This window comes from Equus quagga, chromosome 8, assembly GCF_021613505.1.
Source record: "Equus quagga isolate Etosha38 chromosome 8, UCLA_HA_Equagga_1.0, whole genome shotgun sequence".
Lineage (NCBI taxonomy): Eukaryota > Metazoa > Chordata > Mammalia > Perissodactyla > Equidae > Equus > Equus quagga.
Window position 1 is genome coordinate 90,738,616 of NC_060274.1, and position 288,358 is coordinate 91,026,973.

At 41.5% G+C, this 288,358-nt stretch overlaps 1 protein-coding gene across 1 annotated transcript; it reads right to left on the reverse strand.

Moving 5' to 3' along the window:
• Window positions 1-36,960: 36,960 nt before the first annotated feature.
• AOAH (acyloxyacyl hydrolase) lies at window positions 36,961-216,810 on the reverse strand. The gene is made up of 21 exons (XM_046669040.1): window positions 216,270-216,810; window positions 189,646-189,741; window positions 179,833-179,899; window positions 172,352-172,451; window positions 150,491-150,550; window positions 144,771-144,841; window positions 137,849-137,909; window positions 136,677-136,747; window positions 135,745-135,793; window positions 133,266-133,314; window positions 131,344-131,438; window positions 109,792-109,883; window positions 91,474-91,556; window positions 71,910-71,946; window positions 71,070-71,144; window positions 62,720-62,892; window positions 56,164-56,222; window positions 55,996-56,055; window positions 54,616-54,712; window positions 47,464-47,540; window positions 36,961-37,252 (listed from the first exon to the last, which is right to left on the reverse strand). Exons 1-21 carry the CDS (start codon window positions 216,391-216,393, stop codon window positions 37,124-37,126), a joined length of 1,725 nt encoding a protein of 574 aa, XP_046524996.1. The 5' UTR covers window positions 216,394-216,810; the 3' UTR covers window positions 36,961-37,123.
• Between the last annotated feature and the right edge of the window lie 71,548 nt (window positions 216,811-288,358).

A 288,358-nucleotide genomic window follows, 5' to 3' on the forward strand; every position in this document is an offset into this window, starting at 1 on the left:
CCCACCTCAAATTTCTCTTACTCAATGTTTTGCATTCCTCTTCTGTAATTAAGGGCTCATGTAATTGCATTGGGTCCCACTTGATAATCTAGGGTCATCTCCTTCTTTTAAGATCTGTTGATTAGTAACCTTAATTCCATTTGTAAAGTCCCTTCAGAGTAGTACCTGGATTAGTGTTTGCATAACTAGAGGGTTGGGATCTTGTGGGGACATTTTTAGAAGTCTGTTTACCACCCTCCTCAACTGTATATTGCAACTCTCCTGTTTTCTGAATATTCCTTTTTCACAGCATTCTATTCTTGGGACCTGTGGACAATGTCTTCTCTTCCTTTGAGGATCTTAGTGAGATTTTTTTGATATGTTTTCTTCTCCCAGATTTTCCTGTTTCCTCTAAGTTTCTTTCTTCTGTTTGTTAGTTTGGGGCTCTCTTTTTTCATGTTAGAGGCCTTCCCCAAGTGTTCAATATCACACTGTGGCTCTCTGTCTGTGTTTATGAATGAGGGACTAAAGCTCAACGCAAACTCTGCGAGTGACAGCCTCCACCAAGGCATCCATCGGGTGGGACATTTCACTGGGGGACCTACAATGTTAGCATACATGGGATTTTTTTCTAGGACTAGTTAGAATCCCCAAGGAAGAACATCCCAGTCTCTTGGTGGAGGGCCTGGCTGCCAGTGGGAGAGTGGCTATGGGGGCATCTCTGGGTTCAGTGGCCTTCCCGAATCCTCTTTTTTCCGCAGTGGTACCTCAAACCTGCTCCAGTTCCGCCTGGTGTTCTGGGGCAGAGTCCTTCCAGCTTGCCAGTTTTTGAAAATAAACCTACACCATTTTGCTGAGGTTGAGAAGGGGATTGACTGCTGCTTTGTAGATTTTCAAGCCATCCTCCTGTTTTCAACTCTGATTTTACTCTCAATTTCAGAGGTACCTGGTGCTGCTTGTTTCTGAGATTTTGTGAAGTTTGCTGGTCTGACTCTTGGCTGTCTTGGGTTGTCCACATCAGCTGTTGTTTCCCACTTTCCACACGCTGTTGCTGCTGTTTCTTCTCCCATTCGCTTTGACCATTAACTGTGTGTCTCTAACACAACTCCATTGCTGTCTTTTTTGTGGGCCTCCAGGAAAGAGCCAAGGGAAACAAGTGTCCGATACACCAGCATTAATCTGAAACACCACACATTACATGTAGGGTTCTATTTTTAAATGAAAAGCCTTAAAACCTTTTCGGAATGTGGTGAGGGAGAAAAAATCAATTCATTGAATTGACTAATATTGTGTTTGGGAGTCTGGGGAGTTACTTAGCTTCAGAAATGAACTTCATTTCTCATTTGTAAACATCCTGATAGGTTTGCTGCAAAGATACAATGTGACAATATCTGAGCATACCTAGGACAGTACCTAACATGTAGTTGGCATTTGATATGTGCTTGTTGAATGAAGACATAAAACGCACTCACTCGAAACTAAAAGAAAAAAAATACTGAGAAGTAGATATCCACAAGTCAGGGCTAGACGTAGATGTGTGCTGGCCACGGCAGGCTAGGAACACAGCACCCCTCCAAACCACTGGACTTTGCATGTTGGCTCAACATTTATTTTATTTTATGTTTTTGGAGGAAGATTAGCCCTGAGCTAACATGTGCCACCAACCCTCCTCTTTTTGCTGAGGAAGACTGGCCCTAGAGCTAACATCCATGCCCATCTTCCTCTATTTTACATGTGGGACACCTGCCACAGCATGGCTTGATGAGCAGTGCTAGGTCTGCATCTGGGAGCTTGAACTGGCAAACCCCGGGCCGTAAAAGTGGAGCGCACGAACTTAACCACTACACCACCAGGCCAGCCCCTCAACATTTATTTTGTTGGTGATTGAAGGGAAGGAACAAATTTTGTCTTTAAAAAATTGTATATTGCTTTCTTTCAAATTAAGGACTGATTATTTAGTCTAAATGTAACATAATATTTTAACTTTCTTAGAAATGTCTATTTCACAATTTTTCCACGACTCGTAACTCTATAGCATTATTCATGTTCACTAATGATGAAAGATAACAAATAAATATAGCTGTAAAGTTTTATTAGAATATGTTAAACACCTTTTTCTGACTTTCACAATGGCAAATATTTTTCATTTTTTTGTAAATCTTGCTTTCCTTCAGTTTTATTTTTCTCCGAATGGAACAACGTTTTGGGAGGCATGTCAGAAGGTTACGATATATACAGTAAGGCAGGACCCTCACTCCCTGTCGACAGCACCACGTCAAAAATTACCAGGTGCCAGAGCTTCAGTTGACTTCGTCCTCATCGTGGGGCTGTCAGCTTATCCACCACATTCCATCACTAATGGAGAGGCTCAAAGCGACACTTCAATTGGCCTATAGGAGGCTGGCTTTTCAAATGTCTACTTCTACTTGGGGGAATTGGTGAGAGCAGGACCCTTCCTGATAAAGCGAGGAACTACATGTGGAAGTCTGAGCGACTTGGCACAATGTTTCCTCCTATTCCAGTGATATCTTGGTGCCCATATGGATTGGCACCCTGGGCAGCTGCTGGACTGGCTTGCCCCTTAATCTGGTTCTGCCCTCAGCTTCTGCATTTGTTACCTCTCCTCCCTGGTGCCCAGTGTCCTAATCATCTCTCTCCTGCACTCCATAAAATAGCTCTCAGTGACTTCATTCACCCTCAGGTATAAGTGTTTGATAACAACATGAAGACTCATATTTCTCAGGGAGTTTTGAACTTTCGTAAAGATCCATACTTGCACTACACAGATGGCATTTATAGGATGGATTTTTAGTTATCAGCTCAAAGAAGGCCATCTGGCACCGGTAACTATTTCCCATTGTCTTTGAAATGCACACTGTCGATCCCCTATCCCAAATTTCTGGCCCTGCACCACTCCCTTAAGTGGCATATTTGCTCAGGAAACACCTTAAAGCACGTGAAGGTAAGCTCTGGGGTGCATTTGCCATTTAACACTATGAATCACATTTGACCATTTTCTAACTCCTTATTCTGCCCTACAGCCAACCTTCCACAATACTGTTTGGGCTGCCTTTTCTTCCATTTTCATCTTGGCCCCTCTATGGGTTTAATACTTGTCTCTCTTTGGCTTCTGTGGGCAGGAACTCTGACTCTCCACTCTGGCTAAGTTGCCTCAGGTGAGCATCCTTCCTGGTTTCACTTGGCCTCCTACCTCGACTTCCCCAGGCTTTGTGAGTGGGGCCTGGTCAGCATGTGAGGCTGAGCCAGGATAGGCGCCAGAGCCCTGGCCATGTAGAAGACAGTACATGCCAGGGTAATGCTTAGAGAATTGGTCTGAGGGACTGTGGACCTATCTCCTGGGCAGCTAAACCATGGTGGTATATATTGCTAGATGCCTACCAACACTCATTCTCCCTTTTTAACAACAGAATCACTACGTAGATGCGCAGGGGGGGTGGGGGTCGGAAGGGTGTGCAATGTGCTCAGCTCCATTGAAGACTATCTTTCCTAACCTCTCTTGTATCTAGATATGGCCATATGACTTAGTTCTGGTTGATGACATGCAAGACTCATTAAAAGGGACAGACAACTGGGGAAATGTTTTTTCTCCTGCCAGCTCCTCAAAGTAAAGGCATGATGACTGGAGCTGTAGCAGCCATGTTGGATCAAGAGAATAGAGGCCATGTCCTCAGCATAGTAAAGCATAAAGATAAAATAACCATCAGTCCCTGATAGCTTAATGATGCCAGCACACTTTAGAATGACTATCTCTGCGCTTCTTTTATGTACGATAATAAACCTTTGTGGATTTAAGCCATTGTTACCTCGGATTTTCTGTTATATGTTGCCAACCTAAACCAAATATATATATCAACATCTTCCCTTTCCCTCCTTTCGTCTTGTTATTGCCCCCTCTGGAAGGAGGAGGGATACTGTACTGATGATGACAACCCAAGGTGTTGGATTGCTCTTCTAGGTTGTTGCTGCCACCACTGCTATTGAAGCAAAAGTGAAGCACACTGTTTTGTTAAAAGTTGTGATACTACCCATGGCCATAGATGCCAAATCCCCGGTACTCGACACATTGGCATCTACTTAAAATATCTAAATACTACTCCTTGCCTCCACCCTTTACCTGCGGACGTGTCTCCTGCTTGGAAAATGTACACACAATCTTTGCATATAAACAAAGATTTGAAATTGCTTTATCAAAGTCGATTTAGGAAAATAAATCATTCTTTCTCCAGCTTCCAACTTTTTTTTTTTTATTAAGGTTATGAAAGTTAACATCCTTGTGAAATTACAGTTGTACATCATTATTAGTCATGTTGTAGGTACACCACTTCACCCCTAGTGCCCTCCCCCCACCCCTCTTTCCCCAGGCAACCACCGATCAGTTCTCTTTGTCCGTATGTTAACTACCACTTATGAGTGGAGTCATACAGAGTTCGTCTTTCTCTGTCTGGCTTATTTCACTCAGCATAATACCCTCAAGTTCTATCCATGTTGTTGTGAATGGGACGACTTTGTCCTTTTTTATGGCTGAGTAGTATTTCATTGTATATATACCACATCTTCTTTATCCAATCATCAGTTGCTGGGCACTTAGGTTGGTTCCATGACTTGGCTATTGTGAATAATGCTGCGATGAACATAGCGGTGCATGGAACTTTTGGAATTGCTGATTTCAGGTTCTTAGGATAGATACCCAGTAGTGGGATGGCTGGGTCATAAGGTATTTCTATTCTTAACTTTTTGAGGAATCTCCATACTGTTTTCCATAGTGGCTGCAAGAATTTGCATTCCCACCAACAGTGTATGAGGGTTCCCTTTTCTCCACAACCTCTCCAACATTTGTCACTCTTGGTTTTGGATATTTTTGCCATTCTAACAGGTGTAAGGTGATATCTTAGTGTAGTTTTGATTTGCATTTCCCTGATGAATAGTGATGTTGAACATCTTTTCATGTGTCTATTGGCCATCCATGTATCTTCTTTGGAGAAATGTCTGTTCATGTCCCCTGCCCATTTTGTAATTGGGTTGTTTGATTTTTTTTATTGTTGAGTTGTGTGAGTTCTTTGTATATTATGGAGATTAACCCTTTGTCGGATAAATAACTTGTGAATATTTTTTCCCAGTTAGTGGGCTGTTTTTTTGTTTCAATCCTGTTTTCCCTTGCCTTGAAGAAACTCTTTAGTCTTATGAAGTCCCATTTGTTTATTCTTTCTATTGTTTCCCTCATGTGAGGGGTTATGGTGTCCGAAAAGATTCTTTTGAAGCTGATGTCAAAGAGTGTACTGCCGATATTCTCTTCTAGAAGACTTATTGTTTCAGGCCTAATCTTTAGGTCTTTGATCCATTTTGAGTTTATTTTAGTAAATGGTGAAAAAGAATGGTTGATTTTCATTCTTTTACATGTGGCTGTCCAGTTTTCCTGGCACCATTTGTTGAAGAGACTTTCTTTCCTCCATTGTAGGCCCTCAGCTCCTTTGTCAAAGATTAGCTGTCCATAGATGTGTGGTTTTATTTCTGGGCTTTCAATTCTGTTTCATTGATCTGTGCATCTGTTTTTGTACCAGTACCATGCTGTTTTGATTACTGTAGCTTTGTAGTATGTTTTGAAGTCAGGCATTGTGATGCCTCCAGCTTTGTTCTTCTTTCTCAGGATTGCTTTAGCAATTCGGGATCTTTTGTTGCCCCATATGAATTTTAGGATTCTTTGTTCAATTTCTGTAAAGAATGACATTGGAATTCTGATTGGGATAGCGTTGAATCTGTAGATTGCTTTAGGTAGTATGGACATTTTAACTATGTTTATTCTTCCAATCCATGTGCATGGAATGTCTTTCCATCTCTTTACGTCGTCGTCGATTTCTTTCAAGAAGGTCTTGTAGTTTTTGTTGTATAGGTCTTTCACTTCCTTGGTTAAATTTATCCCAAGGTATTTTATTCTTTTTGTTGCGATCGTGAATGGAATTGAGTTCTTGAGATGTTTTTCTGTTAGTTCACTGTTAGCATGTAGAAGTGCTACTGATTTATGTATGTTGATTTTATACCCTGCAACTTTGCTGTAGTTGTTGATTGTTTCTAATAGTTTTCCTATGGATTCTTTGGGGTTTTCTATATATAAGATCATGTCGTCTGCAAACAGCGAGAGTTTTACTTCTTCGTTGCCTATTTGGATTCCTTTTATTTCTTTTTCCTGCCGAATAGCTCTGGCCAACACCTCCAGTACTATGTTGAATAAGAGTGGTGAAAGTGGGCACCCTTGTCTTGTTCCTGTTCTGAGAGGGATGGGTTTCAGTTTTTGTCCGTTGAGTATGATGTTGGCTGTGGGTTTGTCATATATGGCCTTTATTATGTTGAGGTACTTTCCTTCTATACCTATTTTATTGAGGGTTTTTATCATAAATGGATGTTGGATCTTGTCAGTTGCTTTCTCTGCATCTATTGAGATGATCATGTGGTTTTTGTTTCTCATTTTGTTAATGTAGTAAATCACGACCAGCTTCCAACTTTTTAATTAAAAATTTTTTTCAAAACTATAGAAAAGTTGAAAGAATGTTACAATGAATTTTACTCATATCCCTACCACTGAGATTCAATAGTTAACATTTTCTTGTATTTGCTTTATCCAAATATCTATATATATTTAAAGCTAAATCTATATCTAGAGCAGCAGTTTTTTTCTTTTTTTGGCTGACCATTTTAAAGTGAGTTGCAGACAATCATTTTTTCATTCTTAACACATTCTGAATTTCCAAATTGTGTTTTACACGGTCAGGAGAGCACCAAAGGCAGATTTCCTATGTGTTTTCAGCCCAAGAGTGTGTGTGGCTTAGAAGGAGCCCTTTAGCATCCGTCCAGGTCAGGTAAGGAAGGAAGACTTCTAAGGAGCAGTGTCACCAAGTAAACAGCAAGGATGCCTGTACTTTGTTGACTTAATGTAGGGAAATATTTGCTTTGTTCTTAAAATACTGTGATTTGACTAAATTTCACCAAATCAATTCAAAAACATCTATAATGTCGACTCCTGGATAGTTCTGGAAAGCCTCTGGTGACCAACTAGTCTTGGTAGGCCCAGGACTTTCCTGGTTTTACCTTGAAAAGTCCTAGGATAGCCCTCTGTCCTGGGCAAAACTGGGTGGTTGGTAACCCTACTTAAAATAATTCTCTGACTTAACCTTGCTACTGAACACAGTTGGCAATTTTTTCTTCATTTATGTAACAAACTCTTACTGAACAGCTGTCAGGTGTGAGCCCCGGGCTGGGGCTGGTGGTGTCCTGTTGACCATGACATGGTCTGTGATCTGCAAGGACTTCACACAATCCTCTGTATTTGCCATGGGTTGTTAAAGACAAATGTCTGTGCTTTAGAACTGAAATTTCTTTTCTCTTCAGAGTTGCAGGTAGAAGAAGAAATGAGAAAGGCTTTATAGGGAGAATAATCTGGATACCTAAACGGACTTTGTTCAGTTGTGGGGGAACTTAGGTTTTTTTTACATTTCCAACCATGGTTCCTTAACACAAAAAATTTACTGTGGAAGATAAACGGTGGCCACGATCTGTTGCTGTGTCCTGAGAGGCCTCAAGCTATTACATTGCTCAGCGCCTTTTGAAGTAAAAGCTGAAAGGCTTTTCACCACCTCACAGTCCATTTGTGAAAGAAAGCTGATGACAGATTCCTGTCAGATTGTGCTTACATCTTAGAATCAGTATCTCTGGGCTTGAAGAAGGTGACATTGTCCCAGATGCCACATTCTGGGTTTTATGGCCTGGTAGCTTTGAGCCTCTTTATGAAAAAGCTAGTTCTGATGTAGAAATGTGTTTGCAGACACCATGTCTCTGTGTTCTAAAATGCTGAGCAGTGTCTGACCACCAGCTGACATTGCTTTCAGGCCCAGGGCCACGCTTCTTCATGCCTGTTTCCAGCTCCAGCCCAGCATCTGGCCAGAGGGGAGTCTTATTGTACTTGTTGTGTCAAATAGATTTGGATGAAAAACAGAAAGAAAGAATTCAGTTCATTTTGCTAAGTGTAAAGTATAATTTAAAAAATACAGTACACAGACATTTTAGTTACAGTAATGAATGGTTGCAGGCTGGAGAGATGGCAGGGAGTAGATGGTGATTCCTATTGAATTTATCTTCTGCTCTGATTTGATTAAGTTGCTGTTGAAGTTACTCAAGTAAAGATGCAAAGATTACTGTTCTCTTGCCTAACTGAAAAACAAACGAAAAAAAATCCCCAGGCAGAAATTTGAAGAGTCTACAGCTGCACATTTTTACCTCTCCACAGCTGCTGTGCATCCTTCTTCTTTTGAACGAGACTTACTTCTGAGGGTGAAAGGGCCTGTTCTAAGCTTTGGTTCTCAAATTCAAAACCTGGGAGGAATCCTATTACAGGCTCGCCTTCACTGAAACCAGCAGCATTTATTACAAAAGCTTAAGACTCTCAGTAAACTCTCCCTCAGGGACAAGGAAATTCACTCCCTGAGCCAGCTCCGTGCCCTCATTCGATCCTCTCAGAAACTCCGCGAAGAAGGCACTGCTGTTATTCCCACAGAGCGGATGAGGGATCTGAGTCTCAGGGAGCTTACGTGATTTGCTGAAGATCATGTGGCTAGTAAGTGACAGAATTTAGGTGTTTTCTTTCCCGAATCGGTGGTCATTCTGTCAAGTTTCTCCTACTTTCCATTGGAGGCATGGTGGCTGATAAAGTATAATCTTCAAAAAGGAAAAATCATGACTCTCACATAAATACACAATGAACATGTGTCAAGGTTTTCCGTAACTCACTAATTAATGAGGGAACCGGTAAGATGAGAAAATTGGTTTAAAGAGCATTTGAGAAGTAAGGTATTTAGAGGCAGAGTTTGGGTAAGATTGCTGGGTTAGATGCAAAACTGGTTAATGTCCAACAGGGCCATAAACTATAACCTTTGGGGTTATCTGTTCTATTGAACATAAATTATTTACATCTCCATGGGACAAAAACTTACAAATTAACCTCTGGCCCCAAAGATCTGTGAAATAGCCCAGTCAATAGGAAGTCAAGCCCAGCACAGCACTGGACGAGCACCCTATAATCTTTTTTACCTATTTCTAAATCTCAGGTAAGTTCAGATGGTCTTTGAGACATGACTTTTGGTTGAATTTGACAGACATATAAGAAGAGAACTAAAGTTTTCTTCCTTTAAGGAAGAAGGTACAGGTACTGACACCGTTCCCCTTACACGCTATACATTTTTCTTTCTTATGCCAATGCAATACATTACCATTGTTCACACGTAATACACATGCCAGCTCAAAACCTTCAGGAAACCTGTCATCAGGTTTCTGATGTAAAGATAAAGCTGTGAAATCCCTTCTCATTTGGTAAGAAAAATGACTTGAAACACTATGTGATTACTACCCCAAAAGTCTTAAGTTCTTGTAGTAACTCATTAAATTTCCAATTAATTGAAATTCCAAGGACAAAACGTGAACATTTTCCTATGTTAGAGAAATCGTATTTACCTGCATGGTTTTCTCTGCTACAGCGGAAAGACAGACCAGAGTCGGAGTATCTAACAGCTGCCAATACGTTAACTTATTTGAACCTTACTGTTCTTATCTATAATCTGGTAATAATACTAAACTAAACACATTCTTCAGTTTAAAAGCTTTATTAAGTGTCTCCTAATCTCTGTGCCATACGTAGCAAAATATTTAACCAAAATATAACTGGACTGTTTTTACTTTAAAATATCACGCTGTTTTCTGATAAGACTCTTGGGGAATGTAACTTGCTTTGGCCAACTGGCCACAACTGATGAGGGTCCATCCGTTTAACTGCCCCATAAAGTTAGAGGTTATCTTATAGAAAGCTGATATGGGGTGTGTATGTGTATGTTTGACCTAATAGAGGCTAACCCCAAATGTTATGGTGTTACTGCTCCAGAGAAAGTTAATCAGTTCTATATCTAACTTGACAGTCTCGGTTCTGCATTCGTTCCCCACTGACTACTATATTCCCTTTTCTCAAATGTGCTTCTTGCCCCGTCTTCTGTCATTGATTTCCTTGTTAAATAGTTAAGTAAAACTTTGCCTCATGTTTTCTTTTTCTTTTTTTTTTTAAAGATTGGCACCTGAGCTAACATCTATTGCCAATCTTCTTTCTTTTACTTTCTTCTTCTTCTCCCCAACACGCAACCTCCCTCCCCGGCAAGTACTTAGTTATGTATTCTAGCCATAGGTCCTCTGGTTGCGGCATGTGTGACGCTGCCTCAGCATGGCCTGATGAGCAGTGCCATGTTTGTGTCTGGGATCCAAACCAGTGAAACTCTGGGCCATCGAAGTGGAGCTCAAGAACTTAATCACTCGGCCATGGGGCCAGCCCCTGCCTTCTGTTTTCTGTTTGTAAGAGAGGTAGGTTTTTATCAGTTTCAGAATTAGCTTCTGGCAAACTAAACAGAAACAAAGAAAAACAATAACCCAAACCTGATTCCAAAATCTTTGAAGAACAATGTCAATTTTTATTGAGTATTCCCAGGGAGAGTGGAGGGGATTATCATGCCAAATTGCCAAAATGTGCCCTATAAATTTCTCTGACTCCCCACAGTCCCAGACTCTTAGCTAGCAGCCTAAATTCTGTTTGTCTTTCTCCCAACTTACTTTCTCCTAGTCCTCACCATTCTCCAGACTCTGCTCTTCTCACCCATCTCTCCTGCCATGTCAGACACACTCTAAGGTGACCCCCCCAATGAATTACACCCATGTGTAGTCTCCTCACTGGGCGAGTGTGGGAGGAACCTGTGACTTGCTTCTAACCAATAGAACATGGCAAAGGCGATGGGCCATCCCTCCCTTAGTGAGGCTATGTTATATGACAAAGGTGATGGGAGGTCATTCCCGCTACTATGTTTCATTATCTAAGACTCTGTTTTAGCAGATTGGAGAACGAGACTCCTCTACTGGCCTCAAAGAAGCAAGCTGCTGTCAGGTGAACTGTCTGTGGAGAGGGCCACGTGGCAGGAAAATGAGGTGTCCTCTAGTCGCTGAGGGCCCGAATTCTATAATCACAAGGAACTGAATTCTCCCAGTCCCCAAGTGAGCTTGGAAGAGGATCCCAAGTTCCAGGAAAGAATGTAACCTGGCCGGCCCCTTGATGCATCCTCTGTGACCCTAAGCCAGCTAAGACAGCCTGGACTCTTGATCCACCGGAGCAGTGGGATTACAAATGGAGGTGGTTTGAGGCTTGGCCCAGTGGTGCAGCGGTTAAGTTCCTGTCTCTGCTTCGGCGGCCTGGGGTTCACTGGTTCGGATCCTGGGAGCAGACCTATGCAGCGCTTATCAAGCCATGTTGTGGCAGCCGTCCCACATATAAAGTAGAGGAAGATAGGCACGGATGTTAGCTCAGGGCCAATCTTCCTCAGCAAAAAGAGGAGGATTGGCAGCAGATATTAGCTCAGGGCTAACCTTCCTCAAAAAAAAAAAAAAAAGAAAAAAAAGAAATGGATGTGGTTTCAAGCTGCTTAATTTGGGTTAATTTGTTACATGGCAAAACCCTCTAGCCCTCTTCGCTTCTTTCATTTGCATCCCCATAAACCACCTCTTCTCAGCAAAAGTAAATGATCTTACTTAGGACTCACACTTCTGAGAAATCAAGGAGTTTGTATGTGTGTGTGCATGCATCATAAACAGACTATGAGTCTCACTTAGCCATCTCACTATACTAATTCACTTATTTTCTTGGTAAAAATCTATTGACAAATAACCATCCAGATGCCAGTAGGCTGCTCTCCAATTCATGTATGCATTTCTGCTTCTACAAGCAAATGGGAAAGCGATCAATGTTGTTTGTTCCCAAATCTGATCATACCAGTTGTAAATGTTATTGTAAGTGACATAGTTAAATATTACATAAACTGAAAATGTGAAAAAGGAATTTTTTTCTATGAGAACTATGCTGTCACATTAAGCAGAAAAGAGGAAAATAATAGAAATCTAGAAGGACATTGCTCTGAGATTGCTTCACAGGTGTCTTCAAACTTTGGTTTTCTTTAGAGACCTGAACGTTGCACACTGGTTGTTTATGCAGAGAGGAAGGAAGTGTAACTCATTCTGCAGACTTCTGCTCAAAGAAAAGGCCTTGTCCTTATAATACGTTTGATGAATGAAAATGAATATTTGAGATGTGTGTGCAAACTTTTATAATGCTTTCTCACTCTAATTGACTTTTTCAATTAATTATGTTAGATAAAAGGGCTCCTTCTGAATTTTAATTTTACCATTTTTTCCCTCTGTCACAATAAGATTGCATACAAGAAATTCTGTTTTTAAGAAAAAGAATGTATTGAGCTCACTGGCTGGAAGTATTTTAGGAAAAACTCTAAGGCCTTGTCATAAAGTTGACTCTTGAATTCTGATATTTGTCTCAGAACAGCAGCAAGAATAGCTGAAAAGTTAAATGATAGATTTGACAACAAAATAGGGACGTCATCTCCGGGCGGCTCTTGACATGTTTTCAAATGAGTAACATAACAGGGTTGGAAGATACTGTCATTGTTGACCTTGACAAAGAATTACTGGCTAGCGGGAATTAATTTATAAAAGGTAAATAACAAAGGACTACCAGGCAGGGTTTTCTCTCTTCCCTGTCTTCCTTCCTTCTTTCTTTCTTTCCTTCCTTCTTAAACCCATAGGTGTCTTAAAGCATAATGAGATCCCAGACCTATGCCTGATGGCCAATACAAACACATGCAATGATCACATTTATGGAAACAAAAATCCAGATAACTGGTTTAGCAGTGGGGACAGACTATTTGAAATTGGGGCATTAACTTCCCTTTTGCTACAGATTTATATAAAGAAGGTTTGTGACTGTTGGTAAGAGTATTAAGAATCTGAATCTGGACACTGCTGGAAGGGGTGCCTGTAATATTTCTATTCTGTTCCTGGGCAGACCTTTGGAGAAGATGGATACCTCTCTTAGCCAAGGAAGTATTCAAAATCCTGCTCCAGAATCTGCAGATAAGAGGCTGTTAGGAAGTGGGAAAAAAGCATAGTAGGAGATGTGATTTTTTACAAGGACTCAAGAAAGTGGCTTCCCAGACAACAGGGCTCCTTCCTTGGGCTCCAGACTTTAAACTCTGTATCTTCTTGCTCTGGCCCACCTCCAACCATGCGTTCCTCTGTGAGGACAAGGGGGCATGCTCATCCAGAGGCCGCATCTCCCCTTGAGACTGTGCTCCGGCATCCTGGTCCTCAGAATCTCTTGCTTAAATGGCCAGAGTCTGCTTCTGGGGGCTGTTTGGGCCTCTGCCGGAGATCATACTCTCAAAAGTCGATGATACTGTCTGGGCTTCCCTGACCCTCAGGCATGAGTGTTCAGAAGATGGTGTGAAAAGAGCCTGGAGGTGTGGGCTGGTGTGCCTACATGTCTGAGCACAAGGTCCCCCGAGTGAGGCTGAGCCAGGGATGGGGACAGAGGGGGCAGCTCCAGGCTAGAGCCTGCTTGCCCCATTCTGACGCAGAGCTCTGAGGAACCCATGATTTCTAAGTTCAAACCTGGACTCCCAGGTCCTTGTGGAGGTACAGCATTAAAATAGAACATACGTACTTTATTTAGCAGCGTGGTAGCCTAATTTCTAAGTTTTGTATATACTTTTATAGAAATGGTATTTAGGACTTCATTGACTTTGTCCTGGATCCTGCATATGGTTACATTGCTGATGAAAATACAAATTAGTACCACCTCTATGGGGCAAGCTGGCCATATCTGTCAAAATTATAAATGTATATGCTTCAGCTCAGGAATTCCACTTTTAGGAATTTATTCTACAGATGAATTTGTACAATAACAAAATAAAATATGTACAATGCAATTTTGAAGCAACAATAGAAAACAACACAAATCAGTGAGGGGTTAGTAAATCAATGAAGATCCATCCATACAATGGAATATTATGTAGCCGTAAAAGACAAGGCGGCAGGTCTGTGGGAGTTGATGTGGAAGGATCTTACAGCATTCATTGTTAAATGCAAGAACAAGCTACAGAAAAGACAGGGAGAAAATAAGACTATAGATTCACATTCCTTGTAATTGCAAAAAGAAAGATTGGAAAAAATGAGTAGAAATTATTACTTTTGTATATTTGAGGACAGGAGCAAGATTACATGCCTTTTTATGTTATTTTTATTTTTCAGCTCTGTAAATGTATTACCTATTAACAAGGTGTACATTTTTCATTTTTAAAATAAAATATTACTTATTTTTCTAAAAGTTAATTAAGGAATTTTCTATTTTTATTTTTCAAAAGAAAAAAATATACATATAAAGTAAAACTGATTTCCAAAATGTGGTTTGAGCCCTGGAACTCTCTCATTCGGTGAAATGACCGCCTGTGGAAGCCAAGGCTGGTGGCTGTGCCGGTGCTGGGCTGGCGGGGGGAGGAATCTCTGCCCTCACCCGCTCCCAGGGCACAGCGGGGCTCCTGGGCACACCACGACTGCACTGTACCTTGCTCTGCCTCTCCCTCCTCGGGACTTCTTCCCTGGTCTCCTGTCTCCCTTCTTCTCTTCTCAAAGGTCCCCCCACCTTCTCCCCACCCAAGGGCTCAAGCATAGTCTCCTAAGGAGGCCGGAAGAGAGGGTCTCTGGGCAGCTTCTCCTTGAACTCCAAAATGCCTGAGGCAAGGAAATGCCAGAGCCTGGCTATCCTCTCAGAGTGGGGTGGGGTTGGGTGCCAGGAGAAAGCTCTGAGAACACAAACAGTCTCCTTCGTTTTGTTTCTTCTGCAGCAGGAAACACAGAGCATGCCTGAGTATTGGAATAAATTCGTGTACTTCCAAAGGAGAGGAGCTACTCTGGGGGATTCTAAAAGCCTCTTCACAGCCTTTTTGGCTGGGAAACACGGACTTAAAGAACTCCCCTGTTCCCCGGAAAACCATTTTTGGGGGGAGTTGACTACTTCCATTTGGCACCCACGGGCCCAGAAGGGGTCTCTGGGGGGCTGAGGGAAGAGGATAGAGCAAGACTGTGTGGGAGAAGCCTGAGGTCTCTGGCCACTGCCCTGGTGGCAACTCCCAGCCCAGGCCTCTGGGGGGGTCCATGCCCCACTCCCGGGCAGAGGCTGCAGGGAGCAGCCCATAGGGAGCCACTGAGGCTAAGAAACTCAGGAAAATGACCAGGTTCTCCAAGGGATGCCACCCCCTCTTCCGCAGGACTCGAGGCAGCACAGGGCGGGGTCGGTAGGAGCAGGTTTCTGAGTGGGGAAGAGGTCCAAGTCTCCTTGGTTAACTGTCTCAGAGAAGATAGAATCTCAACAGAGATGTGGTGAAGAGGGATGTTATCCTTGCTCTCAGTGAGAGTAAGACTTGGCTGGGGGCTCCTTTTTACACTATTTTGCACATTTAAATATTATATATTTTACTCTACATCCTATTTGCTGTGTTCTCCTTATTTCGCCACATCCTTCTTCACTGTCTCAAAGAAGGATCAAGAGCAGACCTTAAACAAACTCCAGGCTCTTCTCTGCTCACCAGCGGGATATAGACGGGAGTTGACCAAGGAGAGACAGTTGACAGACATTCTGCTTCTCGAGATCTGGCTTTCTGGCTGTTGCCTTTGGTGTGAGAGACTGAATATACAAATGGACCATGACCAGACTATGTATAAAAATAGGACTCTGACCCACAATCTGCAGCGACCAGCCAAGAAACCCCACCCATTATCTACAGTAAGCAGCCTAGGAAGCCAGCTTGCTGTCTATAAATCAGACTTGTAGGAAGTCAGACCACTATCTCTAGTAACTAGTCCAGGAAGCCAAACAATAACTTCTGTAACAATCAGCCCCGAACAACCAGGACTTGATGAATAACTGACACACTCCCTAATTTTTGTCCCCATGCCAATTTAGAGCCAACTTGAGAAAGCTGAATATGCATGCCTAACCAGTTACATAGGGTGCCCCACTTCTGGTCGGCCCCGACGGCTTCCTCATGTCGACAGCCTCCAAGCAGCGAGTCTCCCCTTTTTCTACCATAAAGCTTTCCCGCTCTTCTGCTTGCCTTTGAGTCTCGGCCAACACAAGTGAGATGGTTGCTGACCCCCTTGTTATAGCAATCCCTGAATAAACAGCCTTTGGTCTTTTCATTTGATTGGTCTTTGTTTATTCCCACAATTGCCACAGTTTTTCGGATCTCCCTAATTCTCACATCCAACCGAAAGACAACTTTTCAAGGCTTGGAATAATTATTCAAAATATTTGTGTCTCAAAATTATTGAGGAAATAATTACTCAAAATTATTGACTTAATGCAATTAAATGCTATTTGAAGTTTTCTGAGGCAGAATGGAAGGATTAAAAGGATTGAATGTTGGGAATCTAGGAGTAATATATATGTGTGTGTATTTTAAGTCTTATAAAATAATTCTTTATAAAAACTTTTATTTTATCTTCTCTTTTAACATAAACTTGACGAATATCTCAGTCTACTAGTGTGAATTTTCAGGGTTGATTATAGGAATTCCGAAAGGAGGTCAGCGCTTAAGGAAGTGTCACTGTCTTGTCAATCGATAAGTTTTCAGTTTAAGGACTGAGCTGGTTAACAGCGGAAAGTGGTGAGCGTACAAGTGTAGTTTCCAGTTTTACCACCAGATGGTGCCAATACTTCTCTGCTAGGTTTTGCTAAATTGCTTTGTATCCTCTCAAAGGGCATTTGAGAGACGTTGAAAAGATTGGTTATACTCTTAACTGAATTAAGGTTTTTATTATTAATTCAACTTTATATGTAGTTAAAAATGCGTGTAAGTGTATAACATCCTTCAGAACAATTTATGCCAAAGAATCAAGCAGCCTGAAATGGAGAACTACTTAGTTCCTGTAATCGTACTCACGCTTTCTATTTAATTTATACAACTTTTGAAAACCAGTTTCTACAGGTCAGATCTTTCAAAATTTCCATTTGCTTGCCATCTGCTGCACTGTAGACCAGCCATTTAATACTAAAACTTGCTCAGAAGCCGCACTCTCAAATGCACACACTAGCTCATCAAGACGCTTCCCCTCCCTGGGCTCTTTGCTCCTAAGCCGGGGGGCAAAGTGGAAGCCGCTTGTCTGTCTTCTCTGTTTTCCTGTTGGAATCGAGCGAAGGTTTGGCCATTCCATTGATTTCCCTTCCTCCACTCCTCTCATTTTTCCAGTGGTGTCTTCTGAACAAGAGTGGTCGTCCCTTTTCCTCCTTAAACTCTGGGTCCTGGAGACTCAAGGGATGTCTGGATGGAGCAGAGTGCTCTGCTCAGAAACTGCTTCTCTTTTGGAAGATGACCCCCAACTCACTCATAGCGTCTAATCCACTCAACAGCAACCAGCATCAACTCACATAAACTCCTCCAACGTGAACTGAATCCATATGTGGGAGGTCTCAGTATGCATTGAAGTAGGAATAGGGAATTTAGAAAGCAGTAATAAAATACAGGTTCACAAGCCTTGATCTGAAATTCTTGGGATCAGATGTGCTTTGGAATTCGGAATGTTTTGAATTTACAAAGCTAATACGGTGTACACACCATATGTTATGCAATACGTCAGCAGGGTCTAGGGCAACTCCCAATAATCAAACATTAATATTTCTGCAGAGAAACATGAATGGTCACATTAAGTGGGATAAAGACTAAATGGCCTCATGTCAGAAGTCAGGTCAGGTTTTGCCTCCAAGTAAATTAGGAAACAAAGCTTTGGTTGTAGGAGCTTTTGGGATTTTGGGAATGCGGATAAAGTATTGTGGAGCTGTATTAGGTGTATTTACATGTGTTATATCATTTAATTCCCGCAGACATCCTATGTTAAATATAGGGTTATACGAATATGGGGAACCTGATGGTCAGAGTGGTTAAAAAAATTTCCCAAGGTCACACAGCAGAGGCAACATTCAAACCTTGGCCTGACTCTAGAAGGCAAAATATTACATTGCCTCCCATGTTTACCAAAAATACTAAATATTCTAAAATAATAAAAACACTTTGACTTCCTTGCCAACTTTTGGCGTTTCACCCATATTCTTCACTCTTCTTTATTTTCCTTGGAGTCCATGAGAAAGACTAGGATGACTGAGTGAACTATTCCACCAGGACGGATGAGATAAGCCCTTCCCTGGCACCTCACAGCCCAGCTCGCATGCCTGGGAGGGGAGCAGGGCTGCAGGGCTGAAGAGCCAACCAAACATCAGATTTTCCAGCTGCTAAAGATTCCTGTTGTGCACTTGGTCTGCACAGCTAATCAGCCTTGACATTGTCTGCAATATAATCCAACATCTAATTAATGTCTTTCGCTTCCTTTTGCAAATTTTGCACCAGCCTGGCCTCCCGTAAAGGGATTCTATCTCTTTGAATGGGGACGTCGGAAGTCACTTGGCTTAATAACGTTGTCAGGAGGCTAGGGAGGAACCGTTGGCTTTATTCTGTACATTTTCACAGGATGGGAATGAATTAAAATAATTATATTTTAAAATTATGCTTTCAAGGTAATTCATGAGCCGTGTTCCTTTTTTGCATCCTAATTATCCTTGCTCTCTGCTCCCTTATGTCTTTCCTTCTTCCAACTTATAATCCTACTTATACTCTAAAGTTTAGGAGCTGATAGTCTTTCTTTCCCTTATGTTTCTTTCTTGTCGTGGAACCAATAGCTTAGCAATTGCATGGATACAAAACTCTTTTTATACGCCCATAAAAATATTACAGGTCACAATAAACTGTGTAACATTTTAATGAGTTCTTCCAGTGACCTTTTATAGACTTTCAAGATTTGTTAGAAAAATGATTCTATAGGTGTACGTATATCTACATGTCATGCTTAAGGTACTTAAGAAAATCCCCCTTGAGGGGCTGGCCCTGTGGCCGAGTGGTGAAGTTGGTGCACTCCGCTGCAGGCGGCCCAGTGTTTCGTTGGTTCGAATCCTGGACGAGGACATGGCACTGCTCATCAAACCACGCTGAGGCAGCATCCCACATGCCACAACTAGCAGGACCCACAACGAAGAATATACAACTATGTACCGGGGGGCTTTGGGGAGAAAAAGGAAAAAATTAAAATCTTTAAAAAAAAAATCCCCCTTGACTTATTTTTATATAGATAAATATCGGATACAGGCATTCATGCACTGACACACCTAGCTTCCCATCTGTCCCTGAAATTTACGTACAATGAAGTGCACAAATCCTCTGTGTTCCATTTCGTGAGTTTTGATAAGTGCATGCGTCTGTGTAACAAAAACATTTGTCACGATAAAACCATCACTCCAGAGAGTTCTTTCACGTCCCTCTCCAGTTTCCCCCACTCCAGGCAAACACTTTTCTGAATTTTTTCCCGTGCTTATTGGCTGGTCACATGCTTTCCTTTGTAAAGCATATGTTCGAATCTTTTGCTCAGAAAAATAGGTTGTCTTTTTATTATTGAGTTGTAGGAGTTCTTTAAATATTCCGAAATTGTTTGTCAGATCTACGTTTTGTGAATATTTTCTCCCAGTCCGTGGTGTCTTTGGATGAGCAGAAGTTTTAAGTTTTGCCTAATTTAACAGAATAATGTTAATTCTGTCTAAAGTTTGATCCATCAGTTTTTCTCATTTTTGGTCACTGCTTCTGTGTCTTGTCTAGGAAGCTCTTACGGAGCCCCAAACGGTGAAGATATTTTCTTATATTTTCTTCTAGAAACTTTTTAGTTTTTACATTTAGAAGTAAGATTCATCTTTAATTTTTATATACGGTATGATACAGAGATGGAAGAGCATTAAAAAAAAAATTCAGTAGTCCCAGTATTACTTACTGAGAAGACTTTCCTTTGCCCTTGCATTTCTGTAAAAAAATCAAATGACCATACATATGGGGCTTTGTTTCCAGGGATCATATTCTATTCCATTGAGTTATTTGTCTGTCTTGATGTCGGTATCACATGATCTTGATTATTATAGTTGTACAGTAAGTTTTCAGTCAGGGAGTGAGCACTTCTGTTTCTTTCTTTTTTCTTTCCAAAATTGCTTTGGCTAATCTAGGTTCTTTGTATCTCTCTCTATATTTTAGTCTAGCTTCAGATTTTATTCATTTATTTATTTTTGGTGAGGAAGATTGGCCCTAAGCTAATGTCTGTGCCAGTCTTCCTCTATTTTTTGTATGTGGGATGCTGCCACAGCATGGTTTGACAAGCGATGTGTAGGTCTGCACCAGGGAAGCTGCAAACCTCGGGCCGCCAAGGTGGAGTGCGCAAACTTATCTACTACACCTCTGGGCTGACACTCAGATTCTGTTTAAAAAGTCTCTGGGATTATGTTTAGGATCATGCTGAATCTGTAGATCAATTTTAGTAGAGTTGACAACTTAATAATATTGTTTTCTGTTTATGAATATGATATATATATATCTCCATTAATTTAGGTCTGTTATAGTTTCTTTCAGCAAGGTATTGTTTTGGGGATAGAGATCTTACATGTCTTTTGTTGGTTTTACTCTTAAGTATATTGTGCTTTTTGACATTATTTTAAATGACATTTAAAAAAAATTTCACGTTCCAACTCTCTGCTCCTAGTACATAAAATTACAATAGCAGAACGTAATCTTATTTTTACTAGAAATTTGTTTTTAGAAGTATAGGACTTGCAAAATCTATAGGCAGCCATGTATAAAACTTAGCTCCAAAATAAAGTTCTAGCCTGCAGGTTAACAAGATTTGCAGAGCTGCCACCTGTAGCCTAAATTCACATGAGGCTTTCGCCTCCAGCGCAGCACAGCCTTACAGACCTTTTAGCGAGTTGGTATATGGCTTCAGTTACCAAATCATCTCGAGCAGGTTTAACTGTTTTTTTTTTTTAAATAGACTTTATTTTTGAGAGCAGTTTTAGGTTCATAGCAAAATTAAGGGGAAGACACAGAGATTTCCCACCTCCCCCTACCCCTACAAATGCAGCCTCCCTGCTTATCAACATCCCTGACCAGAGGGCATGAATGGATAAAGAAAATGTGGTATATGTACAATGGAACATTATTCAGCCTTAAAATGGAAGGGTATTCTGCCATTTGTGACAACATAGAAGAACCTGGAGGGTATTATGTTAAGTGAAATAAGCGAGACAGAGAAAGATAAATACTGCATGGTATCACTTACATGTGGAATCTAAAGTAAAAAAGTCAAACTCGTAGAGACAGAGAATAGAATGGTGGGTGTCAGGGGCAGGGGAGGGGAGAATAGGGAGAGGTTTTTAAAAGGGCACCAATTTTCGGTTTTAAGATGAATAAAGTCTGAGGATCCAATGTCTAACATGGCGATTGTAGTTGATAACACTGTATTGTATAATTGAAATTTACTAAGAGAGTAGAATTTAAGTGTTCTTACCAGAAGAAAACCCAAAAGGTAAATATGTGAGGTGATGGATGTATTAACTCAATGGGGGAATCCTTTCACAATGTATACGTGTATCAAACCATCACGTTGTACACTCTAAATATCTTACAATTTTATTTGTCAATTATACCTCAATAAAGCTGAAAAAAACCCACTCACAACGGGATACCACTTTATATCCATTTGGATGGCTATTATTTAAAACAAAAAGTGGAAAACAACAAGTCTTGGTGAGGATGTAGAGGAATTGGAAGCTTTGTACATTGCTGGTGGGAACGTAACATACTGCAGCCACTGTGGAAAACAGTTTGATGGTTACTCAAAAAGTTAAACATAGAATTACAATGTGATCCAGCAATTCTACTCCAAGATATACACTCAAAAGAATTGATAGCAGGGACTCAAACAGATACGTGTATGCCAATGTTCATAGAAGCATTATTCACAGCAACCAAAAGGTAGAAACAACCCAAGTGTCCATCAACAAATGAATGGATTAACAAAATGTGGTGTGTGCATACAATGGAATATTATTCAACCATCAAAATAAATGAAATTCTGATGTATGCTATAACATAGATCAATCTTGAAAACATGATGTTAAGTGAAATAAGCCAGACAAAGAAGGACAAATATTGCATGATTCCACTTATATGAGGTACCTAGAGGATGCAAATTGATAGAGACAGAAAGTAGAATGGAGGTACCAGGGCCTGGGGGAAGGAGGAAATCGGAAGTCATTGTTTAATGAGTGCACAGTTTCTGTTTGGGATGATGAAAAAGTTCTGGAAATGAATAGTGGTGATGGTTGCACAACATCGTGATTGTATTTAATGCCACTGAATTGTACACTTAAAAATTGTTAAAATGGCAGATATTGTGTTGTATATATTTAAACACAATAAAAAATTGAAAAAAGGGCAAAAAAGAAAATAGTTTCCATTTATTTCTAGTTTTCTTTTTTTTATATACTTGGGGCTTTATTATATATATATATATTTATTGAGATATAACTGAGATTTAAAATTATATAAGTTTCAGGTGTATAACATAATGATTTCATATACATATATATTGTGAAATGATCACATAATAAGTTTAGTTACCATCCGTCACTACATATACTTACAATAATTTTCTTGTGATGAGATCTTCTTTTATTTTGTTTTATTTTATTTCTGTTGTACATTATTACTTGTCAGTCACCATATAAATGTGCCCCTTTACCCATTATGTGCACCCCCAACTCCCTTCCCCTCTGGTAACCACTAATCTGTTCTCTTTGTCCATGGTTAGTTTATCTTCCACATATGAGTGAAATCAAGTGGTGTTTGTCTTTATCTGGCTTATTGCACTTAACATAATACCCTCAAGGTCTATCCATGTTGTTTCGAGTGGGACCATTTTTGTCTTTTTTTTGGCTGAGTAATATTCCATTGTATATATGTACCACATCTTCTTTACCAAATCATCAGTCAATGGGCACTTGGGTTGCTTCCACTTCTTGGCTATTGTGAATAATGCTGCGATGAACATAGGGGTGCATAAATTTCTTTGAACTGTTGATTTCATGCTCTTTGGATAAATACCCAGTAGTGTGATACCTGAGTCATATGTTATTTCTATTTTTAATCTTTTGAGAAATCTCCATACTGCTTTCCATAGTGGCTTCATCAGTTTGCATTCCCACTAGCAGTGTATGAGGGTTCCCTTTTCTCCACAACCTCTCCAACATTAGTAATTTTTTGTCTTGGTGATTATAGCCATTTTAACAGGTGAAAGGTGATATCTTAGTGTAGTTTTGATTTGCATCTCCCTGATGATTAGTGATGTTGAACATCTTTTCCTGTGCCTGTTGGCCATCTGTATATCTTTGGAAAAATATCTGTTTATATCCTTTGCCCATGTTTTGATTGGGTTGTTTGTTTTTTTGTTATTGAGTTGTGGGAGTTCTTTATATATTTTGGAGATTAACCCCTTGTCTGATTTATGATTTGCAAATATTTTCTCCCAGTTGGTGGGTTGTCTTTTTGCTTTGTTCCTGGTTTCCTTTGCTTTGCAGAAGCTCTTTAGTCTGATGAAATCCCACTTGTTTATTTTTTCTTTTGCTTCCCTTGTTCTAGTAGACATGGTATTCAAATGATCCTTCTAAGGCTGATGTTGAAGAGCATACTGCCTATATTTTCTCCTAGGAGTTTTATGTTTCATGTCTTACTTTCAAGTTTCTAATCCATTTTGAGTTAATTTTTGTGTAAGGTGAAAGATAACAGTCTAGTTTATTCATTTCCATGTGGCTGTCTAGTTTTCCAAACACCGTTTACTGAAGAGTTTTTCCTTTCTCCATTGTATGTTGTTAGCTCCTTTGTTGAAGATTAGCTGTCTGTAGATATGTAGTTTTATTTCTGGGCTTTCAGTTCTGTTCCATTGATCTGTGCGTCTGTTTTTGTACTAGTACCATGCCGTTTTGATTACTATAGCTTTGTAGTATATTTTGAAGCCAGGAATTGTGATGCCTCAGGCTTTGTTCTTTTTTCTCAGGATTCCTTTAGCTATTCTGGATCTTTTGTTGCCCCATATGCATTTTGGGATTTGTTCTATTTCCATGAAGAATGTCATTGGGTTTCTGATTGGGATTGCATTGAATCTGTAGATTGCTTTAGTAGGTATGGACATTTTAACTATCTTAATTCTTCCAATCCATCAGCATGGAATATCTTTCCATTTCTTTGTGGCTTCAGTTTCTTTCAACAGTGTTTTATAGTTTTCAGTGTACAGGTCTTTCACTTCCTTGGTTAGGTTTATTCCTAGATATTTTATTCTTCCTGTTGTGATTGTAAATGGGACTGTATTCTTGAATCCTCTGTTAGTTCATTATTAGAGTATAGAATGTAACTCATTTTTGTAAGTTGATTTTGTACCCTGCAATTTTGCTGTAGTTGTTGATTATTTCTAATAGTTTTCCAATGGGTACCTTAGGGTTTTCTATATATAAAATCATGTTGTCTGCAAACAGAGAGAGTTTCACTTCTTCATTGCCTATTTGAACTCTTTTTATTTCTTTTTCCTGCCTTAATTGCTCTGGTCAAAACCTCCAGTACTATGTTGAATAAGAGTGGTGAGAGTGGCACCCTTGTCTTCTTCCTGTTCTCAGAGGGGTGGCTGTAAGTTTTTCCCCATTGAGTATGATGTTGGCTGTGGGTTTATTATATATGGCTTTTATTATGTTTAGCTATTTCCCTTCTATACCCACTTTATTGAGAATTTTTATCATAAATCGATGTTGGATCTTGTCAGTTGTTTTCTCTGCATCTATTGAGATGATCATGTGGTTTTTATTCCTCATTTTGTTAATGTGGTGTATCATATTGATTGATTTGCATATGTTGAACCATCCCTGAGTCCTCGTTATAAATCCCATTTGATCACTTTTTAATATATTGCTGTATTTGGTTTGCCAGTATTTTTATTGAGAATTTTTGCATCTATGTTCATCAGTGACATTGGCCTGTAATTTTCCTTCTTTGTGTTGTCCTTGTCTGGCATTGGGAGCAGGGTGATGTTGGCCTCATAAAATGTGTTAGGAAGTATCCCATTTTCTTCAACTTTTTGGAATAGGTTAAGAAGGATAGGTATTAATTTCTCTCTGAAAGTTTGGTAGAATTCTCCAGGGAAGCCATCTGGTCCTGGAATTTTATTTTTTGGGAGGTTTTTGATTACTGTTTCAATCTCTTATGATTATTCTATTCAGATTCTCTGTTTCTTCTTGATTCAGTTTTAGGAGGTTGTATGAGTCTAAGAATGTATGCATTTCTTCTAGATTGTCCAATTTATTGGCACATAGTTCTTCATAGTATTCTCTCATAATCCTTTGTATTTCTGTGGTATCCATTGTAATTTCTCTTCTTTCATTTCTAACTTTATTTATTTGAGCCTTCTCTCTTTTTTTCTTAGTGAGTCTGGCTAATGGTTTGTCAGTTTTGTTTATCTTCCCCAAGAACCATCTCTTTGTTTTATTGATCCTTTTTACTGGTTTTTTTTTTTTTTTGGTTTCAATTTCATTTATTTCTGCTCTAATTTTTATTATTTTCCTCCTTCTGCTGACTTTGGGCTTTGTTCTTCTTTTTCTACTTCTGTTAGGTGTAGTTTAAAATTGCTTATTTGAGATTTTTCTTGTTTGTTAAAGTGGGCCTGCATTGCTATGAATTTCCCTCATAGGACCACTTTTTCTGCATCCCATATGAGTTGGTACGGTGTATTTTCATTTTCATTTGCCTCCAGATATTTTTGGATTTCCCCTTTAATTTCTTCAATGGTCTGTTGGTTTTTCACTAGTATGTTGTTTAGTCTCCACATATGTGTCACTTTCCCAGCTTTTTTCTTGTAGTGAATTTCTAGTTTCATAGCATTATGGTCAGAAAATATGCTTGATATGATTTCAATCTTCTTAAATTTATTGATGGTTGCCTTGTTTCCCAATATGCAGTCTATCCTTGAGAATGTTTGATGTGCGCTTGAGAAGAATGTATATTCTCCTGATTTTGGATGGATTGTTCCATATACATGTATTAAGTCCATCTGGTCTAGTTTTTCATTTAAACTCAATATTTCCTTGTTGACTTTATTTCTGGATGATCTATCCATTGATGTAATTGGGGTGTTAAGGTCCTCTACTGTTATTGTTTTGTTGTCAATATCTCCTTTTAGGTTTATTAATAGTTGCTTTATGTACTTTGGTGCTTCTGTGTTGGGTGCATATATAATTATAAGTGTTATGTCTTCTTGGTGGAATGTCCCTTTTATCATTATATACTGCCCCTCTTTGTCTCTCATTGCCTGTTTTATCTTGAAGGCTGCTTTGTCTGATATGAGTATGGAAATACCTGCTTTCTTTTGTTTGCCATTTAGCTTGGAGTATCATCTTCCATCCCTTCCCTCTGAGCCTGTGTTTGTCTTTAGAGCTGAGATGTGTTTCCTGGAAGCAGCATATTGTTGGGTCTTGTTTTTTAATCTATCTTGCCACTCTGTGTCTTTTGATTGGAGAATTCAATCCATTTACATTTAGGGTGATTATTGATATATGAGGGCTTAATACTGCCATTTTATCACTTGTTTTCCAGTTGTTCTGTATTTCCCTTGTTTCTCATCCTGTGTATTTCAGCTTGCCCATTCAGTTTAGTAGTCCTCTATGACGGTTTCTCATTATTAATCATTTGTGTCTCTGCTCTGATTATTTGTTTAGCGGCTACCATGAGGTCTGTATAAGAAAATCTTATAGATAAGATAGACCATTTTCTGATAACCTCTTATTTCCTTAGTCTAAGCTGATTCCATCTCTCTTCTCTTCCCCTCTAAGTTATTGTTGTCTCAACTTATTCCATCTTTTCTTGTGAGTTTGTGGTTAAAATGATGTAATTATATTTATTTTTGATGGTTTCCTTCCCTTTATCTTTAAAGTTATAATTAAGTGTTTGCTTATCTGTTCTGATAGAAAGCTGTGATTTTCTGCTTTTGTCTGCCTATTTATCTCCTTGCTCAAGGCTTTGTAAACTCTTTCGTTTTTTAGGTATGAAGGCCTTCTTGAGCATTTCTTGTAGGGAGGTCTTGTGGCAATGAATTCCCTTAGCTTTTATTTATCTAGGAAAGTTTTTATTTCTCCATTGTATCTGAAGGATATTTTCACTGGATAGAGTATTCTTGGGTGAAAGTTTTTGTCTTTCAAAAGTTTAAATGTATCATTCCACTCTCTCCTAGCCTGTAAAGTTTCAGCTGAGAAATCCTCTGAAAACCTGATAGAGGTTTCTTTATAAGTTATTTTCTTCTGCCTTGCTGCCCTTAATATTTTTTCTTTGTCATTGACTTTTGCCAGTTTTACTACTGTATATCTTAGAGAAGGTCTTTTTACATTAATAAAATTAGGAATTATATTAGCTTCTTTTACTTGTATTTCCAGCTCCCTCCCCAGGTTTGGGAAGGTCTTAGCTATTCTTTCTTTGAACAAACTTTCCACTCATTCTCCTTCTCTTCTCCCTCTCAAATACCTATAATCCTTATGTTGCATTTTCTAATTGAGTCAGATATTTCTTGGAGAGGTTCTTCATTTCTTTTTAGTCTTAGTTCTCTCTCCTCCTCCATCTGAAGCATTTCTATATTTCTGTCCTGCAGACTGCTAATTCTGTCCTCCATCATATCAGCTCTTTATTTAGGGACTCCAGATTTTTCTTTACCTCATTCATTGTGTTTTTCATCTCCAATATTTCTGATTGGTTTTTCTTTATAGTTTCAATCTCTTTTGTGAAGAATTCCCTCTGTTCATTAATTTTGTTCCTGATTTCATCAAACTATCTTTTTTATGATAGCTATTTTGAATTCTCTCTCATTTAGATTATATATTTCTGTCCCTTCAGGATTGATTTTTGGGTGCTTGTCATTTTCCTTCTGGTCTGGAGTATTAATATACTTCTCCATACTATTTCATGGCGTGGATTTGTGCCTTGGCATAGTGATAGTACATGGTCACAGCTTCCACCTGTCCCCACTGAGGGGCATCAGGAGCTGTGTATTCTGAGCCTGCTGCATCCCCTGGTGTCTGTGCCTGTCATTTAGAATCTATGCTGACAGGACCAGTCTGCCATTGCCAGTTTGCTCACTCTTAGCTGCTGCTTTTGTAATCTACACGTGGATGCTCTGGCTGATCAGTTGAGCTGAAGTGCTGGGCTGGGGGAGGGGTGCTTTGTTTTGCATGCATGATCCCAGGGGCATTCTCACTCTGCCCTTACTATCTGCTTTCCTGGAATACTGCTTGATGAAGACACCCCCACAATAGCTTAGCCACCTCTGTGTGGGGCTTTCCCAGGGGCTGTGAAGGAACTTGGAGAGTGAAGGAGTTCCCACAGAGAGCTGTCCCTCCCAGCTCTTTTCTCAGAGCCGCACATAGTCCCATGTCCTGCGTCACTGCCATTCAGGAGGGAGAGGAGATCCCCTTACCTCCTTCCTCTTCCTTCAGGGGGTCCCCTACCTCCACCTTCAGATGTACGGTGGTGTGAGTCTCTCAGATGTCTTTTGTATTGTGTGAGTGTCCTCTGTTGGTTTATGAATGTCATTTTTGTTGTATCTTAGAGGGGAGAGTCCAAGGGAAGAGCTCACTCTGCCATGATGCTGACGTCACTTCTGATGGTGAGAACTTTTGAGATTTACTCTCTTAGCAACTTTCAAATATGCAATACAGTATTATTAATTATAGTCACAATGCTGTACATTATATCCCCAGGACTTATCTATTTTATTACTAGCAGTTTGTACCTTTTGACCACTTTTATCCATTTTATTCACCTCCTACCCCCTGCCTCTGACAACCACAAATCTGTTCTCTGCATATATGAATTCAGTTTTGTTTTATTTTTTAGATTCCACATATAAGTGAGATCACATGGTATTTGTCTTTCTCTGTCTGACATTCCACTTAGCATGAGGTCCTCAATGTCCATTCATGTTGTCATAAACAGTGGGACTTCATTGTTTTTTTATGGCTGAATAATATTCCATTATATGTATATACCACATTTCTTTATCTATTCATCCTTTGATGGACAGTTAGGTTGTTTCCATATCTTGGACATTGTAAATAATGCTGCAGTGAACATGCTGGTGCAGATATCTTTTCAAATTAGTGTTTGTATTTCCTTCAGATAAATACCCAGAAGTGGAATTGCTCTATCATATGGTAGTCCTATTTTTCATTTTTTGAGGGATTTTCTTGCTGTTTTCTATAGTGGCTGCACCAATTTACATTCCCACCAAGAGTACAGAAGCATTCCATTTTCTCCATATTCTCATCAACACTTCTTATGTCTTATCTTTTTTTCCGAAAAAGACGTACAGATGGTCAACAGCTGCATGAAAAGGTGCTCAACATCACTAATCATCAGGGAAATGCAAATCAAAACCACAATAAGATATCACCTCACACCTATTATAACGTCTGTCTCTCTGTGGAAGGATTGTCATGCACAGGCAAGGAGGCAGCCATCTTTGGAGACTTACCCACTGCCCGTGTGTGTAGGGAGAGGTTTCCTGTGGCTGGGATGTAGGATAAAAGAAGAAATGCACAGGAAAGGAGTGAGCTTGCAGGGGCTGGGCTGTTGGTGAGTTTCAATTTTAATCTGCAAAGTGGACTCCTGCATGAGTGGTGGCCAAACCACACCCTGGTTATAGAGATGATGAGAGCAAGTGTTGATTGATCACTTGCCATGTTATACAAACTTTATCTTACTTAATAAAGGTGGAGTTGCCTAGGATTTAGCAGCACGGAGCCTGGAGCCAGACAGCCTGGCTTCAAATCCTTGATTCATCATTTACTAGCTGTACAATCTTGAGGAAGTTACTTAATTGCTCTCTGCCTCCATCTCCCTGTCTATAAAAGCAGATAGTCATGGCAGACCTGCTTATGTAGTTGTTATAAGGATTGGGACAATAAATGTCACTTAGCCCTTTAGAAGCAACGGCTCTTGTTGTTAATGCTCACAATAGTGCTGAGAAACAGGTATTATTGCTCCCATTTTAAAGAGAAAGTAATTGAGGCACCAGGAGCTTAAACAAAATTCTAACCCAGACGACTGCCTCCAAAGCCTGTTGCTTCATGAAGTTCCCCCTGATGGTGTTTTGATGTGTGCCCCAGCTCCAGGAGGTGGCAGGATTGAATTTTGTTCTTTCTGAAAGATACATGAGCCTGGAATCTCCGCTTATTATCCCTCAAAAGCCCTCTGCTCCCTTAGCAGCCTCACTCCACGTCCAGGCTCTGGCTGGTATTTGCAGAGCTACAATGTGGAGATCACTGCAAAAATATTAACACCTTGGGGCTTTTCTGAGCCGGTGAAAAGTGTGTATTTTGGAGGGCAGAGTTCTCAGGTGAGACTCAAGATCTCTAGGGTCTGAAGCTGCCTTGAGCCCTGGCTGCCCCAGAAGCCCTTGGTTTGCCCTCTGGCCCATCCTTCTGTGCAGTTTATTGACCGAGGCTTTGTGAACCTGTGAGTTACGTTTGCAGTGCTCTGAGGCCGAAAGCGTTCCTGTAAATGCTCCATGTAATTAATTATAAACAAAGCAGCCCACCAGGAGCACAATGCCCAAAGAAATCCTTAGCAAGCCTCGTTGTGTGCTTTTTATTTCTCCTCTGCATTTCCATCCATCCAAGAGCTTCAGAAGTGTAATCCTCCTTAACAACAGATTCATGATGATGAGGCCATTACTTTTTGATACTGCAGTTTTAAGAAGCGACCCAGAAAACAGGCTTTAAAAGCAACCTCTCCCCACCCCCCTTTACCCCAAGCAAAGGACCAGATTAAAAGAGACCTAGCTTGTATGAATATTTATGCTAGAATTCTGCCAGATCAGATTAGAGGAGTTCAACCCCGCCGGGCAAACACAGATTCTGTGTTCTCAGATTTAATGAGAAACTGACATGTTAATAGCATGTTGATGCATCCATTCATCAGGAAATCCATATAGCACAGTGAATGTGCCATGCGTCTCAGGGCCCAGGAGAGGTGCTGCCTTTGTCGTTTTTAGTTCTGGAAAGCTGTTGCTGCAGTGAGAAGGATTCCAAAGACAGCTCGTCTCATGAAAAAGATAGACAGTGAGGATTCTGGTCTTAATATACCTGTGAAATTCCTCTCTTGACACTACCAGTGAGTGCATTACACAGAGGCTAATTCCTCTCAATAGCATCTCCTGAGGTGGTTGCTCAGAGCATGATGCCCCAGGGTGTTAATAGCTATCATGCGAGGAAAAGGCATTGGGTCAAAAATGCTGGCTAAATGAAGAGTTGAGCAGACCTCTTTCCTGCAGAACTTCCACCCTGTGTCTTTTCAGGAAGCAGATAAATTACGCTGTGCTTCAGTCTTTTTAGACTGTGGGGTTCTTCCTTCTCAAAGCACCACACCCCAGAGTGTACTGCCTTTTTGTCATGCACCATCTTGGCAGGCTTGGGAAGCCTGAAGATCCTTTCTTAGAATAACGTTTTTAAATGCAGAAAATATAACATGTAGGATTACCAAGGAAACCAATTGTATTGAAACCAAATATCACACTACTGAAAATATTTTGAAATATTTAAAAATGGGCATACGTTAGTCCACATGCTTCTTTTTTAATGGGTCTAATATCTATGGTTGTTTCAAAGTACTGATGGCCATAATTGGTATTTCAAGATACTGTCGATCCTCATTACTCACAAATTCTGTATTTGTGAATTCACCTACTCGCTAAAATTTATTTGTAACCCCCAATATCTATTCTCATGGGACTTTTGTGGTCATTTGATACAGGACCTGAGCTTGACCGGCACGTTCCCAGCTGAGGTTGAGCAAGGCAATACTCTGCCCTCTTGTTTTGGCTCTCATCTTGTAAATAAGTGTCCTTTCATGGTATATTTACTGCTATATTTTTGGCATTTTAATACTTTTTGTTGGTGATTTCAGTGTTTAGAATGGCCCCTGAGTGTAGTGCTGAAGTGCTGTCTAGTGTTCCTAAGAGCAGGAAGGCTGTTACGTGTCGTATGGAAAAAAATACACGTGTAGATAGCTTCATGCAAATGTGAGTTAGAGTGCTGTTGGCCATGAGTTCCATATTTGTTCATCAACAATAAATTAAATAAGGTGTCTTTAAACAGAAACACACAAAACAAGATTGTGTGTTGATTGGTTGACAATAATGTTGTGACCAGAGGCTGGCAGGAACCTAACCCTGTATTTCCCCTAGGATGATGGTTCGGTATTTCCTAATTCAGTGTTCAAGGTAACATTATAGAACATAACTGCCATGAATAATGAGAATTGACTGTATCTACAGCAAATGTAATGTGATTTGAAAATATTTGTGACAAAGACAGCTAGTAATACAGCTGTATTTTGTTGCCTACATTCATAATAAAAGGAAATGTTAAATTTTACTTAGAGGGTAAAGAAGACAATTTTTTTCCCATATAAGTACATAGGCATTCTTAATTCTGCAGGAGAATAGGTTTCCAAGGACCACAGTTAAGAATTCCTTCTCTAGTGGGATTAACTTGATGAGACGGTGGGGTGGGGGAGCTGGTGCAAATTCCTGGGGGCTCAGGTCTTGCTATGTTGTGTATCAATACAAGTCTCATATAAAGATTTTTAGCTGATCTGCTTTTGCTGGGGGGGCCTGAAATGTTCTTTTTTGTGAGGAAGATTGGCCCTGAGTTAATATTTGCTGCCAATCTTCCTCTTTTTGCTTGAGGAAGATTATCGCTGAGCTAACATCTGTGCCAATTTTCCTCTACTTTATGTGGGATGCCATCACAGTGTGGCTAGACCAGGGGTTCCAGGTCTGTGCCTGGGATCCCAATTTACGAACCCTGGGCCACAGAAGCAGAGCGCGTGAACTTAACCACTACGCCACTGGGCCAGACACTGAAAATTGTTTTGATCAGCGCCTGAACCTAAAGGGCTCTACCCCAAATGAAAAATGCCCAGAGGTGGGGGGAGGGGTGGTGGAAATAGAGGTTCTTCATAATTATTCATGTGGAAAATGAGGAGCCCCATTTCAGGAGTGAAGGGCAGGAAGGTCTTTCATCTGAAAACAGGAGAAACGAATAACAATATAGTGTTGGGGTGTTTAGGTGAAGATCACATAGGAGCCCCAAATCTTCCTACCAAGGGTGCCCAGAGCAGAAGGCATCCTCTCTGTGGATTGCGTTTCTTTCTTACCCTTCTTACCAGGAGTGTGATTCAATAAGGCTAATTAATTAATTAATTAATTAATTTATTCATTGAGGACGATTGCCCTGAGCTAACATCTGTGCCCATCTTCCTCTACTTTATATGTGGGATGCCTGCCACAGCATGGTTTGGTAAGTGGTGCATACGTCTGCACCCAGGATCCGAACCACCGAACCCTGGGCCGCTGAAGCAGAGCACATGAACTTAACTGCTGCACGGCTGGGCTGACCCCAAGGCTAATTTAAATGGATCAAAAAGAGGCTCCTTTTCTGTTTTTAAATAGCAAGAAATAACGAAGTGTGACATGGAGAGCAACCCTAACGACTCATTGGTTCATACATTTGTTCATTCCCTCACACACTCAATGCTCCTTATTGAGCCCCTCTCATGGGCCAGGCACTGTCATTGGGCTGTGGATACAGGAGTGAATGTGACTGGCCGGGTTCCTTTCTCATGGGGCTTCTGTTCAGGTTCTGGTGCTTCTCACCAGAAGTCCACTCCAGGAATGGGGGAAGGGGCTGGAAAGGGACTCGAGCCGCCCCAGGAAAGCCCTTCTGGGGCCTCTCAGAGGACATCACTCACACTACGATGCCGAAAAACTAGAGGCTGAAGACAGTAGCTCAAGGGACAGCAGTGAAGAAACATGGGAGAGAAGCTGTCCCCTGCAGCTATCCTATAAATCCCGGATGCTCAGAATTTACAAGAAGTACACAAAGCACCTTACCAGGACAGGATATCCCCAAGCCAGAGGGAAAGATGTAGTTGAATGTCAAAGAAGGGACACATCTGGATGGGTGGGGAGTATAAAAAATGGAGGCAGAAGAGGATGCGGCTCATCCATGGGCTCCTGAACCAGAAGAGAGGGCCTGACCTTGGACTCCAGTTCTTGCAGAGACAACAGTAGTATTTAGTATTTATTTTGTGCAGTATTTGTGTTTTATAAAAAAAGTGAGATGGGACATCATCCTCTCCCACCCCTCGATTTCTTGGTGCCGTGCCCCAGGGTGAGATCAGGGCTCAGGACCCGTGTACTTCTGTCCTCCCACCTGAGCCTGTTCGGGGGAGCACGGGGAAGATGGAACTGGTTAAATTATTCCCCAAGGTGGGGGGTTCAGTCAGGAAAAGTGACAGAGATGACGTCTAGGGTAGGAGAAAGGAGGTGGTCAGGTTCAGGACAATTCAGCCTGAGCACCCCTCCCTATACCCTCCAAATCTCCTCTGGTTTCCCCCAACTTTTAAAATAACTCTAGTAGCTTCAGGGCCTTCTGGAAAAAGATCAGAGCCTAAAACGAATTCTCCCTTCCCCTAACAATAGTAAACAATACGAGATTATCAGCTTGACTAGTATTCTGGGGAATAGAAATTGGGAGAGCAATAAAGTAACCCGGAAGAGGAGGATTGAATGGAATTCTTTCTAAAGGCATACAGGATTTTAGCGCAGTGTTCTCTGGGTATATCTTGAGACTGAAGGATTAAGATTTCAGATTAAAAAAACAGCACTACAACAAGTATCAGTATTTTGGTGCTTAAAAATAACATGAGACTTTGGAACACCAAAACCTGTAAAGCAATTACCCAGATCCTATAAGTGGACACATCCCGCAGGAGGAGACGGATACGCGGGTTTCCACAGCCCAACACCGCCACACCTCACACTCTCCAATTCATTCTCCTGTTTCTTGCTTGAAACAAGCAGCCTTCTCACGGCCTATCGGTCCTCTGCTGGTCCATCTCCCGGGGACGATGCTCGTCATGCTGAACCAAGGGTTTTGTTTGGTAACAGAAATTAATGGGTTGACAACATTTTAAGTGTTTTGGTCCCCAAAACAGAAGCTCACACACAATCTGGCAAATTAGTCTAGTGAGCAGAGGTGGATTTACCATAAGTTTAATAAAGATCAAGTTTTGGGGTCCCTTCCAAAGTCCTGGGAGAGGCCAGCAATGCATTCACGTGATCATTGCTTTGTAAAATTTGCAAAAGTAAGGTATTTAAACACAATTGCTTCCTCTCTGTTATATTTCTCTTATATCCGGTGGCTCTGGAGTGGCTACGGGAATTTTTGGGAAGTTGAAATGGAGATCTGTTTAGGTTGGGTTTAGGTTGAAATATTTATGTGGTTTGTAGTCATTTCTGTGAACAGTTAGGTTATTGATGGCCAGCCTGGTGTAGGAAGGGCTTCCAGGGACACTCCTGTTGTCCTCCAGCACTGTGACAAAGGGGCAGGGTTAGTGGTCATATCACAGTAGGAAAGTGTCCTGCAGCTCCTGGCAGAGGAAGCGTGTGGGTCATGGAGGAGAAACAAGGCATGAAATGCACAAAGGCAGAGACAGGCTGTGGTCATGTCTTCTGGCCATAGCATGTCCACAGTGAGTGGGAGATTTGGTTTGTGTTGGTGCCCACTCAAAATAGAAGTATCTCAGGGCTGGCCCGGTGGTCTAGGGGTTAAGTTCGTGTGCTCCACTTTGGCAGCCTGGGGTTCGCAGGTTTGGATTCCAGGTGTGGACCTACATACCACTCATTAGTGGCCATGCTGTGGCAGTGTCCCACATACAAAATAGAGGAAGACTGGCACAGATGTTAGCTCAGGGACAATCTTCCTCACCAAAAACGCACAAAGCAAAAAAAGTATCTCCCTATCAGGAATATATTCAATAATAAAACATACAGTTATACACACAGCCCCCCCCATCATTTTAGTTTTGTTTTTATTACAACAAAGATTTGGGTTCAAGTGATTTTTTTGGGAAGCCATGCCAAAAAGCAGGAATGAGGGAACAAGGAGAGTGACACAGGGAAGGAGGAAGAGCCATTTAAGGTGGTGGCGGCTGTGAGCAAAGGGGGCTGATTCTGCCAAGAGCCCCTTAGGAGCACACAGAATGCCTCCCCAAACTGACTGCTAATGGAAGAGGCTGGTGCATCTATTCACCAGCCTCTGGGGCTCCTTGGATGGAACTGCTCCACACTTGTGGGCTGTGTCAAGCAAGCTCCTGAGGGCGGAATGTAGAAAGTTGTGCCTGCTTGAGGTGGGATGCTGGCAGCACAAGGTGGGGCTGGGTGCCCACAGACTGACCCTCAAATCTATGGCTGTAATCAGAGATGGGTGAGGGAGCTGACACCCCAATGAGAAGGGTGTGCAGCAGAATTTATCAGAATTCCTGTGCTATAGGAACACAAAGCTTTAACAGTACTACAAATAGGGAATGAGTCTTTAATAGCTCCCACACAAAAGAAATTTGATAGAGGTCTTCCCAATTTGACAACAATCCTAAAAATTTAAACTATTTCTTACCAATAGTGAGTTGCGTAGCTCAAAGAAACTCTTCTCCACTACCAATAATATGCAACAAATTCTACTTTTCTGTTCTATCTATAGACAACGATATCACAAAATCATTGTTATAGGAAGAAGTAATTAGATTATGCAGCCAAAGAACGTAAGAAAATCTTTTAAAGAAAGAAAAAATGTCATTTTTTTCTGGACATGGTGAGCCTTATGGTATTTGTCAAATTTAAAAAAACTTAATTTGTTGTGATTTCTTTTCTCACTCTAAATAGATCTTTAAGTTTGTGCCTAATTTTGTGTTTATGGTTTTGTGTTCTGGTGTGTGAGACTCGGCAGCCAGCCAGCAGCCTTCTCAGGAGAAGCCTCAGCTTGGCGGCCATCTTAAGGAAGTCAACAACAGGGGTACCAGTCCCCTGGCTCACCAAGACCCTGGGTGAGTTGCCAAACACCCCTGAATTTCTTATTTGTTTTTAGAACAATTAACCATTAAAAGGCACAGATATTCTCTTGCTTGGAATGGCACCCAAAGCACTTTATTAAAGGTTATTTGAGGGACAATTGGGGAGGAACTGACCCCAGGAGCACACAGAATCACACTCAGATACACTCTAGAATGAGAGAAAACCACTTTGCAAAGATGCTGCCGAAGAGGTCCTAAGAGGCTGTGACATGGCAACCTGTAACTATTTGTTGAGTGAGTTTACCCAACTTTCCGCCTCCCTGTGCTTCCAGGAGTGCACGTCCCTGAGGGACTCAGTGCCCGCCTTGTTCTCCAAACACCTTTTCAATCTGAGAGTTGAATGGATTCTCTTTTCCCAGAACCTGGGGCCACTGGAGCTGCACCTTCTTCCAGAAGACATCTGCCAACAGCAGCGAAGCCACCTGCAAGAGAGGACCCAGAGGAGGAGTGAAAGGGAAATTATCACAGAGTAAAGAATCTACCAGCAAGGTTTACTCTATTCTTTGTGTGGTGGACACACTCTAGGATGGGCCCCCATGATTCATACCCTGGTGTCTCTGTATAACTCCCTTCCCTTGACGTGGGAGGGACGTCACTTGAGCGATTATGTAACATTATGTAAGACTCTGCTTTGCTAGTAGTCTCACTCTAGAAACTCTCCTTGTTGGATTGATGAAGTAGGAGGACTTGCTGGAAGCCCACATGGCAAGGGCCTGAGGGTGGCCCCCAGCTGACACCCAGCAAGAAGCTGGGTCCTCAGACCTACAACCACAAGGGAATGAATTCAACAACCCAAGTGAATTAGAAAGCAATTCTTCCCCAGCTGAGTCTCCAGATAAGAACATGGCCCGGATGACACATCTGGATTTCAGCCTTGCGAGACCCTAAGCAGAGGACCCAGTTAAACTGTGCCAGGACTCTTGACCCACAGAAACTGTGAGATAATAAATGTGTATTGTTTTAAGCTGCTACATTTACGGTAATTGTTATTTAGTAATAGATAACAAATACACTTTCTCAGAAAGCCAGTCACTCACTTATCTGTGGACAGCTAACGTTTACTACAGGCCTAAAGTTTTGGTTTTGGAGATGAAGAGGTGAGTAAGGAACCCTCAGTCTAGTCTAGAGAGGGAAGCAGACACCCAAACTGACAACACCAAACCTATAATGAGGGCTGCGAGAGGCTGGAAGGGGAAAGTGAGCCAACTCTGCTGGGTGGGGCGAAGGGACAGGTCCTCTCTGAAGAGGGTGATGGCTGAGCTGGATTTTCAAGGAGGAGTTCACCAGACGGATCAAGTGGGAAACAGTGCACATGGTGGAGGACACAGCATGTGCAAAGGCACAGAGGTGTGGAAGAGAATGGCACCGTGGGGAATGACAGGTGCCTGAGAGAGGAGTCTGGACAGGTCACCTGGTAGAGGTGGGATCCTGAAGGAGGCTGTGAGTGTGGAGAGTGTGGCTGGAATGCCAGGGTGAGTAATCACTGGCTTAGTGCACAACAGACCTGTCTCTGGCTTTCCCAGCCTAAAGCCCATGCTCTGGTTGCATTGTTCTGGGTTCCCTTTACCCACAATGTTAGCAGGATCCATTCTTGGTTGTCCAGTCCTCTGGCTTGTTGTTAATATGCCTTTGATGAGGAGTTTTCCTCTGCAGATAATGCCCTCATTTAGCAAATGGGGCCTGGCCAGGCCTTCAGGCCCCAGATGGCTACATCTCCACAGGGTTTTCTAACGCTGAACAATAAATGTGATTGCTGAAGTCCTCAGAGGGGAACATGCTGTTCAGGGCGGATGCTCAGGATGTCCCCGACTTTACTCAGAGGCACGGGGACGTGGTCACCAAGGGCAGTCCTGCTCACCATTCCAATAGGCAGTGCCACCAGCTCCATGGGTGATGTTGGGCAGCCCTCTTCCGCTGTCTGCAGTTCTCTCATTTGCAAAGTGAGCGGACTAGAGTAAATGATCTAAAGGACCTTCAGGGTCTAAATTGTGTGTGAGATTTTAGCAGTTCTTAAAAGAAACTAAAACTGGTTGAGACACTACATGAAATATTCCCAGCATTTTAATATGTTCCTGAGCCTTCTGAGGTGGACCCACAATTCTACCCATCCAACAATGTAATCTTAATGCTCTCCATGTGATGTCTAACACACACACACCCCACCTGCCCCCACCACACACACTACACACACACAGCACATACATCACACACACACACTCCACACATAGCCCACCTGCCCCGCGACACACACATATACCACATACACACACCTCATGCCCTCATGCCCTGACAACACAGCACTACACATGTATCATATCATACTGCACATACCATATACACTCCCTGCCCCCACATCATAGACACACACACACACACACACGCATATGCATACACCCACACCCACGCACACAGAGGCTGACTGTCAAGCGGCAGGTTTTCGGGACGGATCTGATGATCTCTCACACACTGAGCAATCAGTGTCTTCAAAGACAGGGGGCTGGTCTGGGGGCTGTTTTTCCTGCTATTTCTTAACAAAAGAGGCTGCTGCCAGGTCTGTGGAAAATTACTGATTCTCCTTTTTTGTTTTCTGCCTTTCAACTTGATAACCTAAGCTGTCTTCCTAACAATTATCTGGTACCAAGGCATTTGTGGTCATTTATTTCCCAATCTAAGTTACTAAGGGAGGAGATGGGGTGAGGGTAAGAAGAGGAAAGTTAACATGCAAGAGCTCAGATCTGAGCATGTGGTAGCTGTTTGCTTTGAAAGCAATTAGTTGGCTATCACTCTAATGGAGATTAAAATATTTATGAGTGTGCATTGCTAAGATAGCGGGTCTAAAATGAGAGTGGCATTGTTATTACTAATCTAGAGACTTGTGGTAAAATGACTCACTAGAATCATTCATTCATTTGACGAATGTTTCCTGAGCTCTACGGGGCTTCTCTTATAACCCCCCTCCTCTTGTAACTCCCATGCACACTGTGCAGGGCGACGCACAGCCATCCTTCACCCTCACTACTCCAAGTTAGCTGTTCCTTGAACTGAGTATTCTTTTGTGCTTCCCTATTCATAGTTTAAAATATTAAAGCAATATCTATTCGTTTGAGAAAAATTTAAAAAGACAATTAAAAAGAGAAAAACAGAATAAAAGTCATGTGTAAATATAATAGACAGCTGCTGTTAACATTGGGAGTAGAGCCCTTCTGATGCACATGGACACACACACACACACGAATTGGATCCATCTGTAAATATCATTTTATAACCTGCTCTTTATGAAGTACAATTTACATACAGCAAAATTAACACTTTTTGGTAAACAGTTCCATGAGTCTTGACAAATGCATACAGTTGAGTAATTGCCCCCACAATCTGTAATCTGCTTTTATTTACTTTGCTCTATATTACAAACATATCGCTGTGTCACTAAAGGTTGATCTACATCATTGTTTCTATTCCATGCACGCTATTCCATCAGATGGATGCAAGCTCATTTATTTCACCAATGGAAAATTTTGCCACACAGCTCCCCAGCATTTGTCCTCAGGACGGGGGACCGAGACAGCTTCCTCCTGGCAGTGCACACATCTACAGCACAGGAGGGATTCATAGGCTGCCTCACTCACTAACCCCACTGAACACATACATGGAATGAAATCAGGTGCAGCAGAATGCCAGCAATCGGGGGGTTCTGGTGAAGTGGGATTTTCTGGTTAACAGAGTTAGACCCTTCCGTGTCTCTTCCTGGTAGTTGGCTCAGCTGCCTGATGCTCTTGCAGGGCCCCAGCTGCAAAGAGTCCACATAGCTGCCATGTGGATGGTGCTGCTTTTGTCCAGACACCACTGCCAGTTCTAGTGGGTGTGGCCCTTCCTTCGGGTAAGTCCATGTCTAATGGGCACTGGTGCTTTTCTACAGGCAGCCCTGCAGGCCCAGGGCTTCTGTGGGACCTTGCCACCCACCTGTCTGCCTGCTGCTGCTGCTTGGAAGCCCTCACAGTGCCAAAACCACATGGTGGTCACTGGTCAGCTGTGAAGGCTCCTCTTGCTTCTCTTTCAAATTCTCTTAGAAGGGTGAAAAATCAGGGTAACTTAACACCCATTGTCTTCTACAAGTTTTTGGTGAAAAGCTCTTTCAGTTTGTACTTTCAGCCCCTGATCTCCCCAGGATTCAGGCATGAGTCCACGGAGACCTCGTGGGGTTTCTTGATCGGTGACAGCCACCATATGGCTTTTAAAATTTCTCTCCTTTCTGATAACAATTTTTAAATTGAGCCATATTTCTTTGCTCAATCATATTTGTACTTATGATGAGTTCTCCAGGGGACTCCCTGGTCCTCCAAACAAATACACTCTGTCACGTCCACCCACAAGTTCATGAGACACACCTGGACACAGCAGAAGCTCAGTAGTGGTCACAGCTGGACATAATCTGGGATTCCTCCACAAACCCACTTTGCAAGTTAATTGTATGTATTTTGCTACAAAATAGAACTCTTTAATAAGACAACATAAAATCAAACCTAAATAGTAACTACCTTTTTGTAATATTTTTAAGGAATAAATGCAATTTGGAGCAAGATTATATAGATTTTGCCAAAAGCTTAACCATGGCTTGATACCTTCTCAGTTGAACCCTTGCTAAATTTAACTCTGAGGCTCTATGAGACCAAAGTGAAGAATCCTCTTTAGATTTACGTTCCTGCAGGGAGAGCACTTCCGGGCTCTCTTGGCAAGAGTGTTGTAAACGCTGGCAGGGAAGCCCTTACCACGGGAAGGCTCTGTGGCCTCTGAATCTGCCCAGAAACGCTGTCTATTGGACTTGGTTACTTTGGGTCCCAATTAATTTTAAACATGTAAACCGACAACACGATAACGTTGTAAGATGGATTTAAGCACCCACATTTAAGGAAAAATGTCAATTCCCAGCTCCAGCTCCTCTGTGTTGACTCAGCGTCATCACCAAAACCACTGTTTCTAGTTGGTGTATAAAGCAAACTGAACAGACATGGTCCCTGATGCGCGGGCAGGGCCAGCCTGAAGTGACTGTTGTCTGAGGGCTCCCTGGCCCAGAGGCCCTCCCTCTACACTGTCTCCACTGCCAGAGAGCTCCCTTTTTTGAGGAAGTTCACAAGTGTGCCCAAGACCTTGGGGTCCAAGGAGCTTACATGTTGAGACAAATAAAGAGCTGGAGGCTATTAACTTATTTAAAACCAATCCATTGATTACATCTCTTATGTCTCCCTCCAGCACTGTACAGGGTGCAGGGCTCAAGAGAGGGGATGGGGATTGACATCGTGGAAAACTTACTGCCTGCAGGAAGAGTTTAGGAGGATGGCTTGAATTGTTATGGGCACTAGGAGAGGAGAGGAGGTTGTTTTGCAGAGAGCTTTGTTGGGCAAAGCTGCTAAGACAGGAGGCGTCAGGCATGTTTAGCTCGGTGGTCTTGGAGTAGCCAAGGAAACTGGACTTGCTGTATGCCTGTGGCTCTTTCAACATTTTCTGTTTACTACTGTCCAATTTTTAGGCTCAGAGATCTTTTAAGTGCCTCTTCAGATCCCTAACTTTGCAAAGATTTTTAAAAGTGGGCATTTGAACAGGTAGAATTGCTGCAGCTTCCATAAGCCACAAATCTGGTCTTGGGTCTTTGCAATATCATTTCTTTCTAAGCCAAACTTTCTTTGCATTTTGCCAGCAGTTTGACTGCTATTCCCAACTCTCTGCTACACCTGCTCTCACTAGAGGAATCTAATGATCTCCGAGGTCTTCTTTCCAGAGGACCCTTCTGTGATGGGGAATGGTTCCCACCTTGTGGTAGTCACATCTGTGTAATCCCTCTCCTTTGAGTGTGGTGGGACCTATCACTTGCTTTGAACTTCTAGAATATGGCAAAGGTGGTGGGATGTTACTCTGTGATTAGGTTACATACAGTCGTGACTTCTGTCTTGCTGGCAGACTCTGTTCCCTTTTTGACTTGCACTCATTGATGAAGCAAGCTGCCATATTGGAGGGGTCCACATGGCAAGGAACCAAGGGTAACCCCTTACTAACAACTAGCTAGGAACTGAGACCCTCAGTTCAACAGGCCTCAAGGAACTAAATTCTGTCAACAAAAATGTGAGCATGGAGGCAGATTCTTCCCCAGTCAAGCCTTCAATTAGATCCAGCCCTGGCAGACACATTGATTGCAACTTGGGAGAGACAGCGGAGCAGAAGACCCAGCTAAGCTGTGCCTGGATTCCTGGCCCACAAAAATTGTGAGAGAAGAAATGTGTGTTGTTGTAAGTAATTTGGTATGCAACAATAGATAAAGCACATTTTCAGTCTTAATCCTCTTTGATATTTATTTTCCTTCACAATTTGACTTCTTGGGCCAATCTCATCCCTGCAAATGTCTCCAGCTGTCAACTAGACTTAGTGACTTGGGATATTGGATAGATGATTCCATTGCCCACTGAGTTAAAGAACACAGGGGATGGGGTGAAGTTTGAGGAGGAGCTTGACACAAGTTGGATTTAAGGAGCCTAGAGGATGTCCAAATGGGGATGTCCTTTCGGCAGATAATATACAAGCCTAGAGCTCAAGAAGGGATCTGGGCTGGAGATACATACGTGAGCACCACCAGGATAGAGTTGTGACCTGAAGCCTTTAAGAGGAGGCTCTGGAAGTCCCGGCACACTCCCCTCCAGATGACGTGCCGTACAGCAGAGGCAGAGGTATCACCTCAGTGGTGAGAATCACCTCAGTGGTGATTCCCAAACCTGTGTCTCCAGGCCAGATCCCTCTCCTGAGATCAGAACTAATTAGTTTGATCTAATGGCCATTTGGAGAGTTCCATATGGATATTATGCAGGCACCCCAAATTCAGATTGTTCAAGTCTGCCCCTTTTTCTGAGTTCCCTGACTTGGTATTTTTCACTTCTCTTTATCCAGTTGCCCAACCCTGTGAGTCATCTCCCTCCTACCCACAAATCCAGTCAATCAGCAAGTTAGGCATTACAACCTTCTACTTCCCTTTTTATGTCAAAGAAGATATTTCTTAAATTTTGGTTCTACATTTTGAGAGTGTGATGAAAAGGTAAAGCAGCTGTCATTCTGGGAGTTTTTCTATGCTTGTTTATTTTCCATTAAAATATAACAAAGAGTTGAGATGGTGAATATAATTTGGCTCAAAATTATCATGTATCAATCATAAATTTGAACTGTTCTGCATAATCCATGTTTTTACCTATTAAACTTATCTCCCTAAGAAAATTGGAGCAGTTGAATCAATAGTGGTTAGATACTCCTCCTGCTTCTCTAGAGGGGTTTTAGGAAGAAATAGGTCACTAACATAAAGCCTGCTCCCCCCTTGGTAGTGAGGGGCCAGTGCCAGCTGTTTTTGCTCAGATGTAAGGGGGGCACTCGAGAAAGATCTGAGTCTGCTCCTTTGGTTGGTATTATGTCTGCTCCATAAGGATGGGGTCCTAAGAACCAACTTTGCCCATCTGGCTCTTTCAAGATGGAAAAGATGTGGACTCCCATAGCTATCCCATGGTCTAGAAGGATCCATTAACACTGCCTGTGCTGTAAGGCACATCATCTGGAGGGGAGTGTGCCGGGACTTCCAGAGGCTCCTCTTAAAGGTTTCAAGTCACAACTCTTTCCTAATGGTGCTCACGTCTGTATCTCCAGCCCAGATCCCTTCTTGAGCTCTAAGCTTGTATATTATCTGCCAAAAGGACACCCCCATTTGGACATCTTGTAGGTTCCTTAAATCTAACTTGTGTCAAGCTTCTCTTGAAACTCCACCGGTCCCCTGTGTTCTTTACCTCAGTGGACAATGGAATTATCTATCCAATATCCCAAGTCATAAAAGACGTGTAATGCTTAGCATCTCTTTCTCTTTCACTCTCACATTCAATAAATGACCACGTTCTGGTGATTCAGCTGTTTGAATCTCTCCAAAGCAAACCTTTCTCTTTCTCCTCACTGTTACTACCTTTGTTCAGGCCATTACCCTGTCACACACGGAAGCATCCTCCAAACAGGTCTCCGTCTCTCTGGACTGGCCTCCACCAAACCATTCTCCATGCTGCTACCACAGGGATCTTTTCAGAACACAAGTCTGGATATTTTTCTTTCTTGCTTAAAAACCTTCAATGACTCCTCATTTGCCACAGGAAAAATGTCAAGTTCAAGCCCTGTGCAGACCTCATGGGATCTGGTCCCTGAATACTTCTCTTGATTCCTCTCTCTCAGCTTCTCTCTCATACTCTATGTCCCAGCCATATGGAAGCACTTTTATTTTCTCCCATGTGCCATGCTTCCTTTTCATATTCAGGTCTTTGCTCATGCAGTTTCCTGTGCTCAAAACACTTTCTGCAACCCCTCCTCTCTTCCCTTTGCTTGACTAATTCATGGTCTTAGTTCTGAGTTACATTCTCTGAAAACCTTTTCTAATACCCCTCTCTCCCATCCCATCCCTCATAATGCTCCCATAGCGTCTGTGTTGCACAATTGGAAGCATTTGCCACTTTATATTTAATTATCTGTTTACATGTCATTCTCCCACTCTATACTATAATCTCTTTAAATGGCAGGGGAGGTTTGTTGTTCACTCTTGAATTCTCACTGTGTTTGATACGAGGTAGGCACTCAATAAACATTTTTGGGTGGCAGGTTGCTATCTGGATGTTCGGCTCTATATCCGTGATAAACAGGCTTTAGTCATGGTCACCCACTTTAGGAGTGGATCCACACTGTTGCCCACTCTATCACCCACTACCATCATGTGAACAAATCTCTCAGGAATGACATAAGATTATGGCACATACCGATTTCCATCCAGCTTTTGATTCTGTTCTCAATAATCAGTTTTGGGCAAAGCTGAGTGAAAGATAGAGCCCAGTTTGACAGACCTTGAATCAAAATGTTATTTTAAGAGTCAGGGACAGGATAGTCTTTTGATAGACCAGAGAAATATGTCCTCAGGGATAAAACTTAGCTGTCGTTGAACCTCTTCCTTTTAGTTTGTTTCTAATTACTCCCGGTCTGACAATCTCTTCATATCCCCACTCTCTATAGAACCAGAAGGGTAAAATTCTCTTATGTAAAAAGAATGACAAGAACTACTTACGTAATCATTGCCAGACAGTAGGTCTCCACATTAACTATTCTAAAACCACAGACATCATTTTTGGGGGGCCAGGCTTTAATATTTAACCAGATTCTAAGCAATACTTCTCTTGGATCAACTCATCCAAATGATACACAGGAAAGTGAGATATTCTGAGGTGCATTACTTAGATTTATTTTTTTGGTTATTTACAACAGTGAGATGGGCATTTAATACTCACTTTAAAATTTACCCAGCACTTGTGGGACTCCACTCTTTGCTCATCTGTTGATGGAGTGGTACCCTTTTTTTTTTTACTTTGTTTTTTTTTGCTGAGAAAGATTAGCCCTGAGCTAACATCTGTGTCAACCTTCCTCCACTTTATATGTGGGTCACCACCATAGCATGGCTGAGGAATGGTGTAGGTCTGCACCCAAGATCTGAACCTGCGAACCTGGGTCACTGAAGTGGAGCATGCTGAACTCAACTACTAGGCCATGAGGCCGGCCCCCGTTCTTTTTGTTTTCCTTTCAGACAATTCTTAGCACTGTCCATGGGTACTCACTCATCCTAGAGCTTGAGGGAAAGTGGGCTGCTGTTCCATTCAGGATCCTGAGGGGAATGACCAGCACTCCCTGTGGCCCGGCTGACCACCGAGATCAAGGCCACCAGGAGAGCACACCAGGAGCGCTCCTCAAATTTGGACCCTTGTCACTGCTGCATCAGACTTACCAAAGGCTGGGTCAGAAAGATTACAGCTGTGGAGGATTGCCTAAGGGTAAATGGCCCATCCCTCCTGCAGAGGACCTGCTTTCAAAATTTTAAAAGTTGCAGAATTACTCCCCACTTCTTCTTTTATTTATTTTTTTATAAAGAAATATCATGAGCAAGTCCAGTACGTATAAGAGATAAAAGTGGAGCTTCCCTGGTTGAAGTCAGGATAATGGATAGGAGGGCGGGAGGGGACGGAGTCCACCCTCCAACTCCCTTTGCTTTGTGAAGAGGCCAGAGTAGAGCTGCTTTCCAGAATCGTACCTTGGGATTCCACACAAGAAACAGCTCTTACTGCGGCATATTTCTAAGGACACTGTTCTCCTCTCATATAGCATACTTTCTAGAAAGATCCATAGAAGAAATTTCTCACAGTTCTCACTTCCAGGAATTTTTGTGTTTCTTTTGTTTAAATATTTGATTTATTTTTTATCTTATGGAGGCCACAACTTATGCCCCTCTTGCCTCAGTACCTAGGAAGCACAGAGCTGATTCTGCAGGCTCTCACCAGCAGTTTCTCAGGACCTCGTTGCACACATTTTATGAATTGTAGACATTAGGTCAGGAAGCCAGGTATCATGTCTACCTTATTTTCCTTTTACTCTGATTTGCACTTTATTTTTATTGAATCTCCTCTCTTACACATGTGGGTATGTTACCTCAAATTATTTCTGGAATAAAACAGGATAAAAGTAAGCACATGGATGTATCATTATATTAAAAAAATGACCTAACAGCTTTCAGCAGCCACCGTATGACTGCGCTTACCTCGTTGGGGTGGAATCCATCCACGGGTTCAATGAGCTGCCAGGGCTGCCCGCCTCTCTTCTGCCACTCCTTGATGACTGCAGGGCACACACACAACCACAGGGTTAGAGACATGCTTCCACAAGCACCGTTCACTGTCCAAGAGCAAGGACCGTGTGAAAAATGCTGTCAGGGCTGCCCACTGCCCTCTTGGGCTGACGCTTACCCAGACACCGCTGCCTCTGAGCTGTGACCTCGGGCTTGGGGCTTCATGAGTGGAAGTGATATTCCCGTTGTGCGATTTTTTTTTTTTTCTCACTCAGGACGAAAATATGTGACAGTGTTGGATGAATGTGGTTTGTGTAGCAAAGAGGATGGTAGGAAAGGTGAGCTCTAAAATATTCAACACTGATTTAAGTCCATCTCACTTCTCAGTGGCCAGTAGGACAGTATGGCAGGAGCAGTGGGAAAATTAAACATTTGTTAACATCTCCTTTCATGGGCTGCCATTTCCAGACACTGCCTGCATATGTCAAGCAATTACCATTAAAAATCATACAGTTTGCGAGAAATGTAATTACGTAAAATTATCACAACATCACATTTAGAGTGAGCATGGCTTCAGAGAAAATATTATGAGCCCCAAAGTGAGGAAAAGCAATAAAACCGTCCTTCACCAGGGGGAAGAGACCAAGAATGTCAGTGGCTCCAAGGCAACAGCACAATTTAACTCTACATTGTAATATCATATAGTCAAGAAGAACCCCTCAAGGAAATTTCAGATCCCTAGACAGCCTCCAGAGGGAAAAGTCTGAAACCTGCTGCTCCCAGTGTAGCCCACGCCTTCACTTTTTGGTGTCCAGAGAAGGGTGCAGGCACAGCTAAGATTCTCGCATCTTCACCCCACAAAAAACTCAAGGGGAGGATTCTGTGCCCTCTTTGCCTTCCCCCCTCTCGCCCCAAGGGAAGAAATAGAAATTCTATTGTGGGCTTTGATTGCACAAGAGAAGCTGGTTTTCCCAGAGCTGAATCAATAATATGCTGCTTTTGTAATTAGTTCTAATATCACAGCATGCCATCCCCACTTGCTACCCGATCCCTGTCCCCAGAGGGGCTGCTGCCCTTCTTGGAGCTCAGGAAAAATTTCCCGCGGGTGGTTTGGAGTCCTACACACAGGATCACCAATTCCTGTTGGCTTCTCCCTGGCAGAATGGCCACCATTGAGCCACTCTTTTATATTTTGTGTCTGAGTTTTATTGGAGTATGTTAGAAGAAGTAGCTCCTGGATCGTGGCCTTTGCATTTCTCGTGAAACTCAAACTGAGGACATTGACCACTGTGTCCTCCACACGCAGGCCTAAGGGAGAAATTGCTGCTGGTAAATGATGTGTCCCTCTGAAGGAATGGAGTGTATCTGCTTTTCTGATAGGAAGCTCACAGCTGCAAAGATGCTTAAACCATGCTAACTCTTAAGAAGGCTTATTTGTGCTGCTGAACCAGCCTGCAGACTTCAGCAGTTTCTTTTCTGTCCTTGGCCACAGGTACCCTGTAACAGGCAGAACCTCGGGGAAGCTTGCCTGGCTCATCTTCAGTTTGCCTGGGTGTTGTGACTGTTTTTTCAGGCATGACCTTGGAATCAGATTATCTGCTTCAGGTTCAATTCTGGCTGCTCCGCCTTTCCCTCTGGACCTGACACTTTGAAGCTCCTGTGGGTCCCAGACTGCCCTTCTTGGGTGTGTGATGCTGTTCCAGCCCATCCCTGCTAGTCCTGGGTCAGCTGCTGTGCATTCACCCATGTTTGGTTCAGGCTCCTCATTCTCCTCCTTGCCAGGGAGAGGACGGGCCAGTTCTCCACTCTTTTTTTGGAGGTCCTGCTTTTCTACTTTCTAACCTTATGCTGATTCTCTATCTGAGCCCCCTCCAATCCGAACATCCAAGTTACCGTTAATGGAGCACCAGGCATTTGGAAGGGTTTCTTTAATGCAGAGCCAACGTCACCCCCACTGAGGCCCCTCAATGCTCTGTGTTCTTTTGTAGTGTTTGCCTCATCTCTACCTTGCAGTCCCACAGGCTCTCTGGCACAAAAAACAACCATGATGGGAAGAGGTCCAGCACAGGTAAGACATCAGCCTCCCAGTCCCCTCCGTGACTTCAGAGGCGACATCACTTCCATTCTACTTATGTTCCTTTACTTCACCGAAGTTTTCAATGAACTTTTCGTCCCTTCTCTTGCTTCTCCTTTTATTTTTAGTTTCATTTCACCTTATGCTATACAAATGTTAAAAAGAGAAAAGAAAGAATGAAAGAAAATCTCTATTGGATGTTAAGAAATTCCCAGGCAGTGCTAAAAAGACTTTTGGGAATTGAGCCCAGTCAAGACCTCAGGCAGAGCCTGCTGAAAGTCAGAAAGAGCTGGAAGAATAAGACACAAGGATTGTATTAAAGAGATATGCAGTAAGCCATGGACCTGACGCAGACCACCCACACCCCCTCTGACCCAGCAGGGGTAGGAAGCTCTTACACCTTCACTCTACACTTTGGCAGAGAAGGTTGAGTGACAAACCAAATCTAAACCTGTGTCTTCACTGGCCAAGAGAAAATTCAGGAAAGAATTATAACGACCTAGAGATCTGGAAAATTGACAGTGGAAAGCAAGTTTGAGCCTATTAAGGAAACACAGCTTAAGCCAAGATCGTGTTTCTTGAGAGAAGTGTTTACTAGGAGCCCGATATTGAAAAGGTCAGACTTGCTTATACCTGAGTTTCCTGTATTGTGATTCAATTTTGGCACCTAAGCTTAATGTTAGTCTAGGCTATTTCCATTTTGATTTGAATTTATGTGCATTACTAACTACCAAACTAAAAACTATGGATCTTAGAGAGAGGGAGAGGTGGTGATAGAAATGATACTCCATGGAACAGATGGACATAATTCAGTCATTGGCATGTTTTTCAAAGTGAGAGGGTATGATCACTCTCTTCTGCTCCCCCTGGAGTCTTGACCAATCTCGTCATCTGGGGGTTACGAAAAGAAAACTGAGGAACAAAAGCATAAAGAAAAGAGAAGGGATATTTACTCATCACATTTTGCAAGGGATCAGGGGCATACCCTAGGGTGGGGCAGTGGTTGAGGCCCACGTTTTATTATCACTGGACTCCAACAATTCTAAATGATGGCAGTGATGACGTAGTCCTCCCTGCCAGGAAACAAGTTCCTGCCCCACAACCCCCATCCCTCTCTCAATTGATGGGACACTACAAGGGAGTCCAGGCTTCAGAAGAACTGACTTGTCACACAGAATAATCCCATAGCTATCAAAAGAAATAACCAAGGCTACAATCAATCTATTCACACTGGAAAACAAGATTTTCTCACATGATTGTGTCTGCGAGGGTTCCTAGTCATTGCATATCTGCAGACATCAGTATTATAATACTTAAAGGGAGAGTCAGTAACTCACAGGCAGGAGTTGAAAGTTTTACCAAATTGCGACTAGTGCTAGATGGAGTGACCCTTTTTAGTTTGTTTATGTCAGGGTGAAATTTTGCTTTCTTAGAATAAATGCAATAGCGGACAGTGGTCTCTATTGCTTCCCTGGCTCATTTTAGAGTGGAGCGTTCAAGCAGGGGTAGCATGGTAAGTTGGCCAGTTTCCTTCCTACCTGGGACCATAATTCAAAACAGGAAATGAATTCTTATTTGTTCCTCAGAAGACCTGAATTAAACTTCTTGAATGATCATGAACGATCTCTTGGTGTATACTGTATTTCCTTTATCTGTAAAGTCAAAGAAACTCTGCTGACGACCAGCTTTTCAGAGATGCAATAGAAACCATGGAAGAAGGTTCATAGAACACTTGGTAGCTCCTTGATGAACAGCAACACTAGCAGATATTGAAAAAGCGAAATCTGCATTCTGGCCAGCACCATGAAGTCACTGGTTATTTTTACAAACATGTACATGGCAGGGGAGCTAAGAACCGGGTTTGCTCCGATTGAGTTGTCTTGGAAGTGGAGGGCAGCTGGTGGTGTATTTAAACTATCAGTGTGAAAATGGCCCTGTCAGCCAAGTGGCATTTTCCTTCCTCTGTTTGGGAGATGCGGTACAGATGAAGAAAAAAGACATCACCTGCTTGAGCTGGCATTTTCTGAAGGGAGGAAAAAGTGCTGCTTCTGTCTAGTTCATAACCAGTTGGAGGATGAGTCAGCAAGAGACAAAAAAGAGTCTTTGGAGATGAGCAATCAGCTTTCAGGGCTCGGCTGAGGCTGTCAGACTGGAGAACAGAGAGGTCTCGTGCTTACCCTCAAGGGACAGGGACTCTCAACTGCCATTTGCTCTGTCACAGGGGGTAAAATTGTAAATCTCATATGAAAAATGAAGATATTTGTGAGGCAATAGTCAGCTCCAATATAGCACTGAAATAAAAGGAGAGGTTTTTATGTGACTATTAAGACTGCAGGTGTAATAGTTGACCCATAGGGTTTTTATTTCTGATAGAAGGAAACTGCCCTGATAATGAGATATATTTCCATCAGAGCTTCCTCTAAGGAACTCAAAGTGATGCACAGGCATGATTGGCAATAGGAGGTGGTTTGGACATTGAAAGAGAATAAACATTTATTATCCATTTATCATAAACCCTGGAAGAATGTAGAAGATGTTTTACATACATTGATTTCAGATGGTGGTGGTGGGAAGTTGAGTCCTTACTACATTACAAGCATTGTCTCAATCCTTACATAAACCCTATGGTTTAGTTCTTGCTACATTGCACAAAAGCTGAGTGGTTATTTAATTTACTTGAGGTTACACCACTATTCTGCGTTTGAATTGGGATAGGAACATAGTTCTAAGAGCACATTGCACCTACATGACGTAGATCAGATTTCAGGATGATGAGCTGCCCAGGTGTGGAAGGTTATCCATAGGGATGGAACTGGGAGTGGATGATCCGCCTACTCTGGCAAATCCTAGAATTTCAAGATAGAAATTTCCTTCACGGCTAACTTTGGGCATAAGTTAAGCCATTACCATAGTTCTTGAAAACTAGATAAAAATTCCAGCTCTTTCAGAAGTGTACACAGTGGCACCTAGACGTTAAATGCATGACACTGCATCAGATGTTCATGGAGGCAGATCCCAGGTACCATTTCCTCTGCCTTCACTCTCCCTCCCACTGTGCCCATAAGTCTTCCCTAGTGGGTACCCACTAACTTCATAAGGAGAAGGCGAAGAGGACCCTGTACCAAAACTGGATCTTCACATGCATTTTTAATAAATGTCAAGAAATTACAAAACCTCAGGAAATTCCTCAAACTGTTGATGAGAATTGCCAAGCAAGGAGAAATACTCAGGTGGTTTCTTAGTCAGGTAACTGACTGCCATGTTGATGTAGAAGGTCCAGTTCAGTTTAACCAAACTTTTTTTGCTTTTTACTGCATTTATTCCACGCATGCTTCTCTCTCTATCCTTTATGAAGACAAGGACTGTTCTGTTTTGTTGGCAACTATATTCTCAGGATCCACACAGCACACAGTAGAACCAAGTAAAAATCTGATAACTAAGTTCTTACTCTTGGAAAATTATAGAGCCCCATTTATTAAATTTGAAGGTGCATATGGATCATCTGTGAATTATGTTAGAATGCTGATTCTGATTAGGTAGGTCCTAATTAGGAGTGGGGCCTGGGGTTCTGCATTTATAACTAGCCTCCAGGTGGTGTGGATGCTGTTCATCCTGAACCGTGCATTGAGTAGCAAGGATGCGAGGGAATGGTACTCTTTTCTGGGTACCGGCTATGTACCAGGCAGGGCATTTAGGAGGATTACACATTATTTCATATAATCATCATAAAGATTTGTTATGTAGATATGGTATCCCCATTTCTAGGTCTGGAAAGGAGAGTTTAGACACGTCCAGGGAATTGCCTACAGTCCCAAAGATAATAAATAACAGAGCTAAAGATTACTTTGGAAAATTAAAAAGGTCCCATGTGAATGTTAGACATTATTATATTTTTAATAACTTTATCTACATTCAAGGTTGATCATGATCAAAAATCACTTGGTGGTGCATTTGTTTATACCAGGAATTCATTAATGAATCTTTAACTCTGTATTTTAATGAGAGGTTATTTATCAAAATGTCTCTCCCCACGAGAGAAATATGTGTCACCTAGGCAGGAAATCTAGTTAGGGAGATGAGTCTTGTTGAAAAGATGTTCAGAATTGAAGTACTAGAGTCTGCAATGCAAAACGTGTCAGCTAACGTAATATTTGATAATTCATGACGGCCATCTGCTTCATCCCAGATGCTTGGGCTGGGGGGTGCGGTGTTGGTGGTGGGGAGATAGAGATGATAAACTCTGGGTGAGAAATCTTCCATCCTTTGCATACATTGTGAAGCTTTTCATTAGCATCATCTCAGCTGGCAGTCAATCAACAGGAGGGTTTTCTCTTGTATAACAATTGCTTAGTAATGAAAATGAGACTGGAAAGATTAGAGTTAACAAATAATAATTTTTCAGAGTCAAGATGTAAAGGATAAATCAGTAGTCCAGTAATCATGCTTGTTTTCGTGTTGCCCCTCATCAGTGACCCCACTGTTTGGACAGAATGCGGGAAAAGAAACAGTAATGTTCTTTCCAGAAACCTGGGATATATGTTGTCCACTTTGCCACAGGCAAATCTGAGGTCCCTTAGAAACTCTGATTAGTTTCATCATGTGGGGTCTGGGAATCTGCATTGTTACTGAGTCCCTAGGTAACTCAGTGCCCACTGAAAGGCACTATCTTACCCTGCATTCCTGCCACACTCGTCCTTACCCCATAGGTAAGCGGGGCATTATCAAACTGGCAGGAATAAGTTAGGGATTCCATTGACTTGTTGGCTCCCAGCCCAAAGCTGTTTCCAACTGGTCACTGATCCCATTGCTTCAGGGATTCTAAAATGAGGTTGAAATAAGGAGATGATGCTAAGCTTCCACCTTTCCAGAAAGAGTCTCACATTTTCTTTCGTTTTTTTTTTAACACTCAGCGCTATTAATGTGTCAGAATGAGCAGAAGCAGCCTTTCCCAATCTACTGCCTGCTGACTTATAAATGCCTTGCCCAGGTGGGTTCCAAACTGTAGCTGCTGCTTTCGTCTTGTGTCAACATCTAAACCAAACAAAACTTACTTCCTTGGAAGTCAAAATCCATGTAGAAAAGGTTGAAGTTTGTAAATTTCTTCCTGGTTGCAATTTTTTTCAGTGTATTGGAGAGTTGTTCTGCTCTCTGAATACAAAGGAAGAGGGAGAATTCCATGAAGCCTAGACTTTGACTTTAGTGAGACAATTCAGGCAGAACAAAGACATCAATAGTCTCCACCCCCACTCCGGCCATCAGCAGAGAGCAGCTCTGCACATTAAATTCTACTCATGCACAAATGGCCGACGAACATACAAAACCGTTAAAATTCATTAGGAACCAAATCAGTGCAAATTATCACTTCCCCCTCACGGGATTGGCAAAGAAATGATGAACAATCATGACAATATAGATATTGCCATGGGACAGGTGATTGAGAATGTCAATTTGTTTAACCTTTCTAGAGAGCAGTTTGGCTATGTGGATCAAATTCTTAAACATGGCATACTCTTTGACCCAATCACTTTCCTAGGAATTTGTCTTAAGGAAATAGACATGGTACACAAAGACATACACCTATATATAAAGACACGAAGGTTCATCATAATGTTATTTATCACAGGGAAAAATTGGAAACAACCTATATGTCCAACACCAAGGGAGGAAATAAGTCATGGTACATTCACATGCTCTATACTCTAAATGATTACAAAATTATGATGTGGAGGAATAATTTATGAACACTGGAAGGCATGGAACAATATGTGTATTCGGATACTATGTAGGCAAAAACCTAAAAATATCTGTCTGTGAAAGTAATACTGGAAAGGCATACCTACATATTAACTTTGAGTGGTGGGATTTTGGGTGATTTTTGTTATTGTTCTTTGTGCATTTTTACATTCTCCAAGTTTTTGTTTTTAATTGAAATACATTTGTTTTTTAAAAAAAATTCAATGAATCTTACAAAGAGATTATTCAGCATCTGTGAAAGAGGCCCGTGAATCAGGGGTTCCCTCAGCGAAGAGAGGCAGGCTCCGCAGCACCTGGTCCTCACTTACCTCGGGAGAGCTCCGGTCATACTCAGAGCCTAACCTTGCTCACCTCTCTCTGCCTCTACAAATATGCCCAGGACCAGCTTTAAAAGGGGTGTGTGTGCGTGCATGCGTGTGTGCATACAAGAAAGACAGACATACACACAGACAGTGACTGAGAAACACATGTAGGTGACAGACCCAATGTGAGGAAGAAAGAGACAAACACGGCACCTCATATTCTCTCGGCTCCTCCAGCACCCGGCAGTTTGATGTTTTTATTTGCCAGCTTGGAGGCCCTCACCCTGCCAAAATGCCCTCTCCCATGAAAACACTGCAGCAAACGCAGGGCAAGAACGATCAAAGACGGAATCAAAGGGCCTGAGACAGTCCTACCTGGGAAGTGAGAGTCCGGAGCGTCTCGTTGGAAGACATCCAGCCCTGGCAGGGGCTGACCTGAGAGCAGGAAAATGCCACTTTGATTACAGAGGATCAAGAGGACACAGTTTGATTACAGTGCCCATAATGGGGAGGGCGCCCTAGGAAAAGTCAGTGCGAGCTCACCTGGAGACAGTTCAGGAAGGAGTAGAAGTGCGCATAGGTCACGTCCTTGTTTAGCTGGCCTGGAAAACAGAGAGGTCTTGTTATGTTGCATGCACTTGGATATAGCAGACAACTGGGGACACTTGTGTGTGACCGTGTGCCCCTTGCAAAAGGGTGACACTCTCAGGGACCTGCCATGATTTTTCACTCGGCATTGCTCTTGAAGAATGCCTGTGCTTTCCTTCTGTCTGCCTAGAAATTCAGACCTGGAATTGGGGAGGGCCCCTGAAGAGTTTACTCCCATCTCAAGCTCTTGGCATGGGTGAGGGCAGGGTCTGAGGGGCTTGACCTTATCTGGACCCCAGGTAGAGGGATACAAGGGCACCACATGGACCGGAACACCACTAACAAAGGCCTTGGCAGACCAGTGGCTTTCTGCTGGCAATGGTATGACATGCCAAGTTCCCACGGAGCACAGGGGGCATTCAAAGTGGTAGTTAACCAAATCCTCCTATCCAAGTTTGTGAAATGCTCAGATCTGACCCAATTATCCCCTCCTGAACACCTGGCAGTACATTCTGAGGTCTGAAGGTCCCACCCTGCACTGTCCTGCAGTTTGGTGAATGAAGCCCTCCAAAGTACTTGGGTGGCCACTGGATGGGGGAGGTCAGCACATTTATCCCTCTTGACTCAGAGGGTGTCTTATTTGAGCCCTAATTAGTAGATATGCTCTACACTTATTTTTTGGTGCCAGTTAAAGAGGTCCATAAGAATAAAAGTGGTAAGTGCCATGTGCGAGTTCATCCAGAGCCATTCCAAACATCAGTTGTAGACCCAGAATCCGTGGGGGTTATTTCTTCTCTCTCCTCAAACATCTCCTCTCTCCTCCAGCATATCTACCCCCAGAAGCAATTTGACTTTCATGGTGTGGCTGAGACACAAAATCTAGGCTTTCCCAAATCTCAGAGGTGAAAGACTGATGTCTTATCCATTAACACTTCTCTCATGCTCGAAAAAATAAAGGAAAATAATAGGACCTATCTTGGAGCGAAGAGAAAGATTGAAGGTGATGGAACATAGTCTTATTTTTCACTTACACCTCAAATCAGTTAGACTGAAAGCTAGATTCAATTTTCTTGTCATAGAGGCAAAATATATTATCTCTCTGTGTGGGTGAGTGAATCCCAAGACTGGAAAACCACAGGCTTATTATCGCCATTAAAGTCAAAGTGACACACCAGGCCTTCTCTATTCTCCAAAGGTGTCTGCATCTTCACATTTTAGATGAATCCCAAGCCACTGGCTTCTGTCTTTGTTTTCATTTTATGGGCTCAATGTGGAGCCCTGAGCTCCCATCTTTCTCCAACATCTTCCTTTCTATCACTGATGCTTCTTTCCCTCTATTTTTTTTGGTGTGTTTTTTGTAATGTGCCTCCTTTCTGTATGTGTCCCTGACTGGCTCAGTCAGCCCAGCAGGTGCAGTGACGGACACCTCCAACCTGCACTTCCCACCCTCCATCCTCCATGTGCCCGAATGACTTGGCTCTTGCCCCCTGCTGGGACTGCCCCTGAGCTGCAGCCTTCCCTCTGCCATCTTGTTTCTCTTTGGGACTGGGCCTTGTAATAAACCTTAGGTAGCTTGGTTGGGGCCCTGACACCCTGCTTGGTCCCAGTGAGTCCTCTCTCCCTGAGAGGTGGCCATTGTCTTTTTTCCTTGTCCAGTGGCTGAAGTCTCTTCAACCTGGGGGACGTGGCACCTCATGCCTGACCAAAGGTAACACTTCTCTACCTCTCCCTCCCCACCTGCAAGCCTGGATTGCTCTGATATCTAGAGGGACTGGAGTTTGCCCTGCTTCTGGATATTGGGGACTCATCTGCTGGCCCTCCCTTGGTGGGTTAAGCCCAGCCATGGCCTTGTTCTGTCATGGCTTATTCCCCTCTTCCTGTTGTTCTACTGCCGAGGTCCCAGCACATCTTAGGATGAGAACACAAGGCGTGTGCTCCCTCTGGACCTTCTCCCAATCCCTGCCGCTTTCCCTTCTATCTCCTTGCTATTCTGGCATGGGCTCTAACTGGACCAGGTTGATACAGGGAAAACCCTCAGGTGAGTAGGGAATCTGTTGAACAGGATAAGGGCATGCTAGCCATAGTTAAAAGATAACTGGGAAAGGTGTAATGAATTGCTTTCCCTTTTCTCGGGTATTTCTGCCTATTAGAGGGTAGAGTGACTCCAGGGCTGGTCATGTGGAAGGTTGGTTAGGAGTCCTTGTGATGGGCTTATGGTATAAAGAAGAGGAAGAGAGGAAAGTGTTCTTACATTTTTCTCCACTTATTGGAACTGTCAGTTGGTCATTTGCTCCTTCTCTTACTTTTTATCCCTGTTACTTTAAGGGCATTTTTGTATATTGAGGAGACCTGGGATAAAAACTGATCGCACCTACATGTTATACCTGCAAAGAGGCAGTGTCTGTGACTCCTTAGTTTGAAAGTGAAAGTGGTGAAGAAAGCTGTTCAAGAATGCCCAGGACAGGGGCAGGAGGACTGTCCCACAGTGGCCAGGAATTATCAGGGCAGAGGAACTATCAGCGTGTGTGTGTGTGTAAGGGGTAGAGAACCAGTGGGCCGGCTAGTGGATGCCATATGCTTCCTCTGAAGATTAAAGGCTGTGTTCTACTTCAGCTGGCTAGAGTAGCAGCTTGAGTCTCAGTCATTTGTAAGTTCTTTAGGGCAGAGTCTTTGGCATGTATCTAATGCTGGGACCATAATTGAAATTTTAGGTACCATAAAAGCTTAGTACCAACAAAGATCAGACACACCTCCATGAAATACCATCTGAATGTACTAAACCTTAGTGAAACCACATTAATTCACACAAGGAGGAAGCTAGTAATAAAATATAAAGTATACTATAAGGTATTTTGAAATAGATGAGGTTTCAAATTTAAGAGGAATTGGGGCAAAATTAAATGCTGCTGTTGGTGTTTTGTGGTAGAGGCCCTTCTAGGAAGGCCTACCTGCAGACGTATTTGTAGCCAGCAATCCCGAACTTCTCAACCACAGTCTACCCTTCAGATAGTTCCCAGAATGCCTATGGCTTGTACCAGGGTCGTGGACACTCAGTAATTTCACCGTCAGGACCTATATACTATTCTCCCTGGTGGAGTTGTCTTTTATCTCTCCTTTGAGGTCAAGGACTCCGTCTTAGTACCATCTTTACTCCCAAGGCACATAATAAGTATCTCAGACATATTTATACAAAAATTGCCTTCCTCATAGACGGTGCCTGTGAGGACTCATCCCTGGTCAAGCTTTCTCAAAAGATCAGTGTAAGTAGCATCCTAACATGTGAGACTTACTTTCTGGTAATTCCTCAAAAAGACATTATATTCTTGCCAGGAATTTTGATTGCTGGTAGAGACGGTGGGGCTGGCACAGCCCTTGGCAGCCATGCACTGACTGGTAGTGACTCACAGACATGGCTAAGAGGAGAGATGCCAGGAAGGATTCATTACTTCCTGCTCCCTAGCAGGAGTGAGCTGGGAACTATTCTTGTTCTGGGCCTCCATCACCTACTGATCTGACCTGACGCTGTGGCATTGAGCCTTTTCTTTGCTGAATGGTCAGGCTGAGTTCTTACCTGTCTGTGAGGCAGCAGAGAATGTATCCCAGATCTGGGGCTTCTCCCCTGACCCCTTCTGCTCCCTGATCTCTTTTTTAACCCTTAAGCGGTGGCTAAAGTTAAATCTGAAGATCATCATCATCATGTTTCCAGGCTTGAAAACAGAAATAAATGGAAACTCCCCTTTATTTGCTTATATAACCCTTAGCACAGTGGCCTGGGAATCAGACTTGGGTGTTTGGCTATTGATTAAGATGAGATTCACCCTAACCAAGGTGGAGGAACGAAACCCTGAGGCTGGCCCAGCATTAGCCTTCTTCACTGCTGGTTCATGTTTGGTGGGAAGGAAGATCCAAAGATTGGAATGAGAGTGGGAGCAGAACAGAGACAACGTGAGGGCAGGAGCCCTCTCTTCAAGCCTCTCATCTTAAGTGACTTATGAGACTGACACTGCCAAAGGAGGAACGAGGACGCTGGGCAAATCCCGCCTACTTCCTTAGTCTGTCTAGGAAGGACCCTGGTGCTTTGTTGAGGAATTTATACTTTATTTCCCATGGCAACCAGGCAGCAGGGATAATTTAGGATGTGAATAATAAAAACATTAAACAAATTTTACATGGTTTCAACTTTCTCCCTAATTGGATTTTTTTTTTCAAAGCTAGGGTTGTTTACATAGAACAAGCTTGTCCCCCTTTTCTTTCTACCCCTTTTGTGCCATGAAATGCTAGTGCTTGATTAGTGGCTGCAGAGAGGCCATTTGAGGACAAGGCTAAGCCTAGAGCAGGTTTCTCAACCTTGGCACTATTGACAGTCTTGGTTGTGGGGGTCTGGCCTGTGCACTGTAGGATGTTTAGGAACACCCCTGGATTCTATCCCCTAGATGCTAGTAGCACCCCCCTCCAGTTGTGATAATGGGTGGGGCAGGGGAGGGGGTGGGTGGGTTAACCCTGGATGAGAATCTCTGGCCTAGAGAATCCACAGAAGTGATTGATGAGTCCCCCAATCACCTTTTTCCTTCCCTTGCTCCCTTCCAAATTGCATGGAGTCATTATTACATCCTGGGGCTGAGTCAAGTGAATTGTGTGGAGTATCTGAGAGAATTTGTGGAGGCAGTCTAACTGGAGTTCATAGAAAGAGAGTGGGATTGGAATTCACAAAACCTGAAGTCAAGTCCCTATTAGTATGACAGAATAAATTGGAAGCATATCTCCCCTGCCTCCAACTTGCCTTCCCCAAGCATTTCTTCCCACGGGAGAAATCTGGGAATCTGAAAACATCTGTAGGGGGAACTGAAATTTTCATCCCCGGTGGGATAGGTCAAAGAGACATTCTCAGCCCAAGTGGTTGTCCTTCATGTGTCCAAGGCGGCCCAGAACGGAGTCAAGTTCTCCTCAGCATGATCATGTTATCGTTTCTAAGGGAAACACGTCCAAGCCGTGTGAACAGGAGGAATATACTTTTCCTCGTGCGAGGCTGGACAAGGTTTTGCTTGGAGAAGAATAACGTGTGTGGCACACTTGGCAACTGAAGAGGAAAATGAATTCAGTCTCATTGGTGGGGAGTCTGGAATGTGGATATTTACAATTGTCCCCTCACTGGAGGGAGTAGCGCCCTTTGATAACTGGTTAAAGGGACCCTAATCTGTTCTTGTGTGGGGAGAGGTGGAACTTCCTGAGGGAGGAGTTAGGGAGGTTGGCTGAAACAGGGACTGCCTGGGGAGGACAAGAGAGGATTGGGAAGCTACAGAGAAGTTATCTATGCAGGCGAAAGCTCTCCGCCCTGCCCCCTAAGGAGCGCACTGAGGAGGAAGTTTTGGGTCTTCCCCCTTCGAACTGCTTGGACCTCCAGCACTCTTGACCTTGGGTTGGTCTAAGGAGGTGGCTATGACAATATGGGGGAAGGGGCAGCCCCTTTCCATGAGAGACTGGCACACGTGCTGTCAATGTGGGGCTGAGGGGAGGGCACTCAGGCCTCTCCTTGTAGATGTCTGTGAGGGAGGACTGAGGACAGCACTCCCTACTTCCTTTCCCTGCTTAATTTTCTCTAGTAACACATCATCCTCTGATGTACTTTTGGAGTCTTTCTCCCACTGGAATATGAGCCTACGATGGCAGGAATTTTTGACTGTTGTGTTCATGGATGGTTACCCAGTGCCTAGAACAGTGCCTGGAACATAATAAATATTTTTTGAAAGGACATTCTCCCCTGAAACACAGAAAGAGAGCCTTGCTACACTCAGCTTACATGTACAACAAGCTATGCAACATTTGACAAGCTACCTAACCTCTCCAAGCCTTTGTTTTTTCTTCCATAAAATGGAATTAATGCAAACATCTATCTCAGAGGATTGTTTCTAGGATTAGCATGGTAGCCCTTCCTAATGTGAGTTACTACTACTTTTACAATGTTTGTAAGGCATCTGGAATGCCAGAGATGCTATTAGAAGTTCCGAAGAACTTTAAAGCATTTCAGAGCTGAGCGCTCCAGGAGAATGTAGAAGCAGGGAGCAAGCCCGCCTTAGGACCATGTTCTATAGAATTCTAACCGGCCACCAGGGTCTACAGAATTCATTAGGATTCTGGCCACCAGAGGGCACTCACCACTGAGGGTTGGAGAAATCCTTTGCTTTGACTCAGGGCTTTCTGTCTCTCGTTCGGGCTTCATTGGCTTATTCTAGATTTCACCTTCACTTAAAGGAGTTTCCCGACAAACTCTTACCTTTCAATTTGCCCTAATTCTTCATTAAATACTTCTGCCCTTTCTGACTTTGAATCTGGTTCTGCCCAACTTTGGATGCTGACCTTTAGATCTTGTACTTGGGTGCTCTTCCCTTCATCACTTCTGACCTGCATACTGTGGTGGCATTTTAGGTATATTCCTATACAATTTGATCTACATAAATGTAGACTGTGAATATATTAACATTGTTAAACAGTAAAAGTATCTTCAAACTGATACCGAGAGGATGATATTTGTTGTGCAAATTATCCCAGAGAAAGGTTCCATCTGGTAAGCCGTATAAAATAACATGGCTGCCATTGGGCAGGTGAGAATTTAGATACTTCAGAGTCTGCATGACCTTGGAGTACAATTTCTCGGGAGTGGTCATTTTTGGAACTGAGTCACTTTTCCTGTTGGTAAAAGAAACAGAAAATATATTAGTAGATTATAAGGATAGATGCATGCAAATACAAGATTACCACCCCCCCCCCACACACACACACAATGTAGTGGTTATTGCTGCTATTTGCAAAATACTTCTGGCTTCCTGATTCCCTTGTGGTTGGGTGGGCCATGTGACTGGTCTGGCCTACGAGTTGTAAGCAGAAGTGAGATGTGTCGTGTTTAGTGGTATGAGAGCTTCTACAATACGTTTCTCTTTGCCATGGGTCTGGGTAATGTTCTAGATAGCAGCTGCTTCACCAGTCTGAGTCCTGGAACAGAGCCCCATGGTGATCTCTGATCAACAGTGTAGTGTGAGTAAATGTTTGTTGCTTTATGCTACTAAGATTTTAGGAGATGTTTGTTCCTGCAGCATAACCTCATCTATCCTAACTGATAAACGCAGTTAATGGAATCAAAGAAATCTGGTATTGTTTACTATTTGACATTTTGAGGTCTGCAACTTTCTTTTTAAAACTTTTCGGATATACCACAGTTAGGAAAACAGAATTTCAATGAGAAATGAAGTGACACTATGTATCCACACTACATCCTTCCTTTCTACTCTGAATTTGAACTTTCATGAATTTCTTGATAGCCTGCTATTCCAGGTTAGACCCCTGCAATGATATCTGCCCACAGGCAATTGCAATTTGCATCACTGCCTTTCTCTACAGTAGTGCTTGTGCTCTATAGAGGATATTTGAAATTTTAAATTGTATTTTTCTCTTCTTGTTTCATAAAAATTAGTGAACAGGAAAAGAAAGTGGTGAAAGTAGTTATAAGAGTGTAGGGCTAAAATCAAAGAATTTAAGACAAAGATAGAAATCATAAGTGAACTGAAAGTAGCAAATCTTTAGCTTCAATCAGACATTGATTGCATTTAAGCTGGTTGACTTATTTTCATTTAGTTTGAAAAAGAACAAAAGTGAGAAATGCACAAAATACTAAAAATACATTATTGAAAGTTTCATTTAAATCAATCTTTCTTTTTCTTCCTTCCTTCCTTCCTTTCTTCCACCCTCCCTTCCTCCTTCCCTCCCTTCCTTCTTGTTATGTTTAAAAGTCAAGGTGTAAATGGGGATGCCAGAGTATTTTTTGAATTTAATGTATAAGTCTATTATTGCTCATTTTCTGCACAGTTAACTTTTGTACACATTTTCAGGAACACATCAAGTTTGAATTAATATACTAACTTGCATTAACCTGGGAGTAGAATATAGAATTCTCTAAGATTTTCCTCTACTCTTTAGGCTTTAAACTGCCTGTTGTTAACCTAAGCAGAATAATGCTATAAGTTGTTTTCTATTTTGAGTCCTTAAAACTCCATATTTGCCTAATGATCCTGTAGTGGGTTGAATAGTGTCCTCAGAATGTGACCTTATTTGGAAATAGGGTCTTTGCAGATGTAATCAGCTAAGTTAAGATGAGGTCATATTGGATTAAGGTGGGCCTAAATTTGATAACTCCTGTCATTATAAGAAGAGGAAAGGCACAGACACACTCACAGGGAAGAAGGCCATATGAAGCTGGAAGCAGAGATTGGAGTTATGCAGCTACAAGCCAGGGAATTCTGAGGCTTGCTGGGAGCCATCAGAAGAACGAAAAGACAAGGAAAGATTTTCCCCTAGACCCTTCAGAGGGAGCATGGCCTGCTGAAATCTTGATTTTGGACTTCTAGCCTCCAGAACTGTGAGAGAATAAATTTCTGTAGTTTGAAGTCACCCAGTTTGTGGTACTTCGTTACAGTAGCCCTAGGGAACTTAATACGGATTCCAAAACAGAAAAGTAAGTCCATCGCTCACAGGCCGGGCCCAAGGCATGCGTGACACGGGAAGAGGGGACAGAAGGGAGCCCCCCTGGGGTAGCTGCTATTCTCACTATTAAGAGAGCTCCTAAATGGACATTGGCACTGTCATGTTGGAGAGAATTTTAAAAAATGTATCAAAATTGGAAGTTGGCTTAACTTTTGACCTTGAAATTGCACTTTCAGGAAGTTGTCCTATTGTAACATTTCGACAAATGTGCAAAAATATACATACAAGTATTGCCACATTGCTTGGAATAGTGTAAAATTGGAAAAAGCTAAAAAGGCTGGCTACATAAACTGTAGTCCATCCACATAGTAGAATGCTACACAGCCATCAAAAAGAATGAAGTAACTAGATAGAGGTGATGGTTGCACGGCATTCTGAATGTGCTAAATGCCACTGAACTGTTCACTTTAAAATCGTTAATTTTATGTTATGTGACTTTCACCTCAATAAAATAAAAACAATTAAAAAAGAATGAAATAATCTGTATATATTAGCATGGAAAAGACTGCTAAAAAGTACTGTTGACTGGCAGGAACAAATTGCAGAGCAGTAAGCATAATGGTATTTCATTTTAATGAATATTAATAAGTCTGTAAATTAGAATTTGCATAGAAGAAATCTGGATGCAAATCCATCAAACTGTCTGAACTGGTTAGCTTGAAGCAGGTGGTGGGAGTGGTAGGGAGCGATTATCAGGGGACTTTCACTTCCTAAGCCCTGTATTATTTGAACTCTTCACAACAGATGTTATTTTGTAATCAGAGAAACAATAAAAATAGAATAGATTCTTGTATCACTTTTATTCTTTCTAAAGTGAAGGGGAAAGAAACTGGACTCCATTGAAGTTTTAATGAGACAGGCAGAAAACATTGTAATTTTATGTCATTTCCCCTCCATCTATTTCACTTAGTCAAATAAAATCACTTCCCAAATAGCTGCTACCCAGTAGGTGACAGGGTGGCTAAGGGTGTATGGATCACATGGCCCAAAGTGTGACAAGCAATGTGTACCCACACAGAGGAAACGGTGGGGCAAGTTGGATGGCAGGGCAGCCAGTAGGCTGTTAGTTGTGGTTGGTGTATATGCTTCTACATTGTGTAATGAGTTGCTTGGACATTCCTAAAAAAGAAAAAAGAAAGAAAGAAAAAACAAAGAAAGTAAAAAGATGTCCTATTTTACAAAACCCCAGCACACAGAACAGAATACTAGACTCACGTTTTTTGTGACCTTGGGAAGAAATATACTACTTTTATCATGAATCAAAATCTCCCTAACTTGTATAAAAAGCACTCACAAAGATTTAAGAATACCTTACTTATTAGGGGCAAAAGTCTGGGTAGGGGCTTTGGCTTGACTTGCATATGCACAGAAGCACTAGAAGGATCCTAGATTGTAAAGGCTATTCAGGCTGCCTTATGGGTTTATTCAGATCAGGAGAACCCACCCAGAGTAACCAGGTTTTATATTTACTGTGTGTTTGGAGTACGACAGCAGGGGTGAAGCCAAAGTAGGTTGGGTGTCTATATCCTGTCGTCATCTGTCATGGGTAAAGCTGGCACACACTGCCTGTTAACTTTTGCTTGGCATCTTGTTTTTTTACCTCCTACTGATACATTAGCATTTTGGCACAAAGCAATTACGCTGAGCTAAGGCTCTCCAACCACTTAAAGGCAAGATGAGTTAAGATGGAGCGAAGACTCCCAAACTCCCTATTTAATGATTATTTTTTGGTTAGAGACACCACCCTGAGGATATCAAAGAATTGGAGCTAATTCATACTTATGAAAGTGCACCCTGCAAATTAAGCAAAGCATAAAGAAAATGCCTAACTGCAAAGTGAAATCAAAATGGAAGACTTGATGTGGCTAATGGAATGTTCTCCAGTCAGCTTTGCTCTATTGTGGACAGCGACATAATTTACACATAATTTACACATTGTAGTCAGTTAAATCCTTTAATGTGCATAGTGAAATTAACCAATTCTTAGTTCAGGCAAGGGAAAAAGGCTCTAAGTGACAGGTGGTAGGTCACCCCTTCTGGATGCCGTAGAAGATGTCTTTGGACTCTGACCTTGGAAAATTCTCAAAGCGATTTTGCTCTGTGTATTCTTTCTCTTCTGATGGTTTTTGAGGGGACTCAGTACTAGTATTTTGGAGACCAAAGAGTCCCAGTGGTTTGGGAAACATCTCCTAGGCCTTGCCTTCTCTGATGTTACTCAAAGGCTGAATGGGCTGAGTTGAAAGTGTCTAACCCTTTTCAGTCCAGAGGTCAGGTTGACTTTGCCTTTCATCCCAGGTGTGCCTGCCCACTCTAGTGTCCTACATCCCTTCTCACATATGGAGGAGCTCACGCCCGTCGCTCAGATGGAGAGATGAGGGGCTGGGGATACCAAGCTTACAGAGGACAAATCTGAGAACCAGCCTGGATGACATGATGCTTACTCAAGGGAAAATAATGAGAGAGAATTTGGTGCCCACCGCTGTGCTCTCACACACGTCAGGAACACAGGGCTGAGTCCAGAACAGATGAAGAGCCTCGTCCCTTGGGTGGCTCAAAGCCTGTCCTTGTCCTAATGAATTGTGTCTGATCATGCAAAATAAGCCTCATGACTTGGGTGCAGGGCTGGCCGTGATCATTTTCTTACCGTGGCAGGTATTCCAGCCAGATTTCATCGAGTTGATGCCAGAGAGATGTATGCCCTCTCAAGGAAGAATGTAAACAGCCTCCGTGGGAAATGTTTTCCAGAACCAGAACTAAAGGCTGGGGACTTGTCGTGACTGAGTGCTCAGATCTCCCTCACAGCTGGCATTTGAGTTCTTGGAACATCCAGGCAATAGAGTTAGCCCTTTACTTCAGGCCTCCCACCCAATCCCCTTGAAGAGGCATCTTGACACAGACTGGGAATAGGGTGGGGACTCACTGGGCCCACATTGCCCCATGCATAGACATCCTGGGTCCCCTAAAAGTGGATGTGGCCTGGAACATGCTGGCTGCTTGGGAAACTCCTTATCCTTCACTTGGCCACCCATGCCTCAACTGAGGAGCTGGGAGAGAGAGAATTCCTCTGAGCAGCAGGAGTTCTGTCCATTCCCTTCCCTGCTGGTTTTTCTACTGTTTGATTTTATAGAATGGATTGTTTTCCCTCAGGCCAGGCTCCATGGGACCTGTGACCCGTCAGCAGCTTGGCTGGCTTCCTCTCAATGCAGTAATGATCAGCTGCCTGGGTGACATCCAAAGCACTGGCACTGCAGAAAAAATTCCTTGGGGGCCGGGGACACAGACAACATCCATGGGGTGGTCCTGGCTCTCTCCATTAGGTGAAAAATGCAAAATTTATAATTTCTAGATCCACTATAAAAAAATGGAACCATGGCAATTTATGTGGCTAGTGCTAGATGCTTTTATAATTCTATCACATTTCCAGCAATTACAATGTGCTTTTCAGGGCTGTCATGTTGGGATGTTGGGGAAATATTGTCATTGCCCTTTATGATTTGAGGCTCCTAAGAACACTCCCATTTCCACTCCTGCTACCCAAGTTTCTGCTGTGGTAGCCTGCTCACATTTGCCCTGATTCCAGGAAATTCTCTCCTACTGTATCACTCACATTCCATAGCTTTCGAGGACATGATAGGAAAGGCCCAAGGAAGCAGCGTCGGCTTAGGCCAAATTGAGTCAAGCTACAATAAGAAGGCTAGATTTGTCTATATTACCTTTCTTCTTGAATTCTGGACATTAAAATCTATCTTCCAATCATGACCTTCATATAGTTAGCAAGTATTTATTGAGTAACTGCATGAGTTTAGAGAACAAAAAAAAAAGCACATGGCAGCATTATTTAAGCGGAGCTAGCATCATCGTAAGAAAAGAAAAGAAAAAAGTCAAGCAAATACCCCAAAACTTGTTCCAGGATGGACTTATTATGCAACTCACTGCTGGCTTGAGCTTTTTATGAAATCACTTTGCTCATTTTGGGTTATCTACTCCACCTTGACGTCCTGGCAGATGGGGAGGTAGAATTGCCATCTGTCTTTATTTTTCTAACCTCTCCACAGGACATCGCAGAGAGGGCACTGCAGGGACATCCCACACTGCCAACTCCATTCTTTCACCCAAATGCTTCCTGCTTCTCTGCCCAGATCCCCGGTGCAGGGTGAGGCTGGCACAGGTCTCTGGCTGATGTCTGCCTGCCCTTTGGCTCTTTGGAAAAGGAAAAGCAGGACTGGGCTGCAGGGGCCTCTGGATAATCAGGTTCTTCTGGGAAAGTGCAGTTTCAGGGATTCTGGCTCTTGCAGTCAAAGCCTCTTTCTGCAGGTGTCTTTACTCAGTATAACCAGTTTGCTGTCTGCCTTTCCAGGGGAACATGATCCAGAGGCTGGAAGGGCACTGGCTGATCTGACCATAGGTTTGTTTTGTTTTGTGATAGGGCTGGGGCCCAAAGCTCAATGCTTCTCCTTCTATAAACTCCTTGAGGTCAGGTACTATGGCCTCTTTGTCATTGTATCCCAGAGCCTGGCACAGCATTTAGTACATCACAGGCAGTCAATACATACTTTTCAAAAGTGAATGAGTAAGAGAAAGCAAATAAAAGAAGCATGGACTGTAGAAAGAGCACAGAATTTACTCAGAGAATCCGGCTTGGCTTTCAGCTTTGCTGCTCAATAGCAGTATAAACAAATTCCTTATCCTGGCCAAACCCCAGTCTCCTCACCTGTAAAATGGGGACAATCCTACTTGCCTCTTAGGGCTGCTGTGGGGAGGAGATGATATAGAGAGTGTGTGGCTCTTGGCTCATGGAAAGTTTTGGAGTGTTTGCTACTTACTGGAGAGTTCCAGGGGCTCACCACAGGGGCTGGGACTTGAGCTGCCAGCATGTAGCCCTGACAGACCTGGGGACCTGGGGAGAGCAGTATATCAGCCTAGGGGGTGCTAAGGCAGGGCCTGGGACATCAGCATCTCTGAGTCATGGCGTGGTCCCTTCTGCCCTGAACTCACTTCACTGATTAGGTCTACACCTCCTTCACCATAAGAGTTCTAGGACTCTCACAGGGGTGTCTGTGAGGGAAAAAACACTTTGATAATACTGAACTGTGTTTTTAGTACAGGCTTGGAGGGCTTGGTGAGTGAAATATGGGAAGGCAAAGGGTGGCCAGAGAGCAGGACAGCCTATTTCTAGTACCACTTGGGCTTGGGTTCAACTGTGCCATTAATCAATTAATTGGGCAAGTCATGTGACCTCTCTTGGCTTTACTTTTCTGTTTTCTAGTTGGTGGGTGGATGGCTACTGGGGAGTTGTTCTAGATCCGATCTCACCTTTTTTTTCTTTTTGGCCATGATCACAGGACAGATGGCATTCACATGTGCAGCATATTCTTAGGGGTACACACAGATTTAGAGAAACCTTCCAAAATGTTGTGGCAGAACTAAGGCATTCCACATTTTGAAATCACTACTGATATTAGCAGTTTAGCCAGTCCTGGTGGTCTAGTGGTTAAGATTCAGCGCTGTCACTGCCCTGGTCAGTGAACCACATCACCATCATACTGTGGCAGCTGCATGTTGCTGTGATGCTGAAAGCTATGCCATTGGTATTTCAAATACTAGCAGGGTCACCCGTGGTGGACAGGTTTCAGCAAAGTTTCCAGACTAAGACAGATTAGTCTGGCTACCCACTTCTGAAAAAATTGGCTATGAAAACCCTATGAGAATAGCAGGAGAACATTGTCTGATAGAGCCCCAGAAGGTGAGAGGATGGTCCAAAAAGATCGGACAAGGTTCTGCTCTGCTATAAACAGGATCACGAGGAGTTGAAATCCACTCAACGGCACTAACAACAAATTAGCAGTATAGCAAAACTACTTTCTTACTATGGGCCCTGGGCATAAATAGGATTGGCCATGAATTATGTGTAGGTTCTTTGCAAATGCTCTAAGTCTATGCTCTCTCTACCACATGAGTAAGTCTATCAGAATATGAGTGAGGAAGCCGTTCTTATGGGGTAGCCATGATTCTGCCTTATTGTATTTAAAAAGTCATGATTCTCAATCTTGGGTTCTTGGCTGGTAATAGCATATTTCTTGTGACACAACTCAGAACAGATGATGACACACCAATTTGTTGTGAATCAGAGTAAGAATTCAGGGATTGGATATTTTTAAAAGGGTCTCTCAGCTTCACAGGCTGTTTCTGTGGATTTCACATGTGTCTAGGATTGTGAAGATAGAGAAATTCAACTCAACAGTAGGCTAATAGAATGGAGCGAAGTGGAGTGGACAAGGGGGAAACCTAGAGCCACAGAATTGCCAAAATCTTCTATCTCAATAACTCACCCGTTGCAGACATCATTTCCAATCATGGCATATATGACGATGGCTGGATGGTCCAACAGTTGGTTCCTAGATAAACTGGGAAGCCATAGATGGAATCTCAATGTCAAACACTTGGAAATTCAGAGTTTTAACCAATATCACAGGCTGAGCCTGTGAAAGAATTTTTGTATGACCAATCTCTTGGTTTTGCTGTTTTTCTTTCATTCCAGCATCAGCATTCCCATTTCCCTCTTTCTTCTCTATAATCTTTAACCTAGTTCCCCATTAGGGAAAGACCACATAAATGCATAGAATTGAAGAGCAGATTAAGTCTTCAGTAGGGGGACATGCTACTATCTTCTTAGCATCTTTCATAGCATTGTCATTAATAAACACTGGTGAGTTACCTGGGTTACTTATGTTCAGATTCGTAGGACATCCTGACAACTATGGGCCTGTAGTCAACTTTGAAAAATGAAAGGTTTCTGAAGATTTCCATTCTGGGCATTCAGAGCCTTGCTTCTGAATTTTAAGCCCCAAATGAGCACAAAATTGTTTTCTTGTTCATAAAGCAGGAATATGAAATAATCCTTTTTGTCTTTTTCAGGTATTTTGGCCAGATGTAGGTTTTACCCACTTGGTATGTATTTTTATGATTCTTATTTAAGGACTTATGCAAATTAATCACTTCCTATGCTCACTGGCCCAAGAGACGATAATATCCCAGTGTTTGGAGAGTGACTAACAAGCCATTGATGCCCAGTACAAGTGATTAAGGGGTAACAACAAAGAGTTTGCATAGACTATTCAAAATGAGAAACCCAATTTGAAAACAACTTCTTATATCCTTCCTCCACATACCTTTCTATAAATTTCTCCAGGTTTTGGGAAGATGCACCTGAATAATTAAATTAAGAAAATAATTAAAGTTAGTGAGTTCAATTCAACACTATCAGTATGAGAGTCTGATTGACTGAATCATGAAAGAAGCAGCATTATTGCACAGTCAGAGGCCGTCCACACCAACATGCTGATGGGAGTAACTATCGTGGAACTCTCCTTGATGGGTTTCCTGTTTACTTGGCATTATATTAACATAACCCTAAATTCTTTGGATTCACAGGTCTCAAGGTATTTCCTAAGCACGAATGAGTAAACTTTCTAGTAAATGTGAGAGAAAGGTCTATGTCTATCACCCAAGAGAGAAACTACCCAAAAGATTAAGGAATGAGTTGAGGGATGAGAGGAACAGTAAAGAGGATTCTTTGAGAACTGCACGTCTCCCTAGAGGGCCCATTTAACGGCCTGCTGGTATTGCTGCTCACTCCTAAGGCTCCTCCTGCTGGCTGGCTCGTGCAAGTTTCAGATGGCAGAGCTGGTATATTTCAAGTCTTTTTATGACATGCACAACCATCCTCCCTCACCCCTGTTACCACCTGTAATGTATCTCTTATATGAAAATTGTATTTATTGAATACTCATTTTATTGTAAACACTCTGTTAAGCACTTGTATTACTAGTTCATTTAAGACACAGCACAACTATGTGAGGTAGGTACAGTATTGTTCCCATTTTATAGATGAGGAAACTGAGGCTCACTTAAGTGACTTGATCCAAGCCTCACAACTAATAACTGGGAGAACTGCAATTCAAACCCAGTCCCTTCTGTCTGCAGTGCTGAACTCTGGCTCCGTGTGACATTGCTGGGAGTCTGGAAAGAGTGAACCAAAGAAGGTTGACTGCTTTTTTGTCCCTTGGAGGCTGGTCTGCAGCAATAAGAGAGTGATACAAGTGCTGTGAACTCAAGGGACAAGGAAGATTCTCCTATCACTTCCAGCCTTGGAGCTTGGGGGGGGGCGGATGCATTTTATGATGGAGCCAGTGTCTGTTCTTACAGATCCACATGGGAAAAAGGGCAGTGCACAGCTGTGAAGGGCATGCTGGCCCACGTTCTCTTGAAGACATGTAACCATGCAGTGACTGCCTCTTTGTCACACACAACTAGATGCAAGCTGTATGGGCAGCTTCGCTGATTCAGAAATGTTAGTACGTTAAATGAATATTGCTTTACTTTCTTTTGTTATTATGACAAGATACACAACACATAAACTTTAACATTGTAACCCTTTTTGAGTGTACAATTCAGTGGCATTAAGTCCATTCACATTATTGTGCAATCATCACCACTACCCATCTCCAGAACTTTTCCATCATCCCAAACTGAAGCCCGGTACCCATTAAAGAACAGCTCCCCACTAGCCCCTCCCTCAGCTTCTGATAACACCATTCTACTTTCTGTTTCTATGAATTTAAATATTCTAGGTACCTCTTATAGGTGGAATCATAATATTTGAGTTTTTGTGTCTGGCTTATTTCACTTAGCATAATGTTTTCAAAGTTCATCCATTTGTAGCATGTGTCAGAATTTCCTTCATTTTAAAGGCTGAATAATATTCCATTATACGTATATGCCACATGTTGTTTATCCATTCATCTGTTGATGGGCATTTGGCTTGTTTCCACTTTTCGTCTATTGTGAATAATGCTCCTATGAACCCTGGTGTGCAAGTATCTATTTAGGTTCCACTTTCAATTGTTTTCGGTTTACATACACCTAAATGAAATTACTGATCAAATGATAATACTATGTTTAATTTTTTTGAGGAACTGCCATACTGTCTTTGTTCCCTTTTTGCAGTGAGGCAGGGCATTAATAAATATTCACACACACAAATTAAGTCAGTTCATCTCAGTGTGCATGCATTCATTCACCCTCTCTGTTCATTTGTTGAGCACCTGCCATGTGCCTGACATATTGTAGGGAATTAACAGATGAGTTGGACATGGCCTCTGTACCTGAGGAGTAGTGTCTATGGGGGTAAACACATAACTGAGTACTGGAGAAAGGGTTAATGCAAATCCAATCCCAACACTTGAAAAGAGGAAAACTCAATGTGATTTGAGCCTATTATTTTTGCTCAGAGAAGGTGCCAGAGTTTACAACATTGAGTCCTAAATGTAGAGACTCTAAGTATTTCTGGGTGTTAGATTGCTCCCTATTGTTCTCAAGAGGGAAGAGAAGGAGGGCCACCATTGCATGCTGACGTGGTATCCTCCAGTGGTGGCTCACTCATCTCATGGGCTGGGCCCTTCATTCAGTTCCAGCTCCATGACTCTCAACTTCCCATTTTCAGTAAATAACAAATCAGGAGGTGTTTAATTTTCACTCTTTGATTTTTCTCTTAATGAGAAATGAAAGCTAACGAAAGCTTAAGCCATGAGTGGGGAAAAAAATTACAGGACCATGTCAGTCCAATAATTTTCCTCTTTTTCCAGAGTGGAGCTGGGAATTCGAGGTGCAGGGCACCTACAGAACTTGAGGAAAATGAAAATGAAAACCTGTCATGGCATGTCACATAGGGAGCTCCTCCTCTGTGCTCACACCACCCACATCCCTTTCCTGCTCAGGACAAGGATGGCAGGCCAATGGCAAGCTGCTGTCGTGGATTTAAAACTAGCAGTCACAAATATCCACCCAAGGCGAGAGGAAGTCCCTGCTCTTCTTCACCCAAATGTTAAATTTTTTTCTGGGGATATCTATAATATGAGCACAGAATTTTTTAGTTCCAAAGTTGTTGCACCTTCCAAAAGTTCCATTTCCTTTTGGAAAATCTCAGTTTTATGAGACTATGTAATTAGTTTACATAATCCTCATATCACTTTCTCTTCTTAATTCCCTTTTCCTGTTGTTCTTGCTATTGTTTTGGCAGCCCCATCAACGTTTTCTCTCTGCCTCCCAATCTCTATTGTCTTTCTCCTCCTGTATATAGATTTCTTCTCAGTTGCTCATTTTGCTGCTGCTGCCGCTACCATTACAGAAAATACTTATTGAGGCAGTTGGAACTGGAAGATGTGAGCAGGAAAGAAAGATAGCCCCTCGTCTGTGATATGTGGCAAAACAAGGTGAGCATTTGAAGAACTGGCACTGCCCTTAAGAGGGCCATGCTCTGCTCTCTATAGCATAGTTTAGAGAAATGGAAAGGTTTGACCATGAAATAGAGCATTTTAATTATTTGTCAAGGTGGTCCAATGGAAAAATCTACCTGTTCCCAATTAAGGAAAAAGGAGGGTCCTTAATGGCCATCAAAGCTGAATTCTGGCTCATCTAGCCCCTTTTAAATAACGTAGAGTATATTGCAAGAAGATAAAAAAGAGTCTCATGCAATCTCGGCATTGGTTGTCCTTCCATAAATAAATTTTAGCTTACATTTCCACTGCTGGATCAGTGTTGATCACAGCAGAAACTGCTTTACGTCCTGAGCATTCAAATCAACTGGTAAGACACTTTTAATGGTCTTCTACAAGAGCTTGTAACTTTTCATCCCTGGCCCAGGGTAGGTGCTCAGTCTCAAATTCTTCATGGAAAGAGATGGGGTATATTTAAATCTAATAGGTCTTCATAAATTAATTCATTGATTCAGTAACATTTATCGAGTACTTACTATGTGCCAGGCATTGTAATAGATGCTGGGGACACATCAGTAAATAGAAAAGATATGGTCCCTGTTCTTATGAAGCTTATAGTTATTAAACAAGAAAAGAACATGAAGCGTTAGGGATTCAGAGAAGCCCTGAAGAAGTGGTGTTAAGCTGAGAACAGAAAGAAAAGTAGGTGTTTCCTTTCTTGAAGTCCTAAGATAAGAACTTGTTAATTAATTAATTCCCAATAAAATACCTGACGCTTTTTATAGACTTGGAAACAAGTCCCTACTTTAATGCCATCTTTGCTGTAATATCTCAATAGGACAGGGGCAGATCAGGTTTTGAGTTCTGAAGCTTATATAATTTGGAGGATCCTCTTTAAGGAAAAGAACACAAAACACAACAATAAGACCTGATGTAAAGGGAAGCCAGAGTGGAGAGAGACAAGGGTCTTAATCAATTGTGGTTAGATATCTTAAGTTGGTAAACATTACAAATACATATGGTCACCAGGCAAGTGAGAGGTCCTCAAGCTTCAGCATCACTAGCTTCATAACTCCGCCTCTTGATCTTCCTTATGGGTCATGTGTAAAGTCCTGCAGCATCAGCTCTGGGTGCGACTTTCGAGAGTGTGAGATCAGGTAGCCCACTTTACAGACGAGGCCCAGAGAGGGAAAGAGACTTTTTCAAGGTCTTATAACTAGTAAGCAGCATCTCAGCTGGTAATCTGTCTCAGGTCCCAATTTAATAATAGACATTAGTAATGAGTGAAATAGAAGATTTTACTTCTTATATGAGAATACGTGAATTATATTTAGTTCTTATATAAGAACTTGTGAAAGGAGTATGAGGTGCATTTTAGTTTATAAACCACAAATCCACTCAAGTAAACCATGAAATGGCTTTAAGGAATTATCTGGATCAGGATTCACAAGCTCAGACACCTGCAGGGCCTGGCAGGTGCAGTACATGAGGGAAGCTGGCTGGGCCAATTACGGATCAACTCAATCTAGAAAGAGCAGCCACTACACAGCTCTCATGGATTTGTGCTATTCAGAATGGGGGGCCAGGGTTGTCAGGTCTTCTGATCTCAAAACAGAAGTTGGAAATCTGGAAGTTTATAAAATCTCCAAATTTTTAGATGTTGGCAACTAAATCAAGGATTTTTAAAAATGTTATTTGTGCCAAATACACAAAGCTGTGGGCCATGTTTGCCCTTGACCCTGTATTGAAGCTTATTAATTTCATTGATCTTTTAAAAGATCCAGAGTTTGGTTTCACTGCTTTTCTCTATTGTTTTTCTGTTTTTATTTTATTGATTTCTATTCTTTTTATTATTTCCTTCCTTCTTCTTGCTTGGATTTATTTTGTTCTTTTTCTAGTTTTTTTGAGGTAGGAGCTTAGATTATTGATTTGATAATTTCTTTTTTAATATACGCATTTAATGCTATAAATTTCTCATTGAGCTTTACCCATAGTCCACAAACTTGATATGTTGTATTTTCATTTGCTGAGGAAGATTAACCCTGAGTTCACATCTGTTGCCAATCTTCCTCTTTTTTTTTTCGCTTGGGGAAGATTAGCCCTGAGCTAACATCTGTGCTAATCTTCCTCCACCTTATATGTGGGTTGCAGCCTCAGCATGGCTGACGAATAATATAGGTCTACACCTGGGATCTGAATCCGTGAACCTAGGCCACCAAAGCAGAGTATGCCAAACTTAACCACTATGGCATGGGGCTGGCCCCTAAAAACATTTCTAAATTCCTTTGAGATTTCCTCTTTGACTCAGTTTGATTATTTTGTGTTGGGGTATGGATTTCTTTGGGTTGATCCTGTTTGGGGTTCATTGTTTTCCAAATTTGGGAAGTTTTCAGCCATTATTTCTTAAAATAAATTTTCTGCACTGTCCTCTTTCTCTTTGTCACCTGGGACTTTGATAACACAAATGCTGGACTTTCTGGTACTGTGATGTTTAGTCTTATGTGTCAACTTGGCTGGCTACAGGATGCCCAGATATTTGGTCAAACATTATTCTGGATGATTCTGTGAGGCTGTTTTGGATGAGATTAACATTTAAATGAGTAAATGTGGGTGGGTTTCCTCCAATCAGTTGAAGGCCTGAATAAAACAAAACCAAAAAACCCCCAAAGACTGGCCTCCTCCAAGCAAGTGCGAATTCTCCAGGAGACTCCCTTTGGATTTCATGTGCAATATTGGCTCTTCCTGGTTCTACAGCAGACTGCCTTCAGACTGGAACTGTAGCATTAGCTCTCCTGGGTCTTGAGCCTGCTGGCTCACTCTGCAGATTTTGGACCTGTCAGCCTTCATAATCATGTGAGCCAATTCCTTACAATCTCTCTCCATCAATCGATATCATCATCTCTTTCTCTTTTTATTATATATATTTATATACAAACTTCTATTGTTTATGTTTCTCTAGAGAACCCTAATACAGGCATTATCTCACCTGTTCTGTGGCTCCATTCATTATTTCTTCAGTCTTTTCTTCTCTCTGTTTATATAAGCTCTATTGCTCTGTCTTCAAGTCCACCATACTACTGAGCCCACCCAGTGAGCCTTTTATTTCAGTTATTGTATTTTTCAATTATAAAATTTTCATTTGGTTCCTTTTTATATGTTCTAGTCCTTTGCCAAGAATTTCCATCTTTCCATTCATTTCAAGAGTGTTTGCTTACATTTTGGAGCATTTTATAACCACGGCTTTAAAGTTTTTGTCAGATGGTTCCAACATCTGTATCATTTTGCCATTGACATCTGTTAGTTTCTTTTCTCATGTGAATTGAGATTTTTCTGGTTCCTTGTAGGCTGAGTAATTCTGGATTTTATCCTAGGCCTTTTGGCTATTATAAGACTCCGAGTCTTGTATTTCTGTCTTATAGTAGACAATCAACCTGGTTAGGTTCAGGTGGCAAGTTCTAACCAGCCTTCTTTGAGGTTGTGATTTCATTGTCAGTTTCATTTTTGAAGCCTTTGCAGTGCTGTTTTGATTTGTCTTGTGTCTGTGCCACTGTGTGGCCATTCTGGCACCTGGGCAGTGGTCTACACCTGGGTTCAGTTCTCACAGTCTTTGGTATGCTATTAAGGATCAGGTCCATGCATGTGCAGCTCAGGACTGAGCCCAGCAGTTCAGAGAACTTCATGGGGTTGCTTTTCCAAGCTCCTCCCTCTCCATGATCTCCCTGGTACTTTCTGCTTCCCTGGGCTCCCCTCTTTTGTCCTAAGGCCCCAATTCCCCCCCCCCCTTCCCCTATGTACTTCCCACAAATTCACTCATGGTAGGACCTAACGACAGGAAGACAGAGTGAAAAAATAAGCAATAGGGGGTTTGCCCCACACTCCTGGGACTACGGCTCTTCTAAGTGGACAGGCAGTTCTTCTCCCTCCACCCCTCCCCAGAATTTTAGGCACCTGCAAGTCCCCAGTGCTGCTCTGTCACTGCCAGGGGACCCTTTTCCCATTTAGAGTGAGAACTAGGTTGTTTCTTTGGACCCGTTCTCTCTGTGCCGATGTTCACTTCTGGGCTTTTGGTGACCTTGAGTCCAGATCGGGAGACATCAAAGGACAACAAAATGCTAACCTCACTACTGCTTGGTGGTATGTACTCATAATTCTAGTTTTCTTCTTCAATCAGCCTGCTACTGTTCACTTTCCAGAGTCCTCCAAAGCTGTTCCATTCATTCTGTGCAGGTTTTATAGCTGCATTCAGTGGGACAGACCGAGTGGAGAGTGCTTACTCCATTATACCCAGAACCAGAAACCTGAATGCATTGTAGAGAGTATAAAAAGTTCACAGAAAATATGGTGTCATACATTGACCTGAAATAAATCTAATAATGTTACTTAACTTTAATTATATTTTAAATAATGCAGATTTTGCCTGTATTTTCATAATTTAGGAAGCATTTCTAAAAGCATGATTTGTATTATCCAGTTAAAAAATCCACCATGAGAAATTTAAATTCCTTTTTTCCTCTAAAAATGTTTGCTTGCAATAAGCAGAAACGTTCAGACTAATATAGTGACCTTGAGCTCAAAATAGTAGGCACTTAATAATTGTTTGTTGTGACAGTTTCTGATTGTGTTTCTACTGCTGAAAATGCTTTCAAGTTCACAAGTGTGCTTCTGAATTTCTGTGACAAACTAGATAAATGATTCTCCCAAACATATATTTTTAAGAGAATGTGATAGCCTTCCCAGCATGACTCTAATCCTCCTGGTCTCAAAACTTGACACGGCTTTACAAGTATCCTTCAGCCACGCTGAACCTCCCTCTCTCTCTTCCCCAAAGATACTTCGCCCTTGGAGCCTCTATGCGCTGAGTCACTATCTCCCTACCCTTTCTGGACTCCTGTTCTTTTCTGCAGAGCTCTCTGCTCAAATGTACCTTCTCTCTGGAGTTTCGCCCTCCTTCTCCAGGCAGAGCTAAATGTCTCTCAGCTCCAGAGGCCTCAACCTATCTCTATACTAAGTGTCATTTACAAGAACCATAATTGTTTCCTTATTTGTCTCTTCCACTTAGTTATGATCTTCTTGAAGGCAGGGACTTTGTCTTGTTCATCTTTCTATTTCTAGCACCTATTGCAATATTGGAGAGGAAACAGAGGGAGTGGTGGGGGCAAAATCAAGTGGAAAATGAGAGAAAGGGACATAAAAGAGGAGACCAGGGGTAAAAGGCACAGTCCAGGAGGTTGTGGAGCTGATAGAAACCTGGCAAGTTCATTTGAGCTATCAACAGAAGTAGTAGGGAGCTTTCCCCAGGATCTCCTTTATCTCAAGCCCTAAACCAAAGGGATCCATTGAAAGGAGACCCTCTAGGACTTCAGGAGCCCTTGCCATTGACAATTACAAAAAAGGGTAAGATATTTTCTCTGAATTTGCCCTCTGCAGGTGTGCAGATTCCAGAGGAACGGGATGAAGAGTCGAAAGCACACACTCTTCATGTTAAAATCATTGTAAGGTGCCCTGCTCCTACTTGGATGATTTGCATGGAACAAGGAGAAACCAGGAAAGGTTGCATAGATTAATCCTGAGAAATACTCCCACCTGGATCAGATTGTCTCCATTGTTTAATGATTCTTTGAAATTGAAAGCCTTGAAAGTATTAAAAATGGGAATGATGTCTCCTAACAAGAGGAGGGAAATGTGTCCCTCTATCTGAGATGTGTCAAATTGAAATGTTTCTTTCAAAAGCTTCTGTTGTAATTAAACATTGTATCCTGAAGATACATTTGTTCCTTAAGAAAAATAGCAAGTTTTGAGGCCTGCAGGCATTGAGTGTATCTGTAAGCATTTGCCTTTTAGGTCAAGCATCTCAAAACTTGGCACTAAGATCTATCTTCGTTGCTGTGACCACCCTGGATCACGGCTCTCAAATAGAATTGTCCTGGTTGTTTTGTTATAAATAATTTCTGTCATCTCTTCTCAACATTTTGAGTTGAGACCAAATACTCAACCCAGTAGTCGGTTCGCCACATGCTTGCTGAAGGCCTACTTCTGCTTGGCCAAGGTGACTTTTTTGCTTCTCCCCAATACTTTTTCACTTTAAAGAAATTGCCTTAAAATTTTAATTTTGAGATGATTTCCAAAAAGTTGAAATAATTTATAAAAATTGTGAAAACAGAACAAAGGATTTACACATAGCTTTCACTCAGATTTCCTAAATGTGAACATCTTTCATAATCATAGTACGATGATCAAAATCAGGAAACCAACATTGGTACAATACTATTGTCTCATCTATGGATCTTATTCAAATTTCACTAATTTCCCCACTAATAACCCCTTTCTGGGCCAGGGTCCGATTCTGGATTACATATCATATTCACGTCTCCTTAGTCTCCTTTAATCTGGATGGGTTCCTCAGTCTTTCTATGTCTTTCATGACCTTGACGCTTTTGAAGGGTACTGACCCTATAATTCTATATTATAGAATGCCCTTCGATTCGGGTTTTTCTTATGTTTCTTCATGATTAAATCAGGTTATGCATTTTTGGCAAGAATACAATAGCAGATGCTCAGTTAGCTAGGTGAAGATATAAAACCTATTTTGTTCCAGAATAGGGCTCACGGTGGGAGGGTGGTGGTGATATGAGAATAAGCCCTTGCAACATATAACTGAATTCAGTGAAGCCTGGATTCATACTCATTCATAGTTTGTCTCTTCACCCTGCTTTTACTTTTTTCTTGCCTCTATCCCTTTCCGGGAGGACCACTTTTGATGAAGAGGGCTGGCACAGAGGCTGGGTCAAGGAACCTCCCTCTGACACCCAGCTGCCTCCGGGGCAGGTGCTGGTTGTCTTAGGCAGCAAGATGGTGTCTTTAGAGGCTAGAATCTCAAAGAGGGACAGTATGGCACGGTTGGGAGCTTGGACAGACACGCTCTGGTATGTCTGGTATGAGACAGACATGGGTTTAAGCTCTACCACTGACAAGCTAATGGACCTTGGACAAGTTGCTTAACCTTTCTGAGCCTCAGTTTCCTGATCTGTAAAACAGGGTGGCTTTGTGGATTAAATAAAGATGGAGTATGGAAAGTACTTAGCATAGTGTCTGTCTTAGAGAAGGTCCTTCTTATAGACTGAATGTTTGTGTTCCTCCAAAATTCATATGTTGAAATCTAATCCTCATTGTGAGGGGATTTGGAGGTGGGGCCTTTGAGAGGTACTTAGGTCATGAGGATGGAGTGCCCTTATAAGAGCAGGCCAGAGGTTCCATCTCTTTCCGCCATGCCGTGAGGGGATACAATGAGAAGTCAGCAGTTTGCAGCTGTGAAGAGGGCTCTCACCAGAACCTGCCCACGCTGGACCCTGACCTCAGACTTCCAGCCTCCAGACCTGTGAGAAGTAAATTCCTGTTGTTTATAAGCTACTTGGTTTAAGGTAATTGTTAAAGCAGTACTTGAACTGAACTAAGTAAGCAGTACTTAAAATTAGCTAAAATCTACAGAAGTAATAACAGCGCACCTCAAACAGCTAAGCTCACCCATCCTGCTAATGGACAGCCCTGGAGAGTTGTGCCCTGACCAACGGTGCTCGGCAGTATTCTTGGGGAAAACATATGATTAGCTGCCTGTGGCCTGAAAGGACATCAACCTGTTCTTTCCTACTTGGAGTAAGGCCTGAACAGTGCCGTTTCTGTGCCCAGGGTAAGCTCCTTCGACAGTTCTTTGGCTTGTTGAAGAATCAAAATCCTTTTTGTCAGGTTTAAGTCTAACAGCAGGATGGACTTCTCCCTCATGTCTACTCTCGTTAGAACATCTTCCAGACGCAGCTTCTCACCTTCTGCTGGATGCCCATGGCCTGGTCGGTTCTCAGAGCTGTTCTTCTCTTCCGCACCTTCTGACTTGTGCACCGAAGTCATAGTTATACTTTCACTTGAATAGTTTCTGGCCGCTTAGACTTGGGAGAGGGGTCAAAAACTCAAATGCCCAGAGGGGCCAGGTCGCTAAATCCATGTGTGAAAGGAGCAGAGAGGGAATCATGGCCAAACACATGACACATAATCCACCTGAACAGGTGAAAGGGAGGCCACTACTCAGCTCTAATAAATTGTTGCCAGGCAGGAGTGGGGCTGTGTTGCCAGAACTGATGATTTTCTAAGATAAACAAGAAGTTAGAATTTCATGTAAAATCTCTTGATTTTTATTTTATTTAATTTTTTGTCTTTTTAAATTAATTTTTTCACTTGCTCTCTTTTTCTTTTTTAAAGATTGGCCCTGAGCTAACATCTATGGCCAATCTCGGCAATTGTTTTTTTTTCTTCTTCTTCTCCCCAAAGTCCCCCAGTACATAGTTGTATATTCTAGTTGTGGGTCCTTCTAGTTGTGGCATGTGGGACACCCCTTCAACGTGGCTTGATGAGCGGTGCCATGTCTGCGCTCAGGATCCGAACCGGCGAAACCCCAGGCCACCAAAGCGGAGTGCGTGAACTCAAACACTCAGTCATGGGGCTAGCCCCTCTTGATTTTAAAATACAATCATGCATCACTTAATGATGAGGATACATTCCAAGAAATTCGTCCTTAGGCGATTTTGTCATTGTGTGACAATGACAGAATGATATGACACACCTAGGCTCTGGGGAAATCCTATTGCTCCCCGGCTACAACCCTGGCAGCATGTTACTGTGTTGAATACTGTAGGCAATTGTAACACCATGGTAAGTATTTGTGTATCGAAACAGAAAAGGTACAGTAAAAATATGGTATAAAAAATAAAAAATGGTACATCTGTCTGGGCAGTTGCCATGAATAGAGCTTGGAGGACCGGAAGGTGTGGGTGAGTCAGTGAGTGAGTGGCGAGTGAACATGAAGATGTAGGATGTCACTGTCACTACTGTAGACTCATAAACCCTGTGCACTTAGGTGACACGAAATTTATGAAAAACGTTTTTCCTTCTTCAGTAATAAATTAACCTTAATTTACCGTAACTTTTTTACTTTATAAACATGAACTTTCTTAACTTTTTGACTCATAATAACATTTAGCTTAAAACACAAACACATTGTACAGCTGTACAAAAATATTTTTCTTCTTTATAGCCCTATTCTATAAGCCTTTTTCTATTTTGAAAATTTTAAATTTTTTTTTACTTTTTAAACTTTTTTGTTAAAAACTAAGGCAGAAATACACACATCAGCCCAGGCCTGCACAGGTCAGGATCATCAATATCACTGTCTTCCACCTCCACATCTTATTTCCTTAGTAGGTCTTCAGGAGCCATACCATGCATGGAGCTGTCATCTCCTACGAGAACAATGTCTTCTTCTGCAATACCTCTTGAAGGACCTGCCTGAGGCTCTTCTTGAGAAGGTGTCACTCTTTTCGAGAAATATGGCCATGGTGGTTTGCTTGGTTTGTTTTTTTCATCATAAGTTTGCTTGTAAGCAGATAATTCACCATGAACATTCCTCTCTATTAGTGAAAACTTTTTCAGTGGGGGAGTCCATGTTATGAAACTTTTTTTTTTTTGCTGATGAAGATTCACCTTGTGCTAACATCCATTGCCAATCTTCCTCTGTTTTTCCTTTTTATGTGAGCTGCCATGACAGCATGGCCACTAACAGATGAGTGGTGTAAGTCCACACTGGAGAACTGAACCCTGGCCGCTGAAGTGGAGCATGCTGAACTTAATCAGTAGCTCACCTGGGCTAGTCCTGTTTTCAAACTTTTTAAGAGCTTGTTGAGGTTGCAAAAACTTCTGCTAAATGCTTCACTGAGAATTTCCTTGGGGGTTCTTCTTTTTCTTCTCCTGCAGTTTCCTTTTCTCTTGTTTGTTAACACCAGCATTGACATGAACACATGAGTAATGCCTTGCCCTATGACCTTACAATGGCTATGGTGAAACTGGGCAATACGAATTCTTCAGCTCCATTATAATCTCATGGGATCACTGTCATATATGTGGCCCAGCATTGACTGAAACGTCATTATGTGGTGCGTGACTGTATCAGCAACAAATTAAATTAAAAAACAAAAGACTTAAACATGGTGTGAGTCTGAGGATTGCTAGTCTAACACTCTCTGATTTAGAATTTCAGAATCACAGAGCTTGGATGGAAGTTGAGATTATCTGGTATACTCTTTTTTTTACACATGGGGAAACTGAGGCTCAGAATGGGGAAGGGACTCACTGAGGTTATAGAATCAGCCAGTGAGAGTTCATGACTTGAACACGGTCTAAGCACTCATGACCATTCAGTCTTTTTATCCTTTGTGCCTATCATGGCCACTGGCGCTCAACAGTATCTGCAGAATTAATGAGGGCATGAAGGATCAGTCTCATGAATGGAGGGCTCATGTGTCTCCTGAGTTTTCACTGGAGAGCAACAAGAGTGAGCTGTACTGTATTTTGACATATGAATAAGGTGGTTTTCTTTGCTGGTAATCTCGTGTGGTTCATCTCAGAGGAGTGATGTGTAGAAAAAGATCAACAGTCATCAGGAGGGAGCACTGAGCTTACTCACAGCTCTTATGGATACACAGTCCCCCACATCGTGTAGAAATCCCCTCTCCTTTTCCATCCTCTCCCCTCACTTTGATCCTGCTCCAGGGCCTCCCTCCTCAATCCACCTTAGAAACTTCCTTCAGCCCCTGGCTGCCCGAACTTTCTTTTCTCCTCCCCATCCTCCCTCTTAGCCTTCCCAGCACTCCATCATGCAGACGGTCTGAATATGAATTTCATAGGCTGGTCTGAATTTTGCCCCTGTCAGATTCTCTCCTATTCTCCAGATGGTTTAACCAAAGCCCAGAGAAGGGAACCAGGAAGATGAAGTTTTTGGGGTGTGAGGGATGGAGGGTGAGTGGAGAAGTTCAGACGTTCAAGATTAAAATTGGGCGGCAGCTAGGGGATTGGGGTGAGCTTGAGTGGGTGCGGCTGTAAACGTGTTCAAATCCTCCGTTTTTCATATCTATACACTTCCAGTTCTCCATTCTCCCAGTAAGTCGGGGAGCATATGGGTGCACAGAGAGGGGTGACCTCTCACTGTAAGGATGGAAGACTGGCCCCCCCCCCCCAAAAAAAAACCCATGCCCTGAAGAACTTTCGACTTTCTGAAAACAAAGCAATCCAAAACAGGTGCTCACGCCAAGGTTTTGCTAAACTTGCAAAAACAGAATGAGGAAGGCTGCCAGGGAAAAGGTTATTCTGTTCCAAGCTAGTGAAGTTCTGTTTGGAAACTGTAACGAGGTCCTCCGCGCAGCCCGTGGGCGCGTCAGAGCGCCCTCCTCTGGGGCTGTGCGCTGCGGCCGCCGGGAGTCAGCGGCTGTGACCTGTTTGCTTTTAAAAGCAGATGAATCTTGTTTATTTTGGAAGTAGATGCCTTACGAATTTTTATTTACTTAAAAATACATATTGGATACCACTTTAACATTTTTCTTCTACCCTTTATTTTAAATGAAGCGTCATCTTGCCAGTCTTGGTTTTTGTCCACCACGGAGGGATTAGGTTCGCAAAAGATTACTGTCTGTGCTGTTCCTCTCTTCAGAGTTTAAATGTAGCTCCTGGGAATCATTTAGGTTAAAAAAAAAAAAAGCGTGTCGGGTTGACAAGTCCCCACCATGTGCAGCAGATGCTGCGGTCAGTGCTGGAGCATGGTGAGACTGGGAAGCCAGACTCAAAGCGAATAAATCAGCTACAAGCCGAGGAAAGTGCCCAGCAGAGGCAGGAACAGAGGCTTGTGTAACGGGACAGTGAGGGGCTCTGCTGGGCATGTGAGCGAGGGGAGAACAAGGTCAGGCACGGACAGTGAGGGCTGAATAAAAGCTAATATTCACTGAGTCTGCACTGAGCATGAGGCCCTGAGGCCCAAAGCCGAGGTCCGAGAGAGTGGAACATGCAGCACAGGTATTGGAGGTGGTTTCGGGGTCCATGTTTGCCACGCTGGCGTCCCTAGCTGGATATCGGCTGGCATCCATGCTTAAAGTTCTAGTCTCTGAGGGGTGATCATCTTTGCTAGAGAGGTGAAACCTCTCATCTGCTTCTCCTCCTTCCAGCATGTTCTAGAACTCCCACTCAACCAGCCAGGGCTTGTTCTCCAGTCCCTTCCACCCTATAGCTTCCATCCCTTGCCCCACCCATCCTCAGAGTCCTCATCTCCCCCACCCTCAGCTCTTACTCCCCTCCAACTTAATCCTGCTCTCATCTTACATTTCCTCCAGCCTTGCAAGGGGAGCCCTGAGTCCGCTTCCCAGGCTGCACCCATGTCCCATTCCCCAGGGCTCCCTCTGCAGTGACACTCATTTTTCCTGTATCCCTCACCCAGCTCCCCTCTGTCAATTTCAGACCTGCCAACTACCAGTTTCCATCACTTCCCGCTCCTCCTGCCCAGGTTTTCCCTCCAAGACCTCCCTTCTTTCTGTCCGATTCTCCAGGTTGGGTCCACTGCTCCTCACCCATCCCCATTACCTTCCTGCCTGCTCCTGTCCCTAGGGGCTTGGAGACCCAACCCTAGATGCCCCTCTTTCTGCCCTCAAACTCTTAGAGCCGCAGGCCTTCCCATCATGGGCATGTGTCTTTTAAATTTTTTTTCCAAATCTGCTTATTTCCTTAAAAAAACCATTTCCATTGAAAAAGTGACTGATTTTTTTAAATGCTGAGTAAATAGTAGAACAGTTGGTAGGTGGTGTTAGCAATGATGGTGGACATTTAGGAAGCACTGCATTTTTCCCATTCATCCTTACAGTAGCCCCATGAAGTTCAGGTGTGGACTGGTTATTATCCCTACTGGGCAAAGTGGGCCCCATCCGGCCTTCGTGAGGAATTCCACAATATCATGTGATGTATTTTAAGGAATCGACTTTATGGGAGAAAGGGCAAACTTACATCATCCCACCATCCCACTGAGTCTGGGTGCAGCCTCTCCCCCAGAGGGTGGGGTGAAGATGGCTCCCTGGAGCTGGCTTGTTGTCTTGGCAACCCAGAATGAGGTCCCGGGGTTGCCTTTGGCAATTGTGCTCATTGAACCATGACCCCTATTTTATAGATGCAGAAACAGCCTAGAAAAATTAAATGATTTGTCCAAGTTACACACCAATTCCAGGGCCTGAATTCAAAACCAGCCTGCTATTTTATACTGCGAGGAAAGAAGGATATTTTACAAAGCAACAAGGAAGGGAAGATATCTGCTCTTTGGCCTCACTTCTCATCTCCGGGCAGGAAGGTGATGTTCTGTGAGGAGCACCTGTGAGGTGTGTTCTGTGAGGTGATGTTGAGTTTTGAACCTTCCTCCTTCAGGCACTGGCCCCCCTCACCGGGGCTGATTGGCAGGTTGGAATGTGTAAGAGCCACTGCCAAGCATCTTCTTTGCTAACTGTAAGAAGATTTAGCAGGAGCCTTGCCGTGCCTCACCGTCCATGCCAGAGAATCAGTAAACCAAATTAAAGATGACTTCAATATTTTATAATTTAAAATGCTTTATAATCAGTGGCAATGGTTTATGATAGAGGTATCTACAGAATTTTTGAGATCTTGTACATAAACCTCAAGAGAAAAATAGGAGCTGTTTCTTTAATTCTTACCCTACAATTTTTAAAAAACTCTTTAATATTCCATTCAACTCTTTCTTGCTGGTTCTGAAAAATGTGTAGCCATAAATATGCAGGATGTAGAAAGCTGACTTTTCCTATATCTAATAAAAACCTTGGGGAGTAATTGAAATAACTTGGGGCGTGTGGTCAGGTTACATGCTGCATATTAAAAGAAAATCCAGAGTGAGGAAAAGCAAGAGGAACTAGGAAGAAGGGCCAGAGAATAAAACCAGAACATTGAATTATGAGTAACTATGAGAAACTTAAAAAAAAAAAAAAACCTTTTAGAATTACATCCTTAGAAGAATAAAGATACATCTTCAGAGAAGTTCTATTAGACAAAATATACACTCTATGTATTTCTAAGGGTTGCAAATTTTAAAAACAGGAAAGAAAGAATCCCCCCCACCCCCCGCCCACATCTATTCATTAGACAAAAATCTGACAGAAGCCCAGGTCTCCATCAAATTTGTACGTGCATGTTTGTTCATGATTAGACTCTCCTCCCATCTTCTTTTTCCCTTTTTATCTCCACAAACTGAATTTTAAAGGAATGCTGTCAAGACAGCATACCACAAAAGGAGAAATATCTACTAAAAAGGGTACTGTTTGGAGTATCTTACTTTGGTCTTTTTGATTTTACAAGAGATTGCTGTATACATTGTGGGTAGAAAGTGATGTTGAGTTGACATGTCTGGGTCTTGTGAGAGAGAGAAACACTGTGTTGTAGGCACACAGAGAGAGCAGCTGATGGTCGGCGGTCCTGGCAGAATCCTATTGCTTTTTCCTCACCCTAACCTGGTACCCTCGGCTCTGGGATGTTGGGTAAGACTTTACTGTTCTTAGATTCAGTTTCTTTCTAGAGTTTTTTTTCCTAAGGTTATTTCTATATAAAAGTAAAATCTTTGGGAAACAGAAAAGTAAAAATAAAAGAAAAAAGCAATCATCCATAATCTATCAAACATAATGATTTTGGCATATTTTCTACCAATCTTCTTATGTACAGCTAGTTTTGTCTTTTATTTTATAAAATACAGTAGATTAAACTCTACTATCCAATTTTATATCCTGATTTTTCTTTTGGAAGCGTTTTGTCCTCCTAAATAAAAATATATGGACTTTTCACCATCATTTTCTAGAGCTGCATAATATTCCACACTGGTGTTTTGTTCTTTGTTTTTTACAGTCTACATTGACAGAGAGCTTTTGACAGCATGAGAGCTGTTTGAATATCTCACTGAAGGAAAAGAGAAAGTACAAAAAGGGGCCAATAGCCACTTTGTGTCTACGATGATTCTCCGCCGGGTTTGATGATAATTTTCCAATGATCTGTTGGTTGTGTTCACATGCAGAGAGGTGAGGCCAATCTTTCTCTGTAGATCATCTCTGATCACAGACTAGTGACTGTATTACCTTTGTTGGTGTTTGAGTAGAGTGAGACAAACTGGGTATGAATTCCAGCTCTGCAACTTGCTATTTCTATGATCTGGGACAAGGTTCTTGGTTTCTCTATGCCTCTGTTTTCTCAGCTGTAACAGTGTGGATATCATTATAATTCCTCAATTCTGAGAAATATATTTTAACACATTTGATATTGGGTTGAGTGCTGCAGTCAATGTGTACAGTGTAATTTTTCCTTCCTTTTTTCTCCCTTAACACTCCCCAGAGTTATTACAATCAGTGGTATCTTGGAACTGAAGAAATATAATAATACTTGCCTTACAGTTTGTTGAAAGGATTAGCTGAAATATTATACATAAAGTGTTCTTAGCAGTGGGTAAGAGCTCAATGAATATCAGCTATTATTTTATTAGTAAAGAAATTATATAGTTCTTGGAATAGAATATTTATTCTGTGTAGAATATATAAGAAATACATTATTTGTAGGTCATATATTTAGGTAAAGCTTGTACTGCCTGGAAAATTCCTTAGCAGTCTTGTTAATTAGAGGTGGCACAGGGATGGCAAATAAGTTTAACTTTATGTGCCAAGTCTAATCTGTCGATGATGACTGTCAGGTGTGCTCTGTTAGGAGCATTTCTTAGGTGGAATCTGAGTGTAGCAGACAAGAGTGCCAAGGTTGATCAGTAATATCTTCCCCAGACTTAGAAAGATGGACTGGCAACACACACATAAAGTGTTTGCCATTTCTGCATTCTGGTGTCACAAAACATTACTTGGAAAATCATTAGGCACTAGCCAGGCCATGGTTTATCAATCAGAAGCTTCACTGCAATCTTGTGGCAATGGACTGCATCTGGGTCCCAGGTGGGAGGTGAGAACCATCCAGGTAAGAAGTAAGCCCAGAAGACACAGATGTCTTGGGAAACATGGGAAGCTGATGGCGACCGGAATGACTTCCAATGCAATTGTCAATGCATTATTAAGAGTTGTTGCAAGAAACAGTCCTACAAAATGATAACACTTTGAAAACTTCCCTTTCCTTAATGGCTTTGGGGATTTCACTCACAAACACTTAGCTATTTTTCTTAAAACTCTGACCCCGGTAGAAATGTGGGAAACTGCACTATAGGGGAGAGCAGAGCCTTTGCAATGAATGACTTTGATTTTGCTCAGCACTTGTTCTGCTAATGCTCACTCAGATCTCGCCTCCTGAGCCTTGAGTGCCCTGAACCTTGGCCATTCTAGAACTTTCCTCTTGGATGACTGACCTGCTTCTTGGGTCTATGCCTTGACTGCATCTTGTTCTTGTTCTCTTTTGCTGTGGGTAAGAGGCTCTAAGCCCAGGGCCCCTCTCTCAGAAAGGGCAGTGGTGTTGGAAAGAGAAACAGTCTGTGGTCCTTGTTAGCTAATTCTCAGCTTTTGTGGTACTTATAAAATAAAACCAGTCATTAAAGGCACATTGGTGAAGACTTCGGTGGAAAGCTACATACCATTTTTTGAAATATTCTGGTAGTCCCTGTGATTGCAGCGGTTTCTTTTCCGTAAACGAAGGTAAATAGAGTCTTCTGTAATTCTGAAACAAATATATATGTGTATATTTAATGTCAGGACATTCACATGATGAAGTTGAAAGAATCATGTTTTTATTATGATTTTTAAAAACGTGGTGAAGACAAACTCAGAAAATCAAATATCTGCAGACATGTTTTCTCCAAACTGTCAATGCATTATTAAGAGTTGTTACAAGAAACAGGCCTACAAAATGGGTTGAGTCAAAGTGGTGAGATCAAACTTTTTTTTAATGAAGACCTCTAGAGTCATCCCTTTCTAATCTTTTCACAAAGAGCTGCTGTACGTCTCTTGAGCAATTGGTCCTTTTTATCAGCTCTGTTGTTTTGAACCTGACCATGTTCCCTTTTTTCTTTCCGTTGCTATGAAGCCATGGCAGATGCTCTAGCTGTTCAGATCCATTTATCCCCTTCGTCCATTTTAATAGAAGTTTTAGTAGGACATATGTCTGCCCAGAATGATGACTGCTTTACTCAGCTTCCCTTGCAGCTAAGAGTGGCACTTCACTAAGTTCTGGACAATGAGATGGAAGTGACAATTTCTAGGAATGTTTCTTAGGAAACAATTGGCAGGTGACTCTTGCTCCTTCTTTGTCCCCTGTCTCCATTCTGCTGCCCACAAGAGGAATGCTACCATCTTGGACTATAGGGGTAAGTTCTATGTGGGAACTGGGGTGAGCTGGAAGGACCCTAGATCCCTGAGGACCAGTGGCGTTGAGCTCCCATCTCAGACCTGAACTGCACATCTCTGAACGTTCATGTGTAAGAGAAATAAACTCACGTCTTCTCTTATTTAAACCATCTATATGTTGAGCCTCTCTGCCACTTGTGGCTGAATCTAATACTAATGGACTCAAAGTTTAGAGACAAATTTGTGACCAGTATCCGGCTATAACTGCACATATTTTCAGTCATTTTCTTGGCTCCTCTTTGTCATATCTTTGATTTTCTATCGTCTTTTGCTAAGCTTTAATTTAATTTAAATGTAATTTAATGTTATATTCTCTATACTTTTATAGGCTTCCTAAAATCCTTTTTGAAATAAGACCAGGTATAAAGGAATGAATAATAATTAAACTCAGAAGTATTCACTTACTCCTCAGATGTATCTTCTCTTCATCATAACTTCCTATCTCACAACCTTACGTAAATCACCATTTATTTTTAAGTGTTATGTAACTCTCACTGATTGTATTATCGTACTTGCCAACTGCTTGAGTGCTTCAGAAAGGTAAGTGTGTACCAGGTTTGGGCACTTGGAATGTACTAACAGTAATATTCTTTTTGAAGTCTGAGAAAACTAATGATAGTATTTCTTCATAGAAGACCAAGATGTCTGAGCAATAGTTTAAGTATGGAATTTTTGCTTTGTGGTGGAGTTTTGAGGTGAATGATTTATTTTACTTTTTTTTTTTTAAAGATTTTATTTTTCCTTTTTCTCCCCAAAGCCGGTTGGTACATAGTTGTGTATTTTAGTTGTAGGTGCTTCTAGTTGTGGCATGTGGAATGCCGCCTCAGCATGGCCTGATGAGTGGTGCCATGTTGGCACCCAGGATTCGAACCGGCGAAATCCTGGGCCACCGAAGCAGCGAGCGTCAACTTAACCACTTGGCCATGGGGCTGGACCTATTTTACTTTTTAAAATCAAAGCTACCTATGCACATAGTTTAGAAAATCAAATTCATTTTACTTGAGTGATGTTTATTGAACCTTACTATGTTCCAGGCACTGTTCTAGGCACCTGGGTCATATTGGTAAATGAAAAAGACAAAGACTCCTGCCCCTGTATTGTTGACATTCTAGCAGGAAAAAGCACTACATGTCATGAATAAGCAAATTATAGAGGATGATAGAAGGTGATAAGTGCTATGAAAAAAAGAGAAGCAGAGAAACTTGTATTAGAGTGATCAGAGCAAGCCTCACTGAAAAGGTGAACGACTTAAGGTGGTGAGCCTTCTAGAACCAAACAGTTTAGCTATTTATGTCTATAAGGCTTGTAGTGATAAACAGCAATCCCATACTATCCCCCACCCCTCCCATTTCTCTGTTCCCAGAGGCAAATAATTTCAACCTTAATTGACTGAGTCTTTGGGTATTTTCTTCCTTATCTCTAAACAGTATACTTTCAAGGCCACATCTTGATTTTTAGTCTTTGGCATTATCTACTCACTTCCCACTATCTGGATTTAGCTAGTTACAAATGATCTATGATTTCTTTTTCTTCCCTTCACAACTCTTTTATCTCCCTGGAGTTAGTAGCTGTGTCTGGTTTCTTTGCTTAATTATCTAACTATTTATCGTCAATTCACCCTCAAATCTTTTACAGTTGTTTGATCTCCTTTCAATATGCTCCGATGTACCAGATAGTTTATTAATTTCATCTTTTGGTGGAAGTCTCTCCAGGCACTTCTTGACCTGCTTCCTCTCGACTTGTTGTCCTCACCCTGGTGCACAGCAGATATCCTGGGAGCTCCCTTCTTCATCCTCCTGGGGATTCTCTTTACCTCTTTCAGGCTTGTTAGACCTCCTATATCCTGGAAGACCACATTTTTCTTGTTTTTGATGGGGAATACTTTTAAATAAATTTTGAAGGCTGTGTGGGAAGTCACTTTTTTTTAGCATGTGTATATCTGAAAATCTTTTTATTTTTTGACTTGGTGAGGTGTAATGTGGTGAGGTGTTGCTGGTGAGGTGTAAAATGGGCCCAGAAACACAGTTTGCACTATAATTAGAAACATAAAGAGGGTTAATAGGACTTGTTAAGGAAAAACTTCAACTAGAGAAGTAGCAGTGTTCATTTGGTCTCTTAACTCTCATTATTTCAAAGAGATGTCTTAGAGAGGAAAAAGCTAGACTAGACACATCCAGGACACCCTACATATTTTTAAGGAAAGTGGGTTCTGGTACTTATAAGTCACTGTGTAATAATAATAATAGATTTCTGGTATAAGCAATCATTTTGTTAAACAAGAGGAGTCTCAAACATGAGGAATCAACTTCTTGCTCAGCTACACATAGGAAGGAGGAAATGAGCCTCTAGGATCATCAGACTTTGCCTCTCGTTGACTGATATGGTGGGTTAAAGATGGCCTCATTATCTTTGACACCCCTACCCTTAAATCTTGGCTGTCCTGTGACTTCTTTGACCAATAGGGTATGGTGGAAGTGACCCAATGCTAGTTCTGGCCTTGCTTTTGACATACCTGGCAACTTTGGTCTCTTGGGGCCCTGATCCATCATGAAAGAAGTCTGACTACCTTGCTGGAGACGCTATGTATAAAGGCCCTGCCATAGAAGCACCCAAAATGCCCTTCAATAGGTGAATGGATAAACAAACTGTGGTACATCCATACAATGGGTTGTTATTCAGCAATAAAAGGAAATCAGCTATCAATCTGTGAAAAGACATACAAGAACCTTAAATACATATTCCTAAGTGAAAAAAGCCAATCTGAGAAGGCTACATACTGTGTGATTCTAACTATATGGCATTCTAGAAAAGTCAAAACCATGGAGTCGGTAAAAAGATCAGTGGTTTCTAGGAGTTTGAGGAGGCGGCAGGGGGCATGGTGGGGGGATTAATAAGTGGAGTACAGAAGGCTTTTAGGGCAGTGAAACTAATCTGTATGATACTAAAACGGTAGATACATGTCATTACGCATTTTCAAAACCCATAAAATATACAACACAAAGAGTGAACCCTAATGTATACTATAGACTTTAGTTAAGAATAATGTATCAATATTGGCTTTTCCTTCATAACAAATGCACCACACTCATGCAAGATGTTAATAATAGGGGAAATCTGGGAGGAGATGAGGGGATACATCGGAACTCTGTAATTTCTGCTCAGTTCTTCGGTAAACCTAAAACTGCTCAAAAGTTAAAGGATGTTAAAAAAAAGGGGCCCCACCCAGAAAGGAAGAGGGACCCAGCTAAACCCACCTTCTAGTCACCCCTTCCCAGGCACCAGTTATGGGAGTGAAGCCATTTTGGACCCTGCAGCCCAGCCGCTAGGTGAATACCATCGAATAACCACAGTCAGTGTCACGTGGAGAGGAGGAATTGGCCAGCCAAGCTCTGCCTGAATTCCTGATCCCTCAAATTGTGAGAGAGAATAAAAATCGTTGTTGTTTTAAGCCACTAAATTTTCTAGTACTTTGTGATACAACACTAGATAACCAGAACAGATGGTTATAGAATTCTAGGTTAAAATCATCTTCCCTCAGAAGTTTGAAGGAATTCATCCACTGGCTCTTGCCTCCCAATGTTGTTGTCTGAAGCTGTTCTGTGCCTCGATCCTTTGAAAGCCTATAGTGGCATCTGTTCCAAGTGTTCTGAAATGTCATGATGACAGGCCTGGAGCGGTTCTATTTTCATTCATAGTGTCAGACATTTGTGGACCCTTTCAACCTGGCAATTCATGTCACTCAGTTCTGAGAGATGTTCTCGAGTTATTTCACTGATGATTTCTTCCTTTCTTTTTTTCTTAGAACTTCTTTTCTTAGATCTTAGAACTTTCTTAGAACTTATTTGGATATTGGGTTACCTGGACTGGTCTTCTAAATTTCCTAGTTTTTCTCTCCTATTTTCCATTTCTTTATCTTTTGCTCTATTTTCTGGATGATATCCTCAACATAATCTTTCAACCTTTCCATGAAAATCATCTTATATCACTAGTATAATTTCCAAGTGATCCTTTTTGTTCTCTGAATATTTCTTTAATTTTAGTATGATGTTTTCATTTCATGAATGTAATATCTTTCTTATCTTTTTGAAGATATTAATGTTAGTTATTTTTATAAGTAGGCTGTTAATTAGAGTTAAATACGTTTTTCCCCTTAGAGCATAGTCTCTGCTTTCTTGCAGTTGTATTTCTCTTTGTCTTTGTGTTGTCCTTCACATTCGAGGCTTCTTTCAGATGTCTGGCGATCTTGCATTGTTGGCTTATATTTAAAAGTGTAAACTGGTTGAAAACTCAAAAGCTGATTGGAAAGTCGGCCCCTGGGTGTGGCTTGCTGACTGTGGTCCTCACTGTGGGGTGGGCTCGCTGGGCCTTTCTCAGGGAACTCCTGCTGTTAGTGTCTTTGGGGCTTTCCTCTTGGGCTGTGCAGATTCCCCAGGGAAGGATCCTCTCGTCTCCAGCCAGGCTGCCAGCACTCTGGGGCTGCGAGTGGGTGATCCTCAGCATTCAGCATGTATGTATTTTAGCAAGGTGCTCCTCTCCTCATTAGGTCTGTTGTCTCCCAGTACAGAAGCCCTTGATTTTAGCATCTCCAGAGAACAAACCTCTAGTCTCACACCACAGTAAGGGAGGGGCAGCTGCCCACCTGTGTGGAGTTGGGAAGAGATCTGAAGATCTAACTGCTTCTTCAGCAATCTTTCAACCAATATTTCCGTTTTTAGCCTCATCTCCATTTTTAGAGCTACCATATGTAGCCAATTCTCAAGTCTTTTGGAGGTTCTGCAGTGTAGACTGGGTTGCTTCTTGGCATTTCCTCCTACTAGCTTAGGAGGCAGCTTTCCTGAATAGACTAAGTCAGTTACCACTTATCCTGCTGCTTTCTGGCTTCCAAGATTTTATGGCTGTTGGCTCTTCCTGTTCTCTTTGTGCTTGTGGACAGATTCATTTACTGTCATTTTAGTGTGGTTTCTCAAGGGAGAGAAGTAAATGCTTTGCTCAATCTGCTATCTTACCCAGAAGCCTGAAATGAATACTTTATACACTGCATCATTTACACCCTCTGCCTTGACTACTTTCCTATATCTTGAAAAAGCAGATGGGAAATGGACATTAGATCTGAATTCAATACTCAAATAATTTCACGGTCAATAAAGAGGGGTTGTTTTCCTTTGGGAAAGTAATTTTTACCAATATTTATCCATAAATGTATTTTTGATAATTCTAAAAATGGAGTTTATGTACTGAAATATTGTTTTGCTCATGACCTGCTCATGGAGAACAAATAGTGTGGATATCAATACTATAGATACACTTAGTTGCATCTTTCATTACAAGAATATAGAAATCTTTACCAATAGGCAAATAGTTTCATTAATCTTTCTGACCAGAAATAGTATCTACAATTTTGGGGTAAGGTTTTGTACTAAGCACTGGAAAGTATTTCACATAATCAAAGATACTGTTTTCTTTCATCCCCACCCCAAATACATAATCTGTCTTATAAGTTCTAGGAATTGAATTTCTCATGGAGTGCTCAGGAATCCTGAGAAGACAGAGGAATCAATACAATATTTTCAGAAGCCTGTAATACAATATTTGAGATGCCTACAAATTGAGGAAATTGCTTAATAGAAAGTTATCTATGTACAAGGTCACTTGAACTTGAATTAATAGGATAAACTGAGGATACTATGCATAGTAAGGTGAACTGTGATGACTGTTTTGAATCCTTCTCTTGCCCCCCCCCCCCCCCCCCCCCCCGCCACCTGTCTCTATTTGGGCTCAAGTTTCTCTGTGCCATCGTTGTTTCTCCCTTTTTCCTCTCTGGTGCATCAAAAACCAGTCCAGTGGGCTAGTAGAAGAGGTGATTGCTTCAGTCCTATAATTTGAAGTGTGCAGAGGAGGAGACTTGAAAGTTCTCTTTCCCAGATCTTCCCCAGTGCCTAAGGTATTGGTGTCCTCAACATGGGAAGCCGGCTCGGAAGTATATCATATTAAATTTCGGATTTTATCAGCTCCATCTACTGCAGGGTCCAGAAAGTACAGCCATTTCATGTGAGGACACACAATTTTGATTCTAACACCAAAATTCAAAATAGGCAAATCTCAGACAGAATGCCTCCTAGTTGCTTTTCCCAACGTGGGCTCAGGTAACACCAAAAAACCCACTTTCTCTGAGAGTCTTCTAATGACCCCCCACCCCCAATCCATTTCACTATGACTGAAAAAAAACAAAACAAAGTAAAATCAAGAAAGAGCCTCAAGAATAATGTAGAAAAATTAAAGGGGTTGACTTAAAACTGAAAAAAGTATCACCTCCTATGCTGACTCAAAGCAGAATCTGCTCGGATGGAGGAAACAAAAGTTTCCCAAGGGCTTAGCATGTCAGGTTTTTGGGACCAACCAAGTATGATACCATTCAACCCACAATGACGTATCAGGTCCTGGTGAAGTTTCCAAGGCTATTTTGGATGCTCTCCAAAGGCACCACTAGGGGGCCGGCTGGGTGGCGCAGTGGTTAAGTTTCCACATTCCGCTTCGGCGGCCCTGGGTTCGCCGGTTGGGATCCTGGGTGTGGACATGGCACTACTTGGCAAAAAGCCATGCTGTGGTAGGCGTCCCACGTATAAAGCAGAGGAAGATGGGCATGGATGTTAGCTCAGGGCCAGTCTTTTTCGGCAAAAAGAGGAGGATTGGCAGTAGTTAGCTCAGGGCTAATCTTCCTCAAAAAAAAAAAAAAAATGGCACCATTAATTAGGGTATAAATTCTGAGGCCCTATGAAGTTGAATTTTAGGGAATAAGTCACACAAAAGACTGGGGCTCGGAAGGCTAGCAGCAGGGTCGGTGAAGGATAAATGGTAACATTTGATGTGAAGGGTTGGGCCAGGGGAGAGGATTAGGGTAAACTTGAATAATTTAGAGACTAGATAGCCTTTATCCAGGGACCTTTACTGCTAGGAAGTTTGAATAAAATGGTGGATAGTTTTCTTTCTGATGTAGATGGAAGTCAGGCCAGCTTGGGGCCAGTGAGATGGATTAAAGAAGTTTTAAAATACCTTCTAGTTCTTTGATACTAGCACATCCCAGAGCCCTGTGTAACCCCTAATTCACTGCATCACAGAACAACCAAGATTTCAGCCTGAGAGAGATAAACATGCAGAACATGACTCATTGTGTATTCGGAGAGACTGGCAATGGGCTAATTATGCAGGGGTGTGTGCAGGGGTGAGGATGACTATAGAGGAGGTCCTAGGAGTTCAGACATGAAAAGATTAGCAAGACAGCAGGATAGATTTGGAATTTGGAGCAGCAAAATAGTACAAGGAAATAGACTTCATAGGCATTGTGTTCAATAATTCATGAGCTGCTGTACTCAGGCAAGGCTTCTTGCCTGCTAGGTTAACATCCCACTAAGACTCCTTCCTCCGCCCTTCTCTGAGCTTGGAGCAGTTAAAACTCTCTCCATCCTGGCTTTTCTCAGTCTCAGGTTTGATTCTAGGCTACTGTACCAGGGTAAATATTAAACTGTGACAAAACTGAGAGATTTAAGGCTGTGGATGCTTATAAATCTGAAAAAATCAGTTGTGACATAGAAGATTGTTTTAATAATCTAAACAGCATTTCTCAAAGGATGCTCTCTGAAACACTAGTTTCTTGAGATGTATCTTATAAAGCACACACACAGATTCTACATAGTTCTGTGGTCAAAGAAGTCTAGAAAATGTTTCACATTATGCTTTGGAGATATACAAAGCTTTTTGGCTTATTAAAAGCTCTGATAAGACTTACACTGAATAAACTTATTTCCCTATATTTAAACCATCATTTCCAAAACTTACTTGATGCAGGAATTTTTTAAGAAACGTGTGTAATACCCGTTTAACATCTTCTGGAACTAGTGTTTCCCAGAAAAGTTTTTGAGGAATATTGATGAATTATCTCTGTGATCTGTATTTGAGCACTGAGATGACCTAAAAATCTCAGGTTCAGTTGGCTACAAGAATTCTACTAGAGAAATCTGGAGGTTGTTCACTTACTTTGACCAATCTAGATTGCAAAAAAATATTATTCTGGGCAAAAATTCACATCGAGGCTTGATTTACCTATTATCAACCAAATTCGCTTGTTAGCAGGTCTCTGCTTTGTTTTATTCTTTCTACTTGGCTGCTGAATTGATAATTTTACTTTAAATTTATTTTCTCCACTTTGTTGACTTGCAGTTGTTTTAACATTTTAATGAACTTTGCTAATTTCTTGTAGAACATTTATGATAGGGCACACCTAAAAGTCCGAGAGCTTAAGTTACAGTGGTTTATTTTTATCCACATCACGTCATGCAGCTGGTGATTCAATTTGTGCTGTTTATCCTCCTCCTCCCTTGTCCCTAGCATTTTCCTGGAAATGTTAATTCCTGCAAATCTGATTTGATTTAGGCAATCTGAGAAAATGCAAGGGAAGGAGGTTTGTAGATTATAAAGCACTCTACAAATGTGAAGTGCTCTCATTATGAACTTCTTCAGTAATTCTTCTATTGAGTACTTATTGTGGGGCCACATAATGTGCCAGGGGCTTGGGCTACGGAGCGAAGTCAAGGCTGATTCCTGCCCCCGAGAGGCTTAGAGTCTGGTATGGGGTGGGTAGAGTGGGGAGACAAGGAGTAGACAGTTATGACAAGTGAGGTGACATTGGTATTGAAGGAACAAAATAGGAGCACAGGAGAAATCACCCAATCAAATGGGGGTTACTGTGAAGAGGCTGTCTAAGGAACTGACCTGTGAGTGGTGGGAGGTGAAGCCTGAATGGAGGGTAACTAGATAAGACAAATATGGGGGTAGATGCCTATGAAAAGATGCTCAAACTCACTAGTAATCATGGGGTTACACATCAAAACAACAATATAATATTTGTGTTAGATTGGAAAAAATTAAGAAGACAGAAAATATCCAATATTGGCAAGGGTGTGGGGAAACAAGTATTCTCATACACTATTTGTGGGAATATGAAGTGGTATATCCCTTTTGGAGGGATTATAAAAAATTAAAAATGTATACATTCTGATCCGGCATTTTTTTCTACAGAAATCTTCACACTTATTTTTAATGAGAACTATAGAATTTTCAGTACAGCATTATTGGGAATAATGAGGATTTGGAATGAAGTTGCCTGCCCATCAATAGGAGAATAAAACAACCATACTATGAAATACTACACAGAACTGCACAAGAATGGAAAGTGCTTTAAGGAGTATTGTTAGGGCAAAGCATTAATTTATAGTCTGCTATGCAGAGTATGATGTCATTTATGGGAAAATCCCAACAAAGGGTTTATTTTTTATGTACAAATATACACATGCAATCTCTTATAAAGGGTCTGGACAAAACCATACAAAACTGATAACAAGGCTTTCTTCTGGGAAAGGGAGTGACATCAGGGGAGAGCTTTGACTTCTTACTTTACATATCTCAGTATTTTTTGTAAAATGAAAATACCTTCATGTTTTGAGTAAATAATTAAAAAATGCAAATTTAAAAGTCAGTAGGGTCAAGGGGAAGTCACTGCAGATGGAGAGACTTGTCAGTACATGGCAGGAAGAGTCCTTTGGCTCAGAGCCACAGTATCTACAGATGGTCCTTCCTGCCCAAGGGCACTGCCTCCAAGCACCTGCATTCCACTCCTTCTCGCCGTCTCTAAGATCTTCTTCCTTCATTCATCCACCTTTCTCTCTCTTTGGGATCTTCCTATCACTACAAGCATACTGTAGGATTTCTCATCTAAAACTGTCTCCCTGGGGCGGCCTGCTGGCTCAGCAGTTAAGTGTGCATGTTCCACTTTGGCGGCCCGGGGTTCCCCAGTTTGGATCCCGGGTGCAGACATGGCACCGCTTGGCACACCATGCTGGGGTAGGCATCCCACATATAAGGTAGAGGAAGATAGGCATGGATGTTAGCTCAGGGCCAGTCTTCCTCAGCAAAAAGAGGAGGATTGGCAGCAGATGCTAGCTCAGGGCTAATCTTCCTCAAAAAAAAACCCCAAACAAAACAATGTCTCCCTGATCTTTGTTCCCCACCAGCTATCCACCCCATTTCTCTGCTGCCTTTAATAGTAAAACTTGTTAAAGGAGTTGTTTATGCTCACCTGCATTTACTTCATCACCTCCTGAAACTATGCTCTCCAACCCAGCTTCCATCTCCACCCCACTGAAACGTTTCTGGTCAAAGTGTTCCATGATCACTGCCCTGCACACCAACTGGTCTTTCTCAGCTCTCAACTTCTGTGCCTCTAGCAGCATTTGGCTGCTGGTCACTTCTCCTCTGGAAACACTTTCTTCACTTGGCCTCCAGGATGCTAAATCCTTCCAGTTTTCTCCCTCCTTTGAGGGCTGTTCCTTCTCTGTCTTCTCTTTCCAAACCTCTAAATGTTGGCATCCCCCTGCGTCTGTCCTCAGCCAAATTTCTTTGTCACACTCACTCTCTGGAAGAAAAATTCTCAATTTTTTGCTCTCAGGACTGCTTTACACTCTTAAAATTACTGAGGAACTCAGAGAGCCTGTGTTTATGTGAGTTATAGCTGTCAATATTTATATATTAGAAATTAAAACTTAGAAATTTGAAAGAACATTTAATTATTAATTCAAGATAATAAACTCATTACATGTTAACATAAATAACATTTTTTATGAAAAATATATATTTTTTCCAACACCTCAATTAGTGAGAAAATTGGCATCCTTTTATCATTTTGCAAATCTCTTTAATTTCTGGCTTAATAGAAGACAGCTTGGTTCTCGTCTCTGCTTCTGCATTCAGTGTGTTGTGATATGTTGTTTTGGTGGAAGTATTTGAAGGAAATCTGGTCTTAAACATACGTGTAGTTGGAAAAGGAAGTAGCATTTTAATATCCTTTTTAGATAACTTCAGATAGCCTTCTTAGATTCTATACCAAAACATGACAAGTTGTAGTTTCTTAAAGATTGATTAGCTGCATTGTGGATTCTGAAATTATATCAATGAAATTTTTACACCTCTTACATTAAAATGCATTGGTCTATCTTGTCCTTTGAATGGATCTTTTACCCAGGTATGATTTTATATATCATACACTGGTCACTTAGGAAATATCGGTTCAATGAGTTATGCAGATATTCCACATGTAGATACATTTTATAATTTAACATTAAAAAAACATATTTGTTGCTAGTACCACGTATCTCATTAGAAATGTCTTTGAATATTAGGAAGCTGTCAAATTTATAGTAGAAGATATAAGTTTTCCAAAATTTAAATTTTTCTTTGAAATCTCAAATTTTATGATTACCAAGCAATGCTATTGTTTTCTTTGAAAGAGCAAGCTCCCTTCACTCATTTTAGATAAAATATCTGCTATATATCCAATTCTGAATGACCATAGTTTGTTTCCAGTCTTTTTCAATAAAAATGATGTTCCATGAAAAACTGACTAATTTAGCTCTCAACTCACTCACCCAAGGGCAACCATCATATCTTGTTATGCAGCAAAAGTGCTTTATGCATACTTCCCATTTCATCAGATGAAATTATTTAAAAATCATGTATTTAATTTAATACAATTAATAACTTTTCTGCTTCATAGGCAACATTTTTTTTTTAAAGATCGGCACCTAAGCTAACATCTGTTGCCAAACTTTGTTTTTCCCTTCTTCTCCCCAAAGCCCCCCAGTACATAGTTGTATATTGTAGTTGTGGTTCTCCCGGTTGTGCTTTGTGGGACGCTGCCTCAGCATGGCCTGATGAGCGGTGCCATGTCCACACCTAGGATCTGAACCAGCGAAACCCTGGGCCGCAGAAGCAGAGCGCTCGAACTTAACCACTCAGCCACAGGGCCGGCCCCCGGCAACATTTTAAAGAGAAGATATTTCCCCTTTTTTGAAAGCCAGGAGTGTGTGGAGGTGAAGACCACAGTGACTGCCAATATAGTTTGGCGCCACTCCTTTGATTCATGCTCAAATGGCAGCAGTTTTACCCACCATTGCTTTTGCACAAATTAGTACAAATGGCTACATGGTGCAAAAGCAAGTCCTGTTTTAGCATTGTTGTGAAAATAGTTTTTACCCTGTGGACCCCTGTAAGGCATCTTAGAGACTCTCCACCCCCTCAGGGACCCATGGACCCCCCCTTTGAGAAGTGGCGCTAGGGGCTACATTTCCAGTCAGTCTCATCCAACTTCAAGTGACCAGTTCTCTGGATAATTATTTGCTTTGCAAAGTATAATTATAAGATGGCTAATCATTTGCAATTATATCACATGTAATTTTTGAATAATGGATTTAATAAGGTTATTAAGCCCATTAGTGTTTAGAACTTACATATCTTTTTTTTAAACATGAAATTAGGTTAGCAAATCTTAGCTGCAAAGCCCTTCTCTCTAATTTTCTGTTTTAATGCCCCAGGTGACACAGTTTGGAGTTATACACTGCTTTTCAAAATTGTTCTCTCTTATAATGTCTATTGGGTGGGAGAGGATAGATAACCTTTCAACCTTTGATTCTAGGACACTTCTCACCAAACAAAGACGTGTGTTTAAATGTCCTTGAATAGCATGGCTGTGCCTCTTGTAACAATGGCTTTATCTATTCGTTTCTAAGGGTTTGCTACATCTCTGGCCCAATATAGCAAATTTAAGCCAGAGGCACAGGGAGCAACATTTACTCCAGAAAATTCCATCCAGTTTGTGCCCACTTATGTTGACCTCATCTCACTCTTCTCTCTCCAGCTTGATATGGTAACTTTGATAATTGCTTTTGGGTCTTTTGGCTTTCATTATCTTTTGTGGCTAACTTCAGCTTCTTACTTACTTTTTTTTGTAAAGATTGGCACCTGAGCTAACAACTGTTGCCAATTTTTTTTTTTCCTGCTTTATCGCCCCAAACCCCCCACAACATAGTTGTATATCTTAGGTGAGGGTCGTTCTAGTTGTGGCACGTGGGATGCCGCCTCAATGTGACCTGACGAGCAGTGCCATGTCCGTGCCCAGGATCCAAACCCTGGGCCACCGCAGCGGAGCGTGCGAACTTAACCACTCGGCCACGGGGCTGGCCCCCTTACTTACTTTTTTTTAAAAGCTATAATTGCTGCCCTGTTTTTCCTCCCAGCCCCCGAGCCTTGAAGAAGCTCTCTATTATTTAGCCCCAGCCTGCAGAACTCCATTGACTGGACCGACTCCTGGCTCCCCTTTAAGAAGAAGGGGATGACAACCATAAAGGCTCAGGTAAGATGCGGTTGGGTTCAGGTGGTTATTTTTGTTAAGGATTTGGAGTCACCTGTTTCCCTCTCTGGGGTTTTCTTGGAGGAAGCAGTAACACATAGAGGACAATACCAGAGTACCATTTTAATGGATAGCTTGTCAAGCACCCATATCACACAATGCGGGGCTTACTATGCACGAGCTTGACCTTTATTGCACTGTAACTCTGGCCCTGGTGAACCATGGTTCCTAGAACGTTTCAGGATCTGATCCATAAAATTAGCCATGTCTTATCTCAAGACACAGCTAGTTAAGGGGTGGGGAAAAGCATATTTGGTGGGGAGAAGCAGGGGCATCTCTCCCCAACAGTTTCCTCCTATGCTTCTAAATCAAGTAGCATCATAATGTGGATGTGGACTTAACATCGTGTCTCCCTACAACCACTAAACTTGAACATTGGAGAGAACTTCAGAGATCGCCTGGAGCCACTCAACTCCATCATATAAATGAGGTCCAGGGATGCTAAATGTTCCACTGCGGGTTGCAGAGAACCAGGACGCTTCTACCTGCAAACACAGTCTCCTACTCCACCACACTGACTCATGGGGCGCTCAAATTTTAGATATTGCTTTTAAACAAGAAGTCCTTCCTTCCTGAAGTTTTGGTATTGTTTCCCATTCCTCTACATGTGTTACTGGGCCTTGGCTTTTTAAACTTAAATAGGATTTTCCTGTTCCATTAAATTGTTTTGAAGGTGATCTGAACACGAAGTGCTATTTTTAATCTTTTAAAAATACTTTTTTCTTCCCACGTTCAGGTATAGTTCTCCCTATGGCCAGGCTCCCAGCCCCTAAGCTACCAACCTCACGGAGGTTTTTTTTCTTTTTGCCTTTGACCCACTCAATTGCTGTCTGAGTTTTAAGAGATATTGCCTTTTGAATTTTCTGGAGCCCGAGAGTCAAGAGAACAGATTTTGTTAATGTCAACTCAACTAAAAGACACAAAGATTCTTAAAACTAAGGGGTTATGTTTGTCTTGTAATGCATGCACATAATTTCAGTTAGAATTCCATCCATTTCACAGAGGAGATACTAGATTTTGAGGGAGCGAAGTATATAATGGAAGAAGGAGAGGAAAGCAACCATCTTCTCTCCCAAACTGCATCTTTTTGCTTTCAGAGGTAGATTTTCTGAGGAACACTGTTAATACCCAAAGCTTGAGGCTGGTCACAGATAATAAGAAGCACATTCTAGAGATTCAGTTGAATGGAGAAATTCATAAATTCCAGCCCATCTTGATAAGCATTTGGACTCAAAGTGACATTTGCTCAAAATGCCTGTGGAAGCTGCCCATATCTTGCATAAATGCTCCTTCTAGGTCAATATTCTTTTCTTTTTCCTGACTCAACCAGAAAAGGACCTCCATCATATGCTAATCTCTCTTTAATCATCTTTTACACACTTTATAACTCTCTATGCCTTTAAGGAGGAGATTGGTGTAGCATAGATTATCTGCAGGTATAGTTTACGTGAAAGTATATGAGACAGTTTAACAGGAGCTACTGCTATGAGGAACATACCAAATGGTGACACACAAGGAGTGTCGTGCTGCTACGTTCCTGCTTAATGGGGGGATCCATTGCAACTCAGATTCCAGACAGAGAATTTCTCTTTCTGTCAAAAGGAGTTGAATATTTTCTTCCCATTCCAGCTGAGTGGCAGAGAACACAGGCCCCACGCACAGAAACAGGTGGCAACAAGAGCACTCTGAGAGAGGAAACCAGATGTATAGAGAGAGAAGCCCGTGCAGGGGAGGTGAACGGCCAGCTGCAGTGTGCACCTCCTTAGACGGAAATCATAGATCCTTACGTCAGAATCTCTCTGCATAGCCCTTATAAGAATTATAAACCACTTGTGTCTGAAGACTCCCAACTTTTCCTTTTCCTCTCAGCCCACTGCGTTTCTTCTAAGGCAGATCTGCCTGCCTGCTGGGCTCTCATAGGATGATGGGTGGAAACGTCTATAGGATTGGAGGGCTGGTGAGATTTCACATTGATGAGAGAGTAACCCCCTGATCTGAGGACAGAACAGATGCAGAAAGGAGGAGGGACACTGGCTTGCCCTTAAACCCACCAAAAAAAAACTAAAAACAAGTGAACAGAGTCTGCTTGGGAGCAGGAGCTAAACTTGGGTGGAGTTCTTGGGAGACTCTAGTTTTCGATTTAGGAGATGTGGGACAATTATTGGTGAGTGTCAGCTGTAAGTGGAAAGAGATGAGGAAGCAAGTTTTCACCAGTTTATCTGGGCCTGCTGGATGGATTCCTCTTTCTTTCTTTGTGTGACTCCAGTGAAGATTTAAACTATTTGGCAATTCATTTTAAACATCAGAATGGTCTTTTCTCTAAGGCAACTTAATGTGGCTTTAGGTAGAAAGGTGGCTGAGTTTTATAGGATTCATCTGTAAATTTAAGCTTCCATTAAAACAGTAAACTGTGTCCACTTCGTGTTCATAACTAATTCTTTTTGTTATTGTCATAAAAGCCTGGATTGAGAGAAATTTCCAGGTATTTTTATACTTAGATAGCTGGACCGGGTGGAGGGCACCTAAATATTATTTTCTCAATTCCAATGTTGACAGTGGGGAGATAAACAAGACTTTTCTGGAAAGCTGCTTTAGCCAGGCTATCTCTGGACATGTTCCAGGTGACAAAGGCAATAGCAACTGCAGCTGAGGAAAGAGGGGCTGAGGAGGGGACTCAAAGGGCCCCTGACTGCTGGGAGTTTGGGGACCATAGGAAAGAATACTAGGCACATGATCGACATCTGAAACAATACATGCCACATCTCCACACGGGGAGGGCTTCATTGGTTCTTAGTCATTTCCCCATCGCATAGTTACACTCTCAAACAAAGGGACAATGGCTAAATGGAGCCATGTTCCAGGTAGAGCCAGGTGGAATAAAAACAGCATATACGCATTGGGAGTTGTGGTCTAGGAGGGCCCTTGTTTACCAAATTACTCTCTGGTGCAATATGACACAAGGTTCCATGATGACAGATGCCACCACTTCTTATTAATGTGTGACCTTACTCAAGTTTCTTAACTATCTAATTAACCCTTAGATTCCTCAACCGTGAAATGCAGAAAATAATACCACCTACCTTGCAAGGAGATGAAATGAGAAAATCTGCACGTATAACACTGGGTGCTGTGCTTGGCATATAGAGAATGCCTCTTGAAGGTGACCTGTCACTATCTCTGTTATTGACACTGTTAGTATTGTTTTAATAATGACAGGATGAGCTTAATATTTTTTACATGATTAAACTTGAAAATCTACACCTGAACTTGAAAACGCATCTCCTTATATTCACAAATGATTCCTGCATAAACATGAGTATGATTTCCTGAAGGTTGGTTATCTTCCAAGCTTCTTCTCTACCTCTTTAATCACCCCAATCTCCTAAATCCTTTAGAGTTTGGGCCCCTCGCCTAACACCCCAAAAGGAGGTGGCTATTGACCATCTCCATGAATTCTTCCTCCAATGAACTCTGCAGTTCTGGGTTGAGAGTTGTCTTCTGGCACATCTATCTTATATTATCATTATTTGTACATTTGTCTCATCTGCCTTACTTGATTGTAACTGACTGCAGAGATGGGACAAGCCTTATTTACCTTTAAATCTATAGCATCTATAGCAACTTTACCTGATTAGGTGGTAAGATTCAATAAGTATTTTTTAAATGAACGAGTAAAGAAGATAATCAAATACATTATTCATGGTATGCAATGTCCTTGAATAAATTACAAATATGAGGTGCTAAAACTAGAAATGGCTGTTCCCAAGCCCTGAGCCAACACCCAATCACACACAGCAAATTACGTTTGTATGTCACTCAGATGCGCCACGCATTGTCTCTGCCTTCAAATCCACAGCATTAAAGCCAGAATGATTCCAGGACCTTGAGACTTGGCAATTAATTTTAGCCATTACCTTTGTAAATATTACTTTCTGAGAGTAAACAATTACTAAATTTCTTCGTCCCTTGAATCAGAAAAATTCAGTGATGTGTTTGAGTATTTTCTATCAGAGGTCAACTCTAGGGGCCCTGCAGCAAGAATACTCCCTCCCTGGCAGCACTGATAAAATACAGTTTGCATTATATCCCACTGCATCATGGACTCTGTGTTAGTAGTGAGTTTGCTGTATGTTACTCATGTTCTCTAAGCAATTCCTAACAATTCTCATTTCAATGTCTTTGGAGCAAGCCCCATCTCCTGTTCTTTTCTTACAGAGAAATATTGAAATGTTTGAGGATGTGCAAACATACATACCCACTAGTGGAGTTCAGGAATCCAGTAATGCCAGAGAGTTGGGGCCAGTTGAGCTCATCCGTAATAGCTGTTGGTAAATTAACGAAGGATTTCTAAAGAAAAAATAAAGTGCTATTTATCAAAATTGTCATTTGTTTTCTACATGTAGTAAGATCATCCTTTGCCTAGGTATTGTTCTCTGTCTGTCTCTCTCATTCTCTTTCTTAATCTCTCTCTTAAAACGCCTTTGGCATTTAAAGCATAGCCCTCTTAGCTTTCACCCTTGTCAGAAAATTCACAAAGATCAGCAGCACTCATGAACTGGCTTCCATTCAGCTTCTGTGAAAGACGCAAAAAGCATGACAGCTCATACTCATTCCTCATTTGAAAGGGACGCTTCAGTAGATGGGTAAGCTTTCCAGTCTTTCAAATTCACTGCGATTTTCTCCATATTTTAGTTTAGGTATTCACAAAATCAATTGCTTGAAATGCCTTCCCTAAGTTCAAAGCTGTGCCCTTAGTCAATAACATGGTGCATCCTGACCTCCTTAGCGGTCTCAGGTACCTTTAAAAATCTAATTATATTTTCTTTCCTCACAATAATGCATGTATACTCAAATATGGCCTATGATTTCAAGGGGTTCACAGACCCCCTGAAACTCTTGCACACACTCTGGTTCAAGAACTGCTGACGCGAAGTGTTAACAAAATTAGGATTCATCTGAACTGCATTTCTATGGCTTGTGCCAAATCACAAAAGAAAAATGTTGCGACTTACGTACCCTTATCGCTCCTTTTATAAATGACCTCTGGGATAAACCCTTCCTTTGGTCTAATTTCTAGATAAAGCTTATCTAGACTAATGTGTTTGGAATAAGGTTGCCAGATTTAGCAAATAAAAATAAAGGATGCCTTGATAAATTTGAGTTTCAATAAACAAAATGTGGTATATACATACAATAGAATATTATTCAGCCTTAAAAAGGAAGGAAATCATGATACATGCTACAACATGGATAAAGGACATCATGCTAAGTGAAATAAGCCAGTCACAAAAAAGAAAAATACTGGATGATTTCACTTATATGAGTAGTGTTGACAAACTCATAGAAACAGAAAATAAGAAGGTGGTTGCCAGGGGCTGAGGGGAGGGGAGAACAAGGAATTGCTGTTTAATGGGTGTAGAGTTTCAGTTTTGCAAGATGAAAAACTTCTGGAGATTGGTTGCACAACAATGTGAATATACTTAGTGCTACTGAACTGTACATTTAAAAATGGGTAGGGTGGTAAATTTTATGTTATGTGTATTTTACCACAGTTAAAAAATAAATATGAAAAGAATTGAATTTCAGGTAAACAAGGAATAATTTTTAGTTTAAGTATGTCTCATACAATGTTTGGAACACACTTAACACTAAAAACTATTCATTGTTTATCTGAAATTCATATTTAACTGGCTGTCCTGTATTTTACCTGGGAATCCTCGTTTGGATAAAAACTCTGAAAGCCAATGTTCCCTTTTTGCCTTGGCTGACAGGGAGCCTCAAAGCCTGGCTGCAGGAAGCAGTTTATCTCAGGTGCAGAGTGTGATCTCCTCCATGTGCCCCTGTGTTTCTCAACACTGACAACCCCTGACCCCTTTGGATGAACATGAAAACCTCGAGTCCTCCTTTAATGTTATTTTAAAATAAATAAATTAATTAAAGGTAATGTCTAAAGATAGATCACGTCAAAGCAATTGTCGCATTGAATATGAGTTTTCAAATGGCGTATGGCCTTGTTCCCTGCTCACTTCCTCCCCCGTGATGATCCCCAGCCTGCCTCCTAAAGAGAATCTGAAGCTGGAGCCTGCCAGGGAAGGAAAAGCCACACCTTTCTCTCACTAACCACTTGACAATGTATCTTTATTGTTTCCTCTGACTACAAAGTCGCCCATGTTTGTTATAAAAATTCAAACAGTATAGTGATTTACAGTATAGACATGAAAGTCCTCTATCACCTCCACTCAAGGGAGAATTATTGAGAGATACCCACTGGTAACACTGAGTCATGTACATATAGTGGAATCTGCCAGGATTCTCTAAACTCGGAAAAAGTCAAAACTCAAGTACTTTTCCTACTGTCAGAATGATAGAGAGTGAGGACTCAAAATAAATAAAATAAAATTTACATTTCTCAGTTGTGGACTGTTATTGGTTGAATTGTGTACTCAAAAAGATATGCTGAAGGCCTAACTCTCAGCACCTCAGAACATGCAGATGTAATTAGTTAAGATGATGTCGCACTGGAGTAGAGGGGGTGCCTAAGCCAATATGACTGGGGTCCTTAGAAGAGGAAAGAGAGGCACAGAAACACAGACAGAGGCGGAAGGTCAAGTGATAAAGAAGGTAGAGATTGGAGTGAGGCTTCTACAAGCCAAGGAACACCAAGGATTGCCAGTGGTCACCAGAAGCTGGAAGGCATGGAACAGATTTCCTCTGAGACCCCTCAGGAGGAACCATTCTGCCCACCTCTTGAACTCGAACTTGTAGCTTCCAGAATTGTGAGGCAACAAATTTCTGTTGTTTTAAGCCAAGCAGTTTGTGGTACTTTGTTATGGCAGCCCTAGGAATGTATGATAAGGCCTGAACTGGACAATTACTTGTAGTTCTTATTATTCAGGGAGTCAAGATATGAACCCTTCTACTATGTTGATTTACTCCTCAAAAGAAGTCATATCACAAACAAATATGCTCACACATAGCAGTTATCCCCTGCTGCCTGGTACTATTTTCCACGGCTCGGTGAGTTTCCTCCACTCCCCTTTTCTCAATCACCTCCTTCTTCCACAAGCCAATCCCAAAATCTTCATCCTTATTCTTATCCCAAGTGTGATTTCCAGCACAGTAGGGGCTGGAAGTGGAAGGAGGGTTGTCGGGGAGGATGGCTTCTTGGGATACATCTGTATTAATAATGATTTACAATTAATACAAAGGAGCAGAAACAAACCCATGGAAAGGAGGTTCCCAACAAGTCTCAGAGGACCCTTCAGTTCTAGTGACTGGTACTTCCTCACCGCTTAGCAGGAGGCACCCACTACTTTCTGCTACTGTGACTCAGCTACCCTCTGTTTTGGTTTCTATTTCTCCTGCCATTAAAAATCAAACATCTTCTCTGTTTTTTTTTTTTATCTTATTTTTTTCCCCTAGGTCTTTCTGTTGATAATGAGTGTTTGCTGTAGGATTTGAGAACATTCAATTCTTCTAGAGAAGACAAGAAAGACAAATAGAATGGATGAAACTCATAAGAAGTGCTAAGTCGAGATAGTGAGTAAGCAAGTGGCTTGTGAGATGTAGGCAGAATTTATGAGCTCTGTTAAGTCAGTTAGCAACCTGTAAAACATGTTAAAAGTTAAAAGAATGATACAGTACTCCCCCACACCACTCTCTCACCTTTTTCTCAGTCATCTGCACAATGATAACCCCAGATTTGGGAAAGTGGGTATGGGACTCTGGATGCGCCTGCCTTCCCTTTCACAGGAAGGAGTTAGACAAGAACTCTTCTGGCATAGGAGGTGTGTCTGATACTCGCTGCAGTCTGGAATAATATGGAAGGGATGGTCATTCTGAAGTTGCCAGCAAAGTAGGGAAAAGGTTTTGCTCTAGGAATCAGGAGATCTGACTTTTACCCGTGGCTCTACAAATACAGTACAACTCCATGGTTTGGATATGACACATTAGAGATGGATTCTATACTCCATCCAGCCCCCACTCTCAATCAGGGGTGGGTGATAAAATTCGTATCTCCCGGATGGGGGAAGAGGAGATGTTGAGGGAGAGGTAGGACTGGTGAGGAAATGGCCTGCAACTCTGTCTTAGGAAGTAGGATCTCCATGTCCCAGTGTCCTCCTAGCTCAGTATCTCTGGATCAACCTAAAAAAATGGGTCTCAGCTACCTAGGAGAATTCTGGACTCTCCAAGAAGCCCCAACCAGCCCTGGAATCATCCCCATCAGCTGGAGTGGACAGCGGCTGGTGCTGAATCACAGCTGGGACCAGGGTGGGTCTGTATCCCGCAGCTGGAGGCCTGGAAGGCCCAGGAAGGTCAGCTGCATGGGTTTATCCTGTTTATTTGATTAACCTTGAAACAATGCAAATCTGTGTTTTCCTGGTTAAATGTTTTAGACTTCACTTACGGCGTTACGGTGTGGTTTTACTACTCTTAGCTGTGCAAAATCAGGGAAGATGTAGCTTTACGAGTGTCTCAGTTTGAGTACCTCTGACAGCTGTGGAATATTACCCTATCTACTTCAACAGGACTGTTAGGAAGACCAAAAGACAGTGACAAAAGCAGGTTGACAAGTAGAAGCCCCACACTATGTAAAGCATCATATTTAGGACAGATCACCTAGTGTCCCTTTCTAAGTAGATTGTCCCAGGTTTAAGAGGAGTGAAGTTTATTGCCAGATCAGAGAAAAGATTTGAGCAGACAACTGGAAGCCTTGACATATTTTTTCTTCCTTAGTGAATTTGGTAGATAAAAATGAGAAGTAACAGCCATTAATAGCAAATGTTTTATAGACCCTAGCAAAAAGAGAATGTTTAAGTCACATCACATTAAACACTAAAAGCCTTATTCACACAACATTATACCCAAGATATTTCAGGCATTTAAGGCAGGAAAAATGCAAATTAAGGTCTCCCTCATCAACTCCTGCTTCTTCCTCTTGAGCATTTATATTCTCAGGAAACTCATCTTAAATGTACCTTAAATGTACATATGTGGAAAGACTTAATATTTACCAAGAAAAATTTTCCAAATTTGTAGAGAGCATCAGAAATTCAATGAGTATTAAGTCAAATATTGCATTGCTTCAAATTTTCTCCTGATTTTATCAATACTATAAATGTGTTTTTATGTCATAATTGGCAAATGTATAGTCTCATGTAATATTTTAATTTAACATTGTGTATTGTATATTTCCATGCATTGAGAAAGCCCAGTGGTCCTCATTTTTAATAAGTATTTAGTAATATTAATTTGGAATATTTTAAGCCCTACCTTCAACAAGAAACTTATATTTGAGTTTCTTAAAGCCATCTTAAGTGAGAGAAAGAGAGTAATGGCATCGATGATACATTCTTCTGGTTCTGCCAGACTTCCAATGACAGAGGGAATATTCTTGATGCCTTTATTTCACTGTTTATGTTTGAGCCCTCCCAAACCAGCAATGCTGTGGACAGTTGGCATGGTGTATTCCCTTTTCTAATACTCTTAACTGGGTTAGACCTAAATTGATTATTTTCAAATAGTACTAAGTCACTTGGAGGAATCTGCAGCTAACTGTTGTTGGAAAAAGACATGAAAAATATCATCAACAGTTAAATGTCGTTTTTATTTATTTCCCAAGAAAAACTCTCAAGGCAGATAGGTTTTGTTGTTTTACCCAAAGAAGAAAATAGCTCTTATATTGTTTTTTGTTAATGAAGCAAGAGTCTCAAGGCCTGGAAATCGGAGACAATGACTATCAGTTTAGGCTTGGGACCACGGGTCTCCCAGTCCTGTTGTCCTGCCAGTGCTTCACCTGTTTTGCAGGTGGTTTAGGTGAGGCTTTCCTCTTGCTTTAGGCCTTTCAATCCCACAGTGCCACCAGACTGCCTCCTGCCTTCTCCAGCCACCCTGTGTCTCAACCCCCACCCCTACTACCTGAGCGCTTTTTCTTGTAGGAATACCAAATTATGAAACTTTAAGAGCCCTCCTTGTCCCTTGCACAAACTTTCTTGCTCTGGTCCCATTCCTTTAGGCTTTGATATGTGAATAAATCCTATAAATCACGTATATCCATTCGTGATGCTTGACTGTGGTTGTTCCCAGAAACTTTTGCATTTTAAGGCAGAGGAGGGTGCGAACTAATATTGAGTTCCCTTTATGTGCCAGGCACTGGGACAGAAAACATACACAAATTGTTTAACTTCATTGAACAGCTCTGTGAGGCAAGGATTAGACTCTCTCCCTCTCTTCCTTCCTCACTCCCTTTCACAAACACTTTCTGAGCAACTACCATATATCAGATGTGGATATTACTCTTAAAAAAGAACAAATACCCAGGCCTCAGATGAACAGCAGTACATATATGAGCACGCCTCAACCTAATGATGGATATTGAAAAAGCCCCTTTTATGATGGCACATACTGTCAATGGTTCTGGTCTGGGGAGGTTTATGTATTTTCTCTTGGTGGAAGAACCCCTTGCCTTGGACAGTGTGGGGCCCAGGAAAACCATGGTGAACAGAACTCAGAGGGAGTTTGGACAGCTTGCCAAGGTCACAGAGCTGGTAAACAGTGGCTCTGGGATTTGAACCCAGGGTCTTGTGGAACTAGGAAGGGAGAGGCTTGGAGCAGGCAGAGATTCTCAAGAACCTCAGCTTTTAATAGCCCATTTGTATCTGGTCCTTGCTTTTCCCTGAAGCTTCTAAGTCTCACAAAATTGGCTAAGCTGGGTTTGCCAGTCATTGAAAATGAGGCTTCCTGGTTACCTGCTGAGAAAATGGTCTCTCAGACATAACTTTAGGTAAAAAGTTCAGAAATCCACAGATAACCCAGGAGTTGCCACTATCTTTTTCTCCTCTGTTTCTCTTATATGGAAGCCATGCATAATTTATGAAGAGTGCAAAATGAGTATTTTTGGGATAACTACTGAAACAATCTGTGACCCTACACAGACATCTCTGTCCACACCCCCCTCACATATTCCCAGGGCCTGTTCTGGCAGACATATGCTGGGGAAAGGCAGCCACAGAGAACAACGCACACTGCTGACCTGGAGGTTCATCTTCCAGTAGGGCCTCGCAGATGAAGTTCAGGGAGAATGGGGAGAGAATGTACCATGTAGTTTCTGCCTCTGTAATCTCAGGCTTAACCAAATCAGGCAGTGCTGTTTGCACAAGCTTATGCTTTGATATATACAACTTCAAGAGTGTAATTTAAGTCTGAGTTTCATTAGTGAACTTTAGAGTCCCATGTGCAGTGGGATGAGGCTCCTATTGAAGTCTCTGTGGTCCTATAATTCATTAAACACACACACACACACAGAGACAGAGAAACAGAGAGACAGAGAGACAAGGAGAGACAGAAAGAGAGAAAGAGAAAGAGACAGAGAGAGAAAGAGAGAGAGAAAGAAACACATCAAGTGCCAGCCTGTGCTGGGCACTCTGTTGATCATCGTACTATTGTATAGTGAGTTGCTTCTTTGTGGAAGGACTTTCACAGTCTAGCAGGACACAGAAAACACACGCTTCCCAGCTGGGTGACCTTGAAGACTTTCCTTAACTCTTCTGTGTCTCAGTTTTTTAAATCTATAAAATGGACTCATTACAGCCCCTATCTCATTGGGTGGTTGAGAGGATTAAAAAAGATAATCCACGTCTAAAGTTTAGAGTTGTAAGTGCTCAATGAAAGTTACCTGTTAGTGGTATTGATAGGGAAGTCCAGGGTAAGAGAAAGGACACCTCTCCCACATATGGGGGTTCAGGTAAGGAATTTTGAAAGAAATGTTATCCAATGTGGTCCTGTAAAGTTAGTAAGAGGGAGCCAGGCAAAGAAGGGCAGGGGAAAAAGAGTTTAAGCATTGGCAACGCCATTTTCAAAACCCCAAGGCCAACTTCATCATATTATGTACAAGGAAGACCAACAAACTCCCCCCGAAACAAGACCTCAAACAGCAAGTATGCCAGTTATCTATTGCTATGTAAGAAATTACCCCCAAATTCAGCAGCTTAAAACATACTACGGACAAGCAGCCCAGTAACAATAACTGCTCAGCTCCTTGGCTGACGCCCATTCGATGCACATTTAAACTTAAGCTTGAGCTAAATAAGTAATTTTCAGGGAAAAGGTACAGCATTTCATCTTTGACCCTATGCCATCCAAAAACTTATGGGGTGGTGAAGAAGTAGTCAAATAAAGAATTCTAGCAAAATATGACCACTAAATATAAAGAGAACAGAATAGCAGGCAACAATCTTTCATCATTTGGCCTGAATACAGCTCTTTTTACTTTTATTTTTTTTACCTTGTCAGCTCCTTTTAGTCTCTTCCTTTCCCCTTGTCTATTATTTATTATCTAAGCTCTCACCAAATGATTTATTTATTCAATGAGTGAGTCAAGGGATGCGTTTATCTAACTGCCCCGTACCAAACGAAAACGCCTTGTGCAGTGGGACTTTTCCTACGGAATTCAATTCTCTCTATCATTATTTCCACAGTGATTGGAGAACTGTATCCAAATTCATAAAAGTAAGAAAATAAGCGTTTAAAATGTCTTGGTCTTACACAAAGATAATCACAGGTCAATTCTTTCATGGGGCCAGTGAAACAAATTCTTTCACAAACAGAAAAAATAACTTCTCTAAGGGCCTGAGTCAGGCAACCAGGGGTATATATCATAGATGTCCACTCTTTGGGCACCTTCATTTGATTTTGTGAAAGTTGGGTCATTTCTGAAGCAGCCAGGCTGCCATTTGTCCAGGGTTGGGGTAGTTTTCCTTTTTTGAGGGGTATTATCCAGCGTTAGACTTGAAGAAGCTGAAAGTCCACAGTCAAGCTACAGACGTGAGAACAGGGGCAGCTGTCACAGGGGCACCTAATGACCAGGCCTGAACTGGGCTTTCCCTCCCCATTATCTCGCTCAGGAAAAATAATCTCATTTTCTTCCTCTCCCCTCTTTCATCTTCTACCAAGAAGCTGTCATAAAACCTCACTGCATCAATTCTTGCAACTTGCACAGACGATGGCCTTGGGTGACTGCCGCAGCCTCTGGCCAGGGTCACTGCCTCCTCTCTCTCCCCCTACTATCTTCAGCAATGTGTCCCAGAACCTCATGGGAGCTTCTTTAAAATATGGATCCTGTTTGGGTAGGTTTGTGGTGGGGCCCTAGAGTCCTTATTCTTATAAGTGCCTTAAATGGCTGCAGCGACTGGTCAGGTTTGGGAAAAGCTGCTCTCTAGGCTACTGTAGCTATTCAGTGACATCCTCTACATGGCACCACCCTCTGCCCCAGCCTTTTCTCATAGCCCCACCTCTCCCACCCCACTCAGCCATCTGCAGGCCCCTCACATCTCCAGGCCTTATCACAAGCTCTTCCTCCTACTCCACTGTCCTTACTGATTGCTATTCATTAGTCAAACGTCAGCTCACTCTGACTTCCTTGACTGCCCTGGCCTTCTCCTGTGAGGTGCTCTCCTCCGGCTTTCCACACACCTTGTGCAAGCTTAGCTAATTGCACCTAACATGTCAGCACGAGGGCAGAGCAGGCAAACTTTCTCTGCAAAGGGCCAGACAGTAAATTTGTTGGCTTTGCAGGCCATTTGGTCTCTGTTGTGTCTATGCAGTTCTGCTGTTGTACTGGAGAAGCAGCCATTGACAATGTGTAAATGAGTGGGCATGCTGTGTTCCATTAAAACTTTATTTACAAAAACAGGTGGAGGGCCACATTTGACCCAAGGGCCATAGTTTGCTGACTTTTGCTGTAGGGTCTGACAGACTCAGCTTGTATCTGGGCTCCATGTTTAAATGCATTATCTTGGGTAAGCTAGCTAACCTCTCTAAGTCTGCATTTCTTTCTAAACTACACATAATAATAGGGTCACTTCAGTATTAAATGAGATAATACTGAGTACAATACCTGGAATTTGGTAAACACATGATAATATTTACTTAATGTTATTATTATAATTGTGAGTTTACCTATCTATCTTCCCAACTAAACTTAAAGCTTCTTGAGGTTAGAGACTGCTCTTCACATTTAGAGGTCCAGTTGTCCACTCTTAACTATTTCTCTCTCTTTAATGGGAGAAGTCCCCCGGTGTCAGTTGGGCACATGCTGCCTAGCCAGGGGCTGCACTTCCCAGCCTCTCCTGCAGCCTGGCGTGGCCATGTGAATAGGTTCTGGACGATGGGGTGTGTGAGAGCATGATGTATGCCACTTCTGTGTCAAGTTCCCCTGAGGGATGTGTGTGCCTTCACTTGGCCCTTTTTATTTTATACAGATGGGAGGTGGCAAGAGTGGGAGCAGCCACCTTGGACCTAGAGATTGAAGCTGCTTGTTGAGGATGCTCTAAATGTCCCATCAGTCCTGGCCTACCTCCCTCTGGATTATTATATGAGAGGAAAATACATTTCCATCTTAAGTCACTGAATTTTGAGATTCTTTGTTAGAGCAGCTGAGCTGATACACTGCTTGATTAATCACTAGTCTTTTAAGAAGGGCTGACCCATCCACCCTTCTTGTTGGCTCTCAAATATTCTACCAACATGAGACCATGACCTCTTTGCTCCTTCCTGATCTACTTTCCTTTGTGTTCTTTATCAATTAGGCTTTAAATTCTTGGCTCGGTGATGCTGTCTTCAATTTCTTCCTCTGGAATCTTTGTGTCTCATAATGCTCCCTTTGATTTTCCTCTAGGATTTATTTAGCTCATACCTCTGACCAACGCTCCAGCCACTGCCTTGAGTAGAATCCCCAGGAAATCATACAGAAGCCAGTCTTGACCTCCAGGTGTTTGGCAAGGGCTGGGCTGGGCCACCTCTGTCTTACTCATTCCCCCAAGGAGTGGCATGGAGGGAATTAGTTGAATAAACCAATGAATGAATGGTGTGTAGCAATCAATTCCAACCATCCAAAATTATTTTTAAATGCCAGAAGTTTCCTCTTTCCACATCCCAAGTGATTTGGGCTTCTAAATGTTTCCTCTGTGATGAGTTCATTCCGAGTCCCATTTTATGGCTGAGAAACTTGAGGGAGAGTGAAGCAAAGTGGTAGATATAATTATCCAGAGGACAAGAGATTGTACTCCAGTCTTAGCAGCACACTGGATTGCACAGGTGTTTACTGACTCACGCTGCCTCCCTATGCAGAAATCTCTATCTAATGTGCTGCGAGAGCAGGCATGTGGGCTGAGTAATTATAAATGCCTTTCAGAAGTATGGAGCTTAAAATAATTTCCTCTTGTAGTTTTTCATAACAAAGTGTTTGTCTTTTTAATTCTTGCAGAAGGCAGTGAGGGCAAAGATCACTGATGTTTTCAGAAGAATGAGCTTGCAAGAGCACCCTACTTTGCTGGCAGGTAAGAGACCCAGATGCTCACCTTGAGCAGGAAGAAAAGGGCATTGAATTGATCAGGACTCTGGGCAACAGCCCGTCTGGCTTGTGCTCATGAACAGGGAAAGGGACCAGAAGAACACTCTGTCTCTTGTGGCCTGATTGCCGTTGGAGAAAAAATTCACCATGGTGAACACAACTCTCTTTTTCTGACAGAATAAATGAGAAGGAACCAGGATTGAGGCTTCTCTTTTCACCGGTTAGCATTTTTAATCTACCAGCCTGCAAGATGTTTAAGGAGCAGAAAATGTAATTTTGTCCAGTTTTCCTAAGCAACAGCCTTTCCTCATATTAAAAAATGATAATAAAGTACTCTAACTCTTAACAATTTCTGGAGTTGACATGAAATTAGCTGAGGTAGAATTTCTGTATTTTATATGCTCCATGAAAAGCAGCCTTTATGCTTAATGGAAGCTTTATGCTCACTGATAAATCTGGAGAGTGCAGAGCAGGGCGGGGTAGCGAGAGGCAGAGTGAGAGCTTGGATACTGTCTGTGGGCTAACAGAGAGTAGACAAATCTGATCTACAAAACCACTTCAAAGAGAGGGATGAAGCACATGCAGGTTTGAAAGACTGCAGCCACTCAACTCTCAGGTGAACGTGCATTTTCTGCAGCCAGATTAAGGATTCATTTTGTCCTTGACACAGCATGAAATTCAATCTGCGCCTCCTCACCCTACAGACAACAGCCTGCCATGGGTCGTGCTAAGATTTTATAATAGTACATGCAACAGTCTTCACTAGCAAAATAAACATTTGGGAAATTATATTTCAGAGTTGCTTCTCCCTTTACCCCTCCATCTCCAACCCGTCATGCAATTCTGGTTCAGTGAAATGCAGCATTTAATATTTTGGAAATAATTTCTAAACAGATGGGGGAAGAGGCAGGAGGGCAGCATTTATTGCTGGCCTTGATGATCTCTCTGCCTTCCTTTCTTTCTCAACAAAACAGCTCAAGCAGTGATTGTCTTTCTTTTGAACGAAAAAAAAATCAGACAGCATGAAAGTGTTTTCAGATTTGCTCTTTGTCTTTCTTTGAAATCTTTCTAAGTTGAGGTCTTTCGTGTGACATAGGAAGCTCATTTTGAACCTGACCACCAAGGATGTCCTGGAGAGAAGCGAAGGTTAAGGAGGGAGAGGGCAGAGACATCTTTCTGCCCCAAGGAATGAGGTTCAGAACCCTTTGTTTCTGCGGAACCACGAGGGTGATTCTTCACACTGTCTTTATGGAACTACAAATATCTTTCTAGATGAATACACTCCTAACCTAATTAGCTGTAAACAAGCCTCTCAGGTGCCACACTGCCTTACCACTGCCTTACCAGATGATGGCATGAACAGGAGAGGAAGGGGCAGCTGCAAGAAAGATACCCAAGACTGTGGACTCCTTCAAGATGGGCACAGCTGGGATGGGGTGGTGTACCTGCAGGAGTGTTTTCTGCTTTACAGGGGGACAAAGGCAAAGAAACGTTGAGTGGTCTTGTAAGGGGCAGAATGGCCTACAATAAATACTTGTTTTTCTTACAGTACTTACTGTCAATATGATCTTGGTGCAGCAAAGGAACAGCACCAAACACGCTGGGGGGTCCTGAAGGGTCTTGGTTCATAACACGCATTACCACTGTCACACCCCTAGCGAGGCAGCAGTTGAATGTTCACTCTGGAATAGGTGGTCTCACTATGGTTCCTTTTGTTGGAACATGATTTCGCGGAGGGATACAGGGTAGGGTCAGGCACCAGTGGCCATTGGTTACTCTCTAGTTTCAAAGCCAGTGCCACAGAATCCAAATTCTGAACCTCTGTCTGCTCAACAAGTCAGAGAAAGGTCGCACGCGGTTTCCTTTTTGAAGACGGTTTTCTGGTTCTGCGCCATCTGCTGGTCATTTTGGGAAGGATTCCTTAAGGCAGTTGAGGGAATAACGTGGCATTTGGTGAACCGTAGCCAATAGGCGCCTGCGGGGGTGAGGTAGGTCCCAGGGTAATAAGGACGTAAAGAAATGAGGTTCTAATGGCCAAGGCCATGCTGACGACCAACGAGGCCTCAGATTCCGCGGGGCCTCAAGTCAGAGTAATCAGCGCCGGCCTCTGACAGCTCCCCCAGCTTCCCGCCACTCACCCAGCCTGGAGCCACCGCATGATTTCTGCTGCTCTTCAAGCCCCTCGGACATCCCCGCTTTCTGGTACCCAGTGCTGCCTTGGACTGATTCCAGACTTGGTCTGAAAGGGTTCGAGCGGCTTGTACCTCTGGGCTCCAAGGCCATTCCTCTATTCTCTGCTCAGGGCTGGAGGCTGCGAACTACACTTCCCAGACTCCTCTGCATTTCCCGGCCAAGGGGCGGTGTAGGAGCGCCATGGGGAAACAGCAGGAGGAGAGGAGGAACTATATTCTGGCTTCCAGCTTAGGTCAGCGTCTCGCAGCAGCTTCCGGCCTCCTTTGGTACTACCAGCTCATCTCTGCACCCGTCAGTGGTCCCAGTAGCAGGTGGTCTTGGCAGTCAGAGAACATGCTGTGCTGAGGTCAGAGCACCAGCTGCACCGCGTTCTCTAGCTTCTGCTAATACCTCGTCTTCCTTTTTGTTCTGGAGCCCTGGAGTCAGTAGCTGCTTCTTGTGATGATTAATCTTTGATGATTTCAGCCACCACTTTTTGTTCCAATACCAATGTCATCAGTTCCACGTATTAAATCCAACACGAATGCAACCAATCCCCTATGTTAAATCCCCTCTGTTGGAATGCTTTTATTTTCCTGACTCCTCCCTGCTAAATGTTAACTTTGATACTGACTAGGAACCTAGTTTAAAAGAGTTCCACCTGCTGAATTAGCCAGAAGGTTGGAGGCTCATTTCCTTTTGTGGTGACATCACTAAAAGGATCTCAAATAGTTGAACCTATGGGCAGAGTGAGGACTGAGGACATTCACATCATCAGAGTATTCTCAATGGACTCTCTCTTGGGGAAACTCACATATTCCAGTATACTCTAGAAATATGTGAGTTGAGAGACTAGTCCACACTATGCTGATGGCTTCCCCAATTTTCCCTAAAACGGTCTATCTTAGAGTACATCTTTTCTGGCATTTATAGATTTGAAGAATTTTGAAAACTACACTGCAGTACCCTACAACCACTTCTTTCTTTTGTAAATCCTCAAAGTTTGGACGTCAGAGGCAGTGGGAAAACTCTATGACAGTGATTCTCAAAGTATGGTCTGGGGACCCCTGGAATCTTTGAGATCCTCACAGAGGGCTCATGAGATCACTATTTTCATCATAATACTAAGACTTGATCTACCCTTTTCATTTTAATTCACTCATGAGAGTACAATGGAGTTTTCAAGAGGCCCCATACGTGGATATTGAAACAGATTGAAGGCAGAAGCAGATATGGGGATCCAGCTCTCTTCTAGTCAGACATCAAGGAGAATCACAAAAATGGAAAAAAAGGCCATTCTTCTAACTTAATTTTTTTGTTTTGTAAACTAAAGTTATCATTAAAATGTTATTTATGTCAATGTGCTTCCTATTGTTATTTTCAAGTGAGTTAATAAATAATTCATGATGGAGGCTTCTGATCTCTGGGAGTGGTGAGTGGAGGGAGAAGAGACATAATCAGGTGTGATCTTCTGGCTGGGCAGGTGTCCAAGCCTGGATCTCTCTATATTGGGGGTTTTTGTGGGGCTCTTGAGAGGCCCTGCTGGGAACATTTGACTAACCTCCAATGGCAGAGTTGGTGCATTCTCTTCACGCCCCCTATGGTCATTTAAGTTTCATGCTCCAGCCTCTGGTCATGTGGAGGTTAACTCCCACGTTGAGGTCACCTTCCAGGCAGTCCTCTCCAGGGTTTTCAGTGGTCCAGAATGGCTTTCCCTTTTTGGGATTCATGTCCTTGCCCCAGGACACATACTCTTTCTGTCCTGCTGCCTCACCACTATATATTACTCACAAGAGTGTCACACACCAGCCCTTTTGACCCCAATCTCGGGAGACACCTATCCAGGCGAGCCCCACTGCCATACTGACACCAGACATTCCTGGCCTCAACTCTTTTAGACCTTTGAGGTGGGAGTTCAGCTACAGGTTGCAGAAATGATTTTCACTCCCTTCTTTTGCAGGTCCTGCTTGGTCCTTCTAATATTTGACTGTGGAAGGTGGGAATAGTTGGCCTAAATGTCTTGGAGCCTCAGCTGAAACTTAGGTAGAAATAAATAGTCCAATTTTTAACATCCTGTTATAAAATCATCCCAAATTTCTGATGAGATGGCTATCATTATTTATATTCTACAGATGAGGAAATTACAGCTCAGAGAGGATAAGTAAATGTAAGTGGATCAGTCAGGATTTGAACCCAGGTCTGTCTGATTCAAAGTCCAAGATTTATTTTATATAGAGATGGCTTCAAATTCCTCTCTGGGCAATGCTCTTGACTCACGGTGTCAGTTTCATACATGGCTCTTATGCTATCAGTTGGGTGACTATACATACCAGTTTGTATAGGCCAGTCTAGGTTAACACGTATTGTCCTCACATAATTATCAGTAGTGATCCCTCTTATCTCAAGTTTGGACAATAGGTTGTAAGTTCACTGTAACCATTGGGGGTTGAGGGTATGGTGCAGAGGGATCAGAAGCACCAGAAGTTTATTGGGGGGCAGACTCTTCCAGTCGAGTTTTCAAAGGCTGGCTTAGACCTTGCAGGGAACATCTGCACTGGGGAGATGAAGTCCAGGCTGGCTCCCAGATGCGAGGATGCCTGGGAACAGCCCTAGGTCAACCCCAGCCTGGTGGGACATCCAGCTGAAGAGGGTAGTTTCTTCAGGAACTGGACATAAAGTCCATGTGGGGGGAAGGTTGTGAGAAAAATACATGTCCACTGTTGATTCCAGAAAACTTCGGAGTTTCTCCATTTCATTCTTCCTCACTGTACCCTTCTAGCTTAGAACGCTTTTACTCTAATGATGACAAGCTGATCTTCTTGACTGCTGTTCCTCCATCTAATCCATCCTGCCTATTGAAACCAGAGTGATTTTTCTAAAATCAAAATCTGACTGCTGCTATTTCTCAGTTTAACAGCCTTCAATGGCTTCCTGTTGCCTTCAGATTAAACTCCTAATTCTCGAATGTGGCTTCAAGTTTCCTTGAGATCCGGCTCCTATGCTCATCTCTAGTCCCTTCTCTTACTTCTACACCTGGTGCTCGGTGAACGTTGGTTCAGCCACAGTAAACTTCTTCTCAGAATGCTGAGCCCTCTCACTGTGATCCTTTGCACGTGTTCTTTTTGCGCCTAGGACACCCTTTCCTAGGTCTTCTAGGGCCAGACTGCCTCCAACTCCTTCTTCCCTCCAGTTTGGGAAGCATGTGAGCATCACAACAGCTCTTGCTCTGAAATTGCCTGTTGCCTGTCTGCATTTCCCCACTAGCCCTGAAGCTCTCTGGGGACCTGGCTTCTTTCCATCTTCTTCACCCCTGTATCATTAGCCCCTGTCACAGGGCTTGGCACACTGTAGGTCCCAGGTCAGTATTTGGTGATATTTTGTTTACACTTGCCACAATTACTAAAAGCCAAACAATCAAAACACGAGACATCTGAGCTCAGCGTAGCTCATGGATGTCTGTTAGGCATGGTGCTCATACCTAGGCTGACTCCCTGTGCAAATGAGGAGAGTCTGTAGATAATAAGTTTTAAAAATTGGGTTTCTTTTTAAAAGGAACATGATCCATAATAGCCAAAAAATGAAATCATGAATCAGCTTAATATCCAGTCATGGGTGAATGGTTTAATAGATTATGGCTCATACATTGAAAAAGATACTATGGAACATTGACAAATATAATGAGTTATAAAGACTAAGCAGCAATGTGCAAAAATGATTATGATTAGTACTAATTGAAAAAAAGGAGAATTGCCAATTGCATACTTGCTGTTCTTGTGACTACATAATGTGTGTGTGTGAATGTGCATGGGGGTGTGGAGTGCTAGAAAGAGTGGAAAAATACTGAGAAAATTTAAGATGATGGGGGGATTTTTTTAATCCTCAAAAGCAGTTCTAATATTGAATTTATATCTTCTTTTTCTTCAATACGAATAATATTAAAAGAATACTTCAAAACCAATCTGATACTCCAAAATGTTAAAATGATTCTTTCTGGATGGTAGTAGTAAAGGGAATTTTAACAATTTCCTAAGAATTTCTGTATTTGCTTATTTGTCTCCAGTGCATATTTAACATTTATAATTAATTAAAAGCAATACAGAGAATATTCACTCTCTTCCCTCGCTCAGTTTCCACACGTATACTTCTCCATTGATCTTGGGCACGGCTATTTGACTTGCTTTGGCTGATGGGTTGGATGGTGGACATGATGCAGCAAATGTGTTTGTATTGGGGCCTTGCCGCCTTGCACTTCCCCCATAACCATGAAAAAAACACGCTCTGGATAGATTGTCCAACCAAGAAAAAGGAGACACATGGAGCAGACCTGGACCCAACCTTCAGCTTGGAGCTAAGACCAACAGAGCCCAGCCTAGAACAGCTGACCTCAGACAACCCACAAATGTGTGAGTGAGAAGAAATGATGATTGTTTTAAGTCACTGAGATATGAGGTGGTTTGTACAGCATTATTTTGACAATAACTTGGTGGTAAAGCTTGATTTTCAATGTCAACTTTTGAAGCAAAATCTCTCTTTTTTTATTCTTCTTGTCCCATCTTCCATTCTTATCAAATGGGATCCCACAGAAATGGCCGAGGCTTAGAGTGACTGGGCTAATGTTTATCTTACAGGGGAATGTTAACCTGAAGAGACATTTTAAGAACCCTAGAACATCAAAGGCTTGAAATAGATGATAAAATGACAAAGAAACTGCAGTGTTGCCCCTACCATCAATAGCGTTATTAACGTATTGAGACCCACAAATCCCAATTACCATTATGGCCGAGTTGAGTTCCTCATTGGCCCTACATTATTGCCATTCTCATCATCATTTCTCAAAACTACTTATTTACCACCAAAATGTCACAAGGGTGGGGTGGGAAATAACCCAAACCCAACCAACAAATACTGATCTGCAGTATTTCAATCAGTTCATTGTTGCAAATAGCAGATAAAAATTGTTACAACCCAACTTCCAGTGGTCAGGACTGCAGGCTGGGGCTGACTGCTGGGCTTTCGGGAGTGATTTTTTTAATGGGTCTTCTCTGTGGGTCTTTCTCTTCTGCAGAGACTTAGCACAATGCAGAGTGAGCTGCCGGATCCAGTGAGAGCACGTGAGAGGCTGTCCTCTCAGGGAGAACCTGAAAGTGGGAGGCACCCCTCACCTCAGCCCCCAGAGGCCCTGGAGTGGGATTGGAAGGACAAGCACAAGGACATCGACCAGCCTGGCTAACTGCCACCACTGCCTTCTGTGAGCTGTGTGTCAATCTACTTTTGTCTGGTTTGAATCCAGCATACAGTTCCAAAGCACTTTCACAGCCCTTAGCTCATCGAAGCACATGATCTTGCCTGAGATTTTTCCTATCATCACTTTCCGGGTTTCTGGTTAGGTGGCTTGTTCAAGATGACACTGATAGGAAGTGAGTCTGCCCCCTGTTAGCTGTGTGACCTTAGGCAGTCTACTTAACCTCTCTGAGTACCTTGTCTGTAAACTGAGGCTAGGTTGTAACAATACCTACCTCAGAGGGCTTTTACAAAGATTAAATAAAGCAATGTTTTGGTTTTCTTTGGTTGGTTTCCTTAGCTTTTGCTTAAAACAAAACAAAAAAATTCCCCAAATCTTGTATTATGATATTTGGTAGATAGATAATACAAATTCATTGAAGAAAAATTAGGAAAAATTTACCAGAGTTCTACACCCAAAGATACTAGTATTAACATAACTGATCTACAACTTTCTGATTATTTTCTTTGTTTGCACACACAGAGACACGTTTCACAAAAACTGGTCATACATACTATTTTGCAACTTGTTTTTGCCCCCTAACAAATTTTTATAAACATATTTTCTTGCTAAGAGATGGGTCTACAATATGTGTATTAATGGTTGCATAATATTTCATTTTATGGATGTAATATATTTTTACATATCTAATCTCCCACTTTTTGATTTTTAATTTCTTTTTCTTTTTAATTTTACTTTCCCTTTTTCTCCCCAAAGCCCCCCAGTACATAGCTGTGCATTTTCAGTTGTGGGTCCTTCTAGTTGTGGCATGTGGGATGCCACCTCAGCATGGCTTGATGAGCAGTGCTGTGTCTGCGCCCAGGATTCGAACCAGCGAAACCCTGGGCCGTTGAAGCAGAGCACACAAACTTAACCACTTGGCTACGGGGCCAGCCCCTGATTTTTAATTTCTTTTCTCATTTTTGCTCTTATAAAGAACTCTTTGATGAATACTCATGTACATAGAGTCTTGAGCAAATGACTGATCAGTTTTAAAGGTAAATTTCCAGATGCAAAATTAATGGTTAAAATCACAAACATTTTCATGTCACTTTATACATATTGTCAAATTGCCTTTTGGAGAAATTCTATCAACTTAAATTCTCATCGGTGGTGAATGAACATGTCCATTTCACCATATTCTTGCTAAAATTGGGCCTTTATTACTTTTTAAACTTTGTGTATTTGACAGATGATAAATGATATTGCATTGTTGTTTTAATTTGTGTTTCTTTGATTACTACTGAAGATGAACTGTTTTTATATTTATTTATCTTGTTCTTGATCATTAAAAAATTAAATTGTTTTTTATTGATATACAGGAACTCTGTTATTAGAGAAGTTAAATCTTGCCTTACATATTATAAACACTTTTCAAATTTTTCATTTGTCTTTTAATTTTATGAATTTTTTGACATTGCGTACATTTGAAAATTTTATGTACTTGAATCTAGTAACAATGTTTTTTCGCCTTCCTCTTATCATATCACTCTCAGAGAGACTGGAATACTTCTTAAAATAATTTTTTTTCAGGAAGGCATTTGTATCTGATGTTTTCTGAATCTTTGAATGACTGAGAATAAGTTTCTGTGACCGTCATGTAAGAACACTATCTTGGCAGTTAGAGCGTTTTTGACGCATAATCCTCAAAATGCTGTAGAGGCTGTTCCACTGTTTTCTGAAATTTAGCGTTGAGAGATAAGTCTGATGCCAAAAGGATTTTTCCTCCTAGTATGTATTCTGATTGTTTCTTGGGTAGAAGGATTGCAAGATGTTTCTTTACATTTGGAATAAAAAGAACAGGTGAGACATGATGAGGAGAGAGTCTACCGCCATGCACTGCATAACGACGTTTGGGTCATCGACAGACCGCATATACAACGGTGGTCCCATAAGATTAGTACCACATAGCCTAGATGTGTAGTAGGCTGTACCATCTAGGTTTGTGTAAGTACACTCTATGATGTTTGTACAACAATGAAATCTCCTAACGATGCATTTCTCAGAATGTATCTCCATCGTTAAGCAATGCGTGACTGTATTTTGTACTTTGGCTTGATGCTCATTGGGGGTTTTGGACTGAAGACAAGAATTTCCTCAAGTCAAGAAAATTATCTTTTCCTATTTATTTGGTCATCACTTCCTCTCTGCCTGATGTGTCTTCTGGGTTTCCTATTCAATCTCAAAGCACCTATCCTGCGTGCCTCTCATCTGAGTTCCGGAATTTCCACAGCTGGTTTGCTCATCTTGTTTTTTGCATTGTCCAACCTGCTAGTCAGTATTGCCATTGCATTTTTACATCAGGTAATTATTGTTCTTTCACCTAAAAGTAGTCTTCCCGGATCTCAGATTGTTCCTTTTTCATGGGTGCAATCTCCTCTCAATTATCGTTAATTTTATATTTTACAAAATGTCACTCTCCTACGGCAAGTTTTTGTCAAAAGAGCACTCTTTTTTTGAGATCCTGAGCATTTTCTACGTCTCCAGATGCTTCCTGGCTTGCTCATCCTTACAAGGGGAGGTCTTTGTCTGCCCAGTTTTGTGACTTGGGAGAAGTTCCCTCAGAGTTTAGGTTCATGTCTGATTTCTTTAGTCTGAGAAGAAGAGGTCAAGGGAGAATTTATAATTTCTGTAGTTTAATTTCTCTGGATTAGAGCTTCATTTTTCTAGGAGAGGGAAGAGGGAACCACACGCAGAGGTGGCCCTGTGACAAGGGCTTCCCCATGTGCCAAGGTTTCCTTTCTGCTGGGCAGGGGGACCACGCCCTTCTCTAATGGACGAGATGGCTCTTGCTAGGAATGTGCTGTAGCGTTGCCCTCACATTTCTTACCTCATTGTTTGAAGTGAACTGAACTGAAATGGCTGTGGATGTGCGTTTTATGGCATATTTTGCTGAGGAGGGAAATTTGCACCTGTTTGGAGTTGGCATCACATTTAGAGAGAGCAAGGGGGGAACAAACACAAAGTCCAGCACATCCGGGATGATTACTGCCAAAATTACTTACCAAAGACATCTGCGAAGCTGTGATCCATTCAGGAGAGATGTGAAAATGAGCCCCAGCTGAGTCTCCCAGCAAAATGATTCCCCTGGGCTGTGAACCTAGGTGGCACAATTTATTCACATTATTTAGGCACTCAAGTAGTTTGGAGCCTCCAGATTGGATAGTTAGGAGAGCGTATACCCTGGTGTGAGGTTCTGTGCACAGAGCATCGTAATAGTGATGCATTGCCATTTTTTTGCGTGTTGGAGAGTGAGGGGCATAGCATTTAGGAGCTGAATGAGATTTCTAGGCCATTGAAACTGCTAGCTAAGCTATACAGTTGCAGTTGTGTTTCCTAGCTCAGCATAAAGCAAACTGTCCTGCAACATCCTGAGTGAATGACAGATGAATACATGAATCAAAAGTTTATCTGAACTCAGAAATATGCCCTAAATTCTGATTCTGGAAATTGCTTTCTTGGAAAACACATCAATTTCTGCTACAATTCACTTTCAAGATTAGTGATCTCATGGAACAATTTTGATTTTTCAAGGATGTTTTGGTCTTTTAAAGCTCTTAATCCATATACGCAAAAGCACTGGATGGACAATTCTGGCTAATTATTGGGGAGATGGAGATAGAAAGGTCTCCGTGCAGCCCTGTATGTTTGGAGGTTAAGAGTCACTCTGATTCTGCGGCCCATCTACACAAGTCATTCATCCTTGGGTGATGCGTGTGCTCTTCCAAATCCCTAAAGATCCTGGAAGAATCAAGCAATGCCTCCCAGAATCAGAGAGGGGAGCCTCCTTCTCGTACCTCCAAACCCCGCAAATCATGCTGGAGGATGGCCCAGCCTCGCTCCAGTGGCTCCTTATCTTGGATCTCTGTGACAGCTAGCACTTGGCCACAGATATGGGGACTGAGAAGGCCCAGGGCATCAAGGAGGGAGTGGAATATGGGGAATCCAACAGGCTTCCCACAGTGACCTCAGAGCCTCATACCAGTATTTCACTTAGATCTGAGTTAATTTATTCATTAGTTTATTTGTTCGTTCTTTCATTCATCCAACAAGCATTTCTAAACTGCATAACTATGTGGTGGGTGTTTACATTTTCTACCCTCTTCCTGCCCCCTTGAGAGCTTAAAGAAATTAGACTTTAAGTTGATTGAGGGCAATCACATCATGAAAACTCAGAGACAAGTATAGTCCTTGGTGCATAGTAGGAATAGGCATTCAGGAAGTATCTGTTGAATGAATGAATGAATGAAATGCTTCTAAATGTTAGGGAAAAGCATTGCCTAGATATAAAACAGTGATAGGGTCTTGTTTGAGACTCTTTGGTCATCTCAGGAGTGTGTTTTCAGTAAGATGTGGGTGGTAATAGGTTTCTCCTAACATTACTGGTAGCCCAGATGTCTGTGGCATTTGGGCATTTAGAATACACGGTTTTCGCTCAGCTATTTTTGGGAACTCCCAATGGCTATAGATTGGAGGTCTCCCTCAAGTCACCCAGATATGAGTCTCTAGCCCAGTTGACCTGGGGACTCTGTCAGTAAGCCCAGATGCCGGACTTTGTAGTGTGTTGAGAAGGATATGAAGAAGATTAAAAATGGTCACCTCTCCTTGTTTTCTTATTTGGAGAAGTGCTGGATTTCAGCTACCCTGTTATCTATCTTGCAGAATTTTCTAACATTATCGCTGAAGTTTCCAATCCCCAAATAAAGGAGTCAATTAAATTCAGTTTTGCTTTTTCTAGATTCTGCCTCCTTTGTCTATAGTCTTTTTCATGTCTTTTCCTGATTTGTCATGAAAATAAATATAAATTGTCAACTTTAAGTTGTAGCATCAGGCACTTCGTCAGTTGGGTGGTCTGTTCCCTTCAGTTTGACTCAGACTAGAAAAAATATTCTGTTGTAATATGCACATTGATTTTTCCAGTTCATACCTTCACAGAATTTCTTCTCATATGGAATTCCATCTTTTGGATCAACACCCTTTACAAGAGAAATGATAACATTAGCAGTTTATTGTTAAATTTATGAGACACGTATGCTAAATCCTTCCCAAATGGCTTTAAAAGTACAAAGGCAAATCAGTAGATAGAACCCTTTAAAGTCTCTTGAGCCCTTAATCCAACATAGCAACACTCTGTGTGAATGAGTTGGGCTTTAAGGAACGGGGGCAGGAATAGGGAGAGATCCAGAAACTGGTTTATCTTGTTCAGAAGGTTGCAGAGCAGGAGCGCTGCGAGGGACACTCCCAGGAAGCACTGCAGGCCCAGTGACTGGGCACAAGGTCAGAGTGGGTTCGGGAGGCTCTGAGCTGGAGCTCTAAGTGTCCTGACCTCTCCAGTGCCTAAGGACTGATGCTTCTAGAGCAGCAACTCTCAACAGGGCTGATTTTGCCCCCAACCCCACCCCAAGGGATATTTGGCAATGTCTGGAGACGTTGTTGGTTGTTACAACACAGGGAGGGGGAGCTACTTGTATCTAGTGGGTAGATGCCAGGGATGCTGCTGAACATCCTACAATTTACAAGACAGCCCAACAATAAAGAATTATCCCACCCAAAGGTCAATACGCTGAGACTGAGAACCCTGGAAGTGAGGTTGGGCCTGTGATTTGGACTGAGTGAACACAGCTGAGGGGACTTTCTAACACTTAAAGTTAGTGCTGCCCATTAGTCTAGCGACCAGTCCTTGGAAGGTTCAAGCAGAGTCTGGATAACTTTAAGGGAAAGCTTTAAAAAAATATATACATATATACATGTATATATATGTGTTCACTCTCGTGGTCTCGGGGCTCCCAGTGCACACTAAAACATTAAAGATGCTGAGAAGTCCAGATGTAAAGAAAACTGTTCAGGTTTATTGACCCAGTGCTCCCTAAACTTGACTATAGAACCCCTCCCCCCATACCTATTCACCTCACACTCAACACTGAGTTTCTGTGGACCCAGTTTGGGAAACATTGGACTTGATGATTATAAAGTCCCTTCTGAGTTTATGATTTTGTGATTCTGTGAGTCATTTTTCCTCTGTGGAAGGGGATAGGTATGAAGGTCATGTGCCTTTCTGTCGTTACTGATGATGCACTGGGTCTTGGCTCCCTGCGCTCCTGGTGGATTTCCATTGGTCTAGCACAGTCTCTTATTGGCCTTCCTCATGTGGGGTGGCACATCACATGAGAGGCAGGGATGGGGCCATGGAACAAAGACAGCAGCCTCACACATTGCTCAACACCCTTTGTCCTCCAACATGACAACTAAGCTTGAGTTTATCAGAACAAGACCCGCCTTGGTGGTCTTGACACCATAAGATCTAGGGGAGATGTCCTCTCCTCCTCATGAAAAGGCAGGGTAACTGATGATAAACTGGATGAGATGGACTGAGGTACAATTTATCCTGCTCCCCACATCCAAGAAGCCATGGACCATCAGTGTCCTGGAGAGAGGGAAATATTTATGGAAACTTTCTCCTTTTCATCTAAGAAGATAAATGAGGCAACTATCCAGAGGCAATTTATTTTGAAGCTGAGGAATCCTAAACTTCAGGGATCCTCGTTTGCTCAGTCTTTATTTGTGTGAGTGCTGGGAGAGGCTGGGAGCTATAGAGTATTCCAGGTGGAGAGGAGAAGCCTGGTTGCACCTGGGACATGTTTCCACGTAAGCACTCTTGGAAAATCAGAAAAGAGATCTCAAAAGAAAGGGACCTGAATTTCTAAGTCTCCAGTAATTTGTTAGGATTTCTTTTATTGTTCTAATTAATTATTTACTTTCATACTTGATTTTGTACTTGTAATTTGGTATTCTGTTTCTTCATGAGGACCCTTCAAATCATATAAGCTCAAGACCCCACAAAACTTGGGTCTGCTGCCATTGCTGTCCTCAGATAAGCAGTTGGTTGGCTTTCCTCTTTCCTTTCCTTTTCTCTACCTGGAAGCTGCAAATCCAGTATTCAGAGGGAACCAGGGCACCAGCAGTGGATGCCTTGAGGTGTAGGTAGTGGGGTAACCACAGGGTAATTCCACTCTGCCTAACTAACCTTATGAAATAGGGAAAAAATGGCTGCAGTGAAATAATGACAGCACATGGCTGGCCCCAACAGCTGTTTGGGTTGCTGTAAAACTTTGCTAACACCACTCTCTGTTTAATTTCACACTGTTCAAAACAGAATAAAGGGATTACATGTGGGTGACCTTAAGCAAGGCTTAAAGGGGCCGTGACAGAGAAAGCCTCAACTCTCATTACGTCATTGACACTCTTCATGTGTGATCAGAATTCTATACCCCTCTTATAAACAGCAGAAAAAGAGTTGCTTTGGTCTGTCATCTTCTTCCTTAGGTCTGACTAAAGCAAATAGGCGGTGGGCTTTTAAGGAGGGTGTAAAGTAAGAGAACAGGCTTCAGTTGAATGTAGCTGCTTACCCAAATGCCATTACAGTTTGAATCCTGATGTATATCCCAGTTGTCTGGCCTAAGAAGAAAACATCGACATTGGTCTTTGACATATACTTGTCACTTAGTGAATGCTAGCTTCATGAATGAATGGATGAGTGCTACACGAAATGTCTTTGATAGACAACAGGTTCTTCAAGGAAGAGTGCCACCCACACTCTGCTTGGCTTCTTTGCCATTCTCTTGGTTTTGGATATTTGCTGGAACCTGTGGACCAAATCCAATCTTTTCATGATTGACTCTATCCACGGACTGTATTGTTGCGGAATGGTGCTGATGAGCGAAATGAGCAAATCTGCGGTCTACTTTATTTAGATAGGTGGAGCCATTAAAATTATGCCTCTAAACCCTGAACATCTGGTTAATTTAATGCTTTGGCACTGTCATCTCAGCTGTCATCTTCAGCTAAGATGAAGGTTGGCATATGTATTTTTTGAAGTCAGAGATGTGATTGGCTGAACATCAGCCCAGGACTAAAATGTGACATGCACTCCACTGACAGTAGCCCTCTCCTTACTCCTGATGGGAGAGGCTGATATTTCTGGGCTCAGCCTTGCATGTAGAACTCATGCAGGCGGCTGGATAAACATCCACAATAACCCGTTTGCTCGCTTGTTTCTCCCACTAGACTGTAAGCTCCACAAGAGGAGACTTACTTCTATTTTGTTTACCGCCCAACTTGATGCAGAGTGCTTGGCAATTAGTAGGTGCTCAATGAACATTTCTTGGATGAATGAATGAACGAATGCTATTCTTTTTTCACTGAGCTTTGCTTTAGTTGAGACATGGAGGTCCTTTGTCTCTGTAAGCATGGCTTCCCCCTAGGCTGGGGGAAGGAATTATGCCTCCTGCCTCCTTTTCAGAAGGTAATTTTCAAATCAGTGACCAGCAGAGACACTTACCTTCTGCCCGGGTATGCCATCCCATTGCTGTCATTACAGTCTCTCCCTCGCCAGTGGTAGCCCCGCAGTGTCTGAAATTGAAGAGTACACATAGGAAGGGTTAGTTCTGCCTTGATATTAGCAACAATGAAGGTCAATCAGAGCTGTCTGGGGGTATTGACATCTGTAGTTCTTAATTCACACACAGTCTAGGAACACTAGAGATCACAAAGAAAATTAAAATTAATATGATCAAACATGCTGTGTGAGGTGCAACGTAATATAGTACCAGGGCCAGTAACAGGTAGTAGTGTGTGTATGTAAATATGTGTGTGTAGGTGATGTTGGGTTTCTGCCTGTAGGTACCCACAGGAGGAGGTTTATGTGCATGAATATGTATGCATGTGGGCATTGGTGCACTCACATGTGTGGTTACATGAGTGCATGTTGTACATCTGTGTGCACGCACACATACGTGTGTTTGTATATGTGTCTAAATGCACTTCCACAAACAGCAGGGCCATCTAACTCCCTGAACTTTCTCTACTAATCATCAGTCTTCTTAGGCTCCAAAACAACTGGGTTATTTGGTCAAACGATGAATCATTTTACTGATAATTAAAAAAATCTCTAGCCAAACTGGTTAATTAGTGTACATTTATTATATGTTTGACCTGCCTGATTTGAGAGAATCAAGGGCCATGATAATGTCAAACGATGTTTTTGTCTCCCCCATTCCCACATGGAATATCTGCAGTGCAGCAACTTTGAGGAGTTTGTGACATCTGTTACTTGCTTGTTTCCTTTCGGAGAGAACATCCCAGCATCCTAACTGCTCTAAATCAAACATGCACACACGCACGAACACACACATACACATACACTTTAAAACAGTAAGTTAAAGGAGGTTTTGGAATTTCAAAAATAATTCAAAGCAGTTTTCAAGATAACTGAAATCCTCATGGAGAATTCCAGCTGGGAATGGCTTCAGGAAACAGAGAGTCCAGGCCTAAGATCCATGTGGATACTCCATGTATTATTAAGATGCCAAAAAGTCCGTAAAAATCCTGAAATCGTGTATTATCAAATTAATAATACATTAAAATGGAATTCAATCTTGTCTTATTAAAGGAAAGACATTTGTAGGAAGTGATGCAATATCTAGTGAACATTTGGTTACTCTTAATACTTACGGGGAAGACACTGTATTTGTCTGAATCTACATCTTTGAATGGCACAGAATTTTTTATAGCTCTAGAAAAAAGAAAACAAAACACCTGGTGAGCCAAGAAAAAAAAAAACTCCTGTGTTTGTGAAAATAGAAACATTTTCAGATACGGCTGTGTTGAGTTTACGTGACAGAAGCTTTTTCTAAAAATAAAATTAAGGGCCTTCATGGTACGTAAGAGTGCCAGTCAAACTTTGCCAATCTCTGCTCTCCACCCAACAGAACTATTTTCTCTCTGATGTTTAACTTGGCCTGTATGGGGAAGTAAAATAACTGAATCGAAGTTTAGAGGGCATGGGATATTGATGTTGGGATCCCGAGGAAAGAAGGAGACTGTAGTTTTGCTCCAGTCTGGTCCAGTCAATGAGCTCAGCACTACAGATTGAATTTGCACTGTTTTACACATTCTGTAATGGGAGTCTTTTCTTAAAATTCTCCTCTTTTAAGTCACTTACTCTGAGAATCTTGAGGCGTTTAGTTATCATTAGCTGTCAGCTTTCACTCCCATTCATGAGCCTGGGAAACTAAGGACTCTGAGGGGATTGATGACCAAGCAAATTCGTGCCAAACCCGTGGACACCTTCCCTGGGTGAACGTTTCCCTGTGTCCTTACCACCACACTCTTCCCAGCCCCTAAATGGTGAACTCCATTTGGAGGGTGAGGCTATCCTTGGAGCTTAGAGGGCAGAGAGAGAAACATGACCCTTTATAGGATTTATTAAATGGTCTTCTGAGTCAAGAACTTGTTAGCTGTTCTGAGAGCGCCAAGAAAAATGAACGCAGCCAGAGCCAGCATGGTGCCTAATTGGCAGCATGGAGCTCGTCTTAGGAACTCTGGGATGGTGGACCACCAGAGGGTCAGGTCATGGCTTCTTTAGAGAAGACACCCCCGTGAGACTGAGTAGTTTTCTCCCATCCCCATATTTGACCTCTTGGACAGCTGTTTTATTTTTCTAGTTGAGAAAGGGAGGTAAGACACACACACACACATACAGAGAGAGAGAGAGAGAGAGACAGAGAGACAGAGATGGTACAGACCCAAACAGCCATATTTTCACTTTGAGAAAAGGGGCTGGGTGAAAGGTCTCACTTGGGTATGCCGAAGCTATTGCCTTCCACTTTTGCCGTCTTGGAGATGAGAGTTTGTCCTTGAAGGAAGGAACAATTAATTGTCTCTTGAATTGGAAAGCTAGTTCATTAAATTAAACTTCATCTGCTTATTTTAAAGGCTCAAAGTGACTAACTAGGCCATATATTCTAGACAAGAGAGGGTAGATTAATCATCCAAAGAGACACAAACTGCAATTTACATAAAGTCCACAATTTCTTAGTCACAGCCCCCAAATCCAAACAGCTCTGAAGACCAGGAGTTTTTTTTTCAACTTTGTAGCAAATTCATTTGGTGGCAAAACTTGACCTAAGCTGATTTAAAGCAATTCATAAGCTTTACCCTCCTCAGCGTGAAATTCCTACATTTCACTGTTGAAATATAATATGTTTGATCAGGAGGTGCTGAGAGTGTTGGGTGACATGGTATACACCCCATATGTTGCTTTCTTAAAATCTGGAGAATTCTGAATGCCAAATCACATCTGGCTCCAAGGTTTTGGATAAGGCATTGTTGACTTTTACGAACATTACTTCTGCAAAATTATACCTAAATTTGATACCTTGTATATCCTTACAGGTGTCTGGTTGTATGCTGAAACATTCATTCATTTATTCCACAGGCATTTTTGGAGTCCCTGCTGTGTGTCAGACATCATATTAGATATTATGGATAAATATAGGACACGTTTCCTGTGCTAGAGGACCTTAGTGATGGGTGGGGGAAAATGATGCATCGATGGATAACTATAGTACTATGGAGAAAATGCTATAAAAGGGTTGTGCACCAAGAGGGAAAACATCTCTCACTCTATACAGGGGAGGAGGTGATCTTAAGGTGAATCTAAAGGATGAGAAAGCATTTTCAAGGCAAGTAATTGGGTGAACAGTGTTCTAGTAGGAAGGAAAAGCCAGGGGAAGCCCCTTAACATAGCTCTGGGTTCAGAAATTAGACTCCGGGTTTGCATCCCAGGTTTGCTGTCTACTTGCTATGTGCTCTGAGGCAAATTATTTAATCATTTTGTACCTCTGTTTCCTCATTTGTAAAATGGGGCCAATATTAGTACCTGCTTCCTAGGGCTGTTGCAAAGAGTAAATGAGGTGCTACCTTGAAGCACGAAGACCTGCGCCAAGCACATGGTAAGCACTCGTGAAACATTAGCTCTTTTTGTTATTATGTGCAATGGTAGCAGTTATTCCAAGGGTGCTTTCTAGGGTTGTGTGAACAGGAGTCGGGTGTCTGCTCTTACGACATTTTAGTTTCTGGAGACATCCCAAATCTGGTCCATGGACTGTCTTCAGATTTGCAGGTTTCCAGCCACACAATTTTCTATCCAGTTACCATGTCGGCTGGAGCAGCTAATCACTTGCTGGCCGCCACTGCTCCGTAGCTGCCAGATGCTGGGCTAGCAGGCTTGACCCCGCAAGCAATTGTAATTGTAGCTGGATGCTATTTATTACATAATAGTGAGCTATTCAAGTTCAAACTCCCTAAAATTACTTCGTGAAACTGGGGCATTACAAAAGAAAACTAGGGAGAATAAAGTTTCCATGCATAACGTCCTCACATCTGAGTCCCAGGAAGCACCCCAGGGTGGGGAGCAGGTCTGTGGTATTTTTTTTGTGTGTGTGTGAGAAAATTTAGCCCTGAGCTAACATCTGTGCCAATCCTCCTCTATTTTTTGTATGCGGGATGCCTCCACAGCATGGCTGATAAGTGGAGTAGGTCTGCACCCAGGATTTGAACCCGCGAACTGAGGCTGCCAAAGTGGAGCATGCAGAATTTTAACCACTCGGCCATGGGGCCGGCCCTGAGCAGGTCTGTTTTGTACATAAGTGGGTGTGTTATATGCATCTCTGTAAGATGAAATGAGAGCAGAGAAAACCATGGAAGTTTACACCCTGATGTGTTGACCTGGCTCACCTTGGTGGTGGGGACCAGGACCGACGTGGGTGGAAGGAGCAGGGCATGGGAAAGAAGGAACAAGTGAAAAAGGAAAAAATAATAATGAATTAAAAGCACAATTAACATAAAATTGGATAGTCCATATATATTTATGTGAAATAATACTATGTGGGTTTATGCACATAGAAACTAAGTTAAATAATCTATTGGAAGACTAGATTATTAAGAGAGGAGCCTCCTGACTTACCACTGTTACAGTCGAAAGCAACGGAGGGTAAGCACTGTGGATTTTGATCAAAACAAGACAACACCAACAAACTTGATTGCCCCATAGCAGTAGCCTGGTATTTTACACATTTTTTTTCCTAGCAAAGTAGTGCTTTTTTCTTTCTTTATTCCCTCATTTCTTCACTAAGTTCCTCTAAGGCTAAGTGCTGTGGTAGGTACCAGGGATAAACAGTTTACTAAGAAATGATGTCTCCCTCTCCAAGGGCCGATGGTCGGTGTGGGAGAATGATGGGGAGGCTGCCTTAGAGGAGCAGGAGCAGGAGCAGGGACCAGTGAGCTTGGAGTCCCCAGGTGGGCTGGCTGAGAGAGGGGGTGGGGCACACGGGTGGAGATACCTCTAATGTATTTTGAAGGCATTAGACCAAACAGGATGAGGGCAGGGAGAGGTACAGAGCAGGAAAGGCACTCCTGCTGGAGGGGATTTTATTGAAGGATTGTGTAACAGAAGACACGCAGATCTCACCCCTGCCACCTGCCGACTGTGCTAGTGGGTCAGGCATTTAATGTGTTAGAACTTATTTGCTTATCTAAAAGTGGAGTAAGAGTTAAGGGACAGACAAGGTAGTGGCCTTTGGAATCAGGCTGTTGGGTTCAAATGTCAGATTATTATTCTTTTTTTTTTGGTGAAGAAGACTGGCCCTGAGCTAACATCTGTTGCCAATCTTCCTCTCTCTCTTTTTTTTCTCTTGAGGACGATTGTCCCCAAGTGAACATCGGTGCTAATCTTCCTCTATTTTGTATGTGGGGCACCAGCACAGCATAGCTTGGTGAGTGGTGTGTAGGTCTGCACCCGAGATCTGAACCTGTGAACCCCAGGATGCAGAAGCAGAGCATGCGAACTTAACCACTGTGCCACCCGGCCAGCCCCTCAAGTGTCAGATTTATCCATGACTAGCTCTGTGATCTTGGGCAAATGGCTTTATCTCTTTAGGAAGGAGACAATAATGGTGTCTGCCTTACAGGCTTGCACTTACACGAGTTCCTGGAGCATAGACAGCACCAGATAACTTTTTGTTATCGTTATTATTATGGAGCTGCAGGTTGTTTTGAAGAATAAATGAGGCTGCATTTAAATGTTCTTTGTAAACCATAAAGCACTGACTAGATTGTGACCTGCTGCAAATTATACTCTAAGTACAATGATTTTTACAAAGAAGAAAAACACTCTGCTTCTGCTTTTTCATAAAAGAAGAATGTCCCTTTTAAATTGGGCCAGGAAAATCTCTGGCCCAAGATGCTCTTGAATTCAGGTTTTCAAAGGTAGTTCAATTGAAGAGCTGTCACTTTGGGTCCAGCTGGCCCACGTTTGACATAGAAAATGATGCTTTCAGTAAGGAGGGGACAGGGGTCTCAATTCAACAAGAGCCGGGCATGATGAAATGATTGGGGTCTGGGGAGCTGGCTGCACCTCAGCCTCCCAGCATCTTCCTTCATGTTGGATCTCTCCCCTCCCCGCCCCGTGTCCTGATGCTCTCGGCATCCACCCCTATTCATGAAAAGTGGTGTGGATACTGTTTCTGGGACCCAGGCCAGCACTTCGCACAGCTGGCTTGCAGAAGCTCACGCGGGCAGATGAATCAGGAAAAGTTGCTAAACTCTTGGGTCCCTAAGATGCTCTGAATGTGGGTCAGAAGCATAACCTCCTCCTCTCCCGAGATGCTTCCACAGCAGACAGGAGCTGTTAAGTGGATTCAGCTCCTGCAAAGCTCATGAGACGAAGGATGACAGAAAGCGGGAAAAGTGCCTCTCTTATGGGTTGAATTGTGTTCACCAAAAAGATATGTTGAAGTTCTAACACCTGGTCCCTGTGACTGTGACTTTATTTGCAGATGTTATCAAGTTAAGATGAGGTCATTAGAGTGGGCACGAATCCAATATGACCAACGTCCTTATAAAAGGAAAAGACAGGCACACAGGGAGGACGGCCACGTATGAAGACAGAGGCAGAGACTGGAGTGACGTGGCTACAAGCCAAGGAAGGCCAAGAATTGACAGCCACCACCAGAAGCTAAGAGTGAGGAAGACTCAGGGTCTCAGAGGGAGCATAGTCTCAGATAGACCCTGCCAGCACCTTGCTTTCAGACTTCTAGGCTCCAGAACTGGGAGAGAATACATTTCTGTTGTTCCAAGCCCCCCAGTGTGTGGTATTTTATTACAGCAGCCCTAAAAAACGAATATAGCCTCTCAGTCCAGAGGTTCAACCTGACTCTCACTTCTGGGTGTTCTCACATCTAAGCCCTTATGTCGAGAGCCAGGCCAGACTGGAATGGGCTCAAGAAATAGGAACTGCCCGCAGGAGAGCAGGAAGAAAAGCAGCAGGGGCCAGGACGGATGGTGTGGTCAACATGAATGTCTCACAGCCAAAGAGCATTATTTCGAGTCATCAAAGCATCAGCTGTACCTGCAGCATCCTCAGTCTTGCACATGAATGAGAACATGAGCGCCTGGGAGGACGTAGACAATCAGGAGCGTAGGAGAATGCTGTGCCCTCCCTCCAGGTCTCAGACCAAGGTGTCTGCATTTTAAAAACTTCCCAAATGATTCTGAGGTGCAGCCATAATTTAGTCTACGCCTTAAGTTTAGGTATGGGAAAAATGACGCTCAGAGACGTTCAGTGGATCAAGTTCTCAAAATTGGCTCGAGAAGCAGCCTTGCACAGGAGTGAAGAATGTGGATGTTCCCAAAGTACATTTTGGATTCAATACACCTGGAGTGTGTCTTGGGTCCCCAGTGGCTGGGAGAAGTTACTTCTTTAAGCCTCAGTTTCCTTCTCTATGAAATGGGAATAATAATAATAATCCCTACTTCATGGAGCTGTTGTGAGAACTAAATGTGGAACTGTATTGAAAGTCCAGCATCTGGCACCTGGAACAGCGTCCATATATGCCCCGGCAGCAGCAGCAGTAGTCATGTGGGAAGCAGTGAGTGGAAGGTAGAAACTATGCTATTTTGCCTCATAGTCCAATGTTCCCCTCAGGACACTGTTCCGTCTCTTAATGTTTTGACAGCCATTACTCTGACATCCAGCATAACCTCTACTCAAAGTGGAGCTGGAGTATGGGATTTTAACCTGAGACAGGAGGGCTGGGGAATTCTGGAGAGCGTCTCTGAATTCGGAATCCTGTTCCTACAGATCTGAGCCAGATTTTTTTGGTACTAGATTTGGCTCTGTGAAAAAATGGTCCCTTTTCAGCCTCCTGAGTGCTTGGCAGTAAAGATGCTCAAAGAGTCCCTGCCATGATGAGTTGCTACCCTCGTCTGTACCTCACACAGCCAGGGGGCGCTGTTTCTAAGTGAGGGGTAAGGGGCACCAAGCTGCTCAGAAGTGTCTCTGGCAGGCTGCGTTCCAGCCTGGGGGATAAGTCAGGCTTTGAGTTTCAAAGATACTGGTATTCAGTATATTTCCAAATTGATTTTTTTCAGAGCTAATTATCTTTTAGTGTCTGTGTAAGTTGTGAGCAAGAAACACTTTCATTTCCTGGAAGATGCCTTTTAAGTCTGAAGAACACTTTAGTCATTGGAAAACAGGGAAACCAAAGATGCTGTCCTATGCCAGTGGTCAGGAAGGTGGAAATAGTATACATACGATTTAATCATCTCACAGATCTTGGCCAAAAACGGGAGCGAACAGATATTGGAATCACTTCTGGAATATTTCTGGAGAGAAAAAAATAACAGAAAGGGTGGTTTAGTGCAAGGAATGGTCCCCCAACTTCTAGAGGCCCTTCCTCTCCCGTTGGCTCCATAATCTGGATTTCTGGATCCTCCTTCCTCCAGAATGCGGGCCATTTTACGTAAGTAAATTACCTCTTGTTCTGTCCCCTCTCTCCATATTCACTCCACCTCTGTGCCTTTGCTCCTGCTGCTTCCTCAGCCGAAGCTCCCCCTTCCTCTTCACCCCACCAGCTATTCCCACCTCACCTACTCTCCATCTCTTCCCAAAAGGGTGTGGCCCACCTTTGTCTGTTCTACTTGGACAAAAAAATTCTTCTTCCTCATTCTACCCAAGTGCTTTGAAAAAAGATTTGAAAGTAAAGAACATTTTCAAATAAAATAATTCCCTTCTATTATGAGGTAAACTAGAGACTCTTGGGAGAGACGGGACCAGGGCTTGGGAAGAAGGAAGAAGGAAGAGCCCTTCCCTGGGGAAGAGGCGCAGCTCAAGCTCCTCCAGCTTCATGAGCAAAGGGATTTCAGATGGCAGTTTCCGTAAGACTCTAGCTGTGTGAGAAATGAAAAGCCCTGGCTTTTTAGTAAGCAGTGCTTTTAGAAAGATTGTGATTTCCATGATGCTTTCCTCAGATGAAACAAAAAGAAGACAACAGGGTAGAAAAAGGAATCAGCATTTATGAACGAAGGGAGAGATGCAGTGGATTGCTGCCAGCCCAGAGAGTCCTTCAGATGGCTATGATTGTATTCAGGGCGTTGCAGATATTTTGACCCTGGCAAAGGAGAATTGGCAATGATTTTAGGCTATAAAAGAGTCCTTGAAGGATCTTCATGATATTTGCCCAATTTTGTAGGATTAGAGGAACAATCCTGACCAGTACCCTCATCTATACACAAGACGTGAAGACAGAAGATGCTGTCCTTGTCCTCACGGATCTTACGGTCTAGTGGAGAGTGGGAGTGGATATCCCAGCTCTTAGCACATTCTGTGAGGTGTACAGTGGTCCAGGCATTAGCAGAGCTGTCTAGGAGCCCGGAGGAGGAGGCAGGAGATGACCCAGAAGTCAGGTACAAAGGAGTCAGGTGGGGAGGAAAAGACAGATGCTGTAGGCTTTGCCACTCCAGTGCAGTCCACAAACTTACTACAGAGGCAATCTGTGGGCCCCGTCCTGACCTACTGAATCAGAAAGCCTGGGGTAGGTCCTGGGAATCTGTGTGTTCATAGCCTCTAGGTCATCCTGATGCCCACTAAGGTTTGAGAACTGCTGTTCTGGGTTCCAGCTGCTGAGAGTGTGATCACAAACTAGGAACACAGATGCTGCCTGGGAACTGCTAGAAATACAAAGTCTCAGGCTCCACAGCAGACTTGCTAAGTCAGCATCTATGTTTTAACAAGGTCCCACGTTGCTGGAGTGCACATCAAAGCCAGAGAAGTACTGCTCCTGGCAGAGGGAGCACCCCACACAGTGCTGTGGAGGTATGAGCAGGTCTGGCACCTTGGGAGACCACCTGACCTGGCTGGAGCATAGGGAACCACGACAATGAGGTGAATTATGGAAGGAAGGAGACATCCTGACAAACCTAGGATGCCACACTACATATCGTCCTGAGGGCAGTGGGGACGAGTGTTAAGCAGAGCGATCACATTTGTATTTCAAAGATATCTCGGGTGGGAGGGGGAGGGGGGACAGGAGCAGACAAGACGGGCAGAGAGATCTTTGGCAGCTAGAGATCCTGATGCGTGATCCTGGGGTTTCTAACCTTCACATTCTTGTCATTTTGGGCTAAATAGTTCTTTGTTGTGGGGTTGTGCCGTACACTGTAGGATGTTTAGCAGCATATCTGGTGTCTACCCACTGGGTGCCAGCAGGACAGGAGTGTCTCCAGACATGGCCAAATGTCCCTAGGGAGGGGGTGGGGGAGGACAAAATTGCCATTGGCTGGGAACCACTGCTGTAAGGTGGGAGGAGGGGGATGGTGGGGAAAGGAGGGGTGTTTGCCAGGCTGAGTCCAGAGAGCTGGGAATCAATTGAGATCCGGACTGTAGACACAGTGTAAAACAAACACCAGTGTGAAATCACACCATAGCATTGGTGGCCATTTGGAAATACAAACACAGTCTGAGACCCAGACTCCAAAGTCAGGTTACATTTGAATGTTTGAGCTACGTCTTTTAAGATTTACATTAGTCTAAAGGCCTTGGTCTAATTAACCTAAAGGCAATGGAGATTTTAGCATTGATGATAACCAATACTTTGAAAACTTACATGGATGGCTTTATAATGACTACACAAGAGGGACACCAGAATAAAGTGTTATAATTGCATAGCTGTTTGCTGTCAAAATTCAGCTTGAAGGCTGCAGCTGTCTTTGGCATTCCGTGACCCCAGAAATTGGGGCTGCAATGTGGGCAATAGCTTGATGTTGCTTCATCCCCCAGAACTCCTCCTGTTTAGACAGAGGTTTTGATTATTTGGTCTTTTCATCATGTAATATGGGAAAGACTATCCTATTCTTACAACTTACTTGCAAAGAGAACTAAGATGGACGTAGACCCACATAGCAGAAGTCCTTGTTTGTGTGCTCGCCAGCCCTTCCTTTCAATTTGAGCTTTGCTAGACAGAGGCAAAATGTGGGCTGTTATTTACTCAGCAATGGATTTAAAATATCGCATCTGGCTGCATGTAATCCCTTCTAAAATGAAAGTCTCAAATCTGGCTGTCCCTGGGCACAAGAGTCACGCAGCATCTTCACTTTGCAATCTATTTAGCCAGCTTCTGCTTGCATCCTGAGCTTCCCACACACCAGGATGTTAAATGAATACAGAACAACAAATGGGGGTTGATAAAGGAAAATGTGGTGAGTGGGGTAATTAGAGAGTCAAATGGGCAGAGTTACCACTCTTCTGTATACGGCCAACCTGAAACTGAATTTCTGCGTGGTGAAGTGCTTTTCAACCCTTGCTCTGTGTTATTTTACTTGGATTTAATTGGACTGGGGCAGAACTTGAACAGCAGCAATTTTCAAAGGCTTCTCAGACACTTCTATTGAGTAGGTAGGTTTGCAGTCAGGGCCATCATGTACAGCTTCACAAGTTGTACACTGCATAATTCTAATATCCACATGGCCTGTGATGTGAAGGGTGCTTCCTGAAATTTAGTGCTGAGGAGGTCTGGCCAAGGGCTCTGGCATGGTGGAAAGGGTAGGAACTTGGAAGTAGCTATATCTGGCTTTAAATGATGGGTTTCTCACTTACTAGCTATGTGGAGTGAGTGAATTACTTAATCTGTCTGTCCTTAGTCCTCTCATCTGTAGAACGGGGTTGATAACAAAAATGTACTCTCTACTTTGTAGAGGTTTTTGTGAGAATTAAATAAATTGATTCCATCCTCAGATACTCTAAACCCTTAGATGCTCGGTGCTCTGCTGAATCTGTGAAAAGTCCCCCTGAGGAGCTTTTCAGGGCCTCACTGAGGTGCAGATCTTCTCTGGGACACTTGACTCCCTTCACAATGCTTAACTTTTCCCCAGTCAGGATTCTTGCAGTCTGACAGGCTGTGCTGAAATAATACACAACCTACTGTGGGTTTCTCTCTGCATCCCGCCAGGTCTGCATCCTATCCACCATCACAGTGGATTAATTGCAGCCAATATCCTCTGGACAGTTTTCCAGAGATGCTTATTTGCATTTTCTGATGATTTTTTTTCTTTGATAGCTTTAATCTGGAGAGTAAATAAATTGGAAGAGGTTTTTGAAGAGTTTTTTTATTGTTGAATTGTTCGGCATAATTATTTTTTTGGTTTCTCACCCAGAATTGCAAGCATAATTCATGGGGCAGGATTCCAATAATTCCTTGTGAGAAGCCAAAAGGAATTTTGGAATCCTGCCCCATGAATTATGCTAGCAATTTTGGTGACAGAAATGAAAAATTGTAAAATTCTAATGAGCCTTTGAGTTAATGCCAAGGCAGTTTGTGCTAGTGAAATAAACAATGCCCTGAGAATAAGTTTTTAGATGCATATTGAGAAGAATAAAAGAAGAATTGTATTATTCTCCAGTTCTGTTTAGTGTTCTGACGGTGGTGGTCAAGGGTTTCCTGTGCTGTTTCAATTTCTTGTTCAACAACTAAAGCAGATTAGCTGAACTGGCTATGGTGGGCTTGTAATTATTCACTGAATTAAATAATGATTGGCCATGCAGACATTGTGATTGATTAATCGATTGTGTGCAAATGCCCGCACACTGCCATTCCACATGTATCAGCTTTGTATGTCAAAATACATATGCCTCCCCCAATAGGATTACCCGATAAAATATTGCACTGGACATACTTACATGAAAAAATTATTTCTTGTATATTTGAAATTCAAATTTAATTGGATGTCCTCTATTTTTATTTGCTAAATCTGGCAAGCCAAGCCCTGAGGGATTTTCCTCCCCTTTATTTCTGTGTTGCCAAATCAATACCACCTTAAATGTATTGCATCAGGGTAAGTGATGAGCCGGGCCAGCAGGGAGAAGCCAAGGATGAGGTCCTCACCCTCTCATCTCTGAAGAATGCTTCCTTTCTGCCAGGACCTTAGCAACGAGGGAGCCTCTGTCTTTTAAAGGTCTACTTTTCCTTTTCTTTTCTTTTTTTTTTTTGAGGAAGATTAGCCCTGAGCTAACATCTGTCACCAATCCTCCTCTTTTTTGCTGAGGAAGACTGGCCCTGAGCTAACATCCGTGCCCATCTTCCTCTACTTTATATGTGGGCCACCTACCACAGCGTGGCTTGACAAGAGGTGTGTAGGTCCGCACACAGGATCCAAATTGGCGAACCTGGGCCACCAAAGCAGAACGTGTGAACTTAACTGCTGTACCACCAGGCTGGCCCCTAAAGGTCTACTTTTCTGTTTCCCTTAACATTGGGCTGATTTGTAACCAGTGCCTAAGTCAAATACTTGACTCCGTGATAACTGACTTGAACTGAACATTCTATCTGTTGAATAAAATTATTATTACAAAGAGGACAAATTAGGGGAGAGGAATAATAATGGTGATGAGTTTAGCTAGCATTTATTGAGAGCTTGATAAATCCCAGGCATGATACAGGCACTTCACATACATCAACTCTATTAGTCCTCACATTGCTTTGGGAAAGGAATGCTATTATTGTCCCTATCTTACTGACAGGAAAACTGAGGCTCAGCCTAAAGTCATATGTTCTGAAAGTGGAGGAACAGCCTCTTTAAAAATGGTCTGCTGGAGAGCAGCAGATCTCAACTGTGAATACCAGGGGACATTTGACAACGTCAGGAGACATTTTTGGTTGTCATGACCAGGGAGGAGTGGATTGTGCTGCTGGCATCTAGTGGGTAGAGGACAGGGATGCTGCTGAACATCCTACAATGCACAGGACGGCCCCCACAATCAAGAATTATCCAGCCCAAAGTGTCAGTAGTGCTGAGGTTGGGAAACGCTGCTGTAGACAGAAGGGAGGAGAAAAGGGGGAAGCAGCTCACAATTCTACTTCAGTCCCAATTTAACTATGTTACACAGTGGGCTTGTATCTGGAGTAGCCTGTGGCCTCTAGACTGTGAGAGCAGGGGTCAGGGAGAGGAACGTGCCAAGGATTCCACTCATCGATTGCTTACCAGAGTCGGGGATTTCTTGACAATCTGTCTTGCCTTCTCTAGCGTAAATTTCCATGTCTCCTGTAAAAGCAAAGTTAGACAATATTACAATTTGTTCCTCCTCTTTTCTTTCTTTGTCTTTTCTAAAGTTAGGATTTTTAAAGTCCTTAAATTTGCAATAAAGAAATTATTCCATAAATTTGTGATAAAATAATTCATAAGAAGGCAATTTCATGTTAATAACCATCTTTATTAAGGGATTTACTTTGTGCCAGATGCCATGCTAAGCACTTTGTAAACTTTGTCTTATTTAATCTTCACAACAGCTCTAAGAGGTAGGACCTTTTTACAGATGAGGAAAATGAGATGCAGAAAAGCTAAGAAACTGGCTGAAGATTGCAAAGCCAGTGTCTGGCAGAGAGCAATCTGAACCCCTGCCCCCCTGCCGGCTATGCATGCTGATCTCCCTACTTGTCCTTCTGTCTGAAAGCCCCGCCACAGGAGGCTGTCAACAGCTGACCTGAGCGCCGTGTGCTGCTGTACTGTACCAAAGAAGGACTGGCTACTAGCACGCAAGGTCACACGCCATCTCTCATTCACCTCCTCTTCTCCTAGCTAGACGTCCCCTGTTCTCTTTCAACCATTTTGAAAGCATCTAAGCACATCTTCCAAGTTTACATTGAAACTATAAAGAGGTGGCTAGTCATTACCAACAACTGTCATTATGGAACTCCAAGGACCACTGTGTTGGTGTATCTCTGGGAGAGTTGGAAGAAAAGTACCTTGGGAGTGTAGTGAGGGTTGGGAAAGATTTGCTCTCAGTGCTGCTTCCCAGAGCTTTTGTCCTTCCACTCAGTGCACGTGTCCTGGCCCTGCCACATTCCTCCTTGGCCTGCTCCCTGTGTGCCTCTAACAGAGCATGGGTGATGGTTTGCATGCCTGGGTTCAAACCCCAGCTTTGCTGCTTAATAGCTGTGCAACCTTAACCAAGTTATACTCCAAGCCCTTCAGCATGCAGAGAATTCCTTAACATATTAGAAAGTTCTATTTTTATCATCTGCAACATGGGGATTACAGCTACTTACCTCATAAGGTGCTGTGAAGATTACAGGACATCATTCGTGTGAAGCCCCTAGCTCAGGTCTGCCCCCATAATCCCGTGCTCAATAATTGATAGCTTGATTGGAAACTTCTGTCTTTCAGCCCCAGTTTTCCCTTACCCGAATCAGTAGGGAAGCTGAGATTTGGGGAGAGTGCCCTAGCTCTTGCTCCAGGTGACTGACAACATTGTCCCAGCATTTAAGCAGAAAAAATGGGTCCTGGAATGGGACTTTGAAGCTGGCTAGTCTGCAGGGGAGGCCGCCTGGGAGATGCTGGCCATTGCTGCTGACAGATGTTCATGACTTGAGCCCCTCCTGTGCACGTTCTTCACTCTGGGAGATGCCTTTCTCCACCCTGGAGCTATGTGATGTTCTGAAGACCACAGCCTTGTTGAGCTAACATGAACAGAGGAGTGACCACTCTGTGTGAGCCCGGGTAGGAGTGAATTTTCCAGGTGGTGTTTTAGGAAGAAGGGCAGCAGAGCCCTCCGTGGGCAGGCTCTGAAACCCTCTCCCTGGTGTCTGCCCCAAATCACACTGCCTTCAGCTCAAGTTCAAAGGCTGGCAAACTATGGCACTTGTGTAAGAGGCAGCAGGCTAGCTGACATCTAAGAGCGCGTGTTAGAGACTTGAGAAAAGCAGCTGCTCTTCCGGCGGGTCTGGTTGTCAGGATGCCCTTGAACAGTGTTACGTTTCTTAAAACATTGAAACACCACGGTGTCAGTTGGTGAACAGTTGTGTCCCTGAGCTCCTGAGTGTCCCCACTACTGCCCTGGCTTCCCAGCCTCTCCCTGGGACTTCCCAGAACTCCTTGTAATAAGTTAAAGAAGGGGCCAATGTCATGGTGCGCCTGGTGGGCACCTCCAGACTGCGCTTCAACACCACTCCCTGAGTTCATTCTGATTGGCTGACAGCAGGGCCCAAAGAATTCATTACAATCCTAACTTTTAACATACGAATGTCTTTAATAGAAAGACTGCTTAGGGAATGGCCCCATTCAAAAATTTTTTTCTGGAAATTCCAACAAATCCTGGAAATTCTCCTATTGTATAAAGTAAGCATTTCTGGTGAGGTCGTTATGAGACACTAGATCTGGTTGTGACTTTCTGCTATGGTGCCCTTTTTGGCTGCACTTGCTAGCCTCAAGCTCATTCTCCACAACATTGAAACTTGAAGGTGGTGTTCTTCTGCCTTAATTATATGCCCCATACTTCTCTGTCTCAGAAGGAAGTACCACTCTGCATTCTAAGCCCAGCTCATCATCCACAGGGCCCAGCACAGTCCCTGCTACATACTAGGTGCTCAATAGATATAGAAACAAAAAGTGCAAGAAAACGTTCATGATACTACATTAAGCAAGGAAAACAGCCTATCAGATTTTACAGAGACAGGAAGAAATCCTGCAAAGAAATATGCCATAATAATTGTGAGTGACAACTTTTTTCTTTTTGTTCTTTCCTGTGTTTTCTAGATTTTCAGTAATAACCACAAAATCAGCAATAAATGCTTTTTAAAAAGCTCTCAGTACATGTGGCCCTGTTTCTCATTGAAAAAGAAACTGATGTGCTCAGGGTACAGTCATGTGGTGAGGACCCTGGAGATCTGGTGGTGAAGAGATTTCCCTGCCCTCCCAGAGCTTTGGGGCTGGAAGGAGACAGACCAGGAGCAAGTACAGCAAAAAGAAGCGAGACGAAGCAGAGAGAGGGCCTTGGCAAAGTCTTCCTAGGAGAGGTCATGCGGACTCCCTTGAGAGAATCAATTTGATTTTAATCCAGCTCAGTTCTCTAGGGGGGATCAATGTTTAGTGAGGGATAAAGACAAGCAAAAACAAAGCAGTGGCAAGGGCTGTCCCAAATGCCTCCTGACCCCTCAGTGCTACACTGATTGAAGCTTCTGTGGTCCTCCCTGGAAGGCTGAGGGCAAGTTCATCTGGACCTGGCTTGACCAGAGCACCGCTTTCTCCCACAGTTCAAGTACACTAATCCCGATATCAAAAAGAGAGTCTAGAGAAAGGCCTGATCCATTTTCCTTGTAAGAGAACGGATGTAAGGACTCAGAGACATTTGGAAAAGCTAATTTGTTTGCTTGTCTTAATGACAGGCATGGGGGCAAATTGTAAGCCACGTGAAAATGAAGATAATTGCTGTCTCTCCTTGGTAACATTTTCACAGTGTTTAAGCCATTGTTTCTAACGTATGAGGACAACACTTCCATCTTCTGAAAAATTAAACTTCAGAATGGAGGGTACAACTGTAATCAGCAGTTGGAGAGACAGTTTAGGAATAGACTGTGAGCTGGCTATAAAAGTCTTCTGGTTGGAGCCCTAATGATGTTTATGACTCGGCCAGAGCAATGATGGGAGGCATAAGCTGATTCTCCATCAACAATGAGGAGCTTGGTCCTGGAAGTGCTCGCTTGATCCTGCAATTTGTTATGGTCAAATCTTTTCAGCTTCTCATTACTTTCTCCCTTTGGTTATAGCGTTTCCTTATTCCAGCTTCAAATCCCCTTCAGAGCCTATTTAACACTCTCACGAGTGAATAGCCAAGGAAGCCATCACACAGGCTCACAGAGATATAAGCCGTCATCCTGAAGGCTTATAGTCCAAAGAACCTTGGATATGTATATTGAATTTCCTTACTCAAGAACTCGGAAAATTCCAGTGACAACATGGCATGGTGCCCCAGAAGTCTACAAAACGGGAGAGGCTGACTCTTTACTTGATCATCCAAGCACATGGTAGCATACATCCATGGAGGCTTGTGAAACATTTTTGTCTAGAATGATTCAAGTGTTCATCCAAACCAGAGCCAGCCCAAAGTCTTCAGACAAGAGGAGAGGCTTGGTGACCACTGACCACTCTTGCTCTCCAGAGGGGTAGTGATTCTTGACCCTGGGCTCTGAGCAGTTTGGATGATGGAAGAGCAAGGGCCAGGCCCTAGCTGCCATCAGTTTCTTGGCCAAAGGAGTGCCCTGGTAGGGTTTGCACTTTGTCACGCATTAGCCAAGTGGGAGTCTAAGCCAGAGGAAGAAAGTTGTCAAATTTAGCAGTTTGAATGTGGGTGAAACTTCCATCTTCAATAGAAGCTCTTTAAATGATGTATAAATCACTACATCATGGTCTCCATTGTTATTTCCTATTTAGAGCGAATTTCAACTCGAGAGTGTTTGCAGGTTTGAATACTAGTTTCACCATTTACTAGTTGTGGCACCCTGGGCAAATTACTTAAGCACTCTGAGCCTCAGTTTCCTCATCTACAAAATGGGGATGATAATAGCACTTTTTGTGAGGATTGCACAAGACAGTACTTAGAATAGTACCTTGCATATAGTAAGCATGACATTACTGTTAACAACAATTGGTGTTTTTATTTTGGGTTGTTACGTCACCAATACACAGCTGGAAAAATTATAATAATGTATGCTATTTTTTGATGATCCTGAAGACCACCCTGAGAGGAAAGTATTGTTTTTTCCCATTTTACAGATGAGAAAATGGAGGCTCAGAGGTTACATAATTTAATGAGGACCACTCTGCAAGCAAAGCTGATAGCATTCATGTTTCTAGACTGCAACACCTCTCCTGCCGTTGCCGTACAGCTTTCCAAGAATGAAGTAAGCCTGAAATTTTAACACAAGCAGGAAAATATGACTTACGAGGTTTCGTCAAGGCCTAGGGGAATGGCAAGTGTAACTCACATGGAGTGTGGATGGTTTAATGCAAAGGATCACGTGGTCAGGTCACAGCACTGGCTCTGCATGCCAAGGACTTATGCACCTGTGTGGAAATTGGTGTAACCCAAGCGTAGTAGCGAGCATATGCTTGATAACGAAAGGAGAAAGAAATATTCATTCAGTCAGTCGTTTGTGCAATCATTCATTCTATTCATTCATTCCACAAATACTTGTTGAGTGTCCATGTTGTACCATGAATTATATATTAGGGATATAGTAGTGAATGAGACATAATCCTTCTCATCAAGGGTTTTATAACCTGGGAAAGAAGACTGACAGTAAACTGTAATTAGAATACAATGTAGGAAGTATTAATTACTATTATCCCTATTTTATAGATGAGGTAAACTGAGGCTTAGAGTGGATAAATAACTTGCCCAAAGTCACAGAGTCAGTAAGTGGCACAGTCCAGATTCAATTCAGACTTCTTTGGCACAAAATCCAGGCTTTTAATCCTGCTCTGGGAGACGTTAATAGGTACTAGAAAAGAAAATTGTTGCTGTCATTTTAAATTAAAAAGTTTGGGAAATGCGTGAACTAAATGCTCCTCTAGGAGAGCCACACCACATCTTAGCATGAGCCACTTTGTGGGGAGGAATATGAAAGTCATTTCCCAAACATTCAAATGTTTCAGCCAAAGTGCATTGCGCTATATTGATGATGTTGGGAAAAGATGTAAAGAATATAGTGTACGGGGGATGCCCCGCAACTCAATGTAATTTCCCTTGACATTTTAGGAGTATTGGTGAATTGGACAAGACACATTCACTAATTGGGCCTTCCCAGGTTCTGTGATGTTAAAGAATTAAATTCTGGTGTACGTAGGGGTGAAGGAAGCAAAGAAAAATAGTATTTTTAGGCATGAGTTTCTATAGTGAATAATTTTCAGTGATTGAGTTCTCTGCTGTCAATCATAGCAGCAGTGGATTTGAAAATTGCAGAAAGCCCCTTTTGTTCACTTCACGCGTTTGACAACAGTGACAGGTTCCCACAAAGGGAGAAAGCCCCTGGAAAGTGCAATGATGATTTTAGATGTGTGTTCTTTATTGTCAGAGAGCAGGCACGTGTGAAGGGGTTTTGGGGTGAGTAGAAGATCACTGATTACTCTGGATCTTTTCTAGAGGTTTATTAGAACAGATTGTTACTCACACCCAAATTGAGTGGTATTAGTTGATTTAAAAATGGAGCAAGATTTAAAGGAGCTGTCTCCAAGGACTTGACTGCCCATTGCAGGCAGTAAGTGCATAAATCACTCCAGAATAAAGCAGACTTGAAGAGGCAGGAGAAAGGGACAGACCAGGCTTTGAGGCAATTTCTATTGTCGGAAGACAAAAGCAGAAAGCTCCTCTGCTTATAAGTTTTATCAAATAGTGGCATGTCTGGCCTTTGTGTGGAATTTGCCATCTATTATTGTGTCTGTGTTCCACTGTATCCCACAGTGGTATTTTCCTGTACATAGGATTTAGTTCCACCAAAGGCCAGTTGGATTTTCATGTTCCAACATTTCCCAGCTCTGATGACTTGAAGATACGTGGAAAAAATGAAGTCAGATCATGTCACTTTCTTCTTCCAGGAACCAAAAAGAAAAGAAAAGAACTGTAAAAGTAAAAGGAAAAAGCCACCACCTTTAAATGCATTCCCTTTTATCACTAAATGTCTTTTCTTCACACATATTTTACCATTAGCTAGATTTCCTCTTTTCCTTCTCTTAGGCCAATTCCGCATTGTAGAGCGACTGGTGTCAATACCTTTAGTTACACTATTGCTATCCTTTTCTCCAGGCAACACCTCTGAAAAAAGCCTTATTTTAAACAGTGCTATTCCTACCCCACTCCTTTTTCTGACATTATTATTCATGGATTTTACTACCATCATCTCCACCACCATCACTACAAACCACTTCACCACATTTTACAGAATTCTATGTTTCAAGTTCTGTATCAGGCATCATTGTATATACTTTATGCCAACTCAGCAAGGTAGGACTAAACAGTTCTTTTTTTTTTTAGTAAGATTGACTCATCTGTTGCCAATCTTCCTCTTTTTGCTTGAGGAAGATTGGCCTTGAGCTAACATTTATGCCAATCTTCCTCTGTTTTTTGTATGTGGGGTGCCGCCACAGCATGGCTTGACAAGCTGTGTGTTTGTCCATGCCTGGAATCCAAACCTGCAAACCTTGGGCTGCCAAAATGGAGCACGTGAACTTAACCACTATACCACTGGGCCGGCCCCAGGTTTGAATGGTTCTTAATCCCACTTTATAGGTGAGAAATCCAAGAAACCCAGTGCTGTGTAAATGAATTGCCCGAGTCTTCACAACTAGTGCTTTTGTTTCATTTTGACTGTTTCTTCCCTAGTATCTTGGCATGTGCACAAATTCTCCAGTGCTAGGCTCTATGGGCTATTCTTATCATAGGATATTATCCTATTTTCCTGTTTTTTGGAAGAAGATTGGCCCTAAGCTAACATCTGTGCCCATCTTCCTCTATTTTATATGTGGGATGCCTGTCACAGCATGGTTTGATAAGCAGTACATAGGTCTGCTCCCTGGATCTGAACTGGCAAACCTTGGGCCACTGAAGTAGAACTTAACTGCTTATGCGTGAACTTAACTGCTGCACCACTGGGCTGGCCCTGATATTGTCCTATTTTTAAAATATTTGACTTCTGGCAAATAATCGGGTTAGTCAGCTGGTGGGTATGGTTGGGTTGTCTTGGTCACTTGCTTTGTAACATAGCATTCTAAGCTTTTACTATTACTCTATCTGCATTCAAGTGGCTAGATCAGTCTTGCCCAATGTTATGCAATTAATCAGTTTACTTGTATTAGTTTCTTATTGTAACAAACTACCACAAATTTAATGGTTTGAAACAACACAGGGGCCGGCCCCGTGGCTGAGCGGTTAAGTTCACGTGCTCTGCTTCGGCAGCCCGGGGTTTCACTGGTTCGGATCCTGGGTGTGGACATGGCACTAGTTGTCAGGCCACGCTGAGGTGGTGTCCCACATGCCACAACTGAGATATACCGCTATGTACTGGGGCGGGGGGTACAGTTTGAGGAGAAAAAGCAGGAAGAAAAAAAAGATTGGCAACAGTTGTTAGCTCAGGTGCCAATCTTTAAAAAAAAAAAAAAGAAAAAACCCCACAATGTATTCTTTTACACTTCTGAAGGTCGGACGACTGAAATGAGTCTTAGGAGGCTAAAATCAGATGTCAGTGGGGCTGGTTCCTTCTATAGGTTCCAGGGCAGAATCTGTTTCTTGCCTCTTCAGTTGCTAGCAGCTGCGAGCATTCCTTGGCTCATGGCCTCACGGCTCCGACCTCTAGTTCTGTTGTCACATTTTCTTCTCACATTCTGATTCTCCTGCCTCTCTCTTGTAAGGACTCTTATGATTACGTTGGGTTTATCCAGATGATCTGGGATAATCTCCCCGTCTGCAGACCCTTAACTTAATCACTCCTGAAAAGTCCCTTCTGCAATATAAAGTAACATTCACAGACTCTGGGGGTTAGGATGTGGACCTCTTTGGGGAGCCGTTGTTCTGTTTACCACACTGTTCATGCAACAAATAGTTATTGATCAATTAATAAGTGTAATGAACTATGCCGGGCTCTGGGGAAATCTCAGGGAACAGCACGTGTTTGAAGAACAAACTAGCCAGCTTATCTGCTTTCATGGGGTTTACATTTTAACAGAAGGGGGAGACATTAAATAATAGTTTTACAATTATTTAGCTTATTGTGCAAGTGCTTAATTACAATTGTAATAAGTTCTGAAAGGATGGAGTGCGATAAAAAGAGAGGAATTATGAAGGACCTGGCTTACTTGGGGCATCAAGGAAAACTTCTTAGAGAAAATGACATCTGAGCTGAGCTCTGATCTGGATGATTAATTAGGTAAAGATGAGGGCCAAGAGTGGATGCTGGGAGACCCGTGATTAAAACTTCAAAATTCAAAGTACCTTTTAGAACTATTCAATTCACTAGGCTTATTAGCTTTTCTTAAAGTAAGGGAAGAAAGAAACATATTCCTAAGAGAGAAATAGTTGGCGTTAACTTCTCAAAAGCAGGCAAGAAATTTTGAAATCTTGAATACCATCTAAGTACCATCCTTGGAATAATTTGATTTCCTCTGCTTATCAAAAGTCAAGGAAAACTTGACATTTACATTATTATTGCTATCCTTTGAAGATTCTTGAGATCTCTGTGAGTTTAATGACCTCTAAATAAGTCTTTAAACAAGTCTTAGTAGATAAATTCTCCAAGATTCTAAGTATGGGCTTAACCCAAAATATGGCTTGGAATCTCTGTCAAGATCCTTTGAAATGCTCAGAGAAATGGTTGAACAGGAGACTGTAGATCCAAGCACAGTGTTTCGTGTTTTCCTCAGTTCCGTCAGAGTTCTAAACCTTCAAGTCTTCAGGGAGCCATTTAATTTAGCGGTCTCTGATACTTAAAGCCTTTCTGTTTCTGTGATAATTTCTAGTCTAATGACCTTCAAAGAGTTTTGTGGAGGCAAAATGCATAAGAGGTGGATGGAATCTCATTTCATTTTCACTTCTTTAATTATGAGAATGGGATCAGCATTTCCCCCTACATTTTTGGTCCTTTGATCTTCTTTTTCTATAAACCAATTTTTGTGGCATTCACTCATTTTTTTCTTTTTGATTTTATAAGAGCTCTTTGAATTGTAGGGAAAATAATTTGTTATGTGGCATATTACAAAAATATTTTCTCAGTTTGCCATTTGTCTTTTGACTTTGTATGGTAGGCTTTTACTAGTCAGATGTATTCATATTTTCTTTTATGATTTTTGGATCACAAAATAAAAATAAAATTACTCAGACTTTTCTTCTTTTATGGTTCTATTCTTTATGATTCAACCTTTAGTTTATTTGGGGTTCATTTTAGACTAGGTAAAGAACAGATAAGCATCTAGCTTAAATTTTATTCCCAAATGGCTAGTATTTAGTCCCGTCCATTTATTGAGTAAGCCAGTGTTTTACCACTGATTTGAAATTCTATTTTTATCAAAAACAAGAATCTCAAATGCATGTGCTTATTTTTAGACACCATATTCTGTTCCATTTTAAGCTGACTTTTCTGCATCTAGAAGGCTATAGTCCCCTGTCATTTATCTCATTGTTCATAATTTTCTCAGATGTTTAAAGAGGAACTTTCAAAACATTGTCAAGTAAACAACTCTACAACCAACAAGTTGCTTGAATTTTCATTTCTCATCTGTAAAATTGGGATAATGGAATAACCTTGCAATTGTGTGGGAGGATTTTAGATGATGTGTGACAAGTACTTAGTCCAGCTTCTGGTATGCTGTAGCCACTCAAATAGTGGTTGTCATTGCCTTTAATTTTTCAGCCCCTTATGTGTACCTAGCATACAACAGGAGCTTAGAACATGTATATTATGAGAATAAAAGAATGACTGTCTATGCCTTAAAAGCCTATCAATTTCACTCAAGACACTTTTGACCCTACTACCATTTCTGGTCCCAGTTACCAAAGATGATTGCCTTCCAGGCACAGCCATGGGTTTACTAACTGAGGTGGTTTGGAAACCTTTATTAACTCTTCCAGAACGAGAAGGTACACAAAAATGTTCCAAAGCTGTAGATTATCATTTTCTTGAATGTATGTTTCCTTCAAAAACAACATTTGATTTTTCTAATAGTTTGCCAAGTCACAGCTGAAGATCAGCTGCCACTCAAAAAGGAAACTGCCTTAACCTAAAAGTTTGATAATCACACTAATGACTTCTTTCTTGTTTAATAGTTTGTATTCTCCTAGGCTTAGATGTGTGAGACAATACTCACATACTATACAGAGTTAAGGTAGAGGACAGGGAAAGAGCACATACATGCTGGGGAGGCTGACCAGACAACCAAATGGGAAGAGAAGCTTAATTATTTCTATTTAGTTTAGGGTTTGAGTTATGACTTTGCTAGAATTGTCCATGGCAGTAACCATGGAGCCTCCAATGTAATGACGATGAAAGAGGAAGTAATTCCCTTTCCTTGTTTGACATAGAGATTCTGTTCAACTGGGAGCACTTAATTCATTTTTATTTTCTGCCCACCTTCCACAAAAAAGGCAAGTCATAATTATAATGCTGAAATGACAAATGCAGACTTCAGAGATTTGGGTCTTGTAAAACTGAGATGGATTAAAGAAATTTACCCAAACACACACAGACTGTATTGAACAAAATGGAGCTCAGGATCAGAGATTACTTTTCTTGAATAAGAACAACGAAAAATAATTGACGGTTACTAGAGAGTATTTTGGTTTTAAATAGGAGAGACTCTGAACTCCAATCTTCTTGCCAATCTAATCTTACTGCTCATTCATTGACTCATTGTTTTCAATCACTATTTATTAAACACCTACTTGATTCCAATGACTGTGGCAGCCTCTGAGAAAATGCCTCTGAAAGTTCTCATTCATGTGGGGGCTCCTCAGATAATAACCTTAGGTTCTTGCCACAGAGAAATAACTCAGAGATGCATTTCTCAGGGATAACTTTAGCCTTGGTCAGAGAATAGGACTGGAAAGGACAAAATGGATGCCCATGATGAGTCAGCATCATGATTGGGCCAACAGCAGAAAGATTAGCAGTAGAAAAGGGCCAAGTCTAGATAAAGGGACCAAGACATTTTAAGGCTTAGGCTGAGTCTGTGAAAAAGATAAAGAACAAGAAGCACTGGCAGTATAGACACCAACAAGTGTTGGGAGGGAATATAGAGATAAAGGGCATTATGAAAGCATTACTGTCCCTATTTTACAGATAGAACTGGGTTCAAATGTTAGCCCAATTTTTCAATACACATTTATTGGGCACCTGTAGTGTGCCAGCAAGAGGCACACTGCAAGGCAGTGGGATAGAGACCTGGGTCAAGTATAGTCCCAGCCTTACAACTCATAGTCCAGCAGTCAATCTCATAGACACTTAAACCAATGACTAAATGCAACATGGAAAGTGTGATGATAGCTGTAAGGACATGATATCATGGGGACCAAGAGGAAGGGAGTCTAATCTACACTGGTGTGGGAACATGGGTGTCAGGGATAGTTTCTTGAAGGAGGTAACAACTGAGCTGGGTCTTCAAAGACGAGTCAGGGAAAGGACATTCCAGGCTTGGGGAAAAACAGGAGCAAGGCTGGGAGGTGAGAGCCAGCAGGATGTGATGGGAATGGTGGAAAGTGCTATGTGGTGGAGGGAACAAGACGAGGGAACTCCTCAAAGAACCAGGCTGGAGAGGTAGGGAGAGGCCAAGTCATGGAGCTCAGCCTTTATCGTGAAGTTGGTGGGTGGCTTCAAAGGGATTTAGGCAGGGAAGGGAGCATGGTTGAGTTGTAATTTTGGAAACATCCCTTGGGTGTCTAGATTTGAGAGGTTCAACACTGGAGGTAAAGATATCAGTTAGGAAGCTGATTCAGGACTCCATCCTAGAAACAACAAGCTCCCAAACTGGGAAGGTGGAATCAGGAATGGAGACAGGGGACAGACTAGAAAGAACTATTTAGATGGGTGAATAGTGGTATCAAAACTGAGATATGTAATACAGGAGGAGTGGCTGGTGTGGGGAAAAGATAATAGTCTAGCTTCTGACATGTTATGTTCAAGGTATCTTTGGGACCATAACTGAAGAAATTTATCTGGAAGCTGTATGTACTGGCTGGAGTGCTGAGGAAAGTTTTGAGCTTTATTTGTGAACCTTGATAACAAGGAAAAACATTTTGTACACTTACGATGATCAGTCACTTGTATAGGAATTTTTACATTCATTGATTTAATTCTCACATTAGCCCTGTGAGCTAGGGTCTGCTATACTCCCCATTTTACAGATGAAGAAACTGAGTCACAAGGAAGTTAGGTGATATATCTCAAATCACTCAGCAAGCATGTGGTAGAGCCAGAGTCATTTGCCCCGGCCGGCTAGTATGAGAATCCATGTGCTTAGTCACCAGATTATCCTGCCTATAATCACTCAGGGAGAAAGCCAAGAGTGAGCAGAACCCTGGCTGGGTGGATTGTGATGCCTAGGAAGAGAATAGAAACCCCTCAAAGAGACAGACTAGGTGCAAGGAGAACTAGGAAAGGGCAGAGAAGTTTCTGGAAGGGAGTGGCAAGTAGCATCAAATACAGAAGATAATGGATAAAAACATCCTTGGATTTGGTGTTTAGGTCACTGGAGACCTTAAGGAGCAGTGTTTCAGTGGAATGGTAGGGCTAGAGGCCAGACTGCAATAGGCTGAGTAGCTAGTGAGAGTTGATGAAGGGCGCACAGAGGAAAAACTCTCCTCTTTTGAACAGACGTTTGGATGGTGATGCTGATGCTGATGATGCTAAATAACACTTATTTAGTACCTATTATATGGAAAGTACTCTTCTAAAAGTCAATCTCCTGCCTCACCTATATATAATAGCTACACTTATATGCATGTATGTATGTATACATATGCATAAATACATACAGAGATGTATATTAACTTGTTTAATATTCATAATAACTCTATGAGGTCCTAGGTCCTAGGTCCTAAAATCTCCATTTTATAGATGAAGAAACTGAGGTCCTGAGCCATTGAGCAGCTTGTCTAAGGAGAGAAAGATAGTAAGAAGTGCAGCCAGGCTTTGAGTCCAGGGGTCAGGCTCCAAGATCTGTGCTCTTAACCACCATGTTGAACTGACCCTCAATTAGAAGCGAGAGAGAAACTTGATTGTACTTGGAGCGGAATGGGGGTCCTAGGAGGGTTGTTTTCATATTTAATTTTGGGGATGGGAGAGACTTGAGCAGGTTAATAAGGCATCCTCTTTTTCTTCCATGGGTGTAGATAACTTTAGTGCAACTTTGCGCAATTAGTCAGCACACTGTTATGAAAAAATCCATAAAAAAGGAGTGAACTCTAAATAGATTGGTTCTAAAAGCTCCAGTTCCCTCAGCCCTTCTAAGAGGCCTTCTTCCTGGTGGGTTGGAGACTAGAAACCCAGTAATGGAATTTAAGTTAATGAATCCATCAGAAAAGAGGCAGAAATCAAGAAATGTTTGGAAATCAAGGAATCAAGGATGGTGCTAGGGACTAAGTGGAGACATATGACTTAGGGTGTCTGGGAGGTCACAGATGACAAAGAAAAGGTCAGCAGGAGAAGACACAATACTTTCAGGCTTGGGCCAGGCTTCAGTACAACCGTTCTCACTCTTCAGTGCTCATGAGAAGCTTTGCAGGAGTGCAGATGCTCAAGTCCCACCCAGGAAAACTGGAGCAGATGCCCTAAGGTGGGGCCCTACGTATATTTCTGAAAACTGCTTTACATTCTAAAATAAGCTAAACATTTTACACTCTGGTATATTCCATGGAGACCAGATAAATCCTCACAAGGGAGGAAGTAAAGAAAACACATGTTCAGAATTGCCCTTCTCATCTTATCTTTCATTCAATAAATCTTAGGAAGCATCTACTATGTGCCAGGCACCGTGCAGTCCTGGGAATATGATGGCAAGCCTGAAAGACATGGTCCCTGTCCTCAAGTGCTAGTGAAAGAAATAAACAAAGTGCTGTGAGAGAGCAGGAATGGAGACTCTCTTCAGGTAGGTTGGTCAGGTAAGGCCTGTGTGAAGATGGGACATTTCAACAGGAACCTGAAGGAGAAGGCACTGGCCATGCAAAGAACCTGAAGAGTTCCAGGCAAAGGGCTCAAGCGCTAGGCGCTGGGGCAGGTGAGGCCTGGTGTGCTGGGCCAACTCTCACTCGACCTTGAAGATAGTCACCTCCTATCCCCTGAGGAGAGCCCACCCTCCTCCACTGAGGTTCCTGTTCCTTGTGCACCCTCTGTTAGAGCACTTGTCTCTTCATCATAGTTTGTTTACAAGTCTGCCTCCCCTGCTAGAATCACTATTTGCATCTCTATTGCCTGCCACATTTGCTGCAATATTATCCTACATAATTCATTCTAAACAAATATTTGCTGGCTGAGAAAAGAAAAACAATTATTCTGTAGACTCTATGGGACTTTAGGCAAGTCTTTCAATTCTCTAGGTTTCAGTAGACTTATTTATAAAATGGGGGAGTTATATCCATCCTGCAGAGTTGTGATGGTTAAAAGAGAGAAGTTACTTAAGGTGCCTGGCATTGAGATTGGTACACAGTAAGTGCTCAGGAAATGTTCACTGAGGCGTGACTGACTAAATGAGTGAAGGACTATATAATTTAACTGGTAATGAGAAAGTTGAGATACTTGTGCAAGATTCTTGGAAATTAAGCTCTTCCGAATATTTCATTAAAACTAAAACCAAAGCTGCCTTTACTTCCCTCTGACACTGAGAACTGGCTACTCTGAATGTGCTCCATAATCTATGCCAAACACAGGCGTGCTGATGTGAAGAGCTGGAGGAGTGAAGTCTGAAGCCCTGGGTTGAGTCCAGGTTCTACTCACTAGATGTGAGAACTGGATCAAGACCTGAAGCCTCAACTGCCAAATATGTTTGATAATTATACCTATAAAAGAGAGTTTGGCCCTGTGATACTAAAGTTGGAGACATCAATATGAACTCATGTCCACACACAAGCAGATGGATGGATACATGGGTTGTATATGTATATACTTTACTAAACCCTCCACTAAGAAGATCTAGAAGCAATGACATCCCAGTATCAATGTGCATGCCCAGCACTCAGATCTTGGTTTCTAAATGCCATTCTCCAATAAAAGGAACCAGGTCTCCTTAGAGAAATGGTAGATTCTAGAGCTGGGACAGAAAAAATACAGGATGATTCTGGATCATCTGGCATTATCAGAAAATAAGGAAGTGCTCAAACAAAAAGAAAGAAAAAAAAAAAGAAAAAAAAGAAAAAAGAATGGAGTCATGTCAAAGAGACACAGAGGCCAACCTGAAAGAGCTTCCAACGGCCAAGGCTGAAAAAATTTGAGTGAGAAAATAGCTAATATAGTATTGAATTATAACTCAAGGTATAAAATACATGTGTAAAGTCTAAACCAATATAAATAAATGACTGAACAAACAAATAAATGAGAGAGAAGAATACATCTTTGCAGAATTCCAAATAATATATGTAGATACTCCCTCCTCTAGGAGGCGAGCTGGTGCCCCCAGATCCTTTGAGTGTGGGCTGGACTTAGTGACTCAGTTTCAAAGAACAGAGACAAAGAAAAGGGAAAAATAGGGAATTTCCTGTGGGAAAACCTGGCAAAGATGATCCTAACCAAGTGATCAAGGTCACCATCCCCTCGATGTCCTGTGGGCATCATGTACCCTTCACACAATTTGATGAGAAGGGCACTTGGTCTCTGTGGTGTTCTTTTCAAAAACCCGTAACTCTGTCTAATCAACATAAAAATATCAAGCAAATCAGAATCTGAGAGACAGCCTGCAAATGTAGTTAAGCAGTAGCTTAACCAATACTCTTGAAAACTGTCAAGGTCGTGAAAAACAAGGAAAGATTGAGAACCTGTCACAGACTAGAGGAGACTGAGGGGACATGGTTGCTAAATGCCATGTGTGTACTGGATTAAATCTTGGAACAGAAAAAGCACATTTGTGAAGAAGTGGTGAAATCCAAATCAAGTCTGGAGGGGAGTTACTAGTAATGTACTATACCAGAGTAATGTCGAGTTCTTTTGTTTTGATGAAGTCATGTTAAGATGTTAACATTAGGGGAAACTGAACTTGGGTGAGGGGTGTATTCTCTGCAGTATCTTTATAACTTTTTGCAAATCTTAAATTATCCCAAAATAAAAAGCTTATTAAAAAAACAGAGTTTGGGGAAGATGAGATGAAAACCCATCTGAAAGCACGTTATGAGCTCACAGAGCTCAGCACATCATTATGAGCGGAAGGGCAGTGTTGACTGTACGGAATGAAATTTAGTGATTAATGAATCTTAGAAAATGTTCAATTTCCTGTCCATCTGTAATTTTTTCTAAACCTTACTACCTGAGATCTTCAATTAAAAGAGATGCCAGATATTTTATTAGATACTTAATGTTTAAAAGATAAAAGTAAATTCTTGAGGTTAGCTTGTTTATTTTCAGTTGAACAACAAGAATTTTTCACGTGTCATTTTCTCATAAAAAGAGTGCAAACTTACTCCTTCCTAAACCCTTTTATGTCGGCTTCCTGGTAGGTTGCATTCCAGGGAAACACGAATTCTCTGTGCATGCATACACTCCCACACACTCAGCCTTGGCGAGCTTCTGATTCCTGCAGAAATTAGATGCACTGTGGGAAAAGCTGTTTCAAAGTCTGGATTGCTTTCCTAAGACAGCGGGTCTCCCTCACAGCAGTTTAAATGAGTTGGAGGCCCCAGGGAAATAAGGAGAATCCATCTTCACTACAGCACACATTCTGAATATAATTCTCTTTTAATGTGGATCAAAGTTGCGTGAAGCAAGCCTTGAGTATGCCTGTAAGGTGTTTGTAAATGCAGCTTGTCCCTCCAGCTCAGGGGTGCTTAGGAAGGGGTCTGTTCAGTGCTATAGGGTCTGCCCTGGGATTTCAGAGTTAGGGGACCCAGGAGGGAGGAGCATAAAGCTGAGGAGACTCCAGGCTGCTCCTGGCCCAGTCAGGGGCTGTGCCCTGTAACACTCTGATCTAAAAAAGAGGTTTAAAGCGCGACAAGGTACACATAAGTAACCACATTCAACTTTCAGCTGGAGAGCTGTGGTGTCAGATTCTTGCTTAGGCACATGTGGGTGCGTATGTGCATACACACACACACACACACACACACACACACACACCTCCCCCCCACCCCCCAGCAGCAGGCAATGCCTTGTTTTGTGTGCAAATGAAAGGAGGAATCGTATAAATCCCCCAAAGTAGGTAACACAAAACCATCTGGGTGGTCTTTACAATGCAGTCTGTAATTTTGTTTTTTCTTTTCTTTCCTTTCCTTGTTCTCCTCTCCCCACCTCCCTTTTCCTGATGCCAGTTGAACACTGTAGATTGTTTCTTGCTTCAATTAATTATGGATGGAATTTGTGATTTTTTAGCATATGGTAGATAAGGGTATGGAGATGTGGCTAATGGTTTGACAAGAAGTGGGTCTGGAATTTCAGCTGCATTATGGATGATGAATAGGAGGCTCGTTAGGATCCCTAAATGCTATTCCACCTTTTACTTTTGGCCCCACTAAAGCCAGACCTCTGTTGTTTTACACTGCTTGGTTTTGCCTGTAAGCTCCCTGGAGCAGAGGGACCCCCTCCATCCCTCCACCTGGCAGCGTGCATTTCACGGGGCAATGGCTTGCATCACGCTGTTTATATTTTGCTGGAATCTGAAATGCGTAAAAAGCAAGACATTGAGGACGGAGAGTCCTGCTCGTGAGCAATTGGCTGGCCCAGGAGCAGGGGTTCCATGGAAAGTATCAATACCCCAGGAGTATCAGTGAGGCATAGAGCTCAGTGGCAAAAACTTGAGCTTTAAAGACAAACAGACTGTGGCTGAATCTCCTTGTTGCCACTTACTAGCCGTGTAACGTGCGCAAATCCCTTAACTTCTCCTAGTTTCAATTTCCTCATCTGTAAAATCAATACACCCTCAAGAGCACAGTTAAATGAGATCATGCATGTGAAGTGCAGGGCCTGGTATATTACCCATATACCGAGTACGTGCCTGGCATGATGGAGGCAGCAAAGATGGGCAAGACACACACCTGTCGCCCTGATAGGCTTACATCCTAATGAGGAAACCTATGTAAACTTAATATCTTAACATCTTTGTGCCTCACTTTCCTCATCTATAACATGTGGACAATAACAATATTTACCACCGAAGATGAAATGACTAATATATATAAAGCATTTAGAACAGTACCGGCACATTGTAGTACTGTAGTCCAAGAGGTATTTTGTGTTGATGGTTGACAGGAGAGTTAAGATTTTATGGAGAGGATTAGGAATTATTTTATGGAGAAGGTGGCAGTGAGATGAGCTGGAAGGATGGGCATGGTGTTGACAGGGCATTCTGAGTGGAAGGAATGATTAAGAATGAAGGTGCAGAGGTGGGAAGGTTGGCGTGGGCTCAGAGGAGAGCCAATTGCTCCTGTTTGGCTGCAGCATGGAACACACAAGGAAAATAGTGGAAGGAAAGTTAGGGAAGGCTTTTGGAAAATCTTAAAATGCTAAGTAAAAATTTTACTTCATTGCGTAGGCAATGGAGATTATAAGCTGGGGAAATAAATATGATCAGAGGGAAGCATTGGGAAAATTACTGTGGCCATGAAGTAAGGAAAATCAGAATTTACATCAGTGATGCAAATGAGAAGCTAGTGGCACTTCATTCCTTCATTCAACAAATATTTCTTTGTTATGTATAAGGCATCATCCTAGGCACTGGGTATACAGGGTGAACAAGACCGAGTCTGTCCTCCTGGAGGTTACAGCCTAGGGGGAGAGAGAGAGAGACAGGCAATCACACAGGTATATCATTTAAAACAAGGGGAGCTCAATGAAGGAACCTACAGGAGCTTTGACAAGAGGGTTATGTAAAAGGAGTCAGGGGTGGTTTCCCTGAAGAAGTGACATGTAAGCCGAGATCTGAAGGATGAGGAGGAGTCCACCGAGTTGAAGGACAAGGCAGAAGCTGCTTTCCAGGCAAAGGCATTGGGGTGAGATAACAAGACCATATTTCTCTTCTAGAAAATTATTTCTGCGTCAGTGTGGAAAATTTATTGGAAAGAGAGCAAGAGCAGATTTGGTTGGAGACTTACATCAAAAGATAATTGTGTGAATGCTTCATGCAATGGTACCGTCACACACAAAAACACAGATGAATCTCACAGGCAGAAGAAGCCAGACACAACGAAGGACATATTGTACGATTCCATTTATGGGAAATTCAAGACTAGAACTTCATATAAATGAACAAATCTGTGGTGATAGACTTCAGATTGGTGGCTACATTGGAAAAGTAGGGTAGAAAAACTGTGTATGTAACATTATCGTAACTCTAAAAGAAATTAATATAATAATTTATTTAAGAATTAAAAGGAAAACATCCAACATTTTAACATGGTTTTTTCTGGTGGTGGGATTTCAGTTGACTGGTGTGAGGAAAGATCAGGGTGAGGAAATCACCCTGAGGGGATTTTCAGAAATATTGACACAAGATTAAGAGACAAACCAACCTCTCTGAGCAGAATGACAGGTCTGCAAATCTCAGTTCTGTTCTAAGGGAGTGACCTTCAGCGAGTTACATAACCTCTTTAACCCCCAGTTTCCTCAGCTTTAAAAAAGGGGTCCTAACGGTGCCTTCAGCCCAGGGCTATTTGGGGGATTAATAAGATGAAGCGTAAGCACAATGAGTTTTCAGTAAATGTCAGTTATTGATATTAAAGGAAACCTTGGGGGCAGAAGAGAGTGAAGCTGTCCACATTAGCTCCCACTGCCCCTCCTTCCTGGGTCATCTGTAGAGAGGGAGATTGGCCATGGGGGGTTCAGGGGGAGGGTTAAGGTCCAGAACAGCAATCCGTAGGGGAATGTGAAGGGAGATGACCAGGGAGCAAGCCCAGCTGGGGTGGAAACTGAGCATTTCTGGGGTGAAATCTTCCAACTCTTTCCCAGCCAAAAAGGATGGTTGAAATGTGTCTGAGTTGGGAATTGAAAAGGGGGTTGTGACGGAAAGACAAGGAAATGATAATTTGAGAATAAACTCCATGAGTATAAAAATAAAGAATGTCATTTTAAATGAGAGAGTTTAAAGTTGAACATTTTGTGACTATGTATAGCTGTGGGTGTGATGTATATGTAACATGATGTTATTTAAGGAAATCACAGAACCCATATCACTTGCCTTTGTACATAAAGGCCCGATTCTTCCGTACTTTATCAAACAGCGAATATTATGATACGATACCCACATACTATTTGAGCACATGAAAAGTTATTTTTCTTTAATTAAAATTAACTGACTCTTCTAGAAACCAGTGGAGCCCACAGCTTCTTAGGGGAAATTTAATTGGTGCTTAGTCAATGACCGAGGAAGCATGAAATGCACAAGTACGCCAGGTATTTGCATCTCTTTCTTCCTGCTCAAGGAGACAGGCTTATAATATTTAATACTGTCAGTCAGCAAAATCAGGATCACTGGTTAGGCCACAAAGTGTTAAACTGGCTTTGTTTCAATGAGAATAAAAAGGAAATTACAAATAAAACAGAAACTTGTTGTGTTATATATAGAAAACCTACAATTCTGGGAGAGGAGGCATAGAAGTTTTATTTTATATTTTATTTAATTTTTACAGGGAGTTTCTGAAAATCAATATTGTGAAGCCTAACTGCGTTTAACACGATGCTCTCCTTCAGAGTGTGGGCAGGAAATTGTGTCAACATTGCAGCCTTATCTCTGCCTGCGTTCCAATTAAAAATTGTTCAACATGATATAATGTATGCAGGCTATTCTGAACAGCCATCTCTGAATAATAATGATATTGATAATAGTTATATTAGCTACCATTTTTATTAACACTTTTATGTAGCAGGTATTATGCTAAGCATTTTATTTGTAATAGATCACTTAAAAGCAAAGAGGGAGGTATTTTAGGTATTTTATTATATCCATTTTTTGGGTGAGAGCAATAAAGCTCAGACGAGGGTTGCCAACTGCCCAGGTTTTCCCAGGGTGTGGGACTTTCAGTGCTTATACCAGGAAAGTCATGGGCAAACTGGGGTGAGTTGGTCACCCTATAAAAATGACTCGCTTGATTTTTAAGTGGTAGAGAGAGATTGAAAACTCTTCTCTCCTTAGCTGGTCAGATTTCCTACCTACTGCCAGCCCAGCTCTCGATCACAGTGCATAATAGTTAAACAGCAAAGACACTCTTTGGCAGCATGGCCGGGGAGGGATCCAGGTTGAAACTTGGCAATATTATTTCACATGATGTAATTGAAAATGTCATCTTGTCTTTCCCTGTCCCCAAACCACTGAGCAAGCAAAGCTGAGCCTCCCTTGACAACATTTCCAAAGGGCTGGCATGTCACCTTAATCTGACATTCAGCGTGAAAACCCACTCACCTTGGGGAGGGGGTAGAGGTGACACAATGGTTGGCCAGGGTCCTGTTTACAAAACTCCAGGGTGTGACACACCACATCAGCATTCTTATCCATGCTAAGCCTGGAAGGAAGCAGGACAAAACAAAGGCTACTTCAGATCTCTCAGGCATTAGGAAACAGAAGCTATTTCAAAGAAAGGTAAATCCCCAGAATGGATTGCAATACCCTTAACTCATTGCAGCACAGCCTTTGAGTCCAGGCCCGTGTAGCTGCTGGATCATAATGATTTCCTACCACGTTGCTCTCTCCTACATTTAGAATAAGGTCCTCGGAGTGGTGGGGAGGGGGCACGAAGAGCACTGAGCTGTGGATCAGCCTCTCACACAAGCGCTGTGATCCTTTTCAGGAGCAGCCACAAATAAAATTAGGAAAGGAAAAATGGGCAGTGGTGTAATTTGATGGGAACAATATTTGAAAGTTTGCTGGGCCTTATAGAAAAAAAATCATGTATGATACTGCCTTAAACACCTAAAATTATCTCCTTAGGCATAATCCAAATTATCTCTTTTCCTTTAAAATAAATATATTTCTTTACCTTGTAGAAGAAAATATAATATTGTTGACTCTTTCCCCTGGGGATAGTATAAGGATAGTGGTCTTCAAACAATTCATTTATGTCTAGATTTGCAGGGGCTGAGACAAACCTTTCAGATTCATTTTCTACCTGACACCCTCTAAACTCTTCTTAAATGGTGAAGAATGAGTATAATGTGCTGCTTCAAGTGAAGGAACAAGTAAAGTGTGGACTTTTAGTAATTTTTCTAAGTAAATTACCAATTCAAATCCAAACCAAACTGAAGCGAAGCAACAAAAAGAAAGAACCCAGTGGCATAGGTTGGTAATATCTGGAGACTAATCTTGGAAGAACAGTTATAGATTCTAGCAGATACTTTTTGGGTTTTTTTCCCCAGCTCACATGATCACTTAACTGTCCCCCTTCACCCATAGGGGTGGGTTCCTGGCAACTGTCTCGTATTTCTAGGCCAGTTAATTGTACCTCATTAGACTACTGTTCAAGTAGGTCCAATCAGATTCTCTTTTATGGAAACTTGGAATTGGTGTTAAGAAGTTTGAATCCACTCTGGGCTGCTCTCAGAATAATAGGAGCTATAGTGACTTGGGACTGTAATGTCATTTCCTGCCATGTGGATTGAGCATTTGGAAAGCTAGTCTGTAGGATGGGGTTCATGGGGCAGACCTCAGTGTGTGCAGTGAGGAAGCCTGGGGAGCCTGTGCCCCTGTGTTCTTGATGGCTTCCCAGTCCTGTTTCCAGTCTCTGTCTGAAGCCTGGATATTTTCCTGCTCTTGAGTTCCATGATATTGTAGGGGAGGAAGACATTTTCTCTACCTGCTCTGGGTTCTTCTGGCTGGACAATGAATTAAATTCACATGAGACAGAATAACAGGCTAAAATTAAACAAAGCTTTATATGTATACATGGGAGATGCTCAGGCAAACTGAGCAACTCACCAAAATGGCAGAAGTTCTCATCTTAAATACCACCCTCAGCTAAAGACAAAGGAGGATGTTGGGGGTAGAGGAAGTCAGTTATGGAAGATTACCAGACAAGTACAGTAAACAAGAGTCAGGTTATTATGCAGACTTGAGTCCTTGCCTTCCACATTGATGAGAGTTTCTAGGGATAAGGTCATCCCCCTTCTTCCAGGTATGGAGAGGAAGACACCTTTACAGATGGAGATTTCCTTTACAAATGTAAATGCATCTTAACAAAGGGTGAGTAAATTCTACTTTTCAGAGTTTCTTTCCTGTCTGCAGTTTTTAAAAGTAACCAGCCCCAAATAATCCTCATGCCAAAGAGACATATCTTGAGGTGGCCAATTCCAGTCCCCCACAATATGCTCTAGGTTCCTTTATAATAAATTCACTCCATATCTTCCAACTATTATGCGTACCTCTGCAACTACTCCAACTCCAACTCCTTTCTTCTCTCCCTGACCCTCCTCCTCCTTTTATTCCTTCTTCATAAGCAAGGCCGTGTTGCTTCTGTCTTTTTTCTGACTGAAGGCAGTCATAGCCCATACATGGGCTGACCCTTGAGAACCACTGGTGAGCTTGGCAATGCTTTGCCCCTGTGACTACGGCCTGGATCTACTCCCTGACTCCACTCCCACTTCTGCTTTATTCCCCTGATAGCCATTCCACAGACTCTCCATTAGGTCGTCCACTCAGTCAAGGGAGTTTTACACCTAGACATGCAGAATAGCAGATGAGAGTTAGAAAGATAAAACAAAAACAAGATGCAAGCAAAACAAAAACCCATCCCCCCCACCCCGTTCTCACTTAGTGCATGTAAGCAACAGTTTTAATGGAAGCTGAACATCAAAATATCCTTAAAATCTCTAATAATCTTGTCTTTGGATTACCAACTAAAAAGGCTGGGAGGGGCAGTAAGAGTTTATGTCATGAAGCTTCCTGCAGAAAGAACTGCCCCATATTAATGAAAAGCCCATCAGAGAAAGAGGGTCCACCTCAGAGATCTTCAAACACGTTGATGGTCACTAGTACATGAAAAGATAGGCTGGGACCACAGGCTCCTAAATCTCTTTTCAGCTGAATGAGACTAGCCATGTGACTGGCGAGATGGCTTCTCAACATTTTGTGATCACCTGATTTAAGAGGAAAAAGAATTCACCATGAGAGTCATCTGCTTGGCCCTGGGGTTCCTTCACAGGAGGTGGAAGGGAAGGTAAGTTACAGTATTAAAGGAGGCCTTGTCTTCTAAGCTGTGGGACAAGCTATTTGTGACAGATAAAGTCCATTATCAAACTAGTGTCTACCAAGGGTCAGTAAAGCAGGAGAGGGTGGCTATTTTCACACATCTGTTCTCAACTTAATGGGTCATTTATGTAACTGATGACTGCTGTCTTATGGGGGTCTGGTATTTAGTAGACTCAGGAGAATGATAAATAAGGCTCTGCTTAATCTTTTTTTAACGTAAGGCTAATATTCCATCTGTGGTAATTCAGGACCACCAAAGCCAACTCATCATATGGTGTTCAAAACCTATTCTCTTTCTCCTGAAACTAGTGCACATTTCCAAGTAAGTGAACTTGAATATGGGAATGGAAATGGGGGCCTCTCAGTCCAAGGGTGAGGCTGGTGTTCTCTGAACTGAGGAAAAGGAGAGAGGAACTGGGCACGAGGTGTCCCTTCCAGGGTCTTCTAAGACCAGAGCTTCATGATCAAAAGACTGAAAGTGAGCAGCACCCCTTTGGACAAGAATAGAAAATGCTGAGCCTCATAATTCCAGACAAGTGGAAGACCACTAGAATGTGCAAGATGCAAAGAAGTGGTAAAGTAGCAAGTGAGCTCTTGACCACTTGAACAACCTTGGAACAGAAGGCCCAGGCTATACCTAATTTGTGAAATCCTTAGTAAATCTCCCAACTGGTAATAACCATTCCCACCCAACATTGTTTTCTTTTTCCCAGTGCAGCAAATAAGACCAAAAGGGTCACATTTTAATTTGTTTCCTTTTACTACATTTGCAAGTACAGAGCTGCAGGAGTGAGGCATGTGGGGAGGGGAAGGCTTAAACATATTTGGCAGAGCTAATTAAGTTTAATTAGGATCATGGTAGAATGAAGTCAATGATGATGATGACGACCATCATAAATCAAAAGAAGGGAGCAAGGTCAGGCTTAAGTCAACAGACAGGCAGAGTAACAGCCTATGGCAGGGAGCAAGGAGAGGGCCTTTCACACATGAAAGCTCTCAAATTTAGACCTTTGACACCACTTATACAGAAAGTTTTATATATTAATATATAGTCATAGGGATACATTCATAGCATTGAAAGATCTTCCTCATGCAACTCAATACTTTGACCCCATTTCTGGACTACACTCTTTACAGTGTACTATAAATTTAATCATTTCTATAAATCCTGTAATCATCTTGTGTGTGGCACAATTATATTGCTTTGTATTTTTGGTGTCTAAAAAAAAATGAAGTACACTTAAGCTGTACCATAATTGTTATAAATCCTGTTTTGCATTTTTCTTCTAAAACTGTTAGTAGTTTAGGCCCCTCTTCATCTCTGATAGCTCCTAAGTTCGGAATACAATAATTTGTGATTTAGAGGGGAGCATAAATAGATATCAGGAGGCAAGATAAGACAGACAGAAGGCAAGGATCATGTTTGCTACGGCAGCCTATGGGACAATGGAGGTCAGCAGCAGGCAGAGGAAGACCCAGCACATGGTCACTGGCTAGTATTGGGCTGCTCCTGGAAGTAGCCCCTCCCTGAATGACCCAGATTCCTGGGGGAACCCCTGAGTGCTCAGATTTCCCACTTCCTAACACCATCCTGTGGGTAGGGAATGTAGTTGCTGAGTAATTAGTCCATGAATCATTGAGAATTGACTGAGGTGAAATAATGAGGAGGGATGCCCTCTGGGTTAAGAAACACATTTAATAATGGAAGCCTGAAATTCAGGTAAAACTAAAACATGAGGTTGTCATTTTCAGGGCCTATATCAACCCAGAACTATATGTGATTGATTAAAACAAGCTGTAAAAAGAACACATCATAAGAGGAGAAATTTCTATCAGCGAACAGCTAATATTGGAACTGGAAAATTATGCACAAACAAAACTAATAGTGGATGGATCCCCAAAGGGGGATCATTTATCAGATCTGTCTTTCTTCAAAGTGGCCCACCCAATACTAGTGAGAATTAGTCATCTCATGACTCTGAGTCATCTCAAAGAAACAAATTTCCTCCCCTCCCCACCACCTACTCAGGAAGTGGCCCTCTTTTGGTGGTTTGCTGGGCCCATTCTTTCTTAGCACCTCGTGTCCACTTGTAATTATTTGAGGTGAGGACTGTCCCTTGTACAGTTCATGTCTGCAGTACCTAGTAGAGTGTCTGTTGTCTTCTCTCTGATGCTTCTGCTTAACTGGCTCTCGCACTCACCACTCTCCAGTTGTCTACCAAATAGCAGTGGGTTTCCCAATGAACAGAGGACACTTCTCTTTTACTCCCATCATGCTTCGTGGCTAATCTCTGGCACCTGCTTTTGGGTATCTGCTTGTACTGCCCTCTGGCTTCTGAGACTCTTTTCCTCTTACCCCACTAGTTCCCTGATCTAGGCACAGCAGAACATCTCTGGCCAAGCTGACATTTTCCCCAGAGCACCAGGCTCATACTAGTATGTAAACAGATTCACTGAACAGGCTGAAAGTTTTTTTTTTTTTTTCCTGTTTTAATACATTGAAGTAATTTTCTTTAGAGCAGTCTAGGCATAGCTCATCTGTAGAGATAATTTTGTTTTTTAAAAGAATTAATTAATTTAGCAAACATTTATGGAAGGCCTTCTATGCTGAAGTGTTGCACCCAGCCCTGGAGATTCAAAGCCCTCTCCTTCTCCTCTCTTCTTTCCTTTCTTCTTTCCACATATTCAGTGTTTTGCTAAGAACCTAGAGATACAAAGTTGAACGAAAGGTAGTCCCAGCCCTCAGAAAACTTTCAATCTAGTTAGCAACTCATAAAAGTAAATGGAGAATTAAATTACAAACAGACGTGGTGAGTGCTGTGCTAGGGGTTTGCACAGATACTAGGAGTGTGTGTGTGTGTGTGTTTGTGTGTGGTGGTCGTGGTGGGAGTGTCTATCTTAGCCTGAGGAGGGTCAGGAGAGTTTCCAGAGGAAGTGACCCTGGAGCTGAGGTCCAAAGAAGCAGGATTGGTGTGTGGGAAGAACTTCCAGTGGTTTGGTGTGCAATGGAGCAGCCAAAGATGAGTCTGGAAACGTCCTCAGGGACCGGTTCATAAAGAGCCTTGTGTATGGGACTAAGAAAGCCTGAAAAGGGGGTGAAGACTTTGAAGAATTTCATGTTAGAGAGTGACATCATGAGTTTGGCACTAAAAAGACATTTGGCCAGCTATTCTGTGCATTATGGACTTGAAGGGTAACGAGTACGCCTGCAGTCCAGTTGGGAGGTGGTGGCAGTGATAGATGTATGAGCTAAGAAGACAGGGTCTCTGCCTTCCACACACTCACAGTCCAGGGCTGCTGAAAAATCATTTACCATAATAGGGTGAGGTCAGTGTTAACAGAGGCAGATGCACAGCACTGTGGAGCACTGAGTATCTCTCTGGCCGGAATGATTTTAAGTTCCTTTTATCTTTAAAATTCTGCAACTCTAGCCTATCCTGTTGTGGGGCTTGATGCTGTCCTCTGCACCTCACTGTTCTGAGGCTAATGGCATAAAAAAGAGGAACCATGTAAGAATGTTTGTAGTAGCACTGTTCACAAGAGAGAAAACCAGGAAACACCCCAAACACCCATCAATGGGACAGTGAAGGAACAGACTCTTGGAGAGACACAATGGACTATTCTGTCCAGTCAGAGTGAATGCAACTACAGCAATGACACACTCTGTGAATGAATCTTAGACATAAATTTAAGTGGTAGGTCCCAAAAGATTATATACAATGTGATAGTCTCTCCATAAAGTAAAGAAATAACTAAAATGAAAAAATATATGCTTTAAAGGAATATATACAATAAATATACTATTAATTATAACCATTTTTAGATAATTATTTATTATATTATCATATATTATTTTATGTAATTATAGTAAATTATATTAATATAATAAAATATACATATATGTAATAAAACTGTAGAAAAAGGACAACAAGACAAAGACAGACATAGGATTTGTTACTGGGGTGGAGAAAAGCATGAGAATGAAAGCAAGGGACCGCATGGCTAGAGTAAGTTTTTGTCAAGGTCCTAGACTCTGTTTTACGTGGTGGGTTTGGAAGCTAATTACATTATTCAAAGTAACTAAGTAACTAACTAAATAATAAATATAAGAAACCATGTATAGATCCTTCACGAGAAAGTACCATAAAGAGGAATATGATTTATCTGATTCAGTGCCCCTGAGCTCCAAAAAGGAAAAAAGATGATAGGACACAGGCAGATAATGATAATGATCATGGCACACGTGCAGGATACTGAGGGGTAGGGCTGGGACTGGGGAAGTGGAGAGGGCCAAGAAACCCGCAAGCAGGAAGAGAGAAGAGAAGAACGTGGCCTGAGAAGCCAGGAGGCAGAGTAGGGAAGGGCTGGGCCATGCTGGGGAGCCCAGGAGAAAGGGTCAGATGACTGCGTCCAGCCAATAGAATCCAGTCATTTGTTGGTATTTGGTGGTGAGGTTCCTTCTGGAAGGCTCATGGAGAGAAATTGAGCCAGGTTGTCAGATTTGTAATTCAGGGAGAGCCTTTACCCATTGTAACAAAGGAACAAAGTCAGGTTTGAATTTTCCACTGTTAACCAGAGCTAGAATACAGCTGCAGCCCCTGTTCAGTAAGTACATCCTGCTGGAGCCAATTGCCTCCCAGTTTTCCTGTTTCCCCCACACTCATCCGAGCGACTGAATCAGATTAACGTGTTGGCATACTCACAGTGTTATGATGTCTGGTCCAAACATGTCAACCACTAAATAGCAGGTGGTCTTCAATAGCAGTTTTTCTAAGAAAAACAAAGAAGGGGAAGTAGAATATTTTTTATGGTGATGAGTTTAACACAAGTTAATAATGATCATATTTGCTAGGAATTGAAGCTGAGTGATTAATCTATCATTAATTCAATTGATTAACTTTAAGGGTTTGGAGGAAATGTTTTAGTTAATGTATCCATTAAAATATTATTTCAACCTCAGATTTATTTAAATGCTACTTTGTTTACTGTATGCTAAAGATGACTAGTTTATGAAAATAAAATTTATAAAAAATTATAAAAATACAGCTAAATTCTGGGGTTTTCTTTTGTACAGCAGAGAACATCTGAATGCTGCTGAAGATCTCCTACATTGAAGTTGAAAGAAACGGGACTTGCATTAAAGCAAATAATCTTAAATACAGGTTTGTTAAAAATATTCTTCCCTGGTGTTCATTTGGGAAAAAAAGACTTCACTTCAGCTCTTTAGTTTCTGCTGCTGTTATTTCAGAGATAAAAGGAGACTAACTGTCACAGGTGTCCCTGTGCTGCCAGCTACACCAGAGAACACATACACATCTATTAACAAAACATTCTCCTCCCCCCGCCCCCTGCCTTCCCTTTGATGAGAGTACAGGAATGCCTTGTGGGTTGATCTGTTTGCACGATGAAACCTGTTGACACTGGTCCTGTCTCTCCAGCTTGTGAGTCTACTGTGGAACCCGGCAATTAGCATAGTTAGGACAGATGGGCTGTCCTGGGAAGGGGTGGGAAACCCTCCCTGAGGAGAATTGATCTTGTCATGCTTGTCTCAGGTGGGGCTATCCACATCTTGCTTGGAGGGTGGAGCAGTGAAGCAATGGGATCAATACGGGGAACTCTCTCTAGGACTTCACTTTTACTCAATGGTGAATAATATAAATATTACTTTTATATTAAGACAGATCTATTCATAGGACTTTTAAAAATTATTTTATTGAGGTCACATTAGTTTGTAGCATTGTGTAAATTTCATGCGTACGTTATTATATTTCGGCTTCTGTATAGATGGCATTGTGTTCAGCACCAAAAGTCTAGTTTCCATCCCTCACCATATGTATGTGCCTCTTTACCCCTTTTGCTTTCCCCCACCTCCTTCCCCTCTGGCAACCATCAATCTGTTCTCCTTCTCTGTATGTTTGTTTGTTTGTTTATCTTCCACATATGAGTGAAATCATACGGTATTGGTCCTTCTCTAACTTATTTTGCTTAGCATAATATCCTCAAGATCCATCCATATTGCTGCAAATGGCACAATTTTGTCTTTTGTTATGGCCGGGTGGTTCATAGGACTTTTTTTACAGTAAAGTATGAGACTTCAAACACGTGCTTTTGAAGTAGGAACTTAAAACTGTATCCCCACATTAGTATTCACCTTACTGAAATAAAAAGACCTCTGAGGGAATCTTAGGAATATCCGCATGGCAGCACATTAGATAACTTAGATAAAATGGACAAATTCCTAGAAAGACAAATTGCCAAAACTGACTTAAGAATAAAAAGATGATCTGAATAGACATATAACCAGAGATTGAATTGATAATCGAAAACTTCCCACAAAGAAAAGCCCAGGGCCAGATGGCTTCACTGGTGAATTGTACCAAACATTTAAAGAAAGTGTCTGAATAGGTACTCTCCAAAGAAGATATATGAATGGCCAAAAAACGCATGAAAAGATGCTCAACATCATTAGCTATTAAGGAAATGCAAATGAAAACCACAATGAGACTCCACTTCACCTCACTATGATACGCTATAAAAAATGACTGATAATAACAAGTATTGGCGAGGATATGGAGAAATTAGAACCCTCATACACTGCTGGTGGGAATATAAAATGGTGCAGCCACTTTGGTAAACAGTCTGACAGTTTCTCAAATGGTTAAACATAGAGTTACTATATGCTTCAACAATTACCTCCTATGCATATACTCAAGAGAATAAAAAATATATGCCCACATAAAAGTTGTACACAAATATTCATAGCAGAACTATTCAAAATAGCCAAGAAGCAGAAACAAGTTAACCCAAATATCAGTTAATTAATGAATGGATGAACGAAGTGAGGTATATCCACACAATGGAACATTATTCAGCCATAAAGAGTAATGAAGTTCTGATACATGCTACGACAAGGATGAGCATTATAAACATTATGCTAAAAGAAAGAAACAGTCATAAAAGACCACAAATCGTATAATTCCAGTTATATGAAATGCCTAGAATAGTCACATTCACAGAGACAGAAAGTAGATTGGTGGTTGCTTAGGGCTGGGGAGGATGAATCTTTGGGGGATGACAGCTAAGGGATGCAGAGTTCCCTTTTGGTATAATGAAAATGTTCTAAAATTGATTGTGGTGATGGATGCACAACTCTGTGTATATACTAAAATGTGAATTATACATTTTAAATGGGTAAATTGTATGGTATGTGAATTATGCCCTAATACAACTGTTACAAAACAAAACAAAGCATACCCTTTTCCCCCTGGGTGCTCCCTTTTAGGTGCACTGCAGTGGAGAGCCTCAAGAAGCTCTGAGCTCATAGGACTCAGAGACCTGAGTTTCAGGACCAGTTGACTAGCCTCTGACCTCACTCGGGTTCCTTCTCCTCTCTGCATTTCAATTTCCTCATCTGAAAATGTAGGAGTAGGATTCAGTCTCCTTCACTACACGGTCTTGGAAGTTTGGAGAATTATGTAGCCGACATTCAAAATTACGTGAACTTGCAAAGCACTTTGGAAGCGAGATTCAAGTATCACTAACGTAGAGCTGGTTTAGCCAAGGCAGAGCAATTTAAAAACCAACATTAGGGTGTTCCTTGAGAAACTTGTAGTATTGCCTGAAAGGCAGAGAAAATTCGTCTTCTTTCTGGTAAAATAAGAGATGTTTGTATGTGTGTCTGTATCACTTTAGAACCTTGTTTTGCTAAAGTCAAAGTGAATGGCCACGGAGTTCTCCTCAATCTCTGGGCAGGACCTTCTTAACTGTCAGTTTCCTCAAACGATTTTGTGATGGCCAAGTGAGAGACTCCTGGAGCAACTGCTAATGAGCGACATGAGAGGCCCTCTGAAGGCTAAAGTCTAGATGCATCCAGAAGGGTGCAGAGCAGAGATATGCAAAGTCTCTGGAAAAAAGGAAGCCAGGATCAGATGGCAATCTGACTGTCATTTATACAACTTAAGAAAAGATGGGCGCTAACGTGTTGCTAGTAAGCTATCTGATGTAAGACTTACAGAGCTAAACTGTGCCTATGACGAGGAAGGTATAAGAGCATTTAATTTCTACAGAGTCAGAAGGACTTGGAACAGCATAAGAAAAAGAAGTAAGGGCATTCCCAAGGGCAAAGGAGGGTAAAAAAAAAAAAAGTTTATCCCTATGAGTGTGTAAATAAAATCTAGAACATTCCACGTTGTAATTCACCTTCATGTTTGCCATCACTTCTTCTCTCATAAAAACCCTTTGAGGGAGTGGTTGTTTTCACCCTCGTTCTACAGGGAGAAACAGTGAGGTTTAGAGAGATTATTCTTGCCCAAGATCACAGATACAGTAAGTGGTTCAGTAAGAGGTTGAAATCTCTCACTCCAAAGGTCCATGTTATTTGTAGCATGCATTTCAATGTACTCAGGACATTTTATTTGATGCCTCGTCTCCCTCAGGTATGGTGGATATTGTTATACACTAATTGCTGATGAGAAATTTGAAGCACAGTCAGACGAATTGACCACAGAGTTAGTTTTGCGCCTATATATTCTAGGCTGCATGTAGATTTTCAGAAACTGCAGAACCTGAAGAGACCTGCTCTTTTCATTTTAAGTCTACGTTAGTTTTTAACTATCATATTCAATGAAGATAAGATTTCTGCATGGGTGACCCAAGAAAGTAAAGTTCTAGCAAGACTCTCAGGGCATATGAGTCTGCTGACCTCTAGTGAGAATGATTCCATTAATCATTTTTCCATTAACAATTCTGAGATTCTTCCAAGGTGTTTACTAATGAGAGCCAGAGGCAAAAGCAGTAGGTGAAACTGAAGGTCAGAAATGCTTTGCACGATTTGAAAAAAATTGTGTTCCCAGGCACAGGAAAGGCCAGAACGATTTACTGAGTGAGTATTCTCAAAAACGTTGTTTATAAGCTTTCTCTGCTAAGGTTATGTTTTCTGTACTTGTTTAGCTTTGGAGGTAAAAGCAGTACTACTTAAAAACAATTTTAAAAGTAATAATTGATGCGAATAACTTCACTTCCTTTGTTCCCCATTCTTCTGGCTCACCAGCAGAAGTAGTCACTACGGCCAGACCTATTGTGTTTTCTGGAAGAAGAAATCCCCAGCTAGGAGACAAACTCTCTTTTTCATCTCATACGATTTTGATGACCATTCTGTGCACTGTCTTACACACCCATAAAATGGAAACAGTAATGCCCACTCTTCTTTTGTGTCTGTCCGTGAGAGAGCCTTTAATGTGAACTGAGTGCTGTAATTCCATCCAGAGGTAAAACATTAATCAATAAAATGAAAATAAGCCCAAAGAGCCTCCTTAATCCTTTCAAATTCTTCCAAATGAAAGGTAACCTACCAGTGAAAACTGAAATACCTACTTTGCGTCCCTTGGTGAAGTGTCAACTTCTATTTTACCAGAATCTGACTTTCAGCCCCTTATTTTATGTCAGCAGACTCTGAAAGGTTCCTTTTACGAGTCAGAAGGAGCCAAGATGGTACCTTGAATACCTGCAATGCTGGTTCATGTTGTTTTACATTTTGTTAGTATGTTAGGAGACGATAATCTAGGAAATAAGATGTTTGCTCAGCCTTTCATCTTTGAACAACATAACTTTGCCTAAAACGAGATAAATTCAAAGTACAAATGGTGATATCTATCAGTGTGGTCTATTACACAGAAATGACACCAATCAAAACAGGTCTTAATGATAATTATGACTTTTAAAGTTTTTTCCCTTTTATAAAAAGGTAATAATATTTTCTTCTTTTTTCTCTAATTCAGAGATTTGAAAATATAAAGTAAAGTTTATAATAGGTTGCGAATGTCCAATAATAGGGGGATGGATAAATAAAATACGGCACATTTATATGGTGAAGAACTATAGAGTAATTAAGAAGCTTGGCCTAGGTCTATGTGTCTCAACGTGTATAGATCTCAAAAACAAAACAGAGAGAGCAAAACAGAAGTTGCAGAGCAATACGTATGTAGACATTGACATTAAAGTCCCTACAAGAGGGATTCTGGAAAGGTGATGGTAGAGGAAGCTGAGTTTTGGAATTTCTTTGAATCTCTACCAAGGAGGGGGAAAAAAACCCCTCCTGGATAGGAAAACTAAAAACCCATGGACAATAGTTACAACAAAACTAAGTATCTCTAAGAACCCCAAAATACAATTAGGCAAGGATGAACCACTCATAGCCACAAGACTTGTGGTTTATTAACATCTGTGTGGGAGAAAGAAAGGGAAGCAATAGGATGTCATATATCCCTGAGAACAGGAGAATCCCCAAATAGCCCATAGGTATTGACTAGAAAGCATGGTGGGCCAATTAAAGAAGAGCAGCTGAGACTGGGAGGGGTTTTGCCCGTTGTAATAGCAGATGAATGCAAAGGGCTCAAGAGTAGAAGGACTAAGGGGCTAGAGTGGTCAGGCATCTACAAATTCTAGAAAGTGACCTACCAGAGCTCCCTTCTAGGACAGGGCCCATATTGAGGAGAAACTGCTGAATTTGGAATCAAATTGAGCTAGATAGAAGCAAAGTAAAGAGAAAATCTAGATAGAAGTGGGTGGGGGAGCAGAGACGATTAGCAAGCTGCTGTGTGTGTGTGCATGCGAGCGCGTGTGTGTGTTTGATACTATACAAAAACAATGAAAGAAGGAGTTCTGTGCATTTAGAAAAGCTACTCTGAACCAATTCTCTTTCTAAGAGTTTTGGAAAACTAATTTCACATAAAAATGAGCAACAGAAATGTATCTAGGTCAACTCCATACAAAGTTATTATAAGGGAAAAAAAAGCATATGGAACAGAATCACATCCCTACAGATAGCAAAAGCATGCCAGAAAGTCATGCCAAAAAAAGGATTAAAACATAACAGAGTATTTCAAAATGAGCTAAGAAGCATTAATAAAATGACATAAGACATGAAAGAATAACAGATATCAGAATTAGAAAAATTCAGACACAGAACAAAAGAACTCAGGAAAGAACACAAGATTATAAAAGAAATGAAGTCTAAACAAGAATGAACACAAGAAGGAGTGAATGCAATAGCTGGTATCTTAAGGGAAACAGAAGGTGAAAAAGCAAAACTTTCAAGATAAAAAATAAATGAAGAGATAAAAAGTATTCAAGAGACAGGCAAAATATCAAAGAGAGGCAAAGAAGATTCAAAATATGGATAATAGAAATCCCTGAAGCCGAGCACCAAATCAAGGCAACTGAATAAATACTAAAAACTTCCCTGAAATTATAAAAAATGTATTTGAAACCACATATTGAGAGAGCACACTGCAAGCCTGAGAACATCAATACACAATGACTAACACCAAGACATATTCTAGTTAGATGACTACATTTTATAGAAGAACGAGATAAAATCCTTTGAACTTCTAGGCAAAAACAGCAAGTGATTTATAAGAAAAAGAAAATTAGATTTTCATTAGACTTTTAAATAACATATTTAAGATACTTAGGGAAAGAAATTGTGGGCCAAGGATTTTTATATTCAGAAGAACACTGACTTTCAAATATAAAGGGCACAGTCACCTTGCTATCAACAGGAAAGAATTCAGGCAATATTGTTCCCATGAGCCCTTCCTGAGGAATGAACTTTAGACAACAACTTGACTAGAGAGACATCTGCATAAGGGCTGGTGGTGAACACCAATGTAGTTGCGGATGGGACTAAGACTAAATGAAGGGAAAAGGGAGTGGGTATTGCACGTATGGCTATATGCTCAGATACTACAGTTTAATGATTCAAAAGGGTGGAGAAATAGGAAGAGCATATCCAAAAAACAATTTTAACTGCTTTCACTGATTATAAAATATATTGATGGTAGTAGTATTAGAATTGACATTCTGAGGCTGTTATATGTGTATTGAGGGATAGGTAATTATGGGATGAGTAATTATGGGATATTTTAATTATATCAATGCCTTTGTCCTTGAGAATTAGGACTTTGTGTGTGGAAAGGAGACACAGATGTGAGACAGAAGAGCTTAAGAGAAAAGTCCTGTAGTCTTGAATTTGAATTTGAAGCTTCAGTATGAACGCATTGGTTATTTTATCTTAAAATTATACACGTAAATGTATATATGTATATTTTCTATCACTGTCCACTGAAGAGACCTAGAAAGAATGACCAACTCAGGAGCAACGAGCATTCCTACGCACCTAGATTGTGATCTTAAAATAATATTTCCCACTAATGGAAACCAGAGCGTCTAAGAGAAATAACTGATTTCAAGCCTGGGGTTAGAAATGTACAAGACAGGGTTGGAACACCCTGTCATACCAGTTAGTGAGAAAGCTATCAAAGGTTACTTAGGCTTATGTCAAAAGGACTCAGGAGCCAACCCGAAGAAGTTCCCACTGGTCAAAGATGAGACAATTTAAGCTTCAAAAAGATAATTGAAATAGACTGAAACTCATCAAATGTGTATAAATTTATGAGTTTATTTTGATATTTTAAAGAAAACTAACTGACTACTTTGGGATGATAATAGAAAGTAATGAATCATTTGAGAACTGGTAAGAAAAGCAAAAGAATCAAGCATTTACCCTGTTTCTTTCCAGTGTGAACATAGGAACTCTGGGCAAAATGTTCCTAAAGTATGATGATGATGAGAGGAAACTGTCTCTAGTATATTTCAACTACTAAATGAAATATAAATGATAGATTAGAACAGCACCATTTTGCAACCTCCTATGAACTAATAGGTCTGGACATTGAGCATCAACAGCTGCTAATATCATAAAAAGAAAAAAGAGAAAACTGCTTATGATGGTCTCCTGATGAAAGAAAACACCACCACTCAAACTGGAATGTGATCAAGCCTCTGGATCCAGCTGCCAAGTTTTTGGAAATACAGAGTACAGAGAAACATATTGAATTATACCACAAGGATGCCATCAGTAAGATTCAGACTATGAGAAACTCTACAGGGCAAATTCCACAGTTAAATTATGAGGAAAAGGAAGAGATGGAGAAAAAAAGAGAAAGGGATGGAAAGGAAACTTGTAGATTAAAATAGACTGAAAAGGCACATCAAAAATTTTAAAACCGGGCAAGACTACGGCATCTAGGGATGGTCATTGGATGATAAACCTATAAAGCAATGCAAGGAAATGATTATGGTAAAACTCGAAATGGTGTTCTTTCAGAGGGAAGGGAGAATTTATGATGGGATGAGGCATGTGGCTGGGGCTTTTGGAGTGGCTACCTATCTGTTCCTTCTTCACCTGGGCTATGCTTACAAGGGTGTTAAAGCTACACATTTATCCTGTGTAGTTTTCTACATTTGTTTTGTTTTATCAAGATTTAAAAAATCACCCAAAGAACAATACTGTACATTGTCTATGGATTCATACAAGTGAATGTGAAAGTATAAAATTTGGCAAGAACAATACCCATCAAGTTCGCGCGAGTGTTTCCCTCCAGGGAGGTGGGAGGAGAATGGAACTGGGGGCAGAGGGATGCCAAAGGGTATTTCAAGTTTATCTGCCAAGTTCTAATTCCACAAAAGAAATATGACGTAAATATATCAAAATCTTAGCAATGGTTAATCTGGGAGTTTGTGAACACACGTGTTTGTGTCTCCTAGTCTTTATTTTTGAATTCTAAAAAAATTAGCTTGTGAATGCACATTGTGACTGCATGGAATAAATTCTCTGAAATGTTTTGGTGCTATTGGTATAGCATGCCATATAAATCAAAGATACAATTGCCATTAGTCCAACTACCTAACTTAGAAACAATAATGTAGGCATCCTTGATGAATTAGTTCCTTAACATTAAGTGAATGAGAATTCAACTCTAAAAGGAGTTAATTCATTGTGACTGTTCACCTAACAGTATTCTATAAGGGAAATAGAATCAATATTTTCTTTCTGCTGAGCTTGAAAAACAAATATACAACTTGTTTAAACCACCAATCAGTTTCCTCTTTTGCGGGATTTGTAAGGGATTTTACTGAGATCTAGTTCAAGTCAATGGAATGTTCCCAGATTGTTTTCCCATTTGGGGTTTTGAGATTAGTTGTTTCTCAGCCTATAGCTCTGTGTTGGTAGGGCTAACCCAACCTAACCCTAACCTTAACCCTAACCCTAACTGGGTATGTATAGGTGGTCAAACTAACATAAATCTTTGAAAATTATTTGTTATTCATTATTTTGACCTTCTTGGTATTTAAGGAAATGATTACCAAGTGGGAAAATCATTATAAATGTAACACATAAAACAACAATTGGCCATTCAAAATTTTATCCCCTAAATGTCTTAAGCAATCTCATTATGCCATGACAGGAAATAAATGTCAGATAAAAAAACTGCCTAGAGTGGTTTTTTGTATGTTTGTTTTAATTTCTATGAGCCCCATAAGAATTCAACTCACAGAAATAATATAATCATATTTTCTTTCATGAGTGTGTGTAGGAGGGATATAAACTCAGTCATGATGACTCATGAGTGAGAAAGAAAGCAGACCCACAGCCACGTGACCCTTTCTGTATTTACCAGGCAGGTAGCTGCACAGTCTCTCCATGGAGGCCTGGACCGTAGAGTTGTGAACCTGGGCAAGCTGTTCAATCACAGAGACCACCAGCACACACCCTGCGAGGGAGAAGAAGAAGATGTCAGCAAGTTCACGCAGAACAGGGAACTTTTATTTGCCATTTGCCTTTTAAAATCTACCATCTTCACAAATGCACTGTGAGTTGTAGTGAAGTGTGAAACATGATGAGAAGATTGTGGGTTTGGGGGTCAGAAGTACTGGTTTCAGTCTAGTTTTGCCACTTGTAAGCTACATGACACTGGGGAAGTAGTTGAGTCATGCTTTGTTTCTGTTTTTTGTCTATCACATGGGAGAAAGAGATGAGATGTCAAGGAGATAGTGCAAGGAAACAGCCCCCACAGAGCAGAAGCTCAATAGATGTTGGCTTCTTTCCTCTCCCCTTTCCTTCTTTCTGCAGTGGTCGCCTCTATTATGAATAGGATCATTCCCCTCCTGTGTGTCCTCAGCCTGCAACCTGGGGTCAGATTTTAAATTTTAGAAAAGTGGTGGAAATTACTCAGAGTTTGGAGTCAGAAGAACTGGAATTGAGTCCTGCCCTTGAATCTTAGACTCGCCACCCAGCCTTTCTAAGCCTTGGTTTCCTTACTGGAAAGTATGTAATGGTACGTTTCCCATAGGGCTGCTGTGATGATTAAATGAGATAACAGTGCAACTGAGCATGCTTTGAAATCATAACACTATTGTAAAATATTATTTTACCTCTCAGTTACAAAGCGCACTGCTTGAAAGCTTGTACCAATATAATTAGTGTCTAGAAGGAAACTTGGATCAAGTTAGGAATATATTCCTTCAGCTACCTTAATATATGGTAAGTGTGAAGGCCCCCATATATAGTAATATATGGTAAGCTGACACCCCCAGAAGGTTCTATCACCAGCCTTGGTCTCCTGAACTGCTGGGGAAGCCTAAACTTCCTTTTTCTAAAGGGAGGGGACTCTTTCTTCTACACAAAGGGATTGGTTGGTCAAAGATCATTAGGTCTCTGAGAGGAAATTGCTAGGCCTCCTTGAGATAAGAGGAGCGGTACTTATTTGCAGACGTTGGTTTCTGAGGAGGCAAAAGAAGGCTCCCATCCAAATGAGGAAGTTCCATGGTACCTGGCCCAGCAGCAAGCTCACTATTATCCATCAGCTCAAGGGACTGGGAACCCGAATACACACTCAGTGTCATTAAAACCAAATTCCCACCAGGACTTCTTGAGAAAAGGTGGCTGACAACAGATGTGAATAGTACAATGGGGCATTTCTAGACAGAAAGAAATGAAACCTTCTGTAAAATGTGAGATTGCCAACTAAGAACAAGAGACTTCTATCTTTCTAGACACTGCAACATCTGATGAAGTTTGGGACTTGATTGTTCTGCACCCTCAGATAAAGCTGGGCTCACCAAATCCGAGACAGTGCGATCCTGATAACCAGGGTCTTACTGCTGGGGCATTTATCAGCATCAACGATCAAAGTTGATTAGATGTACTTTTAACCTAATCCATGTATTGAGGGTTTTATTACATTGCGATGAATTTAGTAGCTGATAGTTGTTGGCACTTTATGGTCTAAAAATAATTTTCTTATATGTTTTATTTTAAAAATAACTTTTCAAAAATATAATGCAATTCAATCTCATTTTAGAAAGTTTTAAAAGTATAGGACAGAATAAAAAAGATAAACATCACTCAAATAACCCAGAAATAAACCAATTTTCCTTTTATTTTAAATGTATAAAATATATTTAGAATATGTGAATATTTTCAACATTTATAATATACTTTTACACTTTGGTTTATGTCTCTGTTAATCACTTATTGAGTTAGGTGGAACTAAATAAATTTTAATAATTGTTTGATAAAAACAATTATAAATAATTAAATTGCAATGTGATAAGAGGATGCAGTGTGGTGTAGTTGGAAAGGGAAGGGTCTGGGAAAAAAATGCTTGGATTCAAATACTGGATCAGTCACTTACAAATGATATGACTTTGAACAAATTACCCAGCCTTGGGAATTTCCTTTTTAAGAGCTTAGAGGTGGACCATAGGTTCCTTGATAGCAGGAATGGGGTCTTACTAGCTCTAGCTTTCAGTGCCCGACACAGGGCCTGGTTTGGAATAGAGAGACAAGAGGCATTGGCTGACTTGAAGCAAGCTGACTGGAGAGCCACCTGAGTGACATTTCAGTTCTCAGTTGCTGGAGGTCTCCATCGGAAAGGATGAATGGATGCACCTGCAGATGTGTTCTGGCTCAGTCATCTCACTGATGACAGTGCTTACTCGCTGTTCCAGTGTCATTACAGGACATGGCTCCACTTCTCATTCTGGTTGAATCAAACAGTAGATTCTATAGCAAATGGTCACAACATGCAGCTCACCATCAAAGAAGAACGCGGTGGAGACTGGGTTGCCATCTTGCCTAGTAATCACTTCATACAGCATCTTATCAACCAGCTGCAGCATTTGGCATCCAGAGTGGATTTGAAGTATGGTGGGTGTGGGGCTTTGGAAATAAAATTAGGAGATCTGGCACAGATACCAAGCAGAGGAGATTCCGCTACAGATTTATGCTTGAGACCTAGCCTGTTGCTCTTACGATTTTACATGGCTTCTCAAAAATTGTGGAAAACCGTGGTTACTCCAGAACCTGGCTTAACGCAGTTTTCATTTATTCAGAACATTTTCAACAGGCACCTTCAAAGAAAAGAAGCAAGTGTGAAATAGCCTGGGTGATTTCAGTGATTGAGGTGTAATAGGAACATTTAGGATATGCCGTGAATAGTTCCAGACACATTGTGGGATGGGATAAATACCTGCTAAAGGAATAAGGTCAGAGAGTACCGTGAGGTGAATATAGACCTGATGGCATTTTCTTGTTCGGATAAAGTGATGAAGGAGCACACAAGGACAATTGTGGATTGTCGTGCTGCCTCAGTTTCCCCTAAGTGACCAGTCTTTGAGACACCAAAGATTTGGAGGGACCAGAAATAAGCACATATTACTCCCCTCAGAAGAGCTCTATACTCTGTAGTGAACTCATTTTATCTCCACCTCCCCCAACCCTGACAGGCTTTATTTTTTTCTGTGTGCTATTTTTTACCCTCTCCTCCTTTGTCTGCTTAGCTCTTCCCAATTGTTCAAGATCCTCAAACTCCAGTGACACTTCACCTTCTTTCCCCAATCAGAATTCAGGGCCCTCTCCTCTACTTTGCCCCAGTCCTTCATACTTATCACCTAGGACTGTTATTAAATGTTGCTTTGACTTCCTCACCCCAGACATCATCCTCCTTGAGGGCAAAGTCAATGACTTATTCTTCCACTCCAGGCCTAGCACCACTCTTGGTACGTGAGCTCAGCACACATTCACTGGATGGATGAGTGAGAGAAAACACTCATGGGAAATCTCTTCTAATCCTGTGGAGAATGAGACTGCCTCTTCATGGAGACATGCATGAAAAAACGTGTGGGAGGCTAGATGTGTAGCTAGAGAAATTCTGCCACTTGTTCTCTTTTCTTCCTCATGGAGGCAAATGCTACATACAGATTGCCTGCATGTCAGAGGAGTCTTCCAAGACTGGCTTTAACAAAGGAAGCATGCATTCAACCAAGAGTTACTGAGCAGCTGTTCTTGGCAAGAGATGGTGCTAGGCTTTGATGGGACCCAGATGTATAGAATAGGATCCCTGTCCATAGGGAGCTCACAGTATAGTTCCCAAATTTACATAAACTGGATGGAAAATGCTAGGTGAGATGTGACTTTGAAGAGACTTTAAGGTAGAGCAAGCAGGAGAAAAGGCATTCCTAGGAGAGGAACAAGACTTGTTGGCCTGAAAGAACATAGTATATTTCTCCGTATTGTTCACAATTTAATTAGTGTCAAATTTCCTTTCTTACTGGTACCTTAATAGTTTCATAGAATCAATGGCATAATAGGCTTGATGAGATGCAAGAATTGGAAATCCACAGTTGGTTCAGCATAGCAGGAATATTGAATGAACATGGGGCATAAGGGAACCCTTCTTGGGACTTTTTTCTTGAGGATGCTCCATTCTGGGTGACCTCAGTGATTGAAACCTTGCACACTATTTCCTTTTCCTGAAAAATTCAACTCCAGCACATGTATGTATTTGTTTTAATCCATAGCTTGGAAGGATGAATGCAAAGAGAATTGGGTTGCTTGAGACCAACCTGCTTCTTTGTACTTACGGATATGGGCTTTTTTTCTGAAGTTTATTCAGAGGAATCCCATCAAGGGCTCTTAAGACTTTTATGGTTCCTTAGTACTGCTGGCTAAAATTGGAAATCATTAGATAAATAAAAAGGAGCCCAAAAAAGTCAGCTGCCGCTGCAGATTGGGTGATTGATTCTTGTCGCTATCGTCACTCTGCCTGGAAAAGAGTTGCTATATAAAAAGGACCCTGCAGAAAAGCAGATAATGGGGTTTGAAATGTGGAAACATCCAGGTTGGGCTCAGCTTTGATTTGAGTCCTGTTCCGTTGCACATCTCCACCCATTTCCGGTGGGCTCAACTCCCCTTCCAGTTGGATTGCTAATTTAGGGTCTGCAGTGAGGTGTGTCCTGAATCCTGCAGCCGCAGGAATAGAGAAATTGACTTTGCTACAGTTTCTCATAAGAGGTTTCACTGTCTTGAAGGGCTAAAGAATATATTCTCTGGGAGAGATGCATGGGCAGAGTAATTCCTCCCATTACAGACTATTCTCTGGCTTCTAATAAAAGCCTGGCTCTGCTAAAGTGAGTTTGTCCAAGCTACTGTTCGTTTAGGAAGTGATAAGAGTGGGCGAGAACTATGCGTTTTGCTCAGTAGTCACCATTTGAAATCTCACATATGGTAAATCTCTTCTCACCTGGCCTCTGAAAATAAGGAGTATAATAGAAACAGACACTCCCGATATTGCAGGAAAAGAAGAGAATGGGCCTGAATGAAAACACCTGCCACAGAGTTCTGCTTCTGGACACATACCTCGGATAGACTGCAGACTGTCCCACAGAATCCTTTTGAAATGAAACAGAACTCTTGAAACTCTAACTATAATCATATCTGTGCTGGCTGGAACTGCAGCCAACTGCAGAGAGCGGTCTATTAGATTTCCCATTTGTCTGAAGCCCACACTTCACTGAAAAGCCTTGAAAGCACCTGGCAGTTGTCAGAGCCAGGGGCGGCGTGACTACACTTCCTTTTTAACTCTCAGCAGGAGAATAAATAATTCAGCACGTGGCTAGAGTGTGCTCTACAGTTTTCAAAGGGTTTTTTTGCATACATTATCATCTCATTCAAACTTCACAACTTGTAGATGTAGGAATTATTACTCTCATTTTACAGACGAGCAAATGGAGTCTCAGAGAGGTTAAGCACCCAGCCAAGTATGTAGCTAGTAAGCAGGGGAGCTGCAACTGAACACAGTATGTATTGAGTCCCTTCTTGACGCCAGGCACTGTGCTGAGCTTGGAGTATATGCAGAGAGCAAACTGATATGGTTCCTCCTTCTTAGAGATTATACTCTATTAGGGAAAAGTGACCAGAAACAAGTAAATGGACACATAATTAGAAGTAATTTTAGGTGCTATGAAGAAAAGGAGCAGGGTGAAGTAACAGAGGGTAATGAGAACAGAGAGGGTATAAACCTTCTTAGCTAGAGCTGATAGAGAAGTTTTCTCTGAAGAACATATAAAAATGGCTAATACAAGGGAAAGGATGGAGAAGTGTGAGGAGCCAGGGCAGGGCCTTGTAGGCAGGGGGAGCTGGTACCCACTTGATGGCAATGAGACTAGGAAAACTAGGTGCCGGAATCCAATGATGGGGGATGAGGTGCAGGAATAGGCAGAGGCCAGGTCCCTGGGTCTGTTCACTGCAAAAAGGGTAGGGATTCATCCTGAGAGCAGTGGGGAGCCGTTGACAGCTTTGTGGAGGGGGCTGCTGCTATCTGATATGTCTTTAAAACATCATGCTGGCTGTCATGGGGAGGAAGAATCTTAGGGGGCAAAGATGGGAGCATAGAGATAAGCAGGAGACTATTTTGGTCCCCGAGGGAGATGATGGTGGATTGGGTAGAGTAATGAGTGGCAGTAGGGACAGAGATAGATTTGCAATCTATTGTAGAGTTTGTCTTGATAGGATTTATTAATGAGTTGATGAGAAGAAGTGTGAGGAAAAGTGAGAATCAAGGATGACTCCTTTATTTCTGGGTTGGGCTCCAGGCTGGTGTAGAGCACAGCTGTTGGAGTCACACCACACCTGGATTTGGGTCCCTGCATCCCTGTTGGACCAGTATGAGTTTGCCAAATACATCTCCTCAAGCGCCCCACCTCAATTCCCCTCCATGTTCTCAGATTTCCCTGGTTGGGTGGGAGTAGAGGATATGGGTTTATAAATTGTAATTCTAATTAACAAGCATTATCCCAGGCCTTCTCATGTTGGTGAAAAGAAAAGGAAATAAGAAAAAAAGGTATAAAAATAATCATCTAAAATTATCCTACTGCCAGCTTTGTGTCTCTAAGATATTGGTTACTGAGCCAGAGATGGTAGCACATGGCCCAGGTACGAATATTGCTCCTTCTCCCTTTTCTTCTGCTTCATCCTCTCAGAGTCTGGACATGGACAAGAAGAGTCAGGTACGAGAAGGAAAGAGAAAAGGAGGAAAGAGAAGTGAGAAGCTACGGTGTAGTAGACAGTAGAATTTGGGGGTCAGACAGACTTGGGCTCAAGTCCTGCTTCTATTACTTATGAGCTGATGTATTTGGCAGGATGGTTAACCTCTCTGAGCCTAGATTTTGGTAGTCACAGAATGGAATTATAATGCTCGCTTACGTGGTACATTAGAAAGACCCACAAAATTTTTGCACTTCCTTCCATGAAGAGGTGGTATCCATTGCCCAACTCTTCAAATCTGGCCTTGTAACTTGCTTTGATCAGTAAAATGTAGACGAAATGACAGCACATCTGATCTGGACCTAGGCCTCAAGAGGTCTTGCAGCTTCCACTTTTGCCCTCTTAGAACATTTTAGTCACGAGCTTGAACTAGACTGCTGGAGAAGCCACATGAAGGGAAACTGAGGTGCTCCAGCCAACAGCCTGTCAACTAGCAGAGGTGTGAAAAAAGCAATCGAGATCACCCAGCCTGTCATTCAACCATCTACCAGCAGAGTGTAGCAGCAGGAGTGAGCCCAGGGGACACCAGCTGAAGAACCACCCAGTTACGCCCAGCCAAAAATTGCCAGCTTACAGAACTGTAAGCTAATAAGTGATTGCTGTGTAAATGTGGGGTGTTTTCTAATACAGCAAAAGCTATCTGACACACCTGGCAAAAGTGTTGTGAGGATTAAGTGCTCCAACACATAAAATGCACATGAGGCCTGGCACAGAGTAGAGACTTAACAAATATTAGTTCCTCTCTCCCTTGCTGAGAGGCAAAGACACATTCTCCATGAACACTTTTTAAAATAGGAGCTAAGCTCAGAAACTTACCCTTGAAAAACATGTCGCATTATCAGCAACGTTTTTACTTTTCTACGGCTGAATTTTCCTTTATTGCAGATATCTAGTATTTTCACGGCATTGGGGCAGATTAGACTCTGTGGCCTAACTTAACCACCACCTGGAACATTGTTCTTATGAGGAAAACGTTCAGGGAGTTCCAAACTGCCAAATTTCCCAAGAACATTGGCAATGAGAGAGGCACTGTACTGGGCAATTACTGGTGAGAACAAGAGCTGAGGGCATTCCACGGTGGGCAGAGCTCGAGCAATGGCAATGAGAGGAAATTAGTGAGATGTGCTGAGAGATGTAGGAGGGTTGACTTGGCTAATTTAGAAATACATAAAAAATTAATAATAAAGAAATGAAAATAAAGACACCAGGAGCCATTCCATCCTATTATTTATTCAACACCACTTATTAGCACCTATTGTCTCCTCAGAAGCTCGAGGATATAAAGGCGAATGAGAGAAGTCACAGAGCAGTAGGGAAGATTGAAGACTGGATAAACAATCCCAGAAACCTGTAAGTGCACTGATAGAGGGACCTATTAGTGCTTGGGGAACAGAGAGGAGGATGAAACTAATCTGCCTTTGGTGACAGTTTCTGGGGGGAGCTGAATCTTAATGGGTGGGAGAATCTTATCAGACAGAAAAAGTCAGGCAAGGCCTTCTAGGGAGAGAGGAGGAGCATTTTTTAAGACGTTGGGTGAGAAACAGAAGAGTTGGCCAAGGCTAGAGCCCAGGGTCCATGAGAAAGGAAGAATGAGAGAGGTAGGAAGGGGCCAAATCATGAAGAGGCTGGAAGGTCAGACTACAGAGCACGGGCTTCATGCTGCAGAGTCTACGGTGTAGACCAGTGGCTTTCAAACATTTTGCTCTGTGCCCCCTAAAGGAAATTTGAAAAACTATGTACCCCTTCCACATTTTAATAGATATTAAAATCTTGTTAGGGGATATCAATTTAAATAGTCACAAAGCGTATAATTTCAGGCAGATTGTAAGTACCACAATAGAAATATTACATTAATCATTTATACGTAGCCAAAGGAATCTAAATACTATAGTGATTTTTTACCCAGTCTCATCCACTTTAAAAAACATATGATCAAACTCTTCTTTTACAGTGAGATATTTATGTTGGTAATTCCTCTTCTTGAATTCATATTTCAATGAAAAGTCTATTGCCTTAAATTTTTCTTCCAGTACATAATTTAATCCTAATGTAACATATTTTATAGTTGAAAATATTTTTCTTTTTTTAAGGATTGGCGCCTAGGCTAACAACTGTTGCCAATCTTCCTTTTTTTTTTTTTTCTTCTGCTTTATTTCCCAATCCCCCCGGTACACAGTTGTATATCTTAGTTGAAGGTCCTAGTTGTGGGATGTGGGACACTGCCTCAATGTGGCCTGACGAGCGGTGCCATGTCCGTGCCCAGGATCCGAACCCTGGGCCACCGCAGAGGAACGCGCGAACTTAACCACTTGGCCACGGAGCTGGCCCCTATAGTTGAAAATATTTTGTTGGTCACACTGTTACACTTCTCAACACTAAGAATATGTATAAAATTTAAATAAAAATTTTAATTTCTTTTGAATATAATACTCAAGTATTAAAAAATTCTTCTGGGTAGAATTTTATTTATTAGTAAAACTAATTCGTCTAAACAATATGTATTGCTAACTTGATAAACAATTTCTAAATAATAAAGGTAAAATTTTATTGAGATCGCACCTCTTAATGAGAAGGTTGGGCCTTTTTAATGAGCATATACATTTGCTGAAGAACATTACTTATTCATGCAAAGAGACAAGGTTCAGCATCACTTCTGTTCTTATTTTTCATTTTTGAAGAGGTTAAGTTCTGAGAAAACATGTTCACTAAAATAAGTAGATGGGAACAGAAGGACTTTTGATATAGCAATGTCACTCAATTCTTTAACTCCTTCTGAGTTAAATGCCAAAAATCTTAGATCTATCACTGAAAATTATTTCAAATGATCTATCAGCTGATGGCTCTATTATGTTCTCCTTCAATTGTGTTGAAAGCAAAGAACTAGAAACCACCTGACTTGCAAAACCATTTGCTACCTACTCAGTGGAGTCTTTCACTTTCTCAATTTCTGGGAAATATAAAAAAATATTTTTCTGAGACTTATCTTTTAATTATATCTATTACTATTTCACTTAGAGAGACGTTGTTAAACCTAATATACTCAGAAAGAATTGGAAAGTGGAAATATTGTCCCTTTTGATACACTTTTGGCTATAAAATATTTTAAATAAAGTCCTTTAGCTGAATGCATACCTCACATATATTTTTGTCAAATGTTGGAGCTGCAAATTTAGTTCATTCAACTTATGAAAAATGTCCTCTGTAAAAACCTAAATGGCAAAGCCAGATCTTATCATTAAAGAAATGAAGCAATCAGATTTTCTTTCAGAAAAAATACGAATTCATTTTTCCCTTCATTCTTCATTTGAATTCTAAGATGGATAGAGATAGAGGATGAATGGATAGAAAAATTGATGGGGGTGGGCGGGTAGGGGGATGGATGGATGGATGAATAGAAAGGATAGACAGATGAATGGATGGATAGGTAGATAGGTAGGTGGGTAGATAGGTAGATAGCTAGATAGATGATAGATAGATAGACAGATAGATAGATAGATAGATAGATAGATAGACAGACAGATAAATCTTAGACTATGTCCAGTAGTCTTTATCCCCAAACTTACTTGCTAACTTGCAAAGTTTTCACCTGCCAGCAAAAGCTTACTACTCCCAAAGTTCTTACAAATGTTTGGCTGAAAGAAAAAGACATTTGCTTTCAGACTGTCTGCTTAACAATCCAAATTTAAAAATAAAACGAAATAATAAAACAAGACCCAAATTCCACAAATATATACCTAGACACTTGTGAAAGGAGATATACCAAAATATCAATAGTGATCATCTGGGTTTGGGAATTAAAGTTGATTTTACTCTTTAAAAATATTCTTCTGTAGTTTCTAAAATCTCTATGAAAACCATGTATTCTTTTATAATCAGAAAATAACAATAAATTGTATTTCATCAAACAATTTCTCATTGAAAAAGCTTTTTAATAGTTGCCTTCTACTTTAATAAACTTTAGGAAAACATGAAATGACATTTTCTAGAATACCTCCTTTGTTTTGACCCTCTGCTAGGTGTTTTTACAAACTATACTCAGTTAATCCTCACAGCACCCACATGAGATGGATACTTCCCCTCTTACAGATGAGAAATCTGAGGCTCAGAAAGGTTACGCAAGATATCTAAGGCCTTTCAGATGAGCAGTGATTCAACTGCTAACTGGCTAGCCGGTGATTCAAAGCAGATCTAGTGAATTTTGAAATCTCCACACTTTTAAGTGTTACACTGCATATGTTAAAATATCGGATTTCAGAAGTGAAAATTGTCAATCATGTTAATTAAAATAATCATTGCTATACTGAAGTTTATGTGATTTACTAATATTATCTTCCAGTCTGTGGCTAGTCTTTTCACTTTCTAATGATTTCTTCTGGAGAGCAAAAGGGTTTAAATTTAATAAAGTACAGCTTATTAATTTTTTCATTTTGTATAGTGCTTTTGACGTCATATCTAAGAATCTTTGCCTAATCCAAAGTCACAAAAATTTTCTTCTGGAAGTTTTATAGTTTTGGCTCTTACCTTGAGGTCTACGATCTATTTGGGGTTAATAATCGTGTGATTTGAAATAAGAAATAAGTAATGTCAGTTCTCAAACAGTGTTCTTCAAAATTTTTGCCTATTCTGGCTTCTCTGCATTTCCATATAAATTTTAGGGTCAGCTTGCCAGTTTCTACAAATGAAAGGGATGCTGGGGTTCTGATGGGAACTGTACTTAGTCTATTCGGGGAGTATTGCCGTCTTAACACTATTGAGTCTTCCAATCCATCAGCATCATCCATCTCTCCATTTCTGTAAAACATTCTTTAATTTCTTTCAGCAGAGTTTCTTTTTTCAGTATAAAGTAATTGCATTTCTTTCGTTAAATTTATCCCTAAGTATTTTTTATTATATTGTGGATGGAATTTTTTTTAAATTTCAATTTTGGATGTTTGTAGCTCATATAAACAAGTGTAATTGATTTTTTAATATTAATCTTGAATCCTACAACCTTGGTAAATCTGCTTATTGGTTCTAGTAGATTTTTTGGTAAATATCTTAGGATTTCCTACATTCAGAATCATGTTGTCTGTTCCAATCTGCACTCTTTTATTATTTTTCTTTCTATATTAACCTGAATAAAATCTTCAATACAGTGTTGACCAGAAGTGGTGAGTGGACATCTCTACCCTGTTCCCAGCCTTAGGAGGAAAGCCTTCAGTCTTCCGTGATGAGGATGAAGTTAGCAGCAGGATTGTCATAGACCCCCTTTTCAGGTTCAGAGAGTTTCCTTTTCTTTTATAATCTGTTGAGAGGTTTTAACATGGATAGGTGATGGATTTTGTCAAATAATTTTTCTATTTCTATTGGGATGATAAATTGTTGTGGCCTCTATTCTACTAATTTGCTGTATTCCATTAATTAATTTCCAGATGTTAAAACAACTGTGCATTCCTGGGATAAACCCCACTTGGTCATAGCGCACAATTCATTCTATATGTTGCTGGATTCAGTTTGTCAATATTTTGCTAAGGATTTTTGCATCTATCTTCATAAAGGACATTGGTTTGTCATTTTCTTTCCTTGTGATGTCTTTATCTGGATTTGGCATTAAGGTAAAACATGGAATGAACTGGGAAGTGTTCCTTGCTCTTATATTTTATGAAAGAAATTGTGTTAGATGGACATTATTTCTAGTTTACGTATCTTATAGAATTTGCTGGTGAAATCACCTAGGCTTGAACTTTTCTGCATCTGGTTGAACAGTATCCCCCTTAAATTCAGGTCCTTCCTGAAACTTCAGAATTCGACCCTGTTTGGAAATAGGGTCTTTGCAGATGTAATTAGTTAAGATGGGGTCATACTAGAGTAAGGTGGGTCCTTAATCCAATATGACCAGTGTTCTTACAAGAAGAGACAACGACACACAGGAAAGGAGAAAGTCATGGAAAGACAGACACACAGAGGGAAGATGGCCATGTGACGATAAAGGCAGGGATCAGAGTTATGCAGCTGCAAACCAAGGAGTGTGAAGGGTTGCTGGCAATCACAGAAGCTGAGAGAGAGCTTGGTTTCAGACTTCCAGCCTCCAGAACAGTGAGAGAATGAGTTTATGTTGTTTTAAGCCACCTAATTTTTCTTTTTACAACAGCCCTAGGAAACTAGTATAATTTCTAATTATTAATTTATTTTCTTTACTTGATATAGATTTATTCAGGTTTTCCATTTCTTTTTTAGTCATTTTCGGATATTTGTGTTCTCTTAAGAATTTGTCTGGGGCTGGCCCAGTGGCGCGGCAGTTAAAGAGTGCACGTTCCACTTCAGCGGCCCAGGGTTCGCTGGTTCGGATCCCGGGTGCAGACATGGCGCCGCTTGTCAAGCCACGCTGTGGTAGGCGTCCCACATATAAAGTAGAGGAAGATGGGCACGGATGGATGTTAGCTCAGGGCCAGTCTTCCTCAGCAAAAAGAAGAGGATTGGCAACAGTTAGCTCAGGGCTGATCTTCCTCAAAAAAAAAAAAAAAACAAAAAGAATTTGTTTTATGGGGGCTGCCCCATGGCTGAGTGGTTAAGTTCTCACGTTCTGCTTCAGCAGCCCAGGGGTTTGCTGGTTTGGATTCTGAGCGCGGATATAGCACTGCTCGTCAGGCCACACTGAGGTGGCGTCCCACAACTAAAAATATACAACTATGTACTTGGGGGATTTGGGGAGAAAACACAGAAAAAAAAAGATTGACAACAGTTGTTAGCTCAGGTGCCAACCTTTAAAAGAAAAGAATTTGTCCATTTTATCAAAATTCTCTATTTTCTTGGCACAAAATTGTTTGCAATATTTCCTTACAATTCTTTTAATTTTCTTTGGGTCTATAGTCATGTTCCCTGGTGTTTTATTCTTGATTTTGATTATTGTTTTTCTCTTCTTTAATAGTCAATCTGGCTAAAGGTTTGCCATTTTATTGATCTTTTCAAAGAACCATATTTTGGTTTCATCAATTTTGTCCATTGTTTTTCTGTTTTTGATTTTATTTGATTTCTGCTCTGATCTTTATTTTTTTTTTTGTGAAGAAGATTGGCTCTGTGCTAAAATCTGTTGCCAATCTTCCTCTTTTTGCTTGAGGAAGATTGTCACTGAGCTAACATCTGTGTCAATCTTCCTCTATTTTATGTGGGATGCTGTCACAGTGTGGCTTGGTGAGCAGTGCTAGATCTGCACATGGGATCCAAACCCCAGGCCATGGAAGCAGAGTATGCAAACTTAACCACTACGCCACCAGGCTGGCCCCCTACTCTAATCTTTATTAATTCCTTTCTTCTAATTATTTTGGGTTTGAATTACTCTTCTTTTTCTGTCTTCTTGAGGTAGAAACTTAGATTATTGATCTTAGAATTTTCTTTGTAATATAATGTTTAAAGCTTTAAATTTTCCTCTAAGCACTGCTTTAGCTATATTTCATAAATTTTGTTATGTTGTATTTTCATTTTGATTTAGACCAAACTATTTTTAAATTTCCCTGTGATTTCTTCTTTTTTCCATATATTTTTTTGAAGAAGTGTGTTGTACTACTTCCACAGATTTGAGTATTTCCCACATTTTTCCTATTACTGATTTCTAGTTTAACTGGAAAAATGTTTGTATGATTTCAATCTTTAAAAGTGGATTGATACTTCATTTATTGCCTAATATATGGTCTATCCCAGACAATGTAGCATGTATGCTTAAAAAATAATATGTATTTTGCTGTAGTTGAATGGAGAGTTCCGTACATGTTAGTTAGGTTAATTTAGTTATTAGTGTTGTTTAGTCTTCCATATCCTTACTTTTTGTCTAGTTGTTCTATCAATTACAGAGAGAGGAGTATTGAAATTTTCAACTATATTGTTGAATCGTCTATTTTTCTTTTCAATTCTGTCAGGTTTTTGTTTCTTGTGTTTGGGGGCTCTGTGATTAAGTGCATATACATTTATAATTGTTTCTTTCTTGATATATTGACCCTTTTGTCATTATGAAATATACCTCTTTGTCTTTAGGATTATTCCATATCTTAAAGTATTTTGTCTGATACTAATATAATTATCCCAATTCTCTTACAGTAACTTTTTTCATCCTTTCATTTTCAAACTTTTTGTAACTTTGAATCTCGTGTGTCTCTAGTAGACAGAATATAGTTAGATCTTGCATTTTTTGTGTGGTCTAATCATCTTGTCTTTTGATTGGAATATACAATGCATTCACATATAATGTCAGTTTTTATATGGTTCAGTATATATCTGCCTTTAGCTATTTCTGTGTGTCTTTTTTTTCCTTTCTCTCCTTGTTTACAGCAGAAAATATTTCTGTTTTTGCAGAAAATGAGTACTTTTTGGATTATTTTAGTTTTTATGGCAACATTTCTAGTAATTTCTTATTTTGGAGTTTATATTTTCAGTGGTGACTAAGGATTAAAATACGCATCTTTGACTTATTAACATTTGTTTTAGGTTAATGCTGATTTAATCATGGTAAAATATGGCAACTTTGCTCTGATATTGTTCCATTTTTCTTACTTCTCCTTTGGACAATTTTTGTCATACGTTCTATATTTGTATATGTTATAAACCCAACAATATGTATAATACTTATTGCTTTAAGCAAATTTTCATTTTTAAAAGAAATTAAGAGAAGAAAAGTGTGTTTATACATATATATTATTTTATATTTATCTACATATTAACCATTTCTAGTGTGTTTCTTCTGTGAATGAAAGTTACTGAATAGTGTTATTTCCTTTCTGTGTGAAGGACTTCTTTTAGTATTTCTTGTATGGCAGGTCTATCAGCACTTAATTCTCTCAGTTTTATTGGGGAATGTGTTTATTTCACCTTCATTTTTGAGTGATAGATTCACTGGATCTAGAACTCTTGGTTGGTAGGTTTGTTTTCTCTCAGCGCTTTAAATATGTCATTCTACTACGTTCTGGCCTCCATAGCTCTGATGAGAGTTTGGCCGTTAATCATATTGTTGTTTTCCTGTCAGTGATAGGTCATTTTTCTCTTTCTGCTTTCAAGATTTTCACTTAGCATTTTGCTTTCAGGAGTTTGACTGTGAGGTGTCAAGATTTATTTCTTTTTGGGTTTGTCCTAGTTTGAGTTTGTTGAGATTCTTGGATTTGTAGGTTAATATTTTTTCTCTATTTTGAGAAGATGTTGACCTTACTTCTTCCAATATTTTTTCTTCCCCTTTTTTTCTTTCCTCTCCTTCTAGAACTCCCATTTCATAAATGTTGGCATACTGGATATTGTACTACATGTCTCTGAGGCTCTGCTCATTTTTCTTCAAGCTTTATTTTTCTCTGTTCTTTGATTTGGATAATTTCTATAGATCTATTTTCAAGCTCACTGATTCTGTCTTCTTTCAGCTTAAATCTTCTGTTGAGCCCATCTAGTGAATTTTTCATTTCAAGTATTGTTTTCCAAGTCTAGAATTTCTGTTTGGCTCTTTATTATAGTTTTGTGACTCCATCGAAGTTTTCCCCATTTTCTGAACATTGTAATAATATTTTCCTTTAACTGTTTTTACTATGGTTTTCTTTAATTCTTTGGATATACTCATAATAGTACTTTGAGGTCTTTGCCTGCTAAATCTACTCAGAGTCGATTTCGACTGAATGCTTTTTTCCCTGAGTATGGGTCTCTCATATTCCTTTGCATGTCTAGTAAAGTTTTAATTGAAAACAGGATATTTTAGATAATATATTTAGCAACTCTTGATTTTGTTTTATATTTCTGACAGTTGTTGGCTCTTCTTTTCTGGCAACTTTCCTGAACTTCAACGGCAGATCTGTTCCACCCAAAGCATACAGTCTCTGATGTCTCTGCTCACTTTTTTGACCTTGCTTTCTTAGGACCACTCCTGTGTATGCATAGCTTAGAGTCTCCCAGTGATTTGGGCTTAGCTTGGGCTGAAACACCTCAAGCTTGTAAGACTTCATTCTCTGTTGATCAATCTATTAGAGATTAGGGGTTATGGAATGTATCCAAGTGGGTTAGTGAATACATTCAAAGTTGCAGCTAGTTCTCAAGTCTCCCTTGGCTTTCTCTTTTCCTGGGCTCTTTCAGCTCTCTCCCACACAAGCATAGTTTCCCAATCAATGAAGGATATATGGAGGGCTTTTCTTAGCCCTTTTGTGATGTTCTTATTACCAGGATCTCCTTATTAAGTTTATGGCTGATCTTCATTGTCCCATCTGGGGCCAAAACTTCTAGCTAGCAAAGCTACAGGTTCTCCTTGTTAATTCCCAACTGAGTCCATCACTTTTACCCAGCAAAGCCATGGATCTGCAAACCCCAATTGAATCAAGTCTGTCCCATTAGCAGTAGACCTGCTGGTTTTCACAGCCGGTTCCGCAGTGATAAAACTACTGTTCTCACTTAACAAGCTGAGGGCAGGGTAGATGAAGCAGCTGCAGGCAAGAAGGTCACAGAGTCTCACTATTCTTTCTGAAGATCAAGTAGTTTTTCAAGAATAAGCATTTCTCAATTCATTGTATGCCATTGGTTGATTTCCAATGCCCTAAAATGGTTGCTTGTGACAATGTCCCCAGTTTTATACTTGGTGTTTTGCACAAAGTAATCACCAACCCCTTCATATCATCATAATCAGAATTCTTTCTTGTACTTGTTTTTATCTGAAAGAATCTGAAGGTTAAGCTTTAATAAAGTAAAGGGCAAGCTAATCTGTTTTAATTTGCATTTGAATTTTGTTAAGTTGCGGGAGTCATATTTTAAAAGATGGACTTTATCCAGGGAAAGATTCAGATAGGGATTTGTCCTCTATACTGACAACAAAAAACAACTAGCTTATGAGGCAAAGGGTATGGTATTGGTGTGATTTGTTTTTCTTTCCAAATTCTCAGAGTGTGAAGTCCCTGAGGAAAAGCTGGAATATAAAAAACAAAACAAAAACAAAACAAAAAATAAAACAAACCAACCAACAGACCTCAAAACCAAAAAAAAAAAAAAAATTCAACCTGCAATTTACTCTTCATCTATTAATTTCCATTATATATTCATGCCTATCTGGTGACTCACTTTGGGACTAAGCCACATACATCTTCTTTTGTGATATTATCTGGGTGTTTAGTCTGAAGACTTTGTTTTTCTTTTTTAAGCATTTGTATGTGTGGTAGGCAGAATTATAAGACTTCTGTCTCCTGCTATAAAGGCCATATTTAGTCCCCTCCCCCGAGTGAGGGCAGAACCTGTGAATATGGTTGAACATCACTTCTGTCATATGTTACATCATATAAAACTCTGAGCAGAGAACCCAGTTATGTTATGTCTAGACTTCTCATATGTAGAAACTGTGAGATAATTAATTTGTGGAATTTCAAGCTGATAAATGTGTGGCAATTTATTACATAGCAATAGAAAACTATGAAATCTTTCTTTAAAGTGAATCTTCTCATAAGATACCCAAGATTTGAGAATTTATATTTACACAAAATGTAGATTGGCATGTAATTATTCAGTTTACTCAGGCTTCTTTGCTTTGTGATAGGTTTAATTTCAGGAATTCTACAGCAGATTTTCAATACATTTCTTCCCTGATTTCCAAAAGAATATGTAATCATAACCCCTTTGAGTACTTACTATATACCAAGCACAGTTCTAAGTCCTTCGTGTGCATTTACTCATTTAGCCCCCAATGCCACCCTTAGGTGCAAGTCCTGTGTAATTCTCATCTTATAGATGGGGAGAGTGTGGTGCAGAGCGTGAAGCTGTGTCCCACTGGAACGTTTGCACAGAATGGTTGAGCCAGGATTCAAACTCAGGCCATCTGACTCCAGATGGTGCAAACTTTGTGGCTCTTAACCACCATGCCTTACTGTTGCTTCCACAAGCTCATCTAGGAAATGTGGAAAATTCAGAGAGGCACTAAAAACAAATTATAAATCATTTATAAGCTCACCACTCAGAAATAACCATACAATCACTATTAACATTTTGGTGTTCATCCCATGTGGGAAGATAGCTATATAAATAGAGATGGGCACATTACAACTTTATAGGGATTTTTCTGCTTAATGCTTTGTAACATTTTTTTTTTCTTTCTCACAGTACATTTAAACTGTGATCCAGTTTACTCCCTCCACCCCGTCAAAAATTTATTCACTTTCTTCTGGAAGAAAAATATTCTTTAGATTTTGCTCACTTTATGACCTTTCCCCAAAGTTACAGACCTCTTTCCTTAGCATCTTTGTGGTCTTCTCTTCAGGGTTATGACCCCAGAAGAAGCCAGGAAAAGAAAAGACGCAAATGTGGGTATAGTGGAGATTTAGATGATCAAAAATTTACCATTTGTGCTAAAGGTTGGAGTTAAATTCTATGATAATTTAAAGATGAAAGTAGGGGATTAAAGAGAGAAGGTGTGATAAGTGAGGGGTGAAGTGCAAAGGGTGGCAGTGCAGATGGGAACCAGTGGGTGTCCAGCTAGAGCTGGAGGGTCCACAGGGTCCTCCAGGGTGGAGGTGAGCAGCAGGGCCGCAGGGACTGTGCAGACTGCTGTGCTGAAACAAGCCCATGAACTACCCCAGCTGTGACACTCCAGGGTGGGGTCGCTGAAGGCTGAGCACAGAGGCTCATCCACAAACGCCAAGAACTGTCAATGTCAGGGTGATACACAAACCCTCCCTGAGAACTGAGACCAACCCTCAGAGAGGAGGGAGGGTAGGGAACCCTGAATTACCCAGAGGAGACTACCCTGAAACACATAAGTGGCAAGATGAAATGTTTTCTGCTATCGGTAGCAACGGTTGCTTATAGAGAAGGAGAGAAAGTGAAATATCTGTGTATACAGAAATTGTGATCATAAATTTTCAACCTTCTCTCCTGGTTCCAAATCTTTCCTATTTTTGTCCCTGACACTCATTTTACCATTCATGTTGGCTTGAAACCATAGGATCACCTCTTTCTCTTTAGCATTCAAACTATAAAATCATCTGTGGCCACTCTATGTGAGGTGTGGAGATGGGGAGAGGAGGTTTTAACTGACTCTGAAGGCATTTTATATATTTAACTAAAAATAAATGAGGGAAAAAAGTTTTTTTCAACCTTTTAAAAGGCTTTCTGAGCACCAAATAGTGCTTTTAAAAAACTCCTAAAACTTAACGAATTAATTTAAATGTCAATGACTTAGAAACATAAGGATTACTTTGCCCCTAAATCACCCATGTAAAGAAAATGGTGTTTTGCAAAAATGACCATGGCTTATTATTGCTTCCATAACATTCGAAAAGTGGCAGAAAGAGGCACTGCTTGTTCAAGCACATAGAATCAGCATTTGCTTAGTGATCAAACAGGATGTACAGTTTAGCGCCAAAGAATTACGGTAAAGTGAGAGAGGGGCCCTCAGAGCTTCACACAGCTTAGTTCTGGTTTTGGAATCTATTCAAAACTATGCCCTCCAGGTCTACTGGTTGGTTCCCCACTGCAAAGACTCTTCTTGGGACTGGAGCTGGGGTTGTTTATTTACGATGGGGGTGTTGGCTCAATCACTCAGTAACTTCTGTGGTGGCTCTTTTGGAGTCCAGCAATCCCCGCTTCTGTGAGAGCTGCCCCCTCAGCCCACGACCCTGGCAGCCACATCTATGCTGTGAGCTCTCCTTACTTCCACTTGCCCCTTATTCAGTGATCCAAAATCTTAGCCCAGATTCTCTCTCCTGGGGAGTTGGATTGACAAAGAGAAGGGGAGTCCATCTCTATGTGAGTTGAACTGTTATATGTAAACTCTGGACTATGGGAGGCCATAATTGGCCAAAAATTCTACAGCAGTTAAACCAGCTGGTCTGTGGGGACAGAGAGAGAGGCAGCATTGAAAGGCCAGGAGAGAGCACTCCCTGGGCTCCTGGCGCCATGATTTTGTGGCTCCTGGCTCATTTTTTAGGCCTATGTTTTTCTAACTTGTTTCTAAAATTCATTCCTGAGATTCTTATAAGAAAGTTTCCTCTTTTTTTTGGCTTAGCCTAGCTCAAGTTGATTCCTACCACTTGCAACCCTGGGAGTTATAGCTCTGGTAACCAAAATCGTGGTGAGAGACCCGATGTCTGGGAAACAAGAAGGGAATGGGCATAAGACAAGAGGAAAACAATAGTAGCAACAGCAATTTTTTAAAACATGGGATTTAGATATGACAAAAAAGCACAATAGACAAAAGAAAAAGCAGATAAATTGGACTTAATAAAAATTTAAAACTTTGACGCTTCCAAGGATACTATCAAGAAAGTGAAATGAGAAAACCCTTGCAGAACAGGAGACAATATTTCCAAGTCCTGTATTTGATAAGGAACTTGTATCTAAATGATATTAAAAAATTTTTACAGTTCAACAATAAAAAGACAATAACCTAATTAAAAAGTGGGACAAGGACTTGAAGAGACATTTCTTCAAAGAAGATACTCAAATAGTCAATAAGCACATGAAAAGATGTTCAACATCATTATTATTTTGGGAAACACAAATCAAAACTACAATGAGGTATCACTCCATACCCACTAAGATGGTTATAATAGTAAAGATGGATAATAAGTTATTGTGAGGTTGTGGAAAAATTACAACCCGCATGTACTCATGGGGGGAATGTAAAGTACTGCAGCTGCTCTAGTAAATACTTTGTCAGTTCCTCAAAATGTTAAATGTGGAGTTGCTGTGTGACCCAGAAATTTCACATCTACGTATATAGTCAAGAGAAATGACAACATGTGTCCACACAAAAACTTGTTCATGAATGCTTATGGCAGAATTATTTGCAACAGCCAAGAAGTGGAAACAACCCAAATGTCCATCAACAATGAATAGATGAACAATATGAGGTACAGCCATACAGCGGAATATTATTCAGTCTTCAAAAGAAGTGAAGTTGATACATGCTGCAATATGACCAAACCTTGAATATGCTAAGTCAAAGAAGGCTGTAACAAAAGGCTGTGTATTGTATCATTCCATTTATAGAAAATGTCCACAGGGACAGAAGGTAGATTAGTGATTTCCAAGGGCTGGGGATAGAAGAAATGGAGAGTGACTGCTAATGAATATTGGGTTTCTTTTTCGGGTGATAAAAATATCTGAGTTAAATATTGGTGATCAACACATAACTTATGGATATACTAAAAACCACTGGATCTTATCCTTTAAAGGGGTGAATTTTATACTATGTGAATTATATCTCAATAAAGCTGTTACTTAAAACAATATGGGGAAGAAATACATTACCTCAACTTAATCACTTAAAAACAACGTAATCGCACTTACAGTGAGACATAAGTTGAGTTTTAATCAGCTGTGTAACCTTGAACATGTTGTTTATCTCTGTAAGTCTCAGTTGTTTTACCTGCTAAATGGAGATGATGATACCTACCCCATAAAATCATTGCGATGATCAAATGAGTTAGTACATATAAACCTTTTGGAAGACTGTTAATTACAGAGGACGTGTTCAATAAATGCTAGCAATCTTATAATTATTAACTCACAAACGTAATTCTTATGGCTGAAGACCCCTTGGATATAATTACTGTCCCTGGCATCACTCCAATTACTTCAGACTCAACTCAGAGAAAAGGTGGAGGGCAGCTGCCCCATGGGGAAGTGTCAGGGAGCTGCAAGAATGGCTGCAGACCGGCAGCAAAAACAAACTATGAACAAGAAACAAATATGATTACTAAATGCTCATCTTCATAAAAACCCAATTAAGTCAACTGAACTCCAAGAAAAGTAGGAAAGCAGAACTACTTCCATGTGTTGAGAAGATAAATATAGAGATTTTATTTTATTATGATCTTATAAACCAAGGCAAGGGCATACTTTTATGATCAAGGTAAAACTTTATATTGGAAAAGTGATTAAAAGGTAGCTGACAACTAATGAGGGTGATTCCTTGTTGGTCAATTGGATGATCAGAAATCTGACTGCCTGATCAACTTTTCTCAATGAGGTCTTTGTTGCCCAGGATCTTTCAAGAAGGAGGTAACTGCAATGAATCTTTGAGATCCTTGAAGCTTCCTTCTTTGGCAATATTTGGGTAGAAACATTTCTAAAACTTTAAAACATTACCACATTCCTCTCCCATTTCACCCAAGTTTTAATTTCACCTTCCTCTGGTGACTGTGAATACGGTGAGGTTCTCGCAGTCAGCAGTTCTCTGCTTCAGAGCTGTCTGCCTTTGCCCCGTGATCATGGCTTTCTGCCAGCGCTACTACTGACACTGAGTTTACAGGGTTGCTGAGCAGTGGGGTATTATCCAGTGCACTAAGTGTTCAATTACTCATTCATTTTAAAGGATTGTGATCTTTACAAGACTCGAGATTCTCATTTTTCTCTAAACTGGACAGAGGGATTTAAAAAATTATTGTTATTATTCATCTTTATATCTCTGGCTCAGAGCACAGGGCCTGGCATATGGCGGCCATTCAGTGAACATGTGGGGAGTGGACATGTGGGAATGTCTGGGAATTGGCTTTGTGCCAATGAGTTTGAAGTCATATAGTCCTACTTTTCATCAGAAAGTAGGTAGCAGAAGCCCAACAGCAATTCCTCCTCTCCTCCCGCCTCGTCCACAAGGCTCTTCCTCTTACCACCAGCTCTGACTGGGCTTACCTCACCACTTCCTAGGACACTTCCCGTATTGGGTGCTGTAAGTAAGGACATTCCCAGATTTCCTTTCAGGAGACACTCACTCCCCCAGCTGCTGGGAGTGTTGGTGCTGAGGGCTCACACTGGAGTCCCTCTCCAGGCACTGTCTCCACCAAAGGGAGCTCTTCCCCTGGAGTCACTTCACATTTAATGACCATCCAGCGTGAGGATTCCAAGGCCTGGACCCACTTCAGGACGACTCTGAAGAGCCATTTCAGCTCCAGAGTTCTCTGTGGGATTGGCTGAGGCTTTCTGTTTTTTAAAGATTGGCACCTGAGATAACAACTCTTGCCAATCTTCTTTTCCCCAAAGCCCCCCAGTACATAGTTGTATATTCTAGTTGTGAGCGCCCCCAGTTGTGCTATGTGGGACGCTGCCTCAGCATGGCCTGATGAGTGGTGCCATGTCCATGTCCAGCATCTGAACCAGTGAAACCCTGGGCTGGGAAGCGGAGCATGCAGATTTAACCAGTCAGCCACAGGGCCAAACCCTTTTTTTGTGGCTGCAGCACAGCCCTTCTTCACCTTCTGCCCACTCCTGCTGCCTTCGCTCCCTCACAGGGGTTTTTCCCAAGAACACTTCTCAATAATACTAATATATATATAATATTATATATAATAAATATATATAATATATGTAAATATATAATATATGATAATAATAATAATAATATTCCCTGCACACACATTTCTGAGTCTGTTTCCCCAAGGAACCACCTTTGAACAGTAAGACACTAGTTTGGACTACGTGTAGTACCTGGCTTAGCACATAGTCAGTGCCCAGTAAATGTTGACTCCTGTTGCATCCACCTTTCTTGTTATGATGACAACAGGGAAATAAGTCATCCAAGCAGAGTTTGCCAGAAGTTGTGAGTTGGTGGGAAAATGGGTGCTAAACCAACATCTAACCTGATCAGCAACAGACTCTCCAAGTTCTTGGGTTCCATGGGGTATTTGTATGGGCAACCAAAGTGAGCCTGTGTGCCTAATAGAGATGACCACAAATTCCTTGACACTCTCCAACAAAAGGAGTGGTGAGTGTCCCCTCCCCTGAGTCTGAGTGTAGGGACCTGTGACTGCTTTGACCAATACAAAATGGCTGAAGCGATGCTGTGCCTGTTTTCAGACCCAAGCCTTGAGAGATTGGTACCTTCTAGTTCCTGTCTTTCAGAACTCTCTCTCTGGGATCCCTGAGCTGCCATGTAAGAAGGCCTACTATGCTAAGACTGCCCTGCTGGAGAGGCCAACTGTAAAAGCTCTGCTAGACATTCCCCAGCTGAGCCAACCTTCTAGCCATTTCCCACTCGCAATGTGCCAAATGTGTGAGTGAAGCTGTCTTGGATCATTGTGGATCCATCAATCTACCATCTGAATACCACCTAGTGACCTCAGTGAACCCTACATGGAGCAGAAGAATAACAAGTCAGGCTCTGAAAAATTCTTTTTTTTTTTTTTTTAAAGATTGGCACCCGAGCTAACATCTATTGCCAATCTTCTTTTTTTTCTTTTTCTTCTCCCCAAAGCCCTCCCAGTACGTAGCTGTATATTCTAGCTGTGAGTGCCTCTGGTTGTGCTATGTGGGACGCCACCTCAGCATGGCCTAATGAGCGGTGCCAGGTCTTTGCCCAGGATCTGAACCTGTGAAACCCTGGGCTGCAAAAGCGGAGTATGCGAACTTAACCATTTGGCCACGGGGCCGGCCCCTGAAAAATTCTTCACCCACAAAATCATGATATAACAAAAGAGTTATTTTTAAATTTGTTATGTAGTAATAGATAACTGGAACGACCTCATCCTGGAATCCTCTCAACACCTCCTTCTAACTCTCTATCCCTCATTGGGAATGGAGTGAGGAAGAGAAAATCTCATAACTACTTCATAGAGGTGGAGGCCCAGTATCTCAGATGACTTGCCTAAATCTAAATGTTTAATTTGCAACCATCCTAGAAGTAGAACTGATTTCACTTCAACCTTTCTCAAATGTATTTCTGTTTGACAGGATTTACAGTTTTGCTTTGAAAAAATGACATGGTAGTAAATAATTATTTGAGGGAACCGAATGGTGGGTGAGGATGACCTCCCAGGCATGGTTCCAAGGGGACACCAGACCTCTGCTTCCAGATCTATAGAGAACAGATTTGCAGAGAATCTGGTTCTTAAGGTTTTAACTGAAAGGTAAACTTTGAGACTAGAGAAGTGTTCCTTAACATGCATGAGGACTCAAGTCATGGTTTTTCAGGAACTAGGAATAATTGAGATATTTTTCTGTACTATCTTCAGAAGTAATTGATACGTGTCAGAATCTGTGTCCAGATTTTCCGTTTGTAAGACATGGCCACTAGACTTACCCCTTGGGTTCTATTTCTAGCTTCTTATGCCAGGATTCTATTTCAAGATCTATTCATTTAATAATTGCTACTCAGAGTTCTGAGTCTCCTTGGCTCCACGGACTGACTCAATGAAATGCCTGCCACCATTCTGGGAGCTCCAGGTACAATATGGATAACAAAAGTCTTACCTCACTTTTACTCTCCTCCAAAAAAACCCCACAAACAAAACACAACAACTTTGAAGTAAAATTTTTCACTAAACGATAAGTGAAGGAGCCACATCTCGGTAAATGTTCAATGTTTGCAGCTGACAGTCCTATTATTGTCAACTCTGGACTCCCTAAGAGAAAGAAAGAAACTAAGACTGTTGAATCCTTACTGTGTGCAAATACCGTAAATTTATATGCATGATCTCAATTCTTACAGCATTCCTGTGAGGTGGGTATTGTTAGCCCCATTTCATCCATAAGAATGGAGGCATGGAAGGGTTAAGTAACTTGCTCAGGGTTTCATAGACAGTAAGCGAAGGAGCAGAAGGGGAGAGGGTGGCAGCAACCCAAACTCAGATATGTCCGTCTGAGGTCAAATTCCATGTTCTTTATCCGGTGTGATGCTGCCTAATCTCCTGAAAGGGGCTGAGAATTTTGGGCTCTTATAGTTGCCTATCCACGGGAAACAAATTCCAATCACCAATGAGGTGGAAGGCTTTTATGACTAATTCAAACCAACAACTGTATAGCGCACTGCTATGCACATGTATGTGCATATAGTGTGAATGCTCATTCTAAGACTCAAAACTTTTCGATGTTTGGTGAGGTTACTGGTGCCTTACTTAGAATCTTGTAAGTATGGATGTCATTAAGTAGATGATTTACTACTCAAGCAAAGTATTTGATCCTACTGTTATGCCCACAGAAAAAATACACAAAACATTTACCTACCTACACAGGAGTGGCCATTGGAGTGTCGTGCAGGCTGGTCATCATACGCTGGAGAGGCCAAGGCGTGAAAGGGCAGGAGAAACAACAGAGGAGCCGCCATAAGGAGTTTGCGGGGGGACTTCATCTCTGAGCTGTCGGCCAGGAGAGACCAGCCTGGCTACAGAAGCTGCCGGCTAAGCGAAGCTGAAGTTGAGGCCGCAGAGTCGATCAGCCTCTCTCCCTTTCTGTTCTGTCCTCTGACACGTACACTCAGCACACTCTCACATACACACTTTTCACTCAGTGTGAAGGGAATAAAGACTCACAAATGCTCAGAGACCTGCTTCTCACTACTGCAGAACCCTGAATGAGAGCCACACAGGCCTGGGTTTGGGGAGAGCTGGAGCGAGTCCTAGGTGTGCAGTTCTGAGCAAAAAACTGCAGGAAAAGGAGAAAGATAAGTAGCAGCAGTGGCAGCAACGTGCACTTCTGTGCTCACCAGCTGAAGTCAGAGGTTGTGAACCTGAGGAACCTCGAGGTTTGCCGGAATCGTGCTGCAGGGTGGTTGGGAGGCCCTTCCCCTTTCGTTCTTGCAAAACAAAACTAAACTACAACTAAAACTGAAGGAAAAAAAAAAACAACCCACAAAGACACAACCCTTAGCAATTTGATCAGCAGGGTCCACGTGTTATAGGAAGTATGACTCATCTTATTCAGAAGTTATTTAGTTTTGCTCTAAACAGCTTTATATGGTGAGGTTGGGCTTCTCATTTTGTTGCTAAAGAATATTCTGGTCAAGTCATTATTTTCCTCTGGAGCAGCTGGATTACTCCTGGAAGGGTCAGGTTTTCTCAAGGCTTTTCATTTGGTGTGCAGAAAATGAGCAAGGAAGACAATAATGGGCAGACGGCATGGCTGGATTTTAAATCTAATAAGAAAAAAAGATGTGCTAGAATTAACCAGTTCATATTTACTTGTCTGTGCATGATGTATCTCTTCTCTAGACTTTCAAAGTGTGTTTATATTTCCAACCTGTGGATAATTTGTTCATTTTTAGGAGACTGATTTTCTGTTTTGAAGATGAATCTGAATGCTGTTTTTCTGGGGGGAAAAAACCTGAACTAGATCGTAGATAAAGAAAAGACACGTAACGTAAACGCTTTGTTCTAAAACAGGATATGGCAGAGTCAGCTGCTGTTGTCAGACGAGATAAGGGGACTGGGCCAAAGCGCCCGTCTAGACAAGCAAAGGAGTTCGTGCGGTTTTTATTCTCCCAGTCTAGTTTATTAGGAAAGTTTATTATAAACTTTATGAAATATGAAAGCGATCAAACTTGCTAGAGATTTCTCCTCCTCCTCCACATACTTTTATTTAGGGAATAGCATTTTAAGTAGTAGGCAGAATTTTAGAGTTCTACTCTTTCCAGGATGTAGAAAATACCAATTTTTATGGTTTGAAGATTTCTCGTGTAAGCATTAGTTTAACGAATGCCAACTTGTCAAATTTCTGAATCTGCACCAGAGATATCACCCTGCAGAGCATTTCCTTCTTTATGCCCCAGCACAGGTTCGGCTAGCCAACCTCCCTGGACCTCTATGGATGGACCCCCATGGATGTCCTTGGTCACTATGGGCCTGTGGCCTCCTTTGAGGCTGAGCTCCTGCCTCTCAACGTCCCCGACCCTGTGACCAAGGGAAGCTCTGGAGGTCACCAGGACCAGCACAGGGGTCCGGGGCTAGGGAAGTTCCAGAGTCTTCCTAGGGACACAGGATAATTGAATGATTAAGAGCACAGACTGCAAAGACAAAAAGACTATGTTCAAATATCACAGCTGTTGTTTACTTCTGAGTAATGTATTAGGCCAGTGATGTAACCTACCTGCACTTCGGTTTCCTCATTTATATTGGCGTAATAATATTTGTCTTACAGGGTTGCTGGAAGGACTGAAATAGATGGTGTATTCAAACTATATAAAGCGGTGCACCTGACAAGAAGTAAGTTCTTACTAAATCAAAGCTTTGGTTTTTATCCCAGCAGGAGTGTGATGAAATCTGTATCCCAGGCCAGTCTTCCAGAGAATTCTAAGACACTCATGGTAGTTGCAGGCCAAGATGTGGGGAAGCAGCGTGGACTGGAAGAGGCAACATTTACTGAACATTTTCTGTGTGCTGAGCAGCACTCCATGAGTGCACAATCTATTTGCTCACCCACAGGTTGGTGAGGAATCTTCAGATAGCTTCACAAAGAGCATTTGGCACAGGCTCTGAGCATCCTGAGGTTCTCCTCATCTAGATTTATAGCTATAGGCAAGCCTGGAAAATCTCAAGGTGAGAGGAATTTCTCAGTATAAAGCTGTGTGCAAGTTTTAGGCCCTTGGTCATGTGTGCGTGACCCAGCTGGTTCCACTCACAGCTGCCTCAGGGTTAGTGAGCCCTGAGACCACCTGGTGTGCTCAGGCTTCAGGGCTGGCCACACTGGGAACCCCCGGCTTAGCTGTGTGGCACTAAGACAGACCCTTACCATTTTCGGTTTTAGGGGTACATCATGGCAGTATCTGATACATAGTAGGTTTTCTGTAAATGGAAGCGATTTTCATGCTTGAAGGTGATTTCTTATGGGCAGGGTCAAAACAGGAACACAGAAATCAGGAAGCAATTTTGTTAACTGATGCTGAAGTGACTGCATGTGCCCTTACACCACTAAAACAAAACTTCCCTCTTGTCGCCAAGGTGGCGAGTTCCTTCTGTTTGCACAGGCGTCCCTCAGACTGGCTGGTCTCATTTCCCCCGACGGGGCTGCCTTTATTCATTGAGCATTGAGTGCAAATGACCCAGGATCTCTGCTCGGCTTGCTGAAAGACCCTGGGCCCACCTGTGTTTTATAACTAGTTGCACCCTGTATGGTATCCTTAGAGGGCCCCTGCTGTCAGATGCTCCAATTCCGATTTTCTCAGAATTGCTTTTGGGAATAAGATTTCTTCCTTGCAGCACTTTGTTATTATTTCACTTGGAGAGTTCCCATTCAAACTACAGTCTGCCCCTCTGCAGCAGAAGGCTGAGGGTTTATAATTCCCAAATGTTACACTTGTGTTTCTGGTTTGTTCCATCTGACTATGCTTCCTGATTATTTTTTGATCTGCATTGGCCTCAACCATTTCCTTCACTGCAAGTGAAGAAAAAAAACAAAAGACCTGGGTGACAGGAGATATTGTAAAAGCTGGCACTATGTCAAAAGCGCCTCTTCTCTTTGAATTTCTCCTCTTTCTGACACCAAGGATCCCTCCGGTTGCTTCTGACTTCCCGGATTCTCTACAGTGGTCCTGGGTTCAGACCCACCAAGCCCAGACCCTTTGCGGACCATCTCCTCCCAGTCAGAGCTTATTTATTCTAGCTCCATTCAATCCTCTCTCTGTTCTAGGGAAGTGGTAAATTAATCCATGACAAGGGTGCTGGTCAGCTCATTAGAAGAGTCTGGGCTCAGAATTGGGGAAACCTACATCTTCATTATGGCTTCACCAGCTACTGGCTGTGTGCCCTTAGGCAAGCTGATCCACCTCTGTGGGTATCAGTTGATCTAACTACAAAATGGGGCATATAATGCCAATATTATAGGAAAACTGTGAGAATTAAAGAGACAACATGGGTGAAAAAAACCTAACAGTAAATGTTAGATAAATTTAAAGCTGACCATAAACTAAGCTAAGCATAAATGCTTTAGAAGCATTATCCTTCTTAAGTATTATTGGAATTTTAACATGTCTTGCTTTGCACATTTTCTAAGAACATTTAAAGGGGTTTCCATTTTAGTAATGCATGTAAGTAGATACAAAGTAGGAATTCAGAAGACCGTAGAAGAGTGGCCAGCCACGGGTCCTATCACTGCTGGGCGGGAAACTTGCTATGTAATATGGAAAGTCACCTTATGGTAGGAGAGAGTGTGGAGATCCAGGAACCCAACTCCTAAGAGGTTCACTGGTAGCTCCCAGCAGGAAGAGACACCCACTAGGAAGTAAGCCAATGACCCCCAGTGCATTAACAATGTAGCAATGGACGGCCCAGCAGCAGTGCAAAGTGACCCAGACAAAAGACAGGACCTGTGCTCCAACCGTCCTTTCCTACTCTCCACAAACGCCATCCACTCATTCATGCGCTTCCAGGTTCTTGAGATTTTTAAAGATACCTTCATACCCACTGACAGAGATATGCCATTGATAATCACAAGTGCCTTCTAAGAAGGGTGAATTCTATGAAATACGACTTCTTTTGTCTGCTGGGCACCTGATAGAAAGTTTGGGAAAAAGAGCCGTGGTGAGTGAATTGCTTTTTATAAGAAAGACAGAAGAATTTGGACATAATTCAAAAAGGAGAGATTGGGGCGGAGAAATGAGAGAGACAGAAGGGAGAGGCAGGGACAGATGAGACACTGGGATCTTCCCGTCTAAAGAGCCAAGAGAGAAGTGCTGGGAGGTGGGGATGCAAAAAGACCTGAGCTAATAGGAAGTTCTGATGTGGATTTGTAAGTTGTCTCCTGTGCCATGTGAGAGATGGTACTTTGCTCAGATCCTGAAGGGATTTTTGTGAAAATCAATGAGGAGAACGAGTTTCATGTTTGGATCAGAGCAGGGCAGAGCTCAGAAGGCACAGGTAGAAACAAGTGCAGAGGCAGAGGGACTAGGAGAATACAAGCTCAGAGGTTCACAGGTATCTCGGGGAGGGCTTTGAACTCTCATCTACTATGGATTGATTCTCACATGATTTAGACTCCCATGTGCTATCATAGACCGAGGGGAGGGTGGGCTTAAACAGCTTCTACCTAGGTATCCAAGGTGCAGAGTTAAGTTTGAATGCACATAGGATAAAATAAAACAAACATGGCTGAAATAAGATTGAAGTGCATCTATTCATTCTTTCATTCATTTTTAGACAAAAGAAGTCCAGGGGTAGGCAGTTGAGGGCTGCTATGGCAATCCCATGGTGTCTTCAGGGACCTAAGCTCCTAATTCTCTGTCCTACTATCCTAGAAATGACTTACAGCCTCAAGATCAGCAAAAGGTACTAAAATGGCTTTTAGAGCTCCAGCCATCATGTCTATGTTCCAGGCTGGCAGTAGAAGAAAGTAGAAGGCTAGTGGAGTTCACCCCTTCCCTTATAAGGAGCTTCTTTCCAAATCTCCCCTAACATGTCTGCTTACATCTTATTGGCCCTGCCTGGCTACAAGGAATGCTGGGAAATAGAGTCATATGACCACTCCTAACTGCAAGAGAAGCTGGGGCAGGTATCTTTATTCAGATGGCAATGTGCTTAGCTGAAAATCAGGGCTCTAAATAGAAGGAGAAACAGATTATTGGGCGGCAACTGTTTACCACATATATGATACATGAACACATGAATATTTTTCTTTCTGAATTGAATAAATCTGATTACCTTGCATATGAGGTGGAATAAGGCACACTGGCCTGTCCTATTCTTTCCAGTGGGGCTTTCTTTGAATGCTGGACTAAAAGCTCCCTAAAAGCACTTTTCCCTCCAAATCTTGCACTGGGGAGCTCATGGAAACACAAATTGACAGAAATCCTCATGAAAAATTATAGCTGAGCCTAAGATGAGATGGGCTAACCTGTGGTCAGGGGACTATCGTAAGTAAGACAGGCTCCCGCCGTACCGAGGAGTGTGCCACTACATTTTAAAAAAATGTATGGGTTAATTAAATCTCTTCTGGGGATCCTTTCATGGAGGAAGCCTAAGTAAAATGTACTAAGCTTCAGATTAAACATGAACAAATGCACAAAGCAGCTTCAAGGTACCTGTGGCTGGTGCAGGACACTGACGTTGCAGAGGACCGTTAGATTAGACAGTTGACTAGAGTGGTCACACTCAACTGACCTGAGAGGTTAAGTGGCTACATAAAAGGAAACCCTGAGAACTTGTCCTGAGTGGACACTGACTCTTACTGCACGGGTGCCAAAAGCACACCATAAGCTCAGAGCAGTTGGTTACAGGCTTCTTTGGAGTTCCTGACTCAGATCCGAAGGTCTCTCCCTGATGTTCCAAGTCATTGTGTCAGGATTTAGTGAACAGACAGGGTAAAGGGAGAGCAGAGAAGACCAAGAAGTGGCTCCTCACGGTGTCTGGCACAGAGCAAGTGCTTAAAATGTTGCATCCAAATCCACATCCAAACGTCTGCCAAGTGTTTCCAGTGGGAGGGTGATGGAAGGGAAGGGAGGGTGGGGATGAATATACTTTTATAGATCTGGGAAAATAAATAACCAGAAAAAAATTTCTCTAAATGACCTTATGTTAAGATAATATGGGCCTTTAGAGACAAGCAAGATATAAGCAGTACAATTAAAGATAAAATTAGAGATAAAGAAAAATAATAATCTGAGCCCAAAACACAACAGATCCTATTACTCTGTTGCTTACAACCCATCAGAGTTTCCTGTGGCCCACCACATAAAGGGGGAATTCCTCGGAAGGACTCATAGGGCTTCTCATCACCTGGAGCCTGCTCATCTCTCAGCCACATTTCTCATCGCTTTCCCACGTGCCCTCTGTTCTGGTGACGCCATTACCAGTGATGTCCCCAGACATGCAGAGCTGTTCATGACTTGGTGCCTTCGCACAAGCTTTTACTCTGTATGGAATGTTCTTCTCCTTTTCTTCTAGGACAACTTCTCCTTTTCCTTTAGGGCCACCTCTTCTCAGAAGTATTCCCTGTCCTTTGCCAAGCACAAGTGTTTGCTCCATCCCCAGGGCAATCAGGACACTTTGGGCAAGACTCCTCTAGCCCTTGCCTCTGTGGCACGGCCATTAGTGTAGGCCTCTCCCCCAAGGGGCTGCTAGTTCCTGAAGGGCAGGTTATTTAGCTCCATTGCCCTAGAACATGCACCTAACTCATTGTAGGTACTCCATAAGTGTTCATGGGGAAAAAATAGGAGCAAGCAAAAGGAGAAAATATGTTAGTTGTTATAGGAGCACAGTGGAGTAGATGAGGATGTTTTTAAAAACGTTCTCAAGAGTATTATTGTAAAAAGAAAACAATTGAAGGCACTAAATTTGGGATTCAGAACTAGACCCTAGTGAAAATGCTTTGGAATTGGGTCAGCAAAGGATGCCATAAGGGCCGAGCATCCAGTTAGGATTTGAGAGGCAACCCCTTGACTGACTAGAGAGGAAACAAGAAGCAAGAGCGTTATGCTGTCACGAGGTAAAGTTTAGAGTCATGCAATTTCCTCCTGGCTTGTCACAGTTTTTGTAATAAGAGTAAGCTGCTCTGAGGAACAGTAAGGAAAGTTTAGCCAGATCCACATTCACCTCCCAGAGACAGAAGACAGAGGGGCCTTTATCTCTGTACCCGTAGCCATAGCAGGTCCTCTTTCAGCAACTCGGAGATGCCTGAACTGCCTTTACAACTTACTTCTTGCCACAATTTGAGGTGGGAGGAGGATGGCAAACTTAAATGGAGATTACAGAGGAGCAAAGTGAAGTCAGGGCTGTGGGACTGGGTACCCTGCCCAAGGGACTGAAGCCTGGGGGGTCAGTCCTAATTGACCTGCATTTTTCTCCTCTTCACACATCCTAAATAGTACTTTAAAAAATCACTACCATCAAAATGCCTTTTCATTTTACAGAGTTTTAGTGTGTGTGTCCATGTGTATAGCTGTACGTTGAATTAAAGATGGTCCCAACTTCTTCGATACTCTCACCATTAAAAGATGAGGTCCATTTGTCTTCCTGCTGAATCTGGACTGGTCCATGGCTGCTGACCAATACAGTTTGGAGGAAGTGTTCCTGGGCTAGTGCCAGGCCCATTAAGAGAACTGGCAGCTTCTGCCTTGGTTTTTTAGAACTCTGAGCTTATGTGTAAGAAGTCTGATTATTCTGCTACTGGGATCACATGCAGACCCTGAGACCACGTGGAGAGGGAGGAGGGCCCTTCTTACACAGCCTTCCAGTTGTCACTCCAAAGGCGTCAGGCATCTAAGTGAGACCAACTTTGACTTTCCAGAACAGAGTGAAGCCATCTTGGATCCTCCAGACTAGCCCAACTGTCAGCTCAATACCATCAAGGCCCCTGAGTTGACATTACTTGGAATAGAAGACTGGACCAGTGGAGTCCTACCAGCAAAAGAGATAATAAAATGGCTGTTGTTTTAAGCTCCTAAGTTTGGGGTCATTTGTTATATAACAATTGATAATCAGCATGGTGTGAGATTGGAGACTGGGGTATGGTTGGGTAGTCCTCATCATCCACGTTGTCAAGGATTTAGGCAGATCTGCCCCATTTCTTTGGTGTTATGCTTTTGGAAGCACCAGGATCCTTCATTTTGGATCAAACCACTCCAAAAGCACTGGGCTTTTCTAGTGATCAGACGTAGTTGCTGTACGTCCCAAAGTGACAATATCCCAGACTCAGAAGATGAAAGGACCACACAAGGCTTTCAAGGACAAACATCTTCAAATTGGGGGCAAAGGTCACGCTTTCTGGTTCACACCTTTCAAGTCTCCTGGATAGTACATATGATGCTTGTTTGAGGATGTGGGTTGTTATTGTGAGGGGGACAGGGAGAGGAGAGTAAGGGGAAGGCAGAGAGGTTGTCTGTCCAGGGCTTGTTAATGTGTTGCAACTGGAGTGAGGACTTAGATTGTAGGATCCTTTGTCAACATTGACTCCTTTGACCTGGGTTGAGATAACACATTACGTGCTCTCAAGCACCTGAGGTTGGTAAAATTTCCCCAGAGCCAGCTAGCAAGGCAGGACTCTGCCTTGATTCCATTCTCCCCAGAACTCGAGGGAGGCCATGACTCCTGAATGGGTTGAGAGCAGGTAACACAAATACAACATTACAGAAACTGAGGCCTGGAGAGGTCAAGGTGACTTTTCTGGAGTCAAAGCCCAGAATGGAAGATTTTGAATCCAGAATCCTTTGTGCTGTGTCCTTCTGTATCCTTTTAAAGACTCTCCTTTTCCCCTATTCTGCTTCCAGGAACTATTATTTTTATTTCTTTTATTTTATTTTAATAAATATTTTATGGGAGGATGTAAAAGTTAAAAAATACATCTACAGTTGTTGTTAAATAGCGATCAAAAGTCAAAATACAATCAGGATAAAATAAATTTGTTTTAGTGTATCTACATAGTTCTTAAATTTAACTTTGAAGGAATCATTCATGAGGTATGTTTTGCTAGAACAATGTCTCCTCTCTTTTACGTCCCTGTGTTTAGGCAGTGATTCCCAGGACAAAGACATTGCCACTGAGCAAAGGTCCAGGCATGGGTGCAGTTGGCTTCAGCTTCCTTGTCCCTTAGACAGGTCTGGATCTGCCTGAGACCCGAGGGAGACACAGACCCAGGCGAGTTGCTCCAGGTCAATGGGGGTGTGAGTCCCCTTCGTATGTGTCAAATCTTGCTTTCCCCAGCTTCTCTCTGAAAGGGCAGTCCTCTCACGTCCTCATCTAATTTATCCCAGAGCAGGAACATATGGCAGCTAGCAGCAGCTAGGGAGGTCTGAAATTAGGGACTAGTATATCTCAAGGCTTTCTGTTTTGGGGTGAGCCTTGGTGCCACAGGCCCTCCGTGCTCCCTTCTGGTTCAGTATCTGGGCCTGACATTGCTTCAGTTCCCTGCCAAGCGCTCCAGGTGCCCACCTGATCTGAATTCCTATTAGGCCTCTGACACCAGTGAGCTCTTGCCTCTTCTCTATGGAGCTGGAATGCCTTATTCCTCTACCTCACAGATGGTTGTTAGAGTCTCACTGGGTGTGGCCTGATCTCTCAAACTACATCCCTGAATGCTGACCTGACTATACGTGCTACCTGTTGCCTGCATTTCATTTATGCCCTGCCTCCTGGACTGGACCTTCTGGGTTATTGTGTCTACTTGAAATAATCTCCAGCTCTCTGCCCCCATTGGACCTGAACTCTGGCCCCAGTATCTGCTCTGATAAAGGCCAGCCTCAGCAGCAGCACTGGGGCCACCCCAACTTTGACTACCTTGGTCTTGCAATCTTTTCCATTCCCACTGGTCTACAAGGCTAAAGTCCAGTAAGTTTTGCCTCTGAGGCCATCTGGGACCCCTGGGTCCCAGGCTTAGAGTTACTGTAGAGTAGAGCTGGAATTTTGAATCATTCTGACATCTCCTTCTCTTCCCCGGAAAGGGTGTAAGTGCTCATGATGACCATTGTGAGGCCCGAAAAGGCAGCAACCATCTTGGATATGACCTAAAGTCTCTAATTGCCTTTATGCAAATTCCATCTGCCCACTTTTCTCTGACCAAGGGTGACCCTCTCTTTAGCCCCTCATCCCTCTATCTTGTCCTGGGACTGGACTCTCGAAGGCCATTCATTAGACCATCGGCTCCCCCTGGCATTCACTGCTTTGCTGGAATACATTTCAGGAGTGGTTTGTCCCCTCCAAAGCCACCACCTCCTCACTGTTATGGCACCAGCGCTTCTACTCTCCCAGAATTCAAACCAAAAGGGAATGTGGCCATCTAACCAGATGTGTTATGTAACATGGCTCATTTGGAGTCATCTCCCTACAAACTGACCAGTGCAGATAAGGCACCCAGCTGGTGTCTCTCTTCCTGGAGGGTCAGAATACCTCATGGCTACAGATCATGATATGAGAAATTTACTTAATTTCTGATTCAGAAACTTCTTTTCCACTCTTTGATGTGAGAAAGTGCTCAGACTTCAAAACAGACCTGTGAATTTAGAAGGCTATTTGATTGGTGTGACTCAAGATATCCATGTAGAAATGATCCATGCCAGGCTCATACCAGCTATACCAACATCAATCCACTTAGCACATGGCACTATGAATAACGTACTTGAATTCCACCACGTAGGGAAATAGTTCATTTTCAGTCAACAACAACAGAAACCTTTCATACTATCATTGTTAGCTCTGAAACTTAGATATTTTATTTCCATGGAGTCAAAGGTCCTAAATTATATGATTATGAATGGAAAGAATCAGGTAGTGGCTTTAACTCCTCATTTTCTTTCATGTGCAAATTCTTAATATAAATATAAGGAAATACTTCCTTGATATCAGTCAGAATGTTTCAGTGAACAGCTTTCAGACTTTCAACATGACAAAGTTACAAATAAAATGTTAAAATTTTCTATTCAATGCCAATATGTGGCTTTTTAACGAAATCCAATAATTTTCTTATTAGTGGTAAAAGAAATTAAAAATTCAACCTAATTTAATTGGACCCACATCTTCATAGGGTTCTAGAAAACTCTTTATTGGTTCATTCATTCAATACATATTTATTGGTCACCTACTATTGATCACCTTACCTTCAGGCACTGCTGTAGGCATGGAAGTTAAGAAAACTTACAAAGATTTCTGCCCTCACCGTTTATATTCTGTGGAGTCACAGTTGACTTGCTGTGCCATCTGGTAAATCAATTTATTTAAATGAGGTTAAATCACTTTTGCTTTTTGTCATTATTCATCCACATGATCATAGCAGGCAGCTGTAAGCAAAGCCCCTTTTTGGGAATCTCACAAACCCACCATTCCCACAGAGCAGGAAGCTAGCCTTCTTCGTATTACTTTGCCATTTGAGTGGGTACAAAGGTTGAGCTCCTCGGCTTGCATACAGATTGATTCCTATGTTGACATGAAGCACATTCCATAGATAAAATGGAACAACTTCTTGTACCGGAAGATTAATGACATGAGGCCTTTTTATGTGTTCCTATTTGATCAGCTTATACAAAATATATTTTATAGAGTCACAGACCATTTTGAGAATCTGATGAAAGCTATGGATTCTCTTATTGGAAAAAAACACATAGCACAAACACACTAACTTTTACACATGAATTTAAAAAATCATGGGCCCCCGAAATCCATTTATTTAATTTCTAGAGGTTCATGGATCCCAGGTCAAGAACTCCTGGTCTGGAAGATCTTACTTTTCTTAACTTCTTATTCTGTATTCCACATGCATGAAATTTCCATGAACTAGAGTTTTCCTCTTTAAATTTAGCCACTTGGATTGCAAAATTGTGTAAAGTTTTGGGAATACCTATTTCCATATTAGTACTGTGGTGCAAGCTCTTCCTGTTGAGCAAGGGTATGAGAGCAAACATCGGTCCTGTGTCTGGCTGTTGTCATGAGGCAATGTGTGAAAATCCCCAGCCCAAAGGCAGGTCTCCTTTCCTCAAGCCAGATGCCATATCCTGGCTTTCATTTCTTCTTTCCAGTTTGTGGCAATAAAACCAAAGTTCCTTTATATATTTACTTTACGTATGTGAGCGAGCCCTTTTATTTCAGTTTGTATTCTTCTTTTTGCCTTTCAGAAAATGTGCTGAACATCCCCTCCTGGTCATTCAGAGAGGAAGTAGATACTCATCAATTGTGGGTTGTCTCCCTTCCCCCTGCCATGAGGGAATGCTTTCAGAGGATAAAATGGCGACATTAATTTAGAATTGGTTATGAAATTCATTTTTAAATATGGTAGCTTGGAGGTTGGCCTCCCAAAGACATTCACATCCTAATCCTGGAGTCTGTAAATATGTTACATGGCAAAAGAGATTTTGCAGATATGATTAAGTTAGGGATCGTGAACTAAGGAAATTACCTTGGACTATCCAGGTGGGTCCAACATAATCACAAGAGTCTTTAGAAGAGAGAGGCCAAAGGGTCAAAATAAGAGTAGGAGATGTGTCAGTGCAAGCAGAGGTTGGAGTAATGCAAAAAGTGGCCACAAGCCAAGAAACGCAGACAGCCTCTATAAGTTGGAAAGGTAAGGAAACACATTCTCCCCTAGAGCTTCCAGAAGGAATGCATCTCTGCCAACACCTTGAGTTTAACCTGTGAGACACAGTTTGGATTTCTGATCTCCAGAACCGTAAGATACCAAATTTGTGTTGTTTTAAGCTACCAAGTTTGTTGATTTTTGCTACAGCAGCAATAGGAAACTAATACAGTCATTAACTACGTCGTTCAAAAGGAACAAAGGATTAAAGTAGAATCAAGATCAACCTTCCTAAGGAATTTACTTTTGCTCTGGCCCCTAAAACATCTGTGATGTAAGATGCCCTGGAGTTCATTCAAGTGCATGTGGCTGTTCTCATTGACTGACTCTAGATGGTTATGCCTTCATGTTCTTGTGTATGTTTTCTATAGTCTTTCTGTCTCCTCGCTCACTATCTTCTTGCAGACAGTAGGCATGCCTTCCTCCTCTCGTTTGATATCTTTATTCTGCTGTTGGCTGAAAACCCAACAAATTATGATTAGATTTAAAAAAAGGGAAAATGGACTTTGAATGAGAGCTCAAGGAAATCTATCAAAGGACCACATGACCTTTAAGAGTTTTACTTAAGGGTTTTAAGGTATCTATTTTGACCCTCAAGGCTTTGCAGTTTCTCATCTATGTTCAGAATAGTATGGTATTCTGGAGAAGCAATCCCCAGATAAACAGAGTTATCACTGTATTATTAGATATAGATCTCACAAGTGATTTCATATCAATCAATGATTACTATGGTGCCATGTTATATGTAGGTGAAGAAAAAGTTAATTGGAAGATTGCTTGCCAGTTGTGTTGCCTTGTGCCTCTTGATGCAATCTGAACCTCAGTTTCTCCCATTGTAAAGTGGGCTTCATAGCACCTGCTCTCTCTTCTTCTTTACTTGATCCTTACAATAGCCAGATGAGACATATGAAAGCGCTTTTATTTTTAGTTGCAAAGCATGATAGAGTAACATCTGTTGTAGAAAGTCACAGTGAAAGTTTCATTTATCTCTACCAATGTTCAGATACCTCACGGTTTTCTTTAGGTTGTTTGGTAGAAATCCATTCACCCATTCCTTCATCATTCATTTATCTAGATAATACTAGTTGACATGTTCCATGTAGCAACTACTGCTGTGTGAGGATACCAGAAGCCCGCAGGTGGAATGCTGTGATGACGAGAACTTGGGATTCATACATATCTGAATCCTGCCTCTGAACACTTGCAACTTAACCTGCCTGATCCTAGTTTCCTCATGTACAAAATGAGGCTAATGATATCTACCTGGTGGGCCTGCTGTAAAAATTAGCTAAAAAATACACAAAGAACCAGGCATTCAAAATATGTCTAATAGGTATGATATTTGGATGCTGTTAAGCCAATATGTTTTCACTTTTGGTAATCCCTAACTCTCAACTGTCCTGCAGCTTTCATATTGATTGAGACCTAGAGCATTAAGCATATAACTCCTTCCGTAGACCCTTTGCCTGGGGAAGCTAGGCCTCAAGATTTACTGGTCTAGGGGAGTGGAAGAAAATGACATAAGAGAGTTTCAAGTCAGACAGAAAGACAAGGAGGAAGCATGTCCCTTTTGAGCCAGCAAAGTGGAGGAGAAGAGCATCAGAGATAGGTGAGCGAGCAGCCAGACATACGTAATATGACTTCTCTCCCTGCAGGCCCAAACTGAGGGTCATAGGCATTGGAAAGATTGATGAGGCAGCCAGGAGCAGAGAGGTTTCCAACCTGCTTGCTGTTTGGGACTCTGGGAGACCGCCCCACAGAGGGAACCTCTCAGCTACATGAGGTGACCACGGCAGAGTAAAAAGTGTGGTGCAGCAGCTGTGGCAGGGAGAGGTATGAATTAGCATTCTCCAGCTTCCCTTGCTTAAGTGTGTTATAGAAGGGACTCAGAAATTTACCCATGGCCTATAGGAGATGCAGAAGCTAGCTGATGATGTGGCTATTCAGGTTTGCTAGTACAGGGGCAAAGAGATCCTGTAGCCAAGAGGGGTGGCAGATCACTCAGCAATGGTGAAGGTGGGGCCAACACTGTAAGAAGGGCCCCACCGCTGAGATGTAGACGAGAGACCAGCAGCAAATTCATCAGCTATAGATTTCAGACTCAGAGGCTGGCATCTGGGATGTCCTCATGGAGAGCAGAACTACCAAAGGACACTGCTGTGGGAACTGAATGTGTGGAGTAAGAGTCCTGAATCTCCTTATTTCCTCACACCCAGATGCTATCTGGAAAAGGAGGGGGTGAGGAGACCCGGAAGATTGAGCATTTACCCAAAAGAGAGCTGGTCACCCCAAAGATGGTATTCCAACACACAGAGACTGAGATATTACTAATTGGCAAGTTTAAAGTGTAATCTCCGTGCACATTATCCACAGGACGAAAGGAAGATTCCATCACTAGTAGAAAACAAGGAAGCTGCATTTTTTTCACAGTAGTGGGTAGTGTGTGCAATTTTTGACTCCAGTCAACATGGCAATGATAACATGGAAGGAGGGGTCTGTGATGGGGTGATGCAGCCTTGCCCTTGAATAAGATCTCTTAGACTAGGCTTGTGAGTGACCACAGCTTGAAGGGCTAAGGGCTATGGCAGAATTACCTCAGGAGAGCCGGGGAGCACAGAGGCAAGAGTGGCTAACTCAGCTCAGGGAGCAGGAGGGCTCACCCAGGGAGGTGATGCGGTTACTGCGGGTGGGGAACATGCTCACCTAGGCTACAAAACTGACCTGCAGAAGTCTGGCACTTTCCTCAGGCTCTTCTTGTTGTAAGTTACAGGAATCCATGGAAACCAACTTGAGCAAAACCTGAATTTCAATGGAAGGACATTGCTGAAGCTCATGGATTCCAAGAGCAGAAAAGCTATGGGGCATCAGGAAGGCACAGGCCCTGGGGACACAATAAGGAATCCAGAATGGATGTCCTTGGTGTTTTTCTGAGCCTCTGCTTCATTCTTCCCTTTGGCTTTGGTCTATCTTCTCCTATTTCCACCCAGGAAGGTCACCAATAGCTCCTGAGTTTACAGATTGCAGGGTCAAGATTCTTGCCGTCTCAGTTGAAATTCTCCGTGAAGGGACTCATGTGCCTCCTCTTGACCCATCAACTCTGGCCAGGAAAGAGGGAGGCCAAGTATACAAAACAGCTCCCAAAGCAACATTGTGGATGGAAGGGGAGGGGTGAGGTATGAATAAGGGGTCTAGGTTCCTCCCTTAGACCATTAGGAAAGATCTGGTACTCTCTCCACTGAATTAAGCAAATTCTAGAGATCAGGAGAATGACTTGGGGGAGGGGAGTGGGAGTGAGCAGAAGAGAGCCTGGTACCACTTTCCCTTGGACTTAGGAAATCAGAGTCAGCACTTTCCTGGCCATCAGTCAGGAAACAGAGCTGTAGGGGATGGCTATAGGACCACTGGCACATTTTATTTCACTTTTCCATCTTGTCACTTTAAAAAAGTTAAGTGAAACTGTCAGTAAGAAAAAAGGAAATTAATGGTGGGGAAATTATCTGAAGGCAGAAAATTGGTTAAACATCACCCTGGGATTTCACAATAGGCTGGTGAACTCATTTTCTCACGGCTCCTTAACGAGTCTTAGGGAAAAATCATGATACAATTTTAATGTGATTTTGATTGCTTTATTCTCAGGTCAGCCTGACAAATTTCTCCTGATGTAAAATTACTCATTTTTATAAGAAGCTTGCATAAATAAAAGTATAAGTACTTGTGTGTCCAGGAATTTGGAGGAAGGGGATGGAGAAGATAAGTGTGGGTGTGGGGTGAAAGTGAGAGGCGCCTGGAAAGAATAGTTTTGCTCCTTTTCAGAATCTTGGCATCACAGAGAGCTAGCTTTAGGCATCATACACAGTTTGACTTTCAGCAACCCCTGAAGCCTGAGACCACCTGGAGTCACTTGTAGTCAACAAAGTTAGGCTTATTAATGCAGCAAAAGGGAGAATGCATATCTTGGGGAGCTTAGGAGCCTCTACAAAGGGAGGATTATGGAAGGAGCACTTAATAAGGTTTTAGGGGCTGGAGTTAGTCATAGGAAGATCTTGGCAGGATTTGATCAGATTTTGTGAAGTAGGGAGTTCCTAGAAAAGCCACTGGTTTTATCTTTAGGACCCATGAGTCTGTGTGGAATTACTGTAAAGTCAATCTCTCTGTGGTCTTATCTTGGAACACATGGATCTGAAGGAGCTGGTGTTTCAGGACTTTGAGCTTAGATGGTCTGTGCTGCACACCAGGAGATGGTCTGGCACAATGGATCTGTTTTGTGAAGAAGGCTTAGTGTTTTACAACTTGCAGTCTCTGCTTAATTCTCAATCTTCCCCACCCTCCTCCAGGCTAGCTATTGGCAAGGTTCTTTTTCATTTTATCACTATTCTTCTGTTCTCTAACTACAGATATTCTACTGACATGCTACGTGTATAATCTAAAGATCTTGATAACTGAATAACTTCCTGTAAGAGGAGTTCTTTAGAGAATTGGAAATGGTGCTCACTCCCAGAAATCTGACACTCAGGTAAATCATCTTGTTTGCTCACTCTCTACTCATGAGTCTACACCTTAACTGTACATGGCAGATGTTGTATGTCTTAGATTTAACAAACAATTCAGCTCAACAAATGACCATATCAGGAACAAATTATGACTTCTAAGAACTACCCCTCTCCCTCTGTCATCAGACTCTTCCTTAGGAGGCCAGGCTAGGACACCAGCACGGCAGGTCGCTGCCTAAGCCTGGGTCCTGTGGTAGGTGGGTTGATCAAGAAGTCCAGCAGAACCACAGTGAAATAGCAGCTCACACCCACTAGGATGATCACTATAAAAAGCCCAGAAAACAACAAGTGTTGGCAAAGATGTAGAGAAATTGGAACCCTTGTGCACTATTGGTGAGAATGTAAATGGTGCAGCTGCTGTGGAGAACAGTATGACAATTCCTCCAAAAGTTAAAAATAGAATTAACACAGGATGCAACAATTCCTCTTCTGGGTATATACTCAAAACAATTTAAAGCAAGGTCTCAAAGAGATATTGTACATCCGTGTTCATAGCAGCTTGATCCACAATAGCCAAAAGGTAGAAGCAACCCAAGTGTCCACTGACAGATGAATAAATAGACAAAATGCAATATACACATACAACAGAATATCAGCCAGCTTTAAAAAGGAATGAAATTCTGATAAATGCTACAATGTGGATGAACCTTCAAGACATTATCTTAAGTGAAATAAACCAGTCAAGAAAGGGCAAATACTGTATGCTTCCACTTATATGAGGTACCTAGAGTAATCAAATTCATAGAGACAGAAAGCATAATGGTGGTTACCAGAAGTTAGGCTAGGGAGAATGAGGAGTTATTGTTTAATGAGCACAAAGTTTCAGATCTGCAAGATGAAGAGGGTTCTGGAGATAGATGGTGGTGACGGTTGCACAAATATGAATGCACTTACTGCCACTAAACTGTACACTTAAAAGTGGCTAAGATGGTAATGTTTACATTGTGTGTATTTCACCATAATTAAAAAAAATTTTAAATCAGAAAAAAAAATCCAGTAGAGGAAAAGTCCACCAGGTAGCACAAAGCCAAGTTCTTAGAGGATGCTGAACACTGGGACCAAGGGAGCCATATTCACATGTCAGGTTAAGGGACATGAAATGAGGCCTAAAGTTGAAGTCAACAGCTGGTTGGTATTAGAAAAGGATGAATCAAAGGACACCTTGAAGGCTTTTCCGTCAGGGGTAGGTCAGACTCAAGGATACAGGGTCAGTGCAGATAAAACTCTCCTTTCTCTTCTTTGCTCCCTCCCTTCAAGAATATTCTTGAAGAAGGCTGGAGATTTTAGACAGCCTACAATTTTCCAGTAAAGTGAGTTAAGAAATAGGATTATAGGTTCCACCCTCTAAGACCATTGAACTCTTCCCCATCATGAGCAGAGTCAGATGGAAGTGAACATATATGTCAGTGAGAATCGATTGGTATGGCTGCATCAACTTCTTCTTATAAGATTTTGAGCACTTTTTAAATGGCCATTTGAATATCCTCTTTTGTGACCTGTCTATTCAAGTCTTTCTCCACTTGTTGGTCAATGGTCTTTTTCTTTTTCTTTTTCTCTCCCCAAAACCCCAGTACATAGGTGTATATTCTAGTTCTAAGTCCTCCTAGTTCTTCTATGAGGGACACCACCACAGTATGGCTTGATGAGTGGTGTGTAGGTCTGTGCCCAGGATCCGAACTGGCCAACTCTAGGTCTCCAAAGTGGAGTGTGCGAACTTAACCTCTATGCCACGGGGCTGGCCCCAATAGTCTTTTGCTTATTGACTTGTAGGAGTACATTTTACAGTTTTGAGACAAGTCCTTTGTTGGATATATGTATTAATGCTTACATTTTCACTTTCTTAATGGTGTCTTTTGGTGAAAAGCTCTTAATTTTAATGAAGTTTAACTTACTAATCTTTTCCCTATGATTAGTGTTTTTTGTGTTCTGTGTAAAAAATATTTGTGTATTCTGAGATCATGAAGATATTTTTCTACGTTTCCACTTAAAATTGGGTTTTGTGTATGACGTGAGGACGTAGTCAGGATAATTTTTAAAATATGTGTATTCAGTTGATTTAGTCATTTATTAAAAAGACCATCCTTTCACCATTGAATTGCAGTGGCACATTTGTCAAAAATCAGGTGTTTTCAGACTGTATTGATTTGTTTCTATCCTTACATCAATTCTACATTGTTTTCATTAATATAGCTTTATGAAAAGGCTTGATATCTGGTGGTATAAGTCCTAAAACTTTGTTCTTCTACAAGAAAATTGTCTTGGTTATTCCTTGGCATTTGTATTTGCACATAAATTTTAAAATAATCTTTTCAATTTCCAGACACACACCTGCACAATTGCTGAGATTTTGATTGGGGTTGCATTGAATCCATAGATCAATGTGGGGAAGAATTTATGTCTTTATAATATCTCCCAATCCATGACCATGGTATATTCTTCTCTATGCTTAAATTTTCTTTGATTTATTACAAGAATATCTTAAAGAGTTATTTCATAGTCTTCTTTTAGATGTGGTCTTAAGTATTTAAGTTTTATGATGCTAACATATATGGTATTTCTTAAATGTCATTTTATAGTTTTTTGTTGATTGTATAAACAATACAGCTTATTTTTGTATGTTGCCCTCACATACAGAGATCTTGTTAAAAGTATTTATAAGTTCCAAAAAGTTACCTGTAAGATTTTTTTTTAGGTATACAATCATGTCATCCCTGAATAATGACACTTTTATATCTTTCTTCCCAATCTTCCTATTTTTAACTTCTTGCTCTTTTCCATTGACTAGGACTTCCATTCAATGATACATAGAAGTGGGGAAGCAGATATTCTTTCCTATTGCCAGTCTCAGGGGAAAGACTTCAGTATTTCACTGGCAGATGTAATGTGTTTTTTTTTTATTTCATTTTCTGGATTCCATAGCTTCCGTTGAAAAATAGATGTAAGACATTGTAGGTAATGTATCTTTTTTCTCTGACTGCTTTGAAGATTTTTACCTTGTCTTTTTTCTTTTCTTTTCTTTTTTTATTTGAGGAAGATTAGCCCTGAGCTAACTGCTGCCAATCCTCCTCTTTTTGCTGAGGAAGACTGGCCCTGAGCTAACATCCGTGCCCATCTTCCTCTACTTTATACATGGAACATCTACCACAGCATGGCATGCCTAGTGGTGCCATGTCCGTACCTGGGATCCGAACCGGCAAACTCCGGGCCACTGAAGTGGAACGTGCACACTTAACTGCTGTGCCACCGGGCCAGCCCCTACCTTGTCTTTGGTTTTCAGTAATTTAATTATTAGTGTCTAGGGGTCATTTCCTTTGTATTTATCCTACATAGGGCTTGCTGAGGGTCTTGAACCTGCCTTCTTCTTTTTTTAAAATTGGTTTTGGAAATTTGTCAGTCTCCTCAAATATTGCTTTTACCCCATTCTCACTCTTTTCGCTATTTTTGGACATCAATTATGCACTCCCTGGGTCTCTTTTGCTCTTTTCTGTATTCTTATTTTCCATCTTTTTTTCCTGCAGTTTTTTTCTGTTTGTGGTTCAATCCAGATATTTTCTGTTGACCAACTTCCTTTTAACTAGTTTATTGTTCTTCAACGTCTAGTAAGCTATTAAACCCATCTACTGAGTACTCAATACCATTTATTACATTTTTCAGCTCTGGAATTTTCATGTAATTCTTTTATTGATTCCAATTCTCTAGTGAAATTCTTCACTTTTCACTAGCTTTTTTGGCATATATTAATTATAGTTATCTTGTCAGTCTTTGATCTATGTAATTCTGGTGTCATCCAATGATTTATTGCTATTTCTTGTTATGCTTGTTAATTTTTTATTGAATACCAAAAATGTATGAGAAAGAGTAGAAGCTCTGGATGATGTCATTTTTCTTCTGGGAAAAGATTGTGTTTACTTCTGGAAGGCGGACAGAGGGTGGATGGACCATCTGGGTCCAGTGGAGTCTATTTCGGGTCTATTTCTGGTTTTCCCTTCCTTGTAGGTTGTGTCCTTCAAGAGTTTCAACTAAAAGCTTAGGCGTTTATCGGGGCCCCTTCTTGGTTGCATGTCCTCAACTCATTTTTTTCTCTCTCTACAGCATTTCAAGAAATCAAAATTCCTACTTAGTTTTTAACCTCTCAAAAGCTGCTTTCTTCTTTGTTTCTTATTGTTTAGCCCATGCAAGCACAACCTAGGGGACAGAAAATGCCTCAAGAGGAGTTTGTGCCCAGAATGTCCAGCTCACATGAGTGCATTTCCCTTCTCTACAGGATCTTCATTTTGTCTGTGAGAACTTCGCCTTGTCAAGGCAACCTAGCTGCCTTGGTTTTTCTCTGATGCTTCAAAAGTTTGCTGTTGTTATTTTATCCAGCTTTTATAGTTGTTTTCGGTGAGAGGTTTGTCTGACACCAACTACTTCATCATAGTCACAAGTGGAAGTCCTCCTGTGTTTGATGTTTTAATTGATTCAATATTAAAGATCCATTAAAAATTCAAGATGAAAAATGTAAAACATTTGTGCCATTTTTATAGATGTTTTTATTTTTCTGCTTTCACATTTTTGAGGGATGATTGCATAGGCAAAATGTGTAGATCCTAAATGTGCAGTTTAATTAGTTTTGACACATGTAGACTCTTAGCTGTGTCATTTTATTTTTAAATGTATTTTCTTTATATTACCTAACAATCAACACTAAAATAGCTTTGGCACGATAATCAAGATTCATAAATCAAACAAATTTTCATAACTTGGAATATCATGAGCTTTATTTAAGCAACTGTGTGCATTACTATTTTACTGCCGTGCTCCCGACACCAAGCACACAACTGTGCTTGGCTTTTAGAAGATGAATAAATGCCTTCCGGACTGGAGTAAATTATTGACTTTATTTTTAAAATTAAGCTGCTCAAGTCTTTCCCTTCAATAATAAATAACTCTAACTTTGGCAATTTTGTTTGAGTTATTTTTAAACCACTTTTTATTATAAAGGTAAATCATTTTCATTGTTCAAAGATGGAAAAGTGGAGAAAGCCTTCCCCCAAAATTTCCTCACCAGTAAGTCTATTCTAGATATAACCAAAATCTACAGTTTGGTGTATACTCTCCATAGTATTTTATGCATATAAATTTTTTAAATAATAAATACTGTCTTATATTTTTATCAACTATTTTCCCTTAAAATTTACCAGTAAACGTTTACTTCTTGTCAAAAATTATAGTTCTATACTTCTCTTTTAAATAGATGAATATAGTGTATTGTATGGAATTTACTTTAAAAATACTTTATTGTTGGAACTTTGGATTATTTCCATATATTTGCCATTAAAAACCACACTGTTACACACTCCCAAAGTGAAAAAAATTCACAATCCACTAATTATTTCCTTAGGGTAAATTTGTGGAATTGATTAGTGAGAGTTATGCACATCTTTTTCATACAGCAAGGTTTCCCCTGAGAAATTCTTTGTCAATTTGTACTTCATCAGTGCATAGGAGAGGTCTTAATTCTCCCCTTGCTCCACTAACAAAGGCAGAAAATAAGTCATTGTTGTTTTAATTTGTATTTCTTTTGTTACTCTTGGGGTGGGGCCTTTTTCTTATGGTTATTCTCTCTTTGTTGTTAGTGTCTTCAAGTCCATTTGGACTCCTAGCAACTCTGTGTACAACAAAGCGAACCCTGCCCAGTCTTTTTGTGCTATCCTCTCAACAATGCTCGGCTGCTATTCACAGGGTATTTATGGTCAATTTTTTCAGAAGTGGGTGGCCAGGTCCTTCTTCCTAGTCTGTCTTACTTAGTCTGGAAGCTCTGCTGAAACCTGTCCACCATGGGTGACCTTCCTGGTATTTGAAATACCAGTTGCATAGCTTTCAGCATCACAACAACATGCAGCTACCACACAGTATGACAACCAACAGGTGCGTGGTGTGGTTCCCTGACCAGGAAATTAACCTGGGCCGACGGGCTGAGAGCGCTGAATCTTAACCACTGGACCACCAGAGCTGGTCGTTTATTCTCCCTACATATATCATATTTTTTTTTTTAAATGCCTGTTCTTATCTTTTTTCTTTTAAGACTGCTCATGTTTTTCTTACTCATCTGTAACAGCTGTTTATATGCTACATATATGAAAACCGTTGGACTTTCATATATGTTATAGATACTATCTCCTGTGTGTCATTTGCCTTCTGGTTGTTTCCTGTTGCAATTCTGGTGGAGCATCGCCAGTCAGCAGTGCAGAGTCCCAAGTATGGGGTACAGGTAGGAAGGTGGGTAGGAGAGAGCTGAGGCTGGAGAGTCAGGCACTGGCTGGCTCACCTAAGGGCTGGCTGGTCACAAAAGGGCCTAGGAAGTTCTATCAAATAGGAAGAGATTTTAAAATATCTAGTGAGTGAAATCTTTAGGTTTTGCTAACTAGAAGAGGGATGTGAGAGTGACAGAGGTGACATGGACAAGACCCAGACTTCTGGCCTAGGCAGTTAGGTGGACTGTGGTGCCCTGAACTGGATGAAGGTCACCGGGTGGAAGCATGCTTGGAAGGAAGATGATGAGCATTAGAGTTATTGTCTTCACAGTATCTGTAGCACCCAGGATTAATTGACCTTCAGAGCCCCACGGCTGAGAACAGTCCCTGGCACATAGTGGAATGCCTAGAGGGTCAGGTTTAATTGAAATGAATTTACTGTCAGTCTCTATCACATATGCTGTTCTCCTCTTTGGGGCCTTTTGACCTCTGTGCCTGCTGCCAGCAGCCTCACACCTAATTTTAATAATTTCAGTTCTGCTTCTTTGGAACCCACAGATCCCAAAGAGAACAAAGGTCACAAATGACATTCTTTTTCTTATATCTGGACGAGGGCCAGGATTTTCCTAGGGCCCTTGTTTGTTTTCCCTCTCTACTCTGGGGTTTGTGTGGCCTTCCTGACTAGGCTAAGTGTTGCTATGGTTCTGCATGGATTTCCTGGTAGAATCCAACAAGTGACTTTTGCCCATTTTTAATCTCCAGCAACTTCTTTGCTCAGACGAAGCAGCTCATTGTGGACTCTCTTTCAGCCTCAGGGGAATTAGACGGTCTCTAGAGAAGGCACTGCTCTGACCAACAGTGGCAAGAAATGCCAGTACCACAGAGGCAAGTTTTAGGAGCTGCCCGTCCTCTTGCTGGGTGCTGGTGGGTGAGAGAAGCAATGTTCTGGCTCTGGGGGAAAACAAGGGCAAGAGGGTTGTTGGGTGAGTGAGTGTGGGGTGGATGGAGAGGGGAGTGTAAGAGGGAGGGAAGGATATAAACAGAAAAGCTTGCAGAAAATTCAGAACAAAATCTACTTCTTACTCCTGTAGTTCCCAATATTCACAGGTATTGTAAAGCTCACATTTGGGCTGGTTCTACAAGTCTTTAATCATCCACTACTAGCTGTACTGGACTTGGGATCATATTAGAGCTCTTCAAGCAATTAAAACTTCTCCCCTGCATGTAGAATGGCCTGACTATAAATCTGAGGAGGGTTGGTCCATGTAGAAGAGGCAGTTGCAACAGTTCTCTACCCGAGATACCTGGAATGCATACATGCGTCTGATCTCCATTCATCCACTCCATGAACAGGTCTAAAGGCTATGCAACCTGCTAAGCAAGCTTAGTCTTGGCTGTTAGAGAAGGGTTGTGGGTGGGAGGAAGGAATATGGTCTACCTCATTAGTAAACTTCACATCTCTCTGATATTTCATACTCTCTCTTCTTTTTCATTCATGCTTAAAACATTATTTGGCACCTACTTTGTGCCATGTCATGCCAGGCACAGACAATTCAGAGATAAATAAAACACAACCCTAGTCCTAGAGAAGCCAATGGGCAGGAGGAGGCAATAGACACGCCAGAATTTACGATTCAGTGCCATTGTTGCTGTGCAGATGCGTAAACAAAGTCCTATGGGGCCACAAAGAAGGATGAAAGTAACTCCATGTGTTGGGGCTTCATGGAGGTCTATGCAATGCGGACTTTTACAGGCAAGAAGGATTTCATCAGGAGACAGCTTGGAGGGAGAAGCTGTGAAGAAGAAAGAGCAACAGTGTATGTAGAAGCTTGGAGGATTCCTCAGGATGGTGGCTAGAGCAGAGGGTGCCTGGCAAGAGAGGGCAGAGCTGAGTGTGGAAATGCAGCCAGGCTACAGTGGGGAAGAGGTTGGAGCCACGCGTTTGCCTTTCCTGCTGAAAAAAGGAGAAGTATTGCCACTTGAGTCATCTTAGGTTCTGCATAGAGAGGGCTCTGGAAGACCATGCAGAAGTGGACACGGCATAGAGGGCTACTTCTGATCCTCTAAACAGAAAGTGACAGTAGAAACTGGAGAGCTTATCCTATTAGCTTTTAATGCCGTTTCATTATCAACATCAAATATTAATGCAGCCTCCACAGGGAAGTGAGTCCCACAGTCAGCGATGGGTAGAAGATACAGAGGTTAATCAAAACACACAGTCCTTGGGTCCTTATGTTTGCAATTTAAAATGGACACCCTAGAGTGGAAACACATAAGAATTAATAGTGGGACAGAGACAACATTTTTGCTAATCAAATATTAGCTACAAGGCTTTGCTATGTTCTTTTATTTTGTTTGCATCTTAGCACAGTGGCTTTCAAACATTTTTGACCATGACCCAAAGTAAGAAATATATTTTATGCTGTGATCCAGAACCCATACAAAAATTTCACCACGTACTATTGAGATGCACTCTGATATTTTATATCCTCTTTTATTTTATTCTTTTTTAAAATGCTGGTCACTGATCCTCTAAATTGATTTCATGACCCACTGCTGGGTTATAACTTGAAGCTTGAAAATTCATGTCTTCCATATCTTTGAAGGGAAGATGTGTGTGTAGGGGAGAGGAATGAGATCACAGATGGGAGAGTCAAATAGTGAGCACATCTGTAGTGAAGGAAGGGGTGGCAGGAGCGATGGCCACTGTAAATTCCGCTGCCCAAAGAGGGGCGTGAATGATCAAGGGGGTTTCACTGAGAAGGGGCCTCCAGATTAGAAGATAATATCTGGTAAAGGTATGGAGTCGCATTGATGAACCTGTGTTGCACGGAATATTTAGAGATAATAATAGAAATTCCTTAAAAAAATTATTGCTTGAAATAACTTTGGGAAATGCTAAAATTTATATCCCCAATTTGGATGGCCATGAAGCATATTTAAAGAGATGAAAACAGTTCCAGTAATGAAATATTTTTATCCTTTTTTGAAACCCAGGATTTAATTTATTAAAGAATATTTTCTGTTCCATGAAACATCACTTACCATCCATCAGAGCAGTTTGGGAAATGCACATGTACACAGACATCACTGCAGAAGACGAAGCGGAGGGTGCAGAGTCAAACAGGAGGGGGTTAGTGTCCCTCCTTGTGAAGGGTCCAAACCAGATACTTTTTCTGTCAAGGGCCAGATAGTAAAGATTTTAGCTTTTGTAGGCCATTGTTCTGTTGTAACTACTCAGCTCTGCCATTTTACTATGAAAGCAGACGTAGACAATACATTAAGGGAGTGAGCAGGCTGTGTTCCAGTTCAACTTTATTTGTAGACACTGAAATGTGAATGTCATAGGATTTTCCTGTGTCAATAAATCTTATTCTTTTTTAATATTTTCCTCCAACCATTTAAAAATATAAATATCATTCTTAGCTTATGGGCTATATAAAAACAGACAACAGGCTGGATTTGGTCCGTGAGTCATAGTTCGCCAACCTCTGGTCTAAATCTTCAGGTGCTTGCCTCTTTGCAGCTCAAGGGAGAGTCAAAGATAGGTAAAATGTTCTCTTTCTCTCCCCAACTCTAATAACCTACAGAAGTAGCCCTAAACCTGGGAGATAGAAGTCCTTACACACCTAAACTGTTTGTACTCTAAGGATCTCTGATGTCAATTTTAACCTCGTTTCTCCTTTGTGTGAGAAGGAGGTGAGAGACTATGTGGCTTCACCTATGGACCCTTTGGAAGCCTTTGTTGACCTCACAACTGGTTGAGAGCCCCTCACCTGTCTCCCATCCACCGTGGGTTTGTCTTTCTGACTCCTCTTGCCCTGCATCCCCATATCTGATGGCTGCTCGAGGCTGCTCCTTCTCAAAATTTTCCACCAGAGAAAATGTTTGGAGTCTCAAATTTCATCTTAAGAGAAATGAATTTTAATTTTGAATTCTACTCCATGACACTTACTGTAATATAAAAAATAACTTGTCTTCATCCCAGGAAAGTATTCTAGCAAAATCAATGCTCCATGAAGGGCCATGCTTACCTGGTTTGAATATCAACTCCTGGCAGAGCACCACTTACCAAACACGTGGAAGAATCATAGGTCTCTGTGATAAATTTCAAAGTCCTGGCACTTAACACCCAGGAAAATCTAGTCCCAGTCTATCTTCGCACACTCTCTTCCCATCAATTTTCTCCTGCCTACACATGCCAGCCCTTCAGAAAACTTTCATGATCTTGTAAGCTGATGTGACCCCTGATGTGATTGTGACATTTCTATTTGATGCATTAATACATATTTAAGCATCTTGTTTGATCAGTTCTATTGTAAACTCCCTGAAGTCAGAAAATACAATTTGTAATCTCTCTGTATTGTAACCTCCTATGACAACAGATTCTAATGTGTTCTCCCATAAGCCTGGACTCCGATGTACACGCCTTTTTTGTAATCCCTCCCCTCAAGTGTGGACTCAACCTGTGACTTGTTTCTAACCAACAGAATATGACAAAGGTGATGGAATGTCACTCCCATGATTACTTTAGATTTTGCCATGCTAGTAAACTCACCCTAGAGATGCTGCTTCCTGCCTTGTTGAAGTAAGTGACCAAATTGGGGGGCTCGTGAGGCAAAGACTGGAGAAGGCCTCCAGCAGACAGCTGGCAAGAAGCTGGAGCCCCTAATCGTACATCTACAAGGTAATGAACTCCACCAACAACCTCAGTGAACTTGGAAGGGATTTCCCCCAGAGCCTCCAGAAGGGAGTGCAGCCCAGCTGACATGTTGATTGGAGCCCTGGGAGATCCCAAGCAGAGGACTCAGCTAAGACGTGCTTGGATTCTGCTCAGAAACTGTGTGATGATAATTGTGTGTTGTTTTAAGCCGCTAAGTTTATGGTAACTTGTTATATAACCGTAGAAAAATACGACACCTCCCTTCCCCAGTGGACTGCCTGACAACTGTGCCTTGTATGCAGTGCCTACTCCTTAAAGACTCACACCATGAATTCTTCGTTAATTAGCTTCTCACATGCCACACCCATATCACATACAATTCAGGGCAATGTGTGAAGCAAAAGCTTCAGCTTGAGCCAGATACTTGTTGGTTAATTTCTCTTCCTGACTCACCATCCTCATCCTCATGGACTCATAAACAACATAGTTACAGACATAAAAGTAGGACACCAAATCACTAGGAAAAAAAAGGGACACTTGTTTGCTAACCACCAGGGCTAGTGCAGATGTTATGATCAACCATCTCACTTAAACCTGAGCTTCCTGGCAACCTGGTGAAGAAGGAGAAACATGATGGGTTACATGGTTTACAACCGTGAGACAGGAGCCCCACAGCAGCTCTTCGGGGGAGATGATATTTTGCAATGGATCTGGGTTTTTCTTTTTGTTACTGTCCTTTGGGATTGGAGCACAGCCTGTAAAATCAAGCTTCCTTTAGGCAGGGTTGCCTCATGCCTGTGGTATGAGCATCTTTGGAAGTTCATTGAAAAACATTTATATGTGTATGTATGAGCGTATGTATGTTTATGTATATGTATATATAAAGAACTGCAGAACTACTCTCAAACATAATGACTCCAACTAAACTTCTTTCTTCACTAAGAGCTGACCAAGCTTTGGCAGGGCTTCTAGCAGCATAAGGCCATGTCACTAGGAAGACCCTAGACTTCCTTAAATGTCTGCCTGGGAAAGCCCAATGCTGCCAGGAAAATTTCCTGTTTGTTCTAGCCAACATCTGACAATAGACCCCTGGCTCCCCTTTCTTAGAGCATTATGTCAAGCAGAACACCGCGCACTGGTTCCCAATGCCTGAGGAGGACTCCATCTACCTGAAGGGTAGCAAAGACCATCCCAATGCCAGCCACCAGGAAGAGAAGTCCAAACACTCTGCCCACTGCATCTTGGTGTTGGAATTGCCAGAGAAAACACAACGCGGTGAAGCACTAGATGGAACAATGCTTTACTCACATGGAAGAAGAGATAGAGCTAGATGAGCTCCAGGGGCGCGTATCAGGCCCCCATAGCTAGTCGGTGTCCCTGGCAGCCTCTATCGGGCAATGCGCCTAGGCTCACCCCTTTGATGCTGCAGCAACAGGACTCCATCCTCTTCCCTGCAGTCTGAAACTGAAAGGTGAGGGTGTACCCGAGGGCCGCTGACACACATGCATCTACAGAAAGGAGTGCCCATTGAGCCTGAAACAGGGAAAGATTCCCACACAAGGTGATGAGCTTGTACAGGCTGGGTGGGCTCCTTGTCTCTTGGTAAGGAAAGGTTCCAGGCCCAAGGCCCATTTCTCTGTGGCTGAGAAGACTGCACCTAGGAGACTGCCTTTCCCAACGATTTACTACAAAGGGCTTACAGCTGGGACTATGCATCTCCTACAATGTAGAGGTGTCTTTCTCCGGGACCTGAGAGCCATTGCTTTGAAATGTAATCATCAGGAAGGATAGGGCCTCTGTCCCCTAGTCTCTGTGGGAGGACAGAATCCCAACTTGGATCGTCACCAGCCAGCAGACGCAGGTGCCTGATTTCATTTAACTGACCGACCCTTGTAATTTTTCATTTCCCTGTACAGAGCCCCCACCAGTCCCCTTCCTAATCCTTCATTCCCCTTTTAAATTGCCCAGGCAGGGGCCGGCCCTGTGGCTGAGTGGTTAAGTTCGCGGGCTCCACTAAGGTGGCCCGGGGTTTCGCTGGCTCCCATCCTGGGCGCGGACATGGCACCGCTCATAGGGCCACGTTGAGGCGGTGTCCCATGTGCCACAACGAGAAGGACCCACAACTAAAATATACAACTATGTACTGGCGGGGGGGTTGGGGAGAAAAAGCAGGATAAAAGAAAAAGAAGATTGGCAACAGTTGTCAGCTGAGGTGCCAATCTTTAAAAACAAAAAAAATGCCCAGGCACCTCTGCACAAATCGGAATGGAGCTCAGCTCTTTCCCCTACAATCAGTAGTTACTGAATAAACTCTGTTTTTACCACTTTAACTTAATGTCTGGCTCTGTTGCTTTTTGACAATATGTAATGTAAATGTATTTGTATTTGTATATGTATATGTATGATATGCACATGATTTTATAGGAGACCAGAGGAAGAGCCCCCCACACCCACCCTACCCTGAGGGTTCTAAAGCCATGTCAAGGTCTGTCACTAGAGTATCTAGGAGAAAAAAAAAAAAAACTGTGTTAAGGCTAGCAGCCAAATTCTTTAAGGAAACAAGCCACTTTTTTGTTTGTTTGTTGCTTTATTTTTGTTTTGTTAAGCAAATTATCTTTTTTTTTTTTTACTAATGTTATGATAGATTACAACCTTGTGAGATTTCAGTTGTACATTTTTGTTAGTCATGTTGTGGGTACACCACTTCCCCCTCTGTGCCCTCCCCCCACCCCCCCTTTTCCCTGGTAACCACCGATCAGATCTCCTTATCAGTATACTAATTTCCACCTATGAGTGGAGTCATATAGAGTTTGTCTTTCTCTGACTGGCTTATTTCGCTTAACATAATACCCTCAAGGTCCATCCACGTTGTTGTGAATGGGCCAATTTTGTCTTTTTTTATGGCTGAGTAGTATTCCATTGTGTATATATACCACATCTTCTTTATCCAATCATCAGTTTCTGGGCATGTAGGCTGGTTCCACGTCTTGGCTATTGTAAATAATGCTGCGATGAACATAGGGGTGCAACGGACTCTTGAGATTTCTGATATCAGGTTCTTAGGATAGATACCCAGTAATGGGATGGCTGGGTCATAAGGTATTTCTATTTTTAACTTTTTGAGAAATCTCCATACTGTTTTCCATAGTGGCTGTACCAGTTTGCATTCCCACCAACAGTATATGAGGGTTCCTTTTTCTCCACAACCTCTCCAACATTTGTCACTCTTGGTTTTGGATGTTTTTGCCAATCTAACGGGTGTAAGGTGATATCTTAGTGTAGTTTTGATTTGCATTTCCCTGATGATTAGCGATGATGAACATCTTTTCATGTGTCTATTGGCCATATTCATATCTTCTTTTGAGAAATGTCTGTTCATGTCCTCTGCCCATTTTTTGATCGGGTTGTTTGTTTTTTTGTTGTTAAGCAGTGTGAGTTCTTTGTATATTATGGAGATTAACTCTTTGTCGGATAAGTGGCTTGTAAATATTTTTTCCCAATTAGTGAGCTGTTTTTTTGTTTCGATCCTGTTTTCCCTTGCCTTGAAGAAGCTCTTTAGTCTGATGAAGTCCCATTTGTTTATTCTTTCTATTGTTTCCCTCAACTGAGGAGTTACAGTGTCCAAAAAGATTCTTTTGAAACTGATGTCAGAGTGTACTGCCTATATTCTCTTCCAAAAGACTTATTGTCTCAGGCCTAATCTTTAGGTCTTTGATCCATTTTGAGTTTATTTTGGTGTGTGGTGAAAAAGACTGGTCAATTTTCAATCTTTTGCATGTGGCTGTCCAGTTTTCCCAGCAACATTTGTTGAAGAGACTTTCTTTTCTCCATTGTAGGCCCTCTGCTCCTTTGTCGAAGATTAGCTGTCCATAGATGTGTAGTTTTATCTCTGGGCTTTCAATTCTGTTCCATTGATCTGTGGACCTGTTTTTGTACCAGTACCATGCTGTTTTGATCACTGTAGCTTTGTAGTATGTTTTGAAATCGGGGATTGTGATTCCGCCGGCTTTGTTTTTCTTGCTCAGGATTGCTTTAGCAATTCACGGTCTTTTGTTGCCCCATATGAATTTTAGGATTGTTTGTTCAATTTCTGTGAAGAATGTTCTTGGGATTCTGATTGGGATAGCATTGAATCTGTATATTGCTTTAGGTAGTATGGACATTTTAACTATGTTTATTCTTCCAACCCATGTGCAAGGAATGTCTTTCCATCTCTTTATGTCATCGTCAATTTCTTTCAAGAAAGTCTTGTAGTTTTCATTGTATAGATCCTTCACTTCCTTGGTTAAATTTATCCCAAGGTATTTTATTCTTTTCGTTGCGATTGTGAATGGGATTGAGTTCTTGAGTTCTTTTTCTGTTAGTTCATTGTTAGTGTATAGAAATGCTACTGATTTATGCATGTTAATTTTATACCCTGCTACTTTGCTATAGTTGTTGATTATTTCTAATAGTTTTTCTGTGGATTCTTTGGGTTTTTCTATATATAAGATCATGTCGTCTGCAAACAACGAGAGTTTTACTTCTTCATTACCTATTTGGATTCCTTTTATTTCTTTTTCCTGCCGAATTGCTCTGGCCAGCACCTCCAGTACTATGTTGAATAGGAGTGGTGAAAGTGGGCACCCTTGTCTTGTTCCTGTCCTCAGAGGGATGGCTTTCAGTTTTTGTCCACTGAGTATGATGTTGGCTGTGGGTCTATCATATATGGCCTTTATTATGTTGAGGTACTTTCCTTCTATACCCATTTTACTGAGGGTTTTTATCATAAATGGGTGTTGGATCTTGTCGAATGCTTTCTCTGCATCTATTGAGATGATCATGTGGTTTTTGTTTTTCATTTTGTTGATGTAGTGTATCACGTTGATTGACTTGCGGATGTTGAACCATCCCTGTGTCCCTGGTATAAATCCCACTTGATCATGGTGTATAATCTTTTTGATGTATTGCTGTAATCGGTTTGCCAAAATTTTGTTGATGATTTTTGCATCTATGTTCATCAGTGATATCGGCCTGTAGTTCTCCTTCTTTGTGTTGTCCTTGTCAGGTTTGGGGATCAGAGTGATGTTGGCTTCATAGAATGTGTTAGGGAGTTCTCCATCTTTCTCAATTTTCTGGAACAGTTTGAGGAGAATAGGTATTAAGTCTTCTTTGAATGTTTGGTAGAATTCTCCAGAGAAGCCATCTGGTCCTGGACTCTTATTTTTGGGGAGGTTTTTGATTACCGTTTCTATTTCCTTACTTGTGATTGGCCTATTCAGATTCTCCATTTCTTCCTGATTCAGTTTTGGGAGATTGTAGGAGTCTAGGAATTTGTCCATTTCTTCCAAGTTGTTCAATTTGTTGGCATATAGTTTTTCATAGTATTCTCTTATGATCTCTTGTATTTCATTGGTATCTGTTGTGATTTCTCCTCTGTCATTCCTGATTTTATTAATTTGCGATTTCTCTCTTCTTTTCTTGGTGAGTCTGGCTAGGGGTTTGTCAATTTTGTTAATTCTTTCAAAGAACCAACTCTTTGTTTCATTGATCCTTCCTATTGTCTTTTTTGTTTCAATATCGTTTATTTCTGCTCTTATTTTTATTATTTCCCTCCTTCTACTGACTCTGGGCTTTGTTTGTTCTTCTTTTTCTAGTTCTGTTAGGTGTCGTTTGAGGTTGCTTATGTGGGCTTTTTCTTGTTTAGTGAGGTGAGCCTGTATTGCGATGAATTTCCCTCTTAGGACTGCTTTTGCTGCATCCCAAATGATCTGGTATGTCGTGTTCTCATTTTCATTAGTCTCCAGATAAAATTTAATTTCTTCTTTAATTTCTTCAATGATCCATTGTTTGTTGAGAAGCGTGTTGTTTAGTCTCCACATTTTTGCACCTTTCTCTGCTTTTTTCTTGTAGTTGATTTCTAGTTTAATAGCATTATGATCAGAAAAGATGCTTGATATTATTTCAACTCTCTTGTATTTATTGATGTTTGCTTTGGTTCCCAAAATATGGTTAATCCTTGAGAATGTTCCATGTGCACTTGAGAAGAATGTGTAACCTGCTGTTTTTGGATGAAGTGTTCTATATATATCTATTAAGTCCATCTGGTCTAATTTTTCATTTAATTCTATTATTTCCTTGTTGATTTTCTGTCTGGATGTTCTGTCCATTGGTGTTAATGGTATGTTGAGGTCCCCTACTATTATTGTATTGTTGTTGATGTCTTCTTTTAGTTCTATTAAGAGTTGCTTTACAAATTTTGGTGCTCCTGTGTTGGGTGCGTATATATTTATAAGTGTTATGTCTTCTTGGTGGAGAGTCCCTTTTATCATTATATACTGTCCCTCTTTATCTTTCTTTATCTGTTTTGCTTTGAAATCTACCTTGTCTGATATTAGTATAGCGACACCTGCTTTCTTTTGTTCATTATTAGCTTGGAGTATTGTTCTCCATCCCTTCACTCTGAGTCTGTGTTTGTCTTTGGGGCTGAGGTGTGTTTCCTGGAGGCAGCATATTGTTGGATCTTGTTCTTTTATCCATCCTGCCACTCTGTGTCTTTTGATTGGGGAGTTCAATCCATTTACATTTAGAGTGATTATTGAGATGTGGGGGCCTACCACTACCATTTTGTGTCTTGTTTTCCAGTTTTCTTCAGTTTCCTTTGTTTCTCGTCCCATGGTTTAATCTGTTCTGATGTAGAGCTGCTACTCTCTGTTGTTGTCCTTCTACTTATCTCCTCTGCTCTTGGTTTTGTAGCCCCTTTCCTTTTTTGGATTTTTCAGGAATGAGGGTTTTTCTGAGGATTTCCTGAAGAGGAGGTTTTGTGGCAATGAACTCCCTTAATTTTTGTTTATCTGGGAAAGTTTTTATTTCTCCATCGTATTTGAAGGATATTTTCGCTGGGTAGAGAATTCTCGGCTGTAGATTTTTGTCCTTCAGATTTTTGAATATATCATTCCACTCTCTTCTAGCCTGTAAAGTTTCTGCTGAGAAATCTGCTGATAGCCTGATGGGGGTTCCTTTGTAGGTTAGTTTCTTTTGCCTGGCTGTCCTTAGTATTTTCTCCTTGTCGTTGACTTTTGCTAGCTTCACTACTATATGCCGTGGAGTTGGTCTTCTTGCATTGATAAAGTTTGGAGATCTATTGGCTTCTGTCACCTGAAGATCCATCTCCCTCACCAGATTTGGGAAGTTCTCAGCCATTATTTCTTTGAATAGGCTTTCTGCCCCTTTCTCCTTCTCTTCTCCCTCTGGTATACCTATAATCCTTACGTTGCATCTCCTAATTGTGTCTGATAATTCTCAGAGAGTTTCTTCATTTCTTTTTAGTCTTGCTTCTCTCTCCTCCTCTGCCTGCAGCAATTCTATATTGCCATCTTCCAAATTGCTAATTCTTTCCTCCATATTATCGGCCCTACTGTTCAGAGCATCTAGATTTTTCTTAATCTCCTCTATTGTGTTCTTCATTTCCAATATTTCTGTTTGGTTCTTCTTTATTGTATCAAACTCTTTTGTGACATAGCTCCTGAACTCGTTGAGTTGTCGGTCAGAATTCTCTCTTAACTCATTGAGAATCTTAATGATGGCTGTTTTGAAGTCATCATCATTTAGGTTATATATCTCATTTTCTTTGGGATTGTTTTCTGTGTATTTGTTACTTTCTTTCTGTTCTGGAGATTTAATGTATTTTTTCATATTGCTTGATGTTGTTGATTTGTGCCTCTGCATGGAGATAGAGTTTAGTTGCTCCTTTCACTTGTTTCAGCTGCTGCGGTGGGGGAGCAGCTGTTTATACTGCACCAACCAGGAACCCTGTCCGCAGTTGCTAACTGGGCCTGGGCCCCTCTTCGTAGCCACAGTGGCCCTTTGGATTCCCTCCTCTGCCGTGGGGGCCGTCAAAGGGGGGCTTCAGGCTGCTGGTGCCTACTGTTGCAGCCCACCTAGATGTGCTCTCTCCTTGGGGTCTGCAACGGTGTTATGGGCTTTTGCAGCGGCCAGGGGTGGGATCACTTATATTTGTCGCTCAGTTGCTGTCGGCACCCACAAAATCTCACTTGTCCTCTATGGGTCGCAGGAGAGCTATTGGCATCTTCTACAGTCTGTGGTTAGTTCACCTAGCTATGCTGCTTTTGCCCTGGGGTCTTCCAGCCTTGTGGCTGGCGGCTGGGTGCCTTCTACTGGTGCTGTGCAGAGGCTTTCCCTAAGGCTGCTGTGAGCCTGTAGGGTTTCCCCCTAGGCTACGAAGCTGGGTCTCTGGAACTCCCCCCAGCTCCAGTCCTCTCCGAGATCTCCGGCTATCCCTAGTGCCACGGGGCGGGCAACGGCAGCTGGGGGTCGCCCCGCCCTCTGGGATTCTCTCCAGGCCTCTCCTGGAGCCCTGAATGCTGGGCGTGGCCCCTCTGCTAATGTCAGACAGAGAGTTTTGTCTGCTGCCTGGGCGGAACTCCGGCGCTTCCCCTCCGGGTCGCAGAGCCGGCCTTTGAAAGTTTCCCCAGCCCCGGTCCTCTCCGAGATCTCCGGCAATCCCTACTCCCACAGGGTGGGCAACGGCAGCTGGGAGACCTCTGCACCCTCCGCGACTCTCTCTGGGACCCTCCGGGCGCCGCGAGCACCAGGCGGGGTCTCCCCGCCAATGGCAGGGAGAGACTCTCCCCGCGGGCTCAGGTGTGCAACTCCAAAGTTTCCCTCTGCGTCTAGGAGTAATTGCAGGGGGTTTAGGTAGGGTTCTGGTCACCTGTTTCCACCGTCGCTCCTCTGTTGTGTGCTCGCTCCTGCCCTAGATGTGTGTAGATCCTCTGGGGGCATCCGTTGGAAGAAAGCCGCTTGCGGGTACTAGGCTGCTCGTCAGGGTCGGAGAGTTTTCACCTATTTCCACATCCTCCCGGAGGAAAGTCCGTCCGCCTTCCGATGTATAGTCGCGTGGGTGTCTCAGACGTCCTGAGATGCTGTCTGGATATCCTTTGTCAAGCGATAAGTGTCCAAATAATTGTAGACTCGAAGGGGGAGAGACAAAGAGGACTACTCACGGCGCCATCGTGGATCTTCTCCAAGCAAATTATCTTCGTAGGACAATTTGGCCTAAGAAAGCAGGGTCAATCAAAAGTGATTCAAGGAGGAAATAAATGGCTCTGCACATAAAGCAGGAAACATGTTGCGATTCCAAAGGCAATCTGAACGAGAAGGCCTAAGGGAAGCGGAAAGAGGCTGAATGCCAGAAGGAAAAAGGAGAGGAGTGGGTGAGGACCCAGCGAAGCTAGGAGGCCAGGATGTGGGAGAGTCCACGCTGGAGAAAAAGTTCCCAGCTGCAGGTTAGGCAAAGGATGTTAAAGATCAGGGATCAATTATTCAATTAAAGTTGTTTGTGGTGTGCTCATCCCCCGTCCCAAATCTGCAGAGGTAACCTGGATGCCCATGCCCCATCTTCTGCCTGTATGTCTGTCCCACATGGGGCCTGAAGCATGACACAACACTAAACTACATTCCGCAAAGAAAAATCCACCTCACAAACATCATCAGCGATGATTTTAGTAGGAGTTGGAAGAAAGTGCACATGCACAGTCTTCGTCAGTTCCCCTCTGATCTACCCCTTCTTCCCTAGACCTCACTCACCTGCTCTGCCAGCCAGTGAGAGGAGGGGCAAGAGAGGCAACTTCTCCAGGGCCAGATTTATGATCCCATGGCCTGTGCAGTCATATAGGGCCCCCAGAGCGAAGAACCCCACTTGAGATTTAATGCTCTGCTCGCACCCTTTTAAAATTATTAATAATTTTCTCTTTGAATCTGTTTTGTAAGTAAAGTCTGACAGGACAGTGAAGCACGTGCAGGATCACAGGAGTTAGGTGTAATGCCGCCCATCCCTTGTTCCCTGCCTCCTCACTCACATATAGCATTTGCAATACCCCATCATCATGGAATCCCCGTGGACCCTGATGCGTAGGAGTTCAGCAAGACTCAAAGTGAAAACAAGCCTATGAGTGAACAGAGAAGCACTGGCAACTCCAACTGGCCACTCTTTGCATCAAACCGGAACTTGCTTTAAACACAGAAGGAAGGCAATAGTGTTCTAAGAAACATGAAAGACCAAAAGAGCTTGTCATATCCTTTCTTACTTGTGTGACATCAGAGTAAGATGTGACCAGGAGAAATGTAAGTCTTTCAGAAAACCCAGGAGACGTTAGTAGTGATGGAGGTGGGAGGAGGAGAATTCTGAATTTTCTTCTAAGTATGAAGAAATTTTAACCTTTAAAGTTAAATTTCAAGGATCAGGGAGCCTCCAGCTGGCTGGAGGACATTTGAGCAGTTAACATTTGGATTGCAACTGTGTCATAATCCCCAGGAGGAGGGAGAATATTGTTAGAAGTCAGTTGTATTCATTATGGTAACACTGGCTGCTGAAATTACCCCTAAACATAATAAAATTTTCTCACTTTCCAAAATAGGTGTTCCTGACGATCTGCAAGTGGCTCTCCTCCAAGTGAAGATTAAAGGACCTGGATTACTTCCTTCTTGAGGCCCCCCACCTTTGTCACTCAGCTCTCTTGATGCTGTGGTCCTCTGCATTAGTCTGTAGAAGGGAAAGAGGTTCTTATGGGTCAGGCATGGAAGTAACACACATCACTTCTGCTCACATTCTGTTGGCTAGAACCCAGTTGTGTGGCTACAACTAACAGCAAGGGAGGCTGGGAAATGTAATATTACCCATGTAGCCATGAAGAAGAGGAAATGGATTTGATGAGCACCAGTCACGGAAAAGGTAAGGAAGGCATTCCAACCAAGGAGGCAGCATAAATAAAGCCACGGAGGGGAAAATGCTATGATGAAGCAGGGAACTACAAGCCACCAGTGGTTGTCAGAAGAGTTTGTGGAAAGGAAAGATTATAGACAAAACGCTTATAATATAGAGCTCAATCTTCCCCCCACCCCCCTACTACTGCCCTGCATAGGACTAGAGATGGTTGGAGAATTTAATGTGAAGAGTGAAATGAGCATTTGTAGAGGAGGGGTGGGAGGCTCTTTCTCCTCTTCTCTTACCTTCCTTCAAAGCAGTAAAATCAGTAATGTCAGAGAGGGTTCAGGGAAGAAGAGACAAGGAGTAGGATGATCAGGCTTGAGTCTGCTTAGGTTCCAAGCTACTGGGATCTATGTGATCATGTGCTTCCTGACAGCCCAGCATCTCAGTGGATCAGACAGAGACTGGGAGTTGACTTTCCGGGTGAAAAGAATTGGCGTTTGGTTGGCCTGTTCTTTGTCTTCTTTCCCGCAAGAGCTTCAGATGCACCAGAGGGTGGCTGGACACAGGAAATGGAGACAAATCAGGTTTTAACACGACTACCAGCAGGCATGTTACCAAGCTAACTGTTCTCCCAAGCATACCCACCTTGTGCTAACGGCTTTCCCAGGCTCACGCTGTGCTGTTTCATCACCTCTTTCAAATGCCTAAGGAAAAACTTGAGAGCCTTCCAGGGAGACTGTGACATCCTCTTGGGAGTATGATCCATGGACAGGGTGAGGTGTATTAAAGGGTGAAGGAACTAGCCATCTGCATTAACTGAGCCTAGCCAAAGAAATTGCTTCTGATCACCCAGCCTTGACAAATCAATTGATCTATGATGCCGTTCTTTGGGTTTCCTGAGAATAAGCTCACAGTGTTTCTGCACAAATATATCCCAGTATTGAGCTGGAGTAATAGACAGAAGGTTATCAGCGATCATATGAGAAAAGAGCCTTTCTCTAACATCACTTCCCAGCATTAAATTGCTCTTATCTGTGCTGTTTGAAGAGGGGAACCTGCCTCTTTACGCTAGGCATCCCTCATTTAGTGATGCTGTCCCTGTTGTTCCTCGAAGGCTGCACAAAATGCACCACCAAAGGACACTAGTTAATGCCACCACCTCCCTTCCAGACCCCTTTCTCTCTTCCTGCATCCCTCTCAGTGATGTTCCTGCAGCTTCTTCTCAGCCCCCACTCCTGCCCCCAATCAGGTCATACCCAAAACGTCCCGAAGCCGCTTAAATTGATGGTTTATGTAATCCAGGGCAGGGCCGGCTATATAATTTGCAGGGCCCTGTGCAAAATGAAAATGTGGGTCCCCCTGTTCAAAAACCAGAAGAAAAGTACCATTAAAGATACTTAAGATACATAAAGATACTAAAATACAGATCTTTCCTTCGTGTTTCTCTCCTGCCTTGTCATGGCATTTTTCTATTATTTTGTTTAATATTAGTCTAAGTAAAGAAAAATTAAAATTTTAGATTATTAGTTTGAATGTACCATTCATATTTTCATTGTTCAATGTCAGATTTAAATGCAAATATAAGAGCATTTAACTCTTCTGTGAAATCACCAAAATTACACCATTCCTATTTCATAGCTCATATATGCGTACATATTTCATTTTAACCAAAACGGTGGAAATACCCCACAAAAGAAACCCTTAACTGTTTTATTTCTCTTCTTCGTATGCGAACTTCTACCAGCATTTTCTACCTTTGGCTTACTGATTCATAAGGAAGGAGCGAAAGGAAAAAGAGCTACGGGATGCCCTCTTTCCCTTTCCTTTTATGTCATCATTTTCAGTACGTGGTTGGCTATTGCAGAGAAGTAACAAGAGTAAGAAAGGATATGGCAGGATTCCTTGGTCATTCATGTTTCTTAGAAGGCTACTGCCTTCCTTTTGTGTTCAAAGGAACTTCTGGTTTGAACAGAAAGTGTGGGCTCTCAGGGCTGCTGGAATCCATACTCACTCAATTATAGACTTACCGGTACTTGCTTTGAGTCTTGCTGAACTCCCATGCATCGTGATCCATTGGGATTCTCTGCTCATGGTGCATCTCAAAGGCTAAATGAGAATGGGGCAGCAGGAACCAGAAGACATGCATATGGCACCTGTCCCCTCTGCTCATTTCCATGCTCCATTGCCCCATTGGACTTCACTTAGAAAACACAAGTTCAAAGATAAAATTATCAAGAACTGCAGAATGGCTATAGCAAACATTAAACCAAACTCAAGGCTCTTCTGAACTTGATCCTGTGTGGCTGCACAGGTCTCCCATCTGTAGAGCCAGCCCTGATGGTGGAGCTCTCCCAGACAGAGTCAAGCTATATTTTAGTAGCCAGTCCTGCCTAATTTCTCCACCAGAATATTGACAACAGTAGCCAAGGAAGGCACAGATATTTACATCTCACATTACCTGCATGGATTTTTAAAATTCTTGGATCTTGCAGAGATAATCAAATATAAGGAATGAAAATTGTACACACCTTATACTTTTAGCTTAGCTATCATTATAATCAACACTCCCTAAAGACCTTCCATGGAGTTCTGATGTTAATTTCACCAAAGAACTGGTGAAAAGCCTTAGTCTAGTGTCACCAAGAGAATGGTCTGGTCTGTCTCAGACTTTATTTTGGTACCTAAGGGCCTACTCTACTCTTGTTCTACGGCAATCTTTGCTGTAATGTCCACAGGGCGCTTTATCCTCAGCTTCTGCTGATAAACTTCTGCAATGTCCTTACTTACGTGGTCTTGTTATTCCAGAGTGAGAATATTTCTTTTGCTTTTTTCAGTTAGAAAAATAAAACATATTTGTGGTTAAAAATTAAAATAATACAGAGGGTACAGAGGAAAAGTTAGAAATTTCCCACCTAGTAATCCACAAGTATAAACATTGTTAACATTTTTGTGAAGATCTTTCCTGATTTTTCCTATTCACATGCACATGCACTCCTACATGAAGGGAACACACACACACACACACACTGTTTTGTTTGTTTGTTTGTTGTTTTTCCGAAATGGCAGCATTCTCTACATACTGGCAACAGATTCTGTTTTTCATTTCAATATTGTAGTCATTTTCCCATAGATCTATAGATTTCTCTATTAATGCACAATTGTAATATCGTTTTATTTATTTATCCAATTATATTGATAGATATTTAGGTTGCTTTGAGGGTTTTCTTTGTTTTTGTCTTTTATTTTAGCTCTACAAAGTGAAATGAGTATGTTTTGGGAGTATTAAAATAAAGAATGAATTATTTCTTTGCTTGTCTCAATCTGGAGGGACCATGATGTCTAAATTATCCTTTCAGTCACCATATCACCTGATGGCAAACAGCCCGGTCACCAGGCAGGCACATGCGTGGGGACCCTCCACATGGTCCTGCCTCCGTGACTTCTCCTGCATGGGCCCTGCAGCAAACTCCAAACTGGTCCCTCCTTCATTCTCTCTATCTCTCATCCGTCCTTCTAAAAATAGTTCCTCTTGTCTTATCCATACTTAAAATCTTTTTGCATAAGCACAATCTGGAAGAACCATGCTCAGAAGCTTCTGGGATCTTTTTTTCATCAGACCGTGTCCAGTCCAGCCTCTCTCTGCTCACTGTATCATTGATGTGAGTGGACTTGTTTTATAAATCAACAGAAGATGAAGTTCAGATCATTCTGTTTCCCTCCTCTTTTCCTTTGGTATTGGCTAATTTTCCAGGAACCACCACTTCAAACATGCTCTATCTATGGAAAATGAGTTTGAATGGAAACATTAAGTGGAATTAATTCTTGGCAAGAAGTTAGATTTTTGGGGGGAAATATTTCCATTTTTAGGCCACCCGAGAATCACATGTAAATTATTGTTGCTTTTAGAAACCATTCATTAATTTAAGCAAAAGAAAAAGAAAGAAACAAAACATCATGGCTGGAGGTGGTAGCTTAATGAATTGAAGAAAAGGCTGGCCAACCTCTCGTTGGAAAGTAGGAGAACTCAAGCATGGTCAGTTTTGGACAGTGTCATTGCAATGTCTGCTACGCCATACCTAACTCTGAAATTAAAATCCCCTTAAGAGAGAAGGAGAATTGGTCTAGCAGATTAGGGCTGTGGGCTCGGGGGATCTTGTCTGGGAGTGGCCTATGCTGATTTGATCATGCCATGAGCAATGGGAGAAATTTAGTCTCCTGTTTTAGTCTGCTAGGTCTATTATAACAAGATGCCTCAGACTGGGGGGCTTACACAACAGAAATTTATTTTCTCACAGTTCTGGAGGCTGGAAGTCCAAGATCAGGGAGCTGGCAGGTTTGGTTTCTCCTGAAGCTTCTCTCTTTGATTTATAGACGGCCACCTACACGCTGTGCCCTCACATGGCTTTTCCTTTGTGTGTGAGCCTCTCTAGTGTCTCTTCCTCTTCTTATAAGGACATCAGTCCTGTTGGTTTAGCACCCCACCCTGTGATATTTAACCTTAGTAACACCTCTTGAAAACCCTTAATTACCTCCCTGCCTCCATATATAGTCACATTCTGAGGTACTGGGGGATAAGCTTTCACCATATGAATAGGGAAGGGGGCACAGGTCAGTCCATAACACTCAAGGTAGAATGTGATATTGTCACCAAATGAAGGGGAAAGAGCTGCCAGGCAGGTAACAGTAACAGATGGCTTCATCCTTGCTCCTCTGGACTCTCATCATAAACACAAACGTGCTTGCAGCATCTGTGCTTTTTTTCTTTTTACTGGTGCAATTTTGTTTTTTAATAGTATAAATGTATTAGGATTCGGGGAGGAGATTTAGGAGCCTAAAGGAGTGAAGGTTCTTCTCGGTTAACCTCAGACTTGTTTGTCTCCTCCAGCTGTAATACTGCAGGCTGAGGAAAGGGGAAGGAGATACTGAGCAAGCTGGGGAGAAGAGCGAGGCTGAGGGAGACTCAGGATAATTAACTGGACCGTGTGGGCCCATTTCAAGTGTTAGTCAGTTTCCTCAATAATCCTCAGGTTAAATAATACATTGATATTCCTGTGAGATTTATTACAAACGGCAAACAAATTCTTCACTGTCTCTCCTTTTCTGACATGAATTTCTTCTCTCCTGGTGTCACCCTTTTTCTCTCCTCTGTCTATAGCTCAGCTTTTTTCCAACTCTTCTCTTTAAGGAGGAGGATTAGAAATTCGTCACTAGTATATCAGCAATTATCTTTGTCTTGTTCTCTGTCTAGCTCTTTCCCATTATCCACAGTTCATTATTTTGTCCATTAACGTATATTTATTGAACACCTAGTATGTACCAGGCACTGTTCTGGGTAATCTGGAGACATAGACATCACGGAACAAAACAGATGAAGATGCCTGTGCTAAGAGAGCTTGCTTTCTACCAGAGAGGTAGAGAACACACCATAAATATGATACGTAGGTAAATCACATATGGTAGATAATGATGGTGCATAGCTAAAGAAAAGGTAAAGCAAGATAAAAAGGATGGGGACATATTGATATATGGGAGTGCTCAGGGTTGGTCTCTTGGTAAAGATGATGCATGGGATAGTCTCAGTTAGCCATTCTAGATCTACTCTTTGCCTTTCACCCTGCTCTGTGCCCTGGGAGGATGACTTATATGGGCTGCACCAATGGGCCCTTTTGCTCTCTGGCTTCCCATTGGGTGGGGCCGATGGATGACACTAGCAGGACATCGGAAGGCAGTTACACATTGAGGTCAAGATATTAATTCCTCTGGCTCTCTCCCTGCTAGGCCATAAGTTGGCAGTGGCAACAATATTTACAGAAGATTATAGCTCTTTCTGGCTTCCCTCCCTTGAGTTCTAATGGGTGCTTCCTGCTGTTGCTAACCCCATGGTGCTTCTCTATCCCTTGTTGGTTTCTATTAAATCTGTCCACACCTTTGGCAAATGTCCCTTTGTTACACTCTCCAATTACCCCAATCTGAACATATTACTTGTTTCCTGCCAGAATTTTGACTTACATAGTAATTACTACTGGGAGAAGTGGCCCCAGGACACAGTCTCTCAAAATGAGATTCTGTGGGGCCCAGCCCAGTGGTGCAGCTGTTAAGTTCACACACTCTGCTTCAGTGGCTTGGGGTTTGCTGGTTCAGATCCTGGGTGTGGACCTATGCACCTGTTGCCCGCAGTGGCAAAGGGCAAGGAATGACAGGTACCACCAAGGCTACTTGGTTGTTTAAGCAATCAAAGTTTATTGATAAAAGGAAAGACAACAAGGAGCAGGGATAAAGGGGAACAACAAATCGGTACTTAAAACACCCACATCACAATCAGCCGTGGAAGTCCCAATAGTTTGTACGGTGGGTGGGAGTGCCGATTGTCCGGTCTGAGGCAAAGCGTCCTTTCCTCAGCGAGACTTCCAATTACTCTATGCCTGTGACTCCCTTTATCCTAAGATTTCTCTGGGTTTCGACTCAGGGTTTTAGACATTTGGATATTTTGAGTTATTTCTTCTTGTTCCCATGGATGGGATGTTTTTATCTTTTTTGTTCCCATGGATGGATGTTTCTAAAGTCCTGTCAGGTGCCCATCGGGGTGGCTAGCCCAGACAAGGAGCATGACGCAGGACATATTTTTTGTAACTTGTGTCTTAGAGTCAAGACCGAAGTGGCCATCTTTGGCCCTGAGCCCAGACACATTTTTTTGTGTGGGGCCCAGGCCCAGTGTCCTTGGAAGGTCGGGGGGGTGTCAATGAACTCTGTACAGCACCGCTTGTCAAGCTGTGCTGTGGCAGGCTTCCCACATATAAAGTAGAGGAAGATGGGTACGAATGTTAGCTCAGGGCCAGTCTTCCTTGGCAAAAAGAGGAGGATTGGTGGCAGATGTTAGCTCAGGGCTAATCTTCCTCAAAAAAAAAAAAGAGAAAAAAATGAGATTCTGTGATTGGGTTGCCCATATTTGAGGAGGGCATAGATAACCTCATCGATGGGAGGAGAGAGAAAGGGGTAAGACACTGATAATCCTTGGCATGTGAAAGTGTCTCCTCTTAGCCAATTCTCATCCTCTGGTTGTTTTTCCACTCCCCAAAAATATAGTGAGAACCAATATACTCAACTGGCAGAATACTCACATTAGTTCCACACTATGTGGAACTAAGATTATATTGACAGGAAGAGCCAAGTGGAAGCCCCAAAATAATAAGCTCAAAGCAATGTGCATCCCTGGAGAAAATGAAAGATTAATGTCATCATCAGAAACTTGGGAGATGCAGGGGTGATTATTACTACCACATCTCCATTTAACTAGTCTGCTTGGCAGATGAAAAACCAGATGGGTCTTAGAGAATAATTGCAGATTTCCCCAGACTTAATCAGGCTGTTATAGCAATCACAGCTGAGGTTTGGGATGTGGCATCTTTATTGGAGCAAGTTAATAACTACTCCTGGCACCTGGTTGTCAGCTACCAACATACAAATGCTCTCAATAGACAGGTAGGAAAGGTGGCTATCAGTCTTTCTCCTTTCTTGGCTACGTTGGTGCTTGTTCAATGAGCCCATGCAGAGAGCAGCAATAAAGATAAAGATGGAGACTGAACATGGACTTTTCCCCGCCAAGGCTGATTTGGCTAGAGTCACTACTGATTGCCGAAATTTCCAACAGCAGAGGCCAACTCTAAGTCCTAATAAAGCACAATTCCATGAAGTGGGCAGTGATTTATCCCTACAGGAATAGGTGTGTACCCCATATACACATTGCCTTCTTTTCTCAGAATTCTTCTGCCTGCATTCCTATTTGTGGACCTACAAATGTCCCATCCACTAACATGGTATCTTACATAATGTTGCAACCATCTAAGGCACTTACGGTCATGTATCACTTAATGGCGAGGATGCATTCTGAGAAACGCGTCATTAGGTTATTTCATCACTGTGTGAACATCATAGAGTGTACTTGCACAAATCTATGTGATACAGCCTACTACACACCTAGGCTATATGATACTAATCTAGTGAGACCACTGTCGTATATGTGGCCCATCATTAACCGAAAATTCATTATGTGGCACATGACTGTATTTGGTGGTAAAGGAGGTGTGGCAATGGGCTCTTGCCTTTGGCATTCACTACTCTCTCCTGTCACCAGAAGCAGATGGCTTGATAGATTACTGGGATGGCCTGATGAAGATGGTTCCTTATAAGCAGCTGCCTTAAATCAGTGGCCAATATCTGGTGCCATATTGCCTGTAGCTAGAATGCGTGGGCTTAGGTGACAAGAGAAATGAGAGTGGCTGGAGTAACATTTGATGTTATCCCCATCTTGAGGTCAGTACTTTAGGAATGAATGTTCTCCTAAACTACATAGTTCAATTAAATTGGGAGCTGAGTCTACTCCCAGGCCATTTTTGAGCTCCTCATGCCACCGAACTAAGAGAACACGGAGGGGTCACTGTACTGGCCGGGGGAATTAATACAGTGAACTTGTCAAACTAACTTCTGAAATTACTGAAATAAATTCACAATCAATTGAAATAAATGTTTAAACAAACTGAAGCCATCAAAGTACTGTAAAAGGAAATCGTTAAACATAAAATATATCATCAAAGGCACCTCCTTCTTTGGAGAAGCAAAAGGCAAAGTCCCAAAAGTCAATAGGTAATTACACTCTTCCCTCTCTTCCAAGGGAAATATCTGCCAAGATGTTCTCTCATCCTGGCACATATTCCTTTGGAACCTGCAAGGCTCCCATGGCCATCTTTGTAATTTGTTCTTCATATTCTACATAATCTTTATTCATAGCCACATCAGGGTTTGATGATTGGCCCTTAAAGTAAACACCATGCCCAAAACATGGTTTTAGCCAAGATGAAAACAATTGCCAAAAATTCTTGTTTGGGAAAGAAGGCAATTTTTTTTCCTATTGGCATCAATGTTCTGCTGCTCTCTATTGCAGGATGCTTTAAGCACTACAATTCTGCAAAAACAGTGCACTGACTTGACATCAGTGGGAATGATCACTAAATCCCCTGATCTGTTAGGTATTGGTCTACCAGATGTGGGGTGATTGAGATTCAATGGTGCCAAGGTCATGGCTCAGGAGTGGTAAAGCAGTATCAGTGAGACAACAGCATGGTCTGGAAGCTGGGTTGTTGTCCATCATTGGAGGCAGACAGCTTGGCAAGGGAAAGATCTGGCTGTCCTTTGTCTGAGGCTATACAATGGCATCCAGGGAGTCTGCAAAGCTGCATTAGGAACCAAGGGCAAAGGAAACCTGTGACTGGACCAGCTAGACTAGAGCTATAGCTATAGTGGTTTCAATACTCACCTGAGGGCTCCTGCCAACTTTTAAGATGGAACTACCTGTTCAGCTCTTCTATGCTTCACCAGATCCTACAAATTTATATGGCCTTTCATGATTATGCCCTCATTGTCCATACCTTCTGACAAAGGCAGTATCACCAGTTGGTTGGAGCTTGGGTAAAGGGTGTAAATCCTAACTCTGACATCTACCAGCTATGGGTCCCAAGGCCAGTTATATACTTCTCAAATTCTCAGATTTGTCGTAAGAATAATGGGAGTCATAATATCTATTTCACAAGGATGTTGTAAGGATTAAATGAGACCATGTTTGTGAAACATTTTAAATAGTGTCTAGTGCTTATTAAGGCTCAATAAATGGTAGTGGTATTGATCAACATCATCATCACCATGAAGGCAGTTTCTCCAAAGTCCAGAGGGGCAGAAGATTTGAACAGCCTTGGGACTGGGTTTCTTTTTGATGCATCTTTCATGAACTGGGCTAAACAAAAGTTATACTAATAGACACTCCAAGATGGTGAAAATGAGAGGTATGTATTTGAGGCATTGCATTGAGTGTAGACAAGACATGAGGATTGGAGACCACCTGTATGAGAGAAGAAAGAGATTTAATATATGGCAAGAGTAGTCGTAGAAAAATGGCAGTGGTTAGAGGAACAAGAAGAACCAGAAAAGGAGAGAGAGAGACTGAGGAGAGAGCCGGAGTGATATTTCCAAAGCCAAGGAAGAAGTGGTTTAAAGAAGGGATGGTTAGTAGAGGAGCCATACAAACTGAGGACTGAGAAAGGCGTTGGGTTGGCAGGAAGGAGGTCTCAGTCTCACGAAATGAGCAGTTTCCATGAAGCGGCACATGATCAATCAGGGTTCAGAGATGTAAAACCCATAGGATACATATGTGGTTTATAAATATTATAAGTTATAATATTTATTATAAATTATATATTAATATTTATACATATAAAAATAAGTATAAATATTAGTCTTATAGATTATATTAATAATATTTATTAATGATAAATATTAATGTATTATTTTTTATCAGTCTGTTACAGTATTTATTACAAGGAATTGGATTACACAATTGTGGGGACTGGCTTAGCTAGCCCATAGTCCATAGCACAGGCAGTAAGGGGGAAAGACCACATGCATGCTGGAACTCCATGGCCACAAGCTGAAACTTGTCCACTAGCAAACAGTCAGGAAGGAAGATACCAAGGGAAAAGAGAGTCGTTACAGAGACAGCTGCTGTTCATGGTCGCAGCTCAGGAAAGGCCTAAGCCCTCTTTTGAAGGGCTTCCAACTGATTGTCAGGCCCATCCACGATAATTTCTCTTTCAATGAACTTAAAGTCAACTGGTTAGGCAGTTTATATCTGTAAAATCCCTTCACAGCAGCAGTGGGATCAGTGTGTGTCTGTTGAACTGGGAGAACATGAGAAAATGGCTGCTTCCTCCCTTTTGTCCTCCAACTCACATAAGGGCATATCCCTTCTAGCTGGCCCTAACTGTAAATACTAGAAAGATAATTCTTTGGTAGTTCAACCTAGCCAAGTCAACACATCGAAGGCATCACATGAGGCTGAGCACTGGAGGCACAGAAATAGTGTTTCCAAGAACTTTGGGAATAAAGTGGAAGACATTTGCAACAAGAAAGAGAAGGAGCTGGAAGAAATATGTGCAAGGGATGATTCCAATGGGGAGCAAAAGAATGAAATTGCAGTTGGAAAGGAGAAGTAGAAGCAAGACCTCAGTGTTGTCAAGGGAAAGACTTGGTGCTGGGGGTGCAATCTGCCATGGGCCCCGAGCCTCCCTTCGTGTTCTTACTGAGTGTGCCAAAAATACAAGGCCCTGATCACTCTTTACCCAGGTCATTGCTCAGAGTTGTGTTTGTAGTAGGCAATCTTAAAGGATGAGGTGACATCTTCCACAGACAAAGAGTAGGCTTGCTTCCACTTGCTATAAAAGCAGTAAATACCCCAACTTTCATGTTCTTCTCCTGTAATGCAATCCACGGCATGTGTGGGCACCCACCATGGGCTCTCTTTGTCACAATCATGGGCGTGTTGGTTTGGGTGGGGTGTGGGAACCAACAAACAAATCCCCATAAAGCTCTGGCTACTGCTTTTGCCTTGAATAATAGAGTCCTTTGTCTCTGAGCAGGAGTCTTGTGTCTTCTGCCAGCCTCCATAAAACAGGCTAGCTTATTCATTTCTAAGTAGGGTAAAGTTCCGGACACTTCACAATTGGCATGCAGGTGAAGAAAGACAAATTTCTAGTAACTACTGAAATGACTAGACTTTAAATCTAGCAGAAAACCATTCATGACTAAATTTCTTTTGATTTAAATAAATTCTAACCTTCTTTAAAATATTGATTGATTGATTCTTATAGTCTGGAAAGAAAACTAAGCAAATTCTCATCTAACCCGCAAAGTCTAGTTTCAAATATATTATTGGGTGGTGGGATAGTCTAGTGATCCGGTTGTAGAATCATAAGACCTGGGCTTGAATGTAAGCTTTGAGCCTTATTTTCCTTAAATACACAACGGGGACAGCAATACTTGCCTCTGGCAGTGTTGCTTCGCGTCCACACGTGAGATATTGTGGACACCTCATGAACATTGGTTCTCCTCTCTTCTCTCTCTTCCAGCTCCTACCTCACACACAGCCTTAGAATTGTTTTCTGGTTTTTGCATAGATTTTGCATACGTTTTTACTCAAAGCAGTGACATTTAGTATTGTCTGCCTTTTAGACACTTTAGAGAAGATCCAACCATTAGCTGATTTCCGTATTCCTCTCTCAAGAGTTCAGCTACTTATGGCCTAACTTTTCCTTTCTAGTCTCTGTGTCAATCCATAGTCTTTTTAAATGTGCTGCTTTCCATGTAATAAGTGCCATTTGCAAGCACTTAACATTTACAAAGAGTGCTCACATTTATTATCTCAGGTGAGCCTCCCACAGCACATCGTGTTATATATGGCAGCCATATCATAGTCATTCACTCTGCAGACCATTAAACAGAAATGTTATGCTATCACCCAAGGTCGCACCTTACCAATGTCATCGGTAAATGGCAGAGCTGGAACATAAACCACGGTGTTCCGACTCTGAGTGTCATTGTCTTCCCACCTTGCCTTTCTGTCTGCTGTATCCACTCTTCTTTCTTCCTGTCCCTGTTTTGTCTACCTCTTGGCTGGTTTCTCTGAGGTCTCTTTTTGACAGTGTTTTTGCAGTGGCCCTGTGTATTAGCCAGGGCTTTTTCAATTTCAAGTGACAGAAATCCCACTCAAAAGAGATTTATTGGCTCATGTACAGAGAAGGAAGGGGAATAAGTGGTGTCGGGCACTGCTGGGTCTGAGAGCTCAGAGATGTCACTAGGGTTTTTTCTCCTCTCCATTTCTCAACCCTGAGTCTTTCTGGTTTTTCGCCTCATTTACTTCCTGCAGAGGTGTTTCCTTTTTGTGATAGCAAGTATGGCAGGTAACATCTCCCACGGACATCTCCCCAATTTGCTCTTCAAGAGGAAAGAGAGAAAGTCATGTTCTTCATCAGTCTGTATGAAATTGGCTCTGTTTGGATTGTGTGCCTGTTCTTGGGATCAGCAATGGTCAGGGTGGTGGGGTATTGTGATTGGCGGGTCAGTGTCACATGTCTATTCCATGAATGAGAAGGTGGCGTTCTATGCCTGGCAGCTCACCAGGTTAGAATAGGGGCAGAGTGCCTCTGAGGAAAAGAGTGGGGGAAGGGTCACCTGAGAGCAAAGCAAAGCAAAACAAAACAGAATAAAACAAAAACAAAAACCCAGCCGATGTCGATCAAACCTTACATTCTAGTCACAGGTAATTCAAATTTCAAATACTACAAAAACTGATATATATTTTCCCTGAATCTTCATTTGATATTTTATTCTTTGCAGTAAAGATTGTCCACTAAATTTCATGTGGTTTAACTTAATATTTTCATAAAAATAAATTGAAACTCAGGAGAAAATGTGTTTGTCAGACCACACATCCCAATTTGGAGCTCAGAAAACACGGCCCTGGTAAGTAAGGACAGCAGAGTCTGTGGGCAGGGGGGCGTCTGTCATTCCTCCACCTGCCCACCTACGGGACTCCATTTCTTGGCAGGGAAGCTAGTCTGCTTGAGCATTCATTGAATGTATATTTAATGGTGTGACATTTACATGGTGCCAAGGAGACTTTGAAATGACTAAATTTAAAATAGATCTTAATACCTAAACCAAGAGAAAGAAAGCATAAGGAAATGAAGTACATTCTGTGAGTTTAGAAGACACATTACAAAAGAGCTAAAACAAAACATGCCTGCAGATTTCCAAAATAGATGTTGATTGTCTTATTTTCTATCTTTTATTTCTCTGTCTCTTCCTTCCTCTCTACTCCAGATGTATTAGGTGAATTAGTGAACAATAATAACAATGATGATATTGGGGTTTTTTTTTTGATTGGCACCTGAGCTAACAACTGTTGCGAATCTGCTGCTGCTTCTTCTTCTTCTTCTTTTCCATCTCGTTTCTTCTTCTGCTTCTCCCCAAAGCCCCCCAGTGCATAGTTGTATATTCTAGCTGTGAGTGCCTCTGGCTGTGCTAGGTGGGACACCGCCTCAACATGGCCTGATGAGCGGTGCCATGTCCATGCCCAGGATCCTAACCAGCAAAACCCTGGGCCGCTGAAGCAGAGCATGTGAACTTAACCACTCGGCCACGAGGCCAGCCCCTGATGATACCGTTAATAGTAATTACTACTGTTTATGGAGAGCTTACTATGTGCTAATCAGTTTCCCAAGATCATTAGATATAATATCTCATTTAATCTTCACAATCACAGAATGAATATTATCCCTATTTACAGGAGGAGACTGAGATTTAGGGAGATGAAATATCTTGTCCAAGTTCATCCAGCCAATAATAAATCTATTAGTTTCCTATTTCTGCTGCAACAAATTACCACAAATTTAGTGATTCAAAACAGCAAGCATTTATTATCTTACTGTTGTGGAGGTCAGAAGTCTGAAATGGGTCTCACTGGTATAAAATCAAGATGTGGGCAGGGCTACACACATTTCTAGAAAATCTAGGAGAGAATCCGTTTTCTTGCCCTTTCCACCTTCAAGAGGCTGCCCACATTCCTTGGTTCATGTTTTCCTTTCATCATCAAAGCCAGAAACATTAGACTCCGTCTTTCTCACACTACTATCTCTCTGCTTCTCCATCTTCTACCTCAATCTTCTACTTTTTTTTTTTTTGAGGAAGATCAGCCCTGAGCTAACATCTGCTGCTAACCCTCCTCTTTTTGCTGAGGAAGACGGGCCTTGAGCTCACATCCGTGCTCATCTTCCTCTACTTTATATTTGGGACACTTGCCACAGCACGACTTGTCAAGTGCTGTGTAGGTCTGCACCCAGGATCCGAACAAGTGAACCTCGGGCTGCCAAAGTGGAATGTGTGAACTTAACCACTGCGCCCCAGGCTGGCCCCTCAATCTTCTACTTTTAAGGATCCTTATTATTACATTTGGCCAACTGGGATAATACAAGATAAACTCCTTATTTCTAAATCAGCTGATTAGCAACCTTAATTCCATCTGCACCATTAATTCTCCTTTGCCATGTAGCCTAACACGTTCACAGGTTCAGGCGTTTAGGACAGGGAATCTGTAGGGGCCATTATTCTGCCTACCACAATACTGTTCTGGCTACCCGACTCCTCATTTCCCTTGCTCCCGATCCTTGGAGTGGGCATTTGAACCCCTACCCCCATCTCGCTCCCTCAGTACTCTCTAAAGATGCTGGTTTGTTGCTCCCCCACCTCCTCAGGAGCTTCCTCGGTATGATCTAAACTGGCTCCCATAGGCACAGGGCAGGGAGAGACAGAAGAAAGAGACAAAACTCTCCAGATTGGTAGCTGGCAGGTTTAATAAGGAAACTTACTTACGAGGCTTGGCTTGGACAGCCACAAGGTAAGTAGATCTCTACGCTTGCCCACCAAATCTTAAAAGTTTTTATATAGAGGCCCTAACTGGATTCAGTCAAGTATACTGTCCAGATAGTCCCAACATCACATTTCTATCTCAGGGCTGTATCCTTGGGGCAGCTTCTGGGAATAGAGAAGGCAAGCAGAACATACATTCTAAAGACAAGCGAGGGAGCAGGGAGCTTCTCCTTGCCCAGGTTCAGCTTGTGGGTCAATTGGCTGTCACTTCTTCTCGATGACCTCCCCCAAGATGGCTACACTCCCAGGCCCTGGCTCTTTAGGCTCCTGGTACTTCCGTTAAAATGGTTCAATCCCAGACACACATACACATACTCACAGACACACACAAACTTCCTCTAGGGAAAGTTGGAACATCATGAGCTTCTCTGACTTCTCATTGAGACACATTTGTTGAGTCCCAACTATACGCCAGAGATAAAAGATAGACAAAAGACCCTCCATCAAGATGCTCACACCCAGAGGGAAGACTCACAGGGAAACCAGTGATCAAAGGGCCTTGTGGTAAAATACACAAGGTGCTGTGAGGGCAGAGAAAATCTGGGGGGAAGGAGCAAGTTAGGAAAGTATTAAAATAGAAGCTGACACCTGACTGGAGTCCTAAGGCAGGAATAGGAATTATTCAGGCAGAGAAAAGAGGGGCCAGACTCTAGACAGAGGGAAGAGCATGTACATAAACAAGGAGCACAGAGAATGTGACGCATTTGAAGAACGCAACTAGCTCGGTGTGGATGGAACATAGGATCCAATTGGAGACGAGGGCAATAACGGCATGAAGAGAAGACAGTTTAACCAGTTAAGGTAAAGGCTAAGGTAGAGTAATAAAGGATCCCAAACTACAGCACCTCAAATGAAAAGATTTTTATTTTCCTCTCACTCAACTGCCTTGCCAGCCCAAGTTGGTGGGTAGATTTGCTATATGAGGATGTTCAGGAGCCATCTCATTCTCTACCTTTGCACAACTGAGGACAGGTCACTGGAATGTCTGGTTTCAGCTAAAGGAAGTAGAAAGTGAAGAAGTCTGGGGCAGGCAGACTTGCGTAAGTAAGGCAGGGCTGGACTAGGAGGACATTGATGGCCATGTGACAGTATTTCAACTTTATCCTGAAAGCAATGGGACATCATTAAGGGGTGACAGATTTAACTTCAAAAATACAAATTCTAGCGCAAGCAAGGATGGTACACTGGACAAAGGCAAGACTAAGAAGAAGGAAGCCCATTTAAGATGCCTTTAGCAGCAACCCAGGGGAGAAATGATAGGAAAGAAAGGAGTAGATGGAATTGAGAGCTATTTGGGGAATCGACTAGGCTTGGTGATTGCCTTACTGTGGGAATTGGGCTAGAAGAAGGAGTTAAGGATAGTTCTAAAATTTCTATCTTGAGCAAAAGAATGAATGCAGGTGGCATTCACCAAGATATCTAAGTGGAAACACAAACTTGGGCAGAGGAAAAATAAAGTGAGGCAAGTAACTGCACTTTTTGGAGCTCAAGAGAATGATCTGTCCTGAAGATACAGCCGTGACTGTGCCCTGTGTATGAGTGGTCATCAAAACCACCAGACTGAGTAAGATTTCCCAAGGAGAGGGGATTAAGTTAGCAAAGGTCCAGAGAAGGAATTTGTGAAACAGAGATGTTTGAGGAGGCAACATGGAGGAAAAGCATTCCATGAAGAAAACTGAGAATGTGCTTCAAGAACAACAGGAAGAAAATCAGGAGACAGCGGTTTGTGGAAGCAACTATAGGAGAGAGTTTAAAATTGAGAATGTGCTAAACTGTTAAATGCTACTAAGAAGTCAAGCAAAATAAGGACTGAAAACACATCCACCGGGTTTGGCATTGGGAAGTCATTAGTCAGTTTGATGAGAGGAGTTTCAGTGGAGCATTGGGACAGAAGAGGATGGAGAATTGGAGATAAAGAATATAGACAATCCTCTGATGTGTTTCGCTATGAATGGACAAAGACATATAGGGTGGTAGCCGTGAAGCATACTATTTTTCCCTTCAATTGAGACACATAGAGAAAATGCCAGAGAGGCTGTCAACTGTCAGTGTAAAGGTGGAAGACAGTAAACCAAGGGTGGTAAGGTCTATCTGTGGTCTAAGTGTTTACTTCTGGTTTGGAAAGTTAGGACTAGATGCAGGGCGTAACCCAAAATCTGAATAGTCATGCGATTTTCAAGGATTAGTAAATTTAACCACAAGGCGCGATTACAATATGAGCTAAGTCTAAGTCTTACAATGAGATGTGATTAATTCCCTGCAGGTACAACAGAATTATCTTAACAGCCGCAAAGAGATGCATTGGAACGTCAATTTGCTTCTTTCCATTCCTTTTCCAGCACTGCTCCCCCACCCCCCAAGTGTTTTCCCCTGAAGTGGATCCTGTACTAAATCTTCTTAATGATGGGCATTCCTGACTTGGTTTGTTTCTCTGCCTGTGGCATCCTTTTCTGCTTTCCGAACTCACCAAATTCCACTTTGTTGTCTAAGCATTTCCTTGGGGAGCTTTTAGGCATCTACATCCTAATTTCATTTTAGTACCTTCACTGTGTCTTCTGCATTACACTGATAGACCGTAGTTTCAGACTTTGCTTTATGGTACCAAGTTGATTAAGATATGATCTTGAAAATGTAAATATGCATACGTGCAACAAAGTGAATCAGAGTCCAAAAGGACGAAGCAGTTTGTGTTTGCCTACAGGCTGCAAAACCATGCAGTATAGTAGGCATTGAATCTATAAAGATGCAGTGGACTTGGCTCCCGCCTGCTCAAATGATGTATGTGTATTTCCCAGCACAATGCTGGGTTCGTTGCAGGTGTTCCAATGCTAGTTTTCTTTCTTCCTTCACTCTCTCACAGAGTTCACTATCAAACAGGGTAGACAGGCATAAGTAAATCCTTATAAAAGGAGAGGAAGGGAAGCTTAGAGAGATGAAACGCCATATGTGAAGGAACAGAGGCATGAAAAAGCACATAGCATGCAAAGAAGGAGTAGAAACAAGGGCACTCTGCAATATTCTCCAGGACATGGTTAACAACCGCATTTAGAGTTTGGTAAATCACTTTTACTAAAGTCGCCTTTATTTTAGGAGGAAGAAGGCACCTGGATTAAAAATTATTTTGTTTTGAGATACCACCAAACAAGGATCTAGGTTACTAAACTTTGCAGCAGAGGCCAAAATTATTTTTGCCAAATACAATCTGGGTTTTACTCCCCAATATTCCTGGTGGCAAAGTCGGTAGCATTTGGGAAACACACTCCAGCATGTGACATCTATTACCTACTAGCCCTGTGATCCTGGTTAAGTGATGAAATCTCATTTTCTCCTTTGCCTCATTCTTACAAGGTTGTTAGGATTAAATAAGATAGCCATATAAAGTCTCTTAGTGCATAGTAAGTGCTCAATAAATAGTAGTCATTTTATTACTATCATTATTATTGTTACTGAAATACTTTCTGGAAACTGCTCATGGCATGTAATTATCTAAGAAGTGGAGAACAGTAATAGAGATTTCACTTAAATGCTGGGATTTCTCACCTTCTTTTGCAATGTGATTTTTCCCCAGCTTTACTGGTGTATAATTTATGTACAATAAACTTTATGCATTTTTAATGTACAGTTTAAAAAGTTTTGGAAATTGTATACAGTCAAATAACCACTGCAACAATCAAGATACAGACCATTTTAATCACCCTGGAAAATTCCTTATGCTTGTTTCAGTTGATCCCTTCTCCCAACCTCTAGCCGCAGGGAACCAGTGATCTGTTTTCTGACACCACAGTCCTGTCTTCTTTAGAATTTCATATAAATGGATTTACACTGCATGTAATCTTTTGCAATCGACTTTTTCATTTAGCCACAATGCTTTTGAGGTTCATTCATGTTGTTTGAGTGGATATTCTATTCCCCTTTATTTTCTGATTGTCTTTCATGGTAAGGATATAGCACAATTATTTATCCATTCACCAGTTGATGGACATTTGAATTGTTTCCAGTTTCTGACACTTATGCATAATGCTGCGAGAACATTAGCATACAAGGCTTTGTGTAGATGTATGTTTTCATTTCTCTTGGGTAAATATTTAGGAGTGAGATTACTGGGTCATTATGGTAAGGGTAGTTTAACTTTATGAGACACTATCATACTGTTTCCCAAAGTTGCTGTATCATTTTGCATTCCCAACAACAATGTATGAGAGTTCCAATTGCTTGACATCGTTGTCAACGCTTGGGGTTAACAGTGTTTTTGATTTTAGCTATTCCAGTGGGTGTGTTGTGCTATCTCACGTGGTTTTAGTTTGTATCTTTTCATGTGCTTTTTGGCCATTTGTGTATTTTCTTTTGTGAAGTGCCTGTTTAAATCTCTTGCCCATTTATATTGGGTTATTTGTTATTTTATTGAATTCTAAGAGATTTCAAAAATATGTACTAGATGCAGTCCCCTTTGTCATATACATGTTTTGCAAATATTTTCTACCAGTCTAAGGCTTTCTTTTTAATTTTCTTAGTTGAATCTGTTTTTTTTTAAACATTTCTTTCTTTTTTTCCCTCCCCTAAGCCCAGTACATAGTTACGTATTCTAGTTGTAAGTAAGTCCTTCTAGTTCTTCTATGTGAGCGCTGCCACAGCATGGCTACTGACAGACGAGTAGTGTGGTTCCACGCCTGGGAACAGGGCCAGGGTCACCAGAGCAGAGTGCACTGAACTTTAACCACCAGGCCATCAGGGCCGGCTCTTAATTGAATCTTTTAAAAAGCACATGTTTGCAATTTTGATGATGACATTTTTATCTATTTTTTAATGTTTCATGCTTTTTGTGTCCTGTTTAAAGAAATCTTTGCTAAGCCCATATCACAAAGATTTTCTCCTATGTTTTCTCATGAAGTTTTATAGCTTCTGTGGTTACGTTTAGGTCTCTGATCCCTTTTCACCTCATCGTGTAAGGTGTGAGGTAAAGTTTGAGATTCCTTTTTTTTCCTAGTTGTTCCAGCACCATATGCTGAAAAACCTTTCCTTTCCCTCTTGATACCTTTCTCAAAAATCAATTAACTTTACATGTATGGATCTCTTTCTGGATTCACTATTTTGACTTATGTGTCTAATCTTATGCCAATATCACAATATTTTAATTATTACACCTGTATAGTAAGTCTTAAATCTGGTAATGTAAGCTCTCTAAAGTTGCTTTTCTTTTTCAAAATTGTTTCAGCCATTCTAGTTCTTTTGCATTTACCTATAGCTTTTATAATCAGCTTGTCAATTTCTTCAAAATTAAATCTTGCTGGAATATTTACTGGGATTGCTTATATTCTATAGATTAATTTGAGAAGAATCACTTTCTGAACAATACTAACTCTTTCAATTTATTAACATAATATATCTCTCATTTTGTTAAGGTCTCCTTTAATTTTCCTTGGTTATTTTTCATATTTTACAGTGCACAGGTCTTGCAAATCTTTTGTCAAATTTATTCCCAAGTATTTTTTAAGCTATTATGAATTGAATTGTTTTTTAAATTTCATTTTCCAATTGTTTATTGCTAGTATTTCAAAATATAATGGATTTGTGTTTATCAATCAGGTATCCTGTGATCTTGCTAAATTCTCTTATCAGTCCTATTAACTTTTTTAATAGATTCCTCAAGATTTTCCATGTATATGATCACGTGATCTGCAAATAGAGCTTTATTTCTTTATTTACAATCTGTCTGCTTTTATTTATTTTTCTTACTTTATTGCACTGATTAGGATCTCCAGTATGATGTGCAATAGAAATGATAAGAGCAGAATTGCCTTCTTCCTGATCTTAGATGGAAAACGTTGAATCTTTCAGCATTGAGTATTGTGACAGTTAATTTTATGTGTCAACCTGGCTAGGCTACATTACTGATATGTTTAGTCAACATCAGTCTAGATATTACTGTGAAGATATTTATTTTTTAGATGTGATGAACATTTAACTCAGTAGTCCTTGAATAAAGCAGATTATCCTCTATAATGTGGTGGCCCTAATGCAATTGGTTGAAGGCCTAATCTAAAAGAAGCTGAAGTCCTCCCGGAAAGAAAGAATTCCACCTCTAGGCTGCTTCCAGACTGCTTGCAGACTCCAGCTGCAACATCAGCTCTTCCCTGAGTCTTCAGCCTGTCAGCCTGCCCTGTAGATTTTAGACTTGCCTCACCCCACGGTCATATGAATCAATTTCTTTAAATAAGTAAATAAACAAATAAATAAATGTATACGTGTATATGTATATATAGGTATATGTTTACACACACACACACACACACACACCTCCTATTGGTTCTGTTTCTCTGGAGAACCCCCTGACTACTACAATTATGATATTAGCTGAAGTCTTTTCATAGATGTCCTTAGGAAGTTTGCTGAGATTTTTCAATTATGAATGGATTTGCATCTTGTCAAATGCTTTTCTGGATGTATCAAAGTGAAGTTTTTGTTCTTTAGCCTGTTCATATGATGAGTTACATTAATTGACTTTCAAATGCTGAAGTAGGCTTCCATTCCTAGGAAAAACTCATTTGGTCATGACTTACTGTCTTTTTTATGTGTTGTTGGAATACATTTATTACAATTTTGTTCAAGGATTTTATGTTTGTGTTCATGAAGAATATTTTTCTATAATATCCAGGTGATGTCTTTGTCTGGTCTTGATATTGAGGTGATATCACAGAATTAATTGGAAAGTGTTTCTCCCCTTTTTATCTCTAAAAGAATTTGTGTATGATTAACATTATTTCTTCCTTAAATTTTTGGTAGAGTTCATCAGTGAAGCTATCTGGTTTTAAACTTTTCTCTGTGCAAAGGTTTTTAAAATAATTACAAATTCAATTTCTATAATAGGTATAGACTATTCAAATTTTGCATTTATTCTTAGATAGGTTTTGGTAATTTGTGACTTTCCAATATTTTTCCATTTCATCAAAGTGGTCATATTTGTTAGCATAAAACTGTTCATATTATTTCCTCACTATCCTTTTAACATCTGTAAGTCTTGTCCCCTTTTTCACTCTGGATACCAATAGTTTTTGTCTTTTCCCTTTTTTTCTTGATCAGTCTAGCTAGATGTTCATCAATTTTATTTGTCTTTTTCAAGAATCGGCTTCTGGTTTTATTGATTTTTTTTCTCTGTTTTATGCTATTTTTTTTTTTAAAGATTTTATTTTTTTTTTCCTTATTCTCCCCAAAGCCCCCCAGTACATAGTTGTATATTCTTCTTTGTGGGTCCTTCTAGTTGTGGCATGTGGGACGCTGCCTCAGCGTGGCTTGATGAGCAATGCCTTGTCTGCGCCCGGGATTCGAACCAACGAAACACTGGGCTGCCTGCAGCGGAGCGCGCGAACCTAACCACTCGGCCACCGGGCCAGCCCCTTTATGTCTATTTTTTATTTCATTGATCTCTGCAGTTATCTTTATTATTTCCTTCCTCATATTTAAGTTTAATTCTTTTCATTGTTTAATGCTTAAGATGGGAACTTAGATCATTGATTTTATAGCTTTCTTCTTTTCTATGCCTCAGTGAATGTTTTCTGTAAAGAGTCACAGAGTAAATATGATAGGTTTTGCAGGCCACGTATGATTTCTGTTGAATTTTCTTCCTATTCTCCTTCTCCTCTTCCTTCATTTTTTAGAACCATTTAAAAAATGAAGAATTCTCTTAGCTCACAGGCCATAAAAAACAGGCTCTGGGCCAAATTTGTCCCAAGGGATGTAATTTACTAAATCCTGTTCTTTTCTAATATAAGCGTTAAAAGCCATGGTTTTTCCTCTAAAAACTACTTTGACTGCATCCAACAAATTTTGATGTGTTTTATTTTCATTATCATTCAGTTCAAAATATTTTTAATTTCCCTTGTGACTTCTTCTTTGACTCATGGCGTATTTAAAAGTGTGTTTTTATTATTTTCCAAATTTAGGGGGGTTTCCTAGACATTGTTTGTTATTTCTGATTGAATTACATTGTGGTCAGAGAATATAGTTATATGATTTCAGTCTTTTCAAACTTTTGAGGCTTGTTTTATGCCCAGTTTTTGTTTGGTTCATCTTTTGACTAAACCATGGTAGTTAAAAAAAAATGTCTATTCTGTAGTTGTTGACTTTTGTGTTTTAAAAATGTCAATTATAATGTTGATAATTTTGTTCAGTTCTGTGATTTTACAATTTTCTTCTCTAGTCTTTCTACCAAAGACAGAAAAATAGTGTGTTAAAAATATACAATTATGATTGTGGAATTATCTATTTTTCCTTTTGTGTCTATCAATTTTTGTTTGATGTGTTTTTGAAGCTCTGTTGTTAGGCACACACATAATTATGATTGCTATGTCTTCTTAATGGATTGCACTTTTAAGGTTTCAAAATGTTCCTTTTTAGCTCCACTAACCATTTTTGTCTTGAAATTTCTTCTCTCTCTCATTAAGATTGTCACTTTGGCCTCCTTTTGTTTACTGCTTGCCTGTTATATCTATTTTCCTTCTGTTTACTTTCAAGCTATCTGTTTCTTCACATTTAAAATGTGTTCTTTATAGACTTTATATTAAGGGTTTGCTTTTTTGTCCTTTCTGACAATCTGTACATTTTAATAGGACCATTTAGTCCATTAATATTTAATTTAATTATCAGTATGGTTGGATTTGGCTCTACCCGTTTATTATTTGTTTTTTGTGCTCTCTATTTTTTATTCCTTTGCGCCTCCTTTGTTTTTTGCTATTTGAATATTTTTTAGAATTCCCATTTTAACTTTGATATTTTTTCTTTACTTCCTTGCATTACATTTTTTTGTTTCTTTAAATTCTACAATATATAAGGTTTACTCATCATAGCCCACTCATAACTAATATTGTACCAGTTCAAGTAAAATATAGTAACCTTGCAAACACATAGATTCATATGCCCTCCCTGTCCTTTATGTCACAGTTTATATAAATATTACTTCTATCTATATCAAAAGTGCCACAAGAAAATGTTATAATTTTTGCTTTAAATAGTGATATGTATTATAAAGAAATTGTGGGGGAAAAGTGAAAAGAATTTAGTCTTTTGCATTTACACAGATGTTTACCATTTCCAACGTTCTTTCCCTTCTGTAGAACTGAATTTCTATCTGATATAATTTCCCTTTGGTCTGAGGAAATTATTTTTGCCATTCATGCATCACCGGTCTGTTTACCACAAATTCTACTAGTTTTATTATATCTGAAAATATCTTTATTCGGCCTTCATTCTTAAAGGATATATTTTCTAGATATAGAACTATGAGTTAACTGTTTTCTTTTGTTTTCCTCTCAACACTTTAAAAGTATTGTCCCACTCTTTTCTAGTTTCTATAGTTTCTGATGAGAAGTCAGCTGTTAATCTAAGATTACTGTCCTATATGTAATGCATCATTTTTTATCTTTTGCTGCTTTTAAGATTTGATCTATGATGTGCCCTGGAGTAGATGTCTTCATGTTTATCCTGCTTGGTATTTGCTAAGCATCCAGAATCTTTAAATGTCTGTCTTTCATTAAATTTGGAGAGATTGTGGTTGTTATTTCTTTAAATTTTTTTCTTCATCGTCTTTCTTTCCTCTCCTCTGAGACTCCGAGATCAATTATATATACGTTAGATTATATGTATGTTAGATAATGCATGTTATCTAACACATCTCTGAGGTTCTGCCATTTTTTTCCAATATTTTTCCCCTCTCTTCTTCACACTTCATAATTTCTGTTGATTTATCTTATGGCACACTTGCTCTCTCCTCTGTCATACCCATTTGACTGTTAATTCATCAAATAAATTTTTATTTCAGATACTGTATTTTTCAGAGGTAGAATTTTTGTTTGATTGTTTCTATCTTTTCTATTTCCCCATCTAGATTTCCCATCCTGTCATTCATTGCAAATATGTTATGTTTTACTTCACTGAGCATAGTTATAAACAGCTGCTTCAAGGCATTTGTCTACTAATTCTAATAAATAGATAATCTTGTGATTGGTCTCAATTGATATTTCTTTTCTCTTGAGAATACATTCCATTTTTTGTACCTTGGATAATTTTGCATTGTATTCTGGACATTGTAAATATAAAATTTTGGAGATTCTATGTTCTGTTATTTTGCTTCAATGAGGAAAAATTTTTTAACTGTAAACTCTGTTTATTTTGGGTGGTTGCTTTTGTTTCAGTTAAAATATTTTGTCTTTATCAGAGCTTCTTTTAGTCTACACTGTGTACTGTTCCAAGGTCAGCCAGAATTGAGGGCAGACAGATTTTGGGAATGCTCCCTCTGACTCTTTCCCTTCCTGCATTCCCCCTCTTTCTCAAGTTGGCCATGGTTTCCCTAGGTTCAGCTTTCTCATTCTCTGAACCACAAATATTGTGATTTTTTTTTTCTACCATTGCCCTGCCACCCTTTTGGCCACTCTGACTATCCTCATCTACAAGCTAGAGGGTGTCCCTGTAACTACCTGCGTACAAACATCAACTATTATCCAGGATCTGCCTGATTCAGTTCATTCTCAATTGTCTTAAGGAAGCTGCTTCTTGTACTATGTCCAAAGTTTATAGTTGTTATGTTCAGAAGGCTTAGTATGATAGGATCTCATGCAACCATTACCAGTAGCAGAATTAAGAAGCCCGATGTTGATCAAAGGATTTGAACCCTGTTCAGACCAGAAACCACTGAGAGTGATTAAATACTGAGAGTGGAGACAGAGGAAGTAAGAGAACCAACATTGCCTATTCTTACCATGTACCAATCTTTCTAATTAAAGATTTGTAGTCTCTTACAATACCTCTGTGGGTAGGTTAGTATTTTCCCCATTTTACAAGTGATAAAACTGAGCCCAGAAAAGTTATTTTATCAAAAATCACTCAACTAGGAAACAGCAGTGCTAGGATTAAAATGTGTCAGTCTCAAAATTTACATCACTTCCACAATACCATGCTGCATGCCATTCTTTACAAGTCTTATGAAATTATCTGGCTGCATTGTAAAATTTCCCTTTTTTTTAATGAACTGTCATACAGGGAGCATGGTTGCTTCCAATTTTTTTAAATGAATATTGTATTCCTGAAGGATATTCAAACTAGTCTGATATTCAAATCTTTAAAATTTCATATTAAGTTCTCCAATTTCATTATAACTAAAGAAACTTCAAAAATCTAATACAAATTAGATTTAACTGAACAAAGAAAAAGAGAATCATAAAATTATGGGAAACAAAATTCATATTTCTGTAAGCTTATTTTGGATATAACACTACAAACTGAAGCACAAAAGGATGAGCAAGGCTAAGATATTTTTTAAGATGCTGTCTCACGTTCCCCTTTCACCAAAGCAGCCATAATGTAGAGGCTTGCCCACATGCCACAGGGATAATAATTCCATGCTTAGTTTATGTTTCTTTTGAAATGCTTACATAATTTTATCTTTCTCTTGGGCTTCAAATGAAGGCAGAAAACAATTCAGAAGAAAAATATGTTTCACCTTGATCTGAAATGCTAAAGAGGAGAGATTTTCTCTTGCAATATTGAGAAAATTATGGAATCACAATAATATCATTCCTTTCAAGCTACTTTGGATTGTAAGAGGCAAAGCATTGCTTAGGGTACCCCCAAAATCATACAGGGAAGTGAGTAAACATGAGGACTTGTCTTAGCAGTTGGATGGCTTCAGGAAGAACTGGGTCATCCTTCAGGATGCTGTATTAGCTCCATTATCTTTACAGCTCAACTTCTGTCACTTTTTACTTCTCTGTCTACTTTTCTGCTCCTTCCATCTACTTCTTTACAGATCTCTCTGCCTCATGATATTGGCAGCCTCGTAGCTTCTGCTTACTGCCTACTCTCTGGGTTTCCTTCCTTCCTTCATTCACTTACACCACAAATAATATAACTACTACTGCTATTATGATATTACTAGTACTACTAGATATCACTTATATAGCACCTACTATGCACCAAGCACTGCTATAAGAGCTTGATATGCGTTATCTCAGTTAATTTGTTGAGTATCTGCTACATCCCAGACACTGTGCATTTGGGTATGAGTTTGTGAAGATGTCTTTCACTCTTGCTTACTACTTTAGTCTGGGTATCTACCACAGTGTCAGGCATATAAAAAGTGCTCAATAAATAGTTTCTTGAAATTCATGAGCCTCTAGGTATTTTGCATTGAAATCCCCAGAAGAAAAGTTTTAATTAATTTGATAGTCACTCTGCAAAAATGGTGCCCCTGCCAGTAGAGTTTTTAGTCAAGCCACTCTGTAAGCTTTGGGCTAGCTGTAGATGGGGACTTTTACCATCCACAGTGAATCTATGATTTGCTAGATTGCACCCAGGAATAGTGGGGTAAGTAATACAAAACAGATGGTGACCTATGAATTTCTTGAACAGAAACAGTGAAGATAACATGAGATATCCAGTAGAGACACTCAGTCATATATATATGTGCTGTCATACATATAGATGTGTGTATGTGAAAGACTTAGAAAAGAATGCAAGTCTGCTTCCATTTTGCCACTTTGTATTCATTAGAAAAAAGAAATATTGAATATTAACTAATTCCCCAAGAATACCTGGTCAATATGGCAGTAGGTGGGGAAAGGCCTTTGGGAGCAAGGAGGACCCAGGCTCCAAAAATGGCACTGGATTGGATATACAGGGGCAATCCCTCATGAATGGGATTAGTGCCCTCATCCCTTCCACCATGTAAGTTTACAGCAAAAGAAGAACGTTCTAGGAAGTGGGCTCTCACCACAGAATCTGGCACTGTTTTGATCTTGGACTTTGCCCCCAGAACTGTGAGAAATAAATTTCTGTTATTTAAGCCATCCAGTTTATGGTATTTTGTTATAGCAGCCTGAGCTGACTAAGACAAATGGTTTACTGAGATGTGGGGAGGGTTGAAGGAACCAAAAAGGATGTGGAGACATCCAGGAACTAGCAGTGTAGGAAGCTGGTATCAGCCTTAGGCATAAGGGGTAAGAGGAGGAAATACTGTTTCTGGAACACAGTGAGAATTGGTGCCGTGGAGGAGGGCCCCCCACCATGGGAGCCATGGTTTTGGAAGGCACAGCCATACCAGGAGGAAAGTGTAGAAGGAGAGGGAAGTGGGAAGAGATACTTAACATGTTTCTCTTTCCACCTCCCAACCTCCCATCACTTGTTGTCAATGGGCGGCCACCCTGCAAGAAAGCCTGGGTGATGCAGCCTACAGGAGTCAGGACCCAGATCGGCAGAGGAGGATGGAAAGCAGAGAGTGAATGACAAGGGGGGAAATGAAAATGGTGTATTCACTCAACAAATATTTTTTTAAGTGATTGCTGTGTTCCAGACACTGGGCTAATTGCACTTGACTCACTGAGCTTTGTTTGGGGTTTGTAAATAGATCTGTAGGGCAGAGCCCTGGAGACATTTTTTTTGAATATTATTTCTATTTACAGCAATTCAATAGGGAGAGCTGTGTGGATTAGACTTTCAATGAGGTTTGCTACCTTTTGCTTCTGCTTGCTGTTCCACATAATGGCACAACTTTGAAAAGCCGGAAGTATGAAACAGGCATGACTTCTTATAATTAAGGCTAGGAGTAAAGTACGCAGTTGAATTTTGGAATTTTACATAAGGGAGTTTTCTAGGCTCTTTGTTGGCTTTAAAGAAAAAGCACAAATAAGGACGTGGAACACGGGAGACAGGAGGCAGGAACAAAAGCAAATAATTTAATGAGCTATTCAAACGGGAATTCACTAACTGTGCTTCCTGAAGCCTTAATGAGAGATGGAGGCATTTGGGTGAGGAGTTCATATTATTACCCTGAAGGTGTTGTATTCAGAAAGGCAATAGATTCTCAAAAAGAAGTACTCTGATAAAAATTCTAAATCAGAAATCACAGAATATGCTTCTTCATTCTGAGCTTCATAATCCAGTCTGTGCAGTATTGGATGGGCTTGCATTTCTCTGTTCTACCCTCTGGGCATTTTGGAGGTCATTCCACTGCTTTTTAAGCATTACCCTCTCCCATCCCTTAATAGAGGCCAAGCAGAAAAATTTGGATAGTTCAAGTGTATCCTATTTCACACAGTAGATTAGTTTCTTTGCTCCTTTATATATTGGTACTTCTTAATGATGTATAAGTCTTTGGAATCAGAATATCCATCTTCTAATTCAGGTTTGGCCACTGTGTAAACTTGAATAAATCACTTAATTTCTCAGGCCCTCGATTTCCTTATCTGTGAGATGGAGGTAATGGGTTGGGATCAACTGGAGGACAGAAGGTTTGCCTGGGCTGTAGGAAGTCATTAACTGTATGAATGGTATAGAAAATTGTATCTGTATGTATGTGTATGCTCATGTTCCCACTTGTGAATAGGGGATCAGTATGTTTCAGCAGATTCTTCAAGAACTTTGTGGTCCCTAAAAACCATTATACAAATCTAACCCAAAAAGTACCAGGCAAACCTCATTTTAGATGCAAAAATGCTACAACTTCATAAAAATCTTGGGTTTAGATGATAATTTCAGAGCTCCCTCAGGTCCTTTTCTTGAGCTCCAGCTGAGAGTGGCTTTGCCAATCCTAGGTTAAGTTCCCACTCTCTTCCCAGTTTTAATGACTTATGCACAAATAAATCAGATTCTTAATGAGGAGGTAAGCCATCAAATATATCAGAAACATTCAAATTTAAAAGATCATTTTTACGATGTGAATAAATATGCCCTAATTTATCCACTTTAAAAATCACTGTTTTAATATTTAGTTTTTCATAACATACAAGGACCTATAGCTTGAGAAATTTAATAGAATTTCAGAGTAAAAGAAGATCTTACAGCAGCACTATCCAAAAGAACTATCTAAGACTATGGAAATGTTCTATAAATTTGTACCGTCCAATACAGTGGTCACTAGTCACATCTGGCCATTGAGCACTTGAAATGTGGCTAGTGTGACAGGAATTAAAATTTTAATTTAGTTTAATTTTAGTTTAAATAGTCACATGTGGCAAGTGACTCTCATATTGGAGACACAGTCTTCTAGAAGGTCCCACGTAACCCACATCAGGAGCTGAAAATCTCACAACACCTCATAAAGCGGGTTTTCTTAACGGCAATACTATTGAGTGGGGTGAGCTAATTCTTTGTCTGTGTGGGCACGTGGGGAGGCTGTCCCGCACACTGTAGGGTATTTAGCAGCATCCCTGGCCTCTACCCATCAGATGCCATTAGTGTCCAATCCTCAGTTGTTGTCACAATGTCTTCAGACATTACCTAATGTCTCCTGCAGGGTATAGTTGCCCCAGCTTGAGAACCACTCCCCTTGAATAAGTTGTCCTTGAGCTTTCCTTGAAAATACCCAGGGACCAAGTACCTCATCAGACAGGCCAATTCCACATTGGGTTCTTGAAATTATTGGAGGTTATTCCATGTATATGGCTGCCCGTACATTCCCTTCTCCATTCTTTGTACTATTGACAACCCTGGTGAACTGCTGAGGAGGAAGGCGGAATAAACAAGCTAGGGGAAATGTGCATTAACAGGAAGCACAGCACACAGTGGTTAAGAGTGTGAACTCTGGAACCCACAAGACTTGGTTCATTTCTGGCTCTGTCAGGAACTAGCTGTGTGACTATCTGCAAGTTGATTCAGCTTTTTGTTTCTTAATTTTCCCTCTTATAGCATAAGAGTGGTGAGGGTAACCAGAATTGTTTTAAGATTAAATGAAATAATGCCTGTAATATGTTTGGTTACTATTATTATAAGCAATAATGATAATAATATTCTACTCTCTTGTGCTAATTGTTATTAAATATTTTATCACATGTAATCCTCCAAGGATTTTGTAGATATTGTTATTCCCATTTGACAAATGAAAAATGTTGATGCTCACATAGTTTAAGTGATGTGCCTAAGGGCATGCTTGATGAGTGAAAAAGCTGGGATTCAAATCCAGTTCATGCAGGGCCAATTTTACTGTTCTTTCTGCCATATAGAAAGCGCTCTGCCCTATCTCGTGATCTCAGCTTCTGTGTCTGTGAGGGATCAGTCTATGTGCTCCAGGTATGGAGAGTTTTATATAGTCGTCAGGGATTTATGTAATGGTTGGAAGAGCCTGGGTGCAAAGATCAGAGAGGCCACCAGCCAAGATCTCAGCCTGAAACACCAAGGCTGGAGATTGTCGGGAGCCCCTCAGAGTTCTCAGGTAGAAACCTGCTGTGAAGCTCCATCTACCCGTGCATCTAGATACAACCACCTCTGCAGGATAAAGTCCTCTGCCTCTCTTCTGCCTTCCAGATATCTCTCATCCATGCTCTAACCTGGATCCTTCAGGGAATGGCATTCTGGGAAATGTAGCTCCTGCTTTGCCTCTGAGATACAGAGGAGACCTAGCTGGTGATAGTAGTGATGCTGAATTGACAACCAAAAATCCAGCACACAGTCAAGGGATTCTTTCGGTCACCAGCAGATCACAGGAGGCAGGATGATATGTGGGAAAGGTCCTGGGTCCAAATGCTCCCTTCAGCACCTCTAGTTATCAGTGGGCAAGTCATTTCACTTCTCAGGCTCTTTGCCTATCAGGATTAAATAAAATAACATACACTAAATGAATCTCACAGAGCCTAGAACGCAGTGAATGTTCAGTTAGTGTTGGTTTTTGCTCCTCCCAGGTAGAAACAGACAAGTGTGTTCTGGGGGCTATTTGGCCAAAGTGCTCTTCAACCGTTCAAGGCAAATGCTCTTTGGGCAGAGATTGCTGGTTGCCCCAGATCTACTCCTCCTTTCTTCCATAGTGGTAGGGTCCCATAATGGCGCAGATGAAGATCACATTCTGGATTCTTTTTTTTTTTTTTTTGAGAAAGATTAGCACTGAGCTAACATCTGCTGCCAATCCTCCTCTTTCTGCTGAGGAAGACTGGCCCTGAGCTAACATTCGTGCCCATCTTCCTCTACTTTATATGTGGGACTCCTGCCACAGCATGGCTTGCCGAGCAGTGCCATGTCCACACCCGGGATCCGGACTGGTGAACCTCGGGCTGCGGAAGCAGAACGTGCACACTTAACTGCTATGCCACTGGACTGGCCCCACATTCTGGCTTCTTTTGAAGTCAAGGATGGCCACATTCTCACCTGTGGCCGTGGGGGCAGGTGATGCATGCAACTTCCAGGTCTGGCCTTTCAAAGGAACTGGAGCTATGCTCCCCTTCCTCTCCCTCTTTCTGCTGGCTGGGCTGTGGCCCTGTTGATGAGAGCCAGAGCAGCGTTTTAGACTGCAGGCCAGCAGCCAGAAGCTGAAGGCAGGAGAGCAACAAGGCAGAAGGAATTGGGATCCTTGCCCCTCTGGGACTGCTGTGTCAGCCAAGACAGCTTGGGCTCAGAGTACTAGGTGAGTGAGAAATAAACTTCTGTCTTGTTGCCACCACTGAGATTTCTCTGCTATAGCAGCTTAGCCTGTCTTCTAACTATAGACCATTGGATTCAGACACTCCTACAGAATCTCTCAATTATGATATTGAGGCAGCTTTCTGCAGGGGTGTGAATGCTCAACTGAGATAGATTTTGAGCCAGAATGGCCAATGTCTTAGCCAGCTGATTTTGTTTTGAAAGACAGATCCTGAAAATGGTGGGTGAGTAAAAGAAGTACAAAAATGGGTAGAGGCATCAGCATCAGGAAGCAGCTCAGAGGGAGCGCAGACACCCTGCAGTGGAAGCAGGCAGCCCTTGAAAGCAGCAAGGTGTGCTGCCCGGGATGGCAGGAGGGCTGATAAGAAATGCTTTAAATGCAGAAGTCAGTGACATTTCTAGGCTTTCAGGAATACTGCTAGTATTAAAAACAAACAAACTTTATGGATAGAGCAAAGCTTTCCTCAGCTGAT

What these genes read in the sequence shown, in the direction of transcription:
- AOAH (XM_046669040.1), bottom strand. Translation starts at nt 216,393, where the DNA reads ATGAAGTCCCCCCGCAAACTCCTTATGGCGGCTCCTCTGTTGTTTCTC. An exon ending in TCAAGAAATCCCCGACTCTG is followed by an intron (nt 144,842 to 150,490) that starts GTAAGCAATCGA and finishes TTTTCTCTCCAG; the next exon opens with AAATATTCCAGAAGTGATTC. An exon ending in CAAACTGTAATGGCATTTGG is followed by an intron (nt 133,315 to 135,744) that starts GTAAGCAGCTAC and finishes TCTCTTGTAAAG; the next exon opens with GGTGTTGATCCAAAAGATGG.